At 38.3% G+C, this 248,996-nt stretch overlaps 5 protein-coding genes across 20 annotated transcripts; all 5 read left to right on the top strand.

Moving 5' to 3' along the window:
* The first annotated feature begins 55,847 nt into the window (after nt 1–55,847).
* Nucleotides 55,848–106,199, top strand: erfl1 (Ets2 repressor factor like 1). 2 transcript variants are annotated; one of them, XM_044116412.1, is made up of 7 exons: nt 55,848–55,980; nt 59,285–59,447; nt 95,969–96,042; nt 96,581–96,815; nt 99,028–99,205; nt 103,123–103,252; nt 104,652–106,199. In XM_044116412.1, the coding sequence occupies exons 3-7, from the start codon at nt 95,982–95,984 to the stop codon at nt 105,461–105,463; spliced, it is 1,416 nt and encodes a 471-aa protein (XP_043972347.1). In that variant the 5' UTR covers nt 55,848–55,980; nt 59,285–59,447; nt 95,969–95,981; the 3' UTR covers nt 105,464–106,199. The 2 variants fall into 2 exon arrangements, with proteins under 2 accessions (XP_043972347.1, XP_043972346.1); XM_044116411.1 differs by having other exon boundaries at nt 99,028–99,214.
* Nucleotides 106,200–109,832: 3,633 nt separating this feature from the next.
* Nucleotides 109,833–156,245, top strand: arhgef1b (Rho guanine nucleotide exchange factor (GEF) 1b). Of its 13 annotated transcripts, none has more exons than XR_006370584.1 (32): nt 109,833–110,099; nt 131,539–131,625; nt 131,731–131,844; nt 134,088–134,186; nt 135,952–135,994; nt 136,114–136,219; nt 136,368–136,508; nt 139,256–139,285; nt 140,588–140,690; nt 140,835–140,904; nt 141,121–141,147; nt 141,541–141,711; nt 142,424–142,553; nt 143,425–143,436; nt 144,080–144,238; nt 146,379–146,569; nt 146,665–146,811; nt 146,928–147,010; nt 147,114–147,239; nt 148,799–148,913; nt 149,459–149,559; nt 149,707–149,781; nt 149,885–149,960; nt 150,427–150,591; nt 150,677–150,764; nt 150,843–150,950; nt 151,459–151,511; nt 151,611–151,757; nt 151,866–151,988; nt 152,071–152,255; nt 152,680–152,815; nt 153,296–156,245. XR_006370584.1 is itself a non-coding variant. In XM_044116365.1 (32 exons), the coding sequence occupies exons 2-31, from the start codon at nt 131,575–131,577 to the stop codon at nt 152,752–152,754; spliced, it is 3,111 nt and encodes a 1,036-aa protein (XP_043972300.1). In that variant the 5' UTR covers nt 109,833–110,099; nt 131,539–131,574; the 3' UTR covers nt 152,755–152,784; nt 153,296–156,245. The 13 variants fall into 13 exon arrangements, 12 of the variants coding, with proteins under 12 accessions (XP_043972300.1, XP_043972301.1, XP_043972304.1 ...); XM_044116365.1 differs by having other exon boundaries at nt 140,838–140,904; nt 152,680–152,784; XM_044116366.1 differs by having other exon boundaries at nt 152,074–152,255; nt 152,680–152,784.
* A 1,107-nt stretch (nt 156,246–157,352) lies between these two features.
* Nucleotides 157,353–160,779, top strand: cd79a (CD79a molecule, immunoglobulin-associated alpha). Its single transcript, XM_044116426.1, has 5 exons — nt 157,353–157,493; nt 158,629–158,949; nt 159,617–159,732; nt 159,901–159,963; nt 160,648–160,779. Exons 1-5 carry the CDS (start codon nt 157,454–157,456, stop codon nt 160,768–160,770), a joined length of 663 nt encoding a protein of 220 aa, XP_043972361.1. The 5' UTR covers nt 157,353–157,453; the 3' UTR covers nt 160,771–160,779.
* Nucleotides 160,780–161,620: 841 nt separating this feature from the next.
* Nucleotides 161,621–187,922, top strand: lipeb (lipase, hormone-sensitive b). Of its 3 annotated transcripts, none has more exons than XM_044116378.1 (14): nt 161,621–161,751; nt 170,771–171,012; nt 171,753–172,037; nt 172,361–172,451; nt 172,780–172,806; nt 173,695–173,840; nt 174,167–174,352; nt 175,078–175,230; nt 179,380–179,524; nt 181,539–181,766; nt 183,224–183,424; nt 185,551–185,732; nt 186,877–187,143; nt 187,517–187,922. In XM_044116378.1, the coding sequence occupies exons 1-14, from the start codon at nt 161,661–161,663 to the stop codon at nt 187,919–187,921; spliced, it is 2,649 nt and encodes an 882-aa protein (XP_043972313.1). In that variant the 5' UTR covers nt 161,621–161,660; the 3' UTR covers nt 187,922. The 3 variants fall into 3 exon arrangements, with proteins under 3 accessions (XP_043972313.1, XP_043972314.1, XP_043972315.1); XM_044116380.1 differs by lacking the exon at nt 161,621–161,751 and adding an exon at nt 165,346–166,208; XM_044116379.1 differs by lacking the exon at nt 172,780–172,806.
* A 4,898-nt stretch (nt 187,923–192,820) lies between these two features.
* Nucleotides 192,821–248,335, top strand: tmem145 (transmembrane protein 145). Its single transcript, XM_044116408.1, has 15 exons — nt 192,821–193,807; nt 214,927–215,001; nt 216,063–216,140; nt 219,704–219,790; nt 220,390–220,491; nt 232,547–232,631; nt 233,095–233,166; nt 235,654–235,722; nt 236,256–236,336; nt 236,645–236,723; nt 239,662–239,755; nt 242,526–242,698; nt 243,853–243,973; nt 244,328–244,516; nt 246,317–248,335. The coding sequence occupies exons 1-15, from the start codon at nt 193,697–193,699 to the stop codon at nt 246,554–246,556; spliced, it is 1,656 nt and encodes a 551-aa protein (XP_043972343.1). The 5' UTR covers nt 192,821–193,696; the 3' UTR covers nt 246,557–248,335.
* The last annotated feature ends 661 nt before the right edge of the window (nt 248,336–248,996 follow it).

Here is a 248,996-nt window from a genome sequence, read left to right as displayed (position 1 = left end):
GCACATTACCCTTATTTGAAGAGTGAATAGAAAAACAGTTTTTGTGTAATCTCATATTTCTACTTTATCTAATCAGGAAGTCATGGATGCCTAAATAAATGTTGACAAACACTGTTCTGTTTGAAAGAGGTAAAGTATACATTATCATGCTTTACCTACACTTTTCATTGGAATTAATGTAGATGCCCCTAATTGTTGCATTTGTGATGTTAAGTTGCTATTGATAACGCAGTAAATAAGTAAAAAATATGTTGTTTTTATATAAAAAACTTACTGTCAGTAATAGTTGGTCCAGTAATATGACAGTGTATTCTTTATTTTATTGTCAGCTATTATTGTAAAATGATTCAAAGGAGGCCTTGATTAGACATTTAAACTTTAGCTTTCACACATGTACACAAATTCACACTGAATCTGCTTGAAAAACAAAATACAAATTGCGTTTTCTACATGGCTAAAGGAATTCTGGGGGGTTTATTGAATTTTAGATGAAACGCCGTCTGTTTAGACGAAAACTCAATCTCAAGAGAATACATGGAAAACAATAAAAAGGAAGATTCATTTTTGATTTAGTGGTTTTAATTGCTTCTAAAATGCTTTGTTCTGCTACTTTTTAATTCTTTGCATCTTTTACGCTTCCCTCCATGTTCGGAGTGGAATGCATACCTGCCTCGTTGGTCAGTAATCATTGGAAAACCTTACTAACGTTCACATACACACAGGATATGCATCACTTGGACAAGGCCTGCAACCAAACCTGTCTCAGTCAATTCAGTGGGAATTGCTCTATTATTTTTATGTCCGCAATTACAGCTACAGAGCAGTAACTACGACTCCGGCACAGATAACAAAGATATATTTAGGAGTAAATAATATTGACTGTACCTTTGTTTAAAGCTGGAATCAATACTTCTTAAAGTGTGTCCATTTTTCATTTAGCCGCGTCATGTCTGTGCTGGGAGGAGGGGCGGGGAGATGAATGGGTGGATTCTCTAATTCCCCCCGTTGCAGTTATCATAATTGTTGAACAACCACGGTTTTTAAAGATCGGGCTCGGGGAGAGGCAGGCCACACAAAGAAAGTTAATAGATTTGGAAAATTGAGATGGATTGCTCAGAAGCCAGTTTTGGAGCGTTCCAGCGGCGTGGCAGGCAGATGGACAAATATGATCCAGGGATGAGGAGGTGGGGAGAGTGCTGGGGTGCACAAAGTGGCAGAGAGGGATTTCTGGTAAATACAGGGACATCTCAATAAATTAGAACATTATTAAAAGTTGATTTATTTAGGCACTTCAATTCAGAAAGTGAAACTTGTTTATAAACTTAGCACAAACAGGAATGGAAGGTGTGTTTGGCTAATTATGCTGGTTGTAGTAATGCTTTTTGGCAATAAATCTTTTGCTGTTGAAAGTCCTGTTGATGTCCTTGAAATAGTGCCACATTTGGAAGCAAAAGTATTTGTGTTTAGAGCAACGGAGCTGAGTTTGTGCATGGCTTGTGAAATGCTCCCTGTTGTTTTTTTATGGGTTGTATTACTGCAGTTTGAAGAAACAAAACATATTGGCACTTAAACAAGTCATTTATTTAATGAACGGGGGCCTCAGTGGTGTGTGAGATACCCACAGACAAACCACAAGCGCTTGGTTCTTCCTCTTCATGCTGATCACTGTCTTGGTCTCACACTGCTGTTGGAGGCCACTGTGTTCTTGTGTCACAACCTGTCAGAATTAATGCATTACTGTAATCTGATTACTTTTTTCAAGAATAATGTAAGGATTTAATAATCCAATAAATAAATTAATTACTGTTAATTCTCAGCAAGCAGGGTATGTCACTGGATTACAGAACCCTAATTTTGTTTGTGTGTCTCATGACACAAGTCAGCTTCTCAGATAGGAATAATCTAACATTTTTTTAAAGTAGTTTTACTACAGATTTATCAATGACATGGGCCAAGAATGATCTTAAGGGATAAATGATTGAATGGCTGTTCAGTGGTCCAAAATACTCTTTTAAAAAATACAAACATGCAGTTTTAATATATAAAAAGTGAGAGAGAAGAGAAGAGGCACATAATGCAAGTTTCATGAGGTCCAGTCTGAATTTTCCACAGTTAGGAAAATTTTGGGAACCATGTCATTTATTAGAAAAGTACGTTGTGTTTTTTCCAGTAGGCCTTGGCTTTCCACAGTACCAAATGTACCAAAACTTGCTTTAATAACCATAGTACCACTGTGCTTGATTAGCTACAAAACTCAACTGACCTAAACTGTATAGAGAACATGTGGAGTATTGTAAAAAGGTATGATAACTCCAACAATGTAGATGACCCCAAGGTCATTATAAAAGTAACTGTGGCTTTCTTAACACCTCAGCAGAGACACAAGCTGATCATTCATGCCACTCCTGATTGATGGAGGAATTCCTGAGAATAGAACCTCAACTACTGAATGCAGAGCACAGTACATAAACCAATTTCCATGTTAAAAATTATTTTATTTCTGTTCAAAATTTCTGGGAAATAAAATTTTGAATTTTCTGTAGATGCAAGCAGAAATAAAGAGTGAAAATGAATTATGAATTGCTGTGACAAAAGTTGCCTGATTCAAACGGCAGTAGTTCCTCTCTCAAGGCACCAGGGGGAAATGGATAGCTGTGGAAGCGATGCTTCAGGGAATAGTAAACCTCAGGAAGCATCTCTCGCTCCAAAGTTAGACCTATGAAAGAGAATAAGCCTGCAGAGAGCACTACATGTAGAAAACATGATCATGTCCCCTCATAAATAGTGCTCCTTTGGCTGTAATAGTGCATCCAGCGTGGGCCCTCCTACCCTCTCATTTGTCAGCTCTTAGGATGTTTCACAGTGTTTATTTAGCCACAGGGCCCTACATTTGTTCCCATCCGTTTTGATATCGGCCATTGTTTTCACATTTTCTCTGCTCCAAAGAAAATCTTCTCCCACATCCAATTTTCGCCTATGCTGTGTCCAATTTTCCCTAATAATCAGATGATTACGGTGTGATGTTTTCCTTCCCTCCTTTTTGGTGTTCCACTCTTTTTCCTATGCTGCTCCTACGCCCCGTCATTCTCTTTCATTTGTCTTCTTGGAGTAAAACATGTGCTTGCTTGCATTATGTGAATGTTGGCTAAGGCTCTATCACAAATCCTCAACAAATCAGCATTACACTTACTTATCCTTCCTTATATCGAAGCAGCAAAAGAAAAGAAAACATTCTGAGAATTAAATTATCGAGTCTTATAAAAGTCCAGTTGAGAGGATTTTCTTCTCGTAATGTAATTCAAGCTATCCAATTTTCCTTGTATTTACTGTCTATATTTTGCCAATTTGGCAGGGGAACACATTGTGCGCGTTTGGCCCCTGGTGTCACTGGTGTCGTCACGCTACAGTGGTTTTGGTGTTAGCTAGCCTCTGAGGTCAGTGTGTGGGAAGAGATGGTGGCTCTACGGGGCTCATGCCCTGTCCCTTTGGACTCCTGCAGGTCCCACATCCACTCCTCTCATTCGCGGGAGAGGGGGGTCAGCACACGGGTCAATACGCGCAGTTTGGTGAGAGTGGGCGTAGATAAAACTGGCGATTTTTTTTTTTTTTTTTGTCTTGTTGTTGTTTGGGAGGGCCCTCTGGTAAAGCTGCAGCTTACTTCTCTCCCTCTCAAGCACAAACGCCCCTAAAATCACAGCTCACACAAAGGACAGGGAGAGAAAATGCTGCTAAATTGTGCTGCACTGAGTGCTTAGAGTGGGCTGCCAAAGTTGTACATAAAAGGAGGGAAAGGAGCTGTTTATTCCACAATTAGTATCATTGCATTGACAGGTTGGTCAAGAGGTTCGGAAGATTTCTTTCTCTCCCTTAGCCAACTCAGACAAGCTAAACTGGTCTGGACTTTTTCCACTCTGAGCCAGCTGAAAATCTTGGTGACTGCGGCCTCCCTCCTCCTTTTATCCCACAGTAACCTCTTGCTCTCTCTGTCTCTTTAGTGGAGGGATAGAGATGTGGAGGGCAAGAGAGACTGACAGTGTGTGCTCCCCTGCTCAGTAAATATGAACTGCAGCCAGCAGACAGACTCATTCATCACAGGGGAAAGAGAGGGAAAGGAGGATGGAGAGGCACACAGAAAAGACTAAGAGAAATGTCCAAAAGACGGAGAGAGAGAGGGTGGTAGAGGAAAGGTGGGAGGAAGATAGGAAGCAGATGGAAAGAGGATGGAAGAAGGGAAAGTGTTCTGGGTGAGAGGAGTGGGAAGAAGAAATAACAGGCTGAAAAAAAGGAGGGAGAGAGCCCTGGATGATTGAAGGATATATATATAACGCAGGGTGGATGTGCATGAGGAAGAAAAATCTCAAAACACTGGACAATTGATGAAAAATAGGGAGGGGCATTTTATATCTCATCACCCAGGGATCTTGTGTTGTGATCACTGGCCTTAAGCATCTTGTTTCAGCAGCAGTATTAGTTTTGCTGCCCTGCAGCCTGAATGTCTCCCACTGATGGGTCGCCTCGCTTATTTTGACCTTGAATATGCACTTCCTTGGGCATGGTCTATAGGTGATATTTTTTGTTATTTGAATGCAAACATTTTTTCACTGTGTCAGTTAAGCTAATTTTAATAAATTTAATAATAATCTAAAGCAAAAGAAATGTTTAAAAACGTGATTTAGCAATGCATCAATCGGTTAACAAGAGACTGAAATGCAAATTGTTTTTTTTCCTTATTTTGCTCTAATGAAGAATCCAGATGGTTTTTTAAAAATATTTTTCTAATTCAGTATTAACATCAGAACTCTTTTTGGTTTGGCTTACTAAAAGCACTGACCACCAAGGTGTCCTCTGACACACTTTTTTAGTTAAAAAACCAACATAATTTGGTACATATACTTTGATATATGAACATGAATGGAGGAATTCATTTTGTAATTCCTCCAGTTTTCTCTTCCAAACTAGAGAAAACTAGTTTGGACTTTTGTCAAAGAACTTGCAGCGAATTGCCTTCACTTTTATTTGTCATATTTCATTGGGGAAAAAAAATGGATTGATCACATCCAGAATTGACAGGTCAGACCTCACTGTAATTTTGAAATTTGTATCAGAGAGAAGAAAATACAGAGATCCAAACCAAATAATTTTGGTTTACCCTACTTGGAAAGAATTCAAACCAATATTGTACTTTATACAATAATGATCAGTGTTCTGTAACATGTTGCTTTACACTGGTCTAACTGTATGGCTTCATTTTTAATGTTGGTGATTCTGCTCCAGGAATTCAGCTCATTTCTATGGCTCCAATACACAGCAGTTTCATAAGGCACATGACTGGTTCAATAGACTACCCATTTACTACATATAAATTCAACTCAGTCCAAATTAAATAGCCGTATAAATTGTTCAGTTCCGTCCTATATAATCCAGTGATGTAGTAGTCAAATTCAAATCTTGATAAATTGAGACCAGGTCAACCCAATTTATAAGACAATATTGTCAAATCCAGTTGATTGCAACAATGTCATCTGGTGAAAAATTCTCTAGCCGAGGAATTTTAACCGGTTTAATCGGGTTGCTAAATTTTCCTGAATTAACCCTTCTCCTCAGCAAGCATGTGATGACTGATAAGGAACAACTCCCTGCATGATTGTTATAAATGTATCATTGTTGGATTTTCTTACTTCATTGCAAATGTGCAGCAGATCAAATTTTCTGTCAATTGGCATCCTGATTCCTTTTTGTAAATATTTAGTAACTTTCTAAATTTTTTTTGTGCAGACCATTACCAACAACTATTCACATGAGCTTTTTAAACATCCCACCATTCTGAATTTCATGTAAACTTGCCTGGTTTCTTTCTCCCCAGTTGCAAGTCCTCTCCATCTTTCTTCTCTCTCCAGAAAAAAAGACAGGAGAGAGAGAAGATGATGTGTGACAGACGCTATTTTTCGACTTTCTGTCTAGGAGATTAATATTGACACAGTGTGCTTCTTACCAAGGGCTTGTTGACTGTGTGTGTGTTGGAGTTTGATTTCATTATCCTCCGCTCAGCCACTTTTTTCTTAAGAATCAGACAATAACAGATGTGGTGACTGAAATGGAGGCACCGGTGTTTGAGGGGCTGAGTGAACAAGTCATATTGGGTGCATCGGTCATCAGTCCTGTTTGCCGTGGTGGTGTGAGCCCCCTGGAGGGGATCAACCTCTTACTTTATCAAGCTTTTCAGCTCATCGTGGATGCAGACATTGGCGAAACACGAATCAGTTTGGAAATTTTATTGAACACTATAGTACACTGTGGCTGAAGCAGTTTAACAGTTGTTGAGCAAATTAAGTGAAGAAGGGAAAATAAGTATTTAAAAAAGTTGATTGATTTTTTTTTTACAGTTTCCCCACTTACCATGAATGGAGAACTCTATCATTTTCACCATAAGTACATCAAAACTGTGACAGACAGAATTTCAAAAAAGAAAAATCCAGAATATCATGTTGTATAATTTTTAAATGCTTTATGTACATCACATTGTGTGAAATAAGCATTTGATATAATAGAAAAAGATAACTCAATATTTGACAAAGAAATCTTTGTTTGTATTTACGTCAGTTGTTTCCTGTAGTTCTTGACAGGATTTTGCGATTTTGGCCCTCCCCTGTAGGGCGGTGCAATAAATTAATAACAAAATGTGTCACAACAGATAAATGATTAAAATCAATATGTCTGATAGAATATTCAATAATTTTACTGAACTCCAATCCAGAACCACACAGCATTCGGGGGGGATGAAGGCAGAGGAAAAGCTTTAGCTGTTCAACCTCTCACCACCAGCTAAGCAAAGCTGGTGGCATCAATCATTTATAGTTCGGTTACCTAGCAACAACTTGTTGAGTAACTTACGCAGCAGCGGTTTTATGTTTTGCCACCATGTCTTAAAACTGCTTAAAATTAAAAAGAACAATGTGAAGTGAAAGAAAAAAATTATAAAACAGCTCAAGAGGAAACTGGATGAAACAGGAAAGGTCACACCACCATTTGGTAATATTTTAGATATTTAAAACAAAAAACTAATCAATAATTCTCAATATCAACTTGAACCTATTTCAGCCATATCGTCCAGCTATGCTCTCTCCTCCATACAGATCATCAGCTTTCAGGGCTGTAGCAAGACAACACAGAGCTTCAGCTTCCCCCAAAGATTTTCTATTGGGTTCAGGTTTGGAAACTGATTAAGCCGCTCCAGAACCTCCTCAGCTGCCCTGTTTGTGTTTCAGATCACTGTTATGACAGAGGTCCTACTTAGGGAGAGAGATTGTTGCCCAAAATCTCACAATACGTGGCCCCATCCATCGTCTCTATTTAGTATCCTGCCCCTGTTACAGAAAAGTACCTCCAAAGCATGATGTTACCACACACACAAACAACTCCAGAAAGCTGTCTATATATATCCACACAGACTTAGAGCAGCATTTACTCATTGATTTTGATTGTTGGTTTTGAATTTCAACACACAGTACAATGGCTACTGATGCCCATTGCTCTGATTTATATTTAAGCCTGCGACTTTAATGTGTAGCTTTGGGATGTAAAAGTTAATTGATTTTGCTTTCTATGGATAACAATCTGTTGGATTTGGTCAGATGCTCAAACTGTTTCATTCCTTTGAGCTTTAATTCACCCTTTTTCATGTTTTATACACATTCATAAAATAGACAAGAGTGCAAACAAATCAAATTATCTTACTTTGCTTTTTGGATTTGACCATGGTTACATCTTCCCATGTTATACATCAATGGGCCTTAATTCTCATCCAGTGAATTTTTCAACGCTTTTCGAAACGTTTCAGAGATGGGTACAAGAGTTGGATCCAACAGCTTCCTGATTTTGTAATTTCAAAGTACGGGGCTTGCTGTTAGTGGGAGAATAAAATCAATAGGCCTCCCCGGAGAGGAGCAGGTATGGGCTTGTAGTCTTATGATACAAGAGAGGATCCGACACAGGAAACGCAGCCGAAGAAGGAGGAAATGGGGAGGAGCGAGGCAACTTCATTGAATAAGCAAATAGAAAGCAAAACAAGAGGGATAATGCAAGAAGGAGACGAGAGGCCAGTGGGGGAAACAGTTGTCGCCAGAGACTTTTATTGACTTTTCCCCCCCACCTCCTCAGTCCACGTGACTACCAGATAAATTCACACTGAGAGGGAGAAGGGTAGTGAGGGGAGAGGGAGAGAAATGAGAAAATAAATTACTCTGGAAAGATATGACGATAGGCTACACGCGGCTTTAAATCTAAAAGGGAATTCGCGACACACTCGACCAATTTGTCACTGTGCTTTTTGCCTCTTTTCATTTCTTTTTTGATACTTTGCCCCCCTATTATTTTTCACCCCCTCTATACCCCGATGCCCCTAATTTACCCCACTTTTCCCAGGCAGGCCTATCCAATTCCTCTTCACTATGTGTTTTCCAAATCTTCTTCCAGAGATGACATTTCTTTGCTTTGATAAAGGAGTTCTTTCAGTCTTTCTTCTTTATACCATAAAATGTATTTCCTTTGTATGGCAAATTTGTAAACTCATCTTTCAGTGGGCTCTCCTTCATCACTAACCAGTCAGATCTGAGCCTCCCACTCTGTAAATGTGGGTTTGTCAGAATCTGAGAGAAAGAAGGAAATGAGATGCATCGCAAGAAGAAGAATGAGGGGCCCATGGTAAAGGATGGCAGGAAAAGAGGTGGAAAAATGGAATGGAAAAGAGAAAAGAAAGAAAACGCAGACTTAAAGTATACCCCCCTCTCTTTTATTTAATTTAGACGCCAGGCGAAAATCGATCCTGCCATTCGATACGCAATCCGAATCAAGGCGAATTAAGCGGGCGGAAATTAACTCTGAAAATATTTTTGATGGAGTGGCTTGTAGTCTCTCGGCCAAATGGACTGCAAAGTGGAACAAATGACAGGGGCCTAGTGGTGGAGACAGCGCCGCTCCATCTTCCATTAGGCCGTAATGGGATAGGTCCAGCCCCCTAGCTCGACTCGGCTGCATTAATCAAAACAGCCGCTATATGAAGATTTATGGTTCTCCACTCCAGCGAAGCCGGAGCGGGAGCCAGTTCTCAGTGTGTATGTTTGAAGGAGGGGGTCGGGGAGTCTCTCTTTCCCTCCTGTCTCTCCATCCATCCTGTAGACTTTGCTCCTACCTGTGGGCCTGTACACAGAATGCGTGTCGCGCCTTCACGCACACACACCTTTAATCCGGAGACTGTGTAATCGCATCCTGTCATCTATTGTCAACATTCATGTCAAGCCCTGACTCTTTGCTTGACTCTGAAATAAACTCGTAATAGCCGGTCTATATGCATATGAGCATGCTACTTAATCAAAGATTATGATAAGCGATGTTGTGGAAAATATAAATGACTCCATATGACCTTCAGGCAACACATGGAAAATTGTAAATAAGAAACTGATGTCTATAAGAGTAAACCCTTTTAAACAGCTGGGCAGAAGTCTTGCCAAGTCTTATGCAAACAATTGTGCAAAAGTGCAAAATTGAGTCAACACTCAATTTTAGATACTTTGCTTCCAACAAAATAATTGATTTTTATGTAGCCTTTAACTTGGTCTTGGTTAGCAGCTTTTTATACTTTATGCATGTCTTTCAAAGTTTCTCTTTAGATTTTGGTTGGTTTCTTTTCACTTACACATCATCAGTCAAGTATCACTCAAGAATAATTTGTTTTGCCTTAGTTTTGACCTATGAATCATTTAGGCATGAAAAGACTTCTGAATTCAGAGTATAATCAAGGGAGTGCACTGATCACAGTTGATCACAGATTGTCGATCTTTAAAAAGCCTGACCTGCCGATTCCGATTTTGGCCGAATCTGATATTTTTTTTTATCTGAAATGTTCTAAATATAGCAAGAAAGTCACTGAATTGGTAACAGTGGGGTGGTTACCGTTGACTGCAAACATGCAGACATGACATGGGTCTGTCAGTCAAACCTCTCTCACAGGAGAGTAGAAGAGGACAGTAGTTAATTTTTTTTATCTACTTCTGCCAAAGTCGATAAAATCATCTTCACATGAAAATGTCGGCCGATCACCAGTCAGGGCCGATTCAACAGCTGGTTTATTTATCAGTGCACCCAACTTAGGACTTGGCTTGGCTGATATATTTCGTTACCTGGGGATGCCTTTTTAGGTTAATTACTTCTTTTTTAATCAGTTTTTTTCAAATGTCTGGTTCTTTGCAAAAGCATCATTGTGCATAATTAATGTATTTCTAAATGAGCATTTGAAGCCTTTATTAAATACTTTGTTGAAGTACGTTTGACAGCAACAATGGCTTTGGGATTCTTAGGTCAGTCTTTACAAGCTTGACAAACCTGTCTTTCTTACCAGATGCATCTCATTGTGATGTTCTATGGCATACAGGAATAACAGAGGACAGTGAGGGGAGCTAAGAAGGCCACTAGCATGCACCTACTCTCAGTCCAGGGTCTGTTTCAGAGACACTGCAGGATAAAGATTGCTGCAGGATGTCAAAACTCCTCATAAATCTTTGAGGAAACGTTTAGAAGTGTTGCATTCTTACAATCAGTATTGACGCTTGGAAAGAAGAAGCAACAGACTGACATAAAGCTTCCTGCCTGCAGCTTAATTGCTGCCAGAATATGCACACATTTCTTCACTTATTTTATGTCTTATTTGTTTTAGTGTTTTTTTTTTCAACTTGTGCTTTCTGTCTAAAATATATTTTTTTTTACTCTGTTGCAATTTCATTCCTCAGAGAAATTACATTCCACACCATTCAGTCAAATAAAAAGAAATGGATTTCAATGAATATTGACTTAACATTATTACAAAACACCATGCAACATACGGCTATAGTTTTAATCATTTTCAAATATCTACTGAACTAGAAACATCCCAAATGTTTCTAGAATGTCTATTTACCTATTTTATTTTTAAGTATTTATGTATCTTTATATTATACCCATTTTTGCTAGAAGTCACCTCATTTTCTTCCAACATAACCACCAGAGAACTTAAATGTGGTGAGACTTCTTGTTGCAAAGCGTGTGTAGCAGCAGCTCCTTTCCTCATGGCAGCCGATTAGGAGCACATAGTCCAGTGAGCCGCTGCTGTGACGAGCCACAGGGACAGACAGGGGGAGACAGTGTGACGGAGAAAGACGGTGCAGGCCTGAGAAGATTGGTTGCTGGGAACAATCCGAAAAACTTTAGCTAAGTTTTGATGAGATGAGACTGATTGGACCCGGTGCTGAGAGATCTTCCGTTCTTTCTTTCTCTTTTCTCTTTGTTTCCAGAGGGAGGATGGAAGAAGTCTTCAGATCAGATGGATTGCACCTCCCATCTCTTCACACACACAATCCTCCATTACCTAACTTTCACAGCTCTTTCCTATTCTCCCCTCCCTTAACCTGTGTATCTTGTCAGTGTTTTCCCTCCATTATGTGTGTCCCCTCTCTTTCCCCTCTATCGAGGTCCCCATCTTATTCCACTTCAATCTCTGTATTCCTCCATTCCTCATCCTCTGGCCTCTAACTCTCCCATGCGGATAGCCAAACCTGCATGGAGACATCTCTATCTCTATCTTCATCTCTCTATCTCTGCTTTCCTTTTTCCACTCCTTCCTTTCCTCTTTTTTCCTTTTCTTCATGTGAGCAAAGTGGAAGCTTGCTGCCAGTTTCAGTCTGCCGAAGGGTTTATTTAAATTAGAAACGCTCCAGTCTCCTCACCCCCACTCTCTTTCTTTTTTTTTCTTTCCCTCTCTTCTCTTTTTTTAACCTTACTCCATTTCTTACCTCCTTTTCTCAGCTGGGTATGACTTCCTCCTTTGCTTGCCGAGGGCCTCAAGGGTGCTGTCAATGCCAGGCAGCTTTGTTTTGTATATGGAATCAGTGGGAAGAACAGTTTGGAGAGGGAGAGGAAATGAGGAAAAGGGGAAGTAGATGCAGGAGAGTTGGAGGGAGGTCAGAGGAGACCTGCTAGTCAGTCTGCTCCAGTTCCTCCTTCCCTCACAGCTCATTCTACCCACATTAGGACCTTTAAACATCTTTAGGCTACTTTATGGTTTCAGCTTCTCCTACAGGAATGACCTTTCATGTGTTTATTATCTCCTTTGTCTGGAAAAATGTTCCCCTAATTCCTTTACACCAATGGAACTCTATTATCACACATCTCATGTTTCTGGCCGAGACGGGTCAGTCTTCGCACCTAATCATCTCCTCTGTTAACAATCACCGGTCTCCTTTGAAATCCCTCCTCTCCTTCCCTCGGCTGTAATCCCCCCACTCCCTCCCTGGCTCTTCACCCATTAACACACAATTATTTTAGGGGTCTGACACAGGCGAGGGGGAGGAAACGAGGTGTGGAGAACACAGAGAGCCTGTCCCTCTAATGGCTCACTGACACCAGACGAGCTCATAGATCATGCCGATTATTAATACCACTGTTAAACAGCGCATTCATGGGGCCACCGCCACCACCAGCATCATCCACGCATCCTGACACACACATCCACAACCCCCGCCCCGACACCCTCCCTTTGCTGTTCATATTTCATTCCCAGTGCACGTCTTCATACGAGCTGTCATTCATGCTTGGTGAATCGGCATCAATTTCATTTGAGTCATTTAAACAATGCCTGGTGCTCATTACACCATGCGCTTTGAAGGGTAGAATCAGATTTACTATTACAACTCTCTTTGGCAGCGCCGGCTATTACTCGCAGGGTTGCTTCCTTATGATTTGCCTCCTGCAGTATTTCTAATGATAGTAATTCCAGGTTTGATTTGATTACTGTGTATACAGTGAGGTGAGATATTTGCTGTGACTCACCAGTAATGACCAGGGAAATGTGGCCTTTATGCGCCAGTGGGGGCCCATCTTATTGCAGGAGATTGAAAGGCAGGCAAAGAAGGTGTGTGTGTGTGAGTGTGTGTGTGTGTGTGTATCAATGACCTGTCCGTTTAACCGGTGGGGTTGCAGGGAGATGGCAGAGGGGAGCCAGGCGTCCCCAGAGAGCAGGGTCTGGGGAAATCACACTCTCACTTTCAACAAAACAAGCTGGAGGCTGCATAGCAGCTGGCAGCAGCCAATACACACACTCCCACTCTCCATGTACTAGAGTTTCTATGCAAAGAGACCCCCTTAATGCACTGGATCGAAGAGTATAACCTGTATATATATAAAAAAACAAAACAAAAAAAAATCAGAAGGCAGTTAGGATTCATTCAAAGACTTCATTCAGAAGTACTCATACCCCTTGCTCTTTTACAACCACAAACATTAGTGTACTTTATTTTTGTGTGATAGTGAATCCACATGGATAAACATGGAGGTGGCAGCATCATGTTGAGGGCATGCTTTTCCTCTGTAGATAGGGGGAAGCTTGTCAAATAGATGGATGGAACCAAAGACACAGCAAACAAAATCTGTTCGAGGTTGCAAAAGACTTGACTGGCACAGAGCTCCAACTTCTTTCTGCCAGACCTGCAATGTGATTAGATCAAAGCATGTGTTGGAGTTGTCAAAGTCTAGACATTTGGTTAGGCATCTATGGTAAAAAATAAATGGTTGTCTAGACTGTCATTTAAGGTAAAAGCACTTTCTTTTGCCTTGTTGTTGAAAATGTGCTATAAAATTACCTTTACTTTTACCTTTAAAAACACTCCAAAAGACATATAGGTGTGATTTCATTGATGGTTCAAGACTTTTGTGTACAAATGAAAGCCACATTTTTCAGATTTTTTTATTCGGCAAAAACACAGATAATTTTCTTTAAGCCTCACAATTAATCCCTACTTTGAATTTGTATAAGCACAGGCAGATCCCCTTTTCTGCCTGTGCTTAGAATTTTCTTTAAAAATTTGAAGGTTTGTCAGGACTAAACTGATCAAAGTTGAATGGTATCAATACTTGACTAATGCTGATTCGCATAAGCATTGAGGTTTTTTTCCAAGTTTTTCTGGGAATTTTGTTGTTTTCCAGCATTTGAAACTCTCAGAGGTCTGAAAGCTGCACCTGTGTGATCAAGACAAAAAAAGAGAGAAAGAAACAAGTGAAAGCTGGGTTGTAAACGCTTACTTTAGTGTTCTCTTGCTCCATTAGCTGATCCCTGGTCTCCATGTGAGCTCTGCTAGTGCCAGCTCATTGATTCCTTAACTAATCACTCTAATTAAAATGCCTTTTATTCATTCAGTGGTTTACATGCCAGCCTACCACTTCCATTTAAGGATCAATCGCCACACAAATACGCAGAAATTTCAATCATTATTTCCATATCGCCTTTGATGACTTTCTACATTTGTACAAATTTATGCCTTTTTACTTCAAACGTGACAAATCCCCTTTTGCTAGGCAAGCTGCAGCAGATCTGAGCCTGTGTAAGGCCCTCACAGTGTGCAAACTATCCATGGTGACTGTTCCTTGGAATAGTTTGTCACCTGAGGAAATTGGTTTCCTGTTTATGCCTCATGTTATAAATCGCTCTGATCGTCTCTAGATGATTCAGGCAGAAAGAATTTATATCCTCATTATTTGAAGAAATTAGAATAGTATAGTCATTAAATAATTAAATTATACTGCCAAAGAATTATACGTTGTCTCAGGCTGTCTCGTCTTGATGGATGTCTGTTTATGAGTCGTTCCGCTTAGAAATTCCTACAACATTTCTTTCCTGATAATATATCAATTTATCAGCAGAGATTTTTATGTTAATTTCCTCCCCCTCCCCATCCTCCTCCTCTTTAAAACAAAGTATCTCGCTCTCAAACGATCTTGAACTAATTAAGCAGGCGTTAATTAAAAATTCAGGAGAGGATGAACGCGCTCGCATTGTTATGGAAACGTTGGAGTTAATCAAGCTTCCAAATTATTGATAACATCCTTAGTACAGTGATCGATCGGGAAGAGATTAGGTGGCAAAATAAAGCGGCAGCATTCAGATTTGATGGGCGCGCAAAAACAATTAGGTCCATAATGCAAAATATCAGTCCGAATGACAAATAGGATATCATTTTTGTCATATATATGTGTGTGCTCGAGGACGTCAGCGCGTGCATGTGTGGGTACTTTTTGGATGGAAGGGATCCCCTTTTCTGACTAAAACGTCATTAATCAAATGTGCGCATTTGGAGTCTGAAATATTGACATGTCCTGATATGAATATTTCCCCCCGTTTTTGTGTGTGTCTATTTTAAAAGCAGCGTGCTTCCCTTGTGTGTTTGCATGTGCCTTTTCTCTCTCTCTCTTTCCTGCCTGCACGTCTGTTTACGCCGATGTCTGAGCCTGTGTGGCGTGCACTTACAAGGCGCTTCATCATTCCCACCAGCGATAGGAGCAATTCACCCATAAAGTGGGTCTTTCGCCCATAAATAATATTCAAGTCGCTCTATTGTTAAGTGAAAAGTTGACTGGTGTTTGATTTTTTTTTTCTTATTTTTTTTTTCTTCTTCTTCTTTTCCGCGGCGACCTCGGGTTAGGACTCATACATCACGGGATGACAGCTATAGAAAGGCCCTAAATTAGCAACTAAATCGAATATTGATCAGCTATGTGCGGCCCTGCGAGTCGCGCCTCCTTGCCGTTTTTTTTCAGGAGTGAAAGAGAGGAGGGGTGTTTTGGAGGGTGAGGGGGGTGGAAAGGAGAGATACAGGGGGGATTGAGGGGGGCAGTGAAAGGTGCTTCTCTCCTCTCTTTCCCTCTGTTCGAGTTTAAGTGTTTGTCTCTGTGTGTGTGTTGTTACTTCTAAGAAGAAAAAAAGCTTATGTTTTAAAACCGGGCATATCTTATAGAGATGTTCTGCATTGCCAAGTGGATGAATCAGCAATGACACTCATCTCTGTAGAAATCTGGCAATAATGCCAACTTAAGCTGTCCATCCATCAAGGTTACAACCCCCGCGCCGTCCCACAGCAAGCCAAACATCGCTTCCCGCTGTTTACATAAAGTTCAAATGAAGTCCCTCATTACCCGCTCGCCGATTGGCTCTTGTTTATGGATCATTGACTTGGCTGGCGCTGTTGCATCGACTTCCCCTCTCATCCCCGCGCCGCTGCTGGGAAGCGTGGGGAGGTCGGCGGCCGTGTGCGCACGCTCCGGCAGCAGCGCGGGGACGGGCGTTTGATGAAACGATCAAGCAGACTCTTTTGTCTCTCCCGGGAAACGTTCTGTGTCCGGGGCGGCGATGAGCCAAGCCCAAGGCCGGGGGAAGTGGGTGGTCAAGGTTGCGCCGGGTCAGTGAGATTAGCCCTGGCGTTGAAGATGTGTAAGAAAAAAACAAAAAAAAACAAAAAAGGAGCCGGGATCGTCAGGTGCCGAGGAGTCTGGATCAAAGTATCGGGTGTAGGAACAAGTGGGGCGTAAGGCGGGGATGAGCTGAGGATTACAGCGGGCTAATTGGAATGGATACTTTTCAGGCTGTTCCTCTAAGACAGGGTCCGTGAGCAATGGATTTATTTATTTTTTTCAGCTTATGCAAAGATTTTGATCATGTCACACAAACACATTAAAATCCTGGTCTGGTTTGTAAAACGGTTGTACATCCACTGTCCATGGTCCTGAATTATCTAATTGCCACATGGACAAGGCAAGCCGCGAGATAGAACCCATTTTATTTAAGCTGGATTTTATTTAGTCAACATCAAAATAAGCTCGTTAAATAGCAAAATACGCTTAAAAATAACTACAATTATAATAATTAAGCAATAATAACACAATAACTCAGCAATTTTGACAAATTTCTTAACAAAATGTGTTGAATTCGAGCTTATTTTTAAAATAATTTTACCCCAAATTATCTATTTACTTGAATAAAGTTAGTCAAATATTTTCTTTCATGTTGAGTGAAGTTTTTTGGAACAACGAGCAATAGTGGTCCATTTAATCAACTTATATAGGGCACAAGACATTTATTGAACAAAACTATAACATCATATGATATTTCAGAGTCCATTTTCTAAATGTAAGTTTAAAAACCAACCCAGGTGACTAATGTCAAACACATCTGATTGTAAAGGAGGGAATTTCATTATTGCAGTCATTAGTGCAAACAACTTTCATGGATGTTAAGACCTGCAGAATATCCCCTTTGTAGGTTTGTTGGGAATAGAATCATGACTAACAATCACTTTCACTGTTTCTAAGTTGTGCTATTTTCTGGCAGCAAGTCCCTCAGTGTTAAGAAACTCTGCTTGCTTGATCTTAGCCAGCACTGTTGCTCAGCGAGTTAAAGCTTAATACAAACTTAAATCCTTGCTCCAACATAGAGAACTTTGTAAGTACAAGTGTAACAACTGTTCTTAACTTTACTTACTTTATTTATTCATACTGCAACTAAGAAAATTTTGACTTTGAACTGTTCTCTGAAGAAAAATAACATAAAGAGAATAAGTTGACTTAACTATCATCCCATTTGAATTCCAGTCAATGTCTTCAGTTAGGAGTTATCAAAATGTTGTTGTTGTTGTATATTATAGCCATTGTAGAAAATCTTACATGCACAAAGTCTGCCTGGAGGTTACATGTTTTCCATCTCCATACTGATAAAAAAGTTCCTTAATGAGGTTAAAGAATGAGGAGTAGAGTGAGAGCAACTCCATCAGTCTCCTGATGTAGGTTGAAAACCATTGCCTGGTTACATTGGAGCGATGGAAACTGGCCTCTTCTTCTATTTTACATCCTAACTTCTCCTCTACAACCTCATTCCTCTTCTTCTCTTTGGCTGTTGATCCCATCCAAATCGTTGTCCTTTCATTGTCAGAAATGTAATATTGTGTTGTGCTCTAGCACTATTTGTTGGTTGATGGGTTATAAGATGCATCTTTGAACTATTTCAGAAAACTGGGTGATTATTGGTTGAGCTAATGCTTCGCACAAAGTATTTTTCACTACATTTGGTCATTCATGCACATGGTAGTAAGCTACATTATAGCTACAGCTGTTCTGAGGCAGTCTGACAGAAGCAGGACTGTGTACTGGAACCACCATCCTTCTAACCATTACAAGACTCTTAACACAATGACTGAGGCAGACAGAGTAGGTGTTTGAACCAGCAACCTGCAATGACAGGACAGACATTTTGATCAACATAATACACACACACACACACACACACACACACACACACACACACACACACACACACGCACACACACACACACACACACACACAGGAAAAAGCAAAAGATTATACATAATCACTCGCATGGATGTACAAAAATATTTGCAACTTCTTTACAGGAATGAGAAACTACTTCTTAATATGCACAAGTGACATAATGGTTTGAAGAATGAACAAGTAGTTTGGAGAATTTCAATTCGGTTCTGAGAAATGGAAAAAAAAAAAAAAAAAAAACGACTGAGAAAAACTGTTATAGCATCGCAGTCTCTGTCCATGGTGCTGATCCCAGTTATTGCTCTTTTTCATGACTTCCTCTCACATTCCTCAAGTTAAGAAGTTTCGAATTTACTCTAAAGATTCAAGTTTTGCTATAGTTCACAACCATCTGTTAAACATTACAGAATGTCCTCCTCTGCTATCATCCATTGTCTTTGACACAAACTGTGTCAAATCAGCAAACCCCTGCATTAGGACGCGTTTTCCTTCCAAGAATGTAATATTTGATGTTTAATTTTTTACTTTGTCCTCTTATAACCTGACAGGGAACTGCCTGTTATAAAGTCATCTCTATATCATTTCATTGGGAAATGTTGACATACGAAATAGGACAAGATTAAGCATTTTACGTGACATTTTTTGGAGTTAGTCCAAGCCCGTTTTTACAGCACAAATAGTAAGAGGAAAATAATTGCTACATAGCAGCCAACTTCTTTTTTTTTAATGATGTGAAGAGTAAAGGAAAACAAATGAAGCTCCATTTCGCTACTATTTAGGAGCTCTGCTTGATGCCCTAATTATATAGCCTTTATGGAGAATCCTAATAGGGCAGGAAGGAGGGGAGCTGCGGGGACAGGCGGATGAAGTAAAGTTGTCGGTAAAACACAGCCCCCCCCCCCGTCCCCTTCCTCCTCCTCCTTCACGCGCCTCTCGGGCCTCTCGCGGCTCCTCAGAAGTCTGCTCGAGGACATTCCGGGAACCATCTGTTTCCGGCTGAGCGCCGCGCGCGGGGCACGCAGGAAGCGAGGCTCACAAATTTGCGAGGAAAGGTGGTTGTCTGCCAATGCGCGCGCTTGGAAATATCGCCCTCTCTCCCTTGTTCCCTCCCCCTCCTCCGCTATAATCCTTTTTCTGTCTTGTTATACACCTAACACGAGAAATGAAGTGTTGCGGTGCAGAACGGAATAACAAGCTAATAACTCTGCGGGAGGAGACAGTATTTTGTATAGTGCAATTGCCAAAGACATTGCAGGAAAACTCTGAACTGGTAGCTTTTACTGTGGTATTCATAAGAGTTAAGGTAGGTTCATTTATGACGTAAAGCACTTTGAACTGCCATACAAATAAACTCCATTCATCTCTTTAGATACTCAAATTCTGTCCAAGTACTTTTTAGAACTATGAACCAAATAAATCTGTGAAAAGTTAAGTTTGTACCACCAAAAAATCTTACAAGCTTTTTCTTTAGACTTTAGATCACTTTTCATTGTTTTTCATTCCACTTCATGACCATAACTGCATATTGTTGGGTTTGTGTTTAAAAGTAGGGAAAGAGGACCAGTGATGGACAAAATGCAGTCACCTCTTTAAGAAACGGCAAAAGACCAAACACAGGATCTAAGAGATGGATGATCAATCTGATTATCTACTGGTTTCAGTTAAGAACTGTTTGGGAATCACCTTGTTTATGTCAAGGTTTATCTTTTTGATTCTTAAATGTGCATTTACAAAAGGAGGAAAACCCATTTTGTCTCAGTAAAAGCCTGAATTTTCCTTTTTTGTGACCAACAGAAAGGAGTGCGTAACCAATTTCTGAGTCTTACTTGTTAGGCACTAAATTAAAAATGTATAAAAAAAATATAAAAAAATGAATAAATACATAAATAGACAAAAAACATAAATAGGAAGCAAGAAGGAAAGCATGAATTAAGATTTTTGCATACTATAGAAATAATCTCTTCATGCTTTTGTTTCGGCTCATTCTAATTAAGACATTTTCAGGTCGAAATATGTATTACCTCAGCCAGTATTCGATTAAGACTTAAATTATAGATCACATTTTTATAACAAAGTACCCTTTAGTAACTTGATCATAATTTAAACTTAACTGGAAATGCAAGATCTCTATTTGCTCTCACTTCTGAAGTGTTTCCTCCTCCACTTGCGAAAGGTGAGATAATGTGACCTACAGAAGCATCGGCGGATACGAAAGGAACCTGCAGACGCCTAACAGTGAGAGCGAAGCGTTAACAGCATCATAGCCTGCAGCTGAGAGTTTTAGTCCAGGTGCATTCTACAGAAATGTGTGTTTCTACATTATGCTGCCGTTTTGTGATCCAGCTGCCCACTTGTAAAATTTACACACTTTACACACCCTTGCACAAGTCTTGCTAGATATAGCTCTCTGAAGGGGGCAATGTAAATCCTCCAGTTATATTCCAGCATGTTTGACTGTTCCTTCTAGCTTCCAAACTGCAGGGTGTCTACAAAATCGCATCAACTAATTATGAAGCAGACTAATAGAAGCATCTTAAAATAACTTAATTCCAATTACAAACATGGCAACTAGGTACAATGCCAATTAGCAGCAGTCCTCAGCTACAAAACAGCTCTGGCAATTAGCACTCTCTGTGAGTTTTCATAATAACATAAAACAACTTACAGAACTCAAAATAAGGCAAAGTGTCAGTGAAAAAAAAAAAGAAAATCCAGTAAACAAATTTGCAAATTGATTTGTCTCAGAGGGAAGGAAATAAATATTTGAATATGTTGATGGAACATGAGTAAACAAGAGTAAGGTAACCTGAAACAGACCAACCTATTCACACTTTTTTGTTGTTGTTTCAAATTCTTTGATGATAAATTGGTGGTTATTTTTCTAACTCATGCATTCGCTCACAAGTATAATGCATTTTTCTCCTGGACATATTGCAGTGGCTCAGAGAAGAATGTTATCACATTTGGAGAGTGATATTGATTAATGAGAATCTTGTTGTCACACACTGAGGATGCGGGCGACTGATTGCTAGAGATCAAAACAAAGGAGAGCGCCAGGTAAGAACAAACATGGAGGAACGGTAAGTAAAGCTGACAAATGTAGACACAGTGCTGTTTCCTAGAACATCACAGATAAAGAGGAGGAAAAAGAAGGAATAAAAACATTTCGCAATGTGAAGTGGCGCACCATACACTGTAAAGGAGGATGGAGGGAAGGAGAGAGGAAAAGATGGATGGATGAGAGATAATTGCATTAGAAAGAAGAGAAGGCCAAAAGGAAGGAAATGATTAGAGGAGAAGGGACTGATATCCAATAGAGAGGAGGGGAGATGGAGGAGGGAACGGGTGGGAGAGGAGGGTTCACTTACTGCCCGCCGTTCAATACATACTGACACCCTCTCTGTGTGTCAATACACAACGTGTGTGTGCGTGTGTGTGTGTGTGTGTGTGTGTGTTTCTGTGTGGGCTGGTGGAAGTCGGTTAATCCAGGCATCCCATTGTATTGTTTATCATTTTCCAGTAACATTCAGGTCAAGCTGTTTTTCCATCCTTGTATTTCTAGAACTTCCATGTTGTCTTCAGTTATGATTGAGGGAAAGTATTTGTTCATATTGATGACATGCAGTTCCTTAAAAAGGTATTCACGCTTCTTAAACTTTTGCAAATTTTGTCCTTATAATACCACAAAGTTCAGAGTATTTTAACAGAACTTCATAAGACAAACGGATGCAAATAATGATGCAGGTACAGGACAAGGATGCCTGGTTTTCCAAATCTTAACAATCTTAATAATAAGAGCAGCACACATCACGGCTCTAGTCAAAACCTTGTAGCTATTGCAGCTGCAACTGCATGTCTTTACTAGACTTGCGCTTTTAAGTATTGTGTGAGTAGTTTACTTATTCTTCAAAAAAATCTGATGTTCAGTCAGATTGGATGGAGGGGGTTTGTGAAGACCAATCTTTAAGTTTAAACACAGACGGACTAATGTCTGGACTTTGGGGTTTTCTAACATATGAATGTTCTCTGATCAGAACCATCCTGTGATTGATTGGACAGTTAAGACTCACAGTCTCAAGTCCAACAGCGTTTTGGAAAAAGTAATGTTTAGCACTGAGCAGCTTCCTGGGCCATGCTAAAGAACAGCATCCCCTCAGCATGATGCTGCCACTACCTTGGTTCTCCATGGACATGGTGTGTTCTGGTTTCCTCTACACACAGCTGTACTACATGGATCAATACAGCTCCTACTAAGTTATTTGGAGATGTTGGCTGCTAATTTGATTAACTGTGATATGAATTTAGCTTGTTTTGTCTTTTACTAAATGATCATACCTCAAATTATCATAATGTATTAAAAAATAGCTAAAATAACAAATTATTGCATTGTTTGGTCTTGTGGATGTCTGCTTCTTAAAACTTTGTGTTTTATCATTTACTCAGTCACTCCAGCATGTCTCTACTTTCACCTTTTTTGTCTTCTGCCCTGAAAGTTATATTATCTTGCTGTATATCTCCTGTACCTCCCCATCTATCACCCTTATTCACTCCTTTCACTCATTCGTTTCTCAAGCTCCCTCTTTCCAGGGAGCTCACCGTTTTGTCATTGACCTCTACCCCTGTGTGTCTGGGCATTGACTGGCTTTCCTCGTGTCACTGAGGCTCTCTGTCGATACTTACCAGGTTTGGTCACCCTCTGCGGTGTGGTCAGAGAGCTGTAGAAGAGAGGGAGATACACCAGAGGCTTTCCAGCTGTGAGAGATAAAATACAAAAAGAAGACACGTTAAGGAGAGTGAAACATCAGGGAAAATATAACAGGGGTGGAGTGTGTGTGTGCATGAGCAGTTGTTCAACAAGGCCAAAAGATAAATATTAGCACATATCAGCACACTGTCACTTCTGAAGGTGTTACAGCCACAGAGGCTCACAATTATTGCAATAAAGGCTTTAAAACTGAAAATAAATTCAATTAGGGTTAGGTCCCCAAAATCTTATTTAAAATGGTTAGTGATTAGCATTGAGTCAAATCTGCGGTCTGTCAGATCTAGAAGAGCCCTAAAGCATTTGCACCAGTTTCCATGCTTTAATTTTATTCCATGTGTTAGCTGGAATTTCCTTCCTAATAAAATGAACATTTAATTGTTATATACTTATATTCTTACTTAGCTTTAGAGAAATAAAATTTTCCACCAGATGAGGTAATATGAAGGGGCCACTTTCTTAGGCACTCTTGCTAAAGTACTTTTTAATACAGATGTAATCAGCCAATCACATGGTAGCATCTCACTGTATTTATACATCCAGATGGGGAGAAGACAGCTTAGAAATAAAGTCCAAAATGCATTAAGATAACTTTGAAAAGGGCTCGTTTGTTGTTGTTAAACTGTCCAGTCTGAACCCCGCGCCAGCAGGGGGCACTAAGCAGCAGGGACTTTTGGTGACCTGCTCTGTTAGGAAGTAGGACCTGAGAGATGCGCCTGTGGTATGTCAAGTTTCTGCCATTTTCTTTGAAAGTAGCTCTGTCAGTACTAAAAACGATTTTATATTCATTAGATTAAGTTTTATATTTTTACAACTTGCATTTTAACTGAAGAATGTTGAATTAAATGTACCTGGGAGACAGAGCTTTAGAAAAGTTTCTTTTAGTTTCTTCAGGAATTGTTTCTGACATGCAACATTGCTTCATCCCTTGAGTTTAAGAGCCTCAGTGATCCAGGCCTAAAAGCTAAACTATGTTTCTCTGAAAATAATAGTAAATAAACAGACCTAAATGAGATAAGAGTGAAGACTTTTGAACAAAACAGCAGAGCAAAGCACAGAGAGCAAACACTCTGAAAAAGGATTCGGTATACAGTTTATAGAATAAGCTTTATCATTGTGCTGAAAGCTGCTGCAGTAAGTAGGATAAGTTGTGTAATCATCTTATAGCATCCGGTAAACAGCATTATGCATTTGTGATATCCTGCAGTAAATATTGTCTTGACAAAGTAAATGCATGATTCTACCGTCAGAATCCATACAGTATCACTTACAAACCATGTGGGCATCACGGCCTATTTTACAGTCTACTCCATCTGCAGCACGCTCGGCCTCCCGTTCCCTCTTCCCCTCTTTCCTCTTTACTCTTTTCATTTCCTCTAATCTCTCACTCTCCCTTGCTCTACCTCTCTGTCACTTTGATTTCCCTATCCACTGGGCTGTGGGATGTGGGCATGTGTGTGAGAGGGGGGAAAAGCAAGCGTGTGTGCATGTGTATTGTCCATTTAAAGAGCATGACTTAATTGTGTAAAACTGTTTCACAATTGTAAGAGAATCAGTGGACGTGTCCTTTAGCAGATCAGTAGACGTGGCTTTGGAATTACAAGGTGTGTCTTGTGTAATCCGTGCTCCTCAGGCTCAAGCATCTTTTCTTTCGGTTGCTGATATCTCAATTCATTCCCGTCTTTGGATAAAAAAAATGGTTTTATCACGGCCCAGTTTGCAGCTGTCAAAGAATATGTTCCATACGCATGTCTGTTTTTGTGGATGCATGTGTGAACAACAACGTAAGTAAAAATGTGTTTTTCTGCTCGTGGGGCATATGTGCGTGTGCGTGCCCTTCCGTCTTGTTGGATATACGCACCTATATGAGAGTAGACAGTGTGTGCGAGGAGAGCAGGGGAGTGAGAAGGACGCGGCAGCAGTTGGGGGGGAAAGAGGCAGCACCAGGCCGAGGGGCCCCCCTCTCGTAGACAGTTTGACTGATGACATGCATTAAACAGTTAATCTGTCTGATTGAATGTTTGCTTCCTCCAAATTGAAACATTAAACAACAAGGCGAGAGTGAGAGGGAGGGGAGAGCCCAGAGAGGAGAGAGGGATATGGCTTCATCTATTGCCCAAATCATGCAAAGCATGAGACTGGAATATATAATACTGTCCTGTGAGCCAGAGAGAGGGGCTGCGAAAGGAGGAGAGAGATTGGAAGGGACAGAGCGAGGAGTGTGAATGAGGGAAAGAGAAAACGAGAGAGTGATGAGAATAGAAAGGTTCTGGGAGGATGGAGAAAATGTGGGGGGAGTCAGAAAGATGTAGATAAATATGCTCTTAGAGAAAGACCCTTAAAACACAAAGTTTCTTCTATGTAACTGCCTGTTTAAATCCTAGACAAAGATTAAGCAGTGCCCTTTCAATCTGACTATTATGTTTTCTGCAAAGAAAAATTGTATTATTAATTTCTTAAGAAAATCTAACATGTTTTGTCCAACAAAAGCTTTTTTGAACAAGCCCCTTGTCTGTCCAAATAGACTTTATCATGTTCTAACTGTGACTTTAATGTTTGGATCTGTGACCTTTCTGAAGTGTTTTATAAAATAAAAAAATAAAAAATTATTTGCAATCAGCAGTCATGTAAGAGCTGGAGCAACTTTCAAGATTACAAATTATTTGGCATAAACTGGACTATGAAATATGATTTCTCTTGTCAATTTTAGGAAAATTTATGGAAAAATCTTTTTTTAGCCAATTATTAATGACTGTCTTCACTGTATCCTAGTGTTAATTTATTCATTGCATTTCCAAACTTATTCCACTGAAATGTTTGGTTTAAATCTTAACCGCAGCTTATCAAGGGGGAGGGGGGGTAGAAAAACAGGGCGACAGACATATAAATGATACGTTAGCTTTTAACTGAGCTGGTGCCACAAAAGTGCTGGTAGCAAATTGGGAGAAATTGGATGACCCCTCGCTGTTAATGTGATATGTCATTTAGCCGTAGCATGACCCAGTCCCTTTGCAGGGCTCAGCGCCGTCAACACCCTCCAAATGGTCTTCCCTTCCCTTTGTCTCAAGTGCATATTCTTCTCACTCAAAATGACCATCATTTTCTTCACCGGCTGATTCTGGTCCGGCTCTAAGTCTGCGGAATAATTGCACAAAGAGACACCCACCAGGCGCTGATGAGCACATGAGCTTAAAGCCACTTACCACCAAGCAGTTTGCTGCCAGAGACAAGGGAAGGAGAAAAAAAAAAAACAACAGTGCAAGATGAAAACATTAATGGATAGGTTGCAGGATGGACGGATAAATTGATAGATCTTTTAGAGAAGGTCAAACTTCTGTGCCCACACGCGGGACCATCATGAAGAGAAGAGAAATTGATTGCCGTTCACAAAGGCGCTGAAATGACTTGAGAAATTATTTTCTGGGCAATGAACATTCTGGGAGGTGCAGAGGGGGAAGGAGAGATGTCTGAGGGAGAGTGCAGCTTTCGCAAAGGGTACAGAATGGCTCATGCAAGCTGCTGTCAAGTGCAGTTGTTGGTGAGAAAGCTCATCGAGTGGATCCTCAGGTAGATCCCCCACCAGGTTGGCTGAAGGGTTGTTAGAGCATGTGTGTCCTGCCTGTGTGCGTGTATGTGTGTGGACGTAGAGGTGTACGGTCTAAAATAATAAAAGAAACTCTTAATAAAAAAGCAATCCAGACAGCAGCAAGGCCACATGAGCTGGACTGTTACTGTGACAAGAAAGCACACAACTGTAACATAACTACCTGAACATTAGTTGTCAGAAACCTTCAAAGCTCTAATGTAAAAGTTTCACTTACTTAGGTTTTGCAAGTGTGATTGTTATTGATTTTTTAAAAAAAAAGCTAATCATGTTCTACCTTTAAAGTTTTATTTCAGGTCTTCATGTTCTTGTAATTCTTCTTTTCCTCCATTTTCCTACTTTTCTCAAGTCGTGGTCAAATATAAAATATTGTAGTGAAAAAGTAGTAAAAGGGAACAACAAACCTTCAGGAAGGCAGAAGAAATATTTATTAAAACTGGTAAAATAAAAACATTTAAAACTTTCCATTGAAGCAATGTGTAAAGATAACAAGACTGGTTAAAAACTTTTTTAAGCACTGTAATTTATGACTCTAGTAATGCTGGCTTCTCTTTAGTATCAAAATTGATCTTAGAATTTAATCATTCGTTCATTTGTTCGAATTATAATATTTCACTTTCAATTATTTGGTCTTTGTTAATGTATAGAGTTTTACATTAACTCCTGGGAAGGATATTGATCACATGGATGAATCTGTGGTGAAGTTTGTAGCTAGTTCATATACAGTATTTGTTCTTTTTGACATAATACTTGTTCTGTTTAATTGATGATTACAGTATATTATGTTCTCCAATGACTGTCGATGACAAACTGACACATCTGGGTCAACTATTAATTCTGCAGACACTTCAAGTGTTTCTGAAATGTTTCACTCTGATTCCTGTCTTTATGTTAGCATTAACATAAAAAAGTATTTACTTTTAAATTGTGCTTTATAAAAGAACTTTGGTGATTACTTAAGATAGAAACCAGAAGGAAATATGATTTTATTTACAAATTCACTACAAGGAGGAATTCATAGTATAAACTCATTAAAACTTTTTTTTTTACATTCAAAAATTCAAAATATTCAAAAATTGTCTTCTAAATCAAAACCTCTTGTTAAGCACATTTAAATTTTTTACTAAATGTTTCCATCTGAGCTGAGTATTGATTATTTTCCCAAGTATCTTCTCTGAGATCAGAAGATTTGAATCAAATGTCCCACCACCAACAAACCTTTTTGTTTAAAAACTTTTCTATCAACCAATTAAAAGTGGCCAAATTCTGCAAAAATGGTTTTTGCAAATCTACGGAGCCCAAAGTACATCTGACTTGCCTGCATCATCATATTTCTAATTATTTTTCCTCCCATATTTAACAGCATCATTGTGAAACACTTTTGCTCAATTTCTGCCTCATTGGTCGTTCAGAACCAGCAGAATGATCACCTGCCTCAAGGTATTTCTAAACGGTCAGCTGACCAGTTAATGTTGTGAAAAATGTGCTTTCAGCTTAGACCCTGATAAAACGACGAGGTAAAACCAGGCTTTTCAGAAGGAGGATAAATCCGTCTATAATGTGTATTGTGGTAAAAGAAAACATTGATACAAATCTGGAGACATGAGTAACAGGAAGTAGGCTACAAATCTTTAGAAGAGTATGAATTTGGCAAACTGTCCTGAGGAAAACTTGTTTTCCACAATTATTCACTAGCCTTTAAACCTGTATTGCGGTAAAAATAGAAAACCAGGAAAGGAGGAGAAATATCTAAAATCTAGAGCGATTTTCTGTGATTCAATACATTCCAGAGTTGTTTGTCTTTTTAACTACAATTATTGGTAACACTTTATTTTCTGGGGTGTGTAAGACTGACATGGCACTGTCATAAACATAACACCTGTCATAAACATGAGGGCGTCTTTATGAATGTCTATGACTGTTGTCATGAAGTGTCATTCAGTATAATAAAAGAAATTCAATAAGAGGCGACCTGGCATGGAACTGAATGGGTACACAACAGAAGATTATGTAACCAGTATCAGGTGAGTCTAATCAACAATAATCTAATGAATCAATAGCATCTGTGAAGGGAGCAACCTATGGAGCTGACCTAAATTGATTACTGACACAAGAATATTAAAGAAATCCAGGAGAAATATCTGCTAAATGTTAAGTAACCAGAACTACAGCTTTAAAACACTAAACCTAGCTAAATTACATAAACAAAGAAATGACTCAAAACACAAGAACCAGACATGAGAACTTGGATAAAAGCAAATCATTTTGAGTTTCTTCTTTAAATTCCAAGTCATCCTACAAGCTCTAAGTTCTTCTTATCCATCTAGCCTTGTAAAGAAATATCACCGGGTGCTATTGTGCTTCCATGTTTTCAAAATTATTTCCATCTACCACACACACTTGTGAAACTTAACTGTGAGGCATACTCTCATCCTATGATAATCCTCAGCTACTTTTGCAGTTATTTTGTCATTAGGTATCTCTCAGAAATCACTAAATGAATTACTGCCGAGTTCTCATGCTCATATTCCCTCCTGCCTGTGTGCTTCCAAATAACTAAATCTTATTTCAGTGAATCAATTTCGCTGGCAAGTGTGTCAAAGATTCACACTACTAGTTCAAACAACTATTACATTATGACAGTGCTCGGTTTTAGGTTCCCATCTATTCATCTGCTGTCTTCCACTTATTTGAGATCATATCACCCTGAAACAGATACAGGAGGGAAACCCAGACTTTCGTCTACCCAACAAAACTCTCCAGCTCATTCTGGAGGATCCCAAAATATTCCCATGCCAGGAGGGACATGTAGTCTCTCCAGTTAATTCTGGGTCTGCTCTCCACACACCCAAAAAAACCTTCAAAAGGAAATATCAGGAGGCATCCGGGTCAGATGGACAAACTCAACTCCTTCTGATGACGGGTAGCAGTGCCTCTGCTTCATGCTATCCCTAAATCTCACCTCTAAGCTGGCCCCCCACCCTACACAGGAAGCTCATTTCAATTACTCGTATCAGGATTACCTTTTTTATGTCTTCGTCTATCACTCACTCCATGCTACCTTCACTCATGTTCTACATCAACATACATGAGCTCCTTTTCTCGAGGCAAAGACTAACCATCTACCAGGTGGGAGAAAAACATTTCCCCTCCATGCCCCAATGATCCAGGGGGCGATGTTCTCCCAGGCTTCATCTGCTGGTAAAGTCTCCCATTGCAAGCTGGCATCAGGAAAGCTCAACACCTGTAAGTATAGAAGTTGTGGACTGGTGTCACAGGAGCCTCCAAACTGGCAAAGGCAGGGGCCACATGCTGATTCCCTGCATCACTATCTGGCTTTAAATGTCTTAACTTTAAAACATTTATTACTACAAAATTATTCCTGGGATTCGTTTAATTCTCCTTCTATCACATATCTTCAGTCTTTTCATTTATCCATCATTTATATGTTGAAAAACACAACAAACTGAATTCATACAATACACAAGCTGCCCCATGAGACTTCAGCTAAATTACTTTTTTATCACATTACAACAGTCACAGTGCCTGAACATCCCTCCCACCCTAAATATTACATCACTAGGAAATTAATCACATTCATTCTTAGAATTTGAGAAAATATCCCTTGTTTTATGAGGGATAACAATTCACCTCTTAACACATGAAGTTGTCCTTGCACCAACTTTGCATTGTACTTGGCAAATGCATCAGTTCCCCCCTTTTTTTTTACATAAAGGTATCTATCACTTTCAAACTGCATCACAGAAATGAGTAATCTTCTTATACTGACAGTCACCACTTTGATGACAATGAGCCTCCTTTCCTCCTCCTTCTCCTCCTTCTCCTCCTCCTCTTCATCTTGCTTAATGACACTCGGATTGATAGAGACCTCCACCAGCCGCCCAACAAATGGCCCAGCATCAGGACCAGAGGGATGGTGCATGGTGTTGGATGTGCAGACTGGGGGGAGCTGCAGACAGAGATGGATCAGGGGGCTTATGTGTGGATAAACAGAGTGAGGTTGATTGCTAGCACAGAGAGAGGCCATTACGGCGAATCCGCACGCTAATCATAATGAATCACTTACTTATTAAGCGTTAATTATGGCACGCACATACATCCCCATGAAGGCGAGCAGGCAGCTAGGCGGGAGACGGTGCTTGCCACAGTTCTGGGGGTACAGGAGGAGGCAAGGAGGCCACATTAATTTATTCTTATTTATTAATTTCCTTAATTAAAACAACAAGGCTGTGGAATAGAAGTGTTTTCTTTGGGTGAAACAAATGAAGGCCCTGGAAAAGCAATATGAAACCAGGCGTGGTATGGTGTAAATATTAAATCATGTGAAGTGATGGTGCTTGTTCAGCTGTTCATTATTAAAATAGCTTTATCCAATTGGGTTGCCCCCCTCATACCCTTTCTCTTTGTTATTACCACACAACAGAACCTCCTCTGTCACAACACACACACACACGCCCACACACACACGCACACACACACAGATGCCCAAACTCATGTACTCTGGTGATGTGGATGCCACATTTCATCATCATTATTCAGTAAATGTAGTAATTTAGTTGCGATCTACACTATTCTCCTTGAACGCATCCTCCTAAAGTGCCATATCTTCCCCATTTGATTGTCAGATGTTTATACCTTCTCCCCACAGCTGCTAAAGCCTTTTACTGAATCTAAACTGCCTCTCCCATTTTCTCAAATTCATCCATCTCCTCGTCATCCTGCGCCTTCGCTTCAATTTCCTGACCCCCCCCCCCCCCTCCTCTCTCCTTTTCTCCTCTCCTCGGTCCCAGAGTGGCCCACCTGAGCGGGCGGGGTTCAGTAATGGCGTTAATGCCCGGTAATGCGGGCCAGATATTATAATCTCAACACTGTCACATTGCGTTAGCCGTGGGAGACTGACGTGTCAATGCCACGGTGAGCAGGTGACGCGCGGGGCTCAGGAAGCGCGGCCCGGTAATCGCCCAATACAAACACATTTATTCTGCAGGCGGAATATTTTCTCCACGCTGCGTTTCTCTGAAGCGTGTGGGACTGTTTTATCGGAGGAAACTTGTATCAGTCCAGCTGTTTGAGAAGAAGCATGCTGTCTTCTCAATGGGAAAATGAACTTCATGTTTCTTTCTCACGAAGAAAGCTGCTTTAAATAATGTTCATGCTGATATTTTTTGTGCATCAACTCTTGGATGGACGGATGGATGGATGGATCCCCTCATCAGTCTCCTTCAGCTTCCCTCTGGTTCTGTTCCATCAAAGCGGTTCTACATCAGTGTAATCACTTGCCTGTTTCCACTCCAGTAGTCACCTCCTTACTGGCCAAAACAAATTTCATAGCCATTGTCAGATCCTCCTATTAGCTCCTGCTCACCTGTTTGCTATTTGTTGTCTCCTATCTCGTTTCTCAGCCCTGAGGCTTCCTGTTGCGCTGCTCTCCCTTTGTTTCCCGTGTGCCTACTTTTCATTTTCTCCCCATCAACATTTTTACAGTGAGTTTGTCTCTCGTCATTAACGTCACCCTCCCATTTGTCCTGCCTACTTCTGCTCTGCATTTGGGTTCTCCACCTCTGCAACATGTGACAATCAAAAGAAAATCTATCACTGGATCACACTATAAAGAAATGAAAATAGAGTTGAGATTGCCATTACTTTTTTTTGAGTAAAATAAGTTCTTGACCTCATGTCTGTACTTATTACATGAGTCTCATTTATTATGCATAGTATACAACCTCCATGTGGTTTATGTGTTGGTTGCAGTGTTACTACTCAGATATTTCATATTGATCTATATCACCACACCAAACATGTAGATATAAAAATTCTTTGTCTGAGGGACCCGAGAGTCTTTCTTGTTTCATGTATTATCATTTATTCAGAGTAAAAGCAGAATAATTCTCACAGAGCAAAAGTTCAACCTGCACTGTGTCGGGTGAGATCATCACTACTTTTTTCTTAACTTCCAGAAAACGCCTCGAATTTGAAATATTCAGTCAATATTTTCCCAGACATTGCACTTTGAGCTCTTCATTGTGACCAATTATTGCTTTCATATTTACTTTTACAAGCTAAAATCAAACTGCAGGGTGCTGCTCTGTCGCACCTTTTTCTCTAGAGTCTAGGCGATCCCCTCAGAAGTTTCTGTCATTTTATGAGGACACTGCCCAAAATAAAATGATATGTCCCTCACTCAGCAGACTCCAGCCTCGCGGGTGCACGATTTGTCTGTGATTTATGCGTGTGTGTAATTGAGTGTTAATAAAATGTGTGTCCGGAGTGCATGTAATTGTGTGTTTTCAGGACCTGCCAAGTGTGAGCTTATGTGTAATTGGGTGTTATCGATGTTTCAGTGTAAGCCGGGGATGAAAGGGCGAGTGGATGGGTCAGTGTGACCACAATGTCAAAGAGCTGCAGGTGTGTATGAAAATGCAGACACACACACCTTAACAGGATGCTGCCAGCATCTAACAGCTCTTATGAATTTCTCAGAAGAAGAATGTACATATATATATAATTTCCTTTTTGTGTTTTTTTATATCTGAAAAAGTGGTAGCAAAGTATTGTGTGCATAATGTCATTGTCAAAGGTACAATACATTTTTTCAATAGTAAATAGATATATATTTTTAAAATATGAGTCCATTTACAATTTGTCACAAAGCCACCTGTCACTGGCACATCACAGTTGTTGATAATTTGTGAAAACAATTTCTTGCTGATAGGAAAACTCTTAGTTTTCTTCTTCTAAAATATTTGACAAACTTGGAGCATGCCAACAAAAGGATCTTTCACTTTCCCTCTCTCTTGGTAGCAGATAATCCTGGTCCAGGATTTATCATACAATATGTCTTCTCTTCAGCTTGCACCTTTGGTGTTGAAATTTAAATGATCACGAAAGAACATTAATTTTGTGTCTCGTCAGCTGTTCTCTGTTCTGTGCTCTCCCATACGTACAGTAACTCTAGGTGTTTTCCCCAAACATCCCTCTTTTGATTAATGGAAGTCTTACAGATTGAGCCTGAAATGCTCAATTTTAAGTTTGCCTAACCAAAGTTGGTGATTGCAGTTAGATTGTAAAGAATACTTAGTGAACTCAACATGATATAGTTTATGATAGTGGATCAGAAAGTTTTTTCCCCTGTCTTTATTGACACGTCTATCACTTACATATAGACAATGTCTTTAGGTTGACTCATTGACTCTGGGTCAAATATACATTAAAATTGATTCCAATAATTATTATATGAACTGTTAGTGGTGCCAGTAACTGTGACATTGGTGATTTTGTTAAAAAAAACATTTATCTCTTTTGTTGAACATTTATTTTCCAAAGTTAAAACATGCACTTAAATTAAAGGTGGGATTTTCTTTTTTCAGTGAGGTTATTTCTGGAGGGTGATCGTAAATATGGAGGGCTCCATATATGAAGCGTTGGTATGAAAGTTGTTGCAAATTGCATGCTCATCTTTGTGTACAAGTGTTGTTGTAAAATGTTAGGTGTGCATGTGTGTTGGTGGATGGTAGGGTATAGAGGGTTTCTGTGTATATATTCTTATATATAGTGCTGTGCGGGTGCTGTTTAATTGATGCGGGCTGGCCATCGATCCCTCCCGCCCGGCCTAATGAAGGCCTGATTGGTTTGTGAGGGTTGGCTGGTTCTGCTTAGCTGCCTCTGCCTGCACACACCACAAAACACACACTGAATCCAACATCGTTCTTTTCTGCTTTTGTTCCTCGCATCGTCTTGTGTTTCTTCTTTGCCTCCCTTCTTTAAATTTCTGTGCATTCTCTCCTTTTGTTTCACTGTCTGTTATTTCCCGCCTTTGCATCGGTGCATCCATCATGAGCCAGTATCTCAGAATAGGATCTGAATTCCTCTATCATTTGCAGCAAAGTGCTACGTCGTTTACTGATAAAGAGTGTATTCAAACACCTTGATGTCACAAACTTGGCCCCAGTTTAGTTACGTTTCTGATCGATTTGAAGAAGTTTGTGTTTAAGGGTCAACACCGTCAGCGATAGATTGTGTTAACCCATTCATGTGTGCAGATATCCGGCAGCCTTCGAGACTATCTGAATGTTTTCTCTCTCTGACAGGCTTTATGTCATTTGTCTGGTCTCCATCACACCATATCTCTGGTGTCGCAATCACTCTGCCTTTATCAGTCAGCACTGCCACCAGTCAGTCAGTCAGTCCGTCAGTCAGCTGTCACCATGCGTCTCCTGTCATGGCAGTGCCCATGAATGTCTTTTTGTGTCGTTTAGCTCTCCTCACACACAGGCATTACACCACCCTGTTAATGGCTTTGTCAGATGGCCTTTTCACAGCGCTGGTCAGGAAGACAGACAGTTCCTCTATCAGTCTGGGTGTTTATGTCTGTGTGTGTGTCTTTGTACATGTTTCGGTTGCAAGCAGCAGGACGCTGCTCTGGAAATAAAACGCCAACCAGTCGAGTATCAGATGTGGGACTTTTGAGATGAAAAGCAGAACAGATGTTCCTGTTTATCATAAAGACAACTAAAACATCTGGATGTAATGGCATTTTAGAAACCTTTTAATACTTTAAATGTTACTGAAGAGGTTTGTATTTATTAAGTAAAAATTTTACCATGTTTCGTAAAATTTTTAAGTATATATACCTTTTTTTAAACTTGTCACTTTTAGGCCAAATATTGTCTGTAGCCATAATGTAATTCAAATAAAACTAGTTTTTATTTCCTATGTAATATATGAATGGAAGTCATACCATCCAATCCTGGGTTTTCATTTCTATTCTGTTATGTTTTATCAAGAAATATTCATTATGGTAAAACTTTTTAAAACCAACTTTTCAGTTGGTTTTTAGTTGACCAATTAAACTAAAAACATTGTAGTTGACTTACTAATGGGCTTTGACAATCCACTTTCACAAGTTTTGATCATTTTTAAAGGTAGATTCAGTCTGTATCTGGTACAGCATTTTTCAAACATATTCTTAACCCTCAAAAATGTCCAAAGTCTATCATGTGATAACTACAAACTTGGAAAAGTTTTTAGCAGCGATTTTATGTCATACACCAGCAAAGAGTAGTGAACAACTGTGAAGTGTTTTAAAAATAAAAAGCTAGCTTTCATTGCAGTTACAAATTTTTACTTCTTCTTTAAGTAATTGCTCAATCTGAATAAGTTTGAATGAAGGGTACTAAACAAATGTGTTCAAGCCCTGATGCAGACTCTCAGTTGTGGACTTAGACTAGGACATTCAGAAAGCTTAGCTACTTCCCCAGTGTTTTTCAGCCTCTAGCAGATTTTCTTCCCTTCATCCCTCTTTCCATCATGTCTGACCAGCTTCCTTATCTATGCTAGATGAAAATCCTCACATCATGTTGGAGTCACTACTTTAAAATATCAATGTGTTTTGTAGAAATCTATCAAGTAAAAACCCAAATAAAAATATTATAGGTTATGGTCGAAAGCTTGCCAGGCAATGCACTAAGAGACATTCTTGAAAGTGCGGAAGAAACATTTGGTACTTTCACGCAGTGCTTGGTAGAAGGAAGAATGCCTGCTACCTTTCTTGAGCATGCATTATACTTTAAAAGTGTTATTGGTCTGCAGCAAGTCTTAGTAGCAGTTTTAGAGCAAACAAGGGGGTAAAGTGATCACCAAAACTGCCTTCCAACCTGTGAGCATCTTTATTTCTTGTCTGCTGGTCTGGTACGGTAGCCAACACCTCTGGCCTCATATAGCAGAGCCTTCACCTCTCCAGCCTCCGCCAACAAATACACAACAGCATACAGCGCGATAAGTGGTGTGTGTTTACAGCTTGTTCATTTCCACTCTCCAGCTCTCAGCAGAGGAAAAGGACGAGGGCGAGCGGTGGGGGAAAAGAAAGAGACAGAAGGATAGAAAAAAAAACCGACAGGGAGAGAGTAAGAGGGCTATCGGAAAGGAGAGGGATGGCTTGTGGGTAGTGTTTTTGTCCTGGAGAGAAATAGCCCTCTGGGTTGTAATTGGAGGTGGAGGGAGAGGGTGAGTCAGAGAGAGAGAGAGAGAGGGGGAAGAAAGGAGAGAAAGTGGGAGAGGAGGGAGGAAGAGACAGGAGAAATTGCTTGGCTCGGGCTGTGTGGGATGATAGTGTTTTTGACAGGTAAATAAGGCTGTGATTGTCGACAGTTACACTGCACCTCGCTGACCCTCACACGCACCGGCCTCCTCCATCTATATTTCACTCTGACACACATGCTGACTCTTTGCCTTGCTTTTGTCTCTACTCACACACACATCCACACACTAAACCGGCCACTCCAGTGTGTGAGCAATTTTAACCTGTCAGAAAGTTGGTTAATATGTAGAGCTGTTTCTCTAATCTGGGGTTAGTTCATCACTTAAAAGACTGAGCACTAAGCATACAGGCATCTGTCTTATTTCTTCAGGCCGGCTGAACTAAAGTCTATGAATGGAGAAGCTTTTACACATTACAGTCCCATGCAAAAGTATTCATACCCCTTGAAGAGTTTTTCAGGTTTTGTCACATTACAGCCACAAATGTCAGTGACTTTAAATAAGAACAATGAAGCACACTTGTGGAAGATGACTTATTATTATTATTTTTTATTGTTTTTACTAGTAAAGTGGCAAGAAGAGAAGTGTAATTGAAAGAACGAGTTTCTGGTTTAGCTTACATGAAAAATGTTGCATTTGGTGGCAAACTGGGCATCACACCAACACGCCATCCTTACTGTGAAACATGATGAAGGCAGCATCATGCTGTGGGAATTTTTTCCTTCTGCTCAATGAGAAGATGGATGAACAATTTTAGAAAGAACCCAGTACAAGGCTGCAAAAGATTTAAGACTAGTGGAAAAATGTAATTTCCATAAGATCAGTTATTGAAAGTCTAAAAATACAATGGAAACGTTTATATCCAGTTTTAGCCATCTATTAGAATGGCCCAGTCAAAGTCAAAACCTAATCCATTGTGGAATCTGTGGCTGGGAGGGGAAACAGCAGTACAACAATGCACAACTTTGCATTGGTATTTCACGTAGAATCTCAATAAAATATGAAGAAGTCTAAAAAGTCAAGGGGTGGGAATATTTTTTTGAGGTACAGGATTGGAAGAATTGACAAACGAGAAGGAAATGCCATACAAAATCTCTGAAAAAATGTTATCACCTTTTTTTAAACACAAAATAAAATGGCACAAAGTTAACAGATGTCACAGGTTTTTATTGCAAAGAGGTTGAACTGGTTTTATAAAGGCTGTAAAGATTTTCATGGTATCCTTTCAATGTATATATTGTTTTTTATAGATAGATAGATAGATAGATAGATAGATAGATAGATAGATAGATAGATAGATAGATAGATAGATAGATAGATAGATAGATAGATAGATAGATAGATAGATAGATAGATAGATAGATAGATAGATAGATAGATAGATAGATAGATAGATAGATAGATAGACTGCTGTTGTGTCCTCCTGTCCACCAGTTGTACCTCTTCTTCCTCCCCACTTTTTCCCTTTCCTTCCATCTTCCCATTCTCTTTTATCAAGTCAACAGCCGTCTCCACCTCCCCTACTGCCTGCCCTTGCCTCCCCCCTCCTCTCCTCCCTTTCCCCTCTCCCTCCCTCGCTCGCTCCCCTCTCTCCCTCTCTCACTTCAATCTCAAGTGTTTTCAATTTTATTCTAGAGTGGAATTAACTACCCCCGATGTCAAATTGCCGACGAAATCGATAATAATATCTTTACAAAAGAGGATATTCCAGTCTCTCGCGTCGGCTTTTGAAAAATGGAAAATTTAGCCGAGATTGATTCATTAGTTGACACGTTATAGGACGGTATAAGTATTGATCGCGGCCTGTCATGTCCCATCTCGGCTAATCGAAGCTGAGGCGCTCTGTCGATGGGCGCATTTTTCATAATTCCGTCGCCGGGGAGAGAGACCAGCCGGCAGAGGCGACTGCAAGGCACAGAGAGAAAAAGAGGAGAGGAGGCTATAGGGGGGCAGAAAGGAGATAGACGGGGGGAGAGAGATAACTTGAGGTGGGGGGAAATAGGTAGGGGGCAAAGAGTGGAAGAGCGAGAAATAGAGTGAAAAAGAAGCATGGGGTAAGAAAGGGACAGAGCGATTGTGTGCGTCTGTGCGTGCGCACGGCTGTGCCTCCCTGCCCGTGCGTCCGACCTGCTCAGAGGCCTGGAGGTGAGGCAGAAAGGGGAGCCACGGGGAGGAGAGGGTAAGTTAATAGTGCAGGTATTGGGGCGTAGATAATTAATGCATTAATTAATTAAAGTCAAATGGGGGAGATAACGAGGTGGAGGGAAGTGCGAGGGAAAATAGGAAAAGACGGTGGGATGGAGAATTAGGGAGACAACAGGAGAAGAATGGCTTTTAATGGTGAGCGAAGAGATGCGTAGAGGTGTGAAAAAAGGAGAGATGAGAAGGAGGATGACGAGGGTTTTGTGGGGAGAAGAGGGGTGGGGAAGAACCGAGGGGCAAATAAATAGAAATTGAACAGTTTGGGTGGGAGCAGACAGAAGTTCTGAGGCGGAAAAAAATATAAAGAAGAGAGAGGACAGCGACAATGATGGAGAAAGTTTTGATAGTTGTGGAGTTCGTTTGAAAAGTTGATTCAGATGACATGATGCTGCTCCTCTGGTAGTCCTTCCTCAGTTTGCACAAATCACAGGGTCCCTGTCAATCAAGGGAAGGACGTTGTTTTTGCGCAATGGAGCGACCAGTTTGTCTTCTAAAGTCTAAGGCTCCCTGTTGGATAAAGAACACATATTTAGATTGCAGGATAATCTATGTAGTTTTAAAACTACTACAATAGCTCACCGAAGGACACACATCAAAACCAATATTATATTTTATGAAAGCTACTGAAAATAAATTCATCCATCTAGCTGTTTTCTATAGGCTACCTGCATATTTCTTGCTGTATGGAACATGCAGTATTTCTCAGGATTGATTTATCAAATACCACTCAATATGACAAACTTCCTCTGACTTTGGATGGAGTAATAATACAATTTCATAGAGCAAAGCCTGTAAAATCATCTCAAGTTTAAGGCCAAAAAACTGGGGTTTGATGTCGATAGCAGACGTGGTTTGTCCTTTTCTGCTGCCTCAAAAGTGAGAGAATCATCAGTTTAGTTTCATTGAAGAAAATCACAGGATTTACATCTCATTGCACAAGGACTTAAGGGAAACGTTTCACAGTGGTAATGCTCACAGGAAAATGGGCAAGGTTGGTGAAACCTCTGGAAACAAAACCATTCCAGGTCTCATAGTCGAAAGACGCCTGTTGAAGTCCATCATTGTCCCAAAAGTATGATCGTTGCCCTTCTTAAACATGCTGCTGCCATCAGTGGCACCATGCAGTCTCTGTCCATGGTCCTGAAGCCAGCAGCAGTATGTGACATCTCTCCACAGTGGTAAACCCGGTTGTAGCTCTTTTGAGATGTTTTCTGCTCCATCTATCCTCTTTTTCAAAAGCAGCTCATTCTCCTTAGATTTACAGGCTTTAATTTTGTACTACAAGGTTAACAGTTTTAACAGTTTTATTCATGAAAAAGGCTTCTAAAAGTAGCAACAGTGGACTAGGTCACCACTTTTTGTTTGGTCAGTGTGATTCCAGGCTTTGACATAGGTCAACTTTTCTTCTTGAAACGTGATAACTCAGAGTCCAGGAAGATATTTCAAGCTAAAAGTTGTGAGGTGGTTGTAATTGACCTCATTTATTATGTAAGGTTTTAACCTGGGCCAACAAAAATGATGTTGGAAATGAGATGCTATTTAGATCATAATCTCTACAGTGTCTTTGCTTCAGAAGAATTTGATAATTGGATTGATGGATGGTTGGGATGCATTCTCTATTTGTGAACATATCAGTTTAGTTAGAACTGTTTCAATACATAAAATAGAGTTGTTTCATGACTGAGGGACCTGGATACATTTCAGTCATTAAGGACCAATCACTCGTCTGTGTAGCAAATTATTTTAGAGGGAAATTTTAGTACATCTGAAATTAGGTTGGAAATGGGTCACAAAACAGGACAATGTTTCCAAACACAGCAGCAAATCTACAATTGAATGGTTGAAAAGAAAAAAAAATCCAGTCCCTGCAAAATACTGCGGCGGGACCTCAAGTGAAATATTAACCTCAGGAACCTCAATGAACCTGAGCAATGTTTAATCAAAAGTGGTTGATTTTGATAGATGGTTGGAGTTTATTTTTGTGTGTGTTACTTTCTTGGGGGTACAGATTAAAACAAAATGAGTCCTGGAGTGCTAAACTTTACGGGGTGACAAAGCAGAGCAAAGCAGATGCACCGGTGTGATGGATCAACAGAACATATTCAACATGTGTTTGAAGGTCTACATATGAGGGGGCTTTACAGATTAATGCAATATTATTTTTATTAGGCAATAAAGGTATTGGACCTTTTAATAACATTTTAGGACCTTGCCAGGTCATTTCTATCATGTCTTGCTTTAAAACCGTAGAAAGGAGTGAGGGTGTACTTTCTATTTCACCTTGACTGAAAGCCAAACATCTGAACCACCAGTGAGTGTGAACATGAGACAGAGCCAGCCACTCACACAGCTTGTACTCAAACCCCTTCGAGTCAAACAACGTGAATCTCAATCTCATAATTGATTTTCATAAACTATCACGCATGGTGTGAGGAAGTCCTGTTGCACCGACTGAAAATGGGACTATGCAGCGCGGGCCGAGACCCCCACACACCCTCTCAAATCAGCAATGATAAAAGTGGAGCTGAAACGGGTTGTGGGATGGAATCAAGAGAAATGAGATACACCAAATTAGAAGAGATTGGCCTGATGGACTTGGATTAGAAGGAAAAAAGGTGTATAGGGAGGGGATATCGAGAAGAGGAGGAGTGAGTGAGTGCATATGTGGAAGATGGGGAGAGATGGAAGGGAGAGGAGAAAAGCAGGGAGGGGTGGGGGTCTTGGTACTTGGCAGTCTCTGGGTATCTCAGGTTCTCTCCGGCCGGGAAAGCGGTCGATATTTAATTGTTATTGCTAGCATGGAACGCACGGAAGCGGGGCCTGTACGAAAATTTCTCATTTATTTGGTATTCTTGTTTTCTCTGCTTTTCCTCCCTTCACCCGCAACCCTCTTTGCGGGGGAGGAAAGCGGTGCGAGGAGGGGGGCCGTCCTGTGTGCGACTGGGGGCAAATGAGAAAGGGGATGAGATCCTAGGATGGATCTGAAAAGCACAGTGTCGTCCTCTCCCCAAGTTTAGTTTCTGCCCCCAGACACATCATATCCCACCCACTACCACCTCCACCTGCACCCTCCGTCATTTTTCATCAAACGTTCAACCAAATATTATCCACACTCCATTCCCGAAGATCGAATCTTATTTAGAGACGGCGGGATTCGCCATCTGTTTTCAGATTTCATTCCTCCGTGAACTTTATTTTTCCCCTCGACTTCGGACAAAATTATAACCCGATCGATCCGCTTTCCCGGCCACCACCTCCCGTCTACATATATTTTTCCATGTGCGACCACTTCACCACACCGCGCGGGTCAATTTTCAGCCGAGGCAACGCGTGCAGAACGCAGTCTGCAGCTGATAGAAACTTAGATGCTGATGTGAGGTGGAGGTTCAGCCTCAGCACCTTCTCTGTTACCTCCCCCCCGCATCCCTTTCTTCCTTCTCTGAGCACTCATCCCTCCCCATGCGCCCGGATCGCTCCCCTTGCGCGCCTCTGACCAAATCTCTGCTTTCTTCTTCACGCTCCGCTCCTGTAAAGTAATATCAAACCACTTTCGGACAGCAGCAGGTTAGAGAGGAGTCCATTTTTTTTTTTTTTTATCTTGACAACTTTTTGGAGATAACTTTTTCCTCTCTGTGTGTAGCAGTGCGCTTCCATTTCTCTAGCAATTTCTTTTTTCCGTTCGCGCCGGTATTCAGTCACGTTACTACTCATACATCATGTCAGTGCAGAGTAGTTAAATGCAGAGGAGGGGAAGGATGCGCTGTCCGAGCTCCTAAAACTGCACAGTGACCGTCAGTTCTCCACGCATGTCAACAGGATTCCCGTTCCAGCCCAAGAGGGAGCTGCTGGACAAGTCAATGAAGGTGTGCCGGTGAAGGTAAGCACCTCACTTCCCTCTTCGGTTATAGTCAGATGGCATTAATAATTGAGGAAGCCGCCAGAAATTAGATTCTCACGAGAAATTTGATGCACTTCGTGTGAGAGGGGAAACCGTGCCCCTCTCCTGTAGAAATTGATTGATGCAGCCTGTGAGCGCTCTCTTCAAACAAATCTGGAAGTTTGCAACAGTCTCCTTTACAGCGAAAGAGTTACTGGCTTGCATTTGCTTTTCTCACACATCGTTGTGCCTCGGGGCGTGTTGTTCAGGGACAAATGCACGATAAAAAGTAAAAGACCTTCAGGAGAAGTGGAACTTTGGAGAGGAAATGTATATTTTTTTCATTTAAAAGTTATTTAACATATCACAAACCTAGAAACTTTTTAATTTATTTGAGCATATTTTTTATTCTGTGGATTCCCCCCTAATCCACCTACAACAAAATAAAAATGTTTTAAACCACATATTTGCTATGCACTAGCTTTAACTGTGTACAGCTGATAAAACGGCCCCTGTAGCAGGGCCGCATATAGAAAATTTCAAACAGAGTGGCAAGATGGGGGCCACTCAGAATTTGGAGAGGCCCTCTGAAAACAAAAGTCATGTTAGAATTTTATAGGTTTCCTTATATTGACATGCTTATAGGGAAGTCAGACAAGTAGCATGTAATAAAGGGCTCAAAAAGTTCAAATTCATGGAGTTCAAGCAAATTTAAAAGGGTCACAGTTGATCCCATTTGACCTCCACCTCATTTTGGTAGTGCTACTGTCTTAAAGTTGACAATAAACCACAAAACATATATGGCTTTTTCTTTTGTGTGTTGTGGACAAACAACTACTATTTTACTTTTAAGACATCCCTGACTTTACATCAAATATGGTCACACCATGCAGATGCTGTGATAGAAGGGCACTGTTGAGGGTTGTTGTTGTCGCCTCAGGTGGTCTTCTCAGTTTTTTAAAATTATTATTATGGAGAACTCCTTCCTAAACACAGAGAAGTGAGACTCTTAACTTTGATTTCCAGCCGATGTTCATTCAAGAGCTTCTGCTTTCATGCAGAATTGCATCCAGTGTTGGACTTTTAAGATGCTGCTTTTCAAGATTTTTCTGCTTTTTCTTGAGTTAATTTTATTTATGAAACATTCTCCACAGGTCAAGGTTTTTTCTGCACTTTGGGTATTTCCACATTATTCTAAAGCAAGTTGTCTTAACTATTTTACATATATTTATTGCATACTATTTTCTTTAAATGTTCTTTGTGTTTAAAAAGAAAAACACATTTTAACAGACACATCGTGACAATCTCTATCTCACAAGTGCCATCCTCCTGTGTAAGAGGTACGCATAGGTCATCTAAGCATTTTAAGCCTGACCTCTTCATTGATTTCTAGTTCATGTTATTCAAGGTCAAAACAAACACAAGCGTCAAAATTTGTAAGGCTGCTTGAAGCTTCTGTTTTGTATTCATTTGGGTTATACCTTTGAGGAACTAATGGTATTCTAGATGTAATTCAAAAAATCTGAATTACATCTTTAATACTTGTGTTGAATTTTAAAACTACAGAGCCACATTTCCATGTAGATTTTATTCTTTAATATTAAGTACGTCAAACAATAGCACCTTTCTCTACCTCTGCATTGATCTGCTGAATATTGCAAATAGGAAGATCAGCTAGTCGTCAGCTGGATTACAGCAAACCAACTAACTGCTAGCCTTATTTTCCAACTTTGTAATGCATGGTCTTGGTTTATGTATTTAGGCAGCTTCTAGGCATAGTAATTCTATTCAGAGAGAAAATTACCAGAGATAACCTCAAGTCAACTCATTCGTCAAAGTGTCAAAGTGTGATGTTTTCTCAATATTTTTTGACATGTATGATAAGACCCAAGGGATTAATATCGAGCTAAACTTCCAAATAGCTAAACTCAGCATTTAAATTCATTGTTACCTTCAAAGCATCAAAACCCTTTGCAATATGTGTCTGATTTTTTAAGTCAGGTTTTGTGAGTACTTTAATTGTTGCTCTAAAATTTTGGAGCGACTTCCTAACAGAATCCTTGTCAGTATGTTACTGTTGTTACCAAGTTGCAATAATTAATTAATTTTCTCGTATATTGCCATAATGTAGTTAAGTTAAATTAGTGGCAGCAATAAGTGCCACTTATTGCTCTTATAAGTACAATAAGTGCAATAAGTGCACTTATTGTACTTATTGCATGTTTTGTGTGAATGTAACAAAACATTACACTGAAACAGATGACAGCAGAGCTAAGATAGCCCATAGTTTAGCTCTATGCTGTCCAAAGTGCTTTATGGGAAGTCAAATGAAAGGAGTTAAGTAGAAAGCATTTCTTATAAAAGTTAAATGTATTGAACACTTCAAAGCATTGCATAAAAAGATATGAATGTTAAAACGAATCTTCATTCTCACACATCAGTCACTCATCAGCGATCAAACAAACTGTTCATTAATGAAGTTCTTTGATCGAAAGCTGCAGTAAACAATATTGTTTTCGGTCCTGATTTAAAGAAGCCAACAGTTCAGTACATTTCAGGTTTTCAGAGGTTATTCCAGAGTTGATGATAGTAAAAACAAAAGTTTGTCCTATAGATATCTGCTTTTCTTTGGTTGATCAGAATGGGCTCAGAAATTTGATTAACCTTTGTTTAGGTTATTGGATTTGGACATGACTTATGAGCTAAAAAAATCGACTTCCTCCATGTTTATTCTTCATGAAAAGGCTGACCTGCAATAACCAAAGAAAAAGATGTTCATGGATATTTATTGTTGGGATGACAAATTTTACAACAATCATATGGATTTTTGCTCCCTGCTACTATTGCATTGGGTGAGATGCCACATTTACCTGATATTTTATTCACCGCAGAATGACTATATTGAACATAGCCCATGATTCACATCTGTTATCTACACCCAGATTAAGTGAATTGCTGATTAAAAAAAGAAATTGGATGGAAATCCATAATATAATGTATGAACAAACCACATTGGCATTTTGTTTGATTTGGGGAAATTTATTGGTCTCCTTCCAGTTCCGTTTTGTATTGTTCATTGCTTGGTTCCCCTGCCAGAAATCCTCCAAACTGGGAGAACTCTGGAGCTTTGTCTGCTGAGTACAAGAGGCTGACATCTCATAAGTAATTCACACAAAGAGAAAAGAGAAGAAGAGGAATAAAAAAAAAAACCCAAACTGAACTTCCTCTTGGATATCATCCTCCATGTGGGGCATCTTTTTGTCTACAAGAACCTGAACTCACATCTAAACTGCATCTTTTATACCGAGATCCCTGCTGGAGAGCCTGAATCGCTCACTGAATTACCAGCAGGATGACTCCCAGTGCATTTCTGAAGCTTTTCCTTGTTCTATGCAGACTTTTCAGTACCCCTGCCGTTTTCACTTCTCCCAAATAAAGCCTTTCCTATTGATGACGATAATGTGCTGATCAATAAGACAGTTTCAGGCTTATTCTAAGAGACTTCATATCTGCAGCCTCGGTATGAATCGAAGGTCTGCTGCGGGAGAGTTTCCCCTACATTGATTATGTATTAGCTTGGCGAGTTCCGACGCCCAGCCACTTGTTTGCAAACGGTAGTCTATTTCCGAGGTATTCAAACGACCACTAAGCATGCAGAGCCGATATTTATAGAGGCTTTAACAGGTTCATTATAGCCATTGTGGATGGTTCCACGGGGGGTTGGGACGCTCATAAAGGGCCGAGCAGAGTTGGTCCCAATCCACTGAGCATCTGACAGTACAGTCGATGACTCAAATCATTCCTCATCCTCTTTATGGCCACATGGACATTTACAACCGTTATGGGGTTAAAATACAAACACAAACGAATGCAAAGTGTAATCAAGGGTCATTTTGTGTGAAGGCCGTTGCACTTGGTGATAAATAGAGCTGCCTCAGGGTTCTGGTTGTGCTTTGGCTTTAAAGAAAGTAACTAGTGAAATGGGATTATTTGTTGTCCTGCACTTATAGCTGAAGACCAAAGTCATTAAAATAACAGGTGATGAAGCAGTTTTTTAAATATGTCAGATATTTATCAGAATATTATTGGCATTTGTAAATTAATAGTACACAACAGTATTTTTTAGAGAGTCATAACTGGTTCTCTCTGAAAAGGAGAGACGTGAGTCACTCAAATTTGATTTCTATATCTGTTCTACTGTTTTTCGCAGTCAGGAAAAAACACCTTTTTCTGCTTGCTATCCACTATTTTTTGTGTTTTCACCACTGCAAGCTATAGTTCTGTTAAATAAACTGGTGCTTTCTTTGCTCCAACTTTGAGGAATTCCAGAAAAAAACAAATGCTTTTGTGAGGAGCTGAACGTAGATTTATAGAGATAAAAAAAAAGAGATTCTAATATTGTAGGTACCTTGTACAAATCTCCTGCAAAATGGATGATAAACAATGAAAAAATCCAACAAATTTTAACACTGACAAAAAAATTTATTAGAATGAGCTCACTGTTGCTAATTTTTCTGTTTATTTTAATATTGACCATCACTGACTCAGTCAATGCGCTGCATAGGGATGGAGGTTTTCTGCTGAAACTAAAAGGACCATGTTGGACTTAATCTTTAAACATGCCACCTTTTTACTAAATCTTGCTTTAAACACTTCTCAGGATTGTTGTCAGTGCACTAACATATCATACTTATTAAAAGAGCACTGAAAAAAGCTGATATTATAAAGATATATGGTCTCAGGCAAACTGAGATGAATTTTATGTTTTTCGATATTAGTTTAAACAAATATTTTGAGGAACCAGGTAGAAACTACCTCTAGTAACACCCCTGGTTAAGCATTGGTCAATGCAGCTATCTGTGAAATACAGGAATAATATTAGCAGAAATTATGGCCAGAATACATGCAGATGGTTTAGCCATAACTGCACATCACAATATAAAAGCATATGGAATAAATTTTCTCTTTTAACTGTTGCAGCTTTAGTTTTTCAGCACAAAACTAAATATTGGTAATTTCACCACTTCATTCTGCGAGACATCCTGTTCTAATCATGCCTGATTCATATTGACCAGAGGAAAGTTTTGAACCTGCTTTGACAAATTGAGTCAGAGTAGTTTTCTGTAATCTGTTAATAATTGTGCAAAGAAATATGGTTGTTTGATTCCATCAAATCATCTCTTCCAGTTAGAGATCAGTCAGTTACATTTGATTTGGTTTGTTATTTTTCTTGTAAATTTCAGAAGAATTAATTGCTGTCTAGAAGAGCTTAATATCAATATTCTCATATTTCCTCTGTCATTTCTATTTTTTGTCAGGGTTCTGAAATGTGTAATTATTATATTTAGCCTTTTAATTTATTGTTTTGGATTTTAGTTGGTTTAATTTCAAAGATTTAGCATCTGCTTTCTAATTTTAATAATTTTTTTTTCATTTTTTAAATATTTTTCAGATGTCGATTTTACTCTGGTGTGTTTGTGAATCTCTTTTGATTAGGAGTCCTTTAGAGAAGAGTTGCTGTAATTTGTAACGTTTTAGCTATATAAAGGGTTATTGTTATAAATATTATTATTATTAGTAGTGATAGTAGTATTCACTCTATCAAGAGAAATAAACGGGTACATTGCAGGTTAACTGCTGGCATACATGATGCTTTGTTCATGTTTACAAAATGTCAAAGGAGTCAGTTGAGCTGAGGCCATCTACCATGCCCACAATTTTTTATTTATTTATTTTCGCTCTCCAAAGTTTTTTCTTTAGACCAGTTGAGCAGTTGTTTTTGTTTGAACTCTGTCTCAAACTCTCCACTCGTCTTCCCTCCCTTTTTCCTGCCATCTTCTCTATCTTCCCCAACAACCACAGTGGTTTTCTCCCTTTAGACTGTGTGAACTCTGTTTTGGAATCGCTGACCCCCCTCGGCAATCTCTCTCCTTTCCCTTTCCCCTCCCGTCTCCCACTTAACCCCATATTTCACAGCTGACATACGGCTAATTTCGCCCTAGTCCTCCGAACAGAGCTCTCTATACCGCTCTAGCACGCTTAATTACCCACAATTAAAGCCAAACGCTAACGAGAAAATTGCCCTGTTATGAAATGACTTCAAAAGGAGTGGAATAAGTAGAATGGATTGGAGGAAAAAGTTGGTTGGTAGCCCTTGGGTGGCGGGGAAGAGCTTCACTGCTGTGTTTTTCTCCCTCGGGCTGCCTCTGTGGATGGTGGCAAGCAAAGATCCCACTGGCATCACCTAAAGCTGTAGACAGCAGTGCTTAACAGAGATATGCAAGTGTTGGTACTGTGAAAGCACAGCTATTCCCTTTAATAATGTAGAGGTTAATCTGGGAATGCTGTGTTGTGGAATGGAAAAGGCTTTGACTTTGATTTCTTTGATCGCAGCAGTTCACAATCGTGAACATTAAAGATCCACTGTGGAGAATGTGCAACAGAATTTCAGCTTCCAGAGGGCACAAACCAACCTAGAGTTTACTGTTTTATTGGTTGATTTACTCTGTTTCACCATGATTGACTGTGGATAGAATATTTTTATAGGCGAAAATCAAAAAGATGGTTAAATAACTCACTGTCACATCTTGCAGTATAGTTAGATTCCATGATGTCGTCTTCCTCTGGCTGATATTTATGCACAAATTACAGGTATCCTTTTAATGGCACAATTAAAAGGATACCTGTCTACAGTCTACAGAATTGCTTAATGCACCTTTACTTTACATCTTTACTGTCTAAGAGGCACTCTACACTTTGCACCATATTTTATGACTTGAAATGAATAATGTTTCCATGTTGTGTGACCAATGCATTTTTAGTATGTTGCCTGTGGTCTATATCATAAGAAATTAAGATTATTACCTCTGTAGATTCCTATTTAGGTTGGTTGTTACTACAAAGTGTAGTAATCTGCAATCTGTAAATCTTATCTGCCATTATTTATCTTGTATTCTAAACCTACTAATACATATATAATCCATTCCCTAACATTCTTGCATAATTCTGTATAATCTGTATAATCTGTGCATATTGCTCCCATATTTATATTTATATTTAGTCTTGTACACCTGTAAATAAATATTTATGTCCTGTATAGCACTTCTGGATAGATGCAAACTACATTTCGTTGCTTGTACTTGTGCAATGACAATAAAGTTGAATTCTATTCTATTCTATTTTATTCTAATCATGTGATCCACTAAAGTAGGTTGAGAATAACTAACTTTTCCCCTTTAAAGCCAAAAACATATGACAAATACAGTCTTCTTGAACTTTGTCACTGTTGGTCACATCACAGCCACAAGCTTAAATGTGTTTTATGAGGATTTTATGTGGAAGGCCAACACAACGTAGATGGTAGTGAAGTTTAAAGCAGGGTTCAGTAGAGGCTGCAACAGACTTGAAGTTGGGGTTAAGATTCCATTTTTAGCAGAACAATGACCCTAAGCATATTAAATTATATGTTGAAATGCCCCAGCTAAAGTCCAGACGTAAATTCAATAGCAACAAGGCTTTAAAATTGATGTTCACAAGTGCTTTCCATCTAATCTGTCTGATACTGAGCTATTTTGAAAAGATGAACATCCCAATCAGTCTCTAGATGTGCAAGGCCTCTTAGAGACATATAATAAGAATCAGGCTATTGAAAGGCAACCAACACAAAGGAAGGACAACAACATATTGATGAACAATTTAAAAGGGGGTATGACATATTTTTCAGGCACACAGTGCTGTCTTATAGTATAATCGAGTAACTTTGTTACTTAAGGTAACAACTTTGTTACCTTAAGTCGTTATGAAAATACTGTGTATATCAAAAACAACTTTAAAAAATGTGACATTGCATAATAGCCATTTGTGAGGCCTTTAAAATGACCTCTGTTTCTTTAAAAACCTCCAGCCCTTTCTGACACTCCTTCTCGTTGAGCTCAGCAGACATGCAGTTCCACCAGGCTGTTGTCAACTGTTGCGGACGCTAGTCTGGTGGAGCTGTGTGGGAGAAGCACAGGAGTTGGTGCTCTGTGAGGCGGGAGCTTGACTGAACTGAAGCTGCAAGAAGGAGGTTTGGGCAAATAGGAGACATTTAATATGAACAGGTGTTAAGGAACCCCTGAATGGCCGTCACTGGAGATTCAAGAATTTCTCAAACATGCATGTGAGGTACTCCCTGCACAGGTCACTAGTCCAACCCAGTAAAAGTGTTATCTTTATCTATTTATTCTTTGCAGTCAATTAGTTTTTAAAAGCTTTTTGGTCAACTAGACTAATTTTAGCATCTATTAAAGAAGATTACTTAAAAAGTAATAAAAATAAACAAGGACACTTTTATTGTGAAAGTATAAATATAAAATTTTTAAAATTACTTTGATCAACATCATTACAACAACCTTATTGAAATGCCCTTACTCATATATTTTATCATAGTTTATAAAGACATTGATATGAGCTTTAACAAGTCTATAGCAAAAAAGAAACGCTGAAAGAAATGCTTCAAAACTATATTTAAACAAGGAGGTTTATATTTTGCTACATATTGCTTTCCAGTGTTTGTAATTTGTTTTTGTCAGGCTGTGTTGATAAAAGAAAAAGACTAAACTGCTGCTGGATGGTGCAGCTAGAATAAATACTTCAAATTACTATGATCTGAGAAGGATTTTCACAGAATGACTGCATGTATGATAATAATAAAACTCTGCTGAAAACACTTTACAGCCGCTCATCTGAACTGAGGGATCAGGCTGCTACTCCGTCCCTGACCACAGAGTCCATTTCTGTTCCAGAGACGTCCGCACCATCAACAACCCCCCAATCCAATCTGCACTTGGCAAAATGAAACAAATAACCAGTAATTCGGATTATTTACGTCCAGTTTACACCTCACCTTTGAGGAGGAGGAAAAAGTGAGCTATATGGTCTATGGATAATTGGAACAGTGGTAGTAATAAGTGCAGCAGCTACAGTGATAACAATTAGATTTGATTTCATTTGAGAATGCCTCCACAGCTGCTCCCCACTCACCCCCTTTAAGCCCCCTTCTCCCCTTCTTGCCTCCCTTCCCCCTCGCCGCTCTCCCCCTAGATTAAAGTGGGTGTGTTAATTCCGTGGTGTAGCGATCGAACAGCTCTGGCAACAATGGGAAATGGGCTATTGATCAGAACAGCTCAGATTAAGACTAGGCACTGGAGCTCTTTCTTGCTCTCTTTCCCTTCCTTTTCTCTCCATTTCCCACCTTCCACTGCCTGTCTTCCTGTCTGTCCTGCTTGTGTCACCCCCCCCCCCCCACTTGCCTTGCCCCCCGATGCACACACTCTCCAGTCTTTTGTCTTCGGCCCTCAAACCAGTGGAAAGTGCTTAAGTGTCCATGAAGAATTCCCTTTCTTCCTTCTATGTCGTTAATTTTGAGTAAGAAGTATCTCCTTTAATATTTTTTGCCAAAAGAAAGCAGCAAAACAGGAAGCACATATAGGAACCTCCGCCTGAAATATAATCCACCGAGTTTTCTCCCATTAACTGCTTTCTGTGCTTCAATGTGACATCGACTCGTGGTAGATTTCATATCAGTCCGTCACAAAGAGGGCCCCCCGCCTTTTGTTGTGCCACAATTAAAATCTGCCCCATCAAAACGGCTCGTGTCCCAAAATGAGCTGTCACGCTCGCGCCGCAGGACGAAACACATTGAGTTTGCATTGAACAGACATAAAACCCGGCAAATGTGAGGAGACAGCAAATCCATAGAGTGAAAAGTGAGCTAGGAATCCTCTCCTCTACTTATATTAATTAACTCAGTCGATGGGGATGTGATAGGTCAGTTTTTCATCCTCTTTCAGGCGCCTCCCTGCTTTGTCACATATACCTCCCAGGTGTCGGGTTGTGGGCCGGGGGGGGCTCTCAGACGCTCCAGCTGCTGTGCAGAAATCAGCAAGGGAGGATTGAAAAATGAAAACAAATTTGAGTCAGGCGTGTTTTCCCTTTTCAGATTCAGAGGATGACGAACAGCTGCAAATTAAAGCATAAATACTGACAGAGACCAGCAACACACAAATACACAAACAGAAAGCAATGCTTGCATCAATATTGCCATGAGCCTCAGGGGACTCCAAGTATTGGCAAAGCTTTCATCTGCTATGTGTGTGAGTGTCTGATATTCAATGCTCAAAGCCCTCAAGACTGACACACATCAAGAAAAGAAATAAAACACATCTGTACATGCACTCATGGACTGGACTCACAGTTGTGCGACTTGAATCTAAACACCGGAACAAAAGTGGAGTGTGAAACAGATGGAGGCACCAGTTCAGGAGGTTAACAAGCAGTGATAGACGACTGGAATCAGAAGCCGGCACTAGAGGGCAATAAAGAGATGCAGGAGTTGTTGTATGAATATGTGATTATGTTGGGTGCTTGCCTTTGACCATGAACATGAGCATGCAGAACTGGTAATCCTTCTTTTGCTCTATGCGTTTTTCTCTCAGAGCTGTTGTGCAGCATAGTTCACATAAAAACTGCAGTTGTCCTGAGGACAACATCAGATTGACCAAAAGGAAACTCTCAAAATTGTGATTTTCTTGGACAAGCTGATTATACCATCTTATTACTACTCTACACTGTTGAGCAGGGGTGGTTCTAATACGAATGGCACCCAGGGCAAGTTCTTTTCCTCTGCTGCCTGATACAGTCCTACAACAAAGCCACAAAACATGTGTAACTTAACAGACACACTAAATTAATTAAACTAAGATCTTCACTTTGCTTAAACTGAGACAGGTTGGCTGAATTTAACAAATAATCAGAGCCCATCTCAAGGTAAACTTCTACTATATTGATTTCTTCGACTGAACAGTTTCATTTCCATGTCTTGGCTGCCTCTTGCTCTTCATAAATCGCCAACCTAAGTTGTAATATCCAGCTTACATGTGAGCTTTCAAAATTCAACCAAAAGAGGCATGAAGTGGAACTTTGAAGGCTCAATATGGAGAGTTATGAATAAAATCAGTGTTGGACATCTACAATACTCAAGTGCTAAAAACACTGGTGGTGTGGTACTGGTGCATTTGTGCATTAAATGCCAGCTGGTCACACTGACAGCCTGTAAACGCAGCACCATACCCCTGAGTCTCATACCCATTTATCCCTTACAGAAGTTAGATGACATGAAGTTGTGACTTCCTTGCTTTAAACTCACAATGCCACCTTAGACCTTTCAGAAAAGTTAAAGTGCTAGCTTTAGGAGTTTTATGTGAGAGGCTGAGCATTACTAAGGTTTACCCCAAAGGAAGCAAAATGAGTAAAACCTTTGAACTCAGAGTAACACTCTGAAATAAAGGTAGAGCTCTAAAAGCCCATAAACCAGAATTCCCGTAAACTACTAAAAGACTTTTATTTTTTGTACTTTTTCCAAATTAATTTGAGAACAGAAATGCTTTCCATGTTCTCTCCACAGTACCTGTTTCACACAAAAAAAATTAAATGTTTTGTTGCATTAACTAAATGAGTTGCTCCTGGGGGCACAGGGAGATCATTGGTGGTGCACTAATTACTTACTGACAGCTGTCTTAAACATTCATAAAACTGCATTCACATAAACCACTTTGGAATTGATCGGAGCTTGTTTAGATGGTAGAAATCCTATTTGGACTAGTTGATAACTCCAGGTTCCAGGACCAGCTGCTAAATAAAGAAGCTGTGAACGTTATCTACTGAAGGTAATACATTGTCAGCTTAACCCACCTCATCTACACTAGGTCGGCTTTAGACAGATGCACACTTTGGCCCCTGGCTGGCCTGAGGACCCAAGAACACTCTATAAAATAGGTTGATCAAATGTGCGTGTAAAGATTAAATTATAACATGATAGCAATGTAATGGTTCATATCACAATGTACTCATAAACGTCTTTAAAATGTTTTGATTGCAGTTGTTTTAGGATGTTTTAATAAAAAAAATGCTAAGAAAACTATGTATCCCAGGTAGGATCATATGGTCTTGTGATCTTGTAATCTATTAAAAGAAAACTGAACTACACCTTTAACTGATATAGTTACCTCACTAGGTTTAAAGCACAGAGTCTATAAATGCAGATATGAAAACATATCAGGCCTGCAAAATTTAAGAGACATTGTTGGTGATGTAGTCGCTGGTGGTCAGATTCTCCCTGCCTTGGGTCGGCTCTGCATCTGCAAAAGTGAAACAAAAATGCAAATGAAGAGAAAAAAAAAAACCAGGCCAACTCTTATGCCACTAAATCGACTCCACCCTTAACAAATTTTAATTATTCAATTGATCCTCTATCAGTAAGTTAATAATCAATTAAGTAAACCAATGGAATTCACTTGAGTGCAGACAGCCGGTGTCTAAGACAATAGGATCAGGAGAAGAGGCGCTGGAGGAGAAGGAGGGATTAAACTGGATGCTCACCTCTGAAGCTTGGCATATTTAGGATTGATGATGGACCAAGATCACATCTTGTAAAATTAGTATTCTATGAGATAAAAACAACCATGGGAGTCAAGTCACAACGTTTGTCTAATCTGATTTTAAAAATAACAGTTTAAATGTTCAAAATTTGGTCCTGGTAGAAAAGCTTTACAACGTAATGTGAAGCAGGAACTGGATGAATGTTGATAGAAAGATGGTTGACTTATCTTTCTAATATGATCCAAGATCCATAGGTATAATTCTAGTTTAAAGCAGTCAGGACACAAAATCCCATTGCACTTGAACTCCACTAAGTGACCTCCTTTATTGCTTGTTTGGGGGAGAAATTGGCGGTAGAGTCAAAATGATGAACTTTTGATGGGCAGGACTAAGTTTGCTGGGGAGAGCATGCAAAGCGGCTCTGGCTGGACCCACGGAAAGGCTCATCTTGTGGCAGCAACGCACAGAAAGCGCTCAGAGTCGCAAGCGGAGCCAGCACCGCACAGCGCACTCACAGCCCGCTCACAAACCTCATACTTGAGACATGGGAGCGGAAACGGGTCGAATCCTACTTCAAATTCTCTTTCCTCTCGGCTTGTCGACCGGGGAAAACAAACCGACCTGAGGCGCGGCGAATGGGGATTTACTAATTAACTACTTGCACACACACTCATACACACACGGGGAGAGAGAGAGAGAAAAAGAGAGAGAGAGGGAAAGGGGGAGAGAGAGAAAGATGCACACCTCCTGTTCTCCCTCCTCCTCCCCCTCCTTCTGCTCGCCTCCCCGGGTTCAGGTTGGTAGTTGAGCTGCCTCTCCGGTCGCTGTCTCGGTGCGCCGTCAGAGTGGATGCGTTTGGATTGACTGTGTGCGCTTCAGCCGGTGAGAAGATCACTTCCTAAAAAACAAACAAACAAAAAAACCTGAAGGTATGTTTTGTTCATAATACTGGTGATATTGGTTTCATTTTGTTGGCTGATTCACATCTGTTTTTGACTGATAAAAATAAAAGTTGTCTGCGCGTTAGTGGGCTTGCTCAAAAGTCTTCAGTGATAAAATTATTTCGCTTATATAACTTTCTCTTGCTTACATGGATGCTGTTTCGCGTTTGCAGGGACAAAAACAACAAAAAAAAGTTGAACCGTGCATGGGATTTTTGGTTGCAGTTATGTTTTTGGAAGAATTGGAAACAGTTTCTGTGCGCGCGCACCACGGGGATTTTGCTCTTTAAAGTCTGTAAGCAGGTGGGGAAAGTCTCGGCTCCACACGCGTTCAGCTGTCTGCGTTGGCCCGGATTAGCCTTTAAATGTCTCTATTTGTTAAGGCGTCTCGCTCTCAACCTCCACGCGGCCGTATCAATCAGTCAATTAAACAGGCATTCACGCGGCGAGCTGCACGACACCCTTGGAGCCGGTGCACATCTCTCACTCCCTCTCTCTCCCGATAATGAGCGCTGCCTATTTGGCTCACGGAGAGTATTAATGGGAGAGTTTGGATATTCACGAGGCCCGTGTTGTGCTTTAGCATGTACTAATTTAATTAATTAGCTTATGATTATTTATTCATCACATTTTTGGTGATTTAACATTAGAGTTGGGGGACAGGTTCAACTGCCTGTCTCGACCGAGCAGAGTTTTTCGGAATGTCTACAACACATTTTTCTCCAAGTTTCGACTCTCAGATTTCTCAAAAGAAAAAAAAAATAAAATACCCGACAGCGATATCGCATCGAGCTGCCAGCAGAGGTTTTATTTCTTGGACCATATGTCAATGTAAGTCCTATGCAAAGTACGAGCCTGAAGTTTACTCCAGCCGAAGTGAAGCCGATGATTTTTTTTTTTTTTTTTTTTTTTGCTGAGCTTGTGCGTGTGTTGGTATCCAGACTCGCGTGGGAGTTTGTTTGAGGAGTGGGCACATCGATAACACTTCGCAGTCAAGCTTTAAAAACATATTTGGAATAATTTTTATTTGATTTCGCAGGTTTCACGTGTTATTTATTTATTTATTATTTATTTATTTTCTCTCTTTTTTAAGGTGTTTGCCACCCCGGCCCCCTTCCCCCACTCTTCAATTTTGATGCATATTTATGCGCGCCATGGGTGTACTCCCATCAATTATTTGTGCCGGTATATTTCCAGATAAACAGTGTTTGTAAATCGATACATGCATGTAACTATTGCAGATTAAGAGATCGATCAATGGATCCATCCGAAGACCAGAAGTACAGCCAATCCGTGTGCGGGTGTGTGTGTGTGTGTGTGTGTGTGTGTGTGTGTGTGTGTGTTTTATTCACAGCTGACTTCAAGAAACATCAGCAATGCAAAAAAGAAAAAACAAAAGCACGCGCGTGCATGATGGTGCGTGTACCTGACTAAAAACAAAATATACACAAATTGAAAAGTTCATCTGATTTATGTCTTTTACGTATCAGACAAACCCAATTATTATTATTATTATTATTATTATTATTATTATTATTATTATTATTATTATTATTATTATTATTATTATTGTTGTTGTTATTATTAGATACATGTCAAATATAATGATGGATTAAAGAATCATCACACTTTTTTATTACATTAATATATGTATCCGTGCCACTTTCTTCTAGTAACATTTTTTTAATATCATTATTCATTTGCTCATGTTTATAAATGCTTTGCTTTTTATTCTAGACAATTGGTCTGTGCTTCAGTCACAAGCATCAACCTATTTTTCTGGTTTCTGTTTTAGTTTAGTGTGTGTTCAGTCTCAGGCCAACGTGTTGAGCTTCCTCTTTCCGGTGTAGTTCGTGGACTTTTCTTGTCTTTTTTTTGTAGTTTAATTGTTCCGTTCTGTTGCCAGAAAGGCAACAGAGGGTAAATTACGACATTAAATTGCATTTTAGGAAACGTATTTCCACATGAGATCTTTCATCTTTACAGGGTCGGAATTTAACTCATCAACCCGAAATCCAACTATTTTAATACAAATAACAAATTATAGACAATGATTCACACGATCTGTGTGGCTGCTAAACAGATTATTATTATTATTATTATTATTATTATTATTATTATTATTATTATTATTATTATTATTATTATTATTATTATTATTATTATTACAAACAACGTCTGATTAAAAGGTTAAATTCTGGTTAAATTCAATTTTAAATATTTAATTTGTTATTTTTTTTTGTTTTGTTTTTTCAGTCCCAATAAAATGCTTTATGTTTTTTCCACTTTCTTAATTTGAAGAACTTTTCTTGTTTCTCGGCCTCCATAACTTCCGCAAATCACCAAATAAATACTACGCTGTCGGTTTTGTGCTGTCCAGTTGGTGTTTCACTAAGCTCCTCTGTTTGTTTGCTTTTCTCTTCTTTTTTTTTCAAGATACTGGTGAAACACGTTCAGGGCTCGTACATCTGTGAATCAAACTTTCATATTTGCTATTTATTTGATGAGCTTTTAAGACTTTCTCCATCAGTTAGTAGGGAGGAAAAATCAGGAGAGTGGAGCCTTTTTCCCCTCAAATTTTCCCAAAAACGCTCTCATCCTTAATGTGTTGTCATCTGGAAAGCAATTTCGTATGATCAAAGTACGGCTAGTTAGTGCGGTCAATATCCTTTCCAGCAAGTTTCACATATATCGATAACAAGACGGCGGAGCCTCCCGCCGAGCTGCATTCAGGTCCTCTGTCTCCGCTCCGTGCAGATAACGCGGGGTGTATCCACGATTAAAGGGAAAAGACAACTTTATATTCATTTGAACATGGCTTTAATATATAGAGAGGAAATGTGACTCTCCGAAGTAAGTTAAATTTGAATTCTGTTTCTATCGGATTGGGTAATTTATGAAAAAGTATGGAGCCTACAAAAGACGCATCAAGTAATTAGTGGCAGTGACCATTATTTTAAGCTTATAGTGACATGTGTTCGTCCTCCTCGCTGCCCCTTTACTGTATGACACTAAGAGTCAATAAGGTGATTGATCCGTGATCTGTGAGGCAGCAGGGATCCTGCGCGAAAACGTCAGAACACAAGTTTTAGTATCGGCCCGACTCAGTTGGGCCAAAGCGGCACCTCCCCAGCTGCTTCTTCATCATTTGATCTAAATTCCTTGAATTTCTTTAATAAAAAACGCAAAATGCATTTGCAAATGTTTGCCACCTGAAGACTCATGTAGGTAATAGTTTTTTTTGTTTGTTTTTTATTTATTTATTTTTTTTTTATACATGTTTGGGGTTTAGTGACGCTTTCGTGCAGTGCGACAGCGGCGCTCTCCCACGTCTCCTCCTTCTTCCCGGATTGGAACACCCGCAGGGGCGAGCAGACTCCAGCCCAGACCGGGAGAAGGTGATCAAGCTTCGGCCTCAGGTGCATCTCTGAGGCGGGGCGACGCGGAAGGTCCAGGTGGGTGATTCCTTCTTTTCTATTACAAAGTCTCCGTTGTCTTCTAGTATCAGTACTAGGCATAAGGTTTTCATCTCATTTTAAAAGTGCAGAGTTAATTACATTGTAAAGGTTTTATTGTTAAGACGACGAAACTCACTGACACAAATTATCCAATAAGTTCCGTGTCTTAGTTTTACGATTAAGTATTGTTAAATGAATGTACTGTAAAACTGCCAACCATAAATCCTCATAACTTTAAAGACTCATTGCTGAATAAAAACGCGACAAGCCGCTTTAATAGTTTTATTTATATTTCCCAAAATGCTTTGCAAATATAGTAACATGATGTAACCACATAAGCATACAACAGTTTTACTTTTTACTGTTAAAATAATCAAAATCGCAGTGTATTAAATTGTTTATTGTTAAAATGTTAATTGGAAATTGCAACAATTATCAAGTAATTTCTGAATTATAGTTTTGCAGTTATGTTATTGTTAAACCGTTTCACAGTAGGACATCTGTAATACAAAACTACATTAAAACTGTTGTTTACATGTTTAATAAACTGAAAAGCTACCATAAATTATTACTGCAATCCAGTGTCAACAAGAACATGACATGAGCATATAACTTGCTAGTAAAAATAGGTAAAGCTGTATATTTTTTTTTCAACGGTCAAAAATTATGAGAATACAATTTTAAAATGAAAACAGCAAAATATTTAGAGTAGACACAAAAATAACAGTGTTATTTCAAAATTTGCTAATTTTGGGTGGTATAGATTGATACTGTAGATGTAACAATTTAAGATTCAATTTAATACTGTAGATTTTCAATACATTACACCAGTTTGATACCACAACGTTTAAAAAAAATACATATAAGTATGAGTTAAACTTTTTAGACACCCCTGCTCTTTTCTTTTTGAAAAAAAGAGTGAAGAAAATCTGTCTGTCTGTAATCAAAGATTTTACCAGCAACATTTTTAGACCAAATTCTAGATTTTCCTTGAGCCAGCCAAGGCTTGGACGTCTCCCTGAGCTCCTCTTTGCCTCTCCCAACTCTTCCTGTCTGATATTAGCCCCCTGGCTCGCCTTAAAATGTGCGTTTCATTATTCAGGATTCAGTTCTGTTTGCCAGTGTAGACACACTTGTACCTGTTACATCTCAAGCCCATAGGGCAACTGAAGGACTCCTCTGTATCTTTTCCACCACCTTCTCACCTCCTCCCCTCTTCTGTCATCCCTCACTATCCCACACCTGGTAACTACAAACTTGTACACAATAATAACAGCCACATGTACCTATCTATCTCTCTATCTAGCCTGTCGGCAGTTAGTGGAGTGGCTGAGAGACTTGCAGGCGTGAAAGGTCAGTTAATCAATGGCTCACAATTTGACAAATCCCAGCGACTCTTATCATCCTCACGGGCGTTTAGGGGCCGAAAGGAGGACCACCGAGATAAATGCTTAATCCTGGCCGCTCAGAGAGGAGCGAAAGAGAACAAGCGGGTAAGCAGATGGGCATGCAGAGAGGTTGGGAGCTGCAGAGAGGTGAGGAGGGGGTTGTTTGGAGGAGTAGCTGAGCAAAGAAAAGTAAAAGAAGCAAAGAAGGAGATGTAAAAGTGACTCCATTGCACAATTGGAAGGTGAACAAATGCGCCTGTATTTGGAAGATGTCAGCCGACTGCTTTCGTCTGTCACATTCAAAAGAAGCACGCGACTTTACGGCTCTCAGATCACTAGGTTTGCCTGGGGCTGGACAGGCCATGCACATGCCTTCTGGGCTGACGTATAAATCCGCTTTAGTCTTAGTTATGGGTTTGACACCATGTGTAAAGTTGAGAAAAACCTGAGGAAAACAAAGGTGTATGAGTGCCTGAATTCTCCCGTGGCATGTTAGCCCGCCTGCAGCAGTGTGCAACCAAGAGGAAAATGAGCTTTTGTCCACAAGGCTGGCCCTTTTCTTCCCTCTATTTTTCAAGCTGCAGGGGTTTGGAAAGTGGCAAACTCTCTGTGCCCTGTACCCTTAACAAAGATCACCTCAGTGTGACATCGGATCAGTTGTTTTTTTTCCCCACTGAATTGTTGTGGTTTTTAATCTTTTCGAGCTGTTTTATTGTGTCTAACGTAAACATAGGTAAATGCTCAAATCTAAACACTGAATACGTTTTACTGCTTTTTCAGGTTGACCAAACCATTGCTTTATTTAGTCTAGAATAATACATTGAAAATCTAATATTATTTTGTTGGCTAATTGGTCACATTACCATTGAATCTAAAGGAAGATTTTCAAAGTTATATCCCATTTTATCAACTATAAAAGCATTTCTACTATATTCAGAAATAATAGATGTAATTCTGTAGTTTTTCTCGTTGTAGTTATATTATTTATTTGTTCAGACACAGTGCTGGACCAAGTCAAATGCGAAGTAAGTTACTGGATAGGGTCTCCTCAACAGCAGGGGGCTTCCCACTTAAGTTCTTCTTCACAATGCACACACACACACACACACGCACACACACACACACACACACACATATATATATAAACATACAATTTATAGATATGTCTGTCAAAAACTAGCCTACTTTAATATTTAATATCATTAATAATATATAGTAGAATCAGGACCCACAATCTAATTTGGATTAAGTCACCATGCCCACTTGAACTGGCATTGCTCAGACAGAAGGCAATGTTATCTTGTTATTTGTTCAACCAAATTTTGAAGAATTGCATTTGCATGCATGCATTGAGATTTCTTCTGAGCTCCTTTTTTAGAAGAGAATCTGGCACACCTTGAGTGTCCTTTATTGCCATTTCAATACAAATCCAATATAATTCAATTGAGATAAGTTGAATTGGCATGACAGCAGATCTCTAGTATTGTCAAAGCACTTAGGAGGCAATGACAGGACCGCATCGATGCATACTGACATACACAACACCGACTGACCTTGTAGTGAAACTGAGACACACTCACAGATGAAGCACTGAGTCGGTGACAAGACAAGTCAAAGACATTTTGGGAAAATAATCTCAGGAACGTAGAAGTTGAAGGTTTGTAAAGAATATGAAGCAAAGAGGACAGAAATGATGAAAGGAAGTGGATGGTGAGCCATGCTGAAGCGTGACATAGAAAGAGAAAGACAGGAGAGAGGAGGAGTAGGATAGAGGCAGTGAAAAAACAGAATGAAGCACAGGTGCCTCCAGAAAGTGTTTTAGGGAATATCTTTGGGTTGCCAGGCCAAAAACAAAAAGCCAGAATAGAATTTTAGAATACCGTTTTGATATATACTATGGCATTTAATGAAAGCCAAAAATGTTACAACTTATTGAAACATTTACTCATTTATTGAAAGGTGTTTGCAGGCTGGGGTGAGTGGGGTTGCCTCCTTGGTAGCATGTCTGGAAAGAGGTTATAGGAGGAAGAATAAGACCGTAGACCGAAAAAGAAGAGCAGAAAAGATAAAGAGACTAAAGAGGGGCAGGTTCAGAGGGGAATAAAATGTATAAGAGTGATGTACGAGAAGAGAGAAAAGGAAGAGATTTACTACAAGAGAGATTAAGTCAAGTTGTCCCCGGTCAGTCATTAATCCGATTTAAGCACAATTAAGGTGAGACTGATTCCTTCCTAGAGAGAAAGAAATAGATGGAGAGGTTGTAAAGAGGGGGAGTGGTGAGGGGGGTTGGAGGTGGGAGACAGGAATGGTAGACGAGGATGGAGTGATTGAAAGAGAAAAGTGGGAAAATGAAAACAGGTGTCTGAACTCAGAGAGGCTGTAAAGTGGGCAGATTAGAGACAGTGTGATGTATAAACAGAGTCCTGATGAAACATTTTAATCTGCATTTGATCAGAGGTTTGATATTTTGAAAATTCAGGTAGATATTTTGCAAACTCTTTATCACTCATGTTTGCTAGAGATACTATGAGAAATCAGCTATTGGCAAAATTGGTTGATTTTCAACTTGGCTGGTCTTAACTGGTTATGATCTCATCAAAAGAAAATAAAAAAAAAAAGTAATCTTTTAGTGTTATTGAAATCACTGTACTGTACTACAACTAGAAGCCACACTCTTCTGTGTGGAAGTTTTTCTGGAAGGTAGAGGACTCTAAATTAGCTATTTTCAGAGTAAGTGAGGTCCTTAATTGAGAAATCTGAACTACTTAAACGAGAACTTAATTTTCTATGTAGACATGACTGCAAAGTGTTCACAATGGTCATTTTAAATGGAGTGTGGCTTCAGTAGATAAGGTTGAATGTACCATGGTAAAGATCTAAATCAGGAATCTCAAACTTAAGACAATTTTTAAAATGAGGTCATTAAAGGTACTCTGCTGAACTTGATGACTACTTGAGGAGGTAATTTAGGGAACTGAAACATCTGATATTTATATTTTCTAATACATGCTAATTGCCAACATAAGATCCTCAAAACAGATAAAAATTGAAACTCTGACAATTTTGTTCATGTTTTAAAATACAACATATTTTTTGTTTGTTTGCCATCTGACATTTAAAGAGATACTGACACATTATATATTGAATGCTCAAGAAAGCTGAAAGGGAATGTTTTGAATTTTTAATTGTGGCTCTCAAAAATCATTGGATTAGGCAGATATTGGTTTGAAATGGGCCAAAATAACTCTGATCAGTGCATATTTGCCAATGTTAATAATTTACACAGAATGCACCTAAAACGATCTTTTTCCCCATATATCAACTAACCAGTTTGTTGTTTTTGCTATTAGTGACATTAATCATGTAACTGTGGACTGAAGCTGTAAAGATTAGCTTGAAATTGTACTGGCTGTTTTCCTATAGCTTAAGGCGTCAATAAGGAGCAGAAAGGACACAAAAGAGCAAAGAATGAATCTTTTTTGAATAGAAATGTAAGGAAAGTAATGAAGAGGATCCCCCCTCCTCTTGTGTTTGCAACAAATCCCTGCTCTGTTTGTTCTAGATGTGTATCAGGGGTCTCAGGGTCGACAGAGGGGTCCCTCCACTGCTGTAGCATTTCTGTGTCTATTGAGAGATGGTGGTCCCGATAGCTCGGCCCATCTGACACGTACACAACGGTACATAAATCAAACGCACACTCCCTCCATTTATCTCCTGCTCGAGAAGCATGGCAAAGGCGACCAACTCTGCATAGAGTCAACGTGAGTCAGATCTTGTTAAGTGGGGAAAGTAATGCTTAGTTGAAAAGGGTTTGCTTGTGTTTCTGCCATCTCCATTGTTTGGGATTTCTTCCAGTGTTTGTGCTTCTTTTGTTTGGTAGTGTGCAGCTTTCTCTCAGCTACAAACATAATTGCTGCCCCCACATATAACTGCATGTTATTACAAAGCTTGTTAGGCCAAAGAATGGGGCAAATTGACAGCTCGGGTCATAGATTTTGTTTGCAACATTTTCAGTTTTTTTTATTTATTTTTTTTTATGGAATTTTGCTTTGTATAGTTTTGATTGACTTACATGTCCTTTTCAAAGCATTTCCCCATTATTTGGCAAGAGGCTTTATATCTACACTTTTTGTTGCATCATTTTTTGGACACTGTAAAAGATTCTCTCATTTTTTTCTCTGGCACATCATCATGACTCCCAGATTGAGAGGCCATTTGGCTGCTGTTGACAGGAGGGAGCAGCTATTGACAGAGCCCTGCCGGGGAGGCGTGTCCCCGGCCCCGCGTCCAAAGCGTTTGTGGCGTTTAATACACTGTAACAGAGGTCCTCACAGCCATCGCCCTGCATGCTGCTGCCATAGGGATCAATATGCACTGGGTTAGGAAGAAATGGACCATCTGATGCACACACAGAAAGGAGGGGGGTTAGAGAAAATGAGTGGGAGAGACAGAACCAGTGTGACGGGGTGGGGGTAACAAGAGGTTTAAAAGGAAAAAGCGAGGAGCAGACTTGGAAAATGGGGAGATGGTGTGACCAAGAGCAGCAAAGAAGGAAGAAAAAAGGGAAATGATTAGAGGGATAGTTGAGGCAGAGAGCTGCTCTGCACAGAGATAGATAGCAAGGGAGCGAAGTCGTCAGTGGTTGAAAGAGATGTTCAGCTGGGAGAGAAAACAGATTGGAGTGAACGGGGATAGACTCTGAAGAAGAGGAAGACTTCAGACACCAGGGAGGATACACACAGGAAAGGAAAAAAGACATAAGGGAAGAGTGGGAGATAGGAACGGAGAGGGGGGTAGAAGAAAGAAAAAACAGAGAGAGAAGGGGGAGCAAAAGAGGGATGGGGAGGAAAGGAGCAGAAGGGGGGTAAAATTTCCATCAGGTTTTCAATTGGGGCGGATCAATAGTGTATTAGAGCTCACCTTGACCCCGTTCCCCCCTCCCTCCCTCCACACACACTTCTCACCGGCCCAGCACACAGTCCAAGCTACTCTCCCTCACAGCAGGGGACGGAGAGGGGGAGAGATTGCATTATGGCCTCTCCTTCGTGGACCAAAGTGGCAGAAAATGGCACAATAAAAGCAAGAGCGGCCAGAAAGAGAAAGGAGGAAAACTAAGTCGCAGCAGGCTGAAACAGAGAAAGTGGGAGACGAGGAGTGAGAGGGAGCAGAACGAGAAAGCAGCAGGAGTTGTCGCACTTGTTTGGAAGGATCTTTCTGTGCGGGGAAGGTACTTGTTGTTGTTGAGCGCCTTGTTGTGTGCATGACTTCAGTGAGTTCGTGTCACTAAAGCTCTTAAAAAGCCATATTGGGGCTGATGCTGCCCAAACGAGATAATGCACAAGGATGGAGAAATGTTTAGTCTTCACCCAATCACATAGACTGTTCAACGTCATCATGCTGTTTTTATGCTTGTTTCTTACTTTTTCTCTCCTTGACTGATTTATCAGACTTGTGTATTGTTCGAAGAAGAATCCTATCTATTTCCTATACATAATTCACAGTGTTTCCAGTATTTAAAGGCAAAATATGATATATTACACATTGCCAAATCATATCCAAGCTTTCATAGATGTTTCTAATTAAAAAAACATCTTCTGTGTATTTCATTGTCTCCTCTTACCACGTATAGACTTAGCTGCAGTCGTAGGCAACTTGTGTTGTAGTTTAACATTTAGATGAAACCAATCCATCTGTAGCTTAGTAATGTATTAAAGGTTGCTAAAAAGATGCACAAACATACAGGAACATGACTTTAATTACAAGATGGTATTTAAAAAAAATCTATTTAAATCAAAATTTTGATCTATTATTTTCTAATACATAGCTTAAAATCATTTAATTTGGTTAAATATTATCTGGGATAATGAAAAAAAATCATTAATAATCCTGTCACACTACTGTGTTCCAGTGAGAGCAGGTACCCTACATTGGGTAAATAACTCTGATATTCAGCATACATAATTTGATCAACAACTAAGCTAGGCTACCAGAAGATAAAAAAAACCAAAACATTCTGCACCCATCATATGCCCTGTGTAGTGAACAGGGACATTTACACTACTATTTAAATACTGCAGCATTGACACAGTAAAACATTACTGTAACTATCTGTGCACATAAAGATTGACTCACATCATGATGCCAGATGCTTAAAAATGAAAGGAAAACTGATGGCATGACATACCTCTTGATCAATTCAGTTAATGATCATCTGGGGCAAATAAAGTGATGGCAGAACTAAAATAGGTGACCCTAAAGCAATTGAGCACAGTGAATTCAACACCCTTGATCCTAATACACAAGCATTATTCAGACTGTGCGTCATAGGCAACACTTAGTTAATGTTTGACTAAAACCACTACGTCCTCGTGTTTAGACTTGCGTAACATGCATTTCTTAAAATTTCAACTTATATGGCCAGTAGAAAAATTGTGTGAAAGTAACTAACAGTTATAAATATTGAAAACACAAATAAATTTAAACAAAAATCTGATAAAGGGTAAAATAAGGTCAAAAACTTTAAAACCCAGCTCAGTGTTTCAACAGCCTGAGGCAGATTGCTGTGGTGGTTCTGTTTTTGATGTTGCTATGTTGTTTGTTTGATGACAGCAGTTCAAAAGTTCATGGAAAGAGTGTGAGGAGTCTCTGACAGAGTTAAAGGCAATGTACAGTACAACGACTCCCAATGACCCTTTATGGTCCCTTGATTTTCCTCTGCTGGGCCGTCTGTCTGCCATATTGCAGATGAGATACTGCTCTGAGAAGAACATGTCAACATACTCTCTGCCATAGTTAAAGAGGATGTTGTTAAGGAAAGTTTCTTGCCTTAATTGCACTGAAATAAATATAAATATTAAAAATAATATTGTTCAGAGTAAGTTGTCTTAAGCATTCTGTTAATATTTTCAGGGGCCTCACAAGTGACCTCAGTACATTTTATTGTTCTAACAAGGGCATGCCTTGCAAGAGACCTTACAAGAAAACACCTTACAAGGGTTGATGTAAATCCATACTGTAAAGGTTATAAAATGTACCTGATATTATGAAACTTCTTATTTAATTGTTTAAGCACAAAGATTGACAATTGACAATACTGGGAAATAGCAGTTTATCTAACAAAAATAGGAAATCAGACGCAGGTCAAACCAGAGGAAAAGAATTACACCATCTCACATTAGCTTGATTAAGGATGAGACGTTAACATTGTGAAAATTGCTTTTTAACTGCTCAAAATCAACAGTCTGTCCAGCAACAACTGAAGGGAAAGTATTATAGACAGTCTCAGTTTTGGTCACTTGTTCATTACTAATATTTACCGTAGAGTCAACAAAGTTTAACTCCTCAACTTTCCAAGGCTTGTAATATTGAAATATTAAAAATGTTTAGAGTTCAGTGTGATTGGGAGGGTTATGGACTTCAGGTCCACAGAAATCCTGTTGGATTGCCAATCTACAAAATACCCTGAATCTCTAATCACAACATTAGCAACATTGCCTCAAAGCGCTTGGATTACAAGTAAAAGGTCAACGGTTCTCGTATTCTAATCAACATTACATTATAGGTAGATTGCTACCTATAATGCAATCTATAATGCAATAGTTTCTATTACTCCAATATACAATTTCTCCAATTTAAAGCCCTTTCAATATGGTACCACATTAAAATGGCACCTTTTAATGGAGATTAATACAGGACTGCCTCTATCTGTTGTTGTGCTCTGCTTGTTAGCTGACTGAAATGAAACAACTACACTTTTATCTCACCTACATACCATAAAAACAAAAAGCATTTTACATATTAACAAAAATTTGCAGAAAATAAAATGGAAAGTCTCCACATATTCTTGTAAAAAGGTTCCAGTGGCTGACTCCAGGCTCTGTAGGAACAGATGGTCTGACTAATTAACCAGTTAAATAACTATTTGACTTAGTGTTTAGTTAAAGAACAGGAAAGCAAAATAAGTCAATGTGCAACAAGTATATAAAAACTTATGTTCCTTCAGCTGTTCTATTCTTCATTTAGCATATGCATCAAACAGAACATTCTTATGATCATTACACTCAATATGTAATTTTTTTTTTACCACTGTAACAATGATTTTAAATAAAAGCAATGAATTCATGTTATACATTTTCCCTTTCATTTACACACTGTGGTACTGTTAAACCAAAGCCATTTCTACAAAAAGTTATAGTGTAATCCATATCTACCACCTACAGCATAGGTCAACTTTAGCTGGACAGCTAATAGTAATATAGCCTCAAGTTTGCCTTAAAAGTCTTAGATTTTATGGTGGTAATGCAGTGAATCTTTCAATTGTCAAGATATATTTTATTCAAGCTGCAGGAATCTGCCGTGGCTGCCATGTCTTTTTATGCTTACAAGTAAAACAAAACAAGAAGCAGAAATGGCAGGAAGAGGCCCAGGTTGCTCAGGGTCTCATAAGAGACAGGTTCTGCATAAATGTAAAGAGCCATGGAGGCTATTCAGCCCAACAAAGGAGAAGTGAGCTACCATCTGTGGAAATCTTTAAGTTTCTGAAGGGGATTGTCCATATGGAATCACGCAAATATGCTGGCAGCTACAAAATATCCACGCACGTCTGTCCTCCATCAGCAGAGGACAGCATGTTTCTTCAGAAGGGTAGCGGTTGGGGCCAGAGGGAGGTGATGGGGGGAGCGAAGTTGAATAAAATAAAATTGATCCAGGATTTTAGCATTTAGACACAGTTTACAAAGCGATATAGAGGGGGACTGTGCAGGGGGAGGATAGTTAACTTTACAATAGGTCAGCGCTGCTTCCAACTCTGTTACCAGCCCCGATGTCCTTCTACCCGCGCCCCTCTGTGCATATACAGAAGAGAGTAAACAGAAAATAGAATCCTCCTATTCTGTGTCTTTGCCTGAACGTGTGATTTAGCTGTTTAGACGTGAGCTTGTTTGTAAACGCGCAGACCTGTACCAGCAGCTTCATCCCCATCTCTTCCCCACATTTCCTAATGCTGTTCCCATTGTCGCCCATCCACACTCCAGTGCACAAGCACACGCCAAGAAGACACACACGCACACACACAGCTCCACACAAACTCTGTCCCACTCACTGAGGGGGAGAAAGGGGAAGAAAAAAGGAGAGAAAAAAAGAAATCGATCGCCGGGGATAGCGGTGCGCGTCGGAGGATCGTATCTTGTCAAAATAATATATTACCCTCATCCCCGCCTGATCGATGCGGTGGATTAGGGACGGAGGGCTCCCTTCTCTCCTCTCTCCCTCCACCCCTTTACCTCCCCTTCCACCGTCTCTTCTTCCTCGGTGCTTGGTGCAGTTTAATATTTACCTCCGTGAAAGAGCGGCCGCGACGGCTCTCAGCCCTAATTGATTCCGACACATGCGGCTCTGTGCTCGGGCTGCGGATGAGAGAGGGAGGGCCTGCAGGAATGCTGAGGGAGAGGGGAGAAAGGAGGAATAAAAAGGGAAGGATGACAAGAAAAGATAAAGACTCAGGGAATAGGAACTTGGAGAGAATGCCTCATTGTGCAGAAAGGTGCATGACTATTTTATTCGGATGTTGTCATGATACGACTTTAAACTTTATTTTATTGGGATTTAAAGTGACAAACTAACACAATGTGCTGTATATTTTGAAGTCAAATTAATTTGACTGTCTTTTTTCCTATAAAAATCTATAAACTGATATTTTTGTTCTGTTTTAATCTGATACCGCTCAGTTTGCCACAAACCATGGAAGGGACAACAAAAACTAAGTAGGGTGTTCTGGTAAGATTGGTTCCATATTGAATTTTTGGTCCAATGTGCCTTGGGTGCACCATCACCACAGTGAAGCATGGTGGTGGCAGCATCATGCTGTTTTCCTTAGCAGGAACAGGAACGGTATTGAGAGCTTACAGGAAGGTAGATGAAGCCTAATATGGGGAAATCAGAGAATAAAGCATGTTAAACGCTGCTAAAAAAAAATTCCAAAAAAGTACATACCTTAATAAACCTCTGGCTGTGGTTACTCTACAAAATACTGACTTTTGAAAACAGGTTTCTTCAGGTTGTTTGTTACAAAAAACATTTCAATAGTGGAAGTACAGTTGCCTTGCAGCACAAAGGTCCTTGGTTCAAATCCTGGCCTGGAGTCTTTCTGCATGGAGTTTACATGTTCCTCGTGTGTATTTATGGGTTATCCCCTGATACTCCGGCTTCCCCCCACAGTCCAAGCAGTGGGGTGAGGTTAATTGGTCTTTCTGAATTGTCCTTAGGTGTCTATGTATGGTTGTTTTTTCCTGTGTGTTTCTGTCTTGTCCTGTGATGTACCCCACCCCTAGACCATGGCTGCAGGAGATTGCAAGAAAAAGTAGATGGATGGACATAAAATCAGAGATTTTTGGTTTCAACATGGCAAAAAGTAAAAATGTCAAAGTAAATATTTTTGCAAGGCACAATGTGGAATATAGAATTAAATATATGTAGAGACTGCAGCAAAAAGAAAAGGGGGAAATAAAGTGTTCCATCACAATTCCACCAATTGTGATGGAATATTTTGACAAATGGATTTAGCAAGAAACCTCACAGGGAGGTCAGAGGAAATATAAACTGGAACAATGTGAGCTGGAGATGACAGAGCCATAAGGTAAAGAAGGATGGTGATGTTCTGTGGCGCAAATAGAAGAAAAGGAATGAATGGAATAGATAGCCGAGAGGAAATGAATCAGGCAGAACGAGGGAAACAGAAAGAGCGGGTGGAAATGGGACGGTACGCAGAGACGGCTCCAAGAGAGAGAAAACGGGAAGTGGACTGGGGCAGAAGGGAGCAAATGAGAGGGGATTAAGAGAGCGACATGAAGATGGATAGAAATGGGGGAGTGAAACATGACAGGTGGAATGTAGAGCACCAATAAAAGCGCGGGAACATCTAGGGTAGAAATAGGGGGAGGGAGGATGATGGAAAAAAGAGCCCACTGCAAAGAAGTGACAGAATGATATCAGGTGGGATAGACAGAAAACAGGAGTGATAGCGAAGTGAGAGGCGGAAAGGTAGAGAGGGACCATATTTTCCGTTGAAGGAACTGGGCTGTCACGCTGTTCCGCCACCACAGAGCGGCTCTATAAAATACAGAGAGCAGGCAGGTCGTGTCGGGTGACTTATGTGTATATCTAGGCTCTGTCAATATTTCTTTCTGTCGCACTTCCTCTGTGCTCCCCTGGTCCTCAGCTCCAGCTGTGCTTCCACTCTCTCCTTGCCTGCCCCAGTTGTCGCTTCTTGTCCAGCAGGTCTCTGATCTTGTTCCTTGTGCCAACCAGAGGCATAAGCAGAAGGTGTACATTTTGATAATCAGCTCACAAGACAAATACGAATGTGGCCCATTGGCTTGAGGACTTGGCAGGCTCTTATTCCCCAGTAGTTTGTCACTATGAGAGAATATGGTGGAATTTATAGTTGATCTGTGCAATGACAGATCTATTTGTTGATCCATATGACTCAAAGATCCCAAAATTAGGAAAACAATTAGTGGTAGTTTAAATCTCCAATATTTTTCTCTGTCAATGCATAAGAGCATGAATGAATTAATGCATGTTTGTTTGCATTTTTCCACACATGTGCTCCTCTTCTGCAGTGCAGAGGCACCGGCTGGTAGGCTGATTTATTCATGCCTTCCCAAAGAGGATTCCACCTCCTCCTTCTCATTTGGCACACTTTGCATCCTGAACACAGGTCTGTGGAGGCCTGGGTCCATGGGGGGGCAGGCATCCTGCAGGTGCACTACTTTAATCTGCAACTCGTAGATGCTCACAAATCAGCAGAAATGTCATGTTTATTTATTAGGAAATTGGTTCAGAACTTCTCTACACAGCATATTAATATGTTAGAATAGTCTAGTCAAAGTTCATGCATGAAACCAATTTAGGATCTGTGACAAGACATCAACTAACTCTTGTCCTCCCTCCAATCTGACTGAGCTTGAGTTATGCAAAAAAGAGAAATTCAAAATTTTCTTTCACTGAAATCTTATTTTTTGTTATTTTAAAAATCCAGCAAAATTTATTGGAGTTTGAAGAAAAACAAATTTATGTGAGTACTTTTGCACTTTAATTTCCAGCTTTGATTCTGGTTTAGCTGAAGCTCAACTGATCAAAAATATTGTTTTCGTTTTAGGAGGGGCTGCACAGTGGCGCAGTTGGTAGAGCTGTTGCCTTGCAGCAAGAAGTTTCTGGGTTCGATTCCCGGATGGAGTTTGCATGTTCTCCCTGTGCATGCTGGGTTCTCTCCGGATACTCTGGCTTCCTCCCACAGTCTAAAAAACATGACTGTCTCTCTGAATTCTCTAAATTTTCCATATGCGTGTGTGTGTGAATGGTTGTGTGTCCTGTATGTCTCTGTGTTGCCCTGCGACAGACTGGCGACCTGTCCAGGGTGAACCCCGCCTCTCACCCGGAACGTAGCTGTTCACAAGGGTGAATAGAAAATGGATGGATGGATGGTTTTAGGAGAGGGGGAAAAATATTGTTTCACTTTGCAAATTGTTCTGTGAATCTATTTTGAGCTGCCGATAAGACTGTGTGACAACTGATTGCCAACACAGAACCAGAGAGACAAAAGAAAAAATAATTCAGGACAGTGATACAAAACTTATTTACTTCACGGAACAAGCTGAAAATTCCCAATCCATCTCCATGACTTCCTATTTCTCTGAGCCGTTGTTTCTTTTTCCTTCCCGCCCGCTTCCATCTCTGCGTCTCTCTCACCTGCGTCTCTGCCACTGTGCCTAGTTCTTTATTTACACATCTCCCCTGCTCTCTGCAGTGGCTCAGGGAGCGGTAACAGAAGTGTCACTTGTCATTATTGGTCTAATTCAGTAATCCGTCATCGTGCGCTCACTGTATGCAGCACATTATATGCCGGCACAGCAGGTGTACTACGCACCGAGGTGGAGATTCGATTTGACACGCGCGCACACAGGCGAGCGGGGGCCACTGAACGTGTGTGTGTACTTTTGTTAGTGTGACGAAGGAGGAAACGCGGAAAGATGGAGAGATTGAATCCAGGTGTTTTGGTGTGTCTGCTGAGGGTGAGTGGATGTATGAATTTTTGTTACAGTCACAGCCCAAGCGTGTCTCATCATTGACACAGAGTGCTGTTTCGCAATAAACTAAGCAGTAGGTATTAATCTAAAATCATGCGTCTTTATGGTAGGTGTCTGTGTGCTCAGTCAACGTGCTGCTTAGACGAGGCTGGATTAAACGCACCAGCTTGCATATTATAAGCTTAAGACAAAAATCACATAATATAGGTTTGTTGTGGCAACATATAATATTTTAATATAGCAAAACAACATATAACACAACATAACATTAGCCTTATTTCATATATAGTGCCTTTATGATAAACTTAGTTTTGTACTATAGTTGATGTCATATTTTCCAATGTTTAAAAAAGTAATTGATGTTTTTAAAGAGATGAAGGCTCTCCAAGGTTTTTGTTGAACCTTAATACCAAATCAGCTTAACATCAGAGAATCAAATCAAAAATGTATTGAATATTGAATACATAAGATTAAAGATTATTATTATATATTTTTATAGAATTAATATGTTTTCTGTGAGACAGTTGAAGTTTTTGATGTAAAATGAAAAAATATGCAGAAGGTTAAGTAAATGACAAAAAAGCTTGTTTGATATTCTTGTGCTGCTTATTAGTTAAAATGTTTATTTTTATTTTATTTTATTTTTTTTTACTTCACATATATACTTTTTTGCAACAGTGCAATTTTAATTTACCTATCTCAAACAACATTTTGTATTGCATCTCCTTTTGTAAGATCCTAAACGCAACAACTCCAGTCGGCTTGGACTCACCTCTGCAGGTCAGTCCAGTTCCAGTGGGTTTCAGACAGTGTCCGGTGTAATGTCTCAGTGCATTCAGAGAGTGAAGAGCTTTTAAGGTTTGTGATAGTGCAGCTTCCCGTTCGCTTTTTATCAGTGGCAATTTGTATGTGCGTGCACACCTCTGCACTCCCTACAGACATGGCGGATTTCATCAAGTTCTTAACCCCACAAGGCTACAAATCCGGTTACCACTGTAAGTGTTTTAAACTGTTTAAACTATCAGAGCGCTCCATGCTGAGTCTCGGGCCATGTGTGAGTCACGCCTAGATCTCGCTGAACCATACAAGTCCTAACTGCATTTACTTTTCTCATTTCTTCCATTTTGTATTTGCTTCATGTAACACCTGCCATTTCCCAGCACCTTATCGAAACCAAGCCTTTATAAAATAACTCTAGAGGGATTCAGTACTATTGTGCTCTGTAAAGTTTTTTATGGTTTTATTGATCCCTTTCTCAAAACTCCAATGTTTTATATTGAAAAGATTAGTAAAATACTAGATAATTGCATATAACTTCAATGTTCTTTTTTTATGGGTGTTTTCATTTGCTATAAAATCAGTTCTTGCTTCATTCTGGGACTGCCTGAATGTTTCTGATGTAGACATCCTAATTGCTGGATAAAAAAATTGCACCTCAATGGTAGAGATCTACATTTATTGTACGATAAGATTGTGAAAGATTGCTGACATTGTATGCCTTTAACATTTTAAAACTTTCTGGGACAAGCTTCTTAAAATCCGGAATAACTAATTTAATCTTGTTTGCTTCATTTAAATCCTAAGGTCATTTCTCATCAAACACAAAGAGAAGAACCTGGTATGTGCAGAGGATCAACATCTTTAGTCTTAATTCTTAACTTGTGAACAAACCTTTAAATAGGAGCAGAAAGGATTTTTATCGCACAAAACACAACTAGTTATTGTTAATGTTGCAGCTGCCATAAAGGCTTTCTGACACAAATCCATAACAGGCAAGTTTTACCAAAAGTTCTGCCAATATTCTCAAACACAGGTACAGATTGTTACAATCAATTTGCAGAATTCCTCTTTTAAGCTCTTAACCATTAGCCATTTCATTGACCTTTTTTGATGTTTAATTCAAGTTGGATTGCTTGTGTGTCTGTTTTATGTTTCTCAATGTACCTGCTTTTATTGCCTCATTGGTTTTTTTTATTGATTATCATATTTCATACATTTTACAACCACTATGCACATTTTTATCCATTGAAGAACACTTAAAGCTCTCTAAATCTGAATCCAAACCTAAATAATACCAACTTTTAGGCAAAAGAAATGGCCAAAGGGATAAGCTTTTGTTTTCTTATCTCATTTGTTTACACGTGTCTGACCTGCTTTTCCTGCTGCCTCTCACGTCTTACACAAACAGAAAATAAATAAAGGGAGTCAGAATATGATTGTTTGCTTAAAGTCCTGCAATTCCTTAGCTTGTGCAGAAAGCCTCTTATTTAATTGCTTGTTAATGACTAACTAGCTTTGAAGTGAAAGCTAGTTAGTCATTAACTAGTTAGTCCTTTTTTTCTACTACGTTTGCGTTATTGCATATGAGTCTATACAGCAGTAAAGAATTACATTTCACTGTATATTTAATGCAGTGACTTGCAAAAGCATCACCATCTGCTATATAGTTCAATTCCCCTAGATATAATCTAGTGCAATAAGTTGCCATCAGAAGTCACTTAACTGGTAAATCTTGCAATTTAATGGCAGAGTTATGTGAAGGGATCTACTGAAGTTGTAAGAGGGCTGCTTCAGAACAAACAGCATCCTAAAGACCAAGGGATTCAGCAGCCGTGTCAAGCATAAAGCTGTAGAGTTGAAGCTTAAAGTAGGATAGGGTATAAAACAACATCCCAAGATTTTGAACATCTTATAATTCATCATCCAAAAATATAGAGTACGGCACAACTGAAAACAAATGGCACTAATCAGGGAAACAGCCCAGAAGCCCATGGCAACTCTGGAGGAGATGCAGAGATTTGCTGGTTGGGAGAAATATTACTGTGTAACATGGTAGTGGCAGAATCATGATGTGGGCATGCTTTTTCTGTCTTCAATGGCAGAAAAAAAGCTCATTGAAGTTGATTGGAAGATGGATGGAAACTACAAATGCAGACAAATCCCTCTAAGCAAATTTGCTTGAGGTCATAAAACGCGATACATGGGGAGTTGTTGAGGATGCAAAAAAATAAAAATAAAAAACGATGAAAGGTGATGCCACCAGAAGGGAGAGCAGAGGGGGAGGAGGAAGGAGGGAGATGATGAATGTAGGGAGAGCAGGGATGAGAGACGGAGCAGCATGAAAAGAGCGGGTACGGTGCGCGGCCGCGCTCTGACGACGATGAAACGTTAATTAAAGTAAACGAGCTACCTGCGCCCCCCAAACCCCCGGTAACCCCACCACCGCTTGTCACAGTCTGTCAGGAGACAAAAAAAGAGGGAGAGTAAAAAAAAATACAGGATGGGAATTTAAGAAGATATGTTGGATATTCCGGTTTAAAGTTAATTTCTATCGCATTTTCAGGAAGATGAGCACCTTTAAAGAAGCAAACATTGATGAATAAACAAATACTTTTTTAATTTGTATAATTCATTTGAGTTTTTGCTTAAAACTCTTTGTTGCAGAAAGTATCTATCATACAAAAACAGTATGTTAGAGCCTGTTAAAAAAAAGGCATAATTTCCAATCCCCAAATCCTCTTTTCACACTTCACTCCGGCCTGCGTCCCACCGTGTATATGAGCCTCATTTCCCGTTCAAGTTCGCGCAATATTTATCCGCCAAGTTCACCTTATGCTTCCCTAATTTATTTATTTATTTATTTATTTATTTATTTATTTATTTATTTATTTATTTATTTATTTATTTATTTATTTATTTATTTATTTTGCTCATATTCATTCAGTTAATCTGGGCTCTAATTCCTTTATATATATTTATTTACTCGCTCGATCACTCTCTTCTGTTTTTCCCCCCTACTTTTTTTTCTCTCTCTTTTTTTTTCATCTCTCTCCAACGATTATCCTGGCGTCTAATTAGAAATCGATGCCGCTGGGCCGGCGGGTATTTGCAGTGTGTTTGTGGACGTTGAGAACAATTCCCCGGACAGAGAAGAAAGGGAAGAGAGAGGAGGAAGAGGAAACGCTGCACCGCCGCTCTGTATGCACACACAAAAACACACAAATGCACATATATTCTGACAACCGACTTTACAACCGCTCGCAGCTATTCTTATTTCTAAAAAGCATTTTAAAAAAGAAGACAAAAAATACAAGGAAGAAAAAAATGAAAAGACAACAATTTTTTTTGGAACAAGTGACGCGAGGGAATTTTTCAAGATTGCTGCGGATTGTCTTTTAGCAAAACAAACTGATCTTAAACTGGGACCGAGATATGAATGGGAGCTAATTTATTATTATTATTATTATTATTATTATTATTATTATTATTATTATTATTATTATTATTATTATTATTATTATTATTATTATTATTATTATTATTATTATTATACGTAGATTTGCATCTTTCTTTTAAGGCCTATATGAATTGGTTCGTTTCCTTTTAAATAGTTGCAAATATTTTACGTGAGGCCCCCTCGCCTCCTCGCCCTCTCTCCTTTTTTTTGCAGCGAAACAATCGAAAGTTTCAACTCTGTGAGGAATGAGGTTAAATCCAGACTAAACCGTGTCACACAAACGCTCCTCTTGTTCCCCCGCATCGTTCTGTGCCACATCTATCTGCTGCTCCGTCCTCATATATGAAGTCGACGCTTTAGCGCCATTACCGGAGTCGGTCGAACCTAACCGGATTATCAACTGCCAGATGAAAAAAAAACTAAAGTGTTCCAACCAAGTGAAAAAAAAAACAGAATAGACTGTAGGGAATGAGAGCCCCGCACTTTTATTAGTTCAGCTTTGCACCACAGTGTGTTTGTTTGTTTGTTTACCGTCTTGTGCGCACGACGTTTTATTGGCTCGTTCCATAATCTGTTTTCCAGCCGGTTCTCTCTTTTTTTCTGTTCATCATGAATAAACGAGATGCATCACACGCTGCTCAATCCACAGAGAGTTGAGCAGTGTGTGATGCATCAAGTGCAGGGGCGCATCCAGAATGTTTTGTGGAGCGGTGGCCATGCACGGGGTCGACAGTAAAACCAAAACCTATGGTAGAAATTCAACATTACATCACACATAATAGTAGATATCAATTTTCCTGATGAATTTTTAAATATCCTTAATTATCTAATAAGCATGCTGGTATGAGATTTTAACATTATGGAAGACTTGGATAAAAATACCAGGGTTTTACACTGACTGTATCTACATTTAAATATGTAAAATGATCAAATTCCTTTTGTTTAAAACAGAAAAGCAACAATTCTTTATGGTGCTGCTACAACACTATAGCAATTAAACTTATATCATTTGTTTTAGGGTTTTGTTTTGATGCAGTGATTGAAGTAAAAATACCAAAATAACCAGCTATGAAATTTTGCAGTTTTAAGTGTTTTTTGCAGCACAGAGAACATTATAACTTCTCGCACCTCCTTACATAAAAGTATAGCTGAAATTAGCTGATTAATTAGTCATGCTATCTGCTGAGGTAGCCACCTTTCAGTCACAATGCCCTTGATGTTGGTGCCTAGAGAGTCTTCTTTTTAAGGAGGGAAAAGTGTAGTTGTCATCTTTAGACTCTGACTTATTTTAAGCCATCTGATTGTGCGCAGCAAAATGTGTCAGGGAAAGGTACTGGGCACTCTTCTGGGCTTCATGGGGTAAAAAAAAACAAAAAAAAAACACAGTCCTTTCTGTGTTTGGCATCTTATCAAAAGTACTTTAAGCAATAGAAACAGAAAAATAATGATTTAAACTCCTAACTGTTGACAAGTACCTCTACACCCCAAAATCTGTTGACTTCAAAGGGAGAATGTGCTTTTTTATCCCTTACTACAAATAGTGTCTGTGACTTTAAAACAGTGTTCTAATTTTTAACTAAATGCCATGTATGGCGCATCATTTATTGTGGTGGCCATCGATCCCGGGTGGCTTACTTCTTATGCCACTGCAAGAAGTGTAAAGTCTTGTAAGGGGAAGCCACATTGTGGGACTCTTAATAATCAAAACATCTGACGTTTTAAGCCTCCCACAAAATGAAGTATCCATGATTTTAAATTCTTTGCATCTCAGCCCCCAACCTGTTAGCCCCCCATTGGGGACCCCACTGAGAAAGTGTCATATTGGTGGATTCTGTGTTGGGGGTGTCGCAGCACTCTGCATGATAAGGAAAACTGAATAAGTTGCTTTTTCTCCTTGTTGCTTCACATTTCGTCAACCTCTGTGATGCTTTGCTTGTTTCAAAACCATAAACCTCGACTCCCCTGTGTGTGCATGTGTGTGTGTGTGCGTGTGTTTTAAACATGTCCGTGTCTTTCTTATATGTGCGCTATCATAGTCAGTCCAAATATCAGACTCCATCCACACATTTTCTGTCAGCCTATCCTTCCATCTTGCACTCTCATTAAATGTAACCCCCCTCTCTCCAACACACACACTCACACACACACACGCACACACACACTCCCTCTCTCTCTCTCTCTCTCTGAGTCTCTCCTTCTTCTTCCTCCGCGCCTCACGCTCCCCTTGCCCGTGGCTATATGATCGTGAAAAATGTGTTTACAAAACTCGCTCTCTTGCAGATCAAACCGTACGGACGAATCAAAGACTTTGGAGGGAGAGTCAGAGGAGAAGCGAGGGAAGAAGCAGAGAAAGAGAGATAGAGAGAGGCAGAGAGAGAAGGGGATAGGAGCAGAGGGTGTGGAGGCCTTATAATTTTAAAATTCTCTGTGTGTTATTGCCTTTCTTTCCTTTCTTCAAATGCTTTTTGTGTGTGTGTGTGTGTGTCTGTGTGTGTGTATGTTTTTGCCTGCATCTCCTTTGGTAATACAATATCTTTAAGGCCCCCAAAACAACTGTGTCTCGCAGTTAAACATGAGATAATGTAATATTGATGTCTCCTTGTTTTTTCTATAACGTAATACTGAGCCCATTCTGGCTGGACACTCTAACATGGGCTGATGGTGTCTTTGCACTTAAAAGAATTACTCTGCTCCTATAATAAATTTTATAGTGATGTTACACAAATATCAGGTCCCAAAAGGATCACAGAAGATGGTGAAACCAAAGCAGTTGAAATTACTCCAAAAGGAGCATCAAGAATTTACTAGAAATGATGCATTATGTTCAGAAAAGCTATATTAGTTTTCAGCTGACTGTCTCATCATTTATTTGACTGAGAAGGTGTGCTTTTGGTTTAGAATTTAAAGTGATTTAGAGTCACGCTGACAGACAGAGGGCTCTTAGTGGTCATTAGTTGTTTTCACATACATTCAAGCTTTAATAAGTCGCTGTTTTTCTTAAGATTTATACTTTACTAAAGTTTATGGACTAACAGGACTAACTTAAAAGGCTTAAAGTGATGAAAATGTTCTGCATAGAAAAGTTTTCTACCTGGCGGCTGGCTGAAAACTAAATGTGTTGCTAACTCGGATTTACGTAACTGGAATGAATGTGAATTTGACTATTACTAGCGATGTACTGATGTATCAATGTAACCATCTCAACTGAGTTGGGATAAATGTGTGAGATTTGAGTTTAGCCTGTTTGTTTTGTGGACCTTTTTTGTGAACTGAATGTAACTGAACTCAGTTTGATTCCACTGAGCACAATTCACTTGAACTGATAAAAATTTAGTTTAACTCCAAGTTGAACTTGAGTTGAAGAACGATACAAAGCCACAACATCATGGCACAATTTCCTTATGCTATTCACTAGCTTGGTCGCACATTTATGTGCTTAACTAGTGCTTTCTACAAGTCAACCAGTGTGACTGTGTGGGTCAACAGAACAGAATACAGAATACCTGAGGTCGTTCCCACAGGTATTCTATGAAGATAAGGTCAGGACTGCTGTCAGATGCTTGTATCCTCTACACTCCCAAATTAAGGAGATAAATTCTGATAAACCCCTCTCTGTAGGAGCGAGCACTGTCTTCTTTGTGGATAGAGCTTAGTCCCTAAAAGTGTAGATAGGGGATTGCCACTGGTTGCACAATCTCATAGTGATATCCTTGAGATCGCCTCTGATCATGACAAGTCCTATTTGCCAGTGAGGCAGATGCTTCCCCACATCGTCCCACTGTTTCCATAAAACCTTGTTTGGCATTGGCGGAGTAGATTGGACAAGGATTTCATGGGAACAGTCCAAATATTTAACACAGTAACCTACAAATCCATTTTCTTTACACAAAAGGAACCCTTTAAAGGGAATTAAACCTGCTTTTATAACATTTATTCCCAAAGCATTGCTGTAACAAAGCAGAAAATCGACCAAACAGAATTTCTCTTAAAAGTTACTTGTTTTAAATCTTTCTTTTAGTAAATGTCTCTCTATACTTGTGGATGTTATGCAGACTTTGATTAAACTCTCAACATGTCTCCTCTTCAACAAAACAAAATCAAACTGCAAGATGAGACTCAGGATACACTAAAAACAGAAGTTGACCTTCCTATTTCTTAATACAAAATTGATTTGGTTGCTAAATATATAGCTGGAGTGATGACTGAGTGGTATATATGCATAAAATTATTGCAGTGCCATCCATGTAGATGATCATAATGACAAATGTCTAGTTTTATTTAGTTCTGCTAAATTGCTAAATTGATACAACAGCTTCACAAAAACATTGATTACCTTCTTGTGACAAAAGTTTGGTGGTTATCAGAGTCTAAAATCATCCGGCGTTGAAAAGTGGAAGGCATGTAAATGACAGAGGCACAAAAATGAAAGGGAAGGGGTGTGTGGAAAGTGTGCTGGTGAGGGGGTGGGGGGCAGAGGAGAGGTTAGACGGGAGGGAGGGGGGCAGACAGACAGGCAGGGGGAGCGATTATAGCAGGGTTTATGTATGAGCTATTGATTGAGTCGGTGGTGACTTCTTGAGTGGTTAATTCGGGAAGTGAGCGCGATATAGAGAGTAACTCACTGACCAAAGAGGGAAGGGAGGGAGGGTGAATAGGGGGATAAAGAGAACGAGATGGACTGGGTATGATGTGGAAAAGGAGAGAGACAAAGACTCAGATTTGCGCATTTCCTCAGGTAAAAGTGTGGAAAACACTAATTGTTTCACAAGGAAAAATGCTGGCTCTTAATCACTCCAAGGACTCCATACACACGTATCTTGTTTGTTTAAGAATGATAATAAACACCCTTCTTTTCTTTCTCATCTTAGTCTCAGTACACAAAAGAAAAATCACCTCTATGTACACTAATTGTTCAAACTTTAACTTTATAACATATTATTCTTTTACAAAGTGTCCACTTCATTAACGTACAAGTACACCGAAGATTGCCACAGGTTCTTAGTTATAACATGAGTATCTAAGATGAATGATATGACTTATTCACTTTAAATCTCCAATCCTGGCTCATTTACAGCAGAAATTTGGCCTGTTGAGCACTTGACGCTTTTTAAAAGAACTAAGCTACGATAATCACAAAGAGGCATTTGACCATGTCAGATGAGGAAGATAATAGAGAAAAGTTTAATGTTTCTGAATTTTACTGCCGTTATTTTGATTGACATGTTTTATTTTGTATTATTTATATTTTTTGTTATTATGACTCTTATTTTGAAAGGTTAAAGTAGTAGTGGAATCCAGCATGTTGCTAGGGAACCAGAGAAAGAAGACGCTGAATGAGGGTATGGCTTTAGCAAGTGGCTGTAAAGGGTCATTTAAGTTTGAGAGTTTGTTAAATAATCTCATTTCTGCCTCGAAAGGAAGGGTCAGCCAGCGAGGTATGTTTATAATTTTATGTCGTTATTGTTGTTATTGACACCGTCTCACTTAAATTTATGTTGTATTTTAGATTGACGGTGGTGTTATGTCAGTGGGACAAAGTGAAATTGTAACAAGAACAACTTCAAAAATCAACATTAAAGCTGACTTCACACCAGCAGTTCAACGAACTCTTTATTGCCGTTAAAAAGAAGAAGAGGTGGAAGTGACACTGAATATGCTTTGTCATAAGCACGAGTTTTCATCCCCTCCTGAGTTTGCAGATTTATCTTTGTACAAAGATGTCATTGATCTAGGATTTTTATGGTAATTTTAGTTTTTTTGCTAACAGAATATTTAGCTACAGTTCAGAAAAAAGGTTTAAATCAGGGTTAGAAATTAAATTGCATTTAATTGAATAAAATACGGATTTGATCCACTTTGTTTTATTCAAGCATCTCCACCACTAGGGACAAGACAAAAGTAGGTTGTTATGGACAAGTTTGGCAAAACCACAAAAGTCTGGAATGGACTACAAGACCATCAGTAAGAAGTTTGTTGATAAGAACACCGATGTTTTTACAATAATTTGAAAATGGAAGAATTTGGGGACAACAGTTACCCTCACTGCGGTGTGCCATGCAAGACCTTAGCTTGTTGGTAATAAAAAATGATTCTGAGAAAGATAAAATTACAGAATTAAAAGAAATGAAGTTTTCCATGATCTCAAGGCTGCATGGATCAAATTACCAGTAAAGAACACTTTGCCAAAATGAATTGAGATCCCACTTTAGCGGCAGAGTCGCCTCGCTGAAAAACCCACATGCACAATCCCATGTGAAGTTTGCCATTGGACATGTGAATGATACAGAGGAGGATTGTGAGGAAGTGATGTGGTCAAATAAAATCAGTGTTGAGTTCTGCTGAATCAACTAGGGGCAGAAAAATTATAAATATGAACCATCCACATAGTCAAACATGGAGGTGAAAACAATATACGTTTGAGCCAAGTCCTTCGCTAAGGAAGGAACTTCAACTCATCAAGGGAACGATAAACAGGGCCATGAACCAAAGAATGTTGGAGTAGAACTTCCTGAAGATGAGTCATAGATGGATCTTTCACCTTGAAGCCATTCCGGAAAAAAATCACTGGAGGGAGTGGAAACTTTGAGCTGCCAGGTGACAGTCTTGAAACCTTTCGAGAATAAAGACAAGAGGACCAAAATCCCTTCTGAGATGTTTGCAAACCTGACCTCTGTGCTAGATTGTGGTTGAGGATGAAACACTTATTTCAGTAAATCAAATAATGTCAGGAAAACTTACAAATAAATCTGGGGTTTCAAATAGGTTTTTCCTCCACTGTACATCCACAAAAGTAAAAATATTATACAATCTTGTTAAACTGCCATCGTTCCCACAAATTTCACAAAAAGGATAGATTCTACCTGATCATGGCAACATTTCATACAAAACTACATGTTAAAACTGAGGTCTCAATAGCTCCATTTCTCTTAACTGAGAATTGTTGAATTTTCCATTTATTTAATTTTTTTTACATTAAAAACTTAAAAAAACAAACATTGTTCCACATAAGACAAAGTTGATGCAGATTACCCTTTTAGGTACAAACCAATAAATACTGCAGAAGAACATGTGTTTTTGGTGCAACAACAGGACATCATTCTGTTCTTGGAACTTGTTCATGACTCATATTCCCTGCACTAAAAAGATGTTTGCAATTTTTTCTTGTGTGTCCCAAAATCTAAAGTGGGTGTTCTGCTGCAGCAAGACAGACCAATGACCACTTTTATTCTAAATGTTTTTGTTTAAGTTATTTTCACTTTTTATCCACAAAAACACTTTCATTTTAAATCTTAACTGCCAAAGAATACTCTTTTTTTCCCCGCTGAACTTTTAGTCTTTTTTAGACCTAACAACTTTAAACACTGTAACCAAGTCCAAGACTAAACCACCCCACCTATTCTTCTCAATAGGCGTGAATTTAAGCCCACAGGACTCTCATCTGCTCCCTGGAAACAACAGATGGTTCCCTCTTTCTAGCCGCATCACTTGTCTGAGGAAGTCACAATAATCAAGAACAGCAGCAACCCGACAAGGACACACAGTGGCGTGTGCGCGCGCCTGGGGTGTGATAGGTGCGCGCGGGAGTATCACACATGTACTTGAACGTGGCGTTTTACCATGCACCTCTCATATAGCTTGTTTGCTCATAGGATATCCTGCAGTCAGGTTCCTAAAAGCTGCGGTGGGCTACGTGGCGTTTACGTTCACATCACTGGGAGTGCGTGCGCGAGTGCGTGAATGTGTGTGAAGGTCAGCTCGCCGGCACAGTTTCTTTTCCTATTTCTCTTCCCTCTTGCGCAGGTTTTGATCTCTCAGCCGCGAGATCAAAGGCGCTCTCTGGCTATTAGTCAGCGCGAGCCATTGATCCCTCATCGATCCACGCGAGACACAGCCGCCCCATGAACACCGCGCGAAGCTCCCCAAAGCTTCTCCCGCGCGTCAGGAGAGAGACAGATAGAGAGTGAGAGAGGGAGAGAGAAAGAGAGAGAGAGAGAGAGAGAGCAAAGGAAGGAGGTGCAGCTTGTGTGTGTGTGTATTTTTCTACTGGCCCGGGCAGATCCAAACTCGAGCTTTTTCTTTGCCGCGGGACATGAAACAATGAGGCTCGAGCCGGTTTTAATAAAGCGCGCTTTCCCTCCTTTCAACTCTGGCGCGAGGCGGACGAGCCGGCAGCGGAGAGCGATCGATAATTAATGACGATGAATAATTTAACCCTATCGATTGATACTTTTTTTCTTCATCCTTTCCCCTCCTTATTTTCTTAAGGCCGGCGTTCCATATCATACCAATGTACCGTTTCGCGCGCTTCAACATCCTCATCCCCACTCACCTGCTCTTCAACTTATTGTAGGAGTTCTTCACCTTTCATGAACATCTGAGAAAACAAGTTCCTTTATTTATCACAGGCTATAGCTCATATTTATGAGCCCAGTTGGAGTCTAAACTTCACCTGACTTCGCTACATGAATAGAAATGGCTTTTGAAAGACTTATATATATATATATATATATATATATATATATATATATATATATATATATATATATATATATATATATATATATATATATATATATATATATATATATATATATATATATATATATATATATATATATATAATTTTAAGCAATCTTTAAAGGGATTTTCCTGAATTGTTCTTCGAACAATTAAAAATGCAGGAAGTCACATTGTTATTAAATGACCTCCTTTGCTTTTATGAATCCAATTTTACACCCTATACCTACCTGTGCATGCTTAACAAGGCATTTAAGGCGCAGTAGTCACCAGCTCAGTAACGCACTGTTGCAATTTATTGCTTTACAAGGTAAATTGTGTTATAAATCGTACCCTTTCCTAAATAATAGTTTTCATAAGGTCATATTTTAGTTTTTTTGTTCTTTTTTTATTTGACTTTAAATGGAAGTTGGTTCATTGATTTTGCTTTAAATTGGTCATACTATGTACAGCTTTCCACACAAAATCCTCATCTCTATGCACCTGCTCTTTAACTTCTTGTGAGGAATATTAATAATTGGAGTTCAGACAGACAGACAGACAGACAGACAGACAGACAGACATACAGACAGACAGACAGACAGACAGACAGACAGACAGACAGATAGATAGATAGATAGATAGATAGATAGATAGATAGGTCGCTCTGCCAATCAACTCTGCAATTTAGTTTGCTTTTCCTATAGAAAACGTACCCACAGTATTATCTTGCCACCACTGTGCTTCAACAAGGAGATAGTGTCCAGTGTTTTTTAATAACTGTGAAGAGTTATTAAAAAATGTTACCTGATGAATTTATTGTCTAATTCAGACACTGAACCCGGCTTCAGTGTGTCATTTTATTTATAAAACCAGTATGTTGCTGTACTTTCTTAGTCTTTTAAAGTAAATCTTCATATGCAAACCACTGCCATTGTAGCAGAGTTTTGTTAAAATTTTGGTCAGGAAGTTTCCTTTGACATTGGGTCAAATATCTCCCTCTGATCCCTGGGTTAAAGCAAAGACTTCCTTTCAAGAATATAAATTACCTTTAAAGTGATATAAAGTATTCATAATTTGTAGACCATTATTGTTTTCAAAACACTTAAAGATTCAAGGAGTCTTTAAAAAGGAATACTTTTTCTTTTTGTAACTAAATCTCAAATCCTGATGTCCTTTATGTGTTCATACTCAAATCAATACCAGCAAATTAATGCTCACTTGTGACAATTGTAGGTTAAAGCCCGTTTTGACAACCAAGCTGCGTATTTTATTTCTTTTGATATGTCGACTACAAGAAGACAAAACATTATCTAGTTTTATAAGGAGAAAATAATATTTTTCCCCTTCAAAAATTTCTACAATCACATTAAGTTTTGTTTGCTTGTTGTAAACATAAAAGTGCCACATATAAAGTAAGTCTTAAAAGCTTGTTTACGAAACATAAGAAAACTGCCAATCAGTGGCGAGATGTCTCATTATACCTTAGTAAGACAATCTTTTGATAAAAATCATTTGTGTATGAGCTCTTTTGGTTTTTGTAGTTATTAAAACACCATTTATGTCTCTCAAAGGCAATCATCTGCAGTCTTTGTCTATAGAAATTAGAACAAATTATGTTTGGCTACAACGAGACCCCTAAAGACACAATGTAAAATTGATTCCTTTCGAGGTTGTTTGCTCATTGTGGACCCAACATTTGTTCAGTGTTGGTGTCGATCAGATGCTTCCATGATTCATAGATCACTGATAAGTGGCTAAGCAAACAAAAACCCAAATCCTTTGAAAATGATTAGGTACTGAATTGAAAATAAAGGGAAAATCAGCCATTGTCCAAAGGAAAGACCCAACAAAATCCTTGTGGACCATTAAAAAGATCACATTAAAAGATTATCAGAAAATATATATCGCTTTGGTAGAAAAGTTTTCAAAAAAGGACTGTTACTGTATACGCAAAACTTTTTAGCTTCACTGAGCTGGGTATTTAGGCATGTATTCTTGTTTATATTTCTTACTGTTTTGAGTAGTGAAAAAACAAATGGAAGAGAGGAGCGGCCATAACAGCAAACTGACAATCATCGGCAATCCCTGTAACCACTGTGGCTCTGTATCTTTCAAACTGAATTTCACTGGCTGGTGTTCTGACTGGGCTGTGCTGTCAGATGATAGCCCGTCTCAGTGTGAAGGACTCAGTATTAGCTCTGCCCCTGCAGTGTGGAGTAATGTGCGCTCTGTGGGAGAGCGGGCAGAGAGCTTCGGTGCTCCTGTAACTATACATCTTGGTTAAATACACTGACAGAGCTGCAGTGCTGCCTGTTCCCATTACAGCAACTGCACCGATTCCTCTCCCTTTCATATGACAGTGCGATGGGTGTATGGATTCATGATACAAATGAGTGATCATGTGCAAGTTTTGGTGCTGTAGAAGTTGGTAGATGAGCACCTTGACTCATACAGAATGTTTTTGTTTGATTTTACTGATTAAACTCTTTTCTGCTTAGAAGATAGAAAAATGAAAAGCATTAACTTATCTATTGAAACACTATAAGCTGTCTATTTTGGTGATTTAGGATTGAATCAAAGGAGTCATTTTTTAGTATTTTGAAATATTTGAGGTTCTTAATCTGGTTTCAGTTTATTTGAGTTTTTGCTGTTGATTACATTTCTTTAAAGAAGTCTGTAGACTTACAGCTATATTGACCAATGAATGTTTTATTCTTATTTGTTAAAAAATGAAACAGGTTCTCTCAGAAGCTTGTGATTTAGATGGAGTTTTAAAAAAATAACCTTTTTTCAATCCAAGTATGAAAACCTTAATGGTACAACATACATAAATGATTCAATATTTATATGATGCATACATCTTCAGTATTGCTGCACATTTTTAGAAAAATGTGGACAAATGAGAAGGACCATAAGCTACTATACCTGCAGCATTGACTTTTTTCTTTTGCGTTTGGATAGGCGGTTTCTATTCCTTTTCCCTGAACAACCCCCTTCCTCCTCCTCATCATCCTCCTCCTCTTTCAGTCTTCTGTCTCTCCCCTTCTCGTATCTCCTCTCTCCTTCTCTCCATCTCCTGTAACAAACCCATAGCAGAGTCCCTCTGTTCTTCCACCCCGAGGCTGACCAGTGTGTCAGAGCTAACCAGGGAGAGGAACAGAGAGAGGGGAGAAAAGCGAGAGAGAGGAATTGAGAGGGAGAGGGTTCAGTCGGGCCTTTTTCAGGGGCAACCGAAGAAAAAAAAAGAGGAAGATGAGACAGATGTACAGAGTCCGTTTCATCTCTTGGAAAAAGAAAGCAAGAGAGGCCAGACTCTTCATGCTTCTCACAGTTTTCTATCTTTTTATATCGCGACCCATCACTCTTTCTTTCTTTAGACAGCACTGGAGACATAATGTTGCCTGAATGTCAAACTGCCCCCCCTTTTCTCTGCTCTACCCCAGTCACTCTGCAGAATTTCTAAACAGAGTTACAGTATGTTTTCCCTTCATATGCTTGTCAGTGGCCTACTAACCTCAGCTGCACAAAGTACAGCAGCTGTTATGAAGGACCCAAACATGCACAGACCCCAAAAACTGTCATCAGTGTCAGAGTCTGAGGTCAAAGAACATTTTAGGGTGTTGTAGATATCAGAATTTGCATTGTGGGTTTTTAACTACAATTCAAATGCAAGTTTCAGTTTAAGTTATATACTTTTGAGATCAATTAGAATGTCAGTTTAAATAGTTCAAGAGATGCACGGTATATCTAAAGGTTATAACAACCTTAGACCTGAGTTGCACAAGGCTTTGAGACAATTGGTAGTCGTTTGGTCATGTTGCAGCTTTCTTTTTGTTTTTGCACCAAATGTGTATTTTTACCTCCTCTTTGGATCTTTGTTTTACAGTTGGGTTGTCTTGGCAAATTTAGGCAAAAGAAAGAAAATTGTTTTGCCTTGACTTGACTTCTTTGAAAAGTTTCTTGTTTATTTTAAAGGTATATGGTGTCAAGATGAATGAACTTATACACATCTGAGGCTCTAATAATCAAGACTTTATTGAAAAGTTTTATAAAAATCATTTTGCAGACAAAAATACTGACACAGACAAGTCTTAAGTAAACTGATTATAAACCTCCACATTAGATCATGATGGGAGCAGCATCATGGTGTGGAGTCATTTTTCAGCTATGGATATTGCAACATGTTTGGATTCTAATAATTATTAAACTTTTCTTGGCCAATGATTTTTAACAAAATTTCCTTCTGTTTGGAGCAACCACTTTCAATGATGACAGACATCTTAGGAATGTTTTTAGGTGGATTAAATTATCCCAGCTATCCAGTTCTTCTTTTATTGAATCATTATTGATTTTTATAACGTGTAAATGAGACCTGGATTTAGTGTGCCTTTAGATATCTTTGTTACCCAAGAGAGTTTATCCTTATGAATAAGATATATAAAAAATATATTTAAAATTCAACCAAAACTGAGAGGTTAACCTTTCTATATTTATAATCAACATAGCTAATTGACTTTGTTGCCTAAACCAGATGTTGTCTGTCATGCATTTAGATGAGTGAATTTACTTATGCAATGTGGAGATTATCTCATCTGCCCTGCCACTTTAAGGGAACCAGACCCACCAGAGAAGATACAAGGATAGTACACAATAAAAGTTCATTTCCACTCAAATCTTTGAACCACTTAACATGATGTGGCTGCAGGTTTTGCATCAATAATTGCAATGAACTTTTATATTTGAACTTAACAATGAGTCCAAAAAAGTTAAATTAAAGTTACTCTGTATTTAAAATTATTAACTTGTTTTCCTAATTAATCTTCATCTTGTGGTCTCTTTAAAACTGGCACAAAATTACAAAGTAGCATTAGACCCCTCAACCTTGATCTTCCAAGTTCTGTGTGCCTTTGAACTGTTGTTTTCCCAGGTCACAAGCACACAGTGTTCTGCTGCGAGCAGTGTGAATGTGTGTGACTCATCAGCCCACCGGAGGGTCCTGAGCAGTAATGATCTGTTTGTTAAAGCCGGCGCAGGCGTCTCCTTCACAACATGTGGAGCACCGTGACTGAGTGGATAAAATTGGTTTGATTTGTTTATTTTTTTGTTTCCAAGATGTGACTGTGTACAGTAACTCTGTGTCTCTATTGTGCATATTGTCACACTGCTAAGAGAGTGATCCGTCATCCACTCCAGGCTTATTGGTGACCTTTTGTGTGGAAGAGGTCTTTTGGTTCGACCTGTTGTTTCCACAGCCACTGTGCTCAAAACAAAGTGTTTTGTGAGTCTTTTTGTATGTCTCTCCTCACAATCAGCACATTAAACAAAGTGCATTCTCACGTTCTGCTCAGTGAGATGTGTGTTAGTGTGTCAGTATTGATTCAGTCAATATCTATGGGCTCCATGTCTTATTTTTGTGCACTGCCTCTCACTGTTTGCGTGTGTCGGCTACCTGGATACTCGCACATTTTTACAGAATCTGTTTGAGACTGTGCAATCCATTACAATGGGCCTGCATCTGACAGTCTGTGTATGCATGTGCAACTGTGTGTGTGCGTGGGCGTGGGCGTGTGTGCATGAGGAACTGTATTCCCTTGGCTGCTAGTTATAATGTTTCTGGGGGTGATAGGGGGAACTTGAAAGCCCTATGCTGCCCAAATCAAAACTAACAAGGAAATGATGGGGGCTCCTTTATCTCCTCTCTGGCCTGGGGGGCCGACAGGGGCAAGAACAGGAGACTGGGCAGGGAGAAAACAAGGAGAGAGGGAGGTAGAGATGGAGAGAAGAAGGAGGAGGAGAAGGAGGAGGTAGAGGGCAGCCTGGCTTCCTCTTTGATTTGTAAAAAATGCATTACCTCCGAAATCAAACGGAAAATTACTGCGGCGAAGCAAAACACACAGAGTAGGAGTGAAAAAGAGGTGGGTGGGGCAGGAGGGAAGGCAGGGAGTGAGGTAAGGTAAGACAGTGGATAGGTGTGTGAATAGAAAGGAGGTGGGGAACAGGAAAGGAGGAGTCACCTGTATAGATATGCTGCCAAATGGGGGGGAGAGTGGATGGGTATGGATCTGAGGTGGTGCGTAGGTGGTTTGAGAGGTAGATAGAGAGCCCCCCAACTTATAGGAGCACATGCATATGGTCCTCTGAGGAGACGAGTCCATACATGCTGCAGACCATGTGAATATGGCAAATGAAAGAGATGATGCAGTATTGATGACCTGTAGCCCACAGGGAAGAGGAAACTTATAGATCACTACCTCCGACACAAAGAATCTTCCATCTTTGTAATGATTGCACTTTGAAGCAAGGAGTCCTTCAGAGACAGTTTATTAGAAACTAGTACTCATGTTGTTGGTTAAAAATAAGACTTCGGATATTGCATGACATCATATGCAAAACGAGCCACGTGACAAGTCGTTTTGTGTGAAGATATACAGTAGCTGGTATTAGAACACTTTAAAACTGAGAGCAACACTGTGTGCAGACGAAAACAACAAAAAGAACGACAAGAAAGTAAAAAAAAAAATTAGCAAAAAAGGGTGCGGACAAAGAAACAAGCTTGAACACAAGGAGAATGAAGAGCAGAAGAAGGGCGAGAGGGGCCACGATCCAAGGGCTACAGAAACGGGGCGAGAGCGACGCCGAGGATGATAGAGAGAGAGTGAGAAATGCCTGGAGTTAGCAATAATAATTTATACAAACACACCTTAATAATTCACGTTCCATTTCAATGCTGGAGGGAAAATCCAAAATTCACAGAGCATAATTAAATAGAGGCAGAGAGAGAAGAGACAAGACGAAACGGAGAGAGGCTAGCGTTAAAGACACCAGCAGGTTCGCCTCTTGAATCTGAGCCTTTGTAAAACAACCCCCATGAAACACCAACTTCCAAACCTGATCCATCGCTTGACAAAACCTCCTCCACGACCCCCGCCTGAAGACATCTAAATGAGTTTGTTTGGCAGGTGTTATCATTACGCTCTCTAATTTAATAAAATGTTGCGGTAAGATTGTATTAACGGAGTAAGAAGATGGTTCAGAAGTGTTTTAAATTTTTAAATACTGAGGTTCATCGACAAGATCAAATCAAACAAAATGACTGATGAGAAATTTCAAACGTGAATTACCAAAAACTTTCATGACATTTTTCTCTTGCTTAATAATTTGTTTGGTTATTTTTTTATGGTTATTCAAGATGTATATATATTTTTTATTTATTTTTCTCTCATTTAACACAATTTTGTGAGAAGTATTTTAACTTAATTATATACAAAAGCTTACAGGTTTGTTTCTGGTGGCATCTCAAACAATCAACCAGAGATCTTTGTAAGTCAAATACTTACAAATCAGGTTTTTTTTTTCTTCTTCTTCTTCTTCTTCTTCTTCTTCTCAATAATTGCATCAAACTAAAAACTCCTACAATTCTTTTTCTATAAAAGCAATCAACCTATCTTTTTGACATTTTCAGATAAAGATTAGGAACAAACAAGATTAAATTTGTCATTCCTTGACTTTCTGGGTGTCTCAATCTAAAAATGTAAACATTAAAAAATATAAGACAGAAAATAAGAACGTTTTAATTTACTATGAAATTGTAGATTACCCTACATGTGATTGTACTCTTGGCCCTTGTGACTTTTTTTTATTGAATAAAGCAAATGGTGCATCAGTTGTTGCATGAAGTTCCTCAGTAAGGCAGCGAAGGTTGGAGACCAACATGTGGCTCACAGTTGTTTAATTCTGAATACATCCTGAAAACCCAGATGGCTCTTTTTTAATCTCAGTAATCACAAAAAACAAGCATCAATGAAGTACACCATTCCTTAAAAAGGAGAGGATCCCTTGTACATCTTCTGTTCACAGATACTTTGTGTCCTACAACACTATTGCTGCAGTTCGTGATAATCTCAGATCTTTTTCTGTATTTTCCTTTTTTCACGACATTTAACAAGTTGTCTGAAAATGCGTCTTCTGGCCCTCCATAGTTGTGGCAATTAAAACAACTGTCTTTGAGGGATAACCAGAATGACTTACTAAATTACATAATTTGTGCCAAAATGTTGCAGGTGAATAATATAGTCTCATTAGCATACATTCAAAGGGTCACTGAGACCATACAATTAGTTTTAGACGTACATAACATCATAGATGTGTGACAGATTGACACAGAGAGTCTTATAAGTGTGAAGCTGAGGGAGATTCACCATAGAAAACCAAGTTTTCAGAAAAGTGAGCTTCTTTGTGCATATCTCCACCAGCTCATCTATTGAATGACATTCTTAAAAATCCTTCTATGTAAAATGACTCTAGTTCAGTCGGACCTTTCTACTGGAGGTTGAAATAAGCCATAAGGTTCACGACTTTTACAACCTCTAAAGGTTTTCTTTCAATTCCTGCATGTCTTCCCCCTTAGTTCTTTGCCTAATCTACTGCAAATAAAGGTTACTAGTGCCAGTAAAACCTTTAAAATTAAAAATCTATTAACATTTTTTAGCCTCATCATGTATCCCTTTGTGTTGATCTCTCAGAAAGAAAAAAATACATTGTAAACACTGAAGTTTGGAGTTATAATGTTGCAAAATGAAAAAAATAGTTCAAGGAGTTTGAGTCCTTTTGGAAGTTTATTGTGTTTTGTTCAGATTATCATTTTAAAGAGACTTTCTCAGAGCAGTTCTACTTTTTAGTTAATATTTTAGCTTGAAATTCATATTTCAGCTGAAAGTTGGGTGAAAGTTCTGAATTCTTTTTATGATGGGCATTTTAACTCTTAAGTCATCACGAACTCATCGTCCACACCTCCATTCTGCCTACATGTCATTAGAGAGCATTAATCTGCCCTTTATATTTTGTAATTTATTTTGCACTTTCTACTTTTAAAACTCCACATAGAACAAGCCAAACTCCAACATATATGTATAAAATACTATTTTTTTTTAAATGTGATGTGCTGCAGCGGCTTTTTGGATGCTTTTTAAAAAATCTTTGTAATTCCTGTGGTTTAAAATGCACTACAGGGATGTCCACCATATTGCATCAGACACAGCCTAGGGTGGCTGTACAAGATCACATCCATCAAACACCTTATCTCAACCGAAGACATATGAAACATAACCTTGCTGTATTTCACATCGATTTGAGGTGCCGTTTTGAACTCATGGCGCTTCTCTAGACCCTCATACGCAATATCTTGATTTTTACCAAAGTTGCTGCTCGGCTGGCGTAAACTTTACTAGTAGTAAATATTCACTTGTGTTTGACTGCTTCTACTTGCAGAAGATATAAGAAAATGCATGGTTATTGCTCTTATTGTTTCAGGTGTTGTGGAGGCATGGACTGCAACTGCGTCAGCGATCTGCTGCTCCCCCCGGTGCCCGCTCTTTGGACGCCAGGTGAGTCCGATCCCTGTCAGTCGAGTTATCTCCACATACTATGTGGCAAAAAGTTTTTCCTTTAAAATTTAATTTTAAAAGCATATTCAGGGGAAACCATCCAAGTAAATTTATGCTTGATTAACCAAAACCATCATAAAAAAATCTTGCTGAAAACCTCCTCAGCAATGCTGCAGACTCTGGTGGTAATTGGCTCTGTCTTGTGTTTTTACAAGGCTACTTACAGCCAGATTCTCTGGCAGCTGAAGTGAGCTCCTCTATGATGTGCATACAGTTGGCTGTTAAAATTCAGTCCCGGGCAACATCAACCAAATCTCCCCCAGCGAGCTGTCATCATCCCACTGACCAATCTGTTGAGGCTAGAGGGCATTAGCACAGACTAACATTGCTCAAGGCACGTGCTGTGATATTAAACACATCATCCCTCAGCTCCATCACTCATCAGTCATTCAGACAGCAATCCCCCCCTAGCGAGTAGCGGGACAAACGACAGGCCTTAACCTTATCCCTTCTTTGTTGTTTCTCTCTCGCTGCCTAGGGTTCGCCTTCCCGGACTGGGCCTACAAGCCAGAGTCGAGCCCTGGTTCCAGGCAGATCCAGCTGTGGCACTTCATCCTGGAGCTGCTGCAGAAGGAGGAGTATCAGGGTGTGATCGCCTGGCAGGGAGACTACGGGGAGTTTGTCATCAAGGACCCAGATGAGGTGGCCCGGCTGTGGGGGATTAGGAAGTGCAAGCCTCACATGAACTACGACAAGCTGAGCCGGGCGCTGAGGTACGTCTGTATCAGATTAGTTTATCGCCCCCCCCACCCCCCTCCCTGCCCTCAGTTTACATTATTTGTTTACTCTCGCCGAGCTTAATCCTCACTTAACGCCTATCTTTTTCATGTCGGTGAAAATAGAAAGATAAAGGTGAGACTTCTCCAGGGGAACGTCAATACCCGCAATTTCTCCTTATCAGCTGACATCCTAATGGAAAGTTCACCATTGAGCTGCAAAATAAAAAATTCAATAAGGATTTCAAAATTAAGCCGCAGTGTGAAATTTGCTCAGACTTCCCCAGGAATGGTGAAAACACTCAGGCTCAAATTTGAGGAGTAGTTTACACCCCCTCAATCACTCACAGACTTATTCTGCTAACGCCCACCACCCCGACTTGTTTCACCCCATCCCAATTCGCCCCCCACACCCCTCTGCTTTCCTTTAGCCCCTTGTTAATGGGGGCTGTCGTCAGAGTCTAATTGTTATGAATTGGCTGGGGCCACAATTAGCCTTCTTAATTAGCCTCACTTAATTGCTCAATTAGGGGCCAAGGCACAATTGCCACGCAAAGCAAAACATGTACACATCATTGCACTGGGGTTCAGCCACTGTGAATACATGCTGATATGAACATTCTGCTGTTTGTTGATCGAGTGTGTTTGCATAATGAGGAGCTTCATATCCATGTTTAATGCTGAGGCTGTGTTTCGCGCTCTGACTGTGATTTGTTTGAGACAAAAGAATTCCTTCAACATTCGTCGGAATCTCGCGATAACTCGTCTGCAGCTTTTTTTCACCCAACATCCTGCCTTCAGCCCTGATTTCTCAGCTCCTTTACCTGAGCCAGATGGCTTCGTGCCCCCCGCACCCCCGCCGCTGATCAGCTCCGCATTCTGGCACACAGTACACAGTGACACCTCTGTGGGTGGTAAAGGAAACTGGCATGACGAAGGTTTGACATGCCCGTCGGGAGACACCGAAGGTCGCTACCATGGAGATTGCTGTTGTTTTGTTAATCTGCTGCTCTGTTGGAAATGATGACAGCTTCTCAGTGTCTTATGCATAGTAGTCTCTGACAACACGGCTCATTTTTTAAAGTACAAATTCAAAATAAGTTTTGTTGTTTAGTCATATTATAACCTAAATTCTGACTGAGAAATACATATTATTTAGTTCTCTAAAGTGAGGTTGGTTTGTTCAAATGGCATGTTCTCTTGTCTTTCCTATTTTGAAGTTTGGTAAGTTGTAAATCTACAAAAATGTAAGGGCAGATATAAATAAAAAACATTAATATCTGTAGGAATTGTTTATTTATTTTCTGGTTGGAAAATAAAAAATAAAATAAATTAATTAAGAAAATAAATAAATGTACTCAACCTGAAAATTAGAGGAAGATAAACATTTTTCCAAGAGTTCAACACTCTGGGCAATAGTTATTCCTATCTAAGAAAGATTTAGATTATTATTTTGTTATTTCTCATTCAAACAAGAAGATTGTTTCTGAAAGAAACACAGAAGACGCAGAAAAGCAAGAAACATTTCTGTCCCAGCAGAAAACAAACTAAATTATTCTGACTTTTTTGATGGTTAAGTCAAACTCTGAACTGGTTTTTTATTACTATTATGTAAGCTAAAAAATATAAATGTATAGCAAATAATTTCTTAATATGGTATACTTTAATAAAAGAAAATATACTTATATTTAAAAACTGTTATATAAATCTTTGTTTTTAACTCTTGAACCTCAGAAAAGATTCACATTTCAACTAAAAACTGTGAAGCCGAGCCTGGAAAAGTCTAACTTTTTGACATATAAAGCTTCACAAAACTATTTTAAGTGTAAAATAGTCTTGAAATGAAAGGAAATAGTTTGGCTGCACTGTATGTCAGGAGTTCAAATAGATTCTGCATTTTGATTTTTTATGGTTTTTGTCTTCTATCCGCTGAGTAAAAGTTCACTAAAAAAACATATTGTATTGAATAAAGGCAGCGAGATGTGAATTGATTTGAGAAAGGAGATGAATTAAAAACAGTGGGAAATCAGCATAGCCCTTTGCCTCACAGCGCTAAAACTGTTTACTTATTCCTTGCTTACAGTGAGGAAACACAAAACCTTGATGCGAGCATTAAAATAATCCTTCCCTCTCCTTTTCCTTTTTCCTTTATCCTTTTCCACCTCTCCATCCATCCCTGCATCAATATTCTCTCCTCCCTTCTCTGCAGGTATTACTACAACAAGCGCATTTTGCACAAAACCAAAGGGAAGCGGTTCACCTACAAGTTTAACTTCAGTAAAGTGGTGCTGGTGAACTACCCCATCCTGGACATGGCTAACTCTCCCTTCTTTCTGGCCCAGAACCACTTTAACGGGGGCTCGGCTGCTCCGGACTGCAGCCCAGAGGTACGAACGGTAGGACAGAGGGCTGGGAAGGGGACTCACTGTATGTTGGTGTTTCTATCAGCTGATAAACTTCTTTATTTAAATGTATATAAACGTTTCATAATCAGTCCCATGGCCTTTGTATTTCACTGATTAAGATTGATTTATTGTTATTAAGCTGATAGCATTTTAATTATTGCACTAAACTTACTGTTATCTAGAATTAAAAGTATTTCAAATTAAGCAATGTATATTAATAATTTATACCTCATCAGTTTTATTTTTTAGGTTTAACCTAAATTTGAGTTCTAATACCAAATATTGATTTTAGTGTAAAAGTTCTGCAGAACTACTACAATATAGCATGACTAAAGAGCGCACACCATTGGTCAGGTGAGCTGTTTATGGTCTGGGAAATAACTTGATCTTCTGACAATCCCTATATCTTTAACCATGGACATGCAGAGCTGGTGCAAAGGAAAAACAAAACAAAACATTTCAAATGGGTTTTAAACAAAATTTGATTAAATCAACAAAATGCACAAAACAAACAACGATCAGGTCTAGCTCAGTCTCTGTTGGACATATTCTCTTGTTGGTTCTGTTTCGCTCCATGTGAATCTCAGAGTTTGGCTGCTGGGAATAAGGAAGCTGCTGGAGAAGGAATGAGGACCTGATCAGCCAAATGTAGGCAGACTTTGGGAACCGTGCATCCACATCATTCTCCACAGCTTTTAACAGCAATGGATTCTATTTTTTTATTAAATTTTTTTAGACTGAGGGAAACATAGAAAATGACAAAAGTCCATTATTGACTCTCGGTTAGAGCTGTTGTCATATTCACGGTTTCTGTAATCATTCTATCAAATCAAATCAAGTCTATAATTAATAATTATTTTTTAATTGTGTTTTTTAAACAAGAAAAATAGATAATTCATTCATTAAGATAATCAGAGATAAGCCTATCAAGCTTGTCAACCTTTTAAACGTAAAATATAAAATATTTTATTTTTGGACAGGTCTTCAAAGTAGCATAGATGTTTATAACACATTCATTAAAGCTGCAGAAGTGAAAACAATCTCCTTAAAACTTTGTCGACATCAACAAAAAGTATTTCCTTCTTATCTATTTATAGTTTCATTTTTTTGAGGGTGAGGATCAAGGTATATAATTCATATTATCCAGACAGAGTTGTAATTTTTGTCCTGAGTAATTCTAATGCGCTGAATTGAATATTACTTTGGAGTTGTAAAGTATATAGTGCTGACAATGCAAAAAAAATATTCAAACATGGATGAGCCAAAGGAATTATTAGCAGAGCGGTTGTATCTTACTATTGTTGATGAAAGTCCCACATTACAGTATGAGGGAATGATATACAGCTTTGGACTGGCTCTGTATATCAGGTCATACAAAATGTTTTTATTTTAAGGATTAAGGACGCCACCCAGGAAGTGTCAGATATGTGTTTGTGAACACAACAATTTTTATTGAACATGAACATAAATTTGCACAGTGACAAATCTGACAGCTCAGGTCTAAGCTTACAAATTGGGAACAAAGAAAGAAACAGTAAAATAGAGGCAAACGCCTTTCTTTGCTCTTTATTTTTTTCATTATCAGTGATCCATTTCAGGTAATCGAAGTTCACTCTTGTAATTTTTTGCTGTTACGTTTCTTGCTGCCCTCTTGTGTATTTTCTTTTTACAAGAGAATGATAGAAACTCATCACTCCCATCTTTTATTTATTGTCCTGGAAGCTGGGGATAATAGCTCACATCTCAATGAGGCCTGAGAGACTGCTGCATTGTACTCAGATTTATTCTATCAGAATACAAAGTAGATGTGTAATAATTTGGACAAAAAAAAGCTTTATGTGTATTTAAAATTTTTTGAAATCTGTTTGAAGATTTTCAGGCGATACATATTCATTTTATTCATATGACAAGCTTGAAAACAACAAAAGTTAAAGCGTATTGAAATCAGGTAAGAACTAGAAAGTTGGAGGGAGAATCATCCATCCTCCGTCTGCACCTTCCCTCAGATGGGATAAGAAGTTGCAGACTCTGAAGGAGACATGAGCAGGACGATCTTAAGTCGCCCTTAAAACAAAAGAAGACGTTATCCCTCTTCTTCTCTCATCCCTGTCTCCGATGGTGTATCCATCTGTCAATGACTGAAAATGAAAGAAATGAGAGAAAGAGAAAGAAAGAAATAAGCAAAGGGGCCGTGTCAGATCAGATCAATAGTGGGTCATTAATGCGGTTTGTTAAGCAACGCAGATCTCCCAGCTTGGAAGTACAGTCTCAACTTTCAAACTTGGTGACAGATACTATCGATCTTGCTTTATGCAAAGGGATTCCAGAGGTCCCTTTGATTCCAGAGGTTCAGCTGTTACACTTTAACTTGTCTCCCACTCAATCACGTTTCAAGGAAAAAAAAACAAAAAAAACTCATATACTAACTCACACTAGCTGTCCTACTTCCTGATGGCGTCCTTTTTACTCAAACTGGCCCACAATCCTTCTCTTCTTGTCGTTTATCCTCTGTCACCACGATCTTAATCGCTGGTCTCCACTTGACTCTGTGTTTTTCCAGCCTTTGAATCTCTGAGACTCTGCATCTTCACAATGAGTCCCAGGGCGTCCCCTTTTATCCTGTCCTTGCTGTGACTGTGTCACTGTTTGCATCACACTCTGTAGGGTGCTGCTGTCAACATTTGACTTAACACTGTGCAGAAGCAAAGGATAAGAATTTGTGTACTCAGTTTAGCATGCTCCAATGCCTTGCCAAACTATTCACACACCTTCACCTTTGCCCTTTTTTAAAATGTATTTTACTGGGATTTTATGTAATAGACTGATACAAAGTAGATCATGAAGAGAAAAAAAAAAGTTTTCTTTTACTAATCCAAACTTAACAAGTGTGGTAAGCATGAGTGATGAAAATACATTTCCTCCTTAGATAGTTCAGTTGTTGCTGTTATTTCACTCTTTAAGACTAATAAACAAATTTTGATATCATACAAAGAGAGTAAATACAAAAAGGGGGATTTCAGTTGTTAACAGAAAAACACAAACACTTTCAAATTTAATTTGGCTGTAAATGTAAGGCTCTTGTTAACTCATGAATTATCTGGGATTTGCCACTGTTTTGAAAGCCAAGTTCAGTTTCACAAACCACATGTAGCCATGGTTACTTAACTACTTAATTACTTAAGAATGACCCGTATTGAAAAGTAAAGTAGGCCAAAAGATCTCAAAAAGCATTACCTCATTCCCCGATCTAAACAAATTCAAAAACTGATGTGAAACACAGTTAAATCTGATTATATTTATTGTTTACCTCAACTTGGATAGTTTACCTCCACTGGTGTCATAATTTCTAGTTTGTACCATAAAATTATGAAATAAAGTGATCATTATTAATCCTTTATTTATATCGGAACATTTCTTGTGATTCAGTGTTTCATTTTCAAGAGACACCATTAACAAAATGCCATCACTTTTTGATCTTAAGCTCAAAAACACAGGGAAAAACACACAAATTTTGCTGCAGGACAATGAGCCAATGTTCTCCAGTAAGTCCACCTTTGAATGGCACAGAGAAAACAAAATAGAAAGCAAAAACAAGAAATCTGTAAAAGGACAAACAATTTTCAACAGTGTTGTAATGGGCACAAAGTATATACAAAGCTGGTAGAGCTGGTCAAATGTTTTAAAACGATGTCAAATTTCCTTTCAGTTTTACAACTATTCACTAAAGTTTGGCTTTAATTAAATAAATTGAGGTTTGTGGTTGTAACATTACAAAATGTAAACCAAATCTTAGAAATAGTTTTAAGGATATTAAAATATATTAACATTGTTAAATCAAATTTTATATTTGTGGATCAAAACTATTTCTAAACATTTTCTTCTCCCTTCCTGTTTCTTAGGCCATACAGTCCCTGTTTCCTCGTTTGCCAGATAGTGGCAGAGGAACGTCCCTGTTTGATCGGGGCTCCGCACCGCCGGGACCTGAAGGAGACAAACTGAGACTGGACACATTCCCTTTCCTTGGTTCAGGTGAGTTGAAGAAGATATTTCTAACACGAAATTGTAGCAATTCCAGAAACAGTTGAATTTATACTTTTAGAAGAGATAAGACCATAAACAAAAGGTAGGAGGTACAGGGAGAGAAAGGAGGAAAGCAGAGTCAAGATAGAGGATATGGAGAGGCATGAACATTTATTGTTAAAGGAAATAAGAGTGATAGTGGTCCCACAGCAGCCTGTAGTGAGGCTGTGCTGCAGGTGAGAGAGACCTGGTTAACTTGTGAATTATGCAGGCGAGCAGAGGTAAGAGACAAGACCAGGGTTGAAGAAATCATCTTCTTGTTTTGAGTCGTAACTTTGCATACTCATCTTTCTTCTTCTATGCAAACGAGTGTCAACAAACATGCGGATTTGCGTCTTATGCATCTTATGAATCTGATTTTGCTTGTATCTCTTTTCTACACAAGCTTGAGAAGGTAGCATGTAAACAGACACACTCAGATACACACACACTCACACACACACGCCAACCTGCACCTCTCCTCCCTCCTCTGTTTGTCCTCAGGTCCTATCCCCCCTTCTTCCCTTCACACCCTCCTCTCTCCTCCCATGTGTCCCTGCTGTCCTAATCCCTTCCCAGGCAGGAAGGCCCTAATTGAGGGTGCAGGCTTCAGTTTGTGGCCTGTGGGCGCCCATTACTGTGTTTTCATAAGCAAGTGAGGCCTGCCTGACTGATTCAATATTCATGTGTCTGCCAGCTACTCCAGGCCCAGCACGCACAGACTTCAGCGCTGTCAAATTAGCCCTGCATAGTAAATAACAGAGTGGTAGGGAGAGAAAGAGTGAGACTTGGAGAGAGGTGGAGGGTGTAGCAGAGACAGAATCTCTGAGTTGGTTGTCATTTGGTAGGAAGTCGGGTTGGTTGAGAGGCAATGTATTTGTTTGTTCATTAAAATTTAATTGCAGCTTCACCTCAGATTTACCTCCTATTTGGGTTATGAACTGATGCTTACATGGACTTGAATTAAAATGCTGTGCAACAATGAAGCACATTTGTCTGATCTAATATCATCTAGTAACGTATTTGATATTTTTTAAATCTGTTTTAATATTTGCTCTCAGAACCATGTATAATAATAATCAGTTGTAAGATCTGAGCTGTGTTTAATCACTTTTTACTGCAGTGCAGACTCTTTGTGCTCACATCTGTTCTGCAGCAGTGTGAAGTGGGTGTATAACACAGTACTGGCATGCATAAATGAACCATCAGGTTTTTGAAAGCAACTGTGCCAGAATTAGCCCCCATGGCTGCTGATTTGAATTGCAAATCCTAGTTATAATTAGTGAACATTCTTGGATCTTGTAAGTCAGGAAACCTTTGCCCCCTTCCAAGAGTTAACCTCTGTTTTCCTGGGTCTCTTCTTTCCTAGGTGCCCCATGCTACTCCAAACCCCCTTCCCTGCTGGGCCCGTACCCCCGCAATCCGCCCTTTGACTACCCCTGGAGTTTCAACCCATACCTCCCAGGGGCCTTCTCTCTCAATAACTGCCCCAAACTGCCCCCTGGCTCCCTCTACCCCTCCCAGTTTTACCCCAACCCTCTGCAGAGCAGCCTTTCCCAGCTGCCTCACCCCTTTTCCTCATTGCTTCCCCCAGGGGAGGCTGCCGGAGGTGAAAGGGGAGCACCGGGGCAGACCGGCGGGACAAACGGCACAGCGGGTGGTCAGCCGGCTCGGCTCTGCCTGCCACCCTACCCAGGCGGCCTGCCGATGGGTCGGACTGACATCGGCAATGGGGCGACACTCGGGGAGAGGGAGAGGGTGGAGGCAAATCCTCCCAGCACAGGCCTCGGTCTGGGTTTGGGAGCCGTCAGCCTCGGAGCCGGGACGGGCCAGCCGAGCCCCACCGAGAGGAGGGGTGGCGTGAAGCAGGACCCCGAATCAGACTCAGACCTGGAGATAACAGATCTGAGCGACTGCAGCTCGGACAACGAGAACGAGCATGACTTTGGCATCGGGAAAGAGTCGAACCTGGTGAGCCGGTCGCCACTTGTGTTGGATGGAAAGAAAGGGAGCCTGCTTCCTCCTATCACCTCACTCCCCCCACCGGTGTCTCCTCATCCATTGAAGAGCCTGATGCCCCTTACTCCTCCACCTCCTTCCCTGCCTCCATCACTCTCTCCTTCCATGGCTCTGCATGACAGACACAGGGAGGCAGAGACTCTGAAAATGATCCATAGCTAAGACATTATCTGATCATACTGGCCGGTCTACGCTCTGATAACTCTCTTCTTTTTTCCTGTTGCAATCAGTCAAATCTTTGTTCACTTCTGATTATTATTTTTCCAGGTGAAGCACTTCAGTCCAACACTTCTGAAACTGCTGTTTCCCTGTTTGCTGTGTAAGTGTTTTAATTTATCACCCTGCTGTCTCCTCCAGATTAGAATACAATATTTTTAGCTGTTAAGGTGTCAGTTTTTTCATTTTGCCTTTTCTGTTTTGATTTTTCACACTGAGTGAGTGCAAGAACTCTTCAATTTGCTGTCTGTAGAGAACTTTGACAAGAGGACAAGGTGGTAAATTGCCGATCAGTTCTGGCTGTAAAAATATGAGCATACACCAATAAATAGGAAAATTCAAAACAAATTTCAAATTTAACAAATATGCATTTAATTTCTTGGGACTTAATATATATTCATATTTAAGTACGTTTAAAATATAATTTATTAAGACATAGTCAAATGTTGCCATCTAGTGGTTGTCTTAGGCAATACTTTTCACAGGCTTTAACTTAATGCAGTCCCTTTTGAAAATTATTCACACGACTTGAACTTTTTCACATTTTGTTCCACTACAAGCACAGACTTTAGTATGTTATTGTATTAATTCTTGATTTTAAAAAATGCAAGTTTCAAATGCTTCTACAACTAAAAATCCAAAAAGTGTGGTGTGAATGTGCAATTAGCAGCCCTAAATTTAACATTTTAAAACCACCATTCAGCTGGTCTTTTGGAAAATGTTTCAACCACTTTGCTCATCTGGAGTATTTTTTTTTTTTTTTTTTGTCTCTCGTCTTTACAACATATTTCCAGCTCGGTCAGACTAAACGGAGTGCATTCATTAAACTATCAACATAGATACAGGTTTAAACATTTCATCCATGCAAATCTGAATCATTGTATTGTACCTCTGGTTGTGTGGCTAAGGTTGCTGTGCTGTTAAAAGTTGAAACTTTGCTCCAGTTTTAAGTCTTTTGCAGCTTTTAGCAAGTTTTCTCAGAGGATTGAACGTAGTTTAACTTCCCCGTCCCTGCTGAAGTGAACGCTGCAACATCATGTTGCTGCTCCCATCCTGTGTAGTAGGCATGATGCGTTCAGGATCTTAGTTTTCTGCTACACATAGCACTTTGCATCTAGGTAAAACACACACACACATATATATATTGGTGTCATTTGAAAATATCACACTCCACATATTTTGAAGGTGATTTGGCATTAATGGCTTTCTTGCCATGTTTCCATAAAGACCAGATTTGTGGAGTGGACTACCGATAGTTGTTTAGCCAACAGATCCTCTTATCTGAGCTGTGGATCTCTGCAGCTCTTCCAGAGTTATCATGGGTCTTCTAAATGCACACCACACTTTTTGAAAACCATGGTTTTTTCTTACCTCTTCATTACCTTGTGTTTAATCAAAAACATTTTAATAGAACATCTGGAATTTTGTAATTGCGATGGGACTAAATGTAAGAAAAGGTGAAAGGAGTTTTAATATGTTTTCAACATACTGTATTCTGTATAAACTAATCCTCCAAAAAAAATATAAGTATATATATTTTTTTGTTTGTAAGCGCAGTTTTAAGTGTTTTTATTCAAATACAAAAAGTTACATTATTTATTCAGTTTCCACTGTATCACTCTGAATATTTATTTGTTGCTGCACTTTTTACCAACAGGAATGAAAAAGACAGATGAGTAAGCTGCATCAGTTTAAAATTTGTATGAATATTTCTGTGTATATATTTTAATATGGTGTACATGACATTTAATTATCATTCGTCTATGATAAGATTTACCTGTATTGTTGTGATTTACTTCAGTATTTAAACATGTTGGAAAATTATAAGCGTCGGTGTGTCAAGGTTTAAACTATTAATGGAAGAAGATCTGCCATCTGAAAGTGAAGAAAGAGCTCTAGCTTATGCTTTTTGATTTCTGATTTCCGTTGACCCAAATTCCAGTAATTGTCCACTTTCATCATTTTTACGACTTGCCCGGTGGGGAAAAAACCTCTGGATTTTAAAAAAGCATACTGGAAAACGTATTTTTCTAGTTAGCATTAAGCCAGTGTGAAGCTATTGTAATTAGTCAAATATTACTGTTATTGGTCTTTGCATCTTTTTAAATGATCCTCAAAACTCTGCTTTGGTTATTTTTAAGTCGGTGTTACTTTTTTCATCTCTGCAGAAACAGACCATTTCAAAACATTGCAAAAAAAATATTTATTTCTCTGACTCTGTTGTACAGTTCCTTCATTATAGCTGCTTTTGGTTTGCCAGACAGTGTCACTTTCAAGGATCCGTTGTAAAAGCTCTATTGTAAACTTACTGTAAAGCTTTATGTTTTGTTGAGTTGTTCCGGGAAAGGTCACAAGTCACCTTTGTGTGAAATTCCAAGCTGTAAATACTGTTTCCTTCCTGTGTGTATGTGTGTGTACACATCACAAAATGAAAATGCAGTGAGTCTACTGATCATCTTTGTTTATTTTACTGTAAAGGGGGAAAAAAGGAATTTGCAAAAAGAAGAAGAAAAAGATGAATATCTTCAAAAGCAATAAATATTATTCTGGATACCAGGCTACTGGTGAGTTTATGGAATGAATGAATGGACTGATGTGAAAGCAATTAGGATGACAAAATGGGAAGAGGTTCTTAAAGTGAAAGGAGTGTGTAAATACACAGACAGAAGTGCATTAGGTTTTGGATTCATGCCTAGATCATGAATCCAGAACTAACTGACCAAATGTGTGCTTGACTTTTGTCTAGTAGCCCTTTGTTATCAATGCACATTTTATCCTGAATATCAAAAAGGCCTCTGGAAGCTGAACATTTAACTTTGAGCAATTTGTTCTTCATAATTTGTTTTTAAATTATGTTCTATTTCTGCTTCTCCACATTTTAAATGTATAGCTATTTCCTCCTACCTAATATACTTTGTTTTACAAATCGGAATTTGGGTGCAGAAAATACACATGCAGAAAAAGGATATTAATTTCAAGTATTTGGGAGTTTCTACAAATACATCCAAAATATTTGATTCAGTTAACAAAAAATATCCATCAACTTTAAACATATTCAAAAACACTGAGCATTTGTCTGACATTTTTTTCCTCATTTTTCTCTGATTCATTTTTTTTTCTAAATTACAAAACAAATAATCTGTTTGTTAGGTAATAGCAATAAACAGGTCCATTCATAAATTAAATCATCATTAATTGCTGTAGGATATAAAACAGTTTTTAATACAAGTCAGTTAAAACAATTACCTCAATAAGTTAACAAGGTAGCTCTGTAATAAAATACAGGTACTATAATAATAATAATAATAATAATAATAATAATAATAATAATAATAATAATAATAATAATAATAATAATAATAATAATAATAATAATAATAATAACAGTAGTATATATTATAATTATTCCCAAATATTTTTATTTTCTATTTATAGCTGAAACAAGGCTTTTAGGAAATATGAAGACCAACTGCTCCCAATGCTTGTAGCCTTACAGTTTACAGATCATTGAAATTATTCTTTTTTTATTCTACAAGGATGCAAATCATTACATACAGAAAAAATAGATTTACCTTATGCAGTTATTCCCTTCTTAGCAGATCCTTCTAGGTATTTTTTATTTATTTACTTGCAGTAGAGGCATCTTTAAATTCATCCATGAGTTGTGTTTATTGATAACATGTACCTGACTCCATTTATGTATTTGTTTAATTTAGTTCAGAGCTCAAGTCAGCTGTTTCATCAGCACTGTAAGTAAAACCCTGGTTGAGTAGGAGCAATGATTTTCCACAGTGTGGCGCTAAGGGAATGCAATAAACAGGATTAATCAAGAAGATATGTTTACTTTGGACACTAAGCCCGGCCAACACAATCACAAGCTCATCAAACAGCCACATACAGCAAAAGAATGTCATTCATAGAAAGGAAAAAACAGTATAACTTATCAAATTAATTAAAGAAGAGTTAGCATGAAATAACACTCTTTCGGCATAAACAATATTTTATGTATATCTTAACAAAATAAACACATGTAAACTATATTAATAACTAAAAAATCGCTGGCAAAATTATATTCTTTATTTAATATTCCAGCTTTCCCTAAGAATCTAACAAATTCACTTTTCCATGGGAAAATGCGCATTTATTGACGTGAGCTTGGTTATATTGTATTTTGGCCAAAATAATGTTATCATGTACACAAATTTGGACATGGTAAACCTAGATGTGGTTCAGGTTGGCAGAAAGGGATAGGTGGGGACTATTTACTGTGTAACACAGTGCGGAAACAAGTCGTTCACATTTTCATATCACGGGCAAACTAGGAATACGTACACACAGAAACATAAAAGAAACAGTAGTATCGTTTCATAATAGTATAAAATAAAATGTAACTATTTGCTTAATTTTAAACTCTACTTTGTTACTTTTACAGTTTGTTACAGTGAGCCCCTTTTTTCTTTGCTTTTTCCTTTTTTTGATGTGTACTTCCGCGTAGTGTGTTTTTTCCCCCACTGACACTCGGCAAGTTTCGAACAGGAAACCCATTAGAGCGCTACAGCCGTCGTTTTCTCTTTATTAGTCGGTGAGTAAATAATTTTAATCAATTTCCAGTCAACATAATAATCTATTGGAGCTTTTTCGCCTCTACTTGGTGAGTTTAAAGTCGCCATTGGAAGAGATATTTGTTTCTCGGAGAGTAATGGCTTTGCTCCCCCTTACCACTCACTCAGCCCGAGCGGCAGACGGTAGCGTTCACATACCGGAATCCTGTGCTCGGATGGCTGACTGCGCTGCAGCTAAATGCATCCTCGTTAATAACTGCTTTATTTTAACATTTCAGACAGTTCACATGCCACACGGACAGTTTCTGCTTCTGCTTAAGCACTGGACTCACTGTCAGGAGCTTTGTGTTTGCAGACAGTTGGAGAAAACTTCTTCAGGTAGCAGCAGCGGAGTTATGTTGTGTATTTTCTGGATTTATTCGAGTCGGTTTCGGTTTTATCCTAATACCACAAATCATTTTAATATTCTCAAAGGGAGGCATGTTGTGTAATGGGTTGTCAGTGGGAGGTTTATTGCAGGTGACCTTGTGAAATCTATGTTTTTATCTCCCTCAAATAGTGTCCCCCGCTCGCCCCTCCTTTCTTTGTAATTTATCAAGTCAAAGTAGCCCAGTGGAAACAGGCCGACCAAGGCTAAAGGTTGGCAAAAATGAGAGCTGCTTTCTCCAGCACTGCTCTGAGAACAGTTACCAGATGCAGCTACATTTCAAGGGTCTGGGTTTGAGAAAACTTTGGAAGGGAATTGGAAAAACTACCAACGTTGGTACAAACTGCAGTGCCTATCTTCATTTATCCTGATGCACCTAAATAAAATGTATTGCAAACAATTGTCTGTGTAAGGTTTACCTGTGTGGAAGCTAAAATCAGTGAACTCAGCTGCTGGTAAGGCATTAAATGTTTGAGAACAGTTGTGAACAAACGACATTTCGAGAGCCCCTAGCTGAAACATGATAGTGGCAGCATCATGTTGTGGAATGCCTTTTCTCAGCAGAGACAGAAGTTGATCATATTCAACCCTGCTAAGTCAGTACGTTATGAAACCATTTACAACCGTATGCTGTGGAAGATAAATGTCCACCAGCTTTGCACTATAGGAACCAACAATTTTGGACATTTTTATTTGCAAAATAGTTTAAGATGTAAACCTTAAAGGTTCACATAAATTTGCTTATACCTTTCCATTGTAGCTCTGGCTGTATGTTTAGGGTCAGTGTACTCCTGTTTAGTCTTTGAACATAGCATTTTTTTCCAGAATTGCTCCATATTTAGCCATGCTCATTTACCATTAAAAGCTGACCATATTTTTTGTAGTTTTTGGAAAAAGCACACCCACAGCCTGATGTTACAACCATGTTTCACAGTGGGGTTGGTGTTTTTGCTAAAAATGTCAGTTTTTTTTCTCATCTGTCACAACAGACTACTGCTTGTGGTAAACTCTTAACACACTTCTTATGTCTTTTTTCATCACAGTCCTCCATAAAGGCCACTTCAGTGAAGTGGCCAACTACTAGCTAAATTACATTCATGTTTGCACTTGCAGCATGACAAAGGTAAAATATTCAGAGGTATGAATACTTTAGTAGGACACTATAGATATAGAGATACAAATTTAGGTCAGAAACAAAGACGATGGCTTGTGATCTTCGTCCTGTTGTGAGACCTCTCCTTCTGTGCATGGGATGAATTATTTCCTCGACCCTGCCAGGTTTTGTTCACTCAGGAACCAGGCCGTGGATGTTCTTCTGCAGAGAAGTGTAGTCATTGTACTGTATTGCCATTGCTGAATAACATTTTGATGCCATATCTATAATTTTAAAACAAGCATTCAGTCACAGTCTCTGGAACAACAAATACCAGATCTAATCAGCTGTTTTTCCCTCAATGCTGTTTTTGCTCAACATGAGAAATTGTGGATTCCTGCTGCCTTTCTGTACCACTCATCATCAGATCAGACAGTATAGACTGGGTGCCTCAGTGCAGACAGAGGTCAATAATCTGTCTATACATAATTGATTGTCAGTGATGATTTTTGCCTTGCAAAACCTAAAGGACGTCGGGTTTTATTTGCGCTGCAGAGGGATTCCTGCCTTCACAGGAAGCTCTAAGTACTGTACGTATAGCAGAGCAGTTTCATTATCTGATTGCAGTCATCGACTGAAGATTCAGTTGGTGAAACGCGGTGGGTTAAGATTTTATTAATCATACGTTCCAAAGAAAAGGACGTGGAGCCAGTTTGCCAACCTTTGAGTATTTCTCCTGAACTTCTGTCGGGGAAAACTCTTAATTTTTTTCCTCTGGATGTTTAGAACGATTGGGTCTGCTCGTTATTAGACGCTGTTTGGGAAGGGTGTTGGTTGGCGCTGGTGGTTTCAGAGACTGTGACGTGTTCCCAGCTAGGCGCTGCACTCGAGAAGCCCTATGTGAAACAGGCCTTGCCACTTCCTGTTGCTCTCTGTCAGACTGGAAGGAGCGCTGCACTTGTCATTTACCCATGCTTTGCAAGTTAAGGCTTGTCTGGAACCCAAAGGCTACCTTTGCTTCCTTTTAAAGGAATGTTGGCTATTTAATTTGAACTGCAGTGCTGCTCTTCCCCTTACCTCTCCCCCCAACCTCCCTGTCTCTTGCTCTACCCATTGTTATAGACCTGCATAAACTCGCCCACATCAACTGCCTCTCAGAAAGTAGAATGATGAACCTGCGTAGTACCACTGCGAGGTGTAACAGTTGTTGTCAGCCTCAATGAGAGATGCCCAACAGCTGGAATGACAGGTAAGGGCACCCACAGTTGAACCGCCTGGGGGTGTCTTGAGGGCCTGGAGCTGTGCTGCAGGAGAGCTAATAATTTACTATAGTCAGGCACGGACTTCAAAGTGAACGCAGGTATTCTTCTCTGGCTGCAGTTAGTTTGACGAACAGGCAGCAGATAATGAGAGACAGAATGGACTGGGCTGCTCCTCTCGTCTCCGCGGGTCAGCACCGAAATCCACTGATTCCTCCTGAATGAACTCAGTGTTCGGAGTGGGGGTAAAGGCACACATAATCATGCAGTGGAGTTGACGGGAAGGTGGTTTTGCCATGCTGCACCTACAACAAAAGTTAAAACCGATCTAAAAACCGCAGCTGTTCCCGGTGCTGTTGTGAGGCAGCAAGCTGCAACGTGCCACAGTGTGTTTCTGCAGTTGTTTGCACAGATCGCTCATGGATTTAAATGTACAAAAGAAGATTAGTGAGCTGTTAGTTAAGTTGTTAAAGTACATCATTTTGATTTGAACAGTCTTTGTATTGGTATTAGAGTACAGAAAGTATTCCATCACAGTTTGTTTTATTATTTTATGATTGACCAACACAAAGAAATATTTTTTTGTAGAATGGAAGGAGAAAAATACTTTCACTTTCCTTAAATTAGCATAAAAAAATGTTTGTCTTATACTTGGATTCAGCCCCTTTTTTTTACACCTAAATAAGATCCACTGCAACCTGCTGCAGTTTAGAAATCAGCAAATTTATACATTTATCTTGTTGGCCTTGAAGGCTGACACTGCTCTTTACCCTGAACCAGGGTTCCCCTGTTGAGATATGGGAATGACAGCGTCATGCTTTGGGGAAGCTTTTCTTTGACTGCAATCATTGAAGAAAACCTGTGAGAAACCAATAACCATTTGAGAATGGGGACAAGGTTCACCTTCTCACAGGACAGTAATCCTAAACATGTGATCAGAAAAGCTGCAGAGTGTTTTCTGTTGGAGCATATTATTGTGTTAGAATGTCCTAGTCAAAGTTCAGATGTCAATTAAATAGAGAATCGCTGGCAAAACCTAAAAAAAGGCATTTTATAAATGTTGTCCATCCAATTTGACAAGAAGCTTCTTGTTAAAAGAACAGGCAGAAAAGTTCAGTTGTTTAGAGGAGAAAAGGTGACTGAGAGCTAGCTTAAAAGACAAAAAAACAATAATTATTTATGATTTTAAATAATGTTGACTCAAGCATTGAATACAAATGTGCATCAAATGTTTTAAATTTTTACTTGTAAAAAAGTTATGCACTATTTAATGTTGATTTTTCACATAGGATCTCAGTAAAATGCACGGTCAGTGGTTGTAGTGTGCCAGAACATGGAAAACCTCCAGGGCTTGGTGAAGCATTGTTTCATCTATACCTCAGTAACTGCAGATACTGAGGTATAGATCTATTTATAGGTATCTATGCATCACATGTTTGTGCTTGTTGGTTGAGTTGAACTTTGAAAAATATTGTCAGACATTTTATAGGAGGAAGTCATATTGAGGTCAACTGCCTCTTTTGTCCTTTAGAGCAACAGAAGTAGACAAAACAATGCAAATAATGTCAACCCAGAAAGAGGAGACATGCCGCCACAGGTGAATGTAATAAATTTAACAATGACTGAATTCCTTTTAAGCTGCTTCATTTTTAGGATCCTGTTGTTTTTTAATTTAAATGGCCCTCTGCAGATGCTTTGAGGATGTGATGAGGTTATTTAAACAGCTTTTAAAGGGTACTCCAGATGAAACTCTGACATTAACTTCTGACATTGATAGACTACTTGGAATAATTTGAGCTGACTTTGTTTTTTGTTTTTTTATTAACTTTGGATACCTTCCCATTACCCAAATAAAAAACAGGCAAGTCTTGTTTGTGTGACTTTGTTTTCCTCTATCTGTGCTTCCCTCGTCTTCTACATAGGCTAGGCTGTTACTCTGTGGATATGATTTCGATCATTGATGCTACAGGAGCAGATTTATTATGTAAGGTTTAACCATCATTTTGCTGTTGTCACATTCTGACTTCAGGCAACAAGAAGATAAATGCATCAGTTTATTTACTTTGATTCATTCACCAATTTCTTTGAGTATTTGTTTTCCTTTCACCAAGATTAAAACTATAATTAGAGAACAAAAGGGACATGGCAGCCTATGTAGTTTATAGGTAGGGATTCTGTATAAATCTTGCATAGACCTGACTCAGATTTTTGGATATGGCTTTACAGCTGAATGTCCATCTCCACCTGCTTTACACATTTCATTGGGGCTTGATAAAGGCTGAATCAAACTCTTAGCTTCCATGCATTGCTTTTGCAAAAGTGCTGTCTTGTACCTGTTCCAAGGGTGGGCACTCCTGGTCCTCGAGGGCCGGTCTCCTGCAACTTTTAGATGTATCTCTACTTCAGCACACCTGAGTCAAATAATGAGGTCATTAGCAGGACTCTGGAGAACCTGACTACACTGAGGAGGTGATTCAGCTATTGGATTCAGGTGCGTTGGACCAGGGAGACATCTAAGAGTTGCAGGACACCGACCCTCGAGGACCAGGATTGCCCACCCCTGTAAAACTGTGTTGTGTCCTTTTGATGAAGATGCAGAAACAATATATATTCATATAGTTTATCTTTTAAGTGCTTAAAACTGATATTTAGAAAAGACAACAGGTGCACAGCTTGAATTAGACACCTTTTTTTGTTTTTGATTAATATATTTGTGACAAACATTCTCTAAAAGAAGTCTGACACTAACTAGAAAAAGTTACAAAATGCAAAGACAAATGTTTAAAGAATTTCTGATAGTTTTATTCTTTTTTCAAGAGCAAATAAAAGAAAACTAAACGATCAATCACCTTGGCAGCAAAGTAAAGTTGAAGAGAAAACTGTGATAAAATCAGAATGTATCATTGATGTAGATTTGAGGAATCACAGTTTTGTTGTGGACTTTATGATTCATCTTCCTCTTTAAGAGATGGAAGATGGAGACTTGTACAAAATGTTTCTAAATTCTAGTTTGTTTTGGTTTTCTTGGATTTTCATATATTATGCTGAATTTAATAAGCTGCAAAGAGATTTCAAGACATGTCTTTGTCTTTGTGTATTGGTCATCCTCCATTTCCCCTGCAGAAACAAATGGTCAGTAATCGAACAGGATCCTTATCAGATTTGTTGCAGTCAATCTTATTTGCTGAAACTAGAATTGGCACTCAATTTAAAACAAATCTACAAATTTGGTCTTAGTCAACTCTGTTTAGATTAATCTTCTTTTCTTTTTTTCTTTGAAGAATAAAAACTGTTGAGTTAAAAGATGTTTTCACACCTCCTTGTCCAGTAGACTCTGTTTTATTGGGGACCAAAATTACTTTTGTTACATTTCCAGACCCTGTTAGCTTTCACACTGCACTGCCGAATGATCCAAACTAAATGAAAACCTATTCACCCCCTCACCTGTGGTGGAGCTGAACCAAGAACCACCAAAGAAAATAACATGAAAACCTCTGAAGAAGAGGTGTAAACTAAAAGATGGAGTAGTCATAGGTATTCTCTCTCTCTCATTGCTAAAAGATAACAAGCTTCTGCTAGCGCTATACTCAAGTTTGTTTTATTAATATTTAAACAGAATTCCCTGGGTTATAGTATTCTTCCTGCTTTTGGAGCAATCTGGTGTGAATGCAAATATGCATTCAAACCACACCAGAGTTTACTTAAGCTCAACAGAGACTGAGGTTTTTAGGTGGACCAGATTTTTGCTGTTTTGTCCACATCAGAGTTTAATTGAACTTTTATACTTCCCCAAATGAACTGGACGTTCTGGCCAAACGGGCTGGTGGGAATGGACCTTAGTAAGCCTTTTAAAGCTTTTACTCACATGCACTGCCTGGTTGGCAACATTTGATCCTCTTTCAAATTATTATAAAATCCCCTCCTTCTCACCTGTTCTCAGAGCCGTTACTAACCTTGATCTGTTTCTCTTGCTTGTCATAAATTATAACCCACAAGCTCTGCATCATATGGGTAATATTTGCCAATAATAATCAATGAAAGCATGCTCATCATCTATTATGATGATTTCCTTTCTGATACCTTCATGAGGCAGGAATCTGCTCACACAAGCCCCTCAGTGTATTCACCTGCCAGTCTCTGCTGTGGAGTCAGATAAGGAGGCCCGTTCACCTCACAGCATGTGTGGTCGAAGTATTTGCAGGGGTGACGTTAACCTACCCACCCTCCCATATGTAAGCAAATGACTGGCTCAGACCCCACAGATGCTGAAGTCTAGTTTAAATGTCCCATTGAAGATTAGAGGTTTTAATCTGTGGAAGTTTAACCTGAAGCTGCAGTGGTTTGTTTCTTTGCACACTGTGGGAGGGGGGGAAAGTGCCAAGTGGAAAGGGTTACATCAATCTGGTTAAGTGTGAGTCAGGCGGACGGCTGGTGAACTGATGGGATAGAGTGTGTGTGAGTGAGAGGAAACAGAGAATGAGCTCTTTCATTTGATGGTCTGAGTGGAAAAAGCGAGACTGGACTCTGCAGACGATGTTTACTTTTGAGGAGCGTGGGGGTTGAAAGGTCCTTCAGTGAAGTGAATGTGTGAGGACAGTGTGTTAGACTGTGTGTTGAACTGTAGCATTCCCAAACAATGGGTCCTGTATTAGTCGTAATGTAATAAATGTCTGTTTTTCACACATGGGCTACAACTCTGTAAGTAAACATTTCCACTCTGTTATTAGGCACAAAGATTTATCATTTTATATGGCCTAGACATAACCCCATCCTATCATTAAAGCTTGCAGTTTGTGTTTTTTGGTGCTTTAATCCAACATGACATGTATGAGAGTTTTGCATGCTGAAATCATACACATACAAATAAATTAGTGGAGAGGAAAGCCACAAAAATAAAGCAGGAAATCATTGCCAGCTTAAAATAATCTGTATATCATTTCTTAAAACCTTTCTTGAGGAGTGCTTTGGCATTGTAACATACCAAAAATAATTTGGATGCCATTGTTATTAGATGGAGACTATTTATATTGCATCATCCATTAGGAGGCCAGAGGATAAAAACAGCCTTCTCTCTCTATAGTTGGACTTCTTGAAATATTGTTTTCCTTGCCACTTTATCTGATACCTATATTACATTTTGCCATCTTCATATGAGATGGTGATCATTCTTTTGCATTTCTCTTAGTTTATTCAGATGAATTATTAAAAGGCCTCCATGGACCGTAGTAAGTAAAGGTTAAACAGTCGGGCTGCTTCTGGCTGATCCTAATGTTTCATTTTCTATGGAGTCCGAGCTCCGGATTACAATTTAGATTGATTTCGTTATTGTATGGAGTGTGTGTTTATGCATATTATATAACACATGCAAAGTAAAAGAATAAAAAAACATCCATGCTTTTAGTTTATGCATCTACAACCTGGACATTGTTGGAGTTCTTTGTTTTGATGCAAAAAAATGTGATTATTCAGTAACTGACAAGCTGATCACCAGTCAGTTGATCAAGTGACAATCTAATTGGTTCAGCTCTCTGACTGATTAACTGCCTCATCTGTACTGTTAGGTTTGCTATTGTAAAGAAAGCAAGTCAATATTCATGATTCTAATCAGCTTCTAGTGTTTTTTTCATTCTCTCTTTCTGGCTTGGTGTGAGAAACAGCATCTACATTGATGCTTTGTGGCTAATCTGGATGCTTTTTAAAAGCTATTGAAACATGACGCTAAATGAGAAGAGAGCTATTTTCACTTGAGTTTTTTTACTGAATGATAAATATCAGCATTAGTCAGGGCCAAGTTATTATTTCTCCTTAGATATAAATGCACTTCTAAAACGTAGCGTTCGATATAATTATTCATAGACTGCATAAGGAGTGGGTGGAGTCATTTATTGCCTTTTTGTTATGCATGGGTCTAAGATTTTCAGCATTGTGAGCCAAGGTGCACATTTGTGTGAGTGCAGAGGCACTTTTGGTTTACAGGCTTGGATCCTGGATAGCCTGACATTCCTTCCAGGAATATTTGACACAAACCCTGATATTCCAGCTTTGTTTGGTGCCTTTTTTAAATCAGCAGAAGCTCAGATGAACCTGTTGCACACACTAATCCACATAATTGAAAGACTGAATGAGTCAGGGTTAGGTTCTTTTTTTCTTCTTTTGCCGAAAAAGGCTAATCAGTGATTTCTTTGTTTAATCTTGGCAATTACAACTGCACACATACCCAAACTTTCCCTCATACACATGGAAGCAGTTAGGCCAAGCTGGAGGTTCACTCTGAACTGCCAATCCATGCCAGTCGATTTCCCCCGGCCTATCAACTGTTTCCATGAGGCCATTGACCTCTTTATGGGGGTGAGGAGGCGAGAGCGGGTGGGGGTGGCAGCTAGTTGGAGTAGGAGACTGGAGTTAGCTTTAGCTGAAAGGAAACAAGCAAATAAGCCAAAAGCCTATTAAGCTTTGCTGAATGTGTGTGCAGGGATGTGGGAGAAATTCGCAGCTTGTTATTTGGGGTACCTCGTTTATCATCTTTACAATGTAAACAGACTCTGGAAAGCCTTGCACAGACATTTAGGGGGCTGTGGCTGTTCAATATCATTAAAAATGTCTGAATAGAAGGTCATCGACTCCCTGCAGCAGCCGAGTCCAAGGAAAACCACGATAAGCTTATTGCACTAAAACAATGTTACAGGAGTATGTTTCCTTTTTGCAGCAAAAACAAAGAACAGCGTGTAAGGTATGTTGTGTGAAGCAATGAACAAAACAAAAAAAAAAGAACCCTGCTTGCGTTTTTTCTTTAGCTATTGGCCATAATTGTATTTTAGCAGCTATGTAATGCTTGTTAAATTATATAATTGACTCTTGTTGACTTGTTATGAATGCACTGGCTGTCTTAGAGTGAAAATAGAAGGAGGTGCTTTAGTTAGGCAGGACAAACAGGAGAAGAAAGTTAGAAGAGAAGAAAAAGGGACAACTTTAGGGGCATATAAATGAATGGCAGGGATATAGTTCATTTGCTCAGAGAAATAGGCCTGACTAGGCATATTGTCATGTTCTTAACACCCTTGCTAAAGAGGAGCCACTCCCTTTCTCACTAACTCATGATCTGACTTCCTCGTACATGCAGTCAGCTGTGCAACAGTATCTCCAGTATCTTGCCCTGTACGCGCTGCTGGTGTGCCGACTGTCAGGGCAGCGACAAGATCTCCGGGATAACTTGGCTCCCTGTAAAAAGCTGTGGCTGCTGTTCTTTTACCCTTTCTATGACACTGACATAACAGACAGACTTTATCTTGAAATTTCTTATCTGTGAAAAAATTAAGGCTTATCTTTAACAGTTTAAATTAGGACACTTGTGTTTTCTGGAAGCCTAATTTGTTTTGGAGAAATTATCTCTAAAGCGATGATGTATAAAGAGCTGAGTGCCTATGTGAAGTTTATGCATATTTTCAGGAAATTTAGCCTATAGTGATGCAGCAGAGGTTTAGTCTAGAGACAAACAACAAACCTCCAGGACATTTCCCACAATTCACCTCCCCTGTGTCTGTTATTAGATTGTCTTGTAAACGCCCACATCTTAGGATCAGACTTCTTATACTGTTGTCATCACAAAGCTTATGTTTGAGATTAAAGAACGAAGTTAGTCAGAAATGGTTTCATTTCCTTTAATGTCTTGATTAACTAAACAAAAAGCTGATTTTTTTCCCCCCCCAGAAATGTCCAACTTCAAGTTTTAGATGGAGTTTCCTTTCAGGTTCTATTTTAACTCCTAAGTGTGAGGGTCACTGAATACAGGCAACTCCTGACTTTTGTTGTTTTAAGTCAACTTTGGTGTATTACTGCTTACATAAAGAGTTAGGAGTCATGTGACACCTGTCAACTGTATTATTTTGCAAAGGGGTAGGAATATTTCCACATTCAGTACTAGAAACCTAATTAGACTGCACCTAAATCTTTGTCAGCGAGTGAAGTTTATGTTAAAAAGTATTTATGTCCTCGTATGTATGGAATAAGCAAACTTGTCAGTGTTGGGGAAAAAACAAAAGTATGATATGAAAGTTCTCTTCGGTGGTTGTCCACAGGGGTCACAAGGTCAACACGGTACCCAGCAGTAACGCTGATGCGCACAGCCTTGATGTAGTTAAAGTTAGTAGTTCCAGCTGTCTGCTACACATGCATCAGATTAAGATCTTATCTTAGTCAATAGTTGAACTGAAGTCACTGATCACATCAAATGTCCTTAACAATTTTGATGTGATATAAGTTACAAATCCTGATTTAGGATTGTGAATGTGCTCTACATTTGTGATGTGTAGTTCAGAGTATTTATCTCAATGCCTTCAAGTCATTGTCAGATCCTTCACTTTTCACACATCCTATTCAAGGAATATTACTATCCTCCAGCAAAGGATCACCTTGAAATTAGCCTCTTGCACCTGTGGACACTTTCTACTTGCAAAAATACTTTCATCCTTGGAACTTTTTTTCCCCCCATTTTGTAAGATCATAATTAGTGCATCATTCGAAGTGAAAAAAACACTGGGTTTTTTTTGTGAAAATAAGGGTCTCTGCTTCAGGCTCCTCCATAAAAGCCAGTTTTTTTTAATAAATGTAAATCTTTCACTGTGGGTATTTGCAGCTCCTCCAGAGTTACCATGCACTTCCTCACTGCTTCTCTGAGTAATGCTCTCCTTGCTCATCTTGTCAGTTTGGGTGGGCAGCCATATCTTGAGTCAAGATATGGCTCTTTCCATGAGATGTTCAGAGTTTGAAGTATTATTGTATTATCAAACCACAGTTTTTAGAGGTTTAAAACATTTTTAGCAATTTTTCCGGCAATTTCCCAATTATGCTCTTTGGCTCATATAAAGTAACATGAGAGAACATGAGCTGGTGGGTTGAGGCACACTCTATATTTATTTATATTGCAAACTAAAAATACATGTTCTATACAGATTCATACACAGGAGACATGCGCTCTAGTTAGTGAGGTGTTTTGGGTGTGTGAACTCGGAGCTTGCCAGCTGCGGTTGGAGCTTCTTGGTCAAGGTTGGACAAGCCAAGGGTGTGTCCTCTGTTATGCTTTGCTGACTTCTGGAAACAGATGTGTAATTGGCAAACTCTGACGTGTGGGACAGTTTCTGGATACTTAACTTCTTCCTGTATTTGCCAAAATGTCTTGCGTATATTTGAACATTTCAGTTGCCTGTTCCTTAAAGTGTTTCCTCTGCTGCTGCTTTGTTTCTTATTTCAGAATGAACCATTTTCCTCTTTTTCCTTCCTACTTCACCTCTATATCTCATATTTTCATCCCTCCTTTCATTTTGTTTGTAGATTAATTTTTTGATGATCAATTATGCCATCATAAAACATCTGAAAATTTATGTTAGTTATGCAAGTTTTCAAAGTAATTGTACAATTTGTAAGACTAAATAAACTGCAGGTTTCACTGAACTATCAACTTTCCAATGTTGCCTTTAGAACCATCCTCGGTGCTTATTTTCTTTTGAAACATTAAATGACCTAATTCATTTGGCTCCACTAAACAGCTTTCCTGTAATGTACAGCTTTCCTCCATTGAAACATTGCAGGTTATTCTGATCTTTAATTTGGTTTCTTCGTCAGATGTCCGGTTTATTCCTTCAAACAGTCAATCAGTAAATGTGAAGCAGTGTAATTTTTGGAGAGCAGTAGCTTGCTACCAACATCCCGTCCATGCACAACATTGTTGGTCATTGCTGGGGTTGAGACCTGATCATTGCCATCTGCCAATGTGGAGGAGGCATTTACTGGAGCACCTTTGATTACACTGTGACCTAAAGCTATTACAGGCCTCGCTCCTCATCGTCTGCGGAGGTGAAGCGGCAGTCTTGAAGGATTTGTTTGCTTATCTTCTGTCTGTCAGTTTATTGATGGAATTTGAACTGTTAGATTACGTGTGGTGAAGGTGTTTGGATGTGCATCAGCAACACTGTTAGATTTTAGTGTTTTTTAGTGTTTTTAGCTCTTAGTAATGTTGATCTGGTAATTGTGTTAATTTAGTAATCTTGTGTTTTTGTAATATATTGTGTGAACTGTAGTGTATGTTGTGTGTGATGTCTTAAGCTGCTGGGACCTTGAATTTCTCCTAGGGGATTAATAAAGTATTCATCATCATCATCATCATCATCATCATCATCAAGTCTTTTTTTCAGAAATTGCATTGTTACGAAACACCTTGGCAAACACGTTTTAAAAAGAGCAAGCTTGAAACAGAAACAAAATATTCTCATCTTGCTAATTGAAAATGATTCATGTTCATAAGATTTCAAATATTATGCTTGAATCATCAAAAAAGTCAGATTATCATCAGTATTCCAGCATCTTTGTTTATCCATCTTTTCGTTTAGGTTAGACTATCTTACTGTAGCTTCATCCTTTTGAAAATTGAACAATTTCAGTTTTCCTCAAGTAAACCTGAAATGAAACTGAATGCAGTTTTGTCATGCTTCTTACGGAAACACTTGTGGCCTCCATGGTTTACAAAATTTCTCACTCTCTTTCTTGATTCTTTCTTTGTGTGTCTCCTTCTCTCACTCTCTTCTCATGTGATTGGTTATACAGGAAATGGCTCTGATAGCTTCCTGAGGAAATTACACCCACTTCCTGTCTGTATGGCTCTTTATTTGCCAGAGCTTTTTTCTTTTTTGGTCTGTGTTGAGGCGCCTAAGGGTGGAGCTGCTGGAGGGATGGGTTAGCAGCAGCAGCAGCAGCTCTAGTAGGAATCCCTTGGTCATAGTTAATGAGGGTCTCTTGCCTGATGAATGAGGCAGATAAGCAGCAGCAGTACAAGCTGTCTGAGCTGCAGCCATCAACCGCCCCTCTATTTTTAGTCCCTCCACTTAGACCTCATTTCAGTCACAACTTCAAAGATTTCAGAAACTGAAAGATTTGCTAATGAGAACACGTTTTGTTTAGGTTATCAAACAAAGGAAAGCACAGAGTGGAATACATGGGGGACACAGAAGAGTTCAATTACTCTTCTAATCACTGCATTGAAATTTATATTAATATTAAAACAAGCTGAGGGTTTGATGAGGAATTTAAAATGCAATTCCTTTGCTAGCCATAACATGCTTATGAGTAATAGCCCGAAAAGCCCCTGAGCTACAGTAAATTAAGAGGATAAGTGTAATTCTTCAGCTAGGGTATGTCACAATCCCAGATAATCATATCAGCCTGGGATAATTAGGCCTGTTTGTTATTTTTAATGGAATCAGAAACTGTTAGACCTGCTCATTTGGGCTGTAAGTTGTCTTGCAACAAAGGTCTAAAGGGTAATATTTACCCTATCTGCCAGAGTTTGAGTCAGAACCCTACGTCTGACTCAAACTTTAGTAAACGTTGGCCATTAGGACAAAAAAATGGAGAAGTGGGCAAGCCGCATACTCTTACAGATCCAAGAGTAGAATTGAATGATAAATTTTTACCCTGATGGTGTCATTCATGCACAGCTTACAAAATATCTGTGACTACTCAGTCATCTGCTGCAAACTAAGGGTGCATCAGATGACTAACACCTGCATTCAATTCAAAACTGAGTGGTTTGCAGGTTTTGGGTGGTTTAGGATAGTGCATGCATTATCAGTGCATGCACTACTGCAATTGCAAAGGTTTGCATAAATACAGTCTACCTTGTTTGATTATCTATTGATCTTTGCATGCCAGCAACATAGCTATCCAGCAGGACTGGCATGCACATTTTGAATGTGGTGCACTTAATATAATATTTTATAAAATTTTGCACACAACACCATATTGTTATAGCAATATTTATGAATAATTTCATAGTTTCATTATATTCCTTAAATTGCACATCCCAATTAAAACAACAACAAAAAACACTTTTAGATCTTATCAACTTACACTGTAATTGCATGATTGAAACTTTTTTTATCTTAGTTTTTGCATACTTTATTATTAGTGTTGCATTGAGGCTGTGAACAGGGTTCCCGTTTTGCTGCTGACAGGTCATCTTATGAGAACTTGCGGTATCCTTTTAGGTTGGGTTGTGTTATTGCACAGTTGTGTCCTGACACTGGTATTTGGTGCTAGCACCAGTTTGTCACTAACCTCTCTCACAGTCACTGTTATGCAGTTACAACTTGGGTAACAGTAGTAGTAGAGCTATTGGCCTCTACTACTACTGAGGTATGGGTGCTGCAGAGGCCCACATTTGGCTGAGGGGCACAGTTGGGCTCCTAATCCTGTACAGATCAAAAGGGTTTCACCTTAACCTCCAATTGTTTTAACAGTTCCACAGTTGCTAAGGGATTTACATAAGAGTTGATGTAAGAATCGGTGGATTATCATTAGTCTGCACTGACCCTATTGGAAATATTTAATACTAAACTCTGCTGCCATTCAGTCTAAATAAAGAGGCAGCTGCTTATTTTAGCTTGCCTTCATACTGTATTAGACCACAGCTTGTTCAGCAATGGAGAAGGAATGTTCTTATAAAGGCCAGTTGTCACACACACCCACCGGTACACCAAGAGCCTCCACACACACACACACACACGTACGAGCATAGTTTTTGCTCAAATACACACAAAGGCAAACACGCTTGATGGCTATCATTACATTGATGCCACCTGACACTTAGTTAGTAGTGGAATGTGATGGGAGGGAGGAGCAGGGGTCAGCTGCCGACTCTCAGGAACACCACAGTTGATCTCTGCACTTCTGGGACTGAATGCCGCATGCACGCTGCATGAGCCAGGAGGAGCCCCAATGGTGGAGAACTGATGCCAACTTTGATGTAATTCTGAGGGGATGGGAAAAAAGTCTGCTTGGTGTTGAAACTCACACTGTCTCCATCTGTTGTCCAAACCGTGCCATATGCTGGAATGCACAACTCAATCCAGTTTAGTTAGAGCAGGAGAGTGTACTCTGTAGAAGGGAACTGACCTTCTTCACTTCCCTTTGAGTAGCCACAATCAGCTTCCTGTCTGCTCTAATTTCCCTCTAAGAAACCCTGAATGTATTACAGACTCACTGAAATAAACCAAGACACAATAATAATAAGGGGCTGGCTTCAGGATCTCTTATAATGAGGGGACTGAAATGCTGAGACATGCTGCATGGAAACAGCAGCATGCTTTCCTCCATGTTATCTAAGCTTTTCCATTACACTTATAATTCAGGAATAACTGAAACTGAAATGCTTCACCAATATTTATCCCACTGAGAGCTGTAATGTTTGGTCAGTTTATTTACTTAACCATAATCCATGTTAATTTTTTAAATTTTATTTTGCTTGGATCAGCTGATTTTAGAGATTTTAGAGAAGTTTCCCCCATACATTCTGTAAAAGTTAAACATTTGTGGTAGGTTTGTGCTAGAAAAATTAATACCTAGTCATTTTGCAAATATTTCAAAAAGTTTAAGGGTAGTTTTTTTTTTTTCTACACACCGTGTGTATACATGCTAGTATATTCCACTTTTTTATTATTTTTTGAAAGGAAAGCTCAAAAGGATAAAACTGAGCACCTTTGCTGTATCCCATTCAGCCTTAATGTTATTTGATCGTCTTGCTTTCTCTCGCTCTGTTGCAGCTTGAATGAACTGTAGATATGTTGAAGAAACTCCAGTTTTCTTTACAAACTCACTGCTAACAAAATAGCTACGTTTTGTGCTTTATCACCCATTAACAATAATTACCACTGAAGACACCCGGTGGGTCTTTTCACTTTTCAATTCTTACCCTTGACTGAAATAACTAAAACTGTCTGAAGGCCTGTTTGAATATTAAAATAGAAAGGTGTTGTTTTTTTTTCAGTTAGATTTTCTGTTTGATGCATCTGTTATTAAAACTTTATTTCATCTTTTAAAGGAGTTTCAAAGAAAATCATTTTAACTTTCAACCAGGAAAAGCCATATTTTGAAGATTATATTGATATATTGAGATATTTTGCTTTAATTCCAGCATTGGATTCTGTGTAATTCCAGCACTGTTTATGTATATCTCTACAGATGTGCAGCTTTTGCTGTCTCAAGCCTCGGACTCTCTGTTTAGCTAACCCCTCCTATGCATGCTGCTCCAGTGCTGGCCTCTGTCAGCATGCAGCCCACTGTATACGGTCATAAATGAACACATTTTATCTCTCTTTCTCCCAGTTACACTTTCTGTCTCCCATGCCAGTTGTGTTGAAGTCATGCACAAAAATACCTCTCCTTGACCCCAGAAATCAAGCGGATTTTTATTTTTTGTTCCCTCGCAATCAGCCGAAGTAACTGCAAATTCACTTGTAAAATTAGACTTGTGCACTCATCGAAAAGGGGATTTTTTTTAGGTTATTCGCATTTTCTTAATGCGTTTTCTTTTGAGGAAAAGTGGCAGTTATATTTTTCAATTTCTTTTTAATTATTTAATTCAGTTCAATTATCTTTAACTATACTGCCCTAATTCACAACATGCCATCTCAAGTTTAATCAATACATACTTTACAATTGATCGTAGTCATCAAACCATGTATCAAGTTCAGCTCATTATTCAAATTAATTGATAAGTCAGTAATTCGTAGCATTAGCTTCTCCTGGACAATTACTTCCTTTGTGTTGTTGACTTTACAGCAATCCCTCATATTGAGCATGCATGTAGTGACAGTAGAGAGGAAAAAGCCATCTGCCACAACCAAGAATATGGAATAGTTAATGACGAACCAATGTAGAAGTACTTTTACTTTATTTTACTTTACTGAAAAGTAAAAAACAGTGTACTTCTTGTCATTATTATCTTAGCCATTTCCCTTCTCCAGGAGGATTTCAGACTCAAACACAATGCCGCTATTCATTTTATTATGCGTAAATGTGTATCTGCCATTTAGCCCCCAGAACAACTGATTTAAATGTTTTTGTAATGCAGGGTGAGAATTAATACCCTTTATTTTATGATTAGGAACTTTGCTTACAGTGCTACAAAGAAATGTATATGCCAATCAGGCATAATAATGGTCACATTATTATGCCTGATTGGCATATACATTTCCAATCAGGCACTGTTTATATGCCAAATGTATATTGGCATTTACATATATACCATTATACATGTATATGTATATTGACATATATACATATATGTATATACAGTACAAACCGAAGGTTTGGACACACCTGCTAATTGAATTCAATTAGCAGGTGTGTCCAAACCTTCGGTCTGTACTGTATATTGGCATATATATTTTATCCCCTGTTGGTGCTAAAATAGAACTTGTTGAACTGCCTTCACCAGATCCTTGAAACTGTGTTGTGGTACTTGGCATTAAAATATTAGCATCAAATCCTTTAAGTCCAGGACTTTATGAGATGGAGTCTTGTTGGATTTGTCTTATTTGTACAGGAGAACCAGAATATACTTAATTTAATTGAGATCTGGAGTATTTGGATGTCAAATGAGCACCTTTCACTTGTCCTTCTCTGATGATTTTTCAACCATTTTTGCATTTTAGCAGGAAAATGCAAAATAAGACCCCAGCAGCATGGGTCTTATTCCATGCTGCTGAAATAAGACCCAAACAATGGGGAACACTGTCTTTATTAAATTGGGTACTTGGTGGCCAACAGTTCTTAGGTAATGGGACTTTGTCAAAGTAAGATCCACATGGATCTCAGCAAAATATTACCCAAAGTACTGTACTGCCAAAGCCAGCTTGGCCTTTTCCCATACTGCATCCCGGTGCCACATCTTCCAGAAGAAAGTTTTCATGTTTCATTTGACCAGACCACCTTCTTCCATTGCTCTGTTCTCCATTTCTGATGCTCCCATACCCATTTTTGGCTCTGTGTTAATGCAGTTCTGTGTGAAACAAACTGTAAAGCAATGTTTGCTTTATTGGGACACCTTTTGATCAGAACCACCCATAACTTTTTGGCAATTTGAGCTACAGAAGTTCAGCTGTTGAATTGGACCACATTTCCCTACTGCTCTACTGGAAACACTTTTCATGAATCTGGAGTACCGCAGACTGAGGACACCACATAAGACCTCATGTTTTGTCGATGTCCTCACTCAGTCATCAAGCCCTTAAAATTGGGTCCTTTCGAACTAACGTAAATCCTCATGCTGGCCCATATTTCCTGCTTTTACCACTTTTAACTTTTGATCAAATATTCACTTGCTCGTTAATCCAGCTCAGCCACAAAAAGTTACAAAAACATATTTCATCTTAATTACTTGTCTTTCAGGGGTCATATTCTTACGCCTATTGTTATGCTGTGCCTGGAGTCATCCAGATGTGTCGCAGTTTACCTTGTATATCATACTGACGTCCTCCATCCTGAACAAAAGGGTTCTCTTATTTTTCATCCCAGCTGCTGCAGCGTTCGTGACTTCTTGCAAGTAGTTCCAGTTTTATTCATTAGCCTGCAGGACAGGTTACCTAATGTCTTAAAGTAACCACAGCCCCTTCAAAAGGAAGCACCATCTTCTTAGTTTTAAGAGTGGGCATCAGTGACCAAGCCTATAAAGCTGAAATGCATCTGTGGTTATTAGTACGGTAGTTGAGGGATGCAAGCCGACTGATGAAAGTTGTGACTTTTTATTGTGTTCTTCTTTATGCATCTGCATAGGGCATGTGGTGTGTGTGTGTACTTAGAAACCCTGAAAGGCAAACATGTTCTTTATTACAATTTCAATTAGAGTAATCTTTTCTAAGAATTTGTTTGTTAGTTATTAACTACAAACGCTGCATGAAAATGAGCAAACATAAAAATAAATCAGGTTATTTTTAGGTAAAAAATTTTCCACTTAGGCATATTTTTTATTTTTAGCTGCCTTCACATGTGTATGATGTTGCTTTTTCCATATATTGTAACTTGTTTTGAAAATGGATCTGAAAATAAACAATCTTGTTTTTATTCAAATTTTGCAAGATCATTTGAAGGATATTTTTGAAAACTCATATTTCATTAAGTCTTGTATTGTTTGAAAAAATTATTGCATTACGGCCAACAGAATAATATCACACAAGATTGAAATATTTTTGCTAAAATTATGTATAATGAGTTAATAAAGGAACGTTAAGTGAGAGTTATTTTTAAGATTTTTCTGAAAGGAATTCAATCACTTGTTATTTAACAATTGGGTTTGTGGATCTTTGTGTACATATCACATTTCACCGTTCTTCTGTGATGACTGTGAAGCGCTGCCCAAAAGCTCTGGCAGAGTCTCATAACGTATGACAAGAAGGCAACACTCTGAACCATGCAGGGGGACAACTACACATTGCTGTTGTACAGGAACATCTTTGTTTTTAAGCTCTATTGTTTAGCTCTCCAGATGGAACAGAGTTTGGAAAAGACATCGTAATGCTTCCCAGCCTTTCCCTAATGTATTTATGGAGAGCACTGTCCTTTCTTATAAGGCTACAGGGGTAGGTTCAATTCTCCACAAACTCAAATGGTGCTCCATTCATCTGGATTCTGTTGATAGGGAATTTATGCAAATCTCTTGAGTTCTGGAGCCGTTGATGTTAAGTCTGACCTGTCTGACATGTTTGTTGATTCTGTCAGTTTCCGATTGTATGCTACTGTGGCTTGTTGATGTAAGAGCGAGGTCATCTGCAAAGTCAAGATCTTCCAACTGAGAGGTCAAAGTCCATTGAATGCCTCTGGGTTTGCTTACTATTGTGTTTGTTGTGGTCCAGTCTATTGTAAGTTGGAAGAGACCCCCATCTTACTTCAGACTGTACATAAGAACACCGTCCTCATTTTTCTTATCAGATTTTACTGATGGCAATTACACTTATTACTGGTTCTTCAAAAGACAGGTTTTGAACTGGCTTAGACAAACTCTGGGCTCACATACAATTGAGATGCAGCATATGCTAGAAAGCCCCCTGGTGAGGTTAAAATAAATCAATTTTGCAAAAAGAGTGGACTATATTTCTGCATAGTGACGGCGCTTGGTGCCAAATGGTTGCCACAACCACTTAGTAGGTTTAGGGGCACACACGTTTTCTCTTACCGCCAAGTTGGTAAGAACAGCATGTTTTGTAATTGAGAACTGCATTTGTATTTACTCTGGCTATCTATGATAGTGAAATTTGTTTGATCTGAAAGATTTAAAGCATGACAACCAAAACTAAAATCGGTAAGCTCAAATCCCTTTTCTTGGCACTGTACACATCACACCTTCGTCCTTCTTTTTCAGAGTCACCAAGTTCTTACACTGTGCCCACTGTTGTACAGTTTAGCTTTTTGATGTGTGTTTGGGTGTTCCCTGCTGGCAGCTCTGGGTCTGTGGCCTTCAGAAGACTGAATACAGGAGCTGTGTTTTGTTTGTGTGTTTTGGGGAAGGGGAAGTGGTGAATGGTGTAAAGGGTGGAGGTAAGTTTGTCAAATGTCCCGAAGCATTTTCCCTCCTATTCATTGATTTCAAAGAGAAGGGCTGGCCTAACCTTTATTTTCTGATTAACTCAGTGCCATTTTTAGATCCTTGCTGGCCAACAGACAAATTAAATCCCGATACCTTTTCACTTGGAAAGTTTCCTGGGTTCTGTCTCCTATCTGGCTTACTATTTACCTCTGCTTAGCAATGATCTATTGAATCAAAAAAATGAGGATAAGGTCTCGAGGTGTATAATGAAAATCCTAATATTTACTAAGCATTTTGTTTTCTCCCCTTTTCTTCTTCTGTCTCTCCATAGCAGCGTTTGTTTGGAGCTCAGCGCTCTAAGCCAGCCATGAGCATCATTGGGGCTGAAGATGAGGACTTCGAGAATGATTTAGCAGATGTGAGTAAAGTGCAAGAGAAACCATTGAATCTAACTCTATCATTACCTTTAGCTTAAGTTTGTAATTCTTCCATCTTTTTGTCGCCCTTTTGTTGTTGGTCGCAGACAACAGATGAAAAATGCCCACACTTCGACAGCATCGACTTGTTGAAGAAACGGCCAACTCACTTGCTGGTGTTCATGCAGCATGTCATTCTCCAGTTTGACCCTGCGCCCTTGGTGAGAACCTAACATCTTGTGTACAGAAGACACATTTTAATGGATTAGGGGGTTACAGATGTGTTTACATTTTTTAAGCTGAAAGATGTTTCACTTTACAGTCTGAATTTCACATAGTTATTTCAAAAGGCTGGAGTGTTTAGAAATTGACACTCTTTTCACACACATCAATGTGGATTCCTTTTAATAATGAGGTTTAAAATTTGCCGGTATTTAGTGGAGCTATGTCTGTGCTGATGCAGACAGGAAATGAGGGGGGAAGATTAGGGTTGGGGACAGTTGTATGCAGTAGATTCCCACAAATAAATCACCCTTGCTTCTGTCTGTCTGTGAGGAATCATTTTTGAATTGCAAAAAATGAGAGAAATTATAGAAAACAATACTTGCTGTTTAATTACATATTTATTTATTATTCTAAAATCTAAGAAAATAAATGGTAACTAACCTAAAACAGGACAAGTTTAGTCTGACTTTGTGAATGAGGAGAAAAAACAAGGGTTTTTATGTGGTGTGTTGAAGCCTCTGGAGTAACTATATATATATTATATATATTACTTTTATATCTTTACACTGTTTTAAAGAAAAATGATTGACCTTCAATTTAAGGTTGTCATTTTTTTATTAACCTTTAATGGAAAAAACCCATTGTTACATGTGTTGCCTCTTTGCTCATTTTTAATTTATTTATTATGTCTTCCTTTTACTGACAGCTGTCCAAAGACCTCAGAAATATCCAACGCAAAATCTGTAAAGTGCAGTGAACTGAATCCCACCTCTGCCTCACCTTCTCATTCCAAGAGTGTAGAGGAATTTACACTGCAGGCTAAACACAGAAATACCCTCTCTAGAGCATGCTTTGTCTTTTTGTTCTGTGTTACTTTGAAAAAAGGCTGGATTCCCCAAAAAAGATGTGCTGTCTTTGGATTCAAGTGGCTTATTTTTTATATGTATTTACCTTTATCAAAAATACAACTTTGTACCAATAACATTACCCTCATGTTAATTACTCTCTACAGTCTTAAAATATAGGCTTTTTCTTATCGTGGTACAGTAACTTTTTAAATTTCTCCTGAAAAAAAAAAGTCCAGTTCTGCCTTAAATGGGTTTGGATTTAACCCATTTAAGGGTTAAATGGTTTACCAAACCAAAGGTAAAAGATTTGGATTTAACCTTTTACCTTTGCCCTACTTTTTTTTCTCATGGATCTATGAAGTGTAGATTTTCTCATGGATCTATGAAGTGTAGATTTTCTCATGGATCTATGAAGTGTAGATTTTCTCATGGATCTATGAAGTGTAGAGACACCTTTGACTCTTTCATACTCATTGAAAATCTGTTACAGCAGACAAGGTTAGTTGAAAAATTCAGCCCTACATTTGGGAATTAGAGTCTGTAGAAGAGGAGTAACTTGCACTGAGTTTTCCACTGACTGATAAAGTGCTCTTTTCAAAGTTTGGAAAGTCTCACTTTGCAGATTTACAGGATTAGTTCCTTTGGATTGTTGTGCATAAAAAATAAGTTGAATGGTGCAAATTGTCCCAAATTCTACTTCTTATAACCACTATATTTCTGAAAGGGCATCCAGTGAGCTGTTTTTACATTTGATCATACTTTTTATTGTCCACTATCTATTTGTATTTTTCAATGTTTCCATCCATTATTCATCTGTCTGTTTGTCCATCTGTCCATTCATCCACTTATCCATTCATTTGTACATCTGTCCTTTTATCCACCCATCATTCGTCCATCGATCCATCGGCTCTGTCATCTATCATCTATGTCTGCCTTTCTACCATCTACCCATTCATTTGCTCATCTATCCATTCATTTACTTGTCAGTCATCTGTTCACTATCCATCCATCTGTTTCTTTACCTGTCCAGTCATCTGTTTGTCCATCTTCCATCCTTGGGATTGGTGAGGTTCTGAGAGCTCTAAGTTTGTGCAAGTATCAAATTCTAACATAAATAATGTTCAGTAACCATAATATACTCTAAAAATTAAGTATTACTTGTTCATGTAGCTTACATAGAGCCTACAGATTGCAAAGACATTACATGACATAACAAGAATAAAGAATCACTGTCATAGTTGCTAGAGTGTAAATTAGTTTTTTTATGTCTGACACTTCTGGTTTGTCAGTGATTTTTAGGATTTATGATGAATATTAAAATGACTTCCTCCATCAACAGCTGTTGTAGATGCCTGACTAAAAAGTTGTTTTATCTTCTCCCTCCTTCACAGTTGTGTTATCTTCACGCTGACATTGTGAAGAACCTCAGTGCCAGAGACACCAAGAAACAGTTTCCAGAGTTCTTCAACAACTTCTTGGAGAAGGGTGCTGTAAGTAAAACACTACATTTTTTCTGAAAAAAATAAAAATAAATAAAAAATAATTAAGATGAAAGCAAATTTCAAAGATCTGTAGACAAATTAAAGTATAAAAAGCATAATAGTAAACACTTCAAAAACCTGTATTAAAATTGAAATTACGCAAATAAACAAGAACAGTTGGCTTTAATGGGACAGTGCTGCATCGGCCAAACTACTAATGTTTGGTTAGATTGTGATGAAAACAAAACAAAAACTGTAGTAGCAAGAAAAGGACTGGACTGTTAGTCAATAACCAATAGTCCTCTTTTCAGACAAAAGGTACATTTTTCCATTACATTTGGAAATCAAGGTCTGATACGCTGGAGGAAGAGCAGAGAGTAAAAGTTGCAGTGTGAAATTTCCACATGCAGTGAATATTTAGGGAGCCGTGTCATCTGCTGATGTTGGTCTGCTTTGTTTTTTCCTTTAATAAGTCTGGTCTGCACAGCCGTTGGAGCGCTTCATGCTTTGCTCACATTCCTCTAGCAGGACTTGCCACCTGTCCACTCTGATCATTTATTTTTCTTATTTAATATTCAAATTTTCTGTGAAATAAAATTCTTGATTTTCATTATATGTGGGCCGGAATCATGGAAGCAAACAGTAATTAATCCTTGGAATACTTCCGTTCATGTATAATGAAATCAGTTTCATTTCTTTAAAATAAATTCAATAATATGCAACATTATTTAGATGCACCTATAATATCCTGCTCTGATAAGAGAGAAGTACTCTGTGACCAGGAGTGTGTTTGCTTGTTCCTAACTCTGTGGGTCATCTGTGTTTGCTCTGTGCTCTCTATCAATGCAGCTGCCCTCTGTACATTTTTGTTTTCATACACACGTTCTCCTTTTCTCACTGCACACCTGACCTTTCTCACTTCTCCTCTGCACCTCCTCCTCAGACATCTCTCAGTCTCCACATATAAGTAAACTCTGCTTTCTCTCCATGTGTCCTCTAACCTTTCAACTTCCTGTCAGGATTGTGGGAAAATCCCCCGAGGAATTATTCGTCATAGGTCTCAAGTTTAAAAATGAATAAATAAAAGCAGCTTTGTAGTGATTCTCCAGCCTCACAGTTAGACTATTTTGCTACTTTTATACACATAAGAGCTTCGCGGCTCTTATTATGAATATCCTTTTGCTTCCTACTTTGATATTTAGCTTTTATTGCTGGTGTTGAAATGACCCCTGGTGGACAAACACAGCAATTGCACCATATCAGTTCTCTCAGACTTTAATATTGATTTGGCCATTACCAGGCCCCGGAAAGTGATTTAAGTCTAATCTCAGGTTTGCAAAAGCACACATCACAGATTCAATCAAGTCATAAAGCCAATAGTTTACTAATTTATACAAATCGAAGTACAATTGATCAGGGACTATTGTTTTTTTTAAATACCAAAAATGTATATTTAAATAGGTGGCAGATGATTTTCTTTTTTTTTTCTTCTTTAGGTTTTTTGTTTTATTATTAAAAAAGTTCATTAGCAGTCAATAATTCTTCTGCAGCAGAAAACTCCAAAAGTGTCTTCATTTACTGTAAATATGAGAAGGTCCACAGCCAAAGCCTACTTCTTAAAACAGCCTCAGTTTTAAAAAGGTTGTATGGATTTATGCATAACATTTTTTATAAGCCTTTGAAATATTCTAGATATATGCAAAAACATATAATTCTTTAGAATTTAAATGGATTTTATTTACTTTTTACAGTTTTTATTTGATGTTTATTACAGATTCTCAGAGTGTCGATGCCATCCAGTTTATCCTTTGAATTGGGTAGGTCAATATATATATATATTTTTTTTAGCTGTGACAAATGTTGGAGTTTTTTGTAGATTGTAACTTTTCTTTTAGGAAGTGTTAATTATTATAAACTCTGTTCCTCCTTTTCCAAGACCGAACTCGCCCAGAATTGCTGTCAGATGACACCCAAAGGCGCTATGCTGCAGATGTCCAGAAATTTCAAACTGCAGAAGTAACTAAACAGCTGGAAGATTTCAGGTAAACCTCTTCTAGTTGGAACGCTGCGTTTGAACCGAAAGCAGCTGGATTTATTTTTTCCCCCTCCCATCTCCTAAGCACTGTACCTCTGCTTCCTTCAACAAACATCTCCCTTAACAGCCTCTGCCTGGATTTGTTTCCTACACAGGCAAAAAAGGATGATGGGTATGACCCTCTGTGAGGAGCAGGTGATGGACGTGGAGAATCATTATCCCACTGACCGCGTCCCGTTGGAAATGAAGGAGAAGTCTGTGGCCGAGAATCTGTTGGAGAAGATGTATGATACACAGTAAGTGGCTTTTTCTTTCTTTGTTTGGAGTCAATACACATGTTGGGCTTTTTTGATGTTCTGCACAGACGAAGAGTTGAGGCTCGTTTTCCTCTGAATTTGACCAAAAACATTTGCCTTTTGCTCTCATTGAAGAGAGGGATTATGTCTGCATGAAGTGCTTTTTTAATTAGAACTGTATCCTGCCTTAGTTTATTCAAGTGTTTTCCTTTTTTTCTGTTCATCTTTGAGGAATTTAATTACATGCCATCGTGGGCTGGTCAAGGCAAGGCAACATTTTTGAAGAATAAAAGCAACATAAAATTTCAGCGACTTTAAGGTCTTGATATTGAGGCATCAAAATTACTGGAGTTACCAGAATTTTTCTGTGGCTGTATGTAGCACAGCAGTACTCCCCCTCCCCACATGTTGCTGTACACTGCCAGTATATTGGCCGGAACAAAGGCCCCTACATTTTTCATTTGCTTTCTGGAAATATTTCCCATCACATAAGATTCTGGCGCTGTTACAGTTTTCACGCGATGACTGTCAAGGTAGACAAGCAAAGAGCGGCATGTTTATTCCGCAGCTGAGTGCAGATCCTACCCAAGCAGGTGGCCTGTACAATTAAGGAGCAAATATCAGTTTAAATTTGCAATTTAGCTTGGTGATGAAGTACAAAACGACAAGAATGTTTAATATACCAATCTCGAACCACTGGAAAGCTCTGGTGAAATTTATCAGCTTTAGTTTTTTTTTTTTATTTGATTTTCAGCACAAAATATGGAGACATGCATTAGAAAAATAACAAAATGTACAGTTCAACTAAATGTGTTGCAAAGACGGATATGTACAAATTTGATTGCTAAGAAGGATCTAAACAAAGGTAGGATGCAACAAAGCAAAGGGAAAGAGAGAAAAGAAGGACACCAGAGTAGGAAGGAGTAATGTAAAGAAGAAGTCAAAGAAGTGAGGGCACAAGGGAGGAGGAAAGTGGTTTAATACTTGAGGGTGGAAGGCAGGTAGGTAGGACATGAGGAAACAAAGAAAAGGAGGACAAAGAGAAGAAAGATGGTAAGAACAGGAAGAGAATGTTAAGGAACAGAGGCTGGAAATGTAAGCAAGGAAAATCCCATATTTTTCCTGACTATGTATGAACTCTGGATACCTTTTTAGTTACTCAGTCATAAGGAAGAATCTGATAATCATCCATCCCTAATAACATACAATTGTGTTCAAAAGCTGCTTGGTGTGTAATCTTTTTGATTATCATTTAGGCATTCCTGGATGGGAATCAATAAAAAGTACCAACTGTGTATGCATTCAATTTATGCATGCATGAAACATATTTAACCTGAACCACAGTGGGGAATCCAGCAGCAAATTAGAGGAAAAGAAGCTCTCAGGGTGAGAGTGTTGGCAGGAGATCTGCGACAGAAGCACAGCAAAACAGCGTGAGAAGGAAATGAGAAGGCAGAGAGGAAAAGATGGAGGCGGCAGTGCCACGCTGGCAGGAAGGCTCTACCTGGAGTTCAGCCAAGAGTTTGTTGGGGTGGAGGTGGGGGCATTATGCACAACAAGAGACACAGAGCAAAGGATCCTAAAGGTTATCAGTGCAGCGTTGCTTCTGTGATGTGCAGAGAGCAGCAGATCTCAGCTAAACGTTGTCCTTGACCCCACAACCATCAACGGTTTTTCAGACGGCGAGTCAGACAGGGAGGCAAAGGAGGCCAGGGAGAGGGCAGAGGATTGTCTAACTTCATCCTGTCAGGAGAAAGGAGGAGGAAGTGGAAATGAAAGGAAAGGAAAGGAAATACAGCGTTCACACTCTGCTGTCACCCCGTGAAAACAGACAGGGATAGTGGAAGGAGTTTCCAAACTTTTCAAGACATTAATTCAGCTTCAGACTGTCAGTTGGTTCAGCACTGTTGGATGTCTATCGCCATTGCATAAATGATCCAACAAGCTTTGCTCTATTCATTCCTTCAAACAGTTGTCTCTCTATTCCTCTGCCTCCTACAATTTCTCACAGCCTTGCACCCGATCACCCTCCACACACGCAAACCTCCTCTCTCATTTGACCACAGCACAGTGACCTCACCCCATTTGTTGCTCATTGGTCTCTGTGGTGATGCAAACTAGATGGACTAGACATTTGATTGGATAATGCAGGGAAATCCCGGGAAAACCCCTCCCATTCTTTTATGTTCATCTCAAAACAGAAGGGTCGAATGTCTGCAGTCTTGCCTGCATGTTGCATCAGACAAAAACATGGTTAAATAGAGTGTTTCCGCTGTGTTGGAGCATTTCAGATTTCCTTTTTGTAGACTCTTTTCACCGGAGAAGAAACGTCAGCAGATATTTGGGAGACCAAAGTTTTAATTTGCATTTCTTCTGCTTGTATAAGTTTAGTTTTTGCAGTAGAAGGACAGACATTGTTGAACTGTTGGATGCTTTTCATTTCATATTTTTGATCTTTTTCATTTTGTTTCTTTTTTTCTTTTTTGGTCTTCATTTTGTGCAAACCTTAGAATATGATCAGAAGCTTTATCTCTGAGCACAACAACCAGATTGTCCGCTTTGAGTTGCATCAAGATAAACTTAGTCACTTTAAGTTCCACCGACCCAAAACAGAACTGATAATTAGTTGAGCAAGCGAACAGGAAAATGCTGCTTAAAAAGAAGAGGTAAGCTGTGAATAACTCTGATTTATATTTACCACTTCTTTGATGAGTCATTGTGTATCTGTTTTCTGTCTTTTGTTTTAGACTTACTTTTGTCCCAGATGAGGATAAATGGTAAGTTATACCCTTTTTTACTCAATTTTATTAAATTTGAAAAGTTTTCCTTGCTCTTTCTTATTTTCGTACTTTGCATCTCTGCATGCTTAGCTTGGGTGTGGCCAAACCACAAGATTTTTATGCATTCAAGCCCACCAAATGCTCATTTATAAAGTTAGCTTTGCAGAAGAGTTAACGTAATGTGTATGCTTTCATTCTCTAAAACCTTACTGATTTTATTGTTTTGTATGTTTTATGATCCACTCTAAGTTTTGTTATATTTTCATTTGGCTTTGACAAAGAGTGGTAATTTAAACATGCTCTGAAGGATTTTGTAGTTTGAGTTTGTTCTGTTGTCATTGTATCTGATGGAGGATGTGCTTCCAAACAGTGTGTTGGTTATTAATATGAGGCTCTGCTACTGTGGGGCTGCCCTCCCGGTGCTTCCCCATTTCTCAAATATCTCCTTAGCTCCTCCTCTTTCTCTACACATGACATATTTTTCTTCTTCCCACTATTTGAAGCCCGACCTCTGAAAAACAATCCCTGCCCTGGTTTTTTTTTTTCTCTTTCTTCCTCCGCCTTTGTTTTAAGTTCTTTTTGCTTTGTTGTCTGTTGGTTTGATTTCTCTTGAACTTTTATTTACAAAATTCAACATATTTCCTTTGATTCTTTACTACTTATGGAGAAATGCAAAGCCAGTTTCATCAGTAATCATTATCTTTCCATTGCTACCTGGCATCTGATAAGTGGCGTTAAAGATGGTAGCTGTTGTTTATTTAGCGGGATCAAACTCTTCATTAATAAACATCACAGATTTTTTTATAAGTGCCATCAGCCTTTAATAAGGTATGGCTGTAGCAGGAATCCATTTAACATGCGGTGGTACTTAGTGTCAAGATTTTAATGTTAAGGGTGAGAGGCAAATAAATATTTTAACGATACCATAGGTAAGCTGCTTTTTGTGTGTAGACAGAGAACAGTCATTGTTGACATTTTAAACTGGCATTAGCATCTTATATTAGCGTTATTTTAGCATTGTTAGCATAACAAAATGCAAACAGTCTGTGTACTTCCTAGAGAATACAGACCTTCAGTTCTTCCTTAAAGTTGCCTAAATTATGAAATCCAGCTTTTTCAATAACAGAAAGCTCAGACAAATGAGCAACTTTGTAGTTGCATGCGTAGCCTTACTGTTTTGTGCTGAATCCCTCTTTGTAGAATTCTGAAGAAATGTCCAAACAAAAACGCTTTCTAATTAAAGAAATTGTTTTTGTTGCTTCATTTTTAGATAACCACTGTCTTTAACTTTTCTTCTAGCCAAGCCATCTTTTCTGCAGTGGCTGCCTACATGAAGCACCTTGAAGTCAAAAACAGGGCAGGAGATAGTAAAAAGTCCAAAAGAGGTTTCCCTTGGATTAAGGTATGCTATCCTCATGAGTGCAGAAAGAAAACATCCTTGTCCAGTTACAGAAAGTAAATTAAATTTTCAGGATGCTTTTTCTTTTATTTTTGCTTGAGATTTTTGTTTCACCTTCTGTTTTATTCTGCCCCTGTGTTCTCTTAGCAGAAGAATCATGATCCTCAAAAACCCAAGACTCGGGGGTTCCATGTTCCCACCTGGATTGGAGGCAGTAGTAAGATACTTTTTTTGTTGTTTTTTCAACATTTTGTATTGAATTTTTTGTCATGTTCATACAGATTTATTTTAAACATTTAAAATTACATTTAATTATATAAAATCAATACATGTTGAACATCTATGTGTTTTAGAAACATTACAAAACATGCATATTGATTTGAATGAATGGTCTGCATATAAGAACCTGTCCTGCCCTTCTTTCCTATTGCAGTCGAAGGCAAACCAAAAGATCCTGAAGGTACTCTTTGTTCAGAGTCCTCCCTTATTATCTGTAGAATGACTTCATCCCTACTAATCAATGCATCAGCATGTCTGCATGTTTTAAATCAAACAGCAAGAGTGTGTGGGTGCATCATTCTTCACCTGCGTTTCAGTGGATATTTAATTGTGGTGTCCTAATGAAACTTGTTTAGAAGACTTAAGATCCTCAATCTAACCACCCCGTCCTTAACAGAAGCCTTGATTGCACCAAACATACTCGAATTCTTTCCTTGTCTTATAGTTTTTTCCGGGTTTCTTTTGTCTTTGTTTTGTTTTTTTACCTGACTGGGGTGCTTTTGGGTTATGGCTTTCTACATCTGTATTGTTAACAGTTCCGATTTCATAAAGATATCCATTTCTTCTCCTGCAGTGGACAAAGATACTAAAGGAAGGGAAGTTAAAGGGAGTTCTGGCAGAGGCTCGTTGACCGAATCGCAAGTTCCTTCCATCAAAAAACCTGAAAACTCAGCCTTAGTTCCAAATGCGGAGCCTGCTGGCAACAACTTGACCCCCACCACCACAGAGCCCACTCCAACTGATGGTAACACAGAAAATTCTACTTCATATTGACTCTGAAAACTGATTAGAGCTAACTGCTGGAAATTGTTTTACAATTTTGACACATTGAATTCAGTCCTAACATGAACGCAGCTTTTTCATCCCAGTAAAAATACAACCATGTCTCTGCCAGCCTAGTGACCCAGACCAAGAAAACATCTAGAGGCTCAGAAAACCTTTATGATTGTGAAGAGTTAATTAGTTAATTAGGATGGGACACCATGAGCTTCCAATATTTATTTTCATTATCTATTAGCCAAAATCATCCGAAGTACAAGAAATGGCGGCTTGAAATTTGAAATGTTTTATGCTGTTTAATCTATAAATATGAGTTTTACCGTCTGAAATGAGTGACAGGGAGTATTGGACATTTTTCAATATTGGAATATTTGGAGCCATAGCTGTAAGGAAGGGAAAACAGAAAAGCTAAACAATTTGAAACCGTGGCGGAGGCTCTCATTCTATCAACCCTAACTTTGATTTTGTTACATTACTCTGATTAAATCAAAATGTTCTATCAAATAAAAAGATTAATATTTTTGGAGTTTCTGTTGGGCAAATTTCACAATGATTTTTGCAAAATTCTCAGTCGCTGTATGATTCTTTTGTTAAGCTCAGTTGAACTTGAACTTATCTGACTGCCTTTGACTCTTAATTTTTTGTTGATTATCAAATGAGGTTTTCTACCCTCTCAGGTCAGCCAAGCAGTTGCTTAGAGCTCCCCTCGCCGACAGAGGGGCCCCTTCCAGAGATCGGAGCCGGGGTTTCTGTTGTTGAGCACAACTTACCCCACGACGCTCACCCAGAGGAGTCGGACAGAGAAAGGTGAGAAGGAAGAATGAAGACAGGAAAGAAAATATTATCCGATTAACATCAGTGTACTGGCTCAGGACTAGAGATGGGTGTTAAATTGGAAATGGGGGAGAAAAAGTCCAAAGTGGCTGATTGCGCTGGCTGTGGGAGTGTGGTAAAACTCCCCCAGCTGTCTGTCCCTGCTGTGTGCTAGCTCTTGTCATGCTGCCCGTCGCTCGCTAGCTAACAGAGCCTGCAGTTTTGAGACGGACCCTCACCGAGGTGAACGTGGACTCAACCCCCTTGCCTTCCCTCTCCCTTTTATCCTTCTTCATTCATCTTCCTCACAATGGCATGTGTTTTCCTTTTCTGCTATCTCTGTTCCTTTTGTTTCTGTGTGTTTCTTCTCATTTTAACATCAGAGCTTCATCGCAGTTTTTATTGGCCTCAGTTGCAAAGTTGTTACAACCTTTTTTTTAATTGGAATCAGGCACATATTCACAATGCTGATCAGTTTGTAATGAATACAGTTTGAATATTGATTACAACAAATATTTGCTTTCCAAGGTGCAGCTTTTCAGCCGTAAATGAAGTTTCGACCTTCAGTCAAGCTTTAGTCGTATTTTAGCTGCTTAGTCAATGTGCTTCCTAAGGTGTTTCCGTGTGTCAAAATCAGGACCAGCCCTACATTTCTGCTTGCGTCTTGTGTGATTCCATGTTGTTGCCAGGAGCTTTTAGCATCGTGCCTGACATGCAGTTCGGACAGTGGTTCAGTAACATCTCCAGGGTGTCACTCATGTCGGGGTGTGCGCACATGCATGTTCTGGTTGTGACTGTGGTTGAAGTCAGCTGTGTGAAGGGCGAAGAGGAGTGTGTAACAGTGTGATGTTCCGTGTTTTTGCAGACGGAAGCCAAGGTGGGTGTCAGCAGAGAAAACAGCAGAGACACGCTTCAGGCCCCAATATCTGTTCACATATGATGCAGACAGAGAGTGTAATTCTCATAAGCAAACACACTTTACACTGAGTTTTGTGTTCCTGTTACGATGCAACACAAACTGGCTAAGTATGTAAAAACTGATGCGACCAGATTAGCTAGATTATGGAGAACAGCTGGATTGTAAATATCTGCTTTATTTGAAACTGGAGAGATAAAACTAAATTAATTATAGAGGCAATGCATGGCAAAGATACTTGCTGCGTGGCATTCAGATGCTATGATGTCAAAAAACAAATTCAGTGTTTTTTGTCATACTAATATATGCATGGCATGTCATGCATATTTACTTTTCAGTCAATATTTGTCTTTGTTAGTTTTTTCTTTTTTTATCTGCTAAACTTTAATTAATTTCAGTCATCCATTATTCTCTCTATTCTGATAATTAACTCAAAATTTAACTCCATCCTTACACTTCTCTGTAATTTTCATTTTTTCTACTGTCTTTTGGATCTGTATGTTTCTTTTTCTCTCTTTTCCTCCCACATCTTCATCCTGTCCCTGTTTCGTTTCACTCTCGTCATCTTGTCCCCCTCGTCCTCTCCTACCTTCCCTCCATAAAGCAGGAAAGTAGGACGCAGCGAGAGCGCCCGTGTGGACCGGCACTCTTCTCGGCGGCGTGGCTCTTCTCGTAAACAGTCTCGGTCCCGTAGCGACGTGGACCTGCAGCCTCCATCTTCTGCAACAACTTCCGCCCCGCTGTCCCCGCAGCTCCTCCATCCGTAAGATGGGCAGTCCCTGTTTTATTGAAGCCTCTCCGGCTGGTGAAGCTCACAGCAGGGACAGACAGGATGTCAAACACAATCACTAGAGCTACCAGTTTGGAATAGAGATTTAAAAGGAAGATATTAATGTCTACGTTTTTGGACTTTTTACATTGATACAGTAGTAGATTATTTATAGATTTGCAAATGGTAAACTCATTCTTTCACTAACTTTATGTTGCTTTTATAAGCAACATCATGTTCTACATATGTCCTCTGATGAAAAAATCATGTCAAAGTGAAATGATGACGAACACAAGAAGCAAGCCATAGAAAAGACAGCTGAAAGTAAAAGTCATGGGATTGATACGAAGAGCAATTTCTAACTCATTGCACTTCTTATGGAGTTTAGTTAAATCCATTTTGGTCAAATGGGAGGAGTCTGACACGGGTTAATTTGCCTTGTGAACAATATTGTTAGCGCTATCATGATCTGGGAATGCTCTTTAGTAACGTTCCCTGGAGGGCTCATAGACACAGAGGGAAACATGAATGGAAGAAAAGATATAAGATAGTCGGACTCCTGAATCCATCTATCCATTTGCAATCTCTATCATGCAGCAAAAGCTACTTAGAAATTGTTCAAAACTGATAAGGTGAATATTTTAGTGCTCAAGTTAAAGCCCTGATCTCAATCCGGTCAAGAATTTGTGGTTCAATTTGAAATGATCTGAGATCACTTGATCCCTGGGCCAGATGGCCGGTGTTGGCCCAAGTCATCCCTGGGCCAGCTGTTTAGAATGAAAGAATAAAGTATAATTGACTGATTGAGATTCATCCAAATGAATTGATTGCACTCAAAGATGCAACAAAAAAAAAAGATGACCTGAAGCGGGAGGATCTTCTTGAACCGCTATTATTTTGTAAACATCTGTTTCACTTTGATAAGATTTTTTTATTTATTTTTTTTTTTTGCAGTATCATAAATACTGCTGCTCATAAATACCAAAGCTCAATTTCTTTCCCAATAGAAACACCTGTGTGTTACAGGAAATCCATTGTGCATATTTTGCAGTGCCTTCTACAATTTTACTGATGATGATTAGGAACAACCAACTGGATAAATACAACTTTTTATTGTTAAAAATTTACCTAGGAACTTTTAATTTGTAATTTGTCAGTCCCAGTTTCTCCAGGGTGTAATATGTCCTGAAGTGTCGTCTCTTTCAATCACTTTTCTAATGAGAAAAGCAAGCAGTTATTCAAGAGAGACAGATGTGCATTAATTTTCATAATTCAGGAAAACCCTTCAAAAAATGACTACAGGCCTAAACTTGCCCTTTTACACATCACTGAAATACCTGAATATTTTAAAACTGAAACTGTAGTATTATGGAAACCACTTCAACCTGGGATTTATTAACAGATATTGGAGAGGTTGCACTGAAGTGAGACAGAACCAAGAACTGGACTTCACCTCAGCAGTGGTATCATCTTAAAATAAACATTATATTAAATTTGTGCTCTTTTTTTTCATCCTATTGACTTCAACTCACCACTTCTCTTGGTTAATATTTGGATATTTGGGTCTTGGCCATCCTGTTTGGTAAGTTTTGATTGGCCAGAATGACGATAGTAAAGAGTGCTCATTATTTCCTTTGCTCATGAACATCCTAAGTTTAATCTCCCATGGGAATGGGAATGGGAATGGGAATTCCAAAACCAGTATTTGCTTTTTGAGTCAAATGTTAAAACCAAGTCCAGGTCAAGTGTTGTGGCAATGGGCTCTGGAAGCAATAAGCTCTTTCAAGGTCTTAAGGTGGTGTCTGGACTTCTGCCTGAATAAAAGCAATATTGCCCCTGGTTCCCTGTGCAGCTAGCATCAACATCTGCCTTCAAGGGTTTGTTGTTGCACCTTAAGATATTTAGGAGAGTAAGATTTATAAAGTTGCTTGTAAAGATTTTGAGAATATGGTGCTAAATTTACTTATGTCTTATTCCTAGTTTTTTTAGCATGATGTTGCGCTATTATAATAAAACGTTTGCTACTAAACTTTACCAGGAGTGGAATAAACTGTAGAGGGCACTGTAAAGACTGCCTGGATTGTATCTGGTTAAGGTATAGCAGCTGTAAGCTAATGCGTCTTTTCTGTGTTAGTTTGGATGGACCAGCTTTCCCTGCTGACTTGGCTGGCCAGGCCCCAACAAGCCCGTACCCACAGTTGGAGGAGATTGACCCCCGCTTGCAGGAGTTGGAGCAGGACCCGCCCAGCTGGAGGGTGCTGGCGTCTTCTGAAACCTTAAAGAACCTCAGCAAGAAGGAGACCAAGAGGCAGGAAGTCATAAACGGTAAAATTCAGCAAAGTGGGATATAAAGAAAGAAAACAATTTCACGTGCCTCTGTTTTATGTTACTCATTCTGCACATCCTGATTTCCATCTTAGAGTTATTTGCCACAGAGCATGCCCACGTGAGAATGCTGAGTGTCCTTCAGTGGGTGTTTGCCAAGCCGCTGGAGAGGGAGGAAATCCTTTCTGCGCTGGACCTTGAGACCATTTTCCCAAGCCTCGAGGAAATCATTGACATGCACTGTGAGTGTTGTTGTAAACGCTGACATGGTTTATTTCTGGTTTAACAGCTGGGAATGAAGTATGAAAGAGATGTTCTGGTGACTGCAAGTCTATGCTGCTTCCGTCTCCTCTTCTAGATACCTTCTATGAAAGCCTGAAGAAGCTGCGTTTCAGTGACAACTACATTGTTAAAAACATCAGCCACACATTGCTCAACAGGGTAAATGAATCCTGCCTTTCTATATTTATTGATTTCTGCCATTATTTCTCTAATTTATTCAGTTTCACTCTGCATGACGCATGTTTACATGTTTGTTTTTCAGTTTGGTGGCACTGAAGGAGAATGGTTTCAGAAACTGACAGCCAGATTCTGCAGTTACCAGACCTATGCTCTGGACCAGATCAAGCAAAGACAGAAGAAAGATGCTCGCTTTAACTCTTTTATACAGGTATCGCAATGACTCAGAAATAAATTACTCAAAATGTAATAGATTTGCGTGTAATTTCTTTGACTCACATGTCAAAGAAACATGCATGGCAAACATACCTTGTCAGACCTGTCTAGAGATTTTCTATGGGGAGAGGTCATAAATTTGTGATGACCACTATAAAACTTTGACTTTGTTGATCGTAAGCCACTTTGCAATTGATTTATCAAAATGGTTGGAGTCCTCCATTTGGAAAAACCCATTAGTCCCCACGCTTGACGGATGTCTGGGAAAGTTTTGAGTATTTCCACATAATCTTCTTTTCTCATTATGTCTTTTTTTGTAAATATGTCAGAACAGCATGATGCCACCACCGCCGTGCTTCACAGTGGGAGATTGGTTTCGTGAACCTTTTCGAGGTTTTCTTATTTTACTTCTAAGCATAAAAACGGGTAGTATGGCCAAACTCTTCAGCTTTAGTCTCATCAAAGCTGAAGATGATGAGCTTTGAAATCGCTGGACAAATTTTCTTTATCTGTAAGGACATTTGGAAACTTTAGTCTTGTATTTTACACGGATCTTTTAGTTAATGATTTCTTCAGCCAATGTTGAGAGGACTCGTCTTACTGGGGATGATAATCTTTTCTTTTCAGCTTTGGCGAGCAGTTTTACAAAGTCTTTTATTTTTGATCTGGACACATTGACCCAGGGTTCCAGCGATCAGTAGGCAGCCTGAATGTTCTGCCTCTCTACAGGCTCAACATTCACATGGTGTTTATATTTGCTTATAATAGTTTGAACAGATGAAAGTTGCACGCTTGGTCACTTTCAAAGGATAAATCAAGACTTATTTATGTCACAATTGTCTTCTAAACACATGACCTATTGGTGTTTAATTAATCTTTTTCATTACTATGACAGATGTCTGTCATGATAAGAATTGTAATTCTTGTGATATTGATAAATTGAAATGAATTTTTATTTCATTGAACTCCTAAAGCTCACTGTGTAATCTATTTTTTTTCTCTTTTCTCCACTGTTTGTTCCATGAGTGTCAATAAATATAGATAAAGTCAACATTATGATTAAATAATGATTTCTCCCATGATCTCACACAACAGAGCAGCCTGTTATATTTGAAGGACAAATCTGACGTAGTGATATAAACCAAAGCAAAGGTCCGTGTAATCTTGTAAAATCGTCAACAGTCTGATGCAGATAACACGCTGATGACATCACATAACAAATCTGCTTATATTTAAAACCCTGAGTGCATTTAGACCACAGCAGATACAGTATGTGGGGATCCTTCATGTTTATTTTACCCATGTTGCACAAGTTAACATTTGACCTTGTAGGCCACGCCCCTTTGGTTCCACAATCAAGTTGTGTGATGCCAATAGTCTGGTATTTAGCAAACAGAGACATTTTGGTAATCCTAACTGGGCAAAAATACGGGAAAGTTTAGACTGGTTTAATGTTGAAGAGTGGGGGAAATTTTTTTTTATGTATATGTAAATTTCTGGTTTCAGCTGTAAGTGGCATTCGTCTGACCGTGTTTGTGTGTGCTTGAACCTCAGGAGGCAGAGAGTAAACCCCAGTGCCGCAGACTGCAACTCAAAGACATTATTCCTACAGAAATGCAGAGGCTAACAAAGTATCCACTGTTGCTGGAAAACATTGCAAAGAACACAGGTTTGTGTTTGTGTGCCATTACCTTATCATTTCTACCTCTTGTATTAAACTCAGCTGTCATTCAAGTTTCTCTAAAAGTAGTTCGGATTTGAAATACAGAACTTGGTCATTTAAATTTATGGCAGACATTTTTATTACAAAGCTCTATTACAAAGATTAGAGCTTTGAGAAAGTTCTAACTTAAAAACTGTTTAGTACAGGGATTAATAAGCTTTGCTTTGCAAAACATCAAGTGTTGTTAAAAGACATAGTTAATTGTGCTGTATTATTTATGACAAGGTGCGAATATTTTAATTATTTATGCTCATTTAGAAAATTACTGTTTTTCAAATAAATCAGTTAGTTTCACTTTTCTGTTAATTTAAGCACAAGGGATTTATTTCATTCCACTGAGTAAATAATCATTTAAATAGCAACATAACTATTTTATTAGTACTGAGCCTAACTGTTTAATGTTTGCAGATTTCGCTGTTCTGACTGAAGTTTGTCATTTGCTTTGTTTTGTAAAAGTTGACTTCAGCTCTGTTTTCTCCCTGTTTCTGCAGAGGAAAAAGAGGAGAAGGAGTCAATCCAGCAAAGCGCAGAGTGCTGCAGAAAGATCCTCAACCATGTCAATGAAGAGGTCAAAACAATGGGGAACATGTTGGTAAGAACCCCATAATGCATCACTCAACAAACTGTTGTTACCAAGCAACTGTTGGACTTTTCTGAAGGCCTCTGTTTGTTAGACTCCTATTGCTTCCATGTTGACTTATCAAACAGAAATCTGATCTCTGTCTGTCTTTGCTCCCAGACTCTAAAGGAGTACCAGAAAAAACTGGACACATCGGGGCTGAAAGCCAGTGTTGAACTTTATACTGAATATAAGGTAGTCTACTTTACAAAAAAAAAAAAAAAGCTAGTTTTTAAGGTATTGTTCTTTTGTTCTTATTATCTTGGGTTTTCTCAACACTTTCCTTTGTACGTTTTAGAGCATTGACTTGACTCAGAGGAAGATGCTTTTTGAAGGTCCGCTGGTCTGGAGAGTCACCAAAGAGAAGGCTATTGGTAAATAAATTCACATATTTAATACAAAGAAACACTAAAGGTTATAAATTAAGCATTTGGCTGAACTATTATTTAATATACTACTATGTATTGGAACAAAACTTTTGATAACTCAAGTGTGCTGTGCTCCAAAGGGAAACTGTTATATTCTAAGCCTTTCTGATGTTTAATGTAATGTTTTCATTTCCCTTTTTGATATTTGCACATTTAAATTGCAATGATGGGTAACACAGCTGAATTGCACCTGGTGGAGATGGACTTCCTCTTTCATATTAGTTTAAATTAGTGGTGTAAACCTCTGTGTAAAAATAATAAACCACTTGATAGACTAAAATCATCTACTTGCTTCAAATGGTTTGAATCAGTAAAATACTGCAGTGAGTAATAAAAAGAGCTATTATAAACTATCCAAGAACACAGTGTAGAGAACAAATTTTGTGAACCTGAAAACATTTCTTTTTCTTAGATGTGCATTGCTTGCTGCTGGACGATATGATGGTTCTTGCACAGAAGCAGGAGGACAAGATGTTGCTAAAATGCCAGAGTAAAAGTAACACTGCACAGGAGGGCAAGCAGATGCTGAGCCCAATTATAAAGCTTGACTCTGTTTTCCTCCGTGAAGTGGCAACAGGTTAGTTTTTGTAGCAAATAAGTAAAGAGCCTTCCAGTACATCTTAAAATTGCTTAATTTTTGTTTTTATTTCTTATTCTGTCAGATCGGAAGGCTTTTTATGTGATATTCACTTGGGAAAGTGGTGCTCAGATCTATGAGCTGGTGGCTCAGTCTGTTGCAGAAATGAAAACGTGAGTATTAAAGCTTACTGTCAGAGTAAAAGTGTTCAATCTAAAGATGAGGAACTCATTAGCTTGTTTGTTTTGTAGTTGGCATGATATAATAAAGTCAACGGTTGACGTTCTGAAGAAGAGTGGATCATCCATGCGGTTACATATTCCTCCTGGAGTTGGGATAACTCCTCTCAGTCCCACCACGTATGTGCTTTTGTTTTGAAAAACAAAAACACTTTCACATTTTCCCTTTGCAGAACCACAAACTTCATTCCATTTTTTTGCATTTTATGTGATTTAAGATTCAAAGTAGTTCACAATTGTTAGAAAGTTTAATGCATTTTTTTATGGATGGAAATTGGAAAAGTGTCATCAGCCCAGCAGAGTCAAACCTTTCTGCTTTTGCCCTCTCTCTCTTTGTGTCCATATTCTATTTTTTTTGTTTGTTTGTCTTTAAAGACTGGGTATAAATTTTCCTATTGTAGACATATTTCCCATAAACATATCGCATAACTTCAGTATTTTATGCTTTAGCATGAGGTTAAGGGCCGACAACTCTGGAAGGTTTAGTCCAAATTAGTTTGACATAATTTATAGTAAAAGCTTTCAGACAAGTGCATTAAAGATTGGGGTTATTATGTTACAAAATGTTCAAAAACTAAAGCGGAATAATAAAAAAAAGACTTACCCCTTTTTCTTTTCTTTCTAACAGGCTGAATGTCCCATTGAATCCATCTGAGAATGGAGGTTTAAGAGGCAGCAGTGGTAAGGCCACATCAGAGCATCTCAATATACAGGATTAGTAAAAATGTACCTTTATTAGATTTCTCTAAGGCCAAAGCTGATCTCTGTGTCCATCTACAGACCAAGAAAGGGACAGTGTGACAGATGACAACGCTGTTCATCCAAGGGTCAAGCTGATAGAGATGTTGACTGACAGGGGCCTCTTTCAGGTGCTGGATCATTCCAGCAGGAACCAGGAGAAGTTGGCTGACAGTGCTTTGAATGAAGGTGATCAGTCATCTCACTCATACTACTTTGTTGTTTTGTTCCTGCCTTCCAAAATTAGCTTTCCAATACTCATCAAACTGCTGAATTATGCTTTGTCTTCTCTGCTAGTAATGTCACTTAAAAGATTGCTGATCGGCAGCATCAGTCTGTCAGAGGACACGCAGCATGAAGAACATAAAGAGGAGCAACCAGAGAAGCCTTCTGATGAAACAGAGGTCCTTCAGCCAACAGGTTAAAGATTCAAAGACATTTTACTGCCAAAATGATTCAACTGTGAGCTGCCATCTTTAACCTGAGCTATCTTCATTAACAGTAGAAAGCGAATCTACAGAGAGCGGATACATGCAGGTGAACACCAGTCCCTCTAAGAAGGAAGATGGAGCAAAACAAGAAGATGAAGATGGGAGTATCAGTGCCCCTCTGGTCTTGTCCCAGGAGAGAAGGGACGAAGTAAGCAGAAGGCTGGACAGCCTGCAGCAAATGATACAGAGACTACAGGTGAATAAGGAGGGAGATGAATGGGAGTCTCAGGAGGTGAGCAGATTGTATGACAGAGGCAGATTAAGATGTGAGAGGAGAAAAGATTGAAGCCGAGTGGAAAGGAACAGCAAAGATGGCCATTTCAGTGACAATAACTTAAGTAAGGAGCGAGCAGTGGACAAAATAGGGCCAAATGGTTGCAAAGAGAAACTGGAGAATAGAAAACCATTTAACCACTGCTGTTACTGCTTTGCTGAAAATTGCCTTGTAAAATTGGACTTGTCTAAAAATGGCCATTATGTCCGGCTCATGCAATGGGATGTGTCAGGGAAGCAGTGAGAGAGACAAAAGGTGGATGTTAAGAGGAGGAGGCTGAATTGCGTGTGTCTGTAAGTGAGTTTGTTCTCAATTCTTGAGATGATATTGATTTTCTGTGTTTCAGGCTATGGAAGAGGAGCATCACAAGCTGAGCGAGGTCCTTTCTGAGTTCTCGCTGGAAGGCGCCAACTTCCAATAAGATGCCACTTTGCCACCTGCTGGTGACAAGGTGAGAACAACAAACTAGATCCCTGAATTTGGTAAATTAGTTTGTTTTACCCTTGGGTGTTATTATGTATGTTTTATTGTGAGAATAAGACTATCAAATCTGCTTTTTGGGGGGGGAAAAACATGAATGTATTTTACGCCGGTGGTACTTTTCTAAGATTGCAAGCTTTTGCTTCAAAATAATAAATGCTTAACTGCAAATTTCTCTCTTTTATGTGAAAGTGTTGTCAAAAAGAGAATTTTAGTTTTTAGACCTCTGGAACAAAAAATGATTCTTCTTTTCTGGAAAAACTGAAACTTTGTGTTCATTTCTAGCATCAGTTCAGAAAATAAACAAATGACGCTGTTTTATTGTTTTTGATCATGACAAGATAACAGTAATAATGTCAAAACATGAAATATAAGTCAAACACAACTAGTTTTTAAAGATACATTGATTTCAAAATCCACTGATCTGTTTCTTCAACTATATAATATATGTTACACTTTCTTTCATATGTCCTTCTGTTCAGGTTTTCTTCTGGCTCTGGTTCAGAACAACATGACTTTCAGAGGCTTCCCTGGAACTCCCCTCCGCCCCCAAACAAACTTCTTGCCTGGATCCAAGCTGTCACTATTATATCTTTGCATCAGAGCTGTTTGCTGCCAAAGCAGGAAGTTTTCCGTCTGCCAGAGGAGTGTAATGGCTTTGTGCTCGGTGATGGAGTGTGGAAGGTGTATGTGTATGTGTGTGTGCATGCGTTTGTCTGTTTGGATGCATGTTTGAAACAAAGATATGGAATGGAAGAAAAAAAAAGAAAGGAGATATCCTGCTTTTGAGTGGGAGGTTGTTTTTGCAGAGAGGTGCCAAAAGTAATGAAGCAATATTTTGGTGTGAGAGACATGCTGCCTAATGAAATGTAGTCTTTTCTTTCTGCTGTAACACACATATGCACACCCAAGACATGTATGCTGGAACATAATTGACAGTAATGCCAAAAATAGTAATGTATAGGAAAAACAAACCCTCAAAGGGTAATGTAGCATTAGAAGGATTATAAAAAAAAACAAAAAAAAAAACTGCTGGTATGTATTATTTCTAGTTTATGCCAAAGTACAACATAGATGCACTTTTTTCCTGATCAAGACGAGTTAAAAACACACTGTAACCACAAAATTTCTTATTTAAACTCTGTTTCAGTATGCGTTTCTCATCTGTTGGGCTTTATGTGAGCAGCCCTCTGTATCGGAAGGATGCATGCAAGAAAGTGTGTGTATGTGTGTTACCGGGTTTGAGAACGTGTTTATTTGGAATTTCCTTTCTGTTATTCTCAGTAAAACATTTATGAATAGCGGCACTATAGGCAATCATGCTGTTGATAATGGAGACGTGTTTGTATGTACTGCTTTTATTTATTCCTCTGAGGATTTTTTAGGTCAGCGAGTTGCCTCATCTTACTGATACTGTTACAACACTGGGCCAGGTTGAGGCAAGAGCGGCGTGCAAAGGTTGGACAAGGCTGCAGGAGGAATTCTGGGATATGTAATGCACATCAAAGGTGGAAAGAGTGAAAACACATAGGCCTGAGAAGAATGTTTGGAGTTTCTTGATGTTTTTGGCTTTGGATAGTTTGATAGAAGGTCATGAAGAGGACCGTGGAGAGAACCTGAGTTTAGGATTTGTGCTGATGAAATTTGAACTCCTAACTGTACCTAAAACGCACCCAGAACTTCAGACTTGTTCATAAACGCACCGTTTCTGCAGCATCCAGAGTTTGCAACTTCTGATTTGAAACATGCTTCAGTTGGGGTTAAGATTTGTATTATATAACATTCGATGCGTATATTATTCATTATAAAGTCCCAACTAGCAATATTTGTATCAACGCTTTTCCTGCCTTTGTATTTTACTCAGCAGTTGATTGTAATTGTAATTGTTGTAGTATAATTCCTAAGTAGTGGCATGATTGAGACTGTGCACACAGGACCAAAGACATGACATAAAGCACATTTAAGAGTGGAAAAAGTGTTTTTTCAATAAAAAAATAAAAAAATAGGTGATTTAAATGAATGTACTGGTAAATATTATTAGGACCTGTTAAAGCTTTATGACCAAATTGCAGCAGTATTTGCAGGTCTCTGCTTATGCCATAGTGACGTTAACCATCTAACAATCATTCAGGTGACCAGGTGCATAAGAAATCTAGCTGCAAGAGGCCAAGCACTGTTAAAGAATTTGCTACCAAACTGTTTGTATGGGACCTGCAGAGAAAGAAGGCTAGAACATACTTAAAACTAGACAATGTAACAAATGACACTTTCAGGATTTGAAGGAAAGAAAGCTGTTGTCTCATTCCAATGTCACACTGTCATCATGATCACTTCCTGATATGCATTCTCATTGTTGCCACAACAGAACCTACCTTCTGAACCTACTGAACCTCAATATATTTACACCTTTTAGTCACTTGAGTGCCACAAGAACCAGAATCCTGTTTGTTTTTTTTAACTATACCTCCATTTTTCCCTCATGTCTTCCTCTTTAAACTGTATGCAGTAAAAGATAGTCTGAAGACACTTTCTTACCTGTCTTCATAGTATATTTACCTTTGCCCAACTGCATAGTTTTACCAGGAGTTTCCATTAATGTACTTACAAATAGGTTGGGGATGTTATTTCATTTTTTTTCATTGCTTTTTATAGAAACTCTTGTAATGTTGTGCTATGCATTTCCTGATTCTGTAAAACAGGGAGGAATGTCTCAACCAGTGAATGCACCAATGAATTTAGCAAATAATCTAACCATAACAAATTCTGTTAACATTTAAAAGTGTGACTTTTGACTTCAATAACTCTCGTTATCAAATTGCAAAACTCAGAAAGCACTCGTGATGCCTCCAGGCTTCATTGGCTGGCAACCATTACAGACATTTCTCCCTGTTTCTCCCTTTCTTTGATGCCTTTTCTCATTTTTTCTACATGCCATGTGTAAAGTGTGTTTATATAGTGGTGCCTTCTTCTGTCCATTGATTTGTTTGCTTCTTAAAGGGCTTGTAAGTAAAAAAAACTAATTAAATGATTAATAAGAAGTAAGATATCATGCCAGAATGTTAATTAGTACATTCTGTAATGTTCTAATCAACATCCCAGAATGTTAATTCATATTTATGGTAATTATGTTTTAGGTTCCGACTTCTTCCCCTTTTCTTTCAAACTCCATTAAATCCTTATGACTTGAGCCCACTCAGCCAGCCAGAGCTCTCATTAAACAAACACACTGCTCCTTCTTTCAGCTTATTGATCTTATAAGAAAACAAAATGAATAATCGAGAACTATATTGTGTATTTGGTATTGATTTTTATGCTGTAAGAGGCTCTTAAAAGATGTACACCTAAGGAAAATTGTGGTACGTTTGTGTTTGGTTTTTTTTATGTTTTGTTTTTTAAAAATAAACTGGGGAAATAAAATGAAAAATGTGTTGCTATTGTGCTGCAATTTTTTTTTCTTCTGTGCAACACCCAGGTCTGTTTATCAGTTCCGGGACCTCACAAAAAAATAAAATAAAATAAAAAAAACCTTCAGAGAACCTTCAGAAATAATGAGATTTGGTTCAGCATAAAACAAGGCTTTAATGCTGAAAATGCTAAAATATCACACAGATGAAACAGATGCAGAGTGTCGGCTCCACTCAGCTCACCTTAAGAGTGAAACAAAGCTAAGCAAAGATTGTAGCACATGTCTGCTTTTATCTTCTCCTCATTCTGCATCTTCTCTAAGGTTTGTTGGTCTGACTTATTCAGTTTTGTTTGTCACAAACAAATATCTACCTATACAGTCTTCTGTATAGGTAATACTGGCAATAGTCTGTAAAATCAGTGTGCATGTGAGCAGATAAGAGAGAAGAATAACCCCTATTTTATAGTTAAATCCAGATTTGAATTACCTCAAAATATTTGAACAGAAATGGTATTTTCTTCGGTTGTTGTGCAGACATTTAATAATTTTAAAACTGTGGGTAGGAGCTCCTTAAACAACATGCTGTTTATTAGTCATATACATAGCTTTTTAATTTATGGGTTTTACATTTCAAGAAACTGAAAAAGTTGTCAATCTATTCAAATCTATCCTCTGCTGTTTAAAACAGAATATAGTGTTCAAAACACACCCTGTTTTTGAAAATAATTTTCTTTGCAGGAGTTTGGTCTACATTTGGGGTGAATCAGTTAGGACATCCACAGCTGGATGGTAATTATCTTAAATGTTTTCCACTTGTGAATAATTTCTCCCTTTACAAACTTGTTTGCAAAGTTTTGAAGTTCTTCCGTGGTGAAGGAAAGCTACAGTGGTGATCTTTGCTAATGTCTTTCCAACTTATCATTATGTTATGTTATGTACTCCAGATCAGCAAAACTCCTACTTTCACAGAGTTGGTGTCTTCTGATTCTTATAACTTGGAACTGAACAAGAAGTTACTTTTAACTATGCTTCTATATATGTACATATTTTAAAGTGAACAGACTAAGTCTTTATGCAAATGTGGGATGGGCCAAACTCATCCAAGCATGAATCCTGTTGGTTATCAAGTAAGCTGCTCTGTTTCATTTGAAACGGGAAGCTATTGAACAGTTGAGACTTTCACCTGAAAGTAGTTCCTTTTAAATTGTTTGATGTTTATTTTTTAAAATAAAATATGGGATTATTTTTGTTCTTTGTCCTCTGCAGCTTGATGGGTAAGTCACATGAAGTATTTGTGAAGATTATTGAATATTTCATATTTTGATTCGGTTGGATATCGTTTTAAATGTAAAGTATATATAAAACACACATTTAAGATGTTCTAATATTCTCCTTTTTACTCTTGATTTAAGGGGAGGTTGTGTGCATTTTAGTCCTATTTCTACATGATATCTTTATATTTAGCTATTTTTAGTTCTGCTTCAGTGAACCACATTTCCTCTCAGAACAGATGGCTCTGCTGTGAGGATAACATTTCTGTTCTCAGTTTTAGTCTAATGGTTTACTTATGTCAGACAAAAGGAAAAAAAATAAAGGTGATGATGAGAACTGTGATCAAAAAAGATACAAAAGCATAGAATCTCAAAATTCATATAGCGAATGAAAAACCTTAATAAAGCTAAAGTTTTGGCTTGTAAATGTCTGCTCTTAATTTTTACTTAGGTTAATTTTTACCAATGGGACTTTTAATGAGCTTCACAAAGGTGTCTAATTGTTATAGTACTCACAAGTAACTTTAGCTTTCTTTTTTTTTGATCACCCTAAGCCAATAAGTAATTAAAATTTTGGGTATTATTTGATCCAGTTTATAGTTTTACATTTTCTTCTTAGTGATTTAGTTTTCAATGTGATGACTATTTGTTGTGTATCTTTTCTCTTATGCCACTGCTCGTAAATGACTGGCCCTTCAGAAATAACTTTTAATGGAAATGGTGATAGATTGGGTTAGTAATGTTTGACTGCTAATATTCTGAATGTAGGTGTAACTTGTCCTCTGAAGTAACACATTCTCTCCTTTTCAAAAAATATTTAGAATATATATATATATATACACGTCCTGGAAGCGGGACGTATTGAGTTTGATGATTTTGGCTTCCATAACTAAAACTGTACGATTTTTATAGGCCTTTTCTAGATAATTAACACCAAATTTGTGTTATACATTTCATCACACTTTATCCATCACTGTAAACATTATTCCATTCTACAATTCTGACAGACAGAAAACTGCTTTTATTCTTTTTTTAGAGTAAAAGCAGTTCTTATTGTCCTTTGTCTTTTACTGAAAGGACCAGAAACAACATGCAGGATATAGGGTCACTAAAAGTTTTTTTTACTCTTCTTCCACAGGTAGTGTTGCTTCTGATAAAGGAATTGTGTTAGAACCAGACAGACCATTCTTGAGGGTGAAGTTATTTGACAGAGCTGAACTGGAATGCTGCTACAAAAATGGACCCACCCAGGTCATTTGGGTGAACCGCCTTCCATCTGGCCAAATTAAACCTCTTCAGAACCAATCTGAAGAGGTTTTTCAAAATTACAGCAACTCAAATGGCAAACAGTGTGGTTTCTTAACCCTGAAGACTGTCAAGCTGTGGGACACTGGGATCTACCAGTGCCAGCTTAACAACACTTCAGTCTATACGCATGGCACCTACTTGCAGGTCTTCAGTGAGTATGTGGGCGTGGGGAGGTGGAGTGAGGGAGCACAATGCAGGACAAGCCAATCAGCAATGCCACTGTGTGTGTAGGCGTGTGTGTGTGTGTGTGTGTGTGTGTGTGTGTGCAAGTGGAGTCAAGTGAGCACTAAGAACTGCTTACACCTCATAAGCCCCAAATCCTGTTAACCTCAGTCTGTTCAAGATTCGTGTGAGTTGCTGAATTTCAACATATTGTAGTGAAGTTGATGGTTACATCATGAGACTAGTCTTATTACAAGTGCTAATTATTCATTCAACATTAACAAATAGTAATAAATAAAATGTCTAGTGCACCACACATAGCAACAACTGACATATTAACTTAACTGAACAGAGATGGATCTTGAAATCTGTAAGCTCATGTTATACATGTGACAACCTGCATTAGTCTAGAGAAACTATCAAACTGACCCACTAAAGCTACAGATTGTACACCAGTTCATACTGAACAGAACAGCTACATAAACAACCTTGAAACAAATCTCTTTGACGTATTGAGTTTGATGATATTGGCTGTAGTTAAAATTAATGAAGTGCTTTCCTCTTGTTCTTGCATTTGCATGTACCATTAAAAGAAAAATGATACCTTATTAATACACCAGCTGTTAAGATGGTTTAAGCTTTCTCTGCATGTTTAGAGCCAATCGAGAAGACAATAAACCTCAGTGAGAGCACCAAAAACAAGATCCTGACAGCTGAAGGAGTCTTGCTGCTGCTGTGTGTGGTTATTCCTTCCGCCTCGCTTCTGTTCAAGGTCAGTTCAAAGTCACATTACACAGATTGCTCGAATTCTTGTCATCTGTTGACATTACAGAGGTAGTTTTCGTTCCTCTGTGTTCAATCAGTTACTTATTTCTCAACAGGGTTTTTTTTCAAAACGCTTTTACTGTTAATTAGCCTCTTTTCTGTTTCCCCCTCACAGTCAAAGAAACAAAGCAAACTGGAGATGAAAAAAATGAAACAAGAAGAGGAGAACATATATCAGGTGAAAATAATTACTTCTTTGCAAAAGTACTTGTAGTGCTTAAAATGTTTTTTTATTTTCTTTTTTTTTTTTCATTTTGTTTTCAAACAAGTTGTCTTGCTGGAGGACAAACTCCTGTCCTGAAACTTTGAAGTCTTTGCAGTTTCTAACAAGTTTTCTTACAAGATTTAATTTCTCATCACCTCTGACACATTCTGTTCCTTTTGAAAAAAGAAAAAACAAAAAAAAAAAAACTACTACATTTTTATCACCATGTTTCAGAGTGGTGGGGATGTGTTCAGTTTGGTGTTCAGATTGTTTTTAATCATATAAACCAAAAAGTTCAATTGGGTTTCATATCTAAAGTAAAACATTTTTACATGTTTTCTGTGTCCCTTACATATCTTGTAACATTTTATGAAGAGGAATCAGAGAAAAGGGTGCTGAATAAAACACTTCACTTAGCCACTTGCTCTGCTTTCTGTGAAAAACACTAATAAAACACATTAGCCTGTAGTGCAAAACTTAAACATTTATTAATAATTTTTCAAGGCACTGTAGTCAAGATGAGTATCTACAAAGATAGAAATATACTTTTCTTTAAAATCTTGGATCATTAGAGAGTTTCATATTTATTCACCAGGTTTCATTGTTTGGTTGTGTAACTGTTCTTTTTTATTAATTTATGATTATGTCATACACCAGGGGCTGAATCTAGAAGATTGCTGTACCACATATGATCAGATAGAACGCTCCCAGACACAAAGCCAGTACCAGGATGTGTGCACTGCTATGGAAGAAAGGGAAGAAATCCTGGAGAAACCATGAATGAAAGCAGATGGAGGGGGAAAGCAGAGAATCTATTTCGGGAGCTGTGTGAAATGTGGTTGGATTATGACACACAAAGGGTTTCTTGATTGCAACACATTAAGTTTGGAATATTGCAGCAACATTTTCAGCTTTCTTAAACTTGCATTGCCTAATCACATTTTTCCTTCTGGGATTAAGACTTACAGCTGGTGTTGAAACACCAGCAAGAATTTTATGGTACAAAATGATCAATAATTGTTTTGCAGATATTGTGTCTTTAAAAATCGATGTTCTGTTTTTTTTTTCTTGTTTTTTTTTTTTTTTGCTGTTTTAGAATTAGACGTTTAAGCCTTTTAACAGTTTTGCTGTCAAAGTGTGATATACTCTTGAGTTGCAGATTTATGTGACCTTATTCAGCTATTAGCTTGTATAATTTTTATTTTTGCCTTAAGGATTTTTCTTATGGTTACCTGTATATTTTGGATAAATTAATGTTTTAAAAAAGAAGAAAGAAATGCGTCAAAATTTCATAAAAAATTAATTATTTTTTAAATTTGTAGTGCCGTGTTTTTCAAATCTGGTTCTCAAGGCATACCTCTCTGTGTGTTTAAGTGTTTTTACTGCTTTAACACACCTAATTCAAATGACTGCAGTTCAGTAAAACCTGTTAATCAGCCATCACCTTAAATCATAATTACGCATGGAAACACCTAAAGCATGCTGGGCAGTGTGCCTTTAGTTTAGAACAAGGGAAAACGCAATATTACTTATCAGCCTTCTGATTGGCTGTCGGACTGAAGAGTCGTGATTCCATTCGCTTGACCTTCTGGTGTGGGCGGGGCCTTAGCGCGGTCAGGTAGGTATGAAGGGGAGATATGAGAGGCGGTGCGTAAACAGAGTGGCCGAAGATGGCGTCGAGTAAGAAGGGCGGAGGGAATAACAGACTGGACAGAGTTGTAAATGGAAGACGCTCATCCAAATTCAAAGAGGGTCCTGTTGGTAAGTTTTTCCTTGCTGTGCCACTTCGCTTCCCGGCATTTGTCCTTGCAGTTACTTCCCCTTTGTTAACGGAACGACTTCACCCCTACAGCTAACATATTAGCTGCTGTGTTAGCTGTTTTATGGTAGCACCGCTGGATTTATAATAGTCTCTATTGATTTACTGTAGGGTGGATTAGAAACTAAGATGTTAGGGTTATATCTACACAGCCTATTTAGGCACTATCCATCTGTCTTCCTGCCATGTCTGTAGTCAAGAGCATCCCCATTAGTACTAACAGTATCCAGTAAAAATAGTAATAATCGCGTTTTTACCCGATAACAAATGGCTGTCATCTGTATTTATATAAAAATTTCAGGTCTTCCATCTCTAATGTCAACAACTGACCCTGACAGCGCCAACCTGATCAGCAGGTACTTTAACAGTAAAAGGGGAGGGGAGGGGATGGATGAGTGGGTGTAGGATGTGAATGGGAAGGGTTTATCTGTTCTCCTAAAGTGTGTAGACAAATCTATTAAGACAATAGATGGTGATCTGCTGCTATGACACCATAGAAGGATGATTAAAGAACCTCCCGAAGAATGGCAGCAAGGCATTGTAGATACTTGCATATTGCCCTGACTTGCTACAACTTTGATTGCATCATGCTAGACTAACCAGTTTGAAGCCTTTACTCCACAACAATGAGAATATTGTCATGTTTTTTCATAAACTCTTAAGTTATCCATTTGTTAGTACTGGGCATTTAATAGCATTAGCTCCATATAATGAGATTACCAGTTTTTCACCTTATTATTACTTAAGGTGCCCAACATGCTTAATTTTACATAATAAAACCAGATCTGATTGTGAGAATTTAAATTTTGCTGCCTTTAGATAACCATTGAACTAAGCCCTACATTTGTTGTCTAGGTGGGGGTGTGCAGGCTCATTGTTACTAGTTTCCTGTTGTTTCCACTGTCAGTGAGTGCAAGGCTCCTGTCTGGGACGCTACAGAGCCCAGACTTATAGAGTCTTCCTTCTGCTCCCCCTTTTCATACTTATGTATTATCATGTCGTCCCTTTCTTCCCCTATTTTGTGCCCTATTCATTGACAATAAAGTAGAAGGATAAAGAACATCTCAATAAAATGCCCAAACAACGGGATTTATTTCAGGAACACATATGAAAAGTGTGAAGTTTGGTTTACAGGTAATGGAAACACCAGATTTGTTTTCTCTGTAAATTTCAATGTAACATAAAGACAAAAAATAAACTTACACGTATCCTTTTGCATGCATTATTGTTTCAGCGTGGCATGTTCTCATGAATGTCATCAGTTTGTGGCACTGCCAAAGTGTTAGGAAGCTTAGGTTCAGCGACCTTCAGCTTCTCTGCATTGTTGGGCCTGGTGTCTCTCCTTCCTCTAGTTCAGTAATTACCCCTCTGGGGGAGCTACTTAATCCTGTGGCTCTCCACTCTTCCACTAAGCCTCAGAACCTTGACTTCCAAATAAAATGCTAAATTTGGTTTCACCAGAAAAAGGACTCCGAACCACTGAACAAAATTGCTTTTTCACCTTTGCCCAGTTCCTTAACATAAGGTTGTACCCCATTTCTCTGGTATGTCTATTTGTTTCTCCTGGAAGCTCTGTAACCCACCAGACTTTACTGGTATCAAACTCTGAAATGAGCTTTGCATCTCCATTCTGTTAGGGCTGCAGTTATCACATATGCCTCTACAGTTTTCTGCAGGATTTCTCTCTCCTCAGCGTTCCATTACAGCACTCTGAAGCAGGCATTTTATTTTCCAATGGCAGTTTTTGGTTACACTCGCTGTGGAGGCTGTGACAGTTTGCTGGACAACTGTTAAGTCAGCAGTCTTCCTTGTGGTTGCGTAACATAACTGAATTAAATTTTTTTCATTGGTTTTGCTACATTTGTGAAAAACTGAGTGGCAGATTTGAATTAGCTGTAAACTATAATTGTGAAAATTTACATTCTATACTTCTGTACTAGACTTTTTTGCATCCCTAGAAAATATCAGTAAAATATTCTGTCAAAACATGACCATATAAAGACAAGTGGAAACTTTCAACCTAAAAATATGCTGATGGAGGAATTGCTCATGTGGTAACAGTCCACAAGGAGTGTTTTTATGTTCTAGGTATAACTTTACTAAATTAGCTTGCTGTCAGACTTTTGACAAGTACAAAATTAAAGCTTAAGACTTGCCTGTTCAAGATTAGCACATCATCGTATTCTGATGATGACAAAGGCTCAGTCGGGACTTTCAGTGAAAGAAAACGGTTCAGACTACATTTTGCCATAAATGTTGTCAAACACTTTTTTTCGTATACCCATAAGCAAAACTGTCTCATGGTTAAAATGTATAAACAATTGACAAATAGTTAATGCTGTAATGGGTAAAATATCCTTACATCTTGATTTTGACCTGTTTGTTGTTGATTTTTTTTCTTTTCTGAATGTTTTATTTTATCCCTGGCATATTTGCCATGAAGTTTTTTTTGTTTTTGTTTTTGTTTTTAATTATAAAGCTTTTTGAAGCTTTATCTTGCTGTGATTTTTTTTAAAGAATAGTTAGCAGCATGTATAGCTTAATTACCTGTATTAGTCAGCATTTGTTTTGTAGTCTGACTGTATGCTTGTATTGTAAGACAAAACAATAAAATGGGAGGGAATGAGAACCACAGGTTGATGGTGACTAATTAAATAATCTTTTATAAGTCATTTAAAATGGTTAAAGGGTTAGTGTGGGAAAGGATGCTCTTGTGGTTGGTAAAAATAACAGAAAACAACATGTTTCTTAAATGATGTGGTGTTTATACATCTGTCTTTGTGTGAAAGGTCACATCTCCCTCCATCAAGTTATGAAACATTCTTCTATGATGTCAGCCAAAAAGTCTTCCCTGAGGTTGTGCTTTCCACAGAAAAAAAATCCTCAGAATTTCTTAAAATTATTTTAAAAAATTCAAGGCTTCACATGTTTGCTGTGTAAACATTCACATTTTTCAAGACTTTCCACTTGCTTCTAATTTGTTATGGGATAACTGTTTGATTATAGATGCTACATTTAAAAGTTAAAATCAGTCTAATGTGGACATCAAAAAAGTATAATATTACAATATTATTGAGTAGAATAAAAAAAGGATTACTTACCCTATACTTTTGATTAGGACAAATATGGTAATTACCACTGACAAATTCTTAGTGTTCTTTTTTCTACTGACCTTTATGTAGCGGTGTTTGCTTTAACAAATGATACATTTAGAAGGTGTAGTTCTCTCATTCACCTGCTGTTTTTTATGTCAGTTTAATTGAAATAAGTTGTCATATCCCTATATTTTGATACAGTGTGATGGACCAACACAAAGTATCCCATAGTTGTAAAATGGAAGGAAAATAACAGATTTAAAATTATTATTATTATTATTATTATTATTATTATTATTATTATTATTATTATTATTATTATTATTACTACTATTGTTATTGCAGAATCACTTTTCACTGCATTTTATACCATTCAAATTATTTTCCTTCTATCTAAACTGTTCCATTGTAGCTCTTCATATATTTTTAGTGTTGTTGTCTTGCTGGATGGTGAAACACGCTATTACAAATTGGGGGCTCGTCCAGGATCTACATCACCACATCCTGATGCTACCATCAAGATGTTCCACCAAGGATAAGTTGTGTTCATGGTGCATTGTTAGTCTTCTGCCTCATGCAGAATTTCGCATCTACTCTACAAAGTTGCTTCTTTGCAAAATCTGACCAGATTATTGCTGTGTTCTTTTCATGGCTTGTAGAAAACTGCCATGTTGGCAACAAACATTTTATAGCTTTCTATCAACAGTATTCTATTTTTATCTGCTTTATCTTAGTTTAACACATCTGTCCTAAGAACATACTTTAAAGTTTGTGTTTGTAATTCAATAAAATGTGTAAAATCTCAAAAGATATCATTACTTTTCCCTAATAACCAGTGATGTAACTTGTTTACACTTCTTGTAAGTAACCTTTGATAATACAATATAAATCAAATTAAAGACATTTCAGATGCTGTTTTGCTTTCATAGCTGTATGTCTGCCAGTGTTGAGGTTTTGCCAACTGAGCTAAAGTTCACAGGGTGTTGCAAGCTGACCAGCCAATGGCAGTATAGCCCTCTGTCACAGGGGAGACGGTTAACTGGAAAATGGTCTGTTCCTAAATTTCCTGTGTTTTTTAAATGTGGTGGGAGGAGGAGTTAAAAGAAGGATACCACGTTGCTCCCAAGGACTAGAAATATGGCATGCTCTCATACAGATTAAACCCAAAGAGCAACAGATCCACAACATCCACTAAAAAACAGATCTCTTCTTTATCTTTTCCTTTTTTTTTTTTTCTTCATGCTTTCAATGCTTTCATGGAAGAGAGGAGGCTGACATGGACAAAGCCTTGAACTCAGATTCTGGTAAACATTTATTTATTTTAATCCGTACCAGTCATTTATATTTTGTCAGGAGCAATGTCTCTTTTGGCCCCGCAGTAGCCATTGTCAGAAATGTCGCTGGTGTTGGTTGTAGTACATGACTTATTAATGCCTACTTTCGTTCATCTTTAATGTGGAGAGACAAGGTAGAACTTAGTAGTTGCACTAGTGGGCTTACAGTGACCACTTCTGTCATTAAAGCACAAAAGAAGCTTTATTCATTAGCTGACCACCTGTATTGCCCAAAAGGCTCCAAAGAGTTGAGAAGCCAGGAGGTGAGTCATGTTTTTCTCCTAATAGATGAGTAGGTTGACAGCTCTTCTGGCATTAGTGTGAAAGCACGTTCGTGTTCTCTGAGGCATTATGTAAAAAAACAAAAAGTGTGAAATCTATTTAATTCTGATGAGATGGTAGCAACTCGCCTGACTGTTTTACATTTGCATAGCATTTGCATGAGAGATGCTCGCCAAAGTTAGATGGGGGTGTAATGTCTGCCGACTTCATTGTTATTAAGTTTCTGAGCCTCTTATGCTGATCTGGGTTCGTAAAGTTCATCCCTGGCTTACTCTGTCAACATCAGGCCATGCTCAGAGGAGAAAGTTGATGAGAGGGTTGCATCCCTGTGCTTTAATTAAGCTATGTAATTTGTATTTTGGCTGCAGGCCCAAGCTCGTTTGACTTCAGTGGTGTCATTCGGGTGACTCTTTGATTGGACCAGCCACTGTATCTACTAACACAACCCTGCTGAGAATGCAAATGGAATATTTCCTGTCTATAGATGCTCTATGCTTCTACAGTTTTTCTGATGTGTAGTTTACTTTCAGATATTATACATTCATACCTGTGTATAATCATCTGGCTGGAACCATGCATGTGCTTGTTGTTACCTGCTGAACTGCTCTGAGTGTTATAGGCTTTCGTCATTGATCCCTGTGCTGAATTCATATGACTAATGCTTGCATAACATCAGAGTGAGTCAATAGAAACTCCAAGATAACGCACCCACACTGCGTGTCTGCTATCTTTCAAACTTTGTTAGGCAAAAATATGCTAAATTATTTCACTCCTGCCAGCTCACGTTGTGTTTTAGCAAGCTTCTGTTTTAAGATAAAGTCTAAACTGCTGAAAGAAAACATAGGACTTGTTCTTTTAAATGTGTTGAAGGAACTAGTGGGAAACCTTCCAATATCTTATGTTGCACTCTGGTTAGATTAATTTTATTTTTAAGTGTCTCAAATGATTGGAATGGCACAATAGGACTTCTGTAGAAGAAACGTTTTCCATGAAATTATTAGATGGAGCTTGTGTTGCACAAAGAAATCTTTTTACTTTGCTAATTTGATGTGAAAAGTATCCAAAACAAACTGATTAAACATGATGCTGAAGTAGTTTATTGTTCTGTATTTATGTACAAGCAAATAACTGAATATTCCCTTAGCAGAAACTTGCTCTTGGTCTTCCTAAATTTCTAATTTAGCCAAAAAACGAAACAGTTTATTTACTTTTTTTCTCGTGACTTTGGGGGCCGTTTCGTACTCTTAGAAGATGCACTGTAACTGCTGGAGCCATGCATCAGTTGTTTTTTGCAAAAACTAAGTGCTTGCTGGACTGTTTGCGTCTGTCAGCAGACATCTGCATAGACACTTGTGCACAACATAAATGAAGTGTGTGGAGTTGTGGTTAGAAACTCTTGTGCAACTTCCAAACAATTAGAATAAACTTTTCTTATAGTAAATGAAGTATGAGAACTTCAGCTGCTCTCCATTATAGAAACAGCAGCTTAATGTCTTAGAAATGCTTCCAAACAGTCAGCCCAAGGTTTTTCCATAACATTGAGGAGCAGCAGTCACCTAAAAGTTTTCAAGATGATAGTTGTCTGAAGGTGCTTGGTAGCACCTGTTCCAAATATTGAGATATTGGAAGCATTTTTAATAACATCTGAGCAGGGTTTCTCTTTTTGACAGTTGAATTAAATAAAGTACTGACTGTTTGCTACTGTTTACTCAGAAAGTAGCACCTGATTTATTTTTTTCTTTTGTTGAATTGCCTTAAAAACCTGCCTGAAGGAAAAACAGAAAACAAACTCCAGCTTCTAAGAAATTGTCGTGTTGATTAATGTCCTGTTGCAGGTGTCAACGGAGTATTATTGTTCCCCTGACAAACTGAAAGAACTACTCCTATTAGTCATTGTGAACTGGAGGAAAAACTAAATAAGTGTGACCATTGTGGTTCAATTACTCTTGTGAGCCTCAAGACAATATTTCACTCTTTACGCATCGTTTCTTTTCTCTCCCAAAAGGTGAACTTAAATATCTACCTAAATTTACTCTTCTTTTCCAAAGTCCAAAGATTATTTTCACCGCTTTATCTTTTCAACTTTGTTCAGGCTTCTTGTAGCTTTTGTAAGGAAGCAGGTCGAAACGCTGCCACAGGTCTACAAGGATCGACCATGTTACATCACTCATGGCAACCTCCGGTGTCCATGCACAACACTATGTTCACCCATGACTTCAAGTCTCCAGATCAATTTTGAATTCATAAAATGAAGATTTTATGCAAGTTTGTTTTAACCCAGTGAGAAAGAGGAAGTCGGGGGAACTGATGTGTGGCTTCAGTAGCGTGCTGTGGCAGAGTTTAAACTGCATAAACTGTTGTTTTCATTCCTCAGCTTTTAGTTGGATCCTCTCAGTAAAGTCAAAGTTCTTGTTTCATAATATCAGGGCAAAATGAGTTTTAAATAGAAACTCAAATGTTTTTATGTGAGTTCAGGGAGATTCCTGTGTTTGCGTCCACACAGCTTTCCTGCATAGATGTTTGTGGTAAAACTGCTCATAATATTCTTTATTTGTGTCACCAATAAGTAGCCACATGGCTTGTTATTTGGCAGGTAAAAAAAAAAAAGTATTTGATTACTGTAAGAGAGATCCAGACTTTTTTGTTGTTGTTTTTAACTTTTATTAAGCCCAGATGTATTCATAACCCCCTGACAGATTTGGATTAGAAGAAATCTTTGAAATTGAGTTCACTGTTTGTAAATTAAATTAATATTATAGTTTTTAGAGTGGCTCAGTCTGACTTAAATTCGATAGAAAATGTGCAGAGGGAGAGCTAAAGATTAGAATGATGGTAAATTGACCAGAGTTGGAGCTCGGCCCAGAGGATGAATTGACAAAATAGCAATGGAAGCTTTCAAAAAGTTCCGAAATTACAAGGACTTGGTTACTGTAATGCCAATATGGTCTTTTAGATTTATTATTGAGAAGGATATAAATTATCTTTAACATTCCAATTTTGTGAATGTGAATTATAAACTGAGATTTTTGTTTTTACTCTTGTCTATTTTCATCTTGTGAAATTTCTGTCATTTTCCTTTAAGAAAAAAAGTTTCTTGAGGAAACATAATCTGCCAAGCGGTTGAATGATTTGGGGCATGACTGCATGTCATTATTCACATTTTATAGTGTTTTTCTGTTTTTACTTGCCGTGACTAAAACAAACACACTTTGAAACTCTTTGGATTCAAAGTGCGTTGAAGCTCTTTGGATTTTCTGTTCCAAAAGTGAATTTAGAGTTAACTTTAAGGACATAGAATAAGTTTCAAGTAAATATGTGATTTAATTCTTAATTTATCGCAACACACCTCACATTTAAGTGTTCTTTATCTACTCATGTCTCTATCTACAAGTACTAATTAAGGTCATTTATTAAAAATGATTCATGATAAATTTCTTTCGTTTTTGTTTCTGTAAGTTCTGACCGTTGTGGAGACACTGTTTTCTCTTACACGTCTCTCTTCTGTCTCAGCATGACAGTCATGGTGAGTCAGCCTATAGAGGAGCCGTGAGCCGGTTCCCATAGCTGGCATGGAAACCGAGGTCTCGGATGACTTGGCAGAGGAACACAGGCCAGCAGGAACAGACAGTGCTGTATCATTGTCCTCCATTAGGAGAGAGATATGAGCACGTTTGATAAACATACCAAGCTGTGTGATGTCAGCTGCATGTCTCCTCTGGGACACTTTCATGAGCATGTTTGGATGTTTTTCTTCAGTTTCTTGACAATCTGTTTGTTCTCAGCAGTGACCTGTTAGCAGAGGACCTCTGCCTTCTCTTCCTGTTCCATGAAGATCTTGTGGGGATTTTAGCTGCTTAGCCTGGGCTTACATCGCTTAATTTCAAGCCTTGTTTAACACATTTCAGCCCAGGGGTCTCTGTACACCATGCAGCAGGGGCTTAGTTATCCAGACTAAGAACATTTTGTTGGATAATTCCAATGGGTGCAGTGTTTCTCTTGGATGTTTTCACGAGATAAGACTAGTGGGCTTGTTCTTAACCTCTATAGAAACGTGAGATTAAAACTTTTCCATTCGATAAAAGTGTAAATGTCATTACGGGTCAGTTTTGTTGAAATTACGTAAAGCAAAGGGACATTAATGACAAATAAATGGAGTTACATTTATACAGTTTCTTAAAATGTCATAGATACTGAAATGTTGTCAGCAAATCTCCTTTAGTTTTATCTTCCTTTTCATGTACTTGTTTCAGTGATGGACACCCAGGCAGTGTTTGTGGCACTGTACAGCGTATGTGAAGAAAATGTGGCTTTCTTTTCGGGTGGAGCCAAGGGGACCCAGGGTGATGCGGGTCGACGTCTGGTGGAAGCCATGAAACTGATCCATGAACACGCTCGCAGCTTGGAGCCTGTTATTTCTGGCTTTGCTGCCGTTTATCAACATTTTGACTTTGATCCACACATACCTGCTAATGGCTATCGCTCCCTCGTCAAGGTAAGCTGCGCAAAGCTTTAAAGTCTTTTTTTTTTTCTTTTTGTCTGCAGGAGTTGAATTTCAAATTCTTGTTTCTTATTTCCACCTTGGTGCAGCTTGGAGGATGAAAAATCTTTAACTCTGCAGTAGATTCATATCAATATTCCTTCACCCTGATAAAAAACTGCTCCATCTTTGACTTGATATTGCTTTGTTTCAAGGTCGGCCTATTTGTTGCAGTGATTGATTTTTATGTTGCAAGTCGGGGGTAGATGAATCCTCCAACTGCACAGTTGCCAACGACTACTGGATCCGATGTATTTTAATCTTTGACGCTTATCGATAAATCATCACGACCTTCAGTTGGTGCAGCAGACTATAACTGAATGTGTTTGGCAAATGAATGCTGCTCTGTTCTCACCGCCCTTGATTTTCACATTTATGATCCCTCTGGTTTTTGCAGATCTTCTTCTGCTTTTTTTTTAAACATGTTTGCAGGAGGTCACAAAATATTTATCCCCTTTTAATGCTGTTATGATTTAACTTACAACTTCAAAAGTAATCTATTTAGTGAAAAGAGTCTAATTGTGTGTAATTTATAGACAAGCGTTTGAATTTCCCAGTTCACCTTTCTTTTACCTAAAATGTGACTTTCTAGATAGACGAAAGTTTGGAGACACAAAACAAGTTATGTTTCCCTTCAGGCATTTCCAAAATTTAACAGTCTAAAGTTTTGACTTGCTTGAAATTCTTATTTTCAGGTTGTACGTTGCTGTCTTCTCCACATCATCCACAAGGGGCGCTACATCACAGCCAATCGTCGCAGCATCTTCTTTCGGGTAGCGCACAACATGCGGGAGATGGAGGCGTACTGCAGTGCGCTTTGTCAGCTGCGTGCCCTGCTCTACTTGGCGCAGCGCATGCTACATGACAACAGCCAGGGAAACCTGTTCTTCCAGGATGAAAGTGGCCTCAGCGAGAGTTTCGTCCGGGAATACGCCTCCATGCATAAAGGATGCTTCTATGGCCGCTGCCTTGGTTTTCAGGTGGGATGTAATAAGTGGTGGGGTATGGGAATGAGTTACAGAATCCTCCCTGCTTATGAATAATATTTCTACTAATATTATTCATAAAGAGAGGTAGAGCAAAAAATATTGAATCAGTGATTCTGATTAATGTTAGGCTAGTGAAATAAATCCTAAATGGATAAACATAAACAATCCCGCTGTCTAAACATGCAGCAAAAAAAGAAAATAACGGTAGAATTGCTCCTCTTTAGCAGGTTCAGTCCTTTTCTGCTTCTCTTTTGTACTGATGAAGGATTAGATTATAATTGACTTTTTTTTTTTTAATGACTTTCTCTCTCCAGTTTACACCAGCCATCCGACCATGTCTTCAGACCATTGCTATCGGCCTCGTGGCTTTTGGTGAAAACTACAAGCGTCATAAGTCAGGAATAGGTTAGCATCGCCTCGTCGACCAGCACACATTGCTCTCATTCACCCTCACATCTCTTCTGCATTCCTCCTTGGCCCCTGACTGTGTACCTTTTTGATGTTGTGTGTTTGGATTTTAAATGCTCTTTCATCCTTTTTGCAATCTCGAGGGCTAGCTGGTGTGTTTCTTGTATATTTCAGAATGTTTTGAACATTCACACACAGTTAAGCACATAGACTGATTCATATACAAACTTGTGATACACACACATGCACTCAGACATAAATAATTAACACTAACAAAGGAGTACCCCAACTCTGATGGTTTCTTGTGCTCTCTGCTGCACCTCAGTGGACGCAGGAGGTATTGCACCGTATGGTGAGTTTATTGGAACCTTTTCATTGTGTTACTCTTTATTGACTTGGAAGACATTTTAATATTACTCTTGAGTTGTTCTTTTACACCACATCTTCTATCGTCCTGAATATTTTTATTGTCTTAGCTTAGTGTTGGGTGTTTTTCTATTTTACTTTGCAAGAAATTTCAATTACCTGAGTGGTATTTATAGGTGCATCTTTATGTAAATAGTTATAAAGTGATATATTTCAAGTATTTATTTCTCTCTTTTTATTTTATTTTATTTTATTTTACTTCATTTTAGCATTCAGCTAATGAAACTCAACACTATTAATCAGAAAAATTCCATTTAGACTACAAAATAACACTTCTGTTGTAAAAATCCATTTTTATAGGGATGGGTTAACATTCCAATCTCCTGAGAAACTTGGGGTTTTCATTAGCTGTAGGTATAATTAAAATGAACCAAAAATATATTTGAAATGTACATCACTCCATGTGTAATAATATAGTTATCTTTTTGCATTGGATTTTAATACATAGAGATGTACCTAAATTATATCCTTTTATTTACTGTCCGACCTTTCTTGATATATATATTTTTTTGGGAACCAAAGATACATTTCACTGAATAAAACCCAAGTTTTCCAGCTGTGTCTCTATTTCTGATGTTTGCTGTGGCCTCGTTACATTTACTTTCCTCCTGTATTTGACCTTCATTATCAGTAACTTGTTCCTTATTTTTCTTTAGTGTTTTGGTTACATTTATTTTATTTATTTTCATTTCATTTGTTTTAACTGATATTCTCTATACATTCTCTCTTTGTCATTGTTTTGGTTCTGCTTTGTCTTTCTCATTGACCTCTCATGCATCCCCTCCTCACTGTTTCCACCGTCTTCCTTTCCCAGGTGTGGCAGCCAGCTCTTTCTTTACCTCGGGCAAGTATGCCATCGACCCAGAGCTGAGGGGGGCAGAATTTGAAAGGATAACTCAGAACCTGGATGTACATTTCTGGAAGGCCTTCTGGAACATCACAGAGACGGAGGTCCTGTCGGTGGGTAATGTCCTCCTGTTGCTGCACACGTGGACACATTGTAAGACATTAGTATTGTATGATATTTTATATTGTAATTTAGTTATCATTGCATATGTTATACATTCTATGCCTCTCTGAGAAAATTACCTTTTTGTCTTTTTTTTTGTTTTATTCCAGAGTTGTAGTATTAGTAGCAATAATGGTATACATTCATTTCATCTTGTTTTCCATGATACATTCATCCAGTGTCTCATCCTCTCCAGTGACCAATAATTTTACTTTGGTAATATTTCTACCTCATGTCTGTCTTTTATTTATTGATGTTTTTTGTTTTTTTTCTCTAGCGTCTTGCCAGTATGACCTCTACTCAAGTCAAGGTGAACAGAGCGCTTTCTGTGCCTCCTGTGTCCTTTGACCTTCCTCTAGCAACAAACCACAGAGAGTCTGTAACGATAGCTCCACCATCGGCGCACATCGGTACCGCTCCTGTTCAGATGAGACTCATTTCTTATGAGTTGCGTGAAGGACAGGTAATCCATTTCTTAACTTCAAGTTTCAATGAACATGGCTGCAAAGAGACTAGCTCTTTTTTTTTAAGTAGAAACCCTGGCAAAATTTTCTAGGCATCTTAAAACATTTTTTGACTGTTTTTCTTCTATTGTTTTTTTAACCACTCTGTTAATTTTCAAAATTGGTTGGATCTGACTTTTCTTTTGTCCTGCTTTTCTGGTAGATCCAATTTCCTCCTTTAATCATCATAATTTTTCTACCACTTAATTTTTTTAACGGAACTTCTTGCTTCTGTCTCAGAAGCAAGAATTTATTCCAGGGGCTGGCTGTCTCCATTTCAGCTTGCTGTTCTTTTTTTATTCACTGGTAATAAACCAGAAATTCTAACAGCAGACATCTTAAGCCAGTGATAATGCTCCAACAAGACAACAGTGTTCTTTTATGCTGTCAAAATACAGGCCTACAGCAGTAGAAGTCCCTGCTGAATTATTGTGCAGTTCTGCTAGCGCAGGACGGGTTGGCAACAAGCTGCTGCAGAACCACCAGCTTATCCAGCTTTCAGAGGAGCTCTGCTGCTGACTTCAGTTGCAGAAATACCAGCACAGACATTTGACTCTGTTTGCAGCACATATACCATGCATACAGTTCATTTGTGTGTGGCAAAGATTATAAAGAGAGAATGGGAAGTTTGGAACCAAAACTTATATTTAGGTTTTTAATCCAATGCCCTTCTTTTTCTTTCTAGGACAGCGAGACTCTGCTATCTCTCTCTCGATCTGAGGGAGGTGCTATTTCTCTATCCCTGGGGTTGAAGACCAAGCGCCTCCCTTCTTCCCCCTGCCTTCTCATCCACTTCCATGGGGGAGGCTTTGTGGCACAGACCTCAAAGTCCCACGAGGTGAAATGATGCTCCTGCATGAAACAGTGGAATGAAAAAAAAAAAATTCCTCAGTTCAAAAGTAATTGGAAAAATACTTTTTACCTTTGTTTTGTTTTTAACCTAATGTTTTTGAGGACAAATTGCGTAATTGTTAAATATTGACTTATTTGATCTGGTAACAATAATTACAATAAAAAGGTAAGTAATATTCAAACATAGCAGATGAAATAAATTACAGACATTATGGTACATACAGTACTTCCTCGCTGTCAGACTAGCTACACTAGTGTTGTTTTCCCCCTCTTTGAGTAGCTTTCATTAGAGCAGTCATCCAGTCTAATTCACCTTTTGTATTCTTTCAATAGTGTTTACTCAAACTAATTGTATCGAACCCCAGATAATTAAAGAGACAGTTGACAACGAAGGAGCAATTGGTTGCCATTCTGCTTTCCCTGTCAGTAGTGCTCCATGTAATGAGCTGTTAAGCTAATTATTGTTGTAATTATTCCATGAAAACTTAATTGAGAGTTTGACCACTCTCTTTGCTTTCTTTACTGACAAAGTGCACACAGAAACGCCCTTGTCTGTGCAGCTTATTAGTGCTTTAGTTACTGGCTTCATCCTTGCTGCTCAAGACTCAATCAGAGACATGGGTCAGTATCTGATTCTCACAGTTTGATAACCTCAAGTAAAATATCAAAGTAATACTAAAATAATTTAACTTGTGTCATCACAGTTTTAAAAATTTTATTTGTTTTAATACGAAGACGTGGGCCAGAATATAGAATGAACCTGTACAATTTTGTTACTTTGAAATGATTATTGTGCTAACTATAACATATTTTTACTTCTCTGCTCTATAGTAATGCTGGGAGTTAAACAGGATAACTGTTTGCTACTGATAACTGATAACTAATTTGCTGGTTAGTCAAGGTGTCTGATAGCCAGCCTGCAATCTGCTGCTTTACAAACATCCTGCTCTTAGTTATAAACTGTAGTTTCAAAGTGGCGTTAAGGGTGGTGCTTAATTTCTACACTGTCACAGTGGATTTTTCTGGTAACTGACAATATTTCCCAACAGCTGAGTTTGTCTTTCTTTCAACTGAGTAAAAATTTAGATGACGAGATTTGAAATCGTAAAGCTGGTATTTAGAGGCAAAAAATTTTTTAGTTTTCTTTAAAACATGATTTTTTTGTGTGTCTATATTAAAAAAAGGAATAAGATTTTCTTAAATTTTAGGATCAACTCTTTCGGCGTTTGTCCAGTAATTTAAAAATGTTTTTTTTTGTCTATTCTCAACAATAACAGGATATGGGTCATTCTGTTTGAAAATTCTCCATTTAGCAGATTTTAATGTCAGCTTTTCACTAATAGTCACTGGATATTTGTGGTCTTAGTTACAGTGTTATTAAAAACAAAAGAAGACATGGTTAATAATCATTTATACCTTGATTTGCACATTTTCCATTTGAAGATTTTACCAAGAACTCATAAAAGTTGTCTCAACTTCTTGAATTGAATGGCAGTCGCTGGTCAGATGAAATCGTACTGAGACTGGTAAATGGTTTGCGAGCTTCAATTCAGACAGTGCTGGTGTAGGAACACTCTTTGAGCCAGTAAACGGATGGGAACGGGCAGTTCCGTACTTTGCCTTGTACTCCCAATAAGTCTTTTTATTTTTCCTATAGATTCTTTGGCACTAGTGGCCTTTATTGAGTAAATGGGGTGGAGAGACGACAAAGATGGGCAGCAAATCTAAGACTGGTAAATGAGCCCAGGACAATGGCACATGGTGCATGTGCTCTACCAACTGAGCCACAAAACTAAACAAAAACTTCTACATCTTTTTCTGACATTTAAGTAAAAGCCCTTTAAGAAAATCTCAAGTTTTTTTTTCTTCTTCATTACTGTCAACAAGACAACGGCAAACTTTCCTCTTTCATTTAACTTGAGCTGTCCTGCTTCTTACGAGATGACATAATCTCCATACATCACTAATTTAAGCTGTGGAACATCCTGCATCCTTCTGCGTATCGTGCACTTCTCCTGCCTGCTTCTTTGAACCTCTCCAACATCAGTGGGCTCTGAGGTCAGATGCTCTTGACTCACTCGCTATATGTGAGTGAGCCACTCGGTGGGGGCAGAGATGCAAGTCTCGCTACAAAACTTATGTGAGCAGCATGTGGATTGGAGCGACGAGATCGGAGCTGGGAAAACCCTACATTATTTTGTCAAACATTTACACTTCAACTCTTTACAGCATAGCTATCCCTTAAATCCAAATACCAGGCTGTTCCTGCCTGGATCTGTGTTAATGAACTTGTTTTCTAGATGAAGTGTGTGCTATAATACCGGAAACTCCACAGGAGCAGCACATGCATTACTTGCTTAGCTCATCTTAATGAAAGAGAGAATTGTGTTACCAATCGTTTGATCCCGTTTATCCTGTGCCAACATGGCCATCTGTGACTGTTTGCAGTATTTAGCTACTTACAGCTGTTAGGAGACAAGGCTCTGTGAAATTGCAAAGGACATGGGCATCCTTAGTCTGCAGCTGCATGGTTGCTTGTGGATGAGAGGGCACAATCACGAGGGTGCGGAGCACTGTCATGTTGGATTAAGAAAGAAAGAATTTCCCCAGGCTCTAATGGAAGACATGTTGGCCTGTCCTTCACTCTTTTCTTCTTGATTGCAGTCCTGCCAGTGACTCAGACAATTCTTTGTTCACTTGGTGTCCTTATTCACATTTTGGCACTGTTGTTTCCCTTTTTTTCATATATATATTTTTTTTTCTTCCTTGACTGTCTGAATCCCTCATGGAAGAACATGAAAGGGAGAGCTGAGAACAAAAGTTTTTCTCTGAGAATCAAAACCAAATGTTTTCTCTTATATCCTTCCCAACATCCATGTTATGTCCTCCAGCAAAAAAAAAAAGATTCTGCAACTGAGCTCGACCTCAGTTGCAGAATGAGCTAGTGGTTGATTCATTGTGCATTAAAGTGCTGATCAAGAATAGATGTAATGTCTGCAATTTATGCAGAGCATCAAGTGTTGGGTAGCAGTATTAAAGGATTGCAGATTAACAGCTTTGCCTGTCTGAAAGTGAGTTGGAGCTCTCATTAATTCCCTTTTTGAAACCCAAGTAGAGTATATATGTGAAGAGTTTCCAAAGTCATGTAAAATTAAACAGCCTCTATCCCACCTCAACAAGAACACTCATCTCTTCTCTGCCCACTGGGCTTTGTGTTGTGCATGCACAGTGTTTTTTTTTTTTCTTTCTTTTTTTGTGCAGGCAGCTGATGTGTTGCCTCTGACTGACAATTTTGCCACACACTCAGCTGCACGTTCTAACTCATTGTAGACTCCCAGTCAGTGAAGGATGTTGTTGTCAAATGTTTATCCTCACCTTAGGAATACCTTTCACTGATTCACACATCGCCTAAGTCAAAGCTATGCTCATTCTGCAAGCTCTCTCACTTTTCTGTTGCTGTGATTCAAGATTTAGTGTGACAGATTAAGGCTTAAACTCACCCAAGCTGACTGCTGTTTTATTTTATTTTTATTTATTTATTTTTCATGCTAAATCACAAGCTGGTGGTGTGACATTCAAACATGCACACACACCTTCATTTTCCCTGGGAGTTTGAGTAAAGATGTTTCACTTAGACTAAAAGCACTGTCACAGCAACTCAAAAGTATTAAAGCTAAACAGAGAAAAGGGGCCACAGCCATTCTCTCATTTCAGGGTCACTGCCTACATACAATAAACGTTTAACCTGACTATAACAGGCATACAGAGAAACACTCTGCATCTAGTTGTTTTTTTGGGGGTTTTTTTTAATAGAACATCCTTGTAAATCTACAACACCATCTTGGCTTTCTTCACACTGAAAAGTAGGACAAGTAGCTGCATTTATTACTGTATAAAAAAAGAGCAAATGGAGGAGACTGTGAGGGCAGCTCTCGCCTCTTGCTCTGGTTTTGTCTGTTCTGAAAGCCAAAAAGCAGATAAATGAGATCAGAGGGACACTTAATGTTCATTTTATCCTTGTCTTAATGCTGGCTGCAATCCACCACTGCGGACTCTAATAGATTTGGCAAATAGACTGATTCTCTTTTATTAATAACGTCTTAACCCCCTCCCTGCTTTTATGTTTTTTGCACAGCCTTATTTGAAGAGCTGGTCCCAGCAACTTGATGTTCCCATCCTGTCGGTGGATTACTCTTTGGCTCCTGAAGCCCCTTTCCCAAGGGCACTTGAAGAGTGTTTCTATGCCTACTGTTGGGCTCTACGAAACCACCATCTACTTGGTACATACATCTCACACACATTGCACAGAATTAGGTGACTGCAGTATTTCACTGATGTCATGCTGTCACAGAAAACAAAATAGACTCGCACACAGTCACACAGAGGAGGAGGATAAGTCGACTGAGAATCCTGTACATTAGGCAAATATTCCTACACTCAAATTCTCCTGAGAGGAGTACTTGTTTGCATAAAGATAATCAAAGATTTTCAAGTTATCTTGTATGAATTGGGCCTTTTTACAAAACGGCAATTAATATGACTGAGAGTCCTTTGGAAAATGTAGGCAATAAAGTATATCCTTCACGAATCAAAAACTTTCCAAACAAGACCCTGGAGCGATCCTTTTCAATATAAGCTTATTCTTATTTTACTCTTAAAACAAACCTAGGCATGTAAACTGTGTGACAGAATGTAGTGTTAAGAAATAAACTTGTATGCAAACAAGTTTACATACTAAATAAAATTTAACCTACTATTGAGCCCATTTGATAAACTTAGTGGACTGGATTAAACATTTCCACTTTTAACAATTTCATAAAATAAATAATGATTTAAAAAAAAAATAAAAAATGGAAAGCAAGGTAATTTTTACTTGAAACTGTAATGGCTGACTTGTCAACTTCAGTGGGACAAGGATCATATCTCTAATAAGCTCATCTTAATTCACTGAGCCTGTGACATTCTCTAAAAGAAGGTTTTGCTTCATCTGATTTATATTGGTTTAAAACAAAAATATCTATTTTAAGATGATCAGTAATTTGAGCAATCCATTTTTTTGTGTGCCTTTTGATGTTATAGTCTTGCAGCTATTAATCATACATTGATCGGTCTATGGTTATAAGTTAAGAAAGGAGCAACATTTGTTAATATAAAATCCTATTAGTTGAGCTTCAGTCTTGCTTTACTTATCCTTTGGGAACGGTTTGAGAGATTTCTAAAGTTTCCACATTTCAGTGTGGATCAATTCATGTCATAAATGCAAAATCTGCTCTTTTTTTTCTAATCTTATTCCAGAGGTATCCCTTTTTACATAAGTACTCAGATGCTTAATATTGAACTTGAATGAGCCTTAATTCCACCAGTGATCTCCAGATGCCTTTTAAAGCAAAGTTGACTGACCTTGATTTAATAGACTGAACATAACTAAGAGACTACACTCTTTGATCAGTATTAGGTTTCCTAGTGGAGGGAGCATGTCAAAGTGAAAACAAAGTCAGGAATGTTGGTGGCAAATAGGGGGTTACAGTGAATATAAAGATGTATTTTCTGAAGCACTGCAGAGTCAAAAGGAAATGTTCTAAATTTTACAATTCCACTGCCTTTAAAATAGAGTAATTACAGATGAAGCACAATTGTCAGATAAATCCCTGAATCCACTATGCATGCACACATTGTTAACAATAGTAGAACAAAACATTTATTTACATGTGTACACTATAACACGATTCTCATGAGAATGCACTAGGATTAAGCTTTAATTGTGCTCTTCCAAATAAATAGAAACTTCAATTTTAAACACACAACACTGAAGTTGCCTAAATGTTTATTTATTTTTTTTTAGAAATGAGTAATATTATATGCATATATATGAGTATAATATATACTATCTGAGTGTATCTGTACATCCTCACTTGCTTGTCTCTGCCACAAGGCTTTATTTATCACTCGAAAATTGACTGTGCTGTGAGCTTCTCTGTTCTAGCTGCTGAAAAATTTAAGGCAGTTTGGGTTGTTCAATATTCAGACAGAACCCTTCTTATGTACATGAAAACTGAAGCACATTCTTTCTAAAAAAACAGTGATGTTGATGGAGTCTTCTGTTTGTCCTGTAACAGAAAAATCTCACAGCAATTAGCCAAACAATGAGGCACCTGTTTGCAGTCACATATCATCTGTTTGTTGTTCGGTGAAGACTGTGTTGCACTTCCAAAAATGGTCACAACACTGAGTTATTAATCCATTTAGTTTTTTTCACCTTTCCATGAATAAATATTTCAAACTTTATTCAATTAGGATGGACTGGAGAGAAAGTGTGTTTGGCTGGTGACAGTGCGGGGGGCAACTTGTGTGTGACCATGTCGATGCGCGCCGCTGCTTTTGGCGTACGAATGCCAGATGGTCTGGTAGTGGCCTACCCAGCTACGCTGCTGACGGCCTACGCGTCACCCTCCCGTCTGCTTACACTTATGGATCCCCTGCTGCCGCTCAGTGTGCTCTCCAGGTGTCTCAGTGCCTACGCAGGTAAGATTGTGTTTACTTACTTCTTAAAGAGTGGTACTGAGGATTTCTTTATTTTTTAAAGGCTGTGAATTGTGAGGATCCACACTTACTGGCTGCTTTTTTTTTTGACCTGATCAGTTGTTTATTAACCCACCTACAAGTTAGCCAAACCCATGGTACGAATTTGAATGTAATTAGCCATCTAAATGTGTTGAAAATGACAACTTGTTAAAGTTCAAACTGAGTATCAGAATCTGGAAGAGGGTTTACAAAGGATGTTTGTCTTTTTTACAAGACAGGCTGGTGTGAGTGTTACAGAAACTGCAGATCTGCTGCATAATCACAAAGAGAGAATATCCTGAGAGCAGCGGTTTTGTGGTTCAGAATGCCTTGTTGGTGTCAGATCAGAATAAGCAGACTGACTTAAGATGATCGAAAGGATACTACAGCTAAAACCACCACAATTGTTACAAAATGCTTTCAGTGCAATCTCTGAACGTACAACATGTCGAGGCAGAAGCGGATGTACCTCACTGGGTGAAACTCTTCAGGAAACTGAAGCTACAGTTTGTACAAACTAGCTGAACAATATCAGATTGGAAAAACATCAACTGTGCAACTGCATCACTCCAATGTAAGAGTGAAAATGTGGCCACTGGTAGTTAATGAAGTGGCTGAGTGTGTTGGAAAGGTTTTTGCTCTAAGCTTGTTGGTTGGTCCTGAATTGTTTCATTTTATGGATCCCATAAACCTCAAGCTTAGGACAAGATGAATTGCTGCTAATGATATGATATAGATTATTAAGAATTTACATGATTTCTCTTGCAATAGTGAACAGGGATGCTTTTGAAATATTTGATAAAATCACTATGCAGCTGATATTATAAAAATGCAGCTTTCGACAAAATCTATATAAATGAACGATAAGTTTATTCTCGTCTTTCGATGACACTTTGTTCTGCTATTTTTTATGTTTTGTTTTTTTGTTTTATGAGAGGATTTTTTTATTATAAAAAATTCCATTTGCCTGTGTATGTTATCATTTTCTCAAAGTGAACTTTTATTCCCTACCAAGGATAATTTTTATACTCGTTTTTTTGTGCAGCTGTAAGATTACCATATGATATCTAGCTGTTCAGCTCCAGTTCAACTTTTTTCAGTTGCACTGGAATAATGTCATTAATGCCATTTTGATTAAAAGCTCTTTTAAAATTTGAGAGCAGTGGCAAACTGTACACAACTGTATGAAACAGAAAACAAGGTAAAATGTTGATATATTGCATCCCCTGTGCTGCCTGTGCTTTTGTTTAAATCCCTTTTTTTTTTTTTCTTCCTTCCCGATGTCACTGTCTATGAATTGCTGCTGGTAATTTGGTAGCAGCATCGAATCCCCTTGGAAAGTGATTTTTTTTCCTTGGATCATGTGTTTCATGTCATTGCTGCTTTGCCATCTTCTCTGCTGGCGTCTTTTCCTCCAGGTAATGAGCCGCAGACCGAGAAGCAGGTAGAAAAAGTGAGCACGTTGAGCCTGGTGAGGAGAGATACAGCCCTGCTGCTGCGAGATTTCCAACAGGGAGCCTCTAACTGGATCCAATCTCTGCTGGATCCCAACAGAGCATCAGCCTCCACCAACACATCTGCCGAGACGACACCAGCAACCCCCGATACACCGACAAGCGGTGTGTTCTGTGTGTGTGTGTGTGTGTCATGCATGTTTTCTGGTGTGCAGTAAAGGTGAAACATTTGGAAGTTAAATGAGGGTTGTGAAAGTATTATAGTATTTTAGCAGCAGCTTATTAAGGGATTCCAATTAATTGAATATTTAGTCTGAGTAGTAACTCGTGAAGAAATTGTTATTCCTGTTCAGTCTGAATAAAACTTTTCCAGGTCTGGATATGTATGGAACAAAGAGAAAATAACTATTTTCAGACATTATTTTTTATTTCTTTGAAGGGGTGTTTTATATGGACTTAAAGTTTTAGCACAACATTTTGCAGGATCAACACTTTTATCATCACTGTGATCATGATAAATGTGATGAGAACTATTTATTACATATTTTAGGTAACTGTATGACTATCAGTGTCACAGCAATTATAGCCTATAAACACACATAACACTAATTTGTTTATTACCCTTGTCATATAAAGAAGTGTGATTTGCATATCTAAGAACTTTATCATGATAAATAATGTGTTAAAAGCCTGTCCTTATTTCCTTTTGTGTCCTTTAATCCCTTTTTTCTTTTCTTGTTCTCTACTGCCCTCCCTTGCTTCCTTGTTTTTTATTCTCTTGTTCCTTGTCCCTATCCTCCATTTTATTTTTAACCTTGCACCCTTTCCTCTTCCTTTTGGTCCTACCTGCCTTCCTTCCATGGATGTTTGCATGCTACCGGTTTTCCTTTCATTTTCTGTTTTTTGAACCTCTGATATTTAAATGCTTGCTATTGTAGAAAAGTATGCCAAAAATTCACAATGAGTGTTAGTGTTTTATATTTTGAAACAAATATGGCAGGAATTATATCTCTTGAAAGGTGTGGGGTTTTTGCGTAATGAATGTGTAGAAATGCTGCGTTCCTGTGATTGTGGCTGTCTTTAGAGGGAATGTTTGGATTCAGGTTGAGGTTTAATTTTTTGTTTGCACACAGTGAATGTTGTTTCCATCCCACATTTCCTGCATCCTTATTCCGTCTCTTTAAGCAACATTACTATGCCAGAGTTTATTTACATCTCCTATCAAGGAGGTCAATGATGTGGATCCCTGTTCTTCAGCATCCTACTAACCAATTATGGCCTCATCCACTCTGTGGAGTAATAATCCTCTTGCTCCATTCATATCAGTATCTTGACAGTAATTTTTAATTATAGCTGCTGTAAATTTGAAGGGGAAATGTAATTTTATTGGTGTCACCTTAGTTAGGTGACTATCTTACAGCTGGCAAGCCGAATCTAATGGGAGTGTCATAGGTGGAAGCATATTAATAAAAGGCCATCATAGTGCTGAGGTGGTTCATTATTAAAATAGAAGATTGGGTAGGCCTTTGTGAGGAGATCAGGCGTGACGCCACATGGTGGTGTTATGACAGCTCAGGGCGGGGAGATGATATGACCCAGACAGCTCTTTTTGGATGTCGTCCACCCACTTCCTTTCTTCTCAATTTGCATCTTGAGCCCTTAGTGTTGGCTGTCAAACAGAGAACGCGTGAAAATCAGAAACAGTGGAGTAAATAAGGTATTCTGAGTTGCTTGACTTTTTTTTTTAGTTGCTTGAATTTTTTATGTGCTGTTTATCCAGTGTGAATTTATTGCAGTACCTTGAAAAATATTATGCACCTTTTGTTACCTGATAACCACAAAGTTGTGTGCTTTTCATTGAAATTGCTTTGTTATAACACAAAGCAGAGCATAATTGCAGAGTGGGACAAAAATGATTGTTCTCCATATTATTTCAATGTGAGTTTTGCTAGGAGAAAGTGGTAAAATTTAAAATACTGGCAGACTTAAACGAATAACTAGCTGTAATTAAAAGAAAAGGTGGATATACAAAGTATTTAAAAATGAATTTAAAAGCCATAAATCATTTTCTGTCCACTTCAGTCATGCAACACTTTGTCTTGGTCAAACACATACAGCTCAAATAAATTAAACTGAAGTTTGTGTTCGTAATGTGACCAAATGTGAAAAAGTTTAATAATGAAAATTTTTTCCAATGCGCTCAAAATGTTTATTGGTAAAGTTTTAGCACAAGCCAAACAAAGTTTCCTTGTAAAGTAACTTCTGTCCTCCATCTCTGCTTTGTTTCCCAGATACAGTGAGAAAAAGCGTCTCGGCAGCTTCCATCTCCTCTCCTCACGCTGACCCGCCTGTGCCCAACGAGCCGTCGCCACTGCCCGGCAGAAAATTATCTGTGAAGAGCAAGACGTGCCAGGACTTGGAATCCCACAGCAGTCCCATCCCCCAGAGTTCTCCGCTGATGTCTGAGAACGCTGTATGTCACACTGGAACCTGCTTTTGTTGAGATTAGCTCGCTCTCTGGACAATTTTAATGCCATTAAACAATAGGATGTTACTCAACACAACACTGCAGTGTTGGTGGGGATTGAAGTGGGAATAAGGCCTGCCACACAGCTTGTGATGGTTGCACTTGCCTCACAGGGAAGAAAAGTCCTTTTGCTCTTGATTGTAATCAGAATTGGACATTCATTTTCTGTTTTTAAAAGTTAAGCATAATTGGAATTGAGAAATGTATTGATGGTCATGGTATGAATGTCATTAATTTAATTATTAATTTGAACTGTTTCTTTTCCTCCTGTGAGCAAAGACCATACAAGAAACATTTTCATTCATTTTTGATGATGAACAAGAACCTTTTTTTTTAAACTTGCATCATCGGGTTTCAAAAATATCCTTGCAAGCTTAAATATATATATATTCACCTCCACTGATATTTGGAAAAATGTTGCAGAAAACTGTCAGTAAGGTAACTGGCTGAAAATGATAGTACTTATTAATAGTTCAAAGAGTTGATTTATAAAGGCCAATATTTTGAACTAAGTGTTCATTGGGACATATAGTTACAGTACAATCTACTTTAATTTATTACCCTGAGTTGAATAAAACCCACAAATTAAAACTTACGCACCTATTCAAGACCACCAGTCTTGTTTTTAAAACTAAATTCCCAGTGGAAAAAGAACCATCAACATTGAAGTCCATTATAGACAAAGATTAAAATGAAAGTTAGCACTTTTTTAAAAGAGCATGTAAACTTCTGAACATGTAGACAATGTAGAAAACTTTTCATGACTATTTTTCAAGAGGCTACTCGGCTAATGCCACTTTCTCCCACAAGAGGTTACTACAAAATTCCTTCAAAGAAATTAAAATAGTTTGAAAATCACCGTTTAATTTTTTCTCCCTCTTCTAGACAGATTAGATTAGTTACACTTCTCTCCTTGAAATCTGATTTTTCAGCCTGGACTCAGGCACTCTGCCAATGCTTTTCTATTTTCACAAGGACAAAGTGCTGTCTGCTTGCAAAAAAAAAAAAATGCAAACCCTCTTCAGTTTTTCTATGACCCTCTGAGCTGCCTGACCAAAATGGAATAAATATATTCTGTTCTCCTCTGTAGGTAGAAGACGTGAGTTTCTTTCTCTGCAGAGACAGTGACCCCTCCATGTCCGACGACCTGTCCTCTGTGGCCATCCCGCCCCCGGCTGTAGAGGAGGGATTGGAGCTGCTGCACCCCAGGGAGTTCCCTCTGGGCTTTGAGCCGCTGCGCTCGGAGCAGCTCGCTGAAATGAGGATGCAGAGCTCTCCGGTCGTCAAGGATCCTTTTTGCTCACCTCTTCTGGCTCCTGACAGTATGCTGAAGGGGCTGCCGCCTGTACACATAGTGGTAAAAATGCATATTTGTCTTTCTGGTAGTTGTTTTTGTGTTAAAATTAGGGTTTTAGAAGTGATCGGACTTTGTGAGGAAACAAAATCCTCTAAAAGTCTTGAGAAGTGTTCAGTTTAACTAAGGTTACAGCCTGCCCTTTCTTTTGATGAGGATGTTGTATGACAAAGAGGAAACTAGCCTTGGTTTTTTAGTGGCTTAAATGAGTCAGCAAGACTTGGGGGGGAAAAAAATAAAAAACCTTAACAAAAGAGACTGGGGTGCTTGAGCTCCCTCTGTTCATCCTGTAATTAAGATTCTTGACGTGTCTGAAGGGAATTCAAATTTGTTTTTCACCGTTTCTTGTCTCCTCCTTTCCCCCACCTCCTCTCAGGCTTGTGCGTTGGACCCCATGCTGGACGACTCTGTGATGTTTGCCAAGCGTCTGAGGAGCATCGAGCAGCCCGTCACTCTGTGCGTGGTGGACGACCTCCCCCACGGCTTCCTCAGCCTCTCGCAGCTCTCCAGGGAGACGAGGGAGGCCGCCAACATTTGCGTGGAGCGAATCCGCTCTGTCTTCAACCAGGAGGACACCCCTCCGGAGCCACGCAAGCACCGCAAGCTGGAGCGGACCGACAGGGGGGAACTAGGACCTTCTAGAGAAACCGGTGCTCTCCTTCCCGACCCCATTGATGACCCAGAGGCAGCTGTCGGGAGAGGGTCTAAAATCTCTGATGGGGAGGGCTTGGTTGCTGTGGCAGCCCAAAATAACACTGACGCCGGTGGCATTGGGGCTTAAATGAGGTTTGGAGTTGAGGGGAAGGCTGCGGTTCACCCAAAGGAGTGAAGAGAGAGAGAGAGGGAGTAAATGAAAGTCAGACTGATGTAGGCAGCACAACTCCTAAATGAGAAACGAAGGCAGCATCTTAGGAAAACAGAAAGAGGAGTGGGAGGGAGCAGTCTGGGAAAAAAATGCTCAGTGTTTGAACGATAAATAAGAGGAGGTGGAGCGCTGAAATGTATCTCCTTCTGCTTCTCTATTCTTACCACTCGTCTGCACGCCATTATGCACCAACGCAAATCTGGCAGACAAAACGAGCACACCCACAAAAAGGCAGTCATGTTTCAGAATGAGATGATAATTTAAAAGCTTTTCAGATCAAAGACCAATACACACACAGAGCAGCACACATACTTAAAGGAGTCGCTGTTAGACAGGCGATGCTCAGACATAAAGCACAAGCAATGCTGCTAGGACGACGCCTGAATGGGTGATTCATCTGGGCCGCGGCAGGACCTAATCAGATAGCCGTGGGCACACTGTAAGCTTCATCCGCATCAATGTGGCCATTTGTCCTTTAGGAATCCACTCTAAATCACACTTAATAACTCCACATTGTCTTCTCCATTATGCCTGTTTGGGAGTCAATACAGCTCACTTTGTGGGTTGTAACTATGTTGACTCTCTCCAAATTGAATAACGAAGCTAAACACAACAAACCAAAAGACTCCAAGCTAAAGGAATTGGTTTACTTGCTTTCTTGAGAATTGCGTTTTTTTTAAATCATATTTTGAACTTTATGCAGGACTGTTTTTTATTATTTATGTCAGGTTATGATCCCTGAGTTCCAACTTGTTTAAACTCTAAACGTATATTTTAATATAAACTTTTGCTGTTTTTTATAGTGAATGTTTCAAAAATGAGTGGCGATTTAAAGCATTAATGCTCCCTGACCTTTCAGATTTTTGTCATGCGATGACCATAATATAACCCGTTAGGATTTGAAGTGATGGACGAAAGGCGGCTTAAAATGATCAGGTTTAAAGAAAATGATTCATGGTTTCCAAAAACTCCAGACTTTTGGAGCATGTTTGACCAGCTTTGCTCGTAGTGGAGTTCACAGAACAAATGTGAACAACACTTTTCCTATGTAAATAATAAGTTAGATTCAAGGTTATTACTGTCTTATACATAGAAATATTTAAGTATAAACCATTCAGTTGTATTTTAAGCTTTATGATGAGGTTTATTGTACTGCTGGAAGAGCTATTGTTAGCCTTTTGCTTCCTCTAACAGGTTTTCTTACAATTGTCCTGTGTTTATCTTGTGTCCTGCTGCTCTTCCATAAATCAGATATTTTGGAGTTGTCCTGGTAGTTGTCCTGGTAGTTGTCCCTGGTAGTTGTCCTGGTAGTTGTCCCTGGTAGTTGTCCCTGGTAGTTGTCCCTGGTAGTTGTCCTGGTAGTTGTCCTGGTAGTTGTCCCTGGTAGTTGTCCTGGTAGTTGTCCTGGTAGTTGTCCCTGGTAGTTGTCCTGGTAGTTGTCCCTGGTAGTTGTCCCTGGTAGTTGTCCTGGTAGTTGTCCTGGTAGTTGTCCCTGGTAGTTGTCCCTGGTAGTTGTCCTGGTAGTTGTCCCTGGTAGTTGTCCCTGGTAGTTGTCCCTGGTAGTTGTCCCTGGTAGTTGTCCCTGGTAGTTGTCCCTGGTAGTTGTCCCTGGTAGTTGTCCTGTTGATGCGTCGTTCCATCTGAGTTGTAGCTCCTCCATTGTTCTCATCTGCCTTATGAACATCCATGACTGGGTAATTATATCGTTCCCATTCCATTTTTCGGATGATGGGTTGAGCAGACATCTATGACATTAAGAATTTTACTTGTAACAATTTTGAAAACCATGGATCATTTTCTTCCCACTTCACAATGTGCTTGTCACCAAATTATGTGTGGTTGTTGGACAAAAAGTGAAATAGCTCCAGAGACGTTAATACGACAGCGAGGCACTGAACAGATTTGTTTCTTTAGACTAAACTGCTGACTTCTCTGGTCTTTTCACTTAGGCTTATGCAGAACAAAGCAGAGTTATCAGAAGGAGAGGATGATAAATATTACAATACGGACACAGTGTTCCATCTCACTGCCGCCTTTGGCATTTGTAGTGTTGTATTAGTAATGCAGAGACTCAAACTAAAATGCATTCAAGTGAAAACAAACAAGTTCAAGAAAATTGTTGTCCTATCTCTGCAAGTCATGGTTCTTGAATTTCTTCAGCGGGTGAAGAGTTTTTAATAATTTTTATATTTCAGGATTGGAAGCAGTTGCTTGGCTTCCCAGCCCCGTTAAGAAATGGAGTTCAAAAGAGTGGAACAGTAAAGGAAAGTCCAAGTCTCAGCTGTCCGTCCACATTTTAAACTCCATGGCACAGTTTTTCTTGCGAGTTGTCAGATTTTTCTCTGCTGGTTTCAGTGTCCAACCAAAGCGTTCTCAAGCCTCGGGCTTTATGACCTGACAGCTTGTTTGTTTGTTTGTTTTTCGTAACAAGTCGGAGGCTTTTAGGCAAATTTCAAGAACCCCTGCTGTGAAAAACAATTGCTAAGACAAAAAAAAAACACTGACACATTTTTGCACACTGGTTCAGATATTTTCACTTCCTAACAGCTACAATTGTGGTTGTCACTGTTTTTGATTACTTGAGGACATTTTTCTGCATACACAGCCATCAAAGTACTTTAAAATGTACCGGTGGATAAAGGATGCCGATGTTCCTTTGTTCTCTTCTGTTGATAGCTTGCATACTGAAAAGTATGAAATATATGTATTGATTTAAAAAATGCACATATGGTTCCCAACTGTGGCTGTCTGTGTCTGTCACTGTTCTGGTTGCAGACCAAAGGTTGCCAGGTCTGCAGAGAAGGATGCTGTTTGATGAATAGGATTTAGCTGATGCTCTGACTCTGAAATCCTTACCCCCCCGTAGAAGTGCTGGATTTTCGGCTGCAGTCATGCTACAGGATTAGACCGTACTCTGCTCTGTCAGCTTCAAGTACTTACTGCAATATTTTTAGTCAGATTGACAGAAAGAATAATATACTTAGCCTCTCAGGTTTGGGGCTGAAGTTTGAACTTGTTTTTGATAGTTGCTATTAATCTGCGGTTTCCCTGCAGAGTAGGTTTATTCTGAGTTTGAGCTTTTACATGTTTGTTCTTTTTTCTTGCTGCTTATTGACAATTCAGTTGTATGGAAATGACTACCTTTGTGGCATGTTTAATTCATAAATGGCACTTTAAAGTCAATGGATTATTGATAGCCTTTGCGTTTAGTCAATCCTCATTGGGACCTATTGTTCTGTCTGTAAAGAATACTACTATTCTTTACTAATACTAATAGTAGTATTAGTAGTGAAGAATATTACTATTGGTAGTATTCTTTACCAATACTAAGAGCGACACTCCAAGTGGGCAAGAAGAACTGTGATGGTTGAAATGTGTCAAACTCTTTCACCTTCAGTGTATTGACCCTCATAGACCTCATAATACTTATCTATTGTGCATCATGAGAGCGGGTGATGGAACATGATACTTCTGAGGTGAATCATATCTGTGTTTAGTGTTGCGTTTAGGGTTCAAGCACTGGCAAAGCTGTGGATTTATAATTGGAGTGCCTGTAGCTTGAAACTGTTATCTCAGTGCAATGCTTAGTATTGCTGACTCATATTCGGTTTCTGTCAGTCAGCTCTTCCTTGCAAGTTAAAAACGTTGTTCCAGTTCAATGTAAACATATTTGTATGTTCAAATGGTTGTTTGGTTTAAAATTTTGTTAGATCAATCCTGATTTTTGGTGAAGTGCAATGCAAAGTGCAATATCCTTACTTTAGTTAGTGTTTGGTAAGCTTGCAAAGTTGGTTACTTTCTAGTATTTGTCTTTCCAAAGTCCAAAGTCTTTGTTCCTGAAGTCAGAAGTGAGGTGAGGCTGATTATTATAGTGCAATACCCTTCAATCACCTCCAACTTGGGCTTCACACATACTATACCTACCTATATCTATAGAAACACTAACGTTTCACCTGATGGCTGCTTTTATAAACGCAACAGTTCATCATATTTACCTCAATCGCTTCATAGGAATGTTTCATGGTGGCTGGAAAGAGTAGGTTGGAGTTGAGAGCAGCCAGTTCAAGGACTGGTGTTCTCTCCTTCCTGTTTAATGTTTTAGCTTTTGCCATTGCATTGCAGGTGCTGGTGTGTAGAATAACCTGTCTGCACTCAATATGCAAATTGTGCTGCATCATTTCACAATTTGTACGAAATGTTCACTCTTTTAAAAAGAGGGGAACAATATAAGGTAATACATAAGGCGTAGACTGGAAAACGTATAGCTATCTTTTCTTTTAAACATTACTTTATTGAAAACACCACAAGTGCAAACCTGTGAATCACACTCCAAAAAATGTAAACTAAAGATGATTCATGTAGATATTTTTACTTTTATGTATGTTAATCAGATTGATTACTTTTTGACTGCATTTATTTTAGTTTCTATAACAGATTGTATGTGACGAACCATGTGGCGAATTTCTTCTTTTGCTGATTTTTTTTAAATAAATATATTCTCCCATAAGAATGCCTCAACTGTGTCCACATTTATTGATGAACATTGTCACTGCACATATGAAGACAGATTGTCTGCCTGGACATTTGTGAGTTTCTATGGGAAAACATTAAAGATTTTTTGTTTCACTTATTTTGTTGGTTTCTTTCACTGGCCCAATACAAGGATTCACAGAACTATGAAATGAAAATAAAATGGTTGTCTGCATGAAAGATGTCATGTTAAAGGACCTCTGTTTCTTCAATCATAGCTGCTGATCTTTTGGGGTAAGTGTCCAACTTTGAATAAATAAAGACTGCAATTTACAAAATAGCTCCCATTCAGTCAGACTAAATGGAAAATGTCTGGGGGTGGAAAAAAATATGGTAAAAGGTGAATGTCTGCCCCAGTCTTGGTCCTGCAGTCTCTAACGGGGTTTAATTCATCAGCTGACCGGTTTCACTATACCTACTCCGGGACAAAAATTTTAAATTATGCAACATTTTTCATGTACTTCACAATTCTGAACTACTTTCAGATGATCTCGCATAAAATTCAATGCGTGAAAGCTCAGCGTGACTGAATACTTCCAAGTCGGTTTTGCCAAAAATGTAGAACTGTAAAATAGTTGGGTTTTTTCCCCTTTAAATTGTTGAAATATAGAAAACGCATTAATTTAATTTTGCGAACAACTGGCATTTGCGCTTACTGACGGACCTTTTTCAGTGCCAACAAAATAGTTTTATTTTGCAGTTGAATATGAATCATGTTTTACTTCAAACACAATGCAGAAAAAGAAGATTTTCCTCCTCTGCGTCCTGATCAGTGATCTAATCACCTCTGCAGCGGGAGGCCAGGCATCATCTGCCCAAGAACTACTTCATTAGTAGCGTATGACCTGAGATGAAAAGATGATTGCAATCAAGAATGGCATTTTCACTGCGTGGACGTGTCGCATGGCCGAAGCACGAGCGGAACCGAGCGCGCGCTCGGTACCCAACTCCCTCCACCACTACAAACACAGCGGCACATAACCATCCATCCAGCTTCAACAGCTGGAGGGAGGCGGAGGGTGACCTGCGAGGACGCGCCTCTCTCCTCTCCCTCTCCTCTCCCTCTCTTTCTGCGCTGCTGATCCGTGCGCGTTCCCGAGACGGCGGCAGGCTTTCTGGGAGCTGTGAGAACAGACGAGCGGCTGCGGGGGAGAGAGAAAGATGGAGGTGAGGGTCGGGGAGAGACTCATGTGGCTGGCCGTGCTGTCCACTGTCCTCTGCGTGGATTCGGTCTTCGGAAAATACGTCAAAGGCATCGTCAACACCAAAGAGGTGAGGGCAGAATTTGTTTCTCCGTGCGCTGCTGACACGGACTGATTAGACTTGAATGCAGGTGTCACTGAGCTGGACTGTGCTACATTTTACGCCCAAGTTCCCTCTTCTCTCTCAGTAGCTGTCGATGGAAACACACTCGGCTCCTCTGTCGAGCCTTTGCGCGCTGTCTGCGGATGTGGCGTATAATTTAGCCTTATTGTGACAGTACGGGGTCCCAGTAAGCGGCGTCCCTCTGGCCCAGCATTGTTTGCCTGTCTTTAATTAGCGGCTGCACGTTAGGAAACCCTCTCCTGGTCTTTAAATTGATTAGATGACCCGTCACAGGTGTGCGTCATATTTGTTCTTGCGCGCAGCTTTTGATTTGTGTTGGACCTCAGAAACTAAAGCCTGGTCCAGGGTCTGAGGTCTGTTGTCGCACAGTTCAGCATCACAAAAAATTGTGACTGAGCAGCTGTTACTTTGTAATTCCTATCCTTATTATCCTCCACTCCGCTTTGTTGGGCTGAAGTTGAACATAGTTACTCATCACTGCTCATGCCATATTATGTGGTTCATAGAACTTGTGGTTTTAATTTATGAGACAAAAATACATTAAATACTCTTTCAGTCAGTCAAATCAGCAGCGTGTATAAGTCTAAAGTGAAACACAAACACTATACTCTGCTGGAAGACTTGCTCTCTCTTGCTCTTTGGCAGCATGTTTCATTATGTTGCAGAAATTTTTGTTTGTATTTTTTCCTCAGTAATGAGTCAGTATAATTCAGAAAGTTTTATAGGTATGATATTTTAATCATACCGCCACAATTTACTTAATAGATATTATAAATGTGATGTTTACAAACATTTTTATTAGAATTTTAAATTTAACTGTCTGTGCTACAGGTCAACTTTTTCATAGGGGACCGGGCTGGAGGGTGTCTGTTTTCCTCAAGTGATAGCTTCTGCAGGAAGCTCTTGGGAAAATGCAGAAAGAAACTATATACACAGAGTTTAAATTTATTTTAATCAAGAAAGGTTGGATTCTCTTTTGTCTTCTGTGTACCTGTCTCTTGTTCATTGCTTGATTGTGAAACATCAACACCCACTGCAACCCTGAAGGATTAATCCTGTATTGAAAAACAGACAGATGGTGATTAGTGGACTAATTGTTTCAGACACAGTGTAATTTTAAATGATGTTTTTACACTGTGTGGCACAGACAATGTGATACTGAATTGACTATTGACTGGTATTTGTGTGCGAGTATGATTGCATTAATCAGAATTTTTGTGCAGAATTCTGAGCAAATGATAGTTTTACAAATTATCCTCAAAAATGAATACATGAAATGTAACTCAGCTTAAATTTCTATTTCAAAAAGACAAAACAATAAGGAAGTTGACATTTCAGACTTTCTTTTGCATCTTCTATTGCAATTTAGCAAAGTTAACTTTAATAATGCGGAATTATCTGTAAGTATTCCCTTGAAATAGTTGATTCCTTCCTTCACTCTCAGATTTCCATATCTGCTTCCTCACCAGGAGAAAAAGAGTACAACTTTGTGGTATTCCTCTGAACCTTCCTGGTGTCGTTTCCACTACAAATCTTGCTTTTTCTCACTTCCTTGCACCATGCATGAACCATTTAAATAGCTTACTACATCCTTTTTTCTAACTCGAGTAACAAATTGAACAAGAAAGAGTGCTGTTGCTACTTTGACGGGGCAATGTGTGGGTTTTAGTTGTTCACTGATTAGAAGAAGAATAGATTTTGTGGTCTCTGGCCTGCCAGCTACCTGTCAGAGTCTCTCAAGCTAAATAATGGCTAATTTCTCTGTATGTCTTTACATTAGAGTCATCCCCAAAGCACCAGTTTTGTCTGTCCTACTGACCTATTAAGTTGTACCAACATGTTTTGATTATTTTGTCACTGACATCAGATTGCCTGACCTATTGACTTTAATAAACCCGAAAATCAGACCAGCTGTGAGATTGATCCAACCAGTTTGAATCCCCTGGATGGTGACGCACATCTGAACAGGTAAACAAAGAAAGAGCCGTTTATCCAAATACCACAGCTGTTGACATGCCCTTGAACACCGACTGAATCTGCACCTGCTCCAGTGGTGCAGCACAGTGGTCATGCGGCAGAAGGTAGCACTGGGCAACTTCCAAGACTGGGTGTGTGTGTGCGTGTGTGTGTGTGTGTGTGTTTTAGTGAGGGCAAGTGTTTAGTTCCTCAATAAAAGGACAGCCATCTACTCTTCCAGAACTCTGCAATACAGATTTTATATAGGTAAAATGGTCTGGGTTTACCTGACTACAGTGTTTATGACAAAATCCCACAAATCTTGACCTTTTGTAAAGAAAAAGAAAAACACATACATTTTAATTAACTGGATTTATATTTGTACATATACATAATATTTATGTTTTTATTTATTGAAAACTGGCTGTTTTAAGCAGAGAAGCTTCATTTGGCAGAATGTGCTTTGCTGCCTCTGATTTCTCCATTGTCGTACATCACAGAGACTCCTGCTGATTAGGGAATTTTGAGCAGGAAGTATTAATTATGATTTATTTATATACTGTTGTTGCAGTATTCAGGAGGTTATCTACAGAATCCAAATATTTGATTCAGACCTCATTGCTTCTGTTATGAGTAAAACTGTGTGAAAAGCCTTGAAATATTTTCCTTGTTTATTGCAGTAGCATAATCTCTCAGAAGAATATTGCTGTGCTTTGGAGATTTTTCTTTAATTTGCCCTTCCCTCTTTGTGTGTTGGCAAGATAAACTTGGCTTCTGTTCACCGACCTTTTTTTTAAAAATTTTATTAAATTTTTTTATCACAGTTCCAGTAGTTTTTAATTATTGTCCTGATTGTAGATTTGGAAATCCAATGGTAAACATGACACTGTGATATGATTGCTAAATTTTAGGATTAAATACTATTCTCTCTCTATTCCATAATCACAATGTGCTGTTTACTGAGATGTATGTCAACTAGAGGACTAAAAACAGTTACGATCTATCCAAGCAGACCAACATATTGTTGGCAATCAGAATTTTAACGCGTCAACTCCTAAAATGTAATAGTCTACCAAAAATGCATCCAAGCATTCATTTGGAACTGGACAAACGGTTGGGATTCGATGTATTGTCCAGCTCTACTCTGAAGCTTCAGCATAGCAACAAATCCAACAAATGCACCCTCAATGTTGCAGTGTATCATTACCATTGCACACCTGTGAGGTACACCCTTCCATTTATTTTAAAAGAAAAAACTCCAGAAAAAAGACCAAATAGCATGTCTTTGCTGAGTGGGAGGTAAATGGTCTGCACTTAGCCAACCCCTTTTAACCTTCGTTAGGTTCCTCAACACACTGCAGAAAGGGTTTTCTGTCACTCATTCACACAATCGCAGAGAAGAGTGGAGCTGCCTTACACAGCACTTCCTTTGTATTTGGGTTTCAGAGTTTTTGAAGCTGAAAGACGCAGGTATGTTGAAATGCCAAGCAACTGATTAGATGACAGTGCTCTTTGCTACACGGGTCCCGCTACCTGTGGAATTTGTGACAAGGTTTATCTAGAGGGAAACAACCATAAATCAATATTTAAATTAGTTTTTGTTCTCCACAGTCACTGGCTTTCAGCTTTGCTATTTTCTTGTAATATAGAAACAGTTTTTAATAGATTCTGTGTAGATCAGAACTATGACTAAATATATTAACACCTCAGCACTCAATAACAGAATTTCTCATGTCTGTGCACTGGCTGGCATTCATAAGGAGAGATGGACAAATGGACAGAGAGAGAGAGAGAGAAAGAGTTTACCAACTCATGATTCCTTTATAACATGTCAGCAGCATTTAAAGAGAACTTAATTTCTCCTCTGAGAACAGTGAAATTCTGTCAAGGAACATGCAGAGTCAACAATTTTACCTCAATTGCTTTTTGACTTGAAATCATTCAAGCCACTTCACAAATTGTTCAACCTTTAATATTCTTTGGCTCATGAATAAACTAGATATCCATGGCTGGTGACTAGAATGGACCAATTTTCAGCCTGAATGACCCCTACTGGCAACTGGACTGGAAAAAATCTAATCTTTTTCAAATGAGTCAATATACCATGCATAACTGCTACCACTTTGCACTGACTACACCACTCTTCAATGTAGAAGCTGGTGCTAAGTGTGAATAACACAAAATGTGATTTTTTTTTTCTGAATTAGTAAGGTGTTAAAAAAAAATATTTTGTCAGAGAAACTTCAGACAGTATTTAAAATGGAACTGTATTTTCTATGACATGTCATGTGGTAAGATGGAAAGAGCAGATAACAGGAAGGCTAATTTGAGTTCATTGTCATTTTCTTTCTATTTCTTCACTGAGACAGTAGTCTCAATGCAAAATATGATTTTTGTTTTCCAAAATGTATTTTTCATTTTTTTTCATTTTAATTAAAATATTAGTACAAATCTTCCTTTAAGATTAAAGTTGTGCTAATGCTAGATATACACTTGACATATACATGTTTTGTGTTTATTCTTCACTCCTCACTTTGTAAAAATAAGCATTTATTTACAAAGTCACATCACATCACAGGTGCAGAAGCTATTCATCTATATGCAGCTCAACTATGTTGAAAAATTTGCTTTTGCTTATGATTGAAGCAAAAAAAAAAAAGTTATAGTGACCTCTACTCCTACTTCTGTCCCTCTTGGCCCTGTTTGCTGCAGGGTAAGAGAGCTGTCTCCCTTTTCTAAAGGTCGGGTATTATCAAGGTTTCCAGTGGGTAGTTCTTGTTTAGAGCAAAGCTTAGATCCTTGAAAAAGTTTGGAAGTGACAGAAGATGTCTCAAGAGGATTTGTCTTTTAAGAAACAATTGTTTGTCACTGTCCTCTGAAGTCTTGAAAGCACAGCAATGTGAATCCATGTAGTTTAACGCCTCATCAACCTTAGTAGTGCATTCCTGCTTCAAGGTCTCCCTCTAAATTCTCTTTTCTCAAATGTATTTAAAGTTTAAGTTCTGCTTGAGTCTTTCTACCCTGCAACGTTAGGTGAAGGCAAAGTTTGTTCTGAGCTGTAAACTGACCAAGGGAAATGACCACACTGGGAGTGATGAACTGCTAAAAATTGCTACCTGGCTGCAGAAATTACAGTAAGCCACAAACACAGCTATCCAAAGCTGCTGGTGCAGAAGACTGGTCAACTGCTTTCTGTGGGCAGGTTGATGTTCACAATTAGCCTAAGTGTCTCTCAGTGTGTGGATGCGCTGATAAAACATCCCTTTGAGAGGGTTGTGGTTCACCAGATTTAAGGACAGAGGAAGGACGCTGGGTTGAAACCAGCTGGGAAAATTAGGGAAGTGAATTAACTTTGTCCTCCTCCAACATTCAGCAGAAGTAAACGACCACTGAGCAAGCCAGTAAATCTACACTCTGTTGGGCGCTGTGTCATTGAAGTGTATACTTTAAATGAACAGAGGCAAACATTAACTTAAGTAAGGATTTTCTGTGACATTTGGTTGACCTGGGCTGTCAATAGACTGTGGTGTTGGGGTGTAAGATATTAAGTTATTTTAGGAATATTGTTTTCCTATGCAAGTTACATACAAATAATAACAAAGAATATTTTTCCAGCATCAGTCCAAATACTATGTAAACACACTGAGCATAAATTAGGTGTGCCTAGTACAGTATAGTTAATATCACAAAATTTTGTTAACTTCATGAGCTATTAATTAAAAATTTTCTTCATTAAAAAGTTAATTTAAAATGATTAATTTATGTTTTAATCTTAGTTACTGTATTTCACTCATGTTTACTTTTGCCAAGTCTATTTATGGGCACTCACTTACAACTAATGTCCATCATCTCAAGGCACTCTACTAAAAAAGGAAAATGTGAAAAACAAAGCAATAGCCAATATTTAATGGGATAAAAATGACTGTTAATTATACTGTTAATGAAAGAGACGGATACATACAGAAGGACATGGCCAGGAGTATTTTCAATACTCCCTAATCATCCACAAAAATGTATTTATCAAAAGTCAAAGACAATTTGAAATTTAAAAGTATTGGTCCTGGCTTTCTTCCTCTGAGAATAAAAGAGCAAAAGAGTTCACATAGTTGATAGTATTAATATCTCCAAAATGAGTCACAGAATCACTGGGTCACAAGTACTTTCAGTGGAAACAGAAATAAAATTTTATAACATTTAATGGGAGCAATTTCTCTGGCAAGGACTTTATTCAATCTGAAGTACTTTCATTTTTAGGACAACATATAGCCATTGGGTCCATCCATGAGAATGAACACTACAGCACAATTGCACAGGGCCATGAATACTCTATATAGAAAGAACAACAAAGAAGATGAAGTTATTTAATTCAACAATTTCAAACAATGCATAGTCTTGAACTTCTGGACTCCTGCTGAATATTACTGGAGTGACAAAATTGGCTGCAGGCACATTTTTTTGTCTGCCCACTTAATGACCATCTTTGGATTGAACCAGAAGTGGCTGGAAACTCCTTTGAAAATAAATGAAAATGAGCGAGTGCCCTTGAAAGTTCTCTTTCTAATTTAAAAGTTTGGCACCCAGATTCATCAGCGTTGCTCTGCTCAGTGGGCCTTTCGACTTCCTAAAGTCGACATCTCCCAACCAGTGGGGAAAAAAGAAAAGGGAAATGAAGGTTAATGAAGTAACAGTTATTCAATGTCGAATTTTGTCAGGATTAAAGGTGATAATAGAATGACATAGTACAGAAGAAAAGGCTTTAGTTTTAGCTTGATTTAAATAATTTCACTTTTCAGTTCTGAACTCTTTAGATTTCCCAAAGTGAACTTTAGAAGACACAACAAAGTCCTTTAGTTTGACTTTGAAGTACTTTTCAGGGACCTTTTGTATGCATGACTCAATCAGTTTTCCTTCATCTCTTTTTAATGAGGACATTGTGATTAGATACAGGTGATGCTGGATGTGTTCATGCATGTGAGGTGTTTCCATATGCTCGCTATTATGTGTTTGTGTGTCCCCAAAAGTCTGTCCACACACCACCACCCCCAACAACTGAAAGAAAAAGGCATCAAACTTCTGCGTTTTTGTGTGTGTGTTTATACTGTCCCGCGTTGTGTAGCCCTGACTAATGAATCATTGAGAGGCCCAGCGGTCTAGGGGTGACTTGACTAGCTGACTGGTAATTAATTGTTAATGAGGCTTAGCAAGCAAACATGGATCCTGAGAGAAAGAGGAGGAAAAAAGACAGAAATCTATGGAGATGAGAGGATAGAAACTGTGAGGATTCATCCAAGAATTAAAGGGAAACAGAAGTTGGGAGACGCTGAATTGACCAGATACTGCATCAAGGCACAGGAGTTGATTAATGAGGTGTACATACACACACACACACCCACAATTTGAGAGGTGGCTGAGTGACTCTGCATCACAATGCAGTGGCCTTGGGGAAATAGGAGGACTAAAAAAGGATTAAAGTAGACAGCTCATTCCCTGTTGCTGCTCTCCTGTGACACTGAACTATACTAGGCTAACTATTGCTGCTTATTTTAGCTGTTGGCGATTGTGAAATTACAGAACCGCTGTTGTAACTGCTCTGAAAGCGAGTAAATAAAATAGAAGTTTGACATGACTTCCTCAGATTCAACTGTCTGCTTTTATAACAAACAAGCCAAATATGTGAAGCTTTGATTATCCGGGGCTGCAACTTATAATTATTTATTAAATTCATTGTACTAGTGATTGATTGCTTTGTGTATACAATGTCTGAAAATAGTAAAAAAAAATGCCAATCGCGATGCTGAGATGAGAGAATGATTGACATTTTTTATTGAAGAGATCTAAATAACTGTCAAATATGTCTGCAAACACTATTGCATATATGTCATATAATAGGTGTAGTATCTTATATTTCCATTTATTCAATCACAATTAAAGTGCCTACTGATTTAATAAAATTCATACTTTTCCTTATTTGCTTTAAATATCCTTGCATTGAGTAGTTGATATATGACCTCCATAAGTCTCTTTTTCACGTTAGAACATTCTTGTTTTTGAACATTCAGTCAGCTATTAAAGACATTATATAGTAGTGTCATTTTCATTATTCAGTGTACAATAGCAATAACCTACCATCCTTCCATAATGAAGGATGGGTCTTTAGGCGCGAATTTACAAGATGCATAAGAATCAAGCCTACAGTTAATATCTGAACACACTGTGGCAGAAGAGCTACTTCTGAGACATTTTGACATTGAAACTAAACCATTTGAGCTGCACAAGGTCCAGCCTTACGTTCTTATGTCAGGGGTTGACTCCGTGACCCCTGTTTGTCTCCCTACCAATTATTTTCTGCAGAAGCAGCAGGTAATTCAACAGTTCAAAATCTTTGAGACTTTAATAGGAGGCACTGCCCAGACCATGTCTGTCTCAATGAAGATCTTTGGTCATGAATCTGATTGTTCCTTTCTACCGCAATCTTTTTTCACAAAATGCCCCTTGCCTGTGTGATATTGTGCTTACATATTACTGAAATCCATTCAGTGTTGTGACTGAAAGATAAACGTTGATGGAGACATTTGATTTAAGGACATTCAAATAAAGAGTAATGAATACAATTACAAATGGGTCTCCTTAGGAAAACTTTGCTTTATGTGAGGCTACCAGAGCTTCTTGTGCATGGAATAATGTTTTTGGGATTGTATCCTGGGTCAAATAACAGTTTACAACAAAATAGCAAAGCAAATAGGAAACCTGATCATGACATTCTGTAGCTCACTATTCTAATGATAATTTGGCTTATCTTCCAAAATAGTCTGACTTATAGCTTAAAATCCACTTAAAAAATAATACTCACGAAATCTGTTGGAGACGAACAGTTGGCAACCTTTACGATAAACTAAGCTGCTATTGATAGTCTTTTAAAATGTGCCAAATGAACTTTAAACAATGTTTAAAGGTGTAAAAAGATGCCATCTGAACACAGGAGAGACGTAAGGATCTCCTTAGACCTGCCAGACAAGCATTTTGACCCACAATCAACGATAACAAACAATACAAGAATTAGGCTTGATGAGCAAAAAAAATATTTATTTCATAGCAAGACTGTATCTGGTTCATGTTTTAAATTCTGTTTGCAAAAGTGATCAGTGACCTTAATAAAAAAAAAATCACAGTTTTTCTCATTGAATATTTTTCATTGTTGAATATTTTATTAAGTCGCAGATAAAGAAAAATAAATGAAGACAAAAACACAATAAACTGAATGAGGTAAACAGTTATTTTGTGAAGCAAGTAATTTCTTTGATAACAAAACATTTCCATAAAGGCAGAAATATACACACCCCTAAAAATACAGCAGGATAGTTTTCACAACTCTTAAATTGTTTTATTTATTCTGTTCCATTTCACACACTTCCTGTTTTATTTAGCCATCTTTGTTGATCAGCAATGATTCCCTTTTTAGAACTGTCAGGGCTAATGATGTACTCATTGGTTAATTACCAGCAGAGCTCATAGATGGAGTCATGATGGGTCACAAGGCATCAAGGCCCAGCAGAGGATACCACTGATGGCTTTGACCATCTTCTGGTCACAGCCCTAATGGAATATTTCTCCTCAATATTTTCAAGGCTGCATTAGTCATATTAAATATTGAGCACTAACCTTCATCCATGCATAGCAGGCTAATTTTCACAAAATTTGAATCCTGCCTGCTCATGTTCTAGACCAATATTAATGTTTATGTTATCCTGTCATACAGTTTGTAAAAGTAAGCAGGTAAAACCAGCATAATCTGAAGCAAATTGTGGTATAATCATTCATCAATAAACCTTACCCAATTAATTGATTTAATTTCTAATCATTGTTGCCATTGGTTCAGTCTACATCATCATTGTCTGTTCCCAGGTATACACACCCATTACACGATCATTTCCAGTTTAAGATAGTTGCACACTTTGAACAACAGGGATTTGTTTCATACAAATAAATAAACAATTCAACATAATCATTATACCTCAGTTATCTAACAAAAATGCTGTGTTTTCAAGATTTTTTACATTTAATGTAAACAGCTCAGCTCAGATGAGCTAAAACAACTCATATGAACTAAAACAGCTCATATGAACTAAAACAACTCATATGAACTAAAACAGCTCAGATGAGCTGCTTTAGCCAGAAAATACTTGAACTACATCGAGCAGATTTTCTAAGGCTTCGATCAGGACAGCAAATATGGATTAATGTTTTAGGGAGGTTGCCTTTTAAAACATTTTTATAATCAGCTCTGCTTTCTTAATAAATGTGCATAAAATTTCCTCAAGCCTTAATGTCACCATCAAACTGAATGCTTTCTAAGACTAACAGTGTGAAACCTAAAAGTGTGCAAATCCTCATTTTTGGAAAACTGTTCTTTTTTGGTTTGTATTATAATTTTAGCTCATGTTTTCTTTGGAAAAAGTTATACATCCAATCCTCAACAGCAAAGAAATAACTGGAGTGGTCCTTTTCTGTTGTCAGTACCCAGTACATAACGCCATGTCCAAAACAGAAAGCTCTTTTAGTTTGTTTTAGAAACACTTAACTGGTGTACACAGAACCTGACCTCAACCCCATCAAATGCCTTCTGGGAGGAAGTGGAAGGCCGAATTGAAAGCATGCCCTTATCGCCTGACATCAGCACCTGACCTCTCCAAAGCCCCTGCAGCGGAAAGGGAGCAAATCCCTGCAGCTAGGTTCCAAAATCCTGTTCAAAGCCTTTCTTGAACAGTAGTAGCTCCTCTGGCTGCATATTAAAGACTACGTCCAGGGACTGAAATTTCCAACAGATTTTTTTTCTCAAAGTTTTATGTTATGTCCATCCATTTCATTTTGAAAGCAACAGAAACAGTTCTGTCATTCCAGAGGTTACTGAATTCATATCAAATGTAGTAGTTTCAATTAATAAGCGTCTGTTTTAATTGAGAAAAGATTAATCAGACAGTTGTGATTTTAGCCGTGGATTTGCTGTATTTTTGAACCATTGCAATTTTTTATGAATGAGGATAATAACCAGTTGATTCTTCTGCTTTCAGTTTATAAATGTGTGTATTCACCACTAGAGAATTTGCTCATATTGGAAGAAAGTCAAACTAATTTATTGCTTTGAACATCATTGTCAGAAGCATGTACTACCGCCAGGAACTGAGTTGAAGAACACCGGAGCACAAATAGAAAAGAGTAGGACGGGGAAAAAAATGGATATTTGTTGTAGATGAAGGCATGTCCTTTGAGGTTTCCATGGCAGCTGTAAATTAAGATATATTGTAGTTGAAGAGTGAGGTAAAAGGAGCGTGTATTAACTGTGTTTGGATGGTAGTGGGCTTGCATGTTTCAGGCCTGTGAACAACTGTGTTTGGCTGACAGATGTTTGTCGCTAATTCTTTGTGTTTGTTTTTTTCCCCCAACAAAGGGGTCTTTCATAGCCCCAGCCTGTGGTGTGTTAAATGATACACCCCCACCCTCTCCTCCATTCCACCACCTCAACCTTGACAACCCCTTTCAGCTCACTGCAGGGATTCATCTCTGGGTCAGTTCTTCCCTCTGCTGTCATGGCTACAGCTTTAACCGTCACCTACAGACGATGCTCCGAGGTCGGCTTGAGTCCCCGGCTTTTCCCTTGAATTTATAACCCAGCAGTACCAGGCGCTGGAGTTGGCTGGCAGTAGCTGAAATATGGCTGCGGTTCTGTTGGTAGTGATATATGGAGGCAGCGGAGCTGGCTATGTTATGCTGCTCTAGTTGCACTTTATTTCTCAGCACAGAAATTACAAGACTTGTTTATGTATGGGGAGAACGTTGGAAGGAGGTAATTGCAGTATAATGGTGCAGGAGGCGTTTTGTTGGTCGTTTTGAGATCCAAAGTTCATAGGAGTGGACCATTAGCTCTCCTTTAATAAGGAAGCAAAACACTGAGGTAAAAATATGCTACAGTTTCTTCTGTGTGGCCATGAATAAAAAGGCTTTCTTTAAATTCTTTTTCAATTTTAACAAAAAAGTTTTTTAATAAATCCAACGATCTGTAGGAGACGGATGAGATATGCACTGATAGAATGTAATACTATCCAGTTATATCTCCATCATCTCACCTATCTGATATTGGACTGCAGGGGCAAAGGTCATACACACTTCAACTGGAACTTTCCAAATCACTCCTGTCTAGAAACAAAATTTGCTTTTACATTGCCGATTCTCACTAGCCAGTTAATGTGGAGTTTTGTTCAACACCAGTTCAGTCTCCATTACGGCCTTTTCCTCACTGTTGTGGGTGTGCATATGGGAATGTGGGCGGGTTGCGAACGTACAGCACTTGTGGACGACTCTCCAATGAAGTTTGCAGTGACACTCAGCAGTGGAGAAACTTTTTCCGTTTTGGTTTTGATGGACTAAAAACCCTCAGATATTTTATATTGTCTTATGGAAATTCATTGCACATCCAAACACAATATAAACAATTCAGATAACAAAATATATACTTTTATGTGTTTTGTTACACATATAAGTACATCCATATCCTGGCAATTTATTTTTTAAGTATGTGCAACTTTTTGGAAGTCAAAAGATTTAGGACAATATTCAAGCATGAACTTCATTTAAAAAAATTCCAAACACAAAATTAAGTGCATGTCATACCAAACTAATATTATATAGTTCTTCAGTTTCACACCAACAACACAAAACTGTATCGCTGACAGAACGCTGACAACAGCTGCACCGCTTCTCTCTTCTTCATTGCTGCCTCGTTCTTTGGAGAGATGAGCTGCTTGCAGGGCTGCAAAATCACCATTATTCTGCTCCAAAAGTTAATGCATGTGCTTCTGGCGCACTTTTTGTGATTAATCTTATAATTACACTCCTCCACACTATGCAGCTTTGTGATAGCAGATGGAATGTCCATTGGTCCAATAGTATATGAGAAATATTGTTTGGAGTTTGCAATGACGTTAATCATGGGCCAATCAGTGAATGCAGTCATCTGTCATTCAAATCACTTCTGCACAGTACGCATCTGGGTGGGGCTTGTACTACCCTTGAAATGAGTACCCACAATGGAGAAGAGCTGTGCAGGATCTGCTGACGGAGATGAACCTGGCCAGAGTGGACTAGGCCCTGCACCTTGTTCAGGGTTTACCTGGATTCTTCTTCCACCTTGACAGAAAACCTCTAAAAAGCAGGTGTCAATGAGGCATTCTCTCCATATACCCCCTCAACCTCAACTGACTCTTTTTGATGTGGAGGAGCAGTCACTCCATCTCAGGCATCCAGCATATTGTGGACCTCCTCACCATGATCCATTGTAAACAAGGCTGTATAACAGTAATAACATTTCTTTTCCACCTTTTTTCATCACAATACACTGGAGCAATTCCTAAATTACTGCAGACAAGGGTCTAATCAGTCTAATTATGTCCTGTTCAATCCTGCTATCACTAGCAAACAAGACACCAAGTTATTTAAACTTCTCTAATTTCTAAACAGTCCTATTGCTAAACAAGCTTTGAGACTGATCCTTTTTGTGCTACCAAAAAATAAATTAAACTTTCAAAAGTCTTAAATTGTGGTTCATATTCCTTTTGTTCAATGTAGAATTATGTAGTTCAGGTACACTAGGCTGGTATTCACAGCGATTAGGGGCCACTCTAGTTTTTGAGCAGACTTGAAATTCTGTCAGATAAACAATTTAAGAGTGGTAGATGCTTCTTCTGGGCTTTTGTAAGCTTCTGCTGTCAGATAGCATGACAAGCACTTTTTGCTGTCAACAGAACAGGACAACTAAAAAGTCTTAGTTTCTTACTTCAAAATAAGGACATTAAACTTAACACACACCCCATATAACATAATGCTTGCATGAAAACCTCAGCTGGATAACACGTTGACACAAATTTCACTTAAGGCAGAAGTATTGAAGAGTTTTAATTTGCAAGACCTTGTGGTATAAGAACACATTACACTCCTGTGTTTGAATAACATTATAGAAAATACAAATGTTTTCATTTTCTACTTGGACTCATGTTTATTGCATCTAGATACCCACAACATTGTTTTATTTCTTTGTATCTGAGAAATAAAACAATAAATTAAAGAAAGAAATAAAAGAAATACAACAATGTTTTATTTCTTTGTATGTGAGAAAGCATCACTGAAGACACTGGCTCTTAAGATGCCAGAAGTAGGTGATCAGTATCTGGTGAAATAATCCACTGCATTGAAATTTAAATGAGGTAGTTGTCTCATTCTTATAGATATCCTAAACTTGAACTTCCCAGAAATCTGTCTAGTAACTAAATAAATAAAATACAAATTTACCTATGCACACCAAGGGTTGCTGGCTGACATATCCTTAGATGTGTTGGGGGGCAGGGGAAACAGCATAATTTGTTTCTCCGCTTCTATGCTTGACTATATATTGCATTTTTACATAGCTGTGTTTTGAGAAAAAAAAAAATCTTCCCTCTCATATACTTTTCTATTTTTGTTGTCGGATCACAGAAGGAATCTAGATTTCCACTGAAAAGAAGCTCATTTTGACTAATAGATTATTGTAATTGCTACTCATTTCTAAATCTTTCTGCTTTCTGAGATTTACATTTTTATTTTGCAACTGTGATTCAACAAGAGAAAAAATTGCTGAACCCTCGCATGCAAACCCAATGCAGAAATGTCCTCGGGCAAGATTTGAACCCAGCACTTAACCTTGCAATCAACTACCGAACTGCGCAAACTAAAAAAATTAAACTTAAAAAAACTTTGAAAATCAATTGAGCAGCTTCAGCACACGATGCTCCTGCCAGAGTCCTGACTAACACCTGCAAAAATAGCTCATATTACTCCAGAGAATAATTCACTCCATGCATTTATAAAAGGACTATAAAATCTTGTGAATGTTGCATAGGGCACTGAATGCACCTACCGGTAAGTACATTTTAGAGTTATCTGTCATGTGAAAAGCGTCAGTTTCCAGGAAGGGGTTTAATAAGGAGAGACAACATTTAGTGTCTATGCTCCTCAGCTCTGGGACTAATTCTCTGAAAAGCTGAGGTAAACAGAAGTCTTCTTGATCTCAGGAACATTAATGTTTACAGTAGTTTTCCCATAAAGATGAAGCTTCAGTTCATTATGTTATTAAAAAATGTATTTATACCTTGATTTTCTTCTAAAAAACTAGAGCGCTGGTGGTAACATTGGTAAATATTGAGATGATGATATAAGTTATGCTATGTGCCTCTTTTTTCCCTTTCCTCTCTTTCCTATCTTTGCTTTGGTCTCTACTCTGTTTCCTCCAGTATTTTGGGCAATGTGTCCGGTTTGAGCATCTGCTGCTCTGAGTTTATATCTAATATTAGCTTGTAAATTGAATGTCCATAACAGTTGGGATATATTAGCTAACAATTATTGGATTCCAAACAGCCCTTTAATTTTTAAACACATTGATGTGGCAATTATGGTACATTTGCACTATATTGTGTATCCCTATAAAACATTGGGAATTACCTTGTATATGAATGGGACCTAGAAATACACTTGCCCAATAATATGTAGTCTGTTTTTAAAAAAAACCATTTATAGGTATGAGGGTTTGTACAGATATTCCTTTCACATATAAACCCTCTCCTATATCCTTGTTTTTAGACTGTCAGGTCATATTATCCTGCTTTAAACCTGCCATTTGCCCCTGATTAGAAAAGATTTGCCAATCAGTGTCAACTGCAGAAGTGTGGAGGAAAAAAGACTGGCGCTCAGCAGGAAGAGGCTGCAGAGACTTGAGCATCATCAGTTAGAGGTTAGGCATCTGCTCAGAGCTCAATGGATACTAAAAGAAAATACCTGCCTGAGCCACAGTCTGTTCACCCACTGTCTTCTCCCAAGTGATGCAGACGTATCCACTGTGACATAGCCAGTTGTATTCCTCGATTTGTGAATTCCTACGTTCATCCTCCACACTCCACCAAGAAAATATATTTTTCTTTTGTTTTTTCCAGAACAGATTACTTATATATTCATATCTAACTTTTTGGAGTGGGTGGCATATTGCAGTGGGACTGCATCTGTAATACAATCTTTCCTCTCTACTGTCTCAGCCTACAGTGAAATATTTTCTCAAAAAGATAACAATAAGGTTTGAACTCCACTAGGCACACTTGGTTTGTTTTATTATTTAATCAAGCAGCCCCAAGTTGGTCCTTCTTCCTTTTGCTCAAGGGGTAAAGCTCCATTTGAAGTATGTTGGTCTAGATTCTCACTCCACCACGTAAGAATTGCATGTGAAGCCCCTTAAAAGTAATCTCAAAACACATTTTTCACATTGAGTAAGATGGATATAAAAAATCCAACTATGTTTGGGACTTTCTTTCATTTTAGAGACAGAAATCTTACTTTTGAGATGCATTTGTAACAGAGAACCAATGGAATAAAAAAAGTAAAATGTAATTCTGCTTGTTTCAAAGAGGTACTATTTTAGGAAAAAACAAGTCACTCACATTGCTGTCATGAGTGGCTGCAGTGGTGTATTTAATGTGAAAGTTTTCTGTCGAAGTTCACTTTCTGCAAATCTTTGAGAGCTGCAACCCACCCACTGCTCAAAATGGGAAGGCTCAGAAATGTCCCACAGAAAGCAAAATAAAAAGAAAACCTCAATCATCAACAGAGACAGGTGCTGGTTTCCACTGTGAAGCAGGCGCTATAAACAGTATGATGTTAGGTTTTAAGATATGAGGAAAGAAGCTTTTCTGTTACTTGTGTTTCAGTGCTGTAAATATCTTGTAAGAAATGTAACAGAAAATATACTGCAAGACAGATATTCTTTTTTTGTCTATATTTGCATAGTCCCCATACCAGTTTGTGGTGGAGTGGCTGCTGTGTATTTCTAGCCCTCAGTGTGGCAGTGGCAGAAAGCACCTTAAACTGGCTGTAGGTCCACCACGCAGACAGATTAGGTTAATGATAAATCAGTTGGTTTCCATGCTTTTCAGCTGGACCTCATGTTTAACTCTTCACTAACTGCTACCAGATCTTTTCCTGTAGTAATAGCAAATGAGAACAAACAGCCATGTGGTAGGATCTTTAATTTCTGTGAAACAAGCATTTATTCTGGACTGCATCATTAATTGGGGTCAACAAAGCACCTTTACAACAGTAAATGTACAATAATTCATGGCTTCCCTGACTGGCATTTTGCCTGAATCTCCTTGAAGCAAACTGAAAATTCTTCCTCTTAGCATTACTAAACTCTTCCCACACTGTAGTTTTTCCTGCGTGAGTCAAATGCTACTTTCCCTGCCTGTACTTGCATGCCCCCTCTTCCAGGGTCCCACATCCTTATCAAGCTCTGTAGGACTCCTCTTTAGGTTGGATAAACCATTCAACATAAGTTTCTCACCTCTGGGTCTGGCAGTATCATCTATCTTGTGCCCGTTGCTCTTTTTGAACACATCAGTTGCAAAATATATTCCACTTACTGTCAGCAGCATGCCTTTGCATATTGGAGCTTTGCTGAGAGGTGGGTTGTATTTAACATCTCCAACAAATATGCCCCTGCTTTGTTCTCAGCATTCTCTCACTAAGAACCTGGAGAAATAACTTCTGTCTATGTCTTTGGTCACCTGCGCATTCATGAAGATAGTGTTTTGCAATCATCAGTGCACTATGTTCTGCATATGTTGCATGTTCTCCATTTTGCTCCTTTGGTTTGATAAAGTGCCCATGACACTACACAAGCAATACAAAACATGGCATTCATTGATGTTGGGAATCATGATGTAAAGTCCACTTAGAAGTTTAAATAAGACATTTGTTAATGGACTTCTTATGATTAACAAAGAAATTCAGAAACTGTTTTTGGTGACTTAAGCATTAGGTCATTCTTAACCAAACACACAGATTCCAAGGAAGCTTCTTACTTTTGTCTCAACCTTTCAGAAACAATAAAAGATACAGATTTTCTTAACCAAGGAACAGGAATAGGTAGTCCCTCAGTCAGCTGGGAAAATTCCTACAGAGGTCACTGCTCTGAGATAATTGGTCTTAGTTATCAGCACACACTATCTTGCCATCTCTCATCAAGGGTGATCTTGGAGTGAAACAGAACCCACTACAGACTGGCTACATAGCATATGTTGGATGTTGAAACAAGCTTGTCTCTATCCATCTAACACCTGTCTTTCTCACTGAAAACCTGTCTAATTTTGCTCTGGAGAATCTCGGTAGTCTGTTTCGGTGCTCGGTAGTCTGTTTCGGAGAATGCTGCTTGTAATTAAAGCTTATCTATGTTGCACTGTGACAGAATTTTTTTTTTTAAATGTCCTCTATTAAATTTATCTGTGACTGCAATTTTTAAGTGAAAATTGAATTTTTATTAAGTGGAAATTATTTTGTAGTGTATTGTTCCCATTGAAATGTCATGGATGAATGTTGCAGCAGTGTTAATCAATCGTGTTTAATCAGTTTCTTTCACATGCTAAGAATGTAGCAGACTGCAGTCTTTCTCACCTGGAAAATGTAGGGATCTGGAAAACTCTCCAATAAGCTCTTTCCCCCGTCTGAAAGATTACCCACTACAGACTGTGTTGATGCTAATATGAATCTAATGGTTGATTGGACAGCTTGGTACAAGAGTAGTCAGATATCCTCTTCTAAGATGTTCAACATGAACCCTGGTATGCTTCAGTGATTTTATTACTTTTTTTCCAAGTATCAAAGCAGCAGAAGAAACTAACTTTAGTCAAACCCCTGTCTGTCTCTGTAATCTTCTTTGCAACCTGTCCCCTGTATTATTGCAAACAGGAAAGTATGTAACACACTGCAACGTGGTGCTCCTGCTCTGTTTTCATCTTAAATCCACCAGCCAGTTGGTTGCAAAGCCTGTCAATGATTTCTATATCAGGTGTTTCTCTCAAAAAGATGGTTAACCCTTAGATAAGCTTGCTGTTACTACCTCAGTTGACAGATCAGTGGCTCGGCAGCAGTGAGTGACTTCATCCTCTCTGACTGCTTGGTTGTTTCAGAAAAAGCACAGAGGTATTTCAAGGTGTCCAAGTCCTGGCTTACAGGTATTCTTTTTCTGAAAGATGCTTACATTTTTAAGGAAAATAAACATGGTTTTGTCTGAACATTGTTTGGATATCACAGAATAAAATTGACTACATCCTTAAAATGATAAATATTCCAATTGTGATTAAAAAAAAATAAAAATTACATGACAAAAAACATGGTGCCCTATTGTGGAAATATTAGAATATGAAAATCACTTTCAGATACTTGATCTGATGTCTATTTTCGTCTTTCTATCAAAGTTGTTTTAAGAAAAAAAAAAGATGAATAAATAAAATAGAAAATGTGAACATTAGGAGACTTGTTATAATATTATTTAATGCAAAATTTATACAAATGCTTCTCCCACTCTTTTGAAAACAAGCACTCAAGATACTGATAATTGTGTTATGAGGCTTGCACATGGGAGTGCTTAAAGCCTCTCAATTATTAGTAAATATGAGAAAGCTGTTATTTGCATGAAATTTTCAGGATGGAAAGATTAGATGTCTTCTTCTGGTTTACCCCTCATTTACTCTTCCAACCTCAGCTGGGCTCCACAGTCATCCAGATGGAAAGGTGTATGTAAATGGCACATACCATTGACTATTTGCATTCATCATCACAACACTTATCTACAGAAAGTTCATCTGTGCTAGCAGAATATATATATTTATATAGTGCCTTATGTAATCTAAGTGAAACACATTATCAGCACTATTTTCTGGTCTCATGCTGCCAAGTCAATGGCTGAATAATATTAGGGACAGGCAGGTATTTTTTTCATTAGCATGCACAGCAGTCCCTTAATACCGTCTTTGTTTAACCTCTTCCCTCTACGTCTATACCCCCTTTTCACATTTATTTTTAGCACCTTTTTTTTAACCATCCTGAATTTCTTCCCTGCTGTTATATCTCCCCTTTTCAATCTTTTTCTTTATTGCTCCCACAGGTTTTATTGTCTTTCTTCCCTGAGCCTCCTCTTCCCTCTTTTGTACTTTTTAGTCCCCCATGTGTGTACATCCTGTTTTCTAACTAAAATAAAATTTAATTAAAAATTTGACACATTTGATTTACGTGATAAATTTTTTTCTTTTAAATTCTTTTTTGTTATTATTATCAAGAGTTTGGTTCAGATTTATTGTCTTTAATTCATCTAATCAGTAGTCAAATAGATGCCAGATAGTATCTGTTTTTACTTGGACTGATTCATTCAATCTTTTTAGCCTAACAAAACATCCACAATAACATTAAGATTTAATCACCGGAACTACTGCAGAGCTAAAAGTAGGGCTAAGAAAATAGGAATCATTGCTGAGCTAATGCCCTTTTTTTCGTTTCTCTTTTTAAAGTATGAATTCAGTCGCGTATTACTAGTGTTCAAAGCCTACGCTTATTATTTCATAGCATTATCTACAATACATAATTTTCAGCTTGGTTAAAAATCAGTTACCAAGGATTTTTGCTACTACAAATGTTCCAGGCCCTAAAACAAAATGGACTTTGTATTAAGGAAAATGTATTATATTTTCAAGACATGCTAATATGACTTATCTAATGAAGTGGAAATCTACTTCTTAATAAATGTAAGAATTTGCTTAAATCATATTTCGAACTCCATCAGCTGAACTGCAACATTCTTTAATGCTTACCAACTATTAAGAGAAACCAGAAGAAGAAGAATGTCGCAATTAACATGAAACAGTGTTCATTGATGTTAGCATGTAAATGCTAGCCTTGCTGTGTCTAAATGTTTGTTAAAGAGATCCATAAACAACCTTGGCCTCATTATCCAATGTGACTGCTATTGGTTGTATATACAGAAAACTCCTCAACAATTATTTTTAAACATGTTCCAGGTATTAAAAGCAGAAGGGACAGAGCATCCTCAGCTGCACCTTTGAGATGAACAAATGCTAATAGACATCCATTTTTATATCTTGGCTCTTACTTCCAATTGAGTACAATATTTTAGCATTTAGTGTGCAGCTTTTTTATTTTACTGATTTTAATTGTTAATTTGTCTGATTATTGTTTTCTTCTCTTTGCAGGACTGGGTTTTCCTCACACGTTTCTGCTTCCTCACAGAGTTTGGTCGGCTGGACTTTAAGTTTCGTTACTCAAAGGTAGGACTGCTAATGCTAGATTTTGTCTGAGTAAAATATCTGCTTAAAGAAATATTTTGCATAAAGAAAAACATAATGTTTTCGTAGGAGTTGTCCAAGGACAATAATATTGTAACCAAATATTGAGACCAAAATCCTTGGCTCCTTTTGAAAATAATTTATATACATTACATACAGATACAAAATAAAAAACTCTTTAAGGGTGAAGAAATTGAGATATTTATGTCAAATGCTCCAATGCTACTATTTCCTACGTCTTTTTCACAATACATCAACAAATCAATTTGGTCTCTTCAGTCTTGTCACAGACTAAATATTTAGAAAAGCAACAATGCTTCTTACTGCTGAATATCTGACATCATATTACTTAGTTTTAAAATTATAACTATTACTTTTCTTGGTTGTCCAAAGCTCACAGCGATATAAAAAAATGAGGTGATGCAGCACAGTTGCAAAATGTGCTTCTAACTATATTTCTACCAAAATGTGCTGCTGCTCTGATATTCAAAATTAAATTTTTTGTAGGGAAAATATTTTTGCCTTTGTTTAATATTCAGTATAATTTATGGCTTTACTGAGAACAACAGTTTTTATTCCTATTTGAGTTTTTTCTTTTAAATTTTGTTGTAATGTCAAAGTATTTTTCCACATCCGCTTGGCTTCCCACACCATCTAGCAAAATGAACGTACTTGTCTTACTTCTTTGCCTCAGTTTGTCTTCCCAAGGTATCTTCCACTCAGTTAACTTTCTCATTTTATCCTTTATTCTATTTCACTTCATTATATCAACCAATATCACAATACTGTTGTGTTGACTTCACATCCTCATCTACTTTTCCTTCTCCCTTATTACCAGTCTACATCTCTTTTTGCTTCTCCTTGTTTTCTTATTTCCTTTTAATGAATTAACCAATATATCAGTCTCTTCTTGCAGCGCTTTACATGTTTTAGCTAGACCCAGTTCTGTACTGTTATCACGTCAAATCACCTCTGTGGTATCTCTGATCGGTGTACAACCCCAGTGTGATCTCTCTTTCTGTTTCTGTCTCCCTTCTGTGAAGTCGCGCTGCTGTCAGAACATTCTGCTCTACTTTGATGACAGCTCTCAGTGGCCAGCTGTGTACAAGAAGCCAGAGAAGGTGAGGCGCTGACTCCCCGCTAGATTACAAGCCAGACTATAAGATAGAATAAAAGAGAAGTGGTGCTTATTCATGTCTGTTTGCATTAAAGTATTGATATTAATTTTAACAATTCAAACTTTCTATCTAGCTGTCAGTTTCTACCAGAAACTCTCAGTGATGGGATGAAAATAGAATGATGTCAATTTCTCTTCCCAGTCGAAGAATTTTCCCTAAGCTTTAATTAAAAAAATTTAACTTTGTTGCCTGTTTATTTATAGTTTGATAACAAGTGGTCTTGATCCATTTTTGCTAAGGCAAAAGTTTCTCAAGATTTTTCTTTTGAGAAGTTTTAAATGTAGTACCAGACCTATTTAGGCTATTTTAAAGGTACAATTTATTCCCATTTCTTTAGCTAAAAATACCAAAGATGACACAAGAAGCTTAACATAGCCTATAATCAATTCAATTTAATCTGCTTCCATTTTGTACCCATATATTGAAGGATGCATTTTATTTTACATCTCTTGGTAGGTACGTAGTTATTTTGCTGCAGATAAGTAATCATAAAAATGATCAAATATTGAATATTTTAATAATATGTTAATACTGAGTTCCATTAATTGAGGTGCTGATTCACGATTGAGCCAGTCAACTGTTGTAAAACATAAGCAATAATAAGTGATTATGGTCCCTAATCAAACTAAACTATCAATCAGAGATCTTCTCCCTATTTATGTGTCACATTTTGGAGTAATTTAATCACATCTAATAAAAAACTGCAAGTGTATTTCAGAAAATTACTTTAAATCATTCTTTAATTGAGGTATGAATGATTAGTCCATTACCTGGCAGATGGCTATTTATCATGCCTGAAAAAGTTTGGTGTGAAACAACCAAATACTTGGAAGTGTGAGATTATCAGCAACTGTATGAAATGTTTATGGGTTTCTAGCTTAATGATAATTTTTAAAGACTTCTTAGGTGATAATTGGCATATAGAAAGTTCATCAACTTAAGAATGATGCAACTCTCGCATCCTGTCTGGTCTTTCCTTGATCAGTTCCTTTTTTAATAAAGAAACAAATGCTGTTGATCAGCTTGTCCACTTTAATCATCTTGTTTATTTCATTTGCAGCCCTGGTCTGCCGTACTAACTGCACAGATATCCAGTAAAAAGGCACACAAAGTCAATAAAATAAGGACTATTGATCAAGATATGACCAAACATGACAGTCTTGTTCCTGCATCAAAAAATAAGGAAATTGTTTTTTAATATGTTATCTTTCTGGCAAAACCAGCTAGAAGAAAAAATTCAAACGTCTACTTTTTTCTTTTCTTTTGAATCTGGGCCAGAGGATTGCTGGTGAAGATGTTACAAAGGAAAAGTGCATTAGTTGGTTGGAGTAAATGAATCAACAATTAACACAGAGATCCCTGGATGTTTCTGTAGCCTCCACATTCAGCCAGCTCCAGGAAGACAGAGTTGTTTTCAAACCAGATAAAATGAAAACTCTCCTTCCTTTCCTGAGTTTGCCTCAAGGCCTTCTCCCCTGGTTACTGAACAGATGTCCAGAAAACATAAAATGGTAACTTTCTAGGAAAAAAAGGGATTCCTAGTTTCACCCAGACTGAGTTTCTTGCTCTATTTTTACGTGCTAGCCCATAAACCACAGGGGGAGAACTCATTAGTTTTACTTGCATTCTCTTACAATTGTATTAAGTATTCATTCCGTAATGCTACCATCAATTAACCTTATCTTTTCCAGCTCTAGCTGGATGCTTTATATGAAAGAATGCATTACAATGCCTTTGAAGCTCAAACTCAGTACCAGAGTTTGTGATTATTTTTTATTAAAATGGTAAACGACTGCAACACAAAAATTAGAAACAATCGTATGCCTTTGCTGTGGAAGTTTAATTTAATGCCTATTTAAGAACTGACGTTTCGATCCTTGCCTTCAGAAGGACAAAGTGGATTGATTTTAAATGTTTTATCCTTTCATTATTGAGCTGCCTTAGATGTAGTACAATCTAGTTTCTAGTAATTAAACTTGTTCTTCATTTTATGTTTATGCAAAATACAACTTGAATGTAAGAGAAAAATCTCTGCTGAAATGAGCCAGCATGTCAAGAATGTTAAAAAAGAAAGTCATGGACATGCATTGCTTTCATTATGGAGCTCATGTGCTGAAGTCATTCAGTTGGTCCTGCAATCTTATGTCTTATGTCTTCTGACACACAGATCTGACAGTGTGTTAGATATATCTAGTCACTTACAGAGATCACATCTCTTCTCAGCTCTGTGTCACACACTTGCAGGATCAAAACATTCATGTTTTCTACACCCTACAGAGCAGTTTGCATAAATCTAACGATCTCAGACATGGACAAATCTATCACTCAGAGATTGATATGTGCATGAACGAGTGTGTTTTGGGTTAAGTAAACAAATCCAAATAAAAAAGTATGTATTATCTATTTCTACATCAATAACTTAATGCATTTCTGGTTAAAGTTTTGCATGCACTCCTTATCCACTTTGATGTTTTAGAAATACTTTGCCATTATTAATTTATTTAAACTACTATTTTTTCTTTGTGGTCTAAAAATGCAGCATCCAGCTTAATGATTTCCAATGAGAACTAGGACAGAACTAATGAAAGAACAGTTTGCAGCTGGCCAAATGGACAAGTCTAATACTGTCGCGGGAAAGTTTTATGCTTAAACAAGATAAAGTTTGAGCTATGTGGACACGATGACAAGTATAATGTATATTGTATATTATATTATAATGTATATTGTATAAGTATAATGTCAATTTGAAGCTTTTAGAACGAAGTAATCAGTACACAGTGTCAAGTACAGTGGTCGACTCATCAAGCTCAGGTTCTGTTCCAATCCTAGTGGTTCTGCTGGATTGTACAAGTGGGGGAGATTCAGAAAATGAAGTGTTCTACGAGGAAAATGATCTATAACACATTTCAAGATTAGTTCTGGAATGGATGAAGGACACTGAATGATGCATCTGAAATACCCTGACCTCAACCAATTGAAAATTTATGGACTATGTAAATAATGGCTCTCTTAAAAGCAGCGTGGTTAAATATCTTGGCAGATTTGCCCCAGGAACCTGCTGACAGCTATAAGAATTGTGTGCAGTCTCTGCAACTTTTTAAGGAAATTTAACCAAATAGTATTGCGGGTATATACATACATTACATGCATTTATCATTTTGAGTCATGCATATAAGTCTATGTAACTTTTTGATTGGACTGCATTTGAATTATTAAACTTAAAATACAAACACCTCTATGTACCTACACATTGCAGTTCAGTGGAAAAAAAGTCTCTCTGAATGTAATAAATTGTAACTTAAAATTGAAGAAAAAAATGCTGAATTCACATCTTCAAACAGAGATTGATCTGAATGTCACCTAAACACATACTCACAAATGTAATAACATTTCTACCTGCCAGGACAACAAATCTGCTTGCTCTCCACATACGCCTAAATGTATTTATAGTCCTTTTGTTTTAGTGGCTTTAAATGTGTTTTGTTTTTTGTGTGCACTGACAATAGAACTGCTATGAGAAGGAAGCAGTGCTGAGGCCTGAAAACAACCAGGTCATCAATCTCACTACCCGCTACACCTGGTCAGGATGTGCGGTAAGAACATACAAATACTCTACATGTGCATTAATACAGTGGAAATTAAATGTTTAAAAACATAAAAAACACTGCTATTATCCAGGAATTGTTCTCTATTTTGTATATTAAGTTAACCTCTGACTCTTCTCTTTTATTATGAGACAGTTAATCACATTTTCACCTTTTCCATTGTATGCCACTTTAGAATGCAAAAACAGCATTAAAATATGTAAAATAAACCGAGATGAAGATGGAGAGGAGGTGAGAGTTAATGGTCCATAATGTGTTTTCATAACATTCCACTAATTTATATATTTCCATTGTTGATCCCAAAAGATCTTTCTGCTTCACAATGTCTTTTTTCTCTCTCTTTTTCAAAAAACCTTGTTGTTTATTACATTAAGAGATGTGACTGTCAAAGTGATTCGGTTAGTAGATCTTGTTGCGACATTTCAGGCTATATCAAGGTGTGAAATGTGCTTGTATCTCAATATCTCCGGCTCCTTGTCTAGTGTGACAAGTCGGCATGTCTCTGAGGTAAAAATGTGCTGCCCTGTTTGGAATAACAACATCCTCTTTGCATCACCAGACGCTCTGCATTTCTTTCTCCCTCTCAGGTGGAGGACGACACCAATGAGGAGGTTCTGAGCTGCGTGGGAGGTCGCAGTTTCCGCTCAGTGAGAGAGAGGTGGTGGTACATCGCTCTGAGCAAGTGTGGGGTAAGTAAGTACTGGCCTCTAACCCCTGTTGTAACAAGGTTGGATTTACTGCCAGGAGGAGGATTCAGTGACGCACAGACTGGGAAGGTTTTTGTGGAAGAAGCCCAACTTTGTAATCACTAAGTCACTGTGTTTTTTTTCATTCTGAGCAGAAAACCTCTGTCATTATCACTGTCATTATTTTATGGATACATAAATCTGACAGCAGATAACGCCATAGGAAAACATCTAGTTATAATTTTCAAACTATCCGGTTTGATTTATATCCATCTGTTATTTTTTGGCTATAGGGTAAATATGAACTGAACCCTTTAAACGGTTAATTTTGGGCAACAATATATTCAAGTTGTCCCAAAGAAGCCTTATGAAACCTTGACTTTTATTTTTGTTCTATCTCCTTATAAATCTTAAATGGTCTTGAGCTTAGTGCTTGCCCCAGTATATCTGTTTCCATTTAAACGAGCTGCACTAAGCTACATTTTAAACAGTGAAGTTAATCTAAACTGACCAAAAGCAGCCCAGGAAGTGGTACCCTGTGGCTTTTAGTGGCTATCTAAATTTCTAACTCTGACAGATCTTTGCTTTTAGAAACTGGTGTTCTGTTCATGGGCAGCCATAACTCAATTAAATATGGCTTACAGTAGTAAATTCCTGCTCTTCTATTGACTGGTTACAAATCAGTTAAATTCACAGGTTCATGCAGTTAAAAAAGAACCCATTGAAAACAGTGAATTAGCCTAATTTCACTATGAGGCCAGAACCTGAACTATTTACATGAAACAGTAACATGAAGTGCAGAGAGCAGCACCATTTATGATTCTATATGCTTAAACAGTGTTAGACAGACAGAGTAAATTTTATATAGGAATAAAGTGAGATTAACCTATGGGGCTGTGCCATATGATTTTATGCAGAAAGTTTTTCTGCTTTGAACTTTAACTTTTATTTCTACTTCATTTCTCATATTTCTGGACTGGGTGGTGAGGCTGGCATGTTAGGAAAAATAAATTTCACTAAAAAGATTGGAGGCAAAGTCACATTTCCACCAAATTACAGTTGTTGTAATGGCTCTGTCAAGTCAAATAGCTGTTATGGAAAGGCCTGTATAATAAAATGTACCCCACCAACTGAGGAAAATGTTTATTTTCTCAGATTGAGAAAGTAGAGAAAATCAATCCTTTGAATTTCTCTCTTAGACCGCAACCTACTTCCTCCATTATTATTATTATTATTAGGAGAAAAATATTTATTGAAAAGATGTAAAAGTATACAGATTCCTTCTTGAATCCCTATATATCCAGATGTGATATGTAGGTAAAAACACTAATCTGAACCAAGTATTATCAGGTAGGGAAGATAAAATAGCAGCACTATTGTCCAGAAAGAAATATGCACTGAGATGTATGTAGGAAAATGTAATTGTTTTTTTTGTAACTTTTGTTGAATTATGTTTCAACTTCTGTCCAGTTCTCATACCTGACTATTACAATATATCTCAGAGTTCCTGCAAAAAATTGAGAAATATTCACAAGAGCAGTACTAAATAAAAAACGATATCAACCAGGTGATTATATAGTATTTTATTAATCATTATTTTACCAGGAATTCATTTGAGATGAAACCTCTGTTTTCCAGGAAGACTTTGCTAAAAGGCACAAATTTGTGTGCAGTATACCAAACAATACTTAAAAGGTACAGACAATTAAAACATCATAAAATTACTCAAGTGTCAACTAGATGAAAACTTAGGGGAAGTTTTTACTCAATCATTTTATGATTACAAACTCAGAAAATAATTCAAAAGGGATTTAAAAATTGTAATTTTACTCTTTATTGAAACTATTTTGGAAACAGTTTAAAATTTGTGCACTGGAATAGATTGTTGAAGTTTTCTTGAGTTTAGCAAATCACTCCAGCACTAAGGTGCAGTGTAAGAGAAACTTCTGAGCTTATTTGGTCCACTTTGCAGAAAAGCTGATGTGATGAGCAGGTATTGTGTCCACTACTAACTGCAGACATGATTAGACAAAGCAAATATAGAGGTAACTTGCCTGAGACAGCCTTGTAAATGTTCCACGTCAGTGTCTTTGTCTCCTTTGTTTTAGTGAAGGCCATGAAAACCGGGCATAAAGTTTGCAGTGCTGAGTTCTGCAGGCGGCGTTCATGGTAAAATGTAAAGCCCTGTGAAATATTGTATCCAGACAGTGGAGAATTGAGAAAGCTGCTTTCATGAAGATAATGTCTCTAACGCATTCACGAAGTTGTTTGTGCAAGCTTTTCTCCTTATGTCTGGCTTCAGACAGGATTGGTATCGATATAAAAAGCCAAGGTCAGCTTTGAGCTTTTTCAACAGATGTTCTGCATAAGGTGAAAAAGACTGTTTGTCATCAATACGTATACCCCAAAATCTTTCAGGCTCACACTTAATTTTTTTTTCTGTCTGATGTCCAAATGTATTTTGTGCACTAAATTTTGAGAAAGCGCTCTTGAGATAATCATTGATCTTCTTTTGACTTATGAGCAACTTTAGATTGCTGAGGAAAATCTGATGGTGATGGAAAACAGTCTGAAGCTCCACAAGAGCCTGATTAACTGAGGCTGCAATTGTATAAATGATTGCATCCTCAGCATACAGAAGAAAGTTAACATTTTATAGTCATTTATAAAAATGATAAATAGAATTAGAGCTATAATGATCTGTCAATATAACATTTCTAACAAGTTCTGTCACCTCTAGTATCTTGGGAACTTTGCTCTTTGTCAGGTGCGTCATGTTCAATAAATTAAAATATTAATTCAGATGTTGATTGTCAGATTAAAAGTACCTTTTGAAATTAACAACCTTTAACATGCATTGAATATAATTTTCATTAAGCCCATATTTCCATATTAAAAAGTTTTGTTTTAGTCAAATATTACCAGAAAAATCACTCTAATATTTTATTTTGGAAAGTGAGTTATGGAAATGAATTAACTTTTCAATAATATTCTTACTTATTAAGTGGGTCTATACTGCTGAGAATGCTATTTAAGATAATTAATTGGTGCATAAAGTGGGAATTCATAAGACCTTAAATATAATAGCCAAAAATATTGTATAGTAATAACAATACTCACACTGATTTACATGTTTTCAATATTACACAGCCTTATTGTGAGAAATATCAGGTTTCATCTGCATTTTAAAAGACTCAAGCAATTAAAAGTTACAATAAAACATAAAAACAAGTGACATGGGTTCCACAGTAGGAGTATGACTGCTGAAAAAAACAATATCAGCGGGGCTTAAAACAAATCTGAGGAATTAGCCTCAGGTTAGCACGCCGCAGGAGTTGACGTAACAGACTTTTGCAGGCTCAAGATGAAATGAGATGCTCGATAATGCATAGTTCTAAAGGTTAACACCAAGATTTTAAAGTGAACCCTCAAAGTAACTGGTAGCCACGGTAGAGATATAGAGGGTCATGTGTCGCCTGCCTCTGGTAGACAGATAGAAAGTTTTCTTCAGTCAGTTGTATGGAGTGATTCCATTGAGAAAGAAGAGATCTGAATTTCACAGACTACAGTTGACAGCTCAATCTACGTATCAATGTGTCCAATTTCTTGACTAATTTTGTAAAGTTAGGTTTTCATAAGAAATTATTTGAGTTCATGACTTTTCAAAGTTCAGCTGAATATAATTATTCCTTAGCCATTATCAAAGGGCCAATTACTAACAAATAGTAATATTTAACAAACAGTTCAGCAGAGCTGATTTATGCACTGCATAGGCCTTAAAGAAAAAGTTCCAGTTGATGTCATCCATCTAACAGCAGGAAGATGTTTCTTAACGCATGTTTATCAAAAACATGACTGGTCCTAAAATAGAACCCTGAAGGACAACATGAAATGCCACGTTTTCAGCTTATTACACTTTGGAAACAACCTTGATCGTACCGAAGTGTATGTGTGTAAAACTATTTCTGTTGGAAATGTTTACAGATTCAATTAGAGAAATGGGAAAAAATTGTTTTTCATAACATGCTTTTAATATCTGGGAGGTGTGTGGCTTAAGAAAGAAGAAATTTAATCATAAAATGGTCAAGTAATTGACTGAGTGAAAAACCAGCTTAAACTAAAGCAAAATGTTGAACAACCTTCAGAAATCTTGAAGATGACTTGGTAAAAAAGATATTCTACAATAATTTGCAAGACCCTAACCCTCTAGAAGCAAAACGTAAAAATGAGAAATTTTCCAAGACTTTTTGCTAAGTAGCAAAAAGGATCCCTTTCCTCTCCTAATATGTTACAACTGATTTTACAACAGATTGTTTATCTGTGTTACTTGACTCTCCTATAAAGCGCATTGCTTCCTGCAGCAGAGTCCAGAGAATCTTAATGTGCAACAGTAGCTAAACTGCTGAGCACGGCTCCTGATGACTCCTCTGTGGACTATTGATTAGCTTCTGGAAGAACTGTGGATCCTTGTTTTCTTTTTGGTTTTTGGTTTTTATTTGAGGTAATCTTGTGCAGGGAAAAAACAGAATGGTAGTAAACATGTTTGCTGATGTTGGGTTTTATGTCGTTTGTCTGGAAATTATTAGCTCAGGTGATCATACTGGAGTGATGATACATTCTTCATTTTCCACAAAGCTTCCAGTGAAAGACAGAGTAGGTTTGTGTTTTTATGCTGTTGTTGCTGGGTTCTGTCTGTTTATTTTTTGTGGCCTTATGAAGTTAAAAGTGACATTTCTGCCATCATAATAGTGGGCTTTCTACTGTCTTCTTATTGCACTGGTGCCATGCACCGGATTGCTTGTGTAATAGACTGTGAGGACTCATGCCCTTGAATTACTTTTTTGGAAGGTTGTTTTTGAACATGTTGGCAGAGAAGGGGAATGATTAGAATGGATGCTTCCTACAGAGTGCGGTTTAGTGTCATTCCAGTGTCTGCTGAAAGTCACGCTGGCTAATGCTGCTGGATTTGAGCATAAAAGCTCATCTCGGCTCCCATGGACATATGCATGCTGCGTCCCGTGGCCAATTTCCACCCCTCATCTCACGCCGTTTGCCTTCTCGCTTCCGTTTGGCCTTCACACGTCTTCATCTTCTCTCCTGCTGTCGCTCACAATCTTTGGCAATGTCCCGCTCCCTTTCATCACGCCGCTACCAAGATGTGACACACTCCGCACCATTTTATGTCTGTTTACCTCAGCTTCTCTTTTTTTCCTTCCCTATCAGCATGTGCCTAATTGTGCTTTTCCTCTCGATGTTCCTGTCTTACCCGTCTCATTTCTTTACCTATTGCCCATCTGGTGCATTTTTCTCAACACTAACATATTTTTGTTTTTACTTTCAAGTTTTATTTTATTGTTATCTAGCTCTACTTTCATGTGCTTTCCACCTTAGAGTAATGGATTTTAATCCATATCAACCAACCTACAAGGGCATGAAAAGCAGAGAAGGTTGGTTTGCCCTCAGTTTTCTTACATGAAACTGTAACTTGAGGCTGATCTTCTGCAAACATTTTCAGTGCTTTCCACTTGACTCCTTGTAGGATAAACATGTTTAGATGATGGATGGCTTCTTAATAGAATGTAAATACATGGAAAATAATTACAATACATAAATGGTATTTTTGGTTTTACTTTAATAACAGCAAAAGTCTTGAATTTGAATTGAAACATGACAAATCGCTTCATTCTGACACTTCTTTTATCAAGTGTTGAATGATTTATTCATCAGGGAAAATACATAACCCTGATGGAATAAAACTCCTGAAACTGCCAATTACAGTTTTTCTTTCTCTTTAAACATCCAAATCCTTTCTGCTGTGTTATAGTCAAAAAATAAATAAGGACGCTTTTTTGGTAAAACAGTTTTAAATAATTAATTGTTGGCAGCAAAAATCAATTAGACCAATTTTATTTGCCTCTCAGATGTTTCAGAATGCCCGGCCTTCTGGTCTTTCAAACAGAAATCCAATAAAAACTTTTGAAGTCCTGCTATTGCCATCAGCTGATCTACATTATTCTAGGAAACCAAAACGAGGACATGAAAGCAGAACAGCTGCTAATTTTTTCATATTTAGGAAAAAATATGTCCATAATTTCACAGCTGCCAACTTGGCTAATTCACTCATCTTTATAGAAGAGAGATTGTCATAAAAAGCCACCACAGCTGCTGCAGCACAATTGCAGGCTATATCTCACTCAGAGACTTCCAACTCTGTCATACAGGAGTGGATCGTTCCTCTGTGCCAGATGGGGAGCCAGTTTGGACTTGAAACGCTTCGTTCAGGAGTGCAATAAATAAGAAATAATAACAGGAGTAGCTGACACCATTACAAGCCTTCTGGGAGATTTATTCAAGCATTCAGGAAATGAAGACACTTCTTGATTTGTTGACTGTGTTGCTTCATATGATTACTGAAAGAAGAGCTTTAACTCTGGATTCTGAAACAAAAAACTAATATTTTTATGACTACATATTCATGTGGCAAATGAATATGGATAAATCTGCAGGTAGTTTTTAATCAATCAATCAAATTTTATTTATGTAGCACATTTCAGCAGCAAGGCATTTCAAAGTGCTTTAAATCAGACACAGAAACACAATGCAACATAGAATCAACAATCAAAACACAACATTAAATCAGGTTCCGTCAATAAATTTGTAATTGATTACGTTTCAAATACAACTCTAAACAAGTGGGTCTTTAGTTGAGATTTAAAGGAAGTCACAGGAAGTTAATTGGTTGTTTGTCATATTTTAAAAATAAGTCAAATGTAGAGTGAAACACAGAGTCATGATGGAATGGTTGCTTAGATACTGATTTAAATTACTTGGTAGTCATTCTAACTGTGTAATGCATTCACAATAATATTATTGTAATACAATTGCCCAGATTAAAGTGCGCTCTTTTTAATAATAGTGTGTTATTCTCTGGTGTCTTATTAAAAGAAGTTCAAATGTAAGAAGAAAATTGTAGAAAAATGTAGCAGTTTTTACACATCAACTTTTATGACCTCGGGGTACTTTGCTATCATAAACCACCCCATGCCTAGTCCCATATTTTCTGTTAAATATAAAGTTCAATTTCTACAGCATGTAACTTTGCCATGGTTTTCTTACACAGTTCTCTTTTTCTCAGAGGATTTTCCTCTGTTTATCTGAACTTGTTGTTGAAGCCCTTCAGGGGCCTTCACAAAGCTCTAACCACAGACAGTTTCAGGAAGAGTGAGAGTACCGAGAACAGTGAGGCAGGCATTATCACCTGCACCAGTTTCTGCCCTCACCTAATCCTTTCCTGGCAGGGGCAGGAGCAGTTTCCTGCAGCCAGGTGCTCAAATCCTGTGGAAAACATTTTGTTTATACGACTGCCTGGTAGCAAGAATATTGCTGAACTTGTTTCAGTTGCAGCAAGATATATATAAATAAATTTTCTGTCTTTATGTCATAGTGATATCAAAAGTTGCTTTAGTTTGGAGTTGTGCTGTGTATATGAAGAAAAAGCTATTGAATATTAGACTGCCTACTTGTTTTCTCTGTTTTTTTTTTGTTTTTTTTTTTATCAAAACAAGACCACCAACATAATTATACAGAAACATACATTTATATAAATTTTTTGCTATACTTGAAAAAAATTACCCTTCTGCTGATTTAGTGGAGTCATTAAAGACTTTTTTCTTCTTTACAAAGAAAAAAGTTCATGAACTGCAATTAACAGTTGGAGATGAAATAATATTTTTTTTAAATCCACATAAACCATTTGAAGTCTCGAATAGACAGAAAACGTTTTGATATTTGAACAATATGACGGTGGATATTGGCTAACGTATGTTTGAAACAAATAACTGGAATTCATTTAACTTTTAATTAGCATTCCTTCTGTAAATTCTTGTCGTGGATGCAAGTACAACGACTTATAGCTGCTTGAAGTTAGTCTATTTTAAAATGTGATGCTTCCCTTGTTTCATATGGGAATAACACTTTAGCATAGCCAAGCTCTGTTTAGCTGTCAAGTGTTTGCTGCTCTGCAAACTCAGCTGCTCATGGCTGCAATGTTCCAAAGCAACAATATCAAAAGCTTCTCAAAACTCCCTTTTAAGTGCACTTATCATGCAACCCAGGAGGTAAAGCCCTGCAGATTTATTTGTGACAAGACTTCTGCAGCTCATATCAGTACAGTCAATCAGGTGCCTCTTTATTCCTGAAGCCAACCATCGGCTTCAAACACATCCTGTGGCTCTGTCCATCCCACACAGTGTGCTCCTGTGGAGAAATGTCACCTCTTTCCACATCATTCCATCTACCATACTTCCATCTTCTGGTTGCATTTACTCACCCTCTCTCCAGTTTTATTTTAAGGTTTCTCCACATCGTTCACTTTCTTTATCTCTGTCTCCTTGCTCTTTATGTCTGTATTGATTTTGTGGCAGCGTGCGCTCCATGCTTCTTGCCCTTTTTGATAGAGGGAGTGAAATGGAGTCTCAGTCTGCCAAATGAAATCAAAGTCTTTTTTTTTCTTCTCCTCCCTCCCTCTGTTCCTTCGCTCCATTGCAACAAGCGCAAACTCCATCAGCTTTGAACTTGCGTGTGTGAAATGAGCTCTCTTTGCTCTGATTGTCATCCCATCTCTGTGCCCTTTCTCTTGTTCTTTGCTCCCCATTGCTCTGTTTTTTTTCTCACACCTTTCAGCTTTAATTCAGTTTGATGTTATTTCTTTGTGTTACTGTCAAAAATAATTCTATTCCAGCAGCATTTTACTTTGACTAATGTCTTATTTTCTCCAATTTTTTTTCTTTTTCTTCTGTGCATATTTAGAAATTAGTTTTCTTGCTATTATTTCATTATATTTCAGAGCAGAAATCTAACACTGGCAGGTAAGTCTAACAGTGGACTTTAAAAATGATCGTTTTTGCAATTTGACAGGTTGAAAACAAGAAACGGTTGCTATAAGGAAGCTGGTCTCATCCGTTTCTTCTCATCTGGGTCACGTTCACATAGACAACATCCTACAATCCATTTTGTTCTTTGTGTACTAGCTTTTTTCTCCTCCTTGGAGATCTCATGGTGTTTCCATACATACTAGGAAACTCCCTGACTACATAACTGAGCAGATAAATCAACAACCTTATCCTCCTTAAGGGAGATCTGGATGTTTTTTTTTTCTTGCCTTCATGTAGCAGGAAATATTGGAAGAAATCTGTTCTTTTAAAGTGCAGTGACCAAAAATGTTTTTATTATTTGTACCAGTCTCAAAATAAACTATAACAATGTTCTGCAACAGAAAACATTCACTAAATTTGGAAGAAATATATAGATATTTATTTTTTTCCTTACATAGTAATCTGATATGGATAACATTGGGAAATTCTAGCAACAGAAATGTATTTTTCCATTATAAATAAGTAGCTTATTGATAAACTGGAGTTTTTTGTGGATGCAAAGCTGTGGTGTGATGATTTTTTAAAGATATTTTGAGGTATGAGCAAAAAGTGTTTAGAATATTTAATCATTCAACATTTATATAAAAAAACATGATATCTTATTTCCAAAACAGATCACTGATGCATAGAAGTAAGATGTCTTGCTGTGTTCTGTAGTGTCCTGGTGGTCATTAGGGTTGTGTTTATAGTATTTTTTGATTGAATTTACTGCCTTCCTTTGGGAGGGAATCTATGCTTTCAAAGTTGTTGTTTTTTTGTTTTTTTGCTGTAGAGAGCTGCAGTTTTTGATCTGCAGAGATATTTATTTAAATATTGTGTGAACATACTCCAGTATGAGGTTCTGATGATAACCTTTGACAAAAAATAAATAAAGTAAAAACTGTTTTAGGTTATGGTGATATTAAAGAACATCTGTTATATTTCAAAGTCAGAAAACCAAAAACTTTAAAAGTATAAAATCTAAGTAAGTCACGATCAATCTTTCCATTGTTTTTGAAAGCAGATAAGTAGCTATGAAACTCTTTTTGGTTAACAGCCATCAAAACAGAAAGACTCAACTATATAAAATTGATGGCGTTCCATCTGTAACTCCAATAATTGGAAATCTCGCACAATAATGACAAAACAGATTGTTTTCTTTGAAAAAAACACAACAACTTAATCCTGTTAAACAGTTCAATAAATATTTAGCCACTTATTGGCAACACAGACTGTGGAGAGAGTACTTTTGCTCCAAAGGTATTTTTTGCAGAAAATATGGCTGAGATTGTTGTGGCTGAGGACAAATTTCTATAAATATAAAATTGAGCAGAGAGTAAACAGCCAGACTGCAGCGTGCATTTCTGCAAGCATCGAGTTTGTCAATATTGTGCAGCTCTTATTGAAATCAAAGGAATATCCATCAGTTCCTTGCACTGCATTCATCTTAAATTGGGTTGTGAATGTTACAGGTCTCAGTGGTAACCCAGTGGGCTTTCTTCCTAGAGACACTGTCCAGCCCATACTGGAGCAACCCCAAAGGATGCACTTGTCAGAAGGCAAATAAAAATCCTAACTTGAGTTGTGGTCTACCTGTAGTCTCTTCAGAGTAGTGAGGTGAAGACTTCAGCAACACTTGAAATATTGGGGAACCAACTTTCAATGTGTTTCACTGTGTGGACTACATCTGGGTCATCCCTCCTCACAGTGGGCCAGACTTTCAAAACCTCCAAAGACAGGTTTACACTATGGCAATATTATTTTTAAGACAAAATCTTTTGTTGTAGGAAAAAAATAAATAAATAAATATATATAATTGTCTGTTGTTGCTTAGTGTGACAGATGCAGTGACCGCATCTAAAGCCCTTTCCCAACCAAGGATGACCCACAAATATCAAGCGTTGTCAGAAATGTCCTGGACATACTGTGCTGTGATGGCTGCTGTGACTGATGTCACTGATTCCCAGCCACAAGTGCTGCTTCTTTCATCTTTTCCTTTTTCCCCCCCCTTACCCAACTCAAATAAAAAGCGTATCAACACCTGTAACTTCTGTCCATGGACTAGACCATCGTCTGTAGTATCTTGTTTCTTGTATTTCTTCGGTAAGTCAGTCATGCAGTCCAGCATGATCAGTTGAATAGTGCAAAAGGAGTTACTGTCATTTTGAGCTTGCATGGTGTGACTAGTTCAGATCCTGTGCGAGTTTGACATTTGCGTAGTTTGTGCAGGGCTTTAAGGATGATGTCTGATCAAGTGTCAGAATCATCTCAGAATTTGATGCAGCGGAGCAGCAGTTCTACTTCAAGCCTTCTATCTGCGTCCTCCTCCTTCTTACCGTCACTCATGAATGACATACGATTATATTTCACATCTTCAGATGGGTAGAGACTTTCCGCTGGCCTGTAGGGATGTATCCACCCTTTTCCAATTTGGAAACAAGATGTCAGATTTGGAGAAGCTGACTTTCTCTTTACACTGAGCTACAAAAGTCTTCAGTATGAGCCGAAGGAATGAGGAATGAGATGAAACCCTCATTTGAACAGTGGCTTTGATTCATTTAAAACTGTGGCATGGTTTCAAAATGGAAACTGGCAAATGCCACGTCTTGTGTTTTATTGTAACATCTTTGTCATCACTTTAACTCCCATAGCCAAAATAGCTAAAAGGTATTATTCAGTCTCCAAGCTACATATTCTATATTCATTGGTCCTAGTAAAAGGAAACCATGCTATTTATTTTACCTGTCATTAGATTTTATTTAATAACTGATCAGACAAATCATAATGATGTCTGTGATTTTGATTTTATTAGTTGAACACTTTTTTGAGTGAACACATTTTTAGGGGTTTTTAGCTTGTCTGATTCAGCACATCAAGGTCTTTATAATAGCAAAGCACAATTCTTTTCCTACAGTATTTGTAATAAATGTTGATATTCAGTATTATAGCGACAGAGCTAAGTGCTCTCAGAATGTTAAAATATAAATCTAAAAGTCATTACCTAGTGCTGCCAGCATAACCTGCAGAACTGTCCAGTAAAGCACAAAGCATTAATCATCTTTTGTACAATCATCATGTGGCCTGTAATGTTGCAAGAGAATATACATTTTTAATAAAACCTCCTCTCTTTCGCTCCTCTGTCTCAGGGCGATGGCTTGCAGCTGGAGTACGAGATGAAGCTGACCAATGGCCAGTCTTTCTGGACGCAGCATTTTTCTGCAGATGAGTTCGGTGAGAATGATGAGACAGAACGAAAGGGATTATGGAATGGATCGCCAATGGCACAAGCTAACACCACTTAGCACGGCCAATAAAGCACACTGCTCTGAACAAATTGCAATAATGAAGGGACGGCTGAATGAGTTAATGATGATGGATGAACTGAGAGGGAGGGATGAAGAGAATAGGATGCCCATGTATCTTCTAAATGAATTATTCCTACATCCCCAATGCCTTCATCTGCTCACACTATTTTCTCCCAAACTTGCCCAGTATCGTTATTTATTTACTCAATTTCTTTTTCTTGTTTTTTTCTTTCCTGTTCGCTCTATGTTTTTATGTGTTTACATTTTATGAATCTTTCCTTAACTCTTTTACTTGCTTCTCTCTTGCTCATGTATTTGCTTTTAAATTATTTTACTCCAATCATAAACTTCTTCATACTTCTGCTAACTCATCCAACTTTTGTTCTCAGGAATTTTGGAGACAGACATCACTTTCCTGGTCATCTTCACGTTAGTGTTCCTCCTCTCCTGCTACTTTGCATGTAAGTACTACCTTTTCTACTTAGTATAATCACTCTCTCCCCTTTAGGGCAACTTACTTTGACTCCTGAAGCTCTCTGTAATCATTAAATGGACTTTGCCTTGGTTCTATTTAAAAAAAAAAACTGCATGTTTTCTTGATGGGAAAGAAATGGATTCCTGTGTTTCTTCTGAAAAGTAAAGGTCAAGCCAGGCAGATTTTTCTCTGAGGATTCAGCATTTATCACAATGGAGCTTATGTCTTAGAGAAGCAAGAGTGACAATAGGCTGGGAATAGAGGTTATTTTTTGCATAAAGATGAGCAGTTTAGTATTGAAGCCAACAAAAGCCTTAAGCTTACTGAATTATGTTTTCTTTGAAAATTTAAGATGAGAACCCCTAAAGATAGAACTTGAGTCAAAAGAGACTTGTAGCTTAATAAAACAGGCACAGTCCCAGTCTATTTTCCTTTCAAGTTTTCCCATGTGGTCATATTATCTTACTTTGTCTAATTTAGTAGGATTACCTAACTAAATTAGACCTAAATTACACTTATAATTTGTAGAGTCCTGTGTCTTTTCTGTTGAGAAACTAACCAGAAACATAACTTTTTGTCTGCTTTAATATATTATTTAAAAATTAAGGCAAAACTGAATTAGTTTGACTTGTTTTAATGAGTTTCAGTGACAAGAAAACTAGCAAATATCACAGAAAAGCCAGCAAACAGATGGATGGATGTTTTCTTCTTTTGTTTATTGAACTTATTACTCTATATGTTTCTTTACATTTTAATAAACTATTCTGAAATCTAGAAAAAGTATAAGTTCAACCACAAAGTAAAGGGTCTTGGTAAATATGCCAAACTGTAGCCCTATTTTTCGTCTGACTATACACAATTTATGGCACTAGACTAGACATACAGCAAAGATCCACAATAAGAGTGCAAACACAAATAATTAATGTAAAACAAACACTACTGACAAATAGTCAGAGTTACTCTATTGAATATAATTGATGAATATATCACAATGCCTCTTTCATTTATTAAACTTAATTGTAATGCTTCTGCCTAAAGATCTTTTGCACATGTTCACTGCAGCAAGAGGAATTTAGTAAATACCCACTGGACATATGACACCTGGCTAAAGAAGTTTAGCCCTTTAATCATGTATAGATATTAGATATGTTGTATATATTAGATATTGGCAAAGCATATTTATTCTATAAGTGTATGAAGAGAATTAGAGATTTCTACTCACAATTGGCTAAATGACAAACAGTGACTATTGAATTTTTTGCGGCATCATTATCTGCTGAAATTACATAGTACAAATCTGTGTGTCCTCAATCACTATTTGGGGTCACTCTCCTCTACAATTGTTACTTTGCAGGTCGGAAGCCTTAAAATTGGGAAAGTCCTGATCTAGAGAAGTTTACAAAGAAAAATGGTCCAAGATCACAATCCCTGTATGCTCCAGCCTTGGAAAATTTAGATGACCCAGTTCTATTCTGTTGCCAAAAAGAGGTTGTACCAAATATTATCAGAAGGGTTGCTGCTAGATGTTGGAGTGGTGGCTTTTCTGAAATTGTCACTGTGAGATTATGGATCATGGCCTCTACATGGGTGTCAGTAAACGTGCAGGGTTTTGCATGCAAATGTAATTAAATTGCTCAAGAACTAGGTCTATCAATCAATCAATCAAATTTTATTTGTATAGCACATTTCAGCAGCAAGGCATTTCAAAGTGCTTTACATCATATCAGACACAGAAACACAATGCAACATAGAATCAACAATCAAAACATGACAATAAGTCCATCAGTAAATTTGTAATTGATTACATTTCAAATACAATCCTAAACAGGTTGGTTTTTCATCGAGTTTGCATCCATAAAAGGTTTACCTGTTACACTCCTTCTGTGTTATATGGAACAAAATACCTATTGCTATTTTTATTCCCACTCACGCTCACAATCACACAGTTTAAAACGATGTAAACAACCTTTCAAAGGGCTTCCTGCACTAAAATTCATATGGTGATAAAGTCAATAGGAGCTTTTATTTTTAGGTGACATTCTTCCTTAAAGCACATGACAGATCGAGTCTAGGAGCATAGAGCAGCTATGAGCTGTTGTTTGCAATCCTCCCTCGCCTGATACATTTCCCCCGCTGGCCACCGCATTGTTTTGGTAGTGAAATAGGCTGCTTAAATATGCATTAAGAATATTTCCTCTCAGATTAGGTAGCGGAAACCGAGATGAGATGTATCGGGGCTCATCTGGAGTTGGGCATCACAAGATGGATGCATACTAATCATTGCTCTCCCTATTTATCTGGCCTGTTCCCCTGTTCATCTGTGTTCTCCTGTTTTCTCCCTCTCTCCGCACCTCCCTCACTCTCCTTGGCCATCTGTTAGCATATCTCAATCCTTTTTATCTGTCGCCCTGACGCACACACATGTACCCACACCTCTATCACCTTATTTCTGTTTTTCTTTTTCTCCCTCCAGACAATCTGAAGGGGAGACAGCTTCTTCACACAACCTACAAAATGTTTATGACAGCAGCAGGTGTGGAGGGTAAGAGCTTCTGTCCTAAACAAGCACACACCTACATCATCAAGACGCACACACGTGCACGCTCCGGGGATAACAAAGAGTCTCATTCACTGTTGCAGTATCTCATATCTTAATCCGCAATTGAAGAGCAGAGATTATCACACTGATTAGTTCTAAATAGGAACTATTGCAAGCAGATGTGCAGAACTACATTGTTCAATGAAGCTTGTTACTGATGAACCCCAATACTCTCTTCATTGTGTCCTCTCCACTTTCTATCAACTCCCTATCACTCTCTTATCTCTCTTACTTTCTTGTCCCCTAAACTTTTCTCTTTTCTTCTGTCTCCCATGAATTCACCTCATTGTCTCGTCCCCCCAACTCTCCCTACTTCTTCCTTCCTTCTGTTGCTCCATTTTTATTCCCTTCTCTCTGCTTTAATCCCCTGTCTCCTTTACCTTCCTCTCCCTTTATTCACTGTCTGATAACCCATCCCTCCTGTTTCTTATATTCCTCATTTTTCTTTCTACTCTCCATCTTTTTCCACTTGGCAGTTCTCAGCCTAATGTTCCATTGTGTCTACTGGGGCCTGTATGCCAGGGATGGAGTTGGCAACGGCAGCCTGAAGATACTCGGTGAGTTTCTCCTTCTGGATCGGTCACTGGCTGAATGACTGACACAGAGTCCGGCTGGAAGATCACTCACTGTCAGAGCAGAGCGGTTGAGTGGACCATGATGGATGCATGTATGTTTGAAGAGACCTTGTAAATGGTTGGATGAGTGTAGGCAGGACAGTATACGACTTAATGTGACTGTGTGTGTGTCTGCAATATGTGTTATCATGACCTGATTTTATTGTTCCCCTCTGATGTCACAGATTCGAAAACTACAACCTAATTACCTCCTCTGTCTTCTCTCTCTCCACCTTTGTGTCTGTCTCAAGGGAAATTACTGTTCTCCGTCAGTTTCTTGGTGTTCCTTCTGATGCTCATACTGTTGGGTAAAGGTTTCACCGTCACCAGGTGGGAGAGAGGGAACATTGTCCTTTTTCTACACTTTTAGGTGTGAACACATTAGGGGTGTAACATTGCATCCAGCTCATGAAATGAGTCTGATGATATTGACTTCAATGGGAAACAAGACCTTTGGCAATATTTTTGAGAAAACTGAAAATCTCAGTTTCTTAATTTTTTATAATTTGAAGAGTCTGAGTGTCCAAAACTTGGCCATATGAACAAAAAGTGACAGAGGCTTCTGTAGAGCTTGTATAATGAAGTGTTGTTGGCAGGGACAGTAAGACCTCTTACACTGCAGACCTTGTCAACACAAAATAAGAGCTTAATAACTACTTCAAAAATGATTGGACTAAAATTTGCCATCACACCTTTCCTACGAATGGTATCCCATTGATAACATTTTAAAATCCTTGAATGATCCAAGTTTCCTCCCATTATATGGAGCAAGGAGTAGCACTGCACTCTTCCTTCTCCAGCTGTTGCTGCACAATGCTGGTCAGCTGGCTGAACGAAGGCTGCTAGACTTCTCCCTTACTTTGCAAAAAAAAAAAGCTAATTTGGCCGTTGTGAAATATTTCTGGTGAACAAAACCACAGACAGTCATGGTGTGAAAACTTCAGCAGCTCCACTTTTGACTCGTGCTTATGCTGTTTCCGAAGAAAAATAGCAAGTTACAAACAAAACGGTCATTAAATGACCAATGTTTTTGCCCTAGCCTATTTTATATTAAAACAGACAAATACAAGTTGTTTTTGTTATTTTAGAAATATGGTGGCATTTTTCCCATAGCTGTTATGTCATTCCAGGCTGGTACTACTAGTCACTAACGTATGTCCTGGATAGATGATAGTAGCTTATAGTTACTTTGCTAGATGAATACAGATTGAAAGTGGATATAGCTTCAAAACACAAGGGTCATTTTAATGAGAAACATTTTAATATTTTAATAATGCAAGATATCACTGTCCAAGCCGATGTTACACCACTAGTGTATGCATGTATTTAGTCTTTTTTTTTGCATGTCTGTTACATTTTGTGTCTCTTCCAGCTAAGTCACTGTCTGTCATTGTCACAGTCACCCACCCTGTCTCACAACATGATAATGCCATGTGCCAGTCAAATTATGTGTTGTGAAGCTAAAGTTATAGTGTGACTACATAACAGTTTTGTCCTCAGGATATGAAATATTAACACTGAAATGTTGGACAGTTGAATTGTTTTCAAGTAATTTGAGTCAAATTATTTCCAGTGGTGGTTTGTTTTTTTTCCCCTCCTCCTCTGGCAAGGATTACTGGACATTTTCTTGTGACTTACAGTTCGACTGCACAATAGATTATTTATGAGTGTCTTTTCTCACTGGAACATCAGCATTTATCCATCTTACACCTGACTGGAAAAGTGGCTTCCTGGCTCAGCTGTCACTGGTGCTGCCAGTTTTCTAAATTCTTTTTTTTTTTTTTTCAAATTGCAACTTTCAGACTGCAAAGGCACAGAGTGACAGCTCCTGTCCTCATTAGTTTGTGATGCAATGCTATGTTAGACAAATGGGTAAATGGCTTTTTGTTTTGACCACTATTCAAATTTTGTGGATTTTTCTTCCTTTGCTATCTTTCACTGAGAAAATTCAGACAGAGCAAACCATAAGCTTACAGATTTTTCTGGATATTTTCTAGTCTCTAGTATTATATCCACCCCTGAATTTAGAGATTGTGATCTCTGGACTTACTAAACTATATTTACTACAAATGTACATCAAGCTAAAAAATGTCCTTTTACCAAGACCTGAACAGAATAACATAATATTACATAACTTGCAGAGTTTCTGCATTGTTTTAAAATGTCACAGAAGTCTTAATTGTAATAATCTAAATATGTGACTATAAATGACCTGTAAATTGTCTGCATTTGTATACAAGAACAGACTGGATTAATACTTTAGCTAGTTCAGATGACCCCATAGTGCTTCACATAGCATTCACTCATTCACTCATTCACCCACACATTCAACTTGTCTTACAAAAAGTAAGATTTTGTGCACCAGGTCTTGTCTTTCATTTAGTTACATCTTGAATGCTTAACTAATTGCTTCAAACATCCAACTTTTTTATTTTACAGATTTATTAGTTTCATGTGTTATAGATCACGCTGAGGAATTTAGATGTCATTAGACTGTGAGAAACCTTGAATGGTGCTGATTCAGAAACATGTCATTGCCAGGAGGAATGTATTATGATTTTCTGAATTCTCAGTAGAAAATAAAAAAAGATCCCATTAAGTCGAGGCCTCCGACTTAATGGGATCAATAAACGTCTACAACCAGGGGACAGCTTCAAGTGCAAATTATTAGGATCTTTGTTTGTTTCTCTTTAGCGCCACAAATAGTTATTTACATTCTATGTATAAAAATATAGTTCTGTAGTGTACATGTGTACTAGTTTTGTGATTTGCAACTTAAATGTTCTCAACTTCTGTCAGACATCTTTCCCACATCTAAATTTTTACTTCAGAGAAACATCAAATACAACATTTTTACTGAAAATTCAGTATTATCAGTAATTCAGCAACAGGATTTCAGTAGTTTCCTAAAACTATTTTCAATTATCATTATGAATCTTCCTGTATGACCTGTCTTTTGAGGTGCGGAAGTTGGATGGCATTTGGTGTTCATTTCAAATGTATAAACATGAATTCCACTTTTTCCTCTATTTATGAGCCACCTTCAACTCATAAACGGAGATCGACTGTGTTCAGTTTCTATGTATGCATTAAACTAGCTGCAACAGCATCACCAATCAGATGCATAATGCGTATTTGCACCTGCATTTGACCCTTTCTTCCGTGCATCTCTTAGTGCGTAAGAGATGCACGAATTTGTTTCAATTTTTTATCTTCCTTCAAATGTGTGTCTGACCTCTGACCTGCCTGGTTTGTTCCTATGTGCCAGGGCGAGGATCAGCCACAGTGGCTCTGTTAAGCTGAGCATCTACATGACAGTCTACACAATCACCTATGTTATCCTCTTCATCTATGAAGCAGAGGTACAGTATACACATTACACTCTCTACACACACATGCAGTTCTATAGTAAACAGCAAGGCCATAAATTTATTCTGTCTTAGATAAATCAGGGAATAAACTTTAGTTGCTCTGTAAATCGCTGCCAGTCTGAACCTTTAGCATCTTTAACTGTGGGAATAGAATACTATCTTCAAAAACACAGCCACAAAGATTCATAAAGACGTTTAGTTTTATGCAATGAAATAAAACATAACAAAAACATAATCTCACTCCTCACACAATACTTAAAGCAAGTGTCTCTGATCTAAAGGTGTTCAGAAAAACTGATTTCAGTTGATGACTTGTTTAAAAAAACAGGATTAAACAGGGCCAAGGGAAAGGTTTAGAAGAATATTACTGCAGGAAAAAAAAAAAACAACAACTCAAAACTAATGTTTCAGATGAACCACAATTTTTCTGATTTATTCTTCTATTGTTCTTCTATTGATGCAGAAAACTCCTGGACATGGTATTAGAAATGAAGCACTTCAGTTTCTTTATGTTCAATAAAAAGAAACCTCAAAGGACAAATGGTGTTTATATGGTACAATAATATAAAAGGATTTAAAGCTGCTGAGTGCCTGCTTTGCTTATTGGTACTGCAAATACAGAATATCAAGACAGTGGTAAAAATAGTAATAAAAACAAATTACACAATACGAAATTCTTGCTGTTACAGATGGTTGTAAAGAACTGTTTGCGCACTCAAAAACATCCAATTAGAAAACTAATATTTCACAAGGTATGCCTAATTTCTTAGTATTTAGATCCCCAGAAAACTCATTTTTAGATACAGCAACAAACATAGCATGAGAGGAGAAACTATGTGGCATCAACTGCAGTCTGACAGCTACTAATTAGTTACTTCTGCTTATTACACCATTAAAGAGCTGTTTAATGTTACAGTGTCCAATAAATCTGTCAGCCAGATAAAAAGTAAGGATGCAAAGATCTTGACCCAATTAAATATTCATCAACAAATAAAAAAAAACAGCAGGACTGATTTGTTAATTGCTCTTTAACTTAATTAGGATGATAATCATGGTGTTTGTTGACCTTTTAAACATCTTATGGTGGTGACATTGAGCTTGTTGACATTTAGATCTGCGTCTCTTCAGTCTCACTCTGTTGCAAGGAGTTGGTCTCTAACTTTTTCGCACTTCACGTAGGCTTTTTTTTTGTGAATTAAAAATGCGTAATTGCAAGTCCACACAACTGAGATACTCCATACTGTTTAGTAAGAGGAACCTTTTCAAAATTAATTCTTGAAGTTCATTTTTTGATCAGTTGCTCAGTGGTCAATATTTTATGAGACATAGAATAGACAGTCAGATTCTGTCCATAGATGTTAACTATTCAACAGAAGAGTTAAAAGAGCACAGTCCCACCACTGGTCTCCCGATATATGTGAATCAGCCAAATAAATACTAAATATATGGATGTCTGGGATTTATATTTGTTCCTCTTCTCCACAAAGTATCACTGAAGCTGATTTTCCTGGCCATGGAAGGCTCTGCAAACCATGTCCACATATGTTAAAGCTCTGTTTAGCTTTTTACTCAATAATCTCATAAATATTCATGAAAGAATGTGCCCTGCAGATGAGCGTGGGCTGTAATGGCTTTTTCTGTCAGAAACTCATTACATTGACATTGTACTAATTATACAAATGCATCAACTTGACTGTAAAAACATATAAAAATTTGTTTTAGTTCAAGATTTTAAATTTTGAGAAGAATAAGCATGCTTCCTAAGTAAAGAATACAACAATTCTTATGAAAAGTTAACTTTTTATGCATTGTGTATTTTATATTATAATATTTGCTTTCAGTGGTAAATACCAGATTAGTGATCTTTACCCATTTCCTTGAAAGTTGGATTTTTCTAATTATATACTGAGAAACTTTAATCTTCATAAACCCCCCCTGTTTTTTCTATCTTCTTTAAAGGCAATAACACATTTAACCAGCACATGATCTTATGAATTAATAATTCACAGAGGAGCGTAAGGCAGTACATATATCTTTGCTCAGTGAGAAGGCTTCTGCACAGTCAGTTGTAACGCTGCCCCATTTAGAGACGGTGGATTACAGCCTTTGAATTCAGGGTGGTAATGACCCCAGAGGAGAAGAAGGCTGCAGACGTATCTGTGCTATTTCTGATATTGAAGCATGCAGCCGTCTCTTCCAATACGTGGTTCTGAAGTGGTATGATTTATCAGCCGCCTACCCTTTTGCACAGGCCCTGCTATTTAAGAGCTTCAAACTCTGGGGAACTCTGTCTAAAATAAGCGAAACTAGGTTGGAGGAGGAACGGAACTGAAGACTTGAAATTTGGACCCGATACTGTGACTTCAGTTTGAAGTCTGCCAGGCTCTGGTTGGCTGAGTGTAGCCTGAACATCTCCACACTGAACTCTTAGCACTATGCATTATGTAGCAGCAAGAGTAACTGTGTAAAGTCAGAGCGTGTGTCCAGTCACTGGATTGTGAAATACAATCCATTGTCTGCACATGCAAACACACATCACACACACACAGACAGAGCTGTGAGCACACATGCCGATGCCCTAGATGTGGAGAAGTGTCAATGTCAAATCTTCCCACAGACTGGAACTAGCTGAACTTGACTCGGTCACTGCGGCAGATCAGCTAACCCATGAGCAATTCATCATTACGAAATAGGACACAGTCTGCACATTCCTCAGTATTAAGATTCTGCTTGTTTTTAACGTCTCATGTTCCTGTACCAGTTCTTTGACCCAGGTGAGGTGCTTTACGCCTATGACAGCCCCGCAGGCTACGGCCTGATGGGCCTGCAGCTGGTCGCTTATGTGTGGTTCTGCTACGCCGTGCTGGTCTCACTGAAACACTATCCTGAAAAACAGCCCTTCTACGTCCCTTTCTTCACCACATACACTCTATGGTAAGACACCATCTGCAGTTGTCGCTGGCTGTTATACCATGTGATCTGATGAGGCTTGCACATTTTTCTGTGATCTTTAAATTTTAATTATTTATGTAGTTCAGTCAAAACAAAAATTAAAGCAGATATTGGGTGCTTGAGGTGGGGAAGTCCCAACTTTGTGCTCGTCTTATGTTGCAGATAATTATTCCCAGATGAGAGATAGCTGGAGGATATCTATATTAATGAGGTTCTTAGACTTCTTGTGTGAGAATATGCAATGCCTGTAAAAAAAAAAAAATAATGTGTCTTGAACTTGTTTCACATTTTGTCCCATAACAACTATGAAAGTTGATGCACTTTAATAAACCTTTGCTCTCCCAATGGAAGCATAAGCAGTTTAAGCAGTTTTCATAACAAAAAAAATTATTAATGCATAAATATGATAGAGTTTGTTTAAATGATCTCAAACTCCCAGTTTTTTCCCATAAATATTTGATGGAATGCTTTTAGGAAAATCTGCCATCTTTGCTTCCTATGAATAGTTTCCAGAAATTCAACACAGATTTTCCTCAACTTTCCAACTCCTTACATTACTTACACAGTTGAAACCAGATGTTTACACTGACTGAATAAAGTGATGCATACACCATTCTTTCTTAGTTAGAATTACAAAAAATATTCTGTTTGGTAAATGTCATAATAATGAGAAACACCATGTCATACACGATCATATAAAACTCATTGATGTTTTTGGTTGTAACAAACATTAGCAAGGAACCATATGTGCTAGATAGTTCACATCCATCCATCCATTTTCTGAACACCCTTTGTCCCTAATGGGCTCGGGAGGGTTGCTAGATAGTTCACATCTTATAAAAAAAAGACAAAATTGTTGAAGATGTATGGTTTAGTTTCTCAGCTTTTCAACTAGTGCTTCTAATAGTAGAGGCTTAAAATGAAGCTTAGATTACAAAGACTAATATTATCTCTCACTCACTGCAGCAACTATCCCCTGCCTCATTATCCACTTCTCTCCTTCCATCATTATCACTCTGAGCGCTTTACATATTTTACTCCCTGAGCTCTCTGTCTCTCACCATCAAACCATACTCTCATCAGTTCCTTTAATGTTCTCCCTCCTCTCTCTTATCTCTTATCTTTTTCTTCCTCAGGTTTTTCGCTGTGCCTGTGATGGCTCTGATTGCCAACTTCGGGATTCCTCGATGGGCTCGGGAGAAGATTGTGAACGGCATTCAGCTCGGCATCCACCTCTACGCTCACATCGTTTTCCTTGTTCGTACCACACGCACGTGCTCATGCGGACTCCCGCAGCTTTTTGTGGAGCTAGCATTATTCAGGAGTCATTATTGCCACAGCCTGTCATACATAATTGACAATCCACGAGTTCTTACTGCGTAGTTCGGGAATGTCTCCGCCACACATCATTATCCATCTCTTTGTAACCTTAAACGCAGTGTTCTTCGCTAATGGGCCGTATCGTTCTGTCAAATATCTTCAGTCCTCGCCACACACCACTCATGTCTCTGTCTTTACCTCGAGCTTATAGGTTACAGACATATACCTGACACTATCTTGAATAAAAGTTGAAGAATATTTAGATTTCTTCATGAATTTATTCTTTTCTAGGTCATTACGAGACCATCAGCAGCCAACAAGAACTTCCCGTATCATGTTCGGACCTCCCAGATTGGGATCTTGCAGTCCAGCCCCAAAGCAGGCGAGGGAGGGGAAAGTTTTCCCCACCATGCCTATGGGAACAGCTCCTTCCTCGGAGACTCTCAACCCAACTTCACCGAACTCTTCTCCATCCAATCAGTAAGTCTAAATGTGATGTGTGTTCCTGGATACATTTGAGTGGTTGATAGGCAGTCCAGAACATCTCATTTGAGAACTAATAAAACAAAAGGAAGAACCAGAAACCACAATGAGATACATATTTCGCCCCATGTACTGTCTATATAATATCCACTATAAATTCCCCACTGTTTTGCAGCGCTTGCTACATTTAATTAGATAAGGGCTCTAGTGTACTCATTTTCTGATGCTTTTTGTGTGTCAAACGTAGCTTGAAATTAACTGGTGTCTTATTGAACAGACGTGCCTGAAAATAGAAAGCAATTGGAGCAGCAGCACAGTTTGCGAGGAAGCATGTTTTCAGGGATTATTTATCAGCACAAAACTTATCTCCTCCAGGGGATGACGGATTGCATAACAATACGCCTGACACTGAAACTCTTGAGTGCAATTAAATATAAGTGTGAGCAGAAATTCTATCAAGACTTAATTAAGTTGTTGTGTTTTCTTTGATGAATTGTCTTGCTTCAGTTACTTTCAGCTCTTAAGGTGTTGCTTTTTACACTACACAGAGATGAGTGACAGAAAAAGAGCTGTAATTCTCAGCTACAGCATTCCTCCTTTAATGTAGCAACAAACAGGCATCTAAAATTATTTAATTTTTAAAACAATACAAAAATTGTGGGGGGAAAGAGGATTCATAAGGATGTACTGACCTTGACCCCATTTTCTTAAGCTACAACCACCGGTTTTGATGTTCATCTCCATAAAGTGTTTGATACGTGACATAATATATTGCTTAATTACCACATTAGTAATTTTACAAAGTCTAAGCAGAACAAAATTCACCATGTGGTGGATTAGTGACCTGGTTTGTTGATAACGATAACTTTGGTATCAGTGCAATTTAAAATGTCTGAAAATATTTCTAATTTGATTTTATCTATTTCAAGTTCTGATAAAGTAAAGAAATCTAAATTTTAGTGTGGAAAATTTGGAAATCTATTTGTTATTGTGAAATCTACAACCTATACCTAAAAGATTTAACTGATGGATAGAAGACTTAAAGTCCAACTGTGTAAACAAAGATAATTGTAATTTGGTTTTTGCAGTATGTGAAGTCCCTTTTTCAATAAATAAACTTCAGTGAAACCTATCATTCTTAAGAGTCACATAATTACTAAATAGGCTCCACCTGTGTGTAATTTAATCTCTATGAATCTAACTATTCTGTAAAGGCTGCTAGAGTACATTAGTAACAAACTTTATAAATACAGAGAAACCCAGTTGTCAGATTAGAGATAAAGTTTTGTGAAGATTTAAAGCAGGGTTTAATTAGGAAGCTAGTCCAAACATATAGACAAATTTTTCCTAAAACTGTTTGTGGAAAGACTTAAAAATTAGTCTTTATAGAGACTTTGTACAAAAAAAAAGTGAAATCTGTTGATCCAGATGAAGAATAAAATTCCAGTTAATTATGTTGCCAGATTTTTTAATTAGGGTCTGTAATGTTTCAGAGTAAATACCAGCTTATCATGAGATTCAGTTTCATGCATGAGCACTCTTGAGGTACTTTGAGTTAACAGATTTAGGGTAATGATGGGATGTACATGATTATCCATATGCAGGTTTCCTGCTGTATATAATCAAATCTTTATTTTATCCCATTCAAACATTCTCAAAGGTAAATTATTTCAATTTGTCAGAAGATCTTAGTGCTGAGAGTGTTGAAACTCCAGGGTTTCTTTCTTCCACCTAGCATATCTTCTTGTATGAATTGTTGTCATTACCATATAAATGTTGTTTGTTTTTTAATTCCAGGATCCGGTGAAAACCGTGGAAGAGACTGTTGCTCGTAAAGGACCCGATGTGCCGAGGAACAGCGAACAAAAGATTATTACCACTGCTGCAGACTTAACCATGATATTGCCCCCACCTCCACCTCCGATACCCCCACGCCCCGCCTCCCGCTCTCCTCCAATACCCCCTCGACTTTCATCCTTCACAGAGTACTTCAGCATGCAGAGTGGCGGTGGAGGAGGCTTTGGGACGAAGGCATGAAGTGGATGAGGAAGGGGGAAAGACTGTGGCAGAAAGGATGAAGGCTACAGACTGAATTTACAAAGCTGGTGGGAGAGAAAAAGGTCATCCTAAATAACAGAAGAATTATAGATGAAGGGACATACATGAAAAGTCATCAGAAAAGTAAATCCCTAAATGGTCCTTTTAACTTGGAAATGGAAATGACCTGTATGAAGAAGATAGGGGGGATGGCTAAGACGCAAATGCTGAGGTTGTAAAAGAATAAAGAAGCAATAAATATTTGATGCTGACCAGTTGAAGGCACACGGGAGAAAGATGACAAAGTGGATGTAGCCAGAGCAATAGAATGATTGCTGTGCACAATGTGGAAATGAACAAAATTCTTGAAATACTTTTATTCAAAAATTCATGAGGATTTGATGGTGTGCCTGGAGGAGTTTGTAAATAGCTAAAACTGTTGAGAGCAACAATTATGTATAGTTTTATTTCAAAATACGAGATTAATTCATGTTCTCTTTCCCCTAAACATGACATTCCAGTTGGTGCTTCGACCACAGAGAAATCCCATGCCATTATGTTTAAAATTCCTTTAAAAAAAATTAAATAAAATAAACTTTTTTATGTTCAAGACATTTTTGATAAAACTTAGATATATTTATGGTATATGGAGTTTGTTGTGTTTATTTATATTCTTACTGTATAAGCCTTCATTGGAGCTGGTTTATCTGGATCAATATACTGATGTGTAACTGTAAATTGTCACATTTAGTCTGGGCACCCCGAAGTACAGTACTCGTAAAACATGCATGTTTGTGTTGTATTTTCCGTCCGAAAAGCAGATATATGTGCTCCGTGTGACCATAGAATGTTCGCTTATTGTGTGTGTTGAAATCCACACTTTTGTAAATACATACAATAGGCTGCAATATGTTATTTTTTTTTACTGCAAAATCTTTGTTAATTACTATTCAAATCAAAGCTGTCTTGCAGTATTTTTAAATATAAGTAGAAGGAGGCATGGGCTGGTATGATATTCTGAGTTCTGGTAACTTTAAGGTAAAAATCACAGTTTCCCAACATATTTTGAAATGTTTAAACTTAATATTTAAAATTACAGAGACTGCAATCAGAGATTCATGGATCATTTCTGATTTTGTAAACATCCAACATGCTGTTAATAACTTTTGGCATATTCCATATTTTCTGGATAATTGCAACAGTATTAAAAATCTACTTGTTTTTGCAATTTTGCCATGATCGGGTATGTAAAGTAAGAAAGTAATGTCTGTCTGTTATTTTAAAACTAAAACATAATTTCTGAGCTGTTATTTTGAGCAATCTTTAGCCACCTTTATTAATATTTAGCACAGTTAGGATTGGTAACGATTAATAACTGGAAACACTGATTGTACTCTCCAGTTTGTATCTTTACAATTTCACACTCCAATGTCATAACCATCTACCAAACAATTGGATCTTTTTCTTTAGGTTGTTAAATAACTTTGTAGCTTTGATAATTTGTGGAGATCAATGGTTATAATAAGATGTGAAGTACCTGTTCGTAAACTTCCTTACCATAGAGTGTTGTTACACCACTGGTCAGCAAAAGATAATTTTTTTTTCTCTGGTTGTTCAATAATCTGAGCCGGTTGAGCTGAAAATCATCCGTGTTTGCTCATCAGACGACTTGTCTGTTCATGTCTTTTTAACACATTTTCTAATTGTTTTCATTTTAAAAACTGATCTAAAACTGCTTTTACCACTGATACCAGAAAACCTAATACACTACTTCTCATAGCCCTGAAAGCATATTTCTTTTAAAATTATCTTATGCACATAAAGAGGGTGAATAATTTATCAATAACATTGACAATGTGAAGTATTATTCATAAGTGACTATTTAACCTTGTTAAAATCTTGAACAAATTGACATAAGTTAGTTACAGTATTGTTCAGCACATCCTTTCTTTGGTTTGTCAATTAGAACAGCTGAAATATACATAATGATTTTGATGATAGTACTTTTCATAATAATAAAGCCAAATACCTGCCCATGCCTAGTAAAATATTATTTATACTGGACTGTTTTTAGTTAGTTTCACTGGAGTGCAGAATATTTCTAATTTTAACTGTCATGTCTGTGTTTGTGGATGTTGGTGAACATACTGATGCCGTACAGCACAAGGACGGAGTTGATGTTGAAGTCAAGTCACAATTTCAACTTTATTCGGTTAATTCTTCTGGTAAAGACTTCCATCAAAATGGGAATTCTGTGATTTTAAAAACAGCAATGCCTTTGCGTGTTTTGGTAATTGGAGTTTCAAAAAACAAGCAAAAAAAAATAAAAAATATCAGGAATGACCAATATTGAGTGATATGATTTTAATATTAAAACAACATATTAAATTGAAAGACAAGCCACTTTTTGTCTTGCGTGATAAAAAGTGGTTGAGTAGAA

Source organism: Gambusia affinis, linkage group LG05, assembly GCF_019740435.1.
Source record: "Gambusia affinis linkage group LG05, SWU_Gaff_1.0, whole genome shotgun sequence".
NCBI lineage: Eukaryota > Metazoa > Chordata > Actinopteri > Cyprinodontiformes > Poeciliidae > Gambusia > Gambusia affinis.
Note: the sequence above shows the minus strand (reverse complement) of the source record. Positions and strands in the feature narration are given on the sequence as shown.

Bases quoted from the DNA above. Each gene is read 5' to 3' on its own strand.
- erfl1 (XM_044116411.1), top strand. From the start codon at position 95,982: ATGGACTGCAACTGCGTCAGCGATCTGCTGCTCCCCCCGGTGCCCGCT. The intron at 96,816-99,027 runs GTACGTCTGTAT...CCTTCTCTGCAG, and splicing joins AAGCTGAGCCGGGCGCTGAG to GTATTACTACAACAAGCGCA. The intron at 99,215-103,122 runs GTAGGACAGAGG...CCTGTTTCTTAG, and splicing joins GCAGCCCAGAGGTACGAACG to GCCATACAGTCCCTGTTTCC.
- arhgef1b (XM_044116364.1), top strand. From the start codon at position 131,575: ATGAGCATCATTGGGGCTGAAGATGAGGACTTCGAGAATGATTTAGCA. The intron at 141,148-141,540 runs GTACTCTTTGTT...CTTCTCCTGCAG, and splicing joins CAAACCAAAAGATCCTGAAG to TGGACAAAGATACTAAAGGA. The intron at 146,570-146,664 runs GTAAAATTCAGC...TTTCCATCTTAG, and splicing joins GAGGCAGGAAGTCATAAACG to AGTTATTTGCCACAGAGCAT.
- cd79a (XM_044116426.1), top strand. From the start codon at position 157,454: ATGGGATTATTTTTGTTCTTTGTCCTCTGCAGCTTGATGG. The intron at 157,494-158,628 runs GTAAGTCACATG...CTTCTTCCACAG, and splicing joins TGTCCTCTGCAGCTTGATGG to GTAGTGTTGCTTCTGATAAA. The intron at 159,964-160,647 runs GTGAAAATAATT...GTCATACACCAG, and splicing joins AAGAGGAGAACATATATCAG to GGGCTGAATCTAGAAGATTG.
- lipeb (XM_044116378.1), top strand. From the start codon at position 161,661: ATGGCGTCGAGTAAGAAGGGCGGAGGGAATAACAGACTGGACAGAGTT. The intron at 181,767-183,223 runs GTAAGATTGTGT...CTTTTCCTCCAG, and splicing joins GTGTCTCAGTGCCTACGCAG to GTAATGAGCCGCAGACCGAG. The intron at 183,425-185,550 runs GTGTGTTCTGTG...TTTGTTTCCCAG, and splicing joins CCCCGATACACCGACAAGCG to ATACAGTGAGAAAAAGCGTC.
- tmem145 (XM_044116408.1), top strand. From the start codon at position 193,697: ATGGAGGTGAGGGTCGGGGAGAGACTCATGTGGCTGGCCGTGCTGTCC. The intron at 193,808-214,926 runs GTGAGGGCAGAA...TTCTCTTTGCAG, and splicing joins GCATCGTCAACACCAAAGAG to GACTGGGTTTTCCTCACACG. The intron at 235,723-236,255 runs GTAAGAGCTTCT...TCCACTTGGCAG, and splicing joins GACAGCAGCAGGTGTGGAGG to TTCTCAGCCTAATGTTCCAT.